We start from the raw sequence: 263943 nt of genomic DNA, 5'->3' as shown, positions 1-263943 counted from the left end.
CATTGCATTGGTCGGGTCATAAATGGGGGATACTCACGATTGCCTAATAATTATTGACCTTTACACGTTGAATAACCTGTGCGTGTTCGCTGCTCATTCTGACTTGTACAAAGTAATCCTAAATCTTTGTGAAACACTACAAATTTTCGAATTTTACAAATGCAGTTTTACAATTTTAAATCTGATCAAGCTTAGAATTTAAGCTCCCCAGGGAGTGGAGAATGTGCACACATTGTGAGCGGGCATACTGGGATCTGATGACTGGGGTAATAATAATTGCAATGTTAAAAGATGTATTAATGTAAATTATCATTTATTTGTAATATTAATTAATATATTTATAATAAATTTGATCATGTTATGCCAAACCATTTCATCCTTAAATCATCTTTATTATGTGCTCTTTCTACCCCACGTTATGCTATTCTTGGTACTTATACCCTATCAAAAATATATCATGAGAACACAACATACATCATTAAATAGAGCGGAATATCAGCTTATGGAACAATAGATCTACATTCAACACTTCTATCTGGACAGCGATCCGTATCTCTTTATTACTGAAGCTTTAAAGTGCCATCCACTTCTTGAGAGTGAGATTGGTTATTTCGACAAATTGACGTATGAAAACCTTGCATGTCAACTTTGTGAGATGTGTTATCTCGCCGAGTCGACATATAAAAAGATGTACATTAATGGTGAGATACTAAAATTAAATCTCACAATAATAATAATGGTCAGTTTTTGTATAGCACATAACACGTAACCTATGTCTCTTTGCGCTTGAGACAACAAAGGAGAGGAAGAGAAATGTTCAGGTTAGGTACAATTTAAATAAGTATATTTTAAGGGCTGTTTGAATCGTTATCTAGATTGATTGTTTTTTTCTTTGGAATTTATATACTTTTTTATGGTAAGAGAACTATCTTACTAAGTTGACAAGTTGATAGCTTTTAAAGCTTCCATAGTTTATGATAAACACATAATTTCATATAATTTTAGCACATTTTCTTCAATTGTACTGACTTGAAAAAAAAAATGCACATTAGGCTCATTTACATGCTGGCATCATCACTTAATATTGCACAAGAATAAATAAATATATATATACTTTTCTTTTTATACACACCAACAGGTTCAATTATGTTACCAAACTGGAATGAACTATATTGGACAAATATATACAAATTAATACCACATTGAAAACCACATTACACAACAGTAATACACAATGCAATAGTACTGCATTATGATGCATATTTCATATATCAACATATAGATGCTTTTAGGCCTAAATGTCAAACTTACATGTACACTTATCTTTTTATGTGAAACGATTATATCGTAAAATTAAAGATATCTTGCCAGTGCACTGGCAAGTCTTAATATTCTCTTTGCCTCGATCCTTGACTAGAAGCATTTGTGACTGCAATAAGCCATTTCGTAGTTCCTTTCTGCGCATGATCAAAAGATTCTACGCATGATCAGAGGAAGGTCATTTGTACTAAACTGACATGGTGCTTTAAAATCTAATGAGATAAGCACCAACTCTGATGTCTTGATTATTCATATATTCTTTTGAATTGTCGTTTTCATTCACATCCACAAAAAACAATGCGTCCACGAACGACTGGTATTTCACAGTTTGCAAAGTACATTGTGCAACATGCTAAGATATGCATTCAAAGAAGGGATGCAACAAATGCCTTCATTAAGTGTTCATTTGTGTGCTATTCTAGTCACCTGGTCTATTCAATTTCTTCATCCTGCTATGTAAGGCAAGCTAACATAATACCTTGCTTTGAAATCTGCCTATCATGATGAAAGAAATGAAAGGTCATTTGACCAAAATTGTCCATGAAGTAACTACGAACTGGTCTATTGCGACAAAGTAGTGTTCTGCTAGTTTAAAGGCCAAGTCCACTCCAGAAAAATATTGGTTTGTAGGAAAAGAGAAATTCAAAGAAGCATAACACTGATAATTTCATAAAAATCGGATGTAAAATAAGAAAGTTATGGCATTTTAAACTTTTGCTTTAATTCACAAAACAGTTAAATGCACATCTTGGTCGGTATGCAAATGAGGAGACTGATGACGACATCCACTTACCATTACATTTGTATTTTATTGTGAGAAATATGAAACATTCAAATTTGTTCCTAATTGTCAAGTGAAACAATGATTAATTCCTCCACGAAGATGTGGAATTAGCATTGTTTGATATATGGTTCAGTCAAGTTGGTCCTTTTTGTCAAATCTGTTAGAAATTGAATATTGTACAATTAAAACAATAAAAAAAACAAAAGAAATAGTGAGTGAGGGACATCATTGACTGTCTCATTTGCATATCACTGAGTTGTGCATATCACTGTTTTGTGAAAAATAAGCAAAACTTCAAAAAAGTATAACTTTCTTATTTTACATCCGATTTTGATGAAATTTTAGGCGTTACGCTAGTTTGATTTTTGTCTATTTATTCAAATCAACATTTTTCTTGGGACGACTTGACCTTTAATTTGAAACTATTTCACTGTTGGTAAATAAACAGCTGAATAAGACCAGCACGGCAATGGCTGACAACAGTGATTGCAACATTATGGGTTAAAACATTCACACAGAATAACGCAGGATACTGTACGGTGGTGACACATTGATAGGGGGGCGCTCATCTTATATCGTGTAGTCAAACTCCATGTCTGCATCCTTGAGTTTGTCAGGTAAGAGTTTGTTCATCTTATCGTTCATGTGAACCGTGAAGTAGTATCGCCAAAAACCAACCCGATCCTCTGAAAAAAAAATCAAGAAAATATGATTATGCTGCAGCATAGTGCATACATCTTTATAAAAGAGGTGTATTATTACCCGGTGGGGCAGTCAAATATATTGCTGTACACACCCGTGATGCAAAACACGCATTTAAAGGGGGTTTTTTCGGTTTTGGATGCGGACCGCGCGTGCAAGATGCTCAATCCAGTAGACCAGTGCTATGGTTACAGTAGAAGTCCAACAGAAATGTACTGGGATTTTTAAAGACTTGTGTTTCTGTGTTGCTATTTTATAAAACAAATAATGCACTTGCTCTGTCATGTGTAAAAGCAAATGCAGTGAAAGCTCAGTATCTTCAGAGGGTGCACTCTGGGCAATTGTCCCTCAGTGGTGCACCTATCTAAAGAAACCTAGCATACACAGCATTTCCACTTATCTGTATGTAATATTTGTTATAAAGTATACCAGTGACTGCCCAGAAGGGGGAGCAAGGGACCAATACCCCTTTTATATTTTTAAACTGCCCTTTGAACATAAATATATGTTTAAAAATAATAAAAAATAATAGTAATAATATATGAATTTATAGAGTGCAGAAACTAGTCCATAAAGTTTATATTCTACTGCATTATTTAGGACTCCTAAAAAGCTTATTTAAATAGATGTGTTTTGAGCTTTTATTTAAAGTTGTTCTATGGATGGTGCTTTCCTAACCTGCTAACTTCTGTATGTATCAACATACAGTGCGCCCCACAAAAAAAAGGAAAACGGTTTTCAGAAAAAGATTTAAGCATTGAATATCTTTTTTACTATGCATTTTATACTTATGGTAACAGCAGAATTTCTTCTTTAATTTGAGACCAACAGCTTTGCGAATTATTCATGCATGGCAGATTACACACACAGAGCTGCCAAGTAGTACGATTTTTCCGTATTTCATACGGAAATCAATTTAAAATACGGCAGTACGCTTTTTCATGATAAAATACGGGAAAAAACAAATTAGAGAAGAAAAGGTATTCCGTGTGTTGCTGCCCTCTACGTTCAATGAGTTATGCTTTCATCAAGGCTTTCCGATTAGAATTTTCGATATCCTGGCTAATCAATGCGGGTGACAAGTTCCGAGCGCACGCACGTAGTTTACAAGCGCAAAGCAGCGGCTCAAATCGCGATATTTTGCGACTGGTAAATACGTCTGTAAGGATGATGACGTCATCCAAGATGGCAACTTACGTTGACCGACGGAAGGATCGAAGATGACGATGTTTCGATCATAATTTGAAACGAATTAGCCGTAACTGCGGTCTAAGGTACGATATTTCTGAATTTCATACATTTTTCCGTAAATATGGATGCAATTTCTTTTTCATAATGTGATATTTTATGATTTTATGTGCAAAAAAACGATCGGAAAAAAAACCAGGTTACCGTCGAATGTTAGATCTAACGTTACTGCTAATACGTTGTCTGTACGTACGGGCCTCCAAATTCTTCAGTCTATGTATTGGTGAGTCAGCCAACGCAGTTCAGCGGAACAACCAAAATCTAGACTGAAGCTTTCGGTCTCGTGTGCGACGGTGTGGGGCGCAAAATAATGTAAGAAGTGATCGAACTTTGCCATTATGCATGCATATTTATCTCATGGTAAAAATACAGATTTTTTGGTCAAAATACTGATTTTGGGGGATAAGAATACTGAAAATGCAAAATACAACTTGGCAGCTCTGCACACAATAAATATTTGCAGAGAAACTTGCATCTGAATCCACTCTCACTTCAGGGAACAGTGACAGAAACTTTACAAAGATTACAAGGGAATGCTAATGAGCCAATGGTCAAATAAGCATGGTTGTCCTATTATGAATCAAATTCAAAGTTGTATTGTTCATAAATGCATGAAGTGTTTGTCTCATATTGGCAGGGTTCCCAAAGAAATTTGAAAACAGAATTCCATGACTTTTCCATGACTAAATTGCTGCTTTTCATGACTAGCTTTCTGGCACGGTTTCCAAAATCAGACACAGCAGAGTATAATTAAGTATGAGAGAACTTTGCGAGACACGACAAAATGGAAAGCTGCCATAGCCACGAGGTAAATGCAATTCCATGACTTTTTACAATTTTTCCAAATTCCCTGACTTTTCCCCGACTTTCCAGGACCACAAAGTTTTCCAGGATTTTCCATGACCGTGGGAACCCTGATTGGGCATGAAAATACAGAAAAAATCAAACTGTATGATGATGTAAATAAAACATCAGAATATGTGCAAAGCGATTGGAGAGCAAGCAAGAAGAACATTTCCAAATGACTTACCTTTTCTGTTATAAAGCGGTTCATCATCCCAATAGTTGTTTATAGCTTTGATCGCTCTTTCACCGAGAGGTTTGTCAAGGAAATTGGCAACCTGAATCACCGCCGCTGGAAAATCCTGTGATAGAAAATACAAATACATGTAATAATAATGTCTCATTTACCCAGGTACACACTTTGGTGCGAATGAACTGTCCTCCCAGCAGTTCATAACCTTATCATTGGGAGAAGTTTGGAGAAAATCATGATGGGTGGTGAAAAGAAAAAGAGCCTTTCTGTGCTCAACAAAATACGATGCTGATGATGAGTGATGACTGATGATGGTGAGCACGATGATGATGATGATTATGATGATTATGATGATGATGGTGATGATGAGCATGATGAGGATGATGATGATGATGATTATGATGGTGATGATGAGTGATGACTGATGATGATGAGCACGATGATGATGATGATGATTATGATGATGATGATTGATGATGATGGTGATGATGATGAGCATGATGAGGATGATCATGGTGATGATGAGTGATGACTGATGATGATGAGCATGATGAGGATGATGATGGTGATGATGAGCATGATGAGGATGATAATGATGATGATGATTATGATGGTGATGATGATGATGAGTGATGACTGATGATGATGAGCACGATGATGATGATGATAATGATTGATGATGATGATGATGATTATGATGATGATGATGAGCATGATGAGGATGATGATGATGATTATGATGGTGAGGATGATAATGATGATGATTATGATGGTGATGATGGTGATGATGGTGATGATGATGAGCATGATGAGGATGATGAGGATGATGATGATGATGATTATGATGATGATGGTGATGATGAGTGATGACTGATGATGATGAGCACGATGATGATAATGATGATTATGATGATGATGGTGATGATGATGATGAGGATGATGAGGATGATGAGGATGATGATGATGATGATGATGGTGATGATGATGAGCATGATGAGGATGATGATGGTGATGATGAGTGATGACTGATGATGATGAGCACGATGATGATGATGATAATGATGATTATGATGATGATGGTGATGATGATGATGATTATGATGATGGTGATGATGATGATGATGATGATGATGATGATGATGGTGATGATGAGGAGGACCATGACAGTGCATGGCAATGATGATCATTGTTTGATGATAATAATGATGATAATTCACAACATTAGCACATACAGCACCATCTTGCAACATGGAAAGTCTGTATAATTTGTTTTTTCTCTCTAATTTATCTTTAATCTGTATGATTTTGAAACATATCAATCTAAACAATTTGCAGAGCAACATTTTATCTCTGAAAATTCAAAGAACAAAATTCTCAATAAAGCTAGCAATAAGTTAATGAAAATCAGATTAATATAATAATAATAGCAGTATTTATAAAGCGCCTTTTGCCTGGGGATCCAAAGCGCTGCTCTTATTACCCTGGCTTTAGCTCAAGCTACCATCACTGGCGCTCAGCGCATGCAAGGAATTAATCCTGCTGGGTACCATTCACTTCACCTGGGTCGAGTGCAGCACTGTGCGGATAAAATTCTTGCTGAAGGAAAACAAGCCATGGTTAGGATTCGAACCCACGACCCTCTGTTTGAAAGGTGAGAGTCAGAACCACTAGACCACAACGCGTCAAATCTAGAGGATTATGCTATAGGACTTAGGACTTACAGAACCAAGTCTTACCTTTTTAACATCTTCATATTTCAAGAAGAGAACATTCTCGTGATGTCTATTCTTCCAGAATGTCAGAACGTGATCAAAGTAAGAGCCGTATCCCACTGAGAAAAAAGACATAAAGAAAGAAAGACTAGAAATTTGATTCATCATGAGAACTTATCTTTTATTTTTTTTATGTAACTTTTATAGTGGAATTTGATGTAAATGATTTGTATGTTGATGATTTATCAATAAAAACATAAATAAAAAAAAGTAGGTGGTCTGAAATCCGTTTTCATGCAAAGTAATTACTCAATAATAATAATTATAATATGCAATATAGTAAATTAAGAGGCTTTTTTTTATAGGAGATCGAGCACACTGATCTTAAACAAATAGGAGTAATGCCGAAAATTTGTTAAACAAAATATGCAATATGTTTCTAAGCGCGGCATACTATTATCCCAGCTTTAAGGGGCTTTCACAATCGCCCTTGCGATCATTTGGTCACAATATATGTCGCACAATATAACGGTTGTAAGCAATTGCACCAGTAAATGTGAAAGGGGCTTTAGCATGGCTACTTTTATCAACTGCTCAAATTTCTTCCTACCGGGCCAGTACCCATTTACTACACCTGGATGGAGAGTGGCAATTCCAAGCAAAAGTGGACATTTTCCAAAATCTTGTTTTGGCTCTATTTCAAATCTAGATCAAAATTTTTTATTAAAACTCATATATATGGAATTTTATGAATAAAAATAGGGGGTTCCTGGTTAGCCTCAATGAATACCACTATGTCTTAGGCATCTCCTTATAGGAGAATCAAAACCATACAAAAAATTATATATATAAACATATATACCACAAATGACTAATTTTTTACTTGCATTCAAAGAGTGGATTGACTATAACTCACATTTGTTGTTGACGAATCTGTAGAAGAATTGGTTGAAAGTTCCCTTGTAATGCACCATACGAACGGTACGATGGAAGTCATAGAATGAGCACATGACATCCTTAGGGTTTCTAGCTATGTATATCACCTGAGAGAAAGAGAGAGAGAGACAGAGAGAGTGACCCATACGAACGGTATGGTGGAAGTCATAGAATGAGCACATGACATCCTTAGGGTTTCTAGCTATGTATATCACCTGAGAGAAAGAGAGACAGAGAGAGTGACCCATACGAACAGTACAATGGAAGTAATAATAAAATAATAATACATAAAATTTATATAGCGCACTTTCCATCTTGATTAGATGCTCAAGGCGCTTCAGAGCAGAACAACAAAAACTATTCACATATACATGTCTGAACAATAAGGCAATGTCTATCAAAAAACACTTTTATACTGGTATGTTTTCAGGTTGCCCTTGAAGGTTGTCACTGAAGTCTGGGTTTTCAAACTGTGTGGGAGAGAATTCCATAGGCTAGGTCCTGCGAGCAAAGGCCCGCTCCCTGCATGATTTCTTAGCAACTGGAATTTGTAAGAGATTAGATGATGAGGAACGTAAATTTCTTGAGGGTTGGTAATGATGCATCAAAGAGCTATTATAACTGGGGGAAGTTCCATTGACTGTATGAAGTCATAGAATGAGCACATCACATCCTCAAGGTTTCTAGCTATGTATTTCACCTGAGAGAGAGAGAAAGACAGTATACAAATGATGCATAGGTTAGAGTGGATCAGTAGGAACTGTGTGCACAAGGTTTAGACCATAATGCCAAAGTTACCGCGTGCACACAGTTCCACTGACCCACGAAAGAAACCCATGCATCATCTGTTGTATATAGAATGGAAATAATTTATTGAATAAAATACAAAAGTCAATGACTAATTCAATTTACCGGACGCATTATTTTTTTTTACCGGACGCATTATTTTTTTTTACCGGACGCATGATTTATTTACCGGATGCATGAAAATTCCAAAATGTAATGCAGACACTTTGATAACCCTGGACAACATAAATATGGGCTTAACTGGATAATATGTTGGCACAAAGGCATTGTTATACCAAAAATGCAAAATACAGCTTTGCATTGACAAGATCTTGAGCCAGCCTCCGTCCTCCAATAGCTGTGTGTGTATGCCCGGGCCGCGCCGGGGGCCAGCGCTTGCAGCTGCCTGGGCCTGCAGTGCAGTGGAGATTTGGCTGTGCACAGCCAGCCCAGGGCAGTAGATCTAACATTAGATCGTATGTCTGGACTTCTCAACTAACAAGACAAGTATGCGGGCAGTTTTTACCCCAATGACAATTACGGTACCGTATTTGTACTTACAGATCATTTTGCAAACTTTATTTGATTCATTCTGCCTTGATCGAAAATTCAAAATTTTGACGTAAACAAGCGTAACAGTACATGCGCGATGACATCACAATGACCTTTTCGGGCGATAGCTTGTTTACAGTGGATATCGTTTTGATTATCGGGATATCGTTCGTGCAGCCCAGTAAAAATTCTTGCATAGCTCTCAACCAATCAGATTGCAGGGATTTTCTCATCCATTCTATAATAATAATGAACCATATGAACGGTATGGTGGAAGTCGTAGAATGAACACATTACATCTACATCCATACGGTTTCTCGCTATGTACATGTACATGTATATCACCTCAGTGGGGGAGAGAGGGGAAGAGAGAGATCTATATGTATTTCACCCACATGAAGATTAAACAAGATTTCTGCATGCATTCAATAATAATATTCAAATAGCCATGCTTTCTGTTTTCACATATTGCATAATTTCACTGAATGAATTCTACATTCATATCTTCAGAAGATCTTGTTTACAGTACTTGCACAGCAGTACAGTTGGAATGGGAGATGTGGTTTGATATAACATGGAGACGGTAGATCTTTGATCGTTCCTAGTCAAGGACTACATGTAGGTCCTTCTAGGAAACCAATGACCTTTGACATTCTATGAAATTAATGACCTTTGACCTTACCTTGCACTGCTTCTTCTGTACTCCTTGTGGTAGTAGTTGGAATAGGTGTGATTTGATAACACGGTGATGGTAGATCTTTGATAGTCTCTAGTCCAGGACTAGGACCTTCTAGGAAACCAATGACCTTTGACATTCTATGAAATTAATGACCTTTGACCTTACCTTGCACTGCTTCTCCTGTACTCCTTGTGGTAGTAGTTGGAATGGGAGATGTGATTTGATATAACGTGGCGACGGGAGATCTTTGATCGTCTCTAGTCCAGGACTAGGTCCTTCTAGGAAAGGGATGGCATCTTCGACGGTCTCCAAGCTGATACTGGTTTCCTGGAGATTGCCTCCTTGGAGCAGGAGATAGATCAGGTCTTGGACCCACACTCCTGAGAATAAAACAAATGAAGTTTTAATATTGTATGTTCTTGATTGTGGAGAATGTGGAGTGTTAAGATTTGGGGGTTCATTCATTCATTCATCCATTCATTCATTTATGCATCAATCTATTCAATCATTTACTGTTTTTTTCATGTTTGCGATGTCACATTATGATGCATTAGAAAATTTACACAAATATTATGTAAAAGTACTGAATAAGACAATGTAAAAAACAAAATGAACAAGTGTGCTGCAAAATAAGCTGGATTTTTTTTTGTTTGACAACTTTTTTTCTCCCCTTGAAGCCTAGTGAATGCACATTCCATGTTCTATGTACATTATTGCATTGTATGCATTTTAAAGCATTCTTTTTATGTGAATATAGAACAACTTTTAGAGCAAATATGATCTTTAACACACCATTCTCCCTCTGATAATGACCTGATAGCTCATTTTTATTTTATTTCTGCATTTATATAGAATGAGAGAAAAAAGATAGCGAGCGAGGGAGAGCGTTGCATTTTTTTTAAAGGGTGGTATGATGAAATACCAAACACAGTTTCCTTGGGGTTTCTAATGTTCAAGTCAGAAGTAGTATGGTCAGTTAGACTCAAGCATACATGACCTTGCAGTATGGAGAGAAATTACAAACCTTTCCTGTGTCTGATTATAATACAGAGATGGAAACTTCATCTTGCTTTCAGGACATTATTTTATAATCATTTTTTGTGGGGCGGGGGGGAAGGGGTGGGTTAATTGATGATCAGTACCCAGTTTGCAGTAATAATAATAGCTGGATTTTAATGGAGCTTTTTTGTCTGAGGATACAAACTCTGCTGATATTACCCCGGCTTTACAGCTGCACTACCTAGGCCCTCAAGCATTCAGGGAATTTCTTACTGAAAGAAAACACGCCATGGCCGGGACTCGAACCCATGTCCCAAGAGAGTTATAACCACTAGACCATGACGTCCCCACATAGCGAATTTGGAATAATTGTCACTTAGCTCATTTACTATTTGTCTGATCTCCAGTTTGGCTATACATGTACATGTAGCCACTTTGTGACTATTCACTACATGTAGGTCTAACACCATTTTATAGACCATATACATGTACATGTAAGTGTATTTTTTAATTTGACGACAAAAAGACAAATTGGAAAATAGAAAGACTGGGGATTAGACTATACGGGTATCAAATCAACTGCAGTACATCAAACAGCAATTACACAACATAGATTTTAATAGCGAATGTGACATACATGTACATGTAGATTATCTGACCAAATGCCTGTAGACAATGTGAAAATGATCTGGACATTTCTGCTTTCTTTCACCATAAAATTATGTACATGCACGCTTCTATACCATAGCTCATTTGCTAAAGTACATATTAAAAGCTTATAACACTAAAAAGAAACAGCTCTGACTTACATGTAATACCTAAATACAGTTATAATTTTCTTGTTTTTGTATAAAAATAAGAAAAAAAATGTATTTCACATCTGAAAACATATGTTCCTGTACACAATGAACTACTAGTAACCACCTGTACACACAACATGTACATGTATGTACATACAGTATGCATACCATAGATTTTCACCCCAAAACATTAATGTACTGTTCGTATAAAGCCTCTAAACTGCATCTGGGTACAATGTAATTAAAATTAACTGGATGCCAATTAAGACATTAGTGGCAGTAATACACAGGCCAACATGCATTCCCATGAATGTCAATAACGGCCACTGTACTATACTGATGACATTAGTGCTACTATATGAAGAATTATAAGCAGTACTACTGCAACTTGACACCCATTGCTGTTTCCAAATTCTCTCTAGCTCTCTCTTTTACCTCTCACTCTCTCTCTTCTATTTCTCTTACCCTCTCTCGTCATTAGGTTCTTAAACTAAACTGAACTGAAATTGCCAATTAGTTTCTCCTTTTTTGTTCTCTCTCTCCCTTTCTTTATTTCTCTTCCCCCTCTCTCATCGCTAGGTTCTTATTCCTAAACTGAACTGAAATTGCCCATTTGTATGAAAATTAGTTTTGAATTGAGAATCAATTGAAAACCATAATGAGAACTGAGGAGTCAAGTCTATGAATATAATGAATACAAATATCATACAAATCATTCTACAGATCTATTCAAAAAGCAAAGGTTGAGACCAACATTAAAAAAAAGGAGGGGGGGGGGGGGGTGAAAAGGGGTATTAAAAACTATGCTCAACTGAAACAGCAAGCTTTGTATACTAGTCTTTGCATGGAGACACACTTGTTAATAATAATAATAATTCAATAGTGCCTAACAAAGTGTCTCTAAGCGTTTTACATCGCAAAAACCTAATTACTTAATATAAAACTAAACTCACTTATCAACTACCTTACATTTACTAAACATCCAACGAAACTACCTAATACTAACTTAACTCCGGACATATTAACTGCAAAAAAATAATTACAAATTACAAACAGGGTCTGTGCCTGCAGACTACTCTCCCTTCATCATCCTAATTTCATTCTCCTTCCACTTAAAGGGGAAGTTCACCCTGACAAAAAGTTTATTGTAAAAATAGCAGCAGAAAAAAGAATAAAAAATATTGCCGAAGGTTTGAGAAAAATTCATCAAATAATTTAAAAGTTATTAGAATTTCAATTATTTGATTTGTGACGTCATATGCGAGCAGCATTCCTACATAGCGAATGGTAAAAAATCAATGAAATGTCATTTTCTCAGAAAATTGAAAATGTTTTTCACGTTAACTTTTGTATATCAATAGACAAATCATTTCACACCCGATCATGAAAAGAAAACAAAATTAAGTCATCAGGAACCATACAAAATTTGAAATTCATACATTTTATATTACATAACACATGGGGCAGCTGCTCGTTTATGACGTCACAAATCCCAAATTTTGAACTCTAAGAACTTTCTTACCCTTTAACAGATTTTCCTCAAACCATCACCAATATTTTTTCTGCTATTTTTACGACAAAGTTTTCTTCAGGGTGAACTTCCCCTTTAAACTCTATGATAGAATAATCTATTCCTTGACATGGGCCATTTATTATCAGTCATAAATCAAGCTGAACTATGAATCTTTACCAATTGGCAGTTCTAATTACATGGAGGATCAGGGCTGTTTTGCCTTCGAAATACTCAGAAGTGCACTGGAAATTCAAAAAGGAGCACTTGGAATTCCCATTCATTGCAATGTTAAAGCTTTATTCAACGATGCATATTTCAGTAAGGTGTGAAAAGTAGCTTTCAATAAAATATGTATTTTTTTGCCTGCATCTACATGTAGGGCACCCTATACAAAGCTTAACCATATGAGAGCTAATGGATCTTTTTGCACACACTTCTATGTGACACGCACAAAGACTATTATCCCTATTAATACATGCACTTGCCCCCCCCCCCATCTTCTATATTCAGTTACACTTCCTAATTCTGAAGGTTCTTTATTTCAAAGATTCGTAATTCCGAAACACGTAAATTGCCTATACCTCTATGTTCGTTAATCCGAAAACGTAAAAGGGTTCGTTAATCCGAACATTTGTGGCATCATTTCGAAGGTTCAATAATCTGAAAACGAAATAATGTTTGATGTTCCGAAGGTTCGTTAATCCGACAAAAAAAAAAAGGTTCGTTAGTCTAAAAACGAAATAAGGTTCGTTAATCATTTCGTTTTTGGTCTAACGAACCTTCAGAATTACCATCCTCACTTCGTTTTCGAGTAACAAACCTTCAGAATTACGAACCTCATTTCGTTTTCGGACTAACTAACCTTCGGAATTACGAACCCTCGGAATAACAAATCTTCGGAATAACCAAGCTTGGGAATTACGAATGTATGCACTAAATTCTATCTTTTCTAAATCTTAATCATGTTCTTCTCCCATCCATCATCCTCATCTCATTCTCCTTTCACCTGAACTCTTTGACAAAAAATTGATTCTTTGACAATCAGGTACTATTAGCGGTCAATAAATCAAACATGATTTTTTTTTGTATAAATGATACCAATAATAACTACATTACAATTCATACCAATCTCCCAAAGTTCCTCTCTCTATCTAGAGTTTGTCACTCTCATTTTTATCATCATTCTCTGCCCCCCCCCCCCCCCCCCCCCCCTCTCTCTCTCTCTATCTTTCTTTGCTTCTTTATCCAGAATCTTTGTCCATCTTTCTTTTCTTTCCCTCCCTCTATCTCCGCTCTCTCTCCTATTCCAAACACCGCCCATTAAATTGATATTATAATTGCAATTAGGTTCAATTCTGTATTTACATGGACTAGATTCTACATGTACATGTAAATATCTGCAACTTATAAAATGAGACAACAAAATCAGAGAGAAAAAGGTAAATCTGAACATATCAATAAATTTATATAAACCTCAACAAAGTCAAACATAATAAATGTACATGTACAGTATGCAATATAGATGGGTGTCGTGTATGGCATGCAGATAGCCTAAGTCAAATGAAGTAGGTACTAGGTCTAGGCCCCTATCATCATCAAACTTACTTAACTTAACAACTTACCCCCCCCCCCCTCCTCATGAGCAGATCATTGTTAAAAAAAATTGCCAATAAACATTAAATATTCAAGTATTAAGTTAACTTTTAATATGTTATAAATCTAATAAATTTCTCTGAACCATAACACAATACATGCATGTAACACTTCATAATTTATAGACGTAGATAAATCTGACACTCAGTGACTGAAAAAATGCAATGTATGTTCAACACAATGCTATCTAAATAAGATGTAAAACAATTGCCTACGTGAAACATGCATACAATTGCGTGCATTAGCCATTTACAATTGCATGCATTAGCGCATACAGGACGGCATCATCATACACACACAGACACCGGCACCTCGCACATGCACGCGAACGTTAAAAACATCAAGCAGACTCGAAGGTTTCGCATCACACAAACTCACCGGCACGGGGATATGACAAAATCCACACATCATCCGGCCTTACGGGAAATTCTATTATATCTTGAATCTTTCCCCTACAGAATGGCGGCAGACGGACCCCATCGACGACATAATAATGCATAAAATCATCCTCGAATTCCAATTTGCTGGGAGATTCGGGGGACGATGCTTGCGCCATGTTTACATCTCGGTGCCTCAGTACAGTAGACGTCTTACCAGACGTTTCTTTGTTAGCCATGTAGGTACGTATAGCAAGCGGCCTATGGAGCTGCATGTCTTCGCACCCGTTGAAAATTGGCACGAGGCTGATGTTGAGTCTATAAATGGAGAATGGATGCCTCATAGAGACAATTCGGCATCTCTTTTTTTTTCTTCAGAATTATCATACCCCCATCATCTTATCGTATTAATTCCAAATTACATGCAACATTCTTGTTGATTTTAATTGAATTGAATAGAATAACTTTTGTCCATAAAGAATTTTTTTTTCACTGGTTAACACACATGAACGAAATGTTATCACCACTTCCTAATATTTCCTGATATATATTAATTTTCCTAATCCATCAAATTATAAATTTATTATACACTGTTTCACTTTGCTTACCCCCCCCCCCCCCTCTCTCCTTAATCTCCTTCCCTTCTGTCCCCAATGCTTCTTTTTTTCTCTCTCCCTCTCTCTATCATGTTATCTCTCTTTGTATTGTCCTTTTACCCCCCCCCCCCTCAACTGACTCCTTTTTATCCTTTATACCTCAAAAACAACCATTTTGACATTTCTTGTACAGCTACATATAGATGGTTTGAATAAAAATGAATAAAACAGCTGTTTTTGACTCGCCGTAGAGCAAATGTTACTCGGAGGTACTACTATCAAATCCTTCCACCTGACTCCACCCCCCACCCCGGCCACACCTTCTCTATCACTGTTACCCCCCGCCCCCTCCTCCATCACCTTGTCTTCATCCATCCTCTGAACTCACTACTCTCTTTCATTATATTTCTCCCTCTCATTCCCTTTCTCCTCCTGTCTGCCATGCCCCCCCCCCCCCCCATCCCGCCTTAACTTCTATATGTAGGACTTATATATATTTCTCTACATCTGTGTTTAAGGCGAATTTCTTTGTCTTTTTCAATGTTCGCAATGCGCCTTAACGCCCTCTACCTTCGACCTAACGTCTAAATGTGCATTATGACATAATAACCCATTCATAGACTTCGCCCTTTCATAGAATGTGTGTGTATATATATATATATATATATATATATATATATATATATATATATACATATATAAATAATATATTATATCATAAATCATTATTTCTAAGTGCTCATCTCTATCTTCTATGGAATCTTCAAATTAATATTGCTAAGTATTGCTTAGGAGGCAGGATCAAGAGAATATATAGCTTTCAGACAATTTCTTAAAATTTTATTTTCAGCATAACAAAAGATAACAAAAAAAATTGTATTGAATACTAATAGCTATTTTAACTGTATAATCACATTCCATTCATATAGTGTGTCTATATATTTTCATTTGTACCCAAAATCTGGCAGAAAAAGCAATTACAATTTCTTCCTTTACATCTGTGATGTTACGAAATCACACATTAATAACTTCAATAGATATTAATAAATACATCAAATGTCTATGTCTATTGCAATGTGTATATTTTCTTCCTATTTTCATATTGATAAATTAATTACTGAACAAGAAATAAATTGTATGTATATACAAATAAATACATAAATATGGTAATAAATACATAAATAAATACTCAATAAATAAGTAAATACCATGCAAAATACATGCACATATTCAAATCACTAATTATTTCAGGCACAAATTCAATTGATTGCTTTGGTTTTGGGGCAGATAGGTACTTGTAGTGAAACATATGCTATGGAATGATTATATTCAGACCTACATGTGTCTCATATTGATACATTGATAGGTTAGCTTCTGTATTTCATGTAAATTTTCGATGAAATGCTTGGCTCCGTCGATAGACAAAATAAATTTTTTTAACGATTCCTAGCTTGAACAAGTGGAATGCCTCTGGCCGTCTCCACCTGCATCACGCGGTTCAATATAGCAGCAGTGCTGACTTTGAATACTACTCTAACTCGCACAAGATGTTCAGCGATACATGGTTACTCTTATGTCCACTTTTTATGAACTAGACCAATAAACTTACAGAGATATGATGGTTATTCAACAAAAAACCCCAACATGGCCAAAGTTCATTGACCTTACATGACCTGTGACCTTGATCATGTGACCTGAAACTCGCACAGGATGTTCAGTGATACTTGATTACTCTTATGTACAAGTTTCATGAATCAGATCCATAAACTTTCAAAGTTATGATGGTAATTCAACAGATACACCCAGTTCGGCAAAGTTCATTGACCTTTGACCTTGGTCATGTGACCTGAAACGCGCACAGGATGTTCAGAGATACTTGATTACTATAATGTCCAAGTTTAATGAACTAGACCAATAAACTTTCAAAGTTATGATGGTAATTCAACAGATACCCCCAATTCGGCCAAAGTTCATTGACCTAAATGACCTTTGACCTTAATCATGAGACCTGAAACTTGCACAAAATGTTCAGTGATGCTTGATTACTATTATGTCCAAGTTTCATGAATCAGATCCATAAACTTTCAAAGTTATGATGGGAATTCAACAGATATCTGCAATTCGGCCAAAGTTCATTGACCCTAAATGACCTTTGACCTTGGTCATGTGACGTGAAACTCGTGCAGGATGTTCAGCGATACTTGATTAACCTTATGTCCAAGTTTCATGAACTAGGTCCATATATTTTCTAAGTTATGATGACATTTCAAAAACTTAACCTCAGGTTAAGATTTCGATGTTGATCCTCCAACATGGTCTAAGTTCATTGACCCTAAATGACCTTTGACCTTGGTCATGTGACATGAAACTCTAATAGGATGTTCAGTAATACTTGATTAACCTTATGGCCAAGTTTTATTAACTAGGTCCATATACTTTCTAAGTTATGACATCATTTCAAAAACTTAACCTCAGGTTAAGATTTGATGTTGACGCCGCCGCCGCCGCCGTCGGAAAAGCGGCGCCTATAGTCTCACTCTGCTTCGCAGGTGAGACAAAAACAAGTTCACATGAAACACGAGTTATTGATGTGAAGCTTTATAATATCTAAAATATCTCGGAATGTATCTAGTAAACACATCTTTAACATATCTACAATTATTTACATTATTCTATTTTATATGGAGTTGTTTTGAAAATATTATATCACTGTCTTGTAAAGAGCCATAGTAATATATTTAATAGACTCAAAACTAATTAACTTTTTGAAATATGTACAATATGTACACATGCAATAATATGAAAAATGTATAAACATTTGAAGAAAAATAACAAACTATTTTTGAACACCAAGGCACAATAAGAAACTTGAGGTGAGCATTAGACAGGCTAATTAAGAAAAAAAAACACAACTGAATCACAAAGTAATATAAATACAGTCCAAACTTTCATAAAATTAAAAAAAATTGATGCGATGTGATGAAACATGATAAAAAGAAAATGCGCAATAAATTATAATAAATTAGTTTCAAGGAAAGAATCTTGAAGTGAATATTTTTTTTCTCTCTTCTTTGCACAAAGTTAAAGACAGAATGCAGGTCACTCTTACATAAATGATTCCTAACAAACAAAAATAATATCAGAAGCAAAAAAGATGCATAGATATCTTTATAAGCCACTAGTTCAAGTCAATAGTAAAACAATATCAAACTGCTTTCATACTGAAAACCCCCATACCAGTATAATATCTACAGTTATACAGGTAAATCATCATAATAGACGAGAGTTCTTTCAAAATCATTTTAGAATTCTTTCTTTTTGTTGGCAAGTAATGTGCATAGTAGTTGTCTTAATGCTATTTCAAATCCATCCAAATAGAATAACATCATTAACTAAAAAAAAAGCATTACACATAATCATTCAAGTCTATAAACAAATTAGCCAAGCCTATTCTTCACAGTGGTTGAATAATATAGGCCTGTTTATACATTACTTAGTAATCAATTGTAAAAGGGAAATACCCAATCAAAAAACTCTTTGCATTCACATAACCCATAAGCATTCCCTGTATCACGCGTTAGTCACATCGATGAAATGAACCAAAATGATGGATGGCATGCCAAACAAAATAGTATGCACAATAATTATGTGCCGTATATACAACACAATTTTACACAGCTAGGCCTGGTATGAAATCCCCTTTATGGTATCATCACACAAAGTTTTATCTATTTATCATAAACTTCATTATCATTTGAGAGTAATCTTCTAAGAACCATGCTTATTTAACGGTAATTTTCCAATTGATAAACCTAGTTTTGCAGACCCCCAATCTGGAAAATAGATATGATCTTGCTCAAAAATAGGAAGCAACAGTAATTCCTACAGAATTGTGCAATAATGGTGTGAAAAATATGAAAATCATACTAAAACAACAGCTCAGAATGGCAAAATGGCTTTGGTCCCTGATGATAAAAATGTTTAATCAAAGAAACCATAGACAGCATCATTTTCAAACCAAGAGAGGTTGTTTTCTTTTGTTTCTTTGGTTGGTGCATCCTTCTTCTTCTTCCTGCCTCTAGGGGAATCCCCCCATCCTTTGATCTTATACGCTCTCTTTGGTGTCTTCCTTGCATTCTTGGTTGACTGGCTTCCCTGCTCAAAGGCATTGGAAAATGGATGAAAACAGAGTTACTTAACATATGATATCAAAAGGGCAAGTTCACTATGACATCAAGTTGGTTACTAAATAGCAGGGCCCCATCTTACAAAGAGTTACAATTGGTCTGATCAACCAAAACTATGGAAAGCTAGCAACGTCAACATATGAAAAGCATATTTGTTAAACATATTTTCAAGATATGATGTACATTCATCTTTCTCTTTCATCTAAGTAGCTCTGTGTGGTGTCTTCCTCCCATTTTTGGTTTGACTGGTTTCCTTGCGCAAGGCCGTTGCATAAAAGTTACTATGATGGTACCTTTGCTATCCAATGGTAACTTGCATGGAATCCTTGATTTTGATTGGCTGATGAGCATCGTTACCATGGTAGTTACCATTTGATGGCAAAGATACCATAATAGTAACTTTTGTGCAACAGGACCCAAGAAAGAGATGAGAATCCCATGTGCTTAAAGAAGAGAAATCTAAAAGCTTGCCAGTGACGTGACTGACGTAATAAAAAGTAATGTTCACAAACTTGAAAGGAATACATTGAAATTAGGTTCATTGGAAAGAAACATTGATATACTAAAATTTTGTGTACAAGTTTGATGAACCTCATGCAGCTCTACCAGATGGAAGAAAAAAAATTAAAATATGTCAACAAAATAAGAAGAAGAGGCATTTTCTGTGATTTATGATATAAATTTTGCATAAATTAACATTAAAATTGTTCTAGTCAAAATTTCGAAATTCTGTGTACAAGTTTGGTGAATCTCATGAAGCTCTACCAGATGGAAGAAAAAAAATCAATATCAGTCAACAAATAAAGAAGCATTTTATGTGAATTTTTAAAAATTTGCATAAATTAGCATAAAATTGTTCTGGTCAAAATTTCAAAATTCTGTGTAGAAATTTATTAAACCTCATGAAGCTCTACCAGATGGAAGCAAAAAATTAAAAATCGATCAACAAATAAGCATTTTTTTTTTTTTTGAAAAATGCGCATAAATTAAAATACTTACCTGATTTTCTTATTTACGAGATAACTCATACATCTACTTGATTTGCTAGTTCAGCCTCTGGACTGCCATACCCGAATAGAACTCCCAAGGATTTAAAAAGCGCGAGCGCGCCCTCTCCCGTTCAGGCTTACTACCCATGATCACCGCGCAATTAGCGTCCATCTTCCTCACCTTTCGCAAGCCCATACGTTGAAACTATGAAAATACTTACCTGATTTTCTTATTTACGAGATAACTCATACATCTACTTGATTTGCTAGTTCAGCCTTCTGGACTGCCATACCCGAATAGAACTCCCAAGGATTTATAAAAGCGCGCGCGCGCGCCCTCTCCCGTTCAGGCTTACTACCCATGAACACCGCGCAATTAGCGTCCATCTTCCTCAACTTTTGCAAGCCCATACGTTGAAACATGTTGCTACGCAAGGCGGAGGGTCGGTGGGAGGGTATCAAGTAGATGTATGAGTTATCTCGTAAATAAGAAAATCAGGTATTTTCATAATTTACTTCAATAACTCCATACATCTACTTGATTTGCTAGACCAGCACGGACTCAACCCGTAGGGAGGCATGTTTTCAAATGTAAGCCTAAAAATTTTAAACACCAAAGGAACCACGAAAATTAGGGAGAGGGGGAAAAAGCCGCAGCTGCTTTAAGCGCCGAAGCAGCAAATCTCGCCTCACTGGACGGAATGTCCTTCAAGTAGAACGAAGTGAAGGAGTTAGATGAGCGCCAAAAGGCGGCTCTCAAGATGTCCTCGAGGGGAATGCCCTGGAAAAGGGCCCATGACGAACTAATGCCCCTAGTGTCATGGGCCTTAGGCCTGGTTGTATCCGACAACAAAGCACCCGCGCCCGCTGAGTTGATGGCCTCAACAATCCATCTAGAGATGGTGTCGCGGGATGCTGCTGAGAAGGGTTCACGTGAAATTACGAATAATTGATCTGAACTCCTAGACGATTTGGTGCGATCCAAGTACCACTTCAACGCCCTCACGGGACACCACAATCTATCCTCTGAAATAGATGAAAAAACTAGACAGAGGGCCAGGAAGATTTCAACTGAACCAGACGACATAGTTTGATTCTTTGCGATGAACGAGGGGGTCGGAATTAACCTAACACCCCGTCTCTCCCAGCGAATGTGTCCCGGGGAAACACACAGGGCATGGAGAGAACTTCGCCTTTGGCCCGAAGCGATAGCCATTAAAAACGCTGTTTTGATGGCTAAGTTATGGAGAGAAGCCTCCGCTAGGGGCTCAAAGGGCGGTTTTGCAAGGGCCTTAAGAACTGCAGGCAAACTCCACGACGGGGCTAAAGATTTGACTGGTGGCCACTTCACGAAAAGGATTTTAATAAATCCGTAATGACTGATGAGTTAGATACAGAAGAGCCATCCGCAAAACCGCGGTGCGTCGCTGCAATCGCGGACCGATAGCCCCTGATAGTTGCGATCGCTTTGCCTTTATCAAAAAGGTCAACCAGAAAATCTGCGATCGACGCAATCGAAGCAGAGCGAGGATCGAGTGAGCGTTGATTGCACCACTCTGAAAAGATGCCATGTCTGGAGTTGTATAAAGTATGGCCCAACGTGGAAGCACGCCTGCTTTCCGAGACAAACTTGGCTGCCCGATCCGACAGACCTAGGGCCCGGGCATCCTCCCCGAGAGCGGCCACGCAGTCAAGTGTAGTGACTCCGGCCGCGGATGCCTGATTCCCGAGAGGGGCTGGGAAACTAGCTGACTTGTCGGAGGTAGAGTGAGAGGATCCCCCACTAATAATTCCAGTAGTTGGGGGAACCACGCCCTTCCCGGCCAGTTGGGTGCTATGAGAAGTACCCACGCCCTGTCCGCCTTCACCTTCCGGAGGACCTGCGGGATCAGGGAGAAAGGCGGGAAGGCATAGCACCTCTGACGTCCCCAGTTCATTGAGAAAGCATCGAGATGTGACGCTTCCATCTCGTTTACTCGAGAGCAGAAGACTGGGAGCTTCCGATTCAGCGCTGTTGCGAACAGGTCGATGTCCAGCGGTCCCCAGCGGTGGAGAATCGACCTGAAGATCTCTGGGTCTAGTGCCCACTCGGAGGGGAGGCACCGCCCCCGAGAGAGGAAGTCGGCTATGAGGTTGTCCCTGCCCGGTATGTACGAGGCGATCGGGACAATCTTCGTTGCACGACACCACTTCCAGAGACCCGCAGCCAACGCGTCGAGAGAATTCGACCGTGTGCCCCCTTGTCTGTTTATGTAGGCTGCCACAGACCTGTTGTCCGTGCGGACCAGCACTGTCCGCCCGATTAGCTTGTGCTGAAAGTGGCGAAGTGCGTTGGACACCGCTTGCATTTCCAACACATTGATGTGAGGGAGGGCGCCTGGATAAGCCCAATCTCCGGACACCATCTCCCCCTCGCAGTGGCCTCCCCAACCGGAGAGCGAGGCGTCGGTGGTCAATGAGGCTGACGGGAGGGGAGTCTGTAGTGGCTTTCCCTGAGCCACGAATGCTGGGCGAGTCCAGGGCGCTAAACTGCGACGGATAGCCAGTGGTAAGGGAATCCGAGAATGCAGTGAGTCTACTCCGGGGCTGTAGTAGCGGAGAAGGTGTCTTTGGAAGGGCCTCATATAGAGACGACAATCTTGTCGCTTAAGTCTAATTAAAAACTCCCTGTGTGAAAAAGAGGGGTTTTAAGTTCCGTCTGTGAATAAAATCTTAATCAAGAAAAATTATTCAGAGAAGAAAGGAACAAGAAATGAACTTGAGGATCCGGCTGTGAATAAAAAATCAATCAAGAAGTTTATTCAGAACAGGAAGGAAAGAATTGAGTTTTAAGATCCGTCTGTGAATAAATTATCAAACAAGAAAATTATTCCAAACAGAAAGGAAAAGGAATTGAGTTAAGATCCACCTGTGAATAAAATATCAATCAAGAAATTTATTCAGAACAGAAGGAAAAGGAATTGAAGAATTAATCAATCAATAATCAATTGAAAATCTTAATAATCAATTCCGGAAGAAAAGGAAAAGAAACAGAGTTGTAGATCCCAACCTGTAAAGGAAATAACAAGAACACCCACTGCAATAAGTGTAGAGGTTGTCTAGAAAATAATTCAAGAGAACGGCACTAAAAACTACCACACTTGAACGTGAAGAACAATGACCGTGGCAGGAGGAGGTTTGCTGCCACGTAGGCAGATTAAACCGGTGCCTCGCGAACGCGCTAGCGAAGCGGCGCGACGAGGGGGGGGGTACGAAGGACCCACCGCCGAGGAACGTGTTTCAGCGTGAAGAACCCAAACGTTAGGAAAACAATTTAAGTGTCACAAAAAACACGCTAAAAAGTCGCGCCGGGTGTAAATCCTGAACACAATCTAACACACAAATGGGGAGATTGAATTTAAAAGGGAGAATGCACAAAAGATAAGCAAAAAGAGTATACCAAAGATCAAAAAAGATTTGAAATTTGGGAGACTTATCTGAGCACGTCTGATCCGTAGGCTTGCCGAAAGCAAAAGAGGAAGATGGACGCTAATTGCGCGGTGTTCATGGGTAGTAAGCCTGAACGGGAGAGGGCGCGCGCGCGCTTTTTAAATCCTTGGGAGTTCTATTCGGGTATGGCAGTCCAGAAGGCTGAACTAGCAAATCAAGTAGATGTATGGAGTTATTGAAGTAAATATGTTGCTACGCAAGGCGGAGGGTCGGTGGGAGGGTATCAAGTAGATGTATGAGTTATCTCGTAAATAAGAAAATCAGGTAAGTATTTTCATAATTTACTTCAATAACTCCATACATCTACTTGATTTGCTAGACCAGCACGGACTCAAACCGTAGGGAGGCATGTTTTCAATTGTAAGCCTAAGAAAATTTAAAAGAAAAAAAACAAAAACAACGAAATTTAGGGAGAGGGGAAAAAGCCGCAGCTGCTTTAAGCGCCGAAGCAGCAAATCTCGCCTCGCTGGACGGAATGTCCTTCAAGTAGAAAGAAGTGAAGGAGTTAGTTGAGCGCCAAAAGGCGGCCCTCAAAAATGTCCTCGAGAGGAATGCCCTGTATACTCAGGAATACTAAGTATCATGGGCCCTCGGCCTAGTGTCAGGAGAACAACATCACCTGCTGACTAGAGCGTAAGAATCGAAATTTGTTGAAAATTTCAACAAGAATCGTGATCGGAAAACTGAAGCTTTTAAGGCTCAGTAAGTGATCAATCGACCAATCTGAGAAGGCGAGATATCTCAGAACCCCTACCGAAATTTAAGCGTGCCGCTTGCTAGTAACTAGCATGCGACTAGCAGGGCACTCGCTTAATAAGCGAGTGCATGCTAGCGAACAGTCCCTGCTCGCTAAAAGATCGCTTAACTATTACTCTGCACGCATATCACACGCTTATTAAGCTAACCGCATGCTAGTTACTAGCATGCCGCAAGCTTGCGCAAGCTAGTCGCACGCTTCCCGCAAGCTTGGAAATTTCTGTAGGGGAAGCCTCCGCGTGGGAGAAAGCGCCCAGAATTCGATATCTGTCTCAAATGCGTGAGGGCAGAAATCTGCAGAATTCTGATAGAGAGGTGTGGTAAAAAGTTACTAGCGGTCCGAAGGGGACCAGGAACGACGGAGAGTAGGGATTTAGGAAGAAAACCACTCGTAAGGCAGACAAGGGTCGAGAAAGCGACTGAGTGCCATCCTGTTAATAAGGAATGCAGAGGACATGTTGCCTATGTAGAATAGAGCAGTCTGGTCAAACAGCTCAACCGGGCGTGTCAGGGATACAGCACGGTACACATCACGACAAAAGTGTGTTAGACCGAGTGATCGAGAGAGAACTCAGGATCCCCTTTCTCCCATACTGATTGAAGCACCCATCTGAGGGTGCAGTGCCCGCGGTGGAAGAGGTGGCTTGGCTCAAGCCACCATCGCCGAGAGAGCCCGTGAGGCTAGGCTGCGATGGCTGTCCGCTGGGCGGGGGAATCCCTAGCAGCAGCAAGTGTACGCCAGAGGGAGCTGGCGAAAAAAAAAAAATCTGTCACGATATTACGTGTAAACGACCATCAAGAGATGCTCTAAACGAACAGACATCGCCAGATATGATACCTCAACCGTTACATTCCCAACGGAATCGAATGAGGTAGCAACGGCCCTGTCCTATCAAGTTAGGGACGGAAACTGGCTAAGAGTGTCGAAGTCCTCGCTTGAAGAAACAAGCGAAGGAGACTTGAGGAAGTAATCACAAAATTTCCATCAGTCTGCGGTGAGAACCAGTTGTTTATGAAAACAGTCACAAGGCCTGTTTCTCAGGTGATCGTAAGAGCGAGCACCGCCGGCGCCGGTTGCGGCAGCGTGGAACAGTCCGATATCGGTAAGATAAGGAGCTCCAAAAAGCTGCGGGGGGGGGGCGGCAAAAATGACGCCCTAAGCAGCGGGGGATGAGAATCTAAATTTCTAAAAGAAGAACTCCAGTGAAGTAAATCACTTACATGGAGAGGCTCATCCACAGTCGGCCCGAGAGAAGGCGGGTCGTAGTGATCGTGGTTAGGAAGGCATAAGCATACATCCATCCTCGGTCGTGCGGTGACCCTGGCCACATGCCTTGCATGGAAGGAGGATGAAAGCAGCATGCGGGGCGACTCGAGTGTGCCGTGAAAAAATTTCTAAGAAAGAAGCCGATTCGACTAACGGGCACGGTAAAGACATCCACCGTAGACCACTCCGCACAAGGAGGGAGCGGCGGAGACGCCCGCAAGATTGACCCACATAGAGGGCAGTCTATAAGATAGACAGTTAGAGCTCGACCGATGGTCTGGCGGTGTACAGTTTGGTGTGAACTCGCCGACCCGGTACGGTGGGTGTGCCCAGAAAGTAGGCATAGAATGCCGACAGAGAATCCTGGGGCTTTAAACAAGTTTGAACGCACGTACATAGCCAACAATCTCATGAGATGTACGGCGGTTACTTTCCTCCGAGATGATGTTTACCCAATCGGGAAAGACTCGGGGAACAGCTGTGAATGTCAACAGGAGGGATATCTAGCATATGAAAAGCTGATTCCTTCCACGTATTCGGTGCGGGTGCTGCCGGCGGTGTCCGGGGGGACGACGGTGATGGCAGCTCGGGCAGGGTTCGTACGAGCCGCCCGAATACGAGACAAATAGGTTAACATAACCATAATGCACCGGGTGGTGAAGGCATAGCGATTATTAAGCACAGGAGAACTTTTAATCGCCGTGACATTCAGATCCGATATACATACTCATAAGCTCGGAGAGCTATGAGATAGTGAGACATACCGCTGAGCGGTGATGGTGCTCATATCAGAGTCGCCCTCTCTTCAGCGGCGATCGCTGGAGAACGGGTGTCTGTACTAGCCCTGACTCTGGCGTTGCAAGGGTAGGAGCTAAGTAAGACAGGGCACCCTTACTTTCGAATAGAAAGTGAGGTTCAGGCCAGAAAAGCGACGGTCCCGTTGCCTGGGCGGACGGTCGCGGTACGTGATAGGTTGTCCTCTCAAAGCAGCCAAACATTCTCACGAGAGAAGTGCGGCATGCGGTATGTAAGAGATTCATACCTCCAATCTACGGGCCCGCTTAGGGGGAAGAATGGAGAGAGTTACCGCTGAAGGAGTCGTCGCCGTATGTGAGCTTGACGTAGAGGGCGAATTCGGGAGAACCTGCATAATAATCGCCCCCCCCCTGCCTCTGCCTTCTCGCTAGCCTCGAGAGGCTTGAAAATTTCGAGACGGCGGCGCCGGAGCCTGGCGCTTCCGGGCAGCAGCAGAGCGGGGGTGGGTTTACACCCACGGAGCTGGCGGCTTCCTCGTCGTAGGAGCCGCCTCGTCTAGAGCGACCCCGTCACTCTCCGAGACCCCCAATTCGGCCGATTGAGCTCGGAGCGCCTGAAGAGGCGGGGCGAGAAAATATGGACTCCCTTGCTTCATCAATACCCCCACTCGGAGGGTAGATGTGAGGTAGATACTTGTCAAGCAGCGCCTGAGCGCTTACTGAAAAGTCGACCGCGGGATAGGGGTTGTCCTCGTAAAGGGAGTCTCGCTCTATGGACTGAACCGGGGGGTTGTCCAGTAAGCGCCGGGGTGGCCCCGCGTGTCGGCTGGGACACGTGCTCTGAGATCGACGAAAATGCTGGAAAGCACACGCGATCTTGGGGCACCCGGTTAGTCGGTGCACTGGCTGGCGATTTAACAGAATCGCTCGAGGATTTCCCGGGTGTCTGGTGGTTATTGCCCACTTGTCTCGTTTGATGCTCAGGGGCATCAGCGGGGTGAGTAGACGTCGAGGGTGGGGTGAACCCGCACTACTCGAAAGCAGAATGTAGCAGCATGAATAGCTGTAACATCTGACCACCGACACGAGGGTCTGAAGGAGGGACGCCCATGGCAACAGGGCTGGCCGACCTCACCTTCGACCTCTTCTTCTTCGCGGCCTCCGCCGGTGTGGCCGGGGCAGAAGAAGGCACAAGAGGCACGGGTGATTTCTTACGATTCGCCGCCCCTGACAGGGCGGCCGTCAACAACGAAACTTCACCCGAATCTGACGGGGTCAGATTGTGGTCACAGTCTGATGTGTGACGCCTCTCGCGGTAGCAGAATGTAGCAGCATGAATAGCTGTAACATCTGACCACCGACACAAGGGTCTGAAGGAGGAACGCCCATGGCAGCAGGGCTGGCCAACCTCTCCTTCGACCTCTTCTTCTTCTTCTCTTTCTGCGGGCTCCGCCGGCGTGGCCGGGGCAGAAGAAGGCATGAGAGGCACGGGTGATTTCTTACGATTTGCCGCCCCTGGCAGGGCGGCCGCCGACAATGAAAATTCACCCGAATCTGACGGGGTCAGATTGTGGTCACAGCCCGATGTGTGACGCCTCTCGCGGTAGCAGAATATAGCAGCATAACATGTATGACTGTAACATCTGGCCACCGATAAGAGGGTCTGAAGGAGGAATGCCCATGGCAACAGGGCTGGCCGACCTCTCCTTCGACCTCTTCTTCTCTTCTTATTTTGCGGGCTCCGCCGGCGTGGCCGGAGCAGAAGAAGGCACAAGAGGCACGGGTGATCTCTTACGATTTGCCGCCCCTGGCAGGGCGGCCGCCAACAACGAAACTTCACCCGAATCTGACGGGGTCAGATTGTGGTCACGATCAGATTGTGGTTACAGTCTGTGTGACGCCTCTCGCGGTCAGGGGCTGGGCGATCTCTCCCGATGCTGTCAACGGAGGACGACTTATACGGCAGAGATCCTGACCTGTGCCGGGGGGAGAGAACCGCACTCTCCCTCCGGACTTCTGGTGACCCGGTAGCCGGTGGGTCGCATAGCCCTATGGGTGCTGCGGCGGCAGGACCTAGTTTAGGCTTGGAAGCCTTGGCTACCACTTTTTCCTTTGTCCGAGACCGTGGCACCACAGTCTCGGCCTTCCTTCTCTTAGCATCCGACCGCAAATTCGGAATGCTGATCGACGCACCCTCATACTCACCGCCGCTGGGCGCTCACCGCGGCGTCCTTCCTGCTCGCCTGGAGGCGGCCGACTTCTGTAACTTGCAATCGGGACGGTCCCCGTGGAGGGCACCAGGTCCTCTGGGGCTGTGTTAGTCCCATTCAAAGATACCTCTCCCTACCCTGAAAAAGGAAAAACAAGAATTTTTCTTTTTCTTTTTTTACAAAGATCTCGCTTAGATTAAAGGTGGAGACCGGAGTGGTCTTTCCCTCCTCCTAAAAGGAGTTTGTTTGAGCAAACAGAACAAAACAAGAGGGGAGGGGTAGGGAGGAAGAAGAAACTAAGAATAGTTTAGGTATCTGCCTGTAAGAAAATAAAAAGGAGGTCGGAGACTTTGAAAAAAGAAACTCCTACAAGGTTCCCCTACTATATTCTCTTTTTTGTGCCCGAAGGAAAAATTCGAAACAAAAATTCAAAAATGAATGCAAGTTCAGAAGAGAACGAACTTTCCACCTGCGAAGAAACACAAAAACAAGCATTTCAGAGCAGGAAGAAAAGGGATTGAGAGACAAATAATTCCAGATAAGAGAAATTTTACGATAATTTCCAAGAGGAAAAAGAAAAGTAACCTCCTGTGGAAAGGTAAAGAAATTCAGAACAGGAGGAAGGAGGAACGTCTCTAGTAACGATTCCAAGAGGAAGAACGACACAGTAAATCCTCAAAGGGAATCGTAGAGCCCGCCTGTCGAAATAAAAAATATATATAAGACTAGGAGGGAAGAGGGAATTGAACGAAGAAAACAATTCCGGGACAGGTCAAAAAATTTCTAACAGGAAGGAGACCCCACCTGTAAAGAACAAAAAATTTTTTTTTTTTTTTTTTTTTTTTTTTTAGGGGGGATTGAATAACCAAACAATCATCAGGTATAATTGCGTAAGCCGAATTAAACAATCCCCGAAGCGTCTGTGAATAAAATATTAATCAAGAATTTTATTCAGAACAGAAAGGAAAAGGAATTGAGCTTTAGGATGCGCCTGTGAATAAAATATCAATCAAGAAATTTATTCAGAACAGAAGGAAAAGGAATTGAGCTTTAAGATCCGCCTGTGAATAAAATATCAATCAAGAAATTTATTCAGAACAGAAAGAAAAACGAATTGAGCTTTAAGATCCGCCTGTGAATAAAATATCAATTAAGAAATTTATTCAGAACAGAAAGGAAAGAGAATTGAAGAATTAATCAATCAATAATCAATCGAAAATCTTAATAAATCAATTCCAGAAAGCAAGGAAGGAACAGAGTTGAAGATCCCAACCTGCAAAAAGAAATAACAATAACACCCTCGACAACAAGGTGTAGAGGCTGTCTAGAATTAATTCAAAAACGGCACCAAAAGCCACCACGCTTTGAACGTGAAGAACAATAACCATGACAGGTGGTGAAGGCTTGCTGCCACGTAGGCAGGCCAAGCCCGGTGCCTCGCGAACGCGCTAGTGATGCGGCGCGACGAGAACTCAAACGTTAGAAAAACAATTTAAGTGTCACCAAAAACACGTCTAAAAAGTCACGCCAAGTGTAAATTCTGAACACAATCTTACACACAAATGGAAAGATTGAAATTAAAAGGGAGAATGCACCACAGATAAGCGAAAATAATATACCAAAGCTCAAAAAGATTTGAGCTCTTAGGAGACTTATCTGAGCACGTCTTGACAGGTGGCTTGCCGAAAGCAAAAGAGGAAGATGGACGCTAATTGCGCGGTGATCATGGGTAGTAAGCCTGAACGGGAGAGGGCGCGCTCGCGCTTTTTAAATCCTTGGGAGTTCTATTCGGGTATGGCAGTCCAGAGGGCTGAACTAGCAAATCAAGTAGATGTATGGAGTTATTGAAGTAAATAAGCATATTTAATGAATTTAAAAAATTCTGTGTAGAAGTTTTGAATCCCCCACCTAGTGCTATCATAAAAAGCAAACAGAATTCAAATCAGACTTGAAATGGCGAAGAAGCAGCATTTTGAAAATGTGGACGGACGACGGACACCACGCCACTGCATAAGCTCATATTGCCCTTTGGGTCGAATGAGCTAAAAATCTGAAACTACAAAATTACGAAAGAGATAGGTTATTAATGCCTTCCCGACCTAGCAACATGTGGTTTCAAATTCTAAGAAAAAAAGACATGGTATAGACCAGGTGACCATGGTGTATCAGTGATCACGTTTGGAATCATTTATTGCATCGTTCGCTTTTGGCCCATTGATTACTGGTACTGTCAAATGCTAATGAATATCTTAATCTTCGGGGAACGTGATGAAAAGAAATTTTTCAATGAAAACAGTAATAATCATCAAATACTTAAGTCGTATGTCAGCGAATTTGAAAACCACCTTCATGGTTTATCTCAAATGACTTGGTGTTGCTCAAGCACAGATGCTACTGTGAACTGGTCTCTTGCAAAAATCATAACTGTACCTTTTGTTTTTTGTCCATCTTATCAGTTTCTTCATCAGGATATAATTCATCATAGAGCTGTTGCTCTTTCTGTGCTGTGCTTTCTTCCATGAGCTGTGGAGAGGAAAAAATGAGAATTAATTGAAATGATCTATAATATAAGTTGAAGCCCAACACGTAATGATCTAGTAGCTATCCGATCTGGAAGAAAACAAAATTGTAATAGCATTTGATATGAACTTTCCCACCTGTCAAATTCAAACGATCAAAGTAAAGAAAAGTGGCAAAAATATGAAATGAAAAATAACATATTAATACAAACAACCAGGTACCTTAATATTCTATGTTGTTAGAGATCCCTCAAGACATCCCTTTGCTGATTTTAGGGGACAGATTAAAGAGAAATGCCAGTAGTTGCAGTAAACACTGATTTCATGAGAAAGTCTGTAAAACCAGGCTTAATTGTCAGTATATCATCAAGGATCTAGAACTGGTACAGTTACATAAACTGAACTTTGTGAAATCTTGAAATCTATGCTGAAAATGTTCACACTGAAGATCACCAACATAGATAGGCACACGTGGGACAGTGTATTATTATTGCTGGAATAAAGACCCGACGGAAGTGACCGAATCAGCGCTTATTTTGCTTATTTCTCAGCATTTACACAATTTCTTCTTGAATCCTTTGCCACATATTATTTATTCATACAAACAGACACTTGGGTGGTCATCATATTAGATTCTGTAAAAAGTCATTTTGAGATCGTTACCAAAACTGGAATTTATCTTTAATACATAAAACTATGGTTACTACATACCTTAATATTTGATGTTGTTAATGATCTCTGTAGAGGTCCCTTTGGGGGTTGGTTTCTGACTGATCTGAGGAGATGGTTTGATACGCATCGGCGTGACAGCCCTGCTCGGAACACGGCGATCTGTGTTATTGTGCTTCAGTCTGTGTTCAACTTCCTCCAACTACAAAGATAGACGAAATAATGAACTATTTCTTCTGTAATCTTGTAACACGGCCATCATTGTTTTGGGTACATTTGCATGTTTGGGGGGTTTATTTATAAGACGCTGTCTCGGCTTCTTATAAAAAAACAAAAAATAACTTCAGCCTCTATCTCTTACTACCAAATTTAGATTCAGATTCTGATAAATTTCATTGTCATCAACATCAATAACATCCCCCCCTCCACAGCTACCCATAACGCTATTATACATTTATTCAATCTATAATTCCAAAAGTTGTGAAGTAGACGATTAAGAGATAGCACCATGATTTTTCACTTCATCATCAACACCCCCCCCCCGAAAAACAAAAATCACCCTCTACGACCATTATGCCATTAGATTACAACAAACTCCATCAATTGTGATGAAGATGAATGTGAGGTAGCTCCATCAGCCCCCTCCCCCTTCCACCCCGATGTCTCTCTAGCCCTCTCTGACCATTATCCAGTTAGTTTACCTCAACTCCATCAGTTGTGATGTAGATGAATCGGAGCTAGCCCTATTATCATCATAAATACCCCCAAACCTGCAAATAAAAATCTAAAGCTCCCTCTATGGCCATTATCCAGTTAGTTTACCTCAACTCCATCAGTTGTGACGTAGATGAATCGGAGCTAGCCTATAATCATCATCATAATTACCCCCCCCCACAAATAAAAATCCCCCTATAAAGCTCCCTCTATGGCCATTATCCAGTTAGATTACCTCAAACTCCATCAGTTGTGAAGTTGGTGAATCGGAGCTAGCCCTATAATCATCATCATAATTACCCCCCCCCCCTCCCCACAAATAAAATCCCCCTATAAAGCTCCCTCTATGGCCATTATCCAGTTAGATTACCTCAAACTCCATCAGTTGTGAAGTTGGTGAATCGGAGCTAGCCCTATAATCATCATCATAATTACCCCCCCCCCACCCCACAAATAAAAATCCCCCTATAAAGCTCCCTCTATGGCCATTATCCAGTTAGATTACCTCAAACTCCATCAGTTGTGACGTAGATGAATCGGAGCTAGCCCTATAATCACCATCATAATTACCCCCCCCCAACAAATAAAAATCCCCCTATAAAGCTCCCTCTATGGCCATTATCCAGTTAGATTACCTCAAACTCCATCAGTTGTGACGTAGATGAATCAGAACTGGCCCCATCATCTTCCATCTCATCATCATCAGCAAAGGCTACATTACGTTTCAAACGGGCCGAGTTATGTTGCTTCAGAATGCTACGCTGGGGGGTGGTTCGTGGTGTCATCACTTTGACTACATAATAACAGAGAGGAATTAAATTTTAAGAACATGTTTTTCACATTTCCGCCTATTATTACTTCAGCAATCAATTCGTGAAATAAGGAAAATTAGGTTATTTCAGAATGATTTGCTGTGGTTTAGTATGTATACTATGTATATAAATATTTATAGGCATAGAGATGCATCAAGATGTTTTGAATTTTTTAGGTCACTGACAATTTCAGAGTCTAACAACGTATTTAGTATTCAGTAGAGTATTTTATTCAAACCAAATCAAACAAAAACAGTGGTACAAAGCGTGACATCAAATAACTCAGAATGATAGGTTTGGGACCCAAGTGAAGCATAGCTTGTGGACAGGGTTCCTTTACATAATAGAGTAACATATTCACAAAGAGAATGGCCCGTATTCTATAGTCGGCAGTCCTTCACGTTTATAATTTTGTGGAGCTCTATAAATCGCTCTCCTTATTTTTTTGAGCTCAATTGAGCTCCTCAGAATTGCTCTCCTTGAGGAGCTCAAATCAATTCAATACAATACATTTTTTCTTTTTCTCTTTCGAATTTTCTTAACATCATATATGCAATATTTGTGAAGCTATTAATTAATCTGTGGTGAAACTAGGCCGGGGTCAATACGTTTACAAAATACTATGCTCCTGCTAAAAAAAAATTGCTAAAATTTCATATTTTACCATTTTAAATCCATGAAATGGTCATCTATTTTCCATAATTAATTGAAATTATTTTGATTTACTGTAGTTGAAAACTATCAGAAAATGAAAAATATTCACCTCTTTCTAGCCAATTGTTATATAAATCATTAACAGTAGAGATATCATATTTCAGCTCATTTGGCTCTCAAGGCATTCATAATTGTCTAGGAAGTATAAAAAGATTGTCATCACCATCGATGAATCAGGAAAGAGCAAAGTTAATATCAAAAACATACAACTTAATAAAGATTTAGACACATTTGGCTTCCCATAATTTTAGAATAGAGTTAAACCGGACTTCAGAATACGGGCCTATCACTTAAGAACAATTGATGTAATAATATAACAGGGGTAGGTTATGAAATAATGGTGATGTTTCTGCTTGCCCAAGGAATCAGCCTAAATGAAGCAGGGCGTTCCCCCCCCCCCCCCGAGCATCCTATTACCTCATTCATTAAAATTGGTCCAAAATTTGTGAATGCATCCAAACGCTCAAGAAAAGCCACAGCATCAAATAAGCAATAGCCCTAAGGAAACCGAAACACCACCCTTTTTTACCCCTGTATAGACAACCTCTAATAATAAATGCACACATGTAATCTCCCTCCCCTTCCCTTTATACACATGCTTATATATGTATCAGTTCAAACTAATAAGTTTTTGCTTCAAATATTTTTTTTAATCCTCACTTCGAGGGGCTCTGAATGAAAAAAAGTGATATGGGATGGTGATCTACCACTTTGCAACAAAACTAATAATTCAATCTCTTAAGGAATTAAAACTCACCGGTTAAAGGAGTTCTGATGTTCTTAGAACCAATGTTGTCAGAAGGTTTGCATCCTGGATGGAATAAATGGATTGGATAATACAAAAATTCTGATTCAATTTATCTATTTATTCAACCTTCTGAATGATAATCAGAATCAAAATAAAATATTCACAAAGTAATAGAAAAACAAAACAATAGTGCATAGATGACTCGGAGACCCCCAAGAAGAAATGCTTATAAAGAGGTCACCTTAAGATGGTGAACTAGACCGTGATGAAAGACGACAATATGTTACTATATACATCTTTAACTGTAATTATAAAGAAATATTAACGACCCCCTGCAACTCAAATCCCAAGATTGCTCCAATTTTGTTTATAGGACCAAAAAGGAGGGTTGATAAATTTGGGGAGTGTTTTACATATATGTTTAGTGTTTATAATTTTGTAGCTTTTTGAAAATGGAAGAAGTAATCACTACATGTTTCAACACCTTAATAATAATAATAGGCATTTATATAGTGCCATCTATCTAGAAATATTCTATTCCGAGGCACGTTATTATTATCTATATTGCCCTGGCTTAACCCTAAAAAGACTGGGGGGCTGATTCAGCCCCCCCCCCTCGACATTTTTTGCGATAAATCCGCCGCGCAAAATTTTTTGACCCCGTCGCTAGCTGACTTTTTACTTTCAAGTCTCGCGCAACTTTTGAGACCAAAATTGTGACCCTCGGGTACGCGGTTCCGAAATTATGCAAATTTCGTAAGTGCATGCAGACCCAAAATTACTCAAAAACGTGAATTTGTGTACAAATCCAATGCAAATAGTGTTTTTAGCCAAAATTCATAAATGTATCATTGTTTTTCCTTTTACTACTTAAAATCAATTAATTTTATCTTTTCATAGTCAAAATAAAGTCCCCAACAATTTACATTGAAAAAACAATAAAAAACAAAAAGTCGAAAAACAAAGAAATACATAAGAAATTTAGAAAACAATAGAATACATAAGAAAATGAATGTGATGTTGAAATTTTTTTTAAATACATTTGATCAGATGCCTATCTACAGTATGTGGTACAAAAATTAGCATTTCAGGACAGGGGCATTATTTAATTAATTAGAGCAAACTTATGGTATGACGCATAAATTAGCATAATTAATGAGACATGAGATTTTTTGCAGAATTTGATGTTATAGTTTTGTAGGAAATGCCATGGGTAATGCGTGTGCCAATTTTCGTCGCGATCGCGCCATCAACGGCCAAGATCAAAAGGGGGGCTGATTCAGCCCCCCCTTTTGATCTCGGCCGTCGAAATAGCCCAGTCTATTTAGGGTTAAGCTCAAGCTGCCTATCTTCGCTCATGCATTCAAGAAATTAATCCTGCCGGGTACCCACTCCCCTCAACTGGGTCGAGTGCAGCACAATGTGGATAAATTTCTTGCTGAAGGAAATTACGCCATGGCTGGGATTTGAACCCACGACCCTATTTCAAAGTCAGAAGACTTATCCACTGGGCCACAACGCTCCACCTTACACTTTACAATATTGACAAATTAGGGTCCTAGCTGTCTTAGGATGATCATAATAGCTTCAAATTGATAGGACAAATATGTATCAACAACTTACACCTTTCTACTGCTAACAACACCTCACCCTAATCCCACAAATATTAACACTTATTACTACTGATTGGTGTTCTGTCTTGAGATGGTCTTGTATTTTGGTGTTGACAGTAGGAGCAACATATATCAACATCTTACACCGAATAACAACACTTCTTACAACTTCGGTGGATCCCACAGTGTTTTTGGATGATTGTGTATCCTGGAGTTGATAGTGTAGGAGTAGCCTCTATCAACACCTCACACCTATTGTCAACATAACTTACTTCTGATTGTTGTTTTAGGTGTCTTAGGATGATCTTTTAGTTTGGTGTTGACAGTAGTAGCAGCTTCTATCAACACCTTACACCTATTAGCAACACTACTTACTATTGACTGGTGTTCTAGGTGTCTTGGGATGATTTTGTAGTTTGGTGTTGACAATAGTAGTAGATTCTATCAACACCTAACACCTATTAATAACACTACTTACTATTGATCGGTGTTCTTGGTGTCTTGGGATGATCTTGCATCTTGGTGTTGACAGTTGGAGTAACTGGAGTCCTGGGAGCAACCTTTGACACATTCTTTTGAGTTTTTGGTGTTGGACTTTGGTGCTTTTCTTGAGTCTTTTGTGTTGGACTTTGGTGCTTCTTCTCAGCTGCTGTTTTAGCTGCTTTCTCAGCTTCAATCAATTTCTCTTCCACCTTCTTGGTGTCAGCGATGAGTTTGTTGATTTCCTCATCCTGTTAAAGTGATTGGTTAACATTGGTTTGACTTTTAAAAAATCTGAGCTAGAAGGTCACACTTGTCACCTGTGTCTGTGATATGTTACAAAAATGAAGCCCTGAAAAAATTGCGTTCGAAAATCATTATTTAGTGCTTCAAAAATTGAAATATAAAGTGACCGGAAACACCATCTTAATTTCATCCCATACAGTTATCTTGGTTTGAGAATTTTCTAAACTGGCTGCTCACAAAGTTAAACAATACCTTTTAATGAGTGAGTTCGAAAAATAAATACAATGAGTTTTACTTGTGTGGTTGTGACTAATGACAACCTTAATAGTAAAACAACATGCAATTACATGAAATTTATGTGGCATAAGTGTATCAACACTACTTCATGTAGTGGTTCCTTTACATAACAAGTGGAATGCCTCTGGCCGTCTCACCTGCATCACGCGGTTCAATATAGCAGCAGTGCTGACTTTGAATACTACTCTAACTCGCACAAGATGTTCAGTGATACATGGTTACTCTTATGTCCACTTTTTATGAACTAGACCAATAAACTTACAGAGATATGATGGTTATTCAACAAAAAACCCCAACATGGCCAAAGTTCATTGACCATACATGACCTTTGACCTTGATCATGTGACCTGAAACTCGCACAGGATGTTCAGTGATACTTGATTACTCTTATGTACAAGTTTCATGAATAAAATCCATTAACTTTCATAGTTTTGATGGTAATTCAACAGATAAACCCAATTCGGCCAAAGTTCATTGACCTTTGACCTTGGTCATGTGACCTGAAACGCGCAAAGGATGTTCAGTGATATTTGATTACTCATATGTCCAAGTTTAATGAACTAGACTAATAAACTTTCAAAGTTATGATGGTAATTCAACAGATACCCCCGATTCGGCCAAAGTTCATTGACCCTAAATGACCTTTGACCTTAATCATGAGACCTGAAACTTGCACAAAATATTCAGTGATGCTTGATTACTATTATGTCCAAGTTTCATGAATCATATCCATAAACTTTCAAAGTTATGATGGGAATTCAACAGATATCCCCAATTCGGCCAAAGTTCATTGACCCTAAATGACCTTTGACCTTGGTCATGTGACGTGAAACTCATGCAGGATATTCAGTGATACTTGATTGACCTTATGTCCAAGTTTCATGAACTAGGTCCATATATTTTCCAAGTTATGATGACATTTCAAAAACTTAACCTCAGGTTAAGATTTCGATGTTGATTCCTCCAACATGGTCTAAGTTCATTGACCCTAAATGACCTTTGACCTTGGTCATGTGACATGAAACTCTAATAGGATGTTCAGTAATACTTGATTAACCTTATGGCCAAGTTTCATGAACTAGGTCCATATACTTTCTAAGTTATGATGTCATTTCAAAAACTTAACCTCAGGTTAAGATTTGATGTTGACGCCGCCGCCGCCGCCGCCGTCGGAAAAGCGGCGCCTATAGTCTCACTCTGCTTCGCAGGTGAGACAAAAACTCAGGGGGAAATAAACAATTAGATAAATTTGATGTTACAAATACATAATTCAAAGTTTGAAAGCGTTTTCATTGCTTTTACAATCAGCATAAGATATGAACCTACTAAATCAAAATAGCTTTACACTGCTTGTATGAACTATGAAAATTACTTTCAAATTTGGGGGCATAATTATATAAAACTATACATACACAAATTAATATACAATAACTTACTTTATGAAGTCAAAGAGATTTCCATTATTTTACTATCAGCATTAGATATTAACCTATTAAATCAAAATAGTTTTATAACGCTTGTACAAATAATGAAAATTCCATTCAACTTCCAGTTCAGGGGCATATGTACAACTACATTGAAAAATTGATGTAGCAAAATGCAATTTGAAATTTGAAGGCATTTTTGTTTTTACAATCAGCATTAACCTATTAAATAAAAATAGCTTTACATCGCTTGTATGAATGATGAAAATCCCTTTCAAATTCAGGGGCATATGTACAACCTTACAAACACAATTTAATGTACAAGAACTTACATTATGAAGTCAAAATGGATTTTCATTGTTTTTACTATCAGCATAAGATATGGACCTATTAAATCAAAATAGCTTTACACCCCTTGTACATCAATGAAAATTACTTTCAACTTAAAATTCAGGGGCAAACGTACAAATGCATCAAACATTTGATGTAGCAAAAATACAATTAGAAGTTAAATGGCATTTTCATTCTTTTCTTAAATCAGCATAAGACATGAACTCATTAAATTTATGGTCATTCTTTACATCAGATAGGAAAGTTGATTTTATAAGCATAGTGGATAGTCTTTCCTCAAAATATCTATAATTTTATAAGGGTAACACCAAAACATTAAGAATTCTTCCAGAAAGAATGGTCATTGTGTGTCACGTAGTGCTATGATAGGCAACCCATGCAGTCTGCCTGCAGGGTATTATCAAAAGTATGACAAACATTGATGGTATATCATTTACAATAGTAAATGACTATAATTTTGACAATAGAATCTAGACATTATTAAAAACAGACAAGGAAAAGATAAGGTATACCCCTAATCACATCGAGGCAAAATTTTTCTACTTTCGATGATGCAAATTTATCGCTTTACGGACTTAAAACCAAAGAATACCGAGTTCAAATCCCTGTCACAGCAGTGACGTCATTTCATAAGTTGGTTTCCAGCAGGAATTAAAAAATGCTTGTGCACTGTTAAAGGCTGGCAGGCTAAAGCCAGGGCAATGACATTGAAACACCCTTTAGAAGAGCAGAGAGTTGTTGATGATAACGTTACATACTGGTATGCACTATACAAGATCTGATGGGCATTTCATAAAGCTGTTCCTCAGTTATGAGCAACTTTAAAGGTCCTATGACACCAATTCCATCTTATTCTAGATACATATCTATTATTAGGTAGTTTTACTTGAAAAATACTAATTTGCCATCGGTACCTGTGTACGACAAACCGATTCCATGGAAATGAACTTCAACGGGAACGCCCACTAAAATTTTTGAAAGAGTCGACCGATCGACCTGTCAATCTTTGTGACGTCATCGAAGAAAGGCTTTCCCAGCTGTGCAGCCAGACCCCTAGTTATTGTACAAGTTTCTCGTGTAGTTGCTGTTTTGACCGAGCTTATCCTTAACAAATTTTTTTAGATTTTTATGAGGTTTTGATCATGGCTGCAGCATTGTCACCAGCTGCGTCTGATTCTTCAGACTTTGAAGATTCAGGTTCTGAATATTATTCCAGCACTTCAAATTATTTACTTTGAATCCACATGTGCAACCACAATAGGCACTTCACGCTCCAACGTCAGCAACACTCAGCAGTTTCCTTCCCTGACGTCATAATTGTCACGTGATATTCAAAACCAAATTGGGCTGAATTTTTGTGGGCGGGGCAAATTTGGTTCAATTTTCAATATAAAATTTCCTTAGAACCCGATGTGGTATGTTTTTGGGTAAAAATTTGATGGAATCGTAATTAGTAACCACTAAGCTAACAAATAAATCAGCATCTTTGCTGTTTTTCATACGACCTGTAAAGAAAGGGTGGGGAACCTTTCTCAGGAACTAAATCAACACCAATGAAAATCTGGTGAATATCATTTACCACAAGAAACGGTCAACAGTCACTTGTAAAATTGTAACTTTTGAAATGCCCAACTAATTTTAAGAAGACCCTAATTAGGTCCTACCTTTTCCTTGAGTTGGTTTTCTAATGATGTTATTTTCTCTTCCTTTTTATCAACATCATCCTCCAGAGTCTTTTTAGAAGATTCAACATCTTCCATCTTCTTCTTCAAATCACCGATCTCATCTTCTAGTGTCTTTCTCTTGTTCTCCTGTATAACAAATAGATGGAATAAGAAAGAATCGATAGTCATTCATGAACAAAATTCTTACTTAATACATTAAATTCATCAAGAAATTTACCCAAATTGAGCTGCACTAAACCCAGGTGAGATGAATGAGTATCCAGTAGCGCTTTATAAATCCAGCTATCAATATTGTCACTATTATCATTAGGAGTAATACAGTGGCAGTAATAATCGTTGAGATAGTACTCTGAAACTAGATGGATTCTTCATAGGTTTCTTTAGTTATAAATCGCAAGTACAAGATATTTCACAATATATAATAACTTCTCTGGCCCATATTCTGAAGTCAGGTTTAACATAAATTCAGGTTTAATGTTGTGGTTTAAGTATGGATAGCCAATTGTTACATAAACCACTAACAGAATATTTATCATATCATATTTAGAAAAAAATTTAACAAATCTACGCTTTAGATGTTGATGTGGATGGCCATCCATAGTTTGAGTCGATTGGATCGATCGCATTTCTTTGTAAGCCGGTGCACTGATCATCGTTCCTCCAATATGCATACATGAACGTTTGCAGATGACATTCCAACTGTTTTTTTTTCAACGCATATGACCTTTGACCTCAAGAGACTAAACCTAATCAGATCATCGTCCCTCCGACATGCATACATGAACCAAGTTAAAGTTAACACTATACAGTTCTTCAGTTACTGTGAGAATGAGATATGGCAATGTAAGTAATGACCTCTGTGACCTTTAGACTTTGTCCTCATGACACCAAAATCTAATCAGACCATTTTTGATGTAATTCAATTCAATTCAATTTCAATAAATGACCTCTGTGACTTTGACCTCTGACCTTGAGAAAAAAAAAAAAAAAAAAATTAATTACCTCATCTTTCTTGGCGGTAGTTTGATTAGACACTTCCTTCTTGAGTTCATCAATGATGGCACACTTATCCTCAACAATCTTGTCATAGTTCACCTGAATAACATTAACCCACACAGAAATATGAACAGTGCTGTCAGAAGGTGAAGAAAAATATGATTTGATCCTCAAATTGACAAAAATTAACACACATAAACATACCCAGTTGAAGATTAAGGTGAAGGATGATGTGATTTGATCCTCAAATTGGCATCAATAGTTATTTTCTACTCATTTCCATACCCACGTGAGGAGTTAATCATCAGTAAAATTGTAGGATAATACAAAATTTGCTTATTTACAGTTATAAACAGTAATTTCATTGTTTACAAGGCGTTTCCAATAAAAAAGGGTGAGGAGAGGGACTGTTTCATAGGATCCATGACATTTTCTCCACAGACATTTGCTCCACAGACATTTGCTCCACAGACATTTTCTCCACAGACATTTGCTCCACAGACATTTGCTCCACAGACATCTGCTCCACAGACATTTTCTCCACAGACATTTGCTCCACAGACATTTGCTCCACAGACATTTGCTCCACAGACATTTGCTCCACAGACATCTGCTCCACAGACATTTGCTCCACAGACATTTGCTCCACAGACAATTGCTCCACAGACAATTGCTCCACAGACATTTGCTCCACAGACATCTGCTCCACAGACATCTGCTCCACAGACATCTGCTCCACAGACATTTGCTCCACAGACAATTGCTCCATAGACAATTGCTCTGCAGACATTTGCTCCACTGTTGATTCTATACACTAAAGGAATGACCAACTTTAACCCTGGACTTAACACTATACCTTATCTAAAACCCAACTCTAAACCTGAAATAAAGCCCTATTGCAACCCTAACCCTTTATCTTTGATGAATAAAGCCGTAAAAATGTTTGCGGGAGATGTGTCATTATTTCATAAAGCTATTCTAAAAGTTACAAACCTTCTTACAATAAACTGTGATGTACATTAACTCAAGTTGAATTGTTCAGATTTTGCATTATTTTAGTTAAAAAAAAAAACACATTTTCAAGCAAAGTGTGCTGAAATATAGATGAAATCATTTCCAATATAGTCATAGCTTCTACATTCTGCACAAACACCACCAATACAAATATTTAAACAGGACTTCTGCGTCCCATAAATGGGTGCAGACATATATGTAATAACGGAACTTGGTTGTTCAAAAATCTTATCATTTAATTAAATTGCCCATGAGAAGAATCGTAGAGCTTTTTTTTCAAATAGTATTGTCAACTTTTAGTGTACAATGTATCAACATAAACAAATATCAAATATGAATAATTACAACAATAATAATAGTCAGTTCTTGTATAGCGCATAACACATTATGAATAACGACTCGTATAAAACATATGGATAAATTCTGCACAATGAAATATGGTGTGTGTGTGGCAATCATTATAAAGATCATTTTAAATACGATCTGTAAGTGGGGCCTGGGGGGTGTTTCACAAAGATTTAAGTATGACTTAGAGTCGCACTTAAATGTCGACGCGTACATGATATGCAACGCGCAATCTTATTGATCAATACGCAGTAGTGCGCGTCCTCTTGGCATGATCTGACCAATGCTGTCATACCTTTTATACTGCGCGCAACTAGACATTGAAGTGCGACGCTAAGTCATACTTAAATCTTTGGGAAACACCCCCTGTTCTTATAATAATTTTGTTGAGTACCTTGTAAGTATTCATAGCTTCTTCAAAGACTTGTCTCTGCTCTTCCTGTGCAGCCGTTGTCAGCTTTTCTTTCTTCTCAGCTATTTCCTTCAGTTCACAAAGTTCATTCCTATCTTTCTTCATGGTTTCTATATCGGCTTGTGCTGCTTTCAAATCCTTCTCCAAGTCACTCACCTAGGGACATTACATGAAAGAAATAATGATTCTTTACTGACGACTTTTACAAGTTACGGAAATCAGAGCTGCCAACCTGAAAAGGAACATTTCAGTATTTTTAAAGTTGAAAATCAGTATTTCAGTGAGGAAATCAGTATTTTCAAAAAATACCATAGGACAACACATAAAGCTGAAACTTTAGAAATCAGTATTTTACATTAAAATATCAGTATTTTTCTCACTTTCCAGTACTAAATACTGCAAATCAGTACTACTTGGCAACTCTGGGAAATGATTGCTATACTACACTACAAAATGCATCCGAGAATGGATCAACGATGGTACGCCAGGCGTCGCAATCTGACATGAGAGTTGGTAAATTATGTAACAAATTATTTGTATCCCCACATTTGTAATCAACAAACTTTAAAGGTCTCCATCCTCTGGTTTTATGAGGGAGGCGCAACAAAAGTATAAAAGAAATCATAACTTTGTTTCACAACATAAACAGTGACCAGCAAATCTCATTCTACGTTTAATTACAGTGGTGGAGATAGGTGGAAGATCTCCATAAATTTCATCTTTTGCTTTGTGATCTCTCCAACTAATATATTGTACCCTCATTAAAAGTCAAGTATATGTGCCATCTTTTAAGGACTGATTTCATTTATTTTGCATATTTAAAAAAGGGTAGCCCGAGCCAATATTTGTTGGTATTCATCAGGGTCCCGATCTGATTGGCTTGAATCTGAATGACTGGGACTGAGTAAATTAATCAGTGAATATCACTGACAAAACTCTTCAAATGTTCCTCATGAAAGCATGTCTTAAGACAATGTAATAATAATGAAAATACATGTAATACTTACAATAATATGTTATTTATAAAGTGTATGTTTAAGTTCTGATTCAAGTTGGTTCATATATCTACAAAAAAACACATCAGGAATATGGCAAGGAAAATTGGTTTCTCTGCCATTTCAAACTAAAACTGTTTTCTTCATCATTAAAGCATGGGGAAAGTGCAAAGTAAACAAAAGAAACAAACAATGTAAACAAAATTTTGACATTTTTGGCTTCCCATAATTTTATCTCTGAGTTAATAAAATATGGGAATGTAATGTTGCTACTATTGCCCTTTTTTAAATACATCTTTTTAAAAAGCTTTCCTCAACATTTCCTTGATATAATAATAATAGGCATATAGCACCATCTATCTAGAAATAATCTATTCCGAAATGCGTTTAGGGACAGTGATTTTCCGTTTCAAAAAATGGCCTTTTCCGTTTCAGAAAATCTCAAATTCCGTTTCAGCATGTCAGAAACGGAAATTCCGTTTCCCCATATACTTTGTACACACGGAAAAGTGACAATTCCGTTTACACATTGAATAGCAAAATCATAGCGCGTACACTCGCACTGGCCAAAATTTGTATCTGCTACTGGACCAACAACACAATAAAATCTGTTCTAATCGGATCTATGCGGGTGCATTTAATAATTTTTCGATCATATTAAGTATGCATACATCCTCACCTTTCACATGATTAGCATTATTTTGCAGTGAAATTAAATTTTGGGGGTTTTTGGACATCGTTATCATCAGACAACGGCCTTCGCCAATCCGCCATCTTGGATTTTAAGACCACGATATCGTGTTGTTACATCTTCAAACGTCGAGAGCAGCAACACACGACCGTGCAGTTGAGCGATATGAAGCTCAACCCGGCAGGCCGGCGGGTACTGGCGCGGGGTACTATCGAGTGTGATGATGTCGAGAGCAGTCACGATGTGTGAATTGTCATGATTGTAGCGAAGTGAGATCGTGTTTTCTGGGGTTTTGTGGCCATTTAATACTCTCATTTTGTTGTTATTTTGGAGTAATTTCTGTTGCTATTCTGTGTATTTTGAGGGAAAATACGTTTTCCGTGAATTTCCGTTTGAAATGCCACTTTCCATTTCAAAAGGCCTTTTCTGTGAATTCCGTCCGTTTTCCATGATTGCGGAAATCACAGTCCCCATGCATTATTATTATTAGTACTACCCCCGGCTTTAGCATGAGTTGTCTTTCAGCGATCAGTGCATTCAAGGAATTAATCCTACTTGGTACCCATTCACCTCACCTGGGTTGAGTGCAGCAAAATGTGGATAAATTTCTTGCTGGAGGAAAACACACAGTCGGCGAGTAGAGATGATGAGTAGTAGAGAGAGACTCGACGTTTCGGACAGGTTGACTGTCCGTCTTCAGGGTCTCCGACTCAAGCCAGCATCTCCTCATCAGCTCTACTACTCAAGCTGTTCTCACTCAACATTCCTTCTGGTTTACAGTCCTTTTCAGGACTATTTTCAAGAAAGAATACTCTAATCTCAAATCTCCACTTTCTCGCCTATCCATTTCTTCTCTTCTTCTATCCACTGTTTCTACAACACTCCACATGGTGTACCGTAAACCACATCAGCAAGAGTCATAACCACTAAACCACGGCACCCTCACAAGGTAAACAAGGTTTAAACACAGTGATATTGTACATCCATTTACAAACAGTTTTATGAAAGAGCGCCCTCTTACCTCTTCTTCAAACAATGTTTTCTGTTTGGTTGCCGTAGTTAACTTCCCTTTCAGAGTTTTGATCTCTTGCTGCAAGTCTTTGATTTGCTTAGTCTTGCCTCCAGTCTGTCCATGAAGGGATTTATTTTTATCTTCCAGGTTACATTTTTCCTTCTTAAGTTGATCCAGTTCTTCAGTCAGCTCTTGGTTCTTTTTATATCATGATAAAAATGGAACAAATAGAATGAAATGTTATACTATTTAAGATTCTATATAACATCAACTCTTTGTGCGCTGAGCCATGATCCCCTCTGTGCTGAATTACCTTCAGGAATGTATTAGGAGTGGAAAAAACAAAATTGTGTTTAAGCGTGACATGCATGTGAAGTTCATGCGGCATCGACTGTGCATTGGTGAGAAGCACCCGTGTATAGGGTTCAGTAATATATTAATGATGATAATGTAAAAGTAGTTTTATAGGTAGTATACTGCGGTCCAATGACAAAATGAAACATCTCTGGCGGGTGTTTCATAAAGCTGTTTGTAAAGTTACGAATGAACATGTTCTTAGGTTATAACTCAATTACATAGGGATAACACATAGCATAAGAAAGGATCACCAGTCGTGCGTAAAGTCATTCATATCTTTCGAACAGCTTTATGAAACACCCACCTGGAATGTGTTTCTTTTCAAATGAAGCAAATATGTCATAGTCTTATCTGGAAATACATACAGTGACATGCTTTTGAATTATTTATATTTAAAAGTTGGGAGCTATGCAACTGCAATAATTTGCTTTTGAAACGTCTGTGTTCAAAAGTTTGGTAGCTATGCAACTGCAATTACTTTAACATAATGTGGAGCATAAAAGAATATCCCAATTCAAGATTTTAAAAAAATCGATAAAAAAATAGAGATGCTCATATATACATCTTTGTAGTACTAGTCTTGGAAAACAGAAAGAACTGTCAGATTCTCGTATGTCTATGACATTAATAATGATGAAATGAAATAGAATGAAGTCATAATAAACATTCTTCAACTTTACTGGCAATTAGTTACATAGAGAAGCAAGATAATTAGGAATTATTGACATAGTAGTAGGTTTACATGTAGGAGAAATACAATAAAAATGTAAGTTTTCAGATTTAATAATATTTGTAAAGTTAGTATTATCATGAATGTTGTAGTTGTAGTAATTGAATTCTCAAGCATTTACAAGAACTTAATCACTGACTTCCTCTAACCTCAAAATAAGAGATGTACATTACTTTAATGTATCAAAACAATTTATACCTGTTTCTTTTCCTCCTCTAAAAGATGGTTGAAGTCATCAGTTTGTTTCTCATTCTGGATCTTAAGATCATCATTAGCTTTCTCTAAAGTAGTCTTGGCATCAATCACGGTCTGTAATTTGGTCTTCTCTAATTCAATATCATTTTCAAGTATCTTTCAAAAGGAAAATTTCAATTTATTAACAACATGAGAACACTTACAAATAATCATATTATTGTCAAATATCATACACACAGACATATTAAAACATTCATGGATGAACTAAGAACTGATACAAAAGTCTGAAAAAAAGGAGTGAGTCATTTTATTTGGATGCTATAAATGTGTTTTCTAAGAAATAGCTTGTTAGGTCTGAAATTAGGCTTTAGCCTGAAAACTGATCGACATATAGTATTTCGTATTCGTATAACCTTTAATATACCAAAACAATTTATAAGTGCTTGGAGTAGCATATGTCACCATAAGAGAATGACGATAGTCTTTTTTTCATACCCAAGAGAACCACCAATGCCCTCAACAGTCAGGAAATTCACTGGCATTTTTTTTCTGTTATTAATAAATAATTCTAAAGGATACATTTAATCTACAACATAACAAAAACATGTCTTCTTTAATTAACATACTTAGTTGATGTAATAATATTGAATATAATAATAAGGGTACATTTACCCAGAGTAGCCACTTCAGTTCCGAAAACTGTGTTCCAAATGGGCCCTGCAATGAACCTAACACTAGTTACCTTGATTTTTGCATGAAGATCTACAATCTCTTGCTTATATTGGTCCAGTTCTTCTTCCAAGGTCTGCTTGTCTTTCCTTGTGTATTCAATGACTTCAACTAGTTTAGCATTCTCAGAGCTAGATGAGCAGAGAGAGAGAATTTATTTCAAATATTTAGGAAACTTTGTAATGAAGTTTTTTAAAGAACGAAAATAGAAACACACTCTTGAAGATGAGACAGACACACACATACATGTATACTAACTTGGAGGCACGATAGATCAGTCGGTAGAACGGGGTATTCGTATTCCGGTGACCCGGGTTCGTTTCCCACTTGGTGCGCTAGTACCCTTTGGTATTAAAGGCATTAATCCTCATTATATTACCAGGTCCATCAAATTCATTTATTCCACATCTCTTAAAAAACAGGGTAAAATACATAATGAATTGATCTAATAGAGTAAAAACAATGACAGTTGTACAATTTAAACAACAAATAACACAAAAAAGAACATGAAGTAATGAATGGGATGTGAGGGAGTACCAAAAAGCCATTGGCCTATCTAGGCTACTCCCTTTTCACATTCATTACTGATATTGTTGCATTTTAGGACATGTTTTTTTCCAAGAATGAATTCTACTATGTGACCAAAGAGTTTTGTATCAGTAGAGTCTGGTACATCTATGGAAAATTAACTCTAAAATATATAACCAATTCAATCAAAACTTGAAGAAATAGCTTTCCTAATACCATGATCCTGTATGCACTGGACTTCGAACAATAATGTCACTGCCTGGTAATTTATATATTGTATCTCCTATGACCTCGGATGGCACCTGAAAGTATTTTTTTATTTTGTGGAAAAGGAGCTAAAGGAATTTCAACTATATCTTCTATCATGGTAAAAAAAATTAGCTCTACCCCTAAATGTCATGGGGAATGTCCACAGTATGCTGTGCATCCTCACTTTAGGTACATATGAGATATGTGTGTCCCTGGTTGCCAGGCAAACAATTTGTCTTTTTTAGGGGGTAACTTTTCACAAACTACTGGCTAAATCTGTAATATTTGATAACCATTGAAGGGATATTGCTGAGGATATCTATATCTCAATAAATAGAATTAATTCATAAAGCAAAATGCTGAAAATTTTATCAAAATCAGATAAAAAATTATTATTGAAGTTATTGAAATTTAAAAATTTGCTTTATTCCTGTGAAACAGTTCTAGGCATGTCTTCATGAATATACATTATTCAGGATGATGTCATATTCCCACTTTTGTATTTCATTATATGAAGAGTCGGGTTTATTAAAAAAAAAATCTACCCAAACTAAAACAATTAAATTTACAAGTGATAAGGGAATTACTAATATCTTGCTGAAACTTATTTCATGGACACATATCATTTAAAGATTTATGAAAAAATGAAACAATTACGATTTCATGTAATAACATACAAGAAGGTAAAGTGGGGATGTGACATCATCAGCCCACCTAATGAATATTCATGATGACATGCTTAGTACTGTTTCAGCAGAATAATGCAAAAATATGAAGTCATCTAACTTGCTTAGCAATGATAACGTAAACTCACCTTTCAAGCTGTAGATCTTTCCGCATGCTTTCTAGTTTATCATAGGACATCTTCTCTCGCTCCAATACTTCCTTTAATTCTACCTTCAAGGATGTCATATCTCCCTGTGTAGAAAAATATCAGAATTGACCAGTTCGTAATTACTTCATAGGCAATTTTGGTCAAATGACCTTTCATTCTTTCATCATGATAGGCAGATTTCAAAGCAAGATATTACGTAAGCTTGCCTTACATAGCAGGATGAAGGAATTGAATAGACCAGGTGACCAGAATAGCACACCAATGAACGCTTAATGAAGGTATTTGTTGCATTCCTACTTTGAATGCATATCTTAGCATGTTGTACAATGTACTTGACAAACTGTGAAATACTAGTCGTTCGTGGAAGCATTGTTGTTTTTTGTGGATGTAAATAAAAACGACAATTCAAAAGAATATATGAATAATCAAGACATCAAAGTTGGTGCTTATCTCATTATATTTTAAAGCACCATGTCACTTTAGTGCAAATGACCTTCTGATCATGCGTAGAATCTTTCGATCATGCGCAGAAAGGAACTACGAACTGGCTTATTGTCACAGCTTTTTGATATGGGGGATTTTCATTGGCCCCCAAAATGTTAGTGTTATTGCCAACAGTAAAGAGGATTTTGAACTTACAGGTAATACATGTACCAATGTTTCTATATACATTGTCTTAGAGTGACTTGAATGCATGCACCACTTTCACAATTGAAAATATCAATATCACCACAATGAATGCATTTCCATTTACATCATCTGAAATGGTCAAGGCGAATAAAATGTCCAATAAAATCTTCATATTATTCCCTGTTCAATTTTTACCTCTTTTTTACACAGCATCTTGCTCTGTTCCTCAATGTTTATTTCAAGTTGCTTTTTTTCTTCCTTCAACCCATTCAGTTTTTTGTCCAGTTCCTCTAAAGCATTCTGAAAAAAGAAAAAAAGAAAGAAATAAAGACCCCAACAACATTCTCATGATGGCACCTGTAGTTGAAATTAAACATACAGTTGAATGATAGCACTGCTGGAATATATTTTTGAACAAACAATCTCTTGTTCTGTGCAAACATACCAAATTTAAACATATTTTGCTCGGTTATAATAATCAATTTTCTGTGATTTGACTTAAAATTTGAATGATTGCAATTGAAACATTGAAACATTGCCATCATACTACTTGATGATTGCAACTTTCATTTGTAATGACTGCAATAGCAATGTCATGATCGAAATTCTCCACGATTGCAATCAGATTTTGCAAGAATTGCATTCAAAGTTTTCAATGATAGCAATTGAAGTTTCCAATGATTGCAATGGAAATTTCTAATGATTGCAAGTAAATATTTTTGTAATCAGTATTCAAATTTGGAATGAATGCAAGTACATAACACTTTTGTAATCAGTATTGAAATTTCAATGATTGCAACTGGTATTTTCAAATATTTCAATCTCTTCAGTGATTGCAATTGATATGTAATGAACAGAAATTCATACTTCCATGATTGCACCTGAAATTTCTGATTGCCATCAAATTTCTCAATGATTGTAAATAATTTTCTTGCATGGACCCAACTAAAAAAGCTAAGTCTAGAATATCTCTTTAATTTTTATATGATCTTTAAGATCTTTAATGGATCTTGCTCAATCTGTCTCTTGAATATCAAACCTTACAATGGACTTAAATACTTAACCCTAAATAGACTGGGCTATTTCAACGCCTAAGAAGACTGGGGGGGGGGGCTGATTCAGCCCCCCCTTATGATCTCGGCCGTCGATCGCGCGATCGCAACGAAAATTGGCACAAGCGTTACCCATGGCATTATCTACAAAACTATAACATCAAATTCTGCAAAAAATCTCATGTTTCATTAATTATGCTAATTTATGCGTAAAATCATAAGTTTGCTCTAATTAATAAAATAATGCCCCTGAAATGCTAATTTTTGTTTCACATACTCTAGATAGGCATCTGATCAAATTTATTTTTTAAAAAATTCAACATCACATTTATTTTCTTATGTATTCTATTGTTTTCTAAATTTTTTATGTATTTCTTTGTTTTTTACTTTTTTTTTTGTTTTTTTCAATGGAAATTGTCGGGGACTTTATTTTGACCATAAAAAAGAGAAAATCAATTGATTTTAAGCAGTAAAAGGAAAAATAATGATACATTTATGAATTTTTGCTAAAAACACTATTTGCATTGGATTTGTACACAAATTCACGTTTTTGAGTAATTTTGGGTCTGCATGCACTTACGAAATGTTGTGTAATTTCCAAACCGCGTACCCGGTGGTCACAATTTTGGTCTCAAAAGTTGCGCGAGACTTGAAAATAAAAAGTCAGTGAGCGACGCGGTCAAAAAAATTTGCGCGGCGGATTTATCGCGAAAAATGTTGAGGGGGGGGGCTGAATCAGCCCCCCCCCCCAGTCTTTTTAGGGTTAAATGACTTTGATACCAAAAAGTGATAGTGAAAGTGATAGAATACCTCTTTCAGTTTGATATCATCTTCTAGATCTTTGACAATCTTCTGATCTTTGTCAATCTGTTTCTTGGATATATCAGCATCTTGCATCAGGACACGAAGTTCCTTTTCAAGTTCAACCTAACAAACAGAACAAAGGCATTCCACTTTAACCAAAAAAAATAACAAGGACATTGCATTTAGTACAAATTGAACAAAACCAGGGACATTACCATAATGATCCATTTGACTTCCAGAAATTGATTGAATAAATAATTCCAATAGCATTTTGCTCCTTTACATATACAAATTTTTGAAAAAAATATTGAAAAAGCCCTGGGAATTAAAAAATATACAACATGTGGGTAATTTTTTCACATGTAATCTTAGGTTTGGGTCTCATCTATCCAATGAAAGTAAAAGTTTTGACAAAATGTTAAACTTCAGTGAAGGAAATTGTTTTATGAAAAGTGTAACACTGGAGAGATAAAATGTCTATGGGAGAGAATATGGCAATAGAAGCCTTAAGGCCACCGCACACCTTACGACTGTTCGCGATCTGATTTTGGAACAGATCGCATTTTGCTCATTTTCTGAAACTGAATGGAACATATCATTTTATTTGAGGTTATAGTTAATTGAAAGAATACTGATATAACCATTTTGAAAGATTGCAAGCCTTTTTTGGAGTAAAAGCCAAATTCATTTCAAATCGTAACCAATCGTACGACTGCTACGACGTCATTACGACTAGATATTAAATTCGCTTTTGTTCTAAGAAGGATGATAGCATAGTCACAGATTTGAACATAGGTATTTGTACGATGATTTAGAACATTACACAGTAAGATGTTCCATGTTTCAATATTAGCATCAAATTTTACGTTTTATTCCAAAATCAGGTCGCAGACCAATCGTAAGGTGTGCGGTTGCCTTTAAGGGTAAGAAGACATTGTTTTTTAAATATGGTGATAGAGAAAACATGGAAGTGTTTATCAAATAGGATACAATACTGATACCTGTTGTGATTGGAGTTTGTTCTTATAGCTGGTCGTTTCTTTGAGCTCTGATTTGATCTTTGCTAAGAGCTGCTGGTTGGCAACAACTTCTTCATTTGCTTGGTTTAAAGATTCCTGAAGGCATTCTGTGAGAGACCATAGGAGTGCATGGGTGAAGGTAATATGCTCTTTTGTAAACCACCACTTTAATAGACCAGAGTTAAATTAAACCTGACTTCACAATACAGGCCTAGGAGTTTATCATTTTAGAAAAAGATTATTATGTCATAGGAGTTGTATTAAGTTGTGCTTAAAACCTATCAATGAAATATGTCAGGGATTGGCTTAACCATCAAAGTTCATCTAATCTACAATATGAATCTGATTTGAAAAAAAGAGCATTAGTTTATATGAAACTATAATAAACAACAACCTTTGATAATAGACAAACAATGTAAATTTATGAGTGTGCATGGCGATACAGCGGGTATGCCTGCATAGTCAATTAACATCATGAATTTAAATATGTGCATCATTTGTTTTATAAAATGGTTCAGCAGTACAAAATTTGCAGTGGACAGGTTGTTTGAATCCCTCAAAATTTTCAAGATTTGCACCTTAGATGAAGAGATCACACCTGCTTTATATCAAGCCATCACAGGCATACATAGCATGCAAGCCTAAGTAACCTCTGGCATCCAAATCTTTACCATAGCCTTTACTTTGAAAGAACACATATTTCAGATGGTGTCTCAGTTATGTTGGAAATCATGGCTGGAGGAACACCTGACTTTCATAAGCACTCACTGGGTGATTTCAAGTTCAGTGTCGACCTATTCAGTGGTGTTGGCGTTAGGTCAATTTTTACACAATTATAACACCAATCATAAAATGAAGATGGTCCCAAAAAGCCACTCACTACATGTTGAGATGTCAATAATATGATCTGGATCAGTTTTACAAACTGCATACTGAATTTTGGAGCTAGTGGAAGCAATCAAAATTTCTACACCAACACCAAGGCCACACCGGACTTGAAATCACCTATTGTGGCTACATCCTTGAACCTGATATTGAATAACATGAAGGAAGTGAAACTAACCTTTCTCCTGATGAAGAACGGCTATCTGTCTTGACATCTTCTTGATGTCAGCTTGGAGATCAGAGATAGTTTGGTCTTTCTTATCACAGATACATTGCAAAGCTTCACACTATAAAAAAAAGTTAAGTTAGATCCTCACTTCCATTGCCAAAATTAAATATTGTAATATACTGATTAATACAGTGCAAAAACTATGTGCATAATTATATTCTTCAGCGCTGTAAGAGACCCTAGAAGATTTTGGAAAGTTATGAGAATAGGTCTTTAGTCTAAGTTTGAATGTTTCTACAGATGGAGAAGTTGTCTTTCATATGGCATTGGCAAGTTTTTCCATAATTTTGAGGCTAGGGAGGCAAATGTACAATCTCCTATACATGATGGTTTCGACAGTTGTGGCATAAACTCGGTATACAAGGCGTACTTTCCTTCAGCAAGAAATTTACCAACATTATGCTGCACTCAACCCAGGTGAGGTGAATGGGTACCTGGCAGGAATTTTTCCATTGACCTTGAAATGCACCGAGTGCTATAGTGGAAGGCTGCTTGAGCTACAGTAATAATATCCAGGGGTAATAATATCCAAGTCCATTGGAAGCACATAGAGACGTTATTCATAATGTGACATGCGCTATACAAGAACTGTCTATTATTATTACTATTATTATTAATGAGCTGTCATATTAATGATTTTGGTTTTGATTTGTACTTATACTTAAATTAACAACCATTGTGAGAAGTTGAAACTTAATTTCATCGGAAATGAGAAATTTAATGATATTAATAATAATAGTAGCTAGTTTTATAAAGTGCTTTGCCTGAGAATACAAAGTGCTGCTATTATTACCCCGGCTTTAGCTCGAGCTACCATCACCAGCACTTAGTGCATTAAAGGAAATAATCCTGCCAGGTACCCATTCATCTCATCTGGGTCGAGTGCAGCACAGTGTGGATAAATTTCTTGCTGAAGGAAAACATGCCAAAAGATGGCTAGGATTCAAACCCACAACCCTCTATTCGAAAGGAGAGTGTCAGAACCACTAGACCAAGGCACGCCCACAGCAAAGTTACAAAGAATGCTAATTAAACTTAGAGCTTTACTGCAGCTACATGTATGAATTTAACAAATCTAGAATAAAGATTTTTTTTCATATTTACTCTTTATTATCCATTCACTTTGAAACATCAATATAAAAATGGTAAAATATTAACAAGAGTTGATTTAAAAAAAAATCAAGTACTCTTTATGATTTACACAAGTAAATTGAAACTGAAGAAAATTATGCTCTTATCTTTGTGCCAGGGACTGATTGGTATACATTACTTATAACCAAAAGTGAGCCCTTTTGAACTGAAAAGCCCCCTACCCCCCCCCCCCCCCCCCCTCAACAACAAAAACAGTTTTAAAAAAATAATTGATTTCCAGCCAACCTGAATAAGAAATAAGAGACCTTTTAGGCACAATATGAATTAATGTACAGTGAACCTACATATAAAGACAGTCCAGCACTACAGGGCCCTCCTTTACAAAGAGTTACGACGATTGATCCATTCAATCGTAACTCTATGGAATCCATCAGGATCATAATTTTTTCTACAGGATATTTGCCCAATGTCCTTGTTAAACAAAGAGAAGCGCAGTGAATTTTCAAAGAAAACAATGAACTGCATGAATATACATCATAGCTAGAAAATATTTTGAACAAACATGCATAATAGACGTTGACATTGCTGGCTGTCCATAGTTGCGAATGATCGGATCAATCAAAACTCATTGTAAGACAGGGCTCTGGGGTGACAAGTGGTCTTTATAAACAGGTTCCTATCATACATGAATCAATGGGGAAACTGTTTAAAGGAAACAAATTTTACACTAGCAAAAACCCCTTAACCCTGTCCTATAGGTGGAGCTAACTTGCAATCTAGCCCCACCTATAGTGCAGGGTGAATCTTAGCCCACTTTCATTTTAACGTTTATGCAAAGTGGGCTAACCCAACCTACAGTAGCAGGTTCAGCTGAGCAATTGCGGTGCTACGAGATAGGTGCGGGTCTAGATCCCTAGTGTAAAAAGAAACCTGGCCAAGCCAAGAACAGTGCTTGATTTATGCCCAAAGGTCAATGGACCCAGTGCAATCAGAGATAAGCACTCATGAATTGCTACCACATGTCAGGATCACTAAATTATGTTTGAAATAAGCAGGCAGGGGGCCGTTTCATAAAGCTGTTCGTAAGTTAAGAGCGACTTTAAGGACGACTGGTGAACCTTTCTTACACGGTTAACCATCACACATGAACATACCATTTGCCACAAGAAAGGATCACCAGTCATTCTTAAAGTCGCTCTTAACTTACGAACAGCTTTCTGAAAGACCCACCCGGTCTCCTTAGACAGGTAATACTTCAGATGGTCCCTAGAGTAGTATTAGTAACAGTAACTTTGTTTATAATTACCTCTTTCTCAACTCCAGCTATCTTGTCACCCATTGTCTTCTCAGCTTCAGTTAGTTTTATCTTCTCTTTTTGCACTGCATAATAGAATAATATTAATAAAAATTATGATGAAGATGTTGATGATGATGATGATGGTGATGATGATGGCGACGATGATGATGATGGGGATGATGATGATCAAGATGACGATGATGGTGATGATGGTGATGATGATGGGGATGATGGTGATGATGATGATGGTGATGATGATTCCAGTATTCTCAGAATGACACACAGATTTTGTTAACAGAGAAAACACCTTAAAACATGGGTCATAGAGAGAAAGTATTATGAACAAGCGAAACTATAAAAAGCTAAATTCAACTTAATTTTAACAAGTTAGAAGTGCATTCTTGAGATGAGTGCTTGATTTTTTTTAATGATAACCTTTCTACAACATCCTTCTTAAATCCAATATTACATCAAATTTGTAAAAATTAACCGTATCCCCTAAAATGTCTACTATCTACGATGAACTAGACATGTAAAACTAATTTGGGGGCTGAAATTCCTTCTCTCTTTCTATTTTATTAAGCATTTGACAAATTTTGTGACAAGAGCTAAACAAATTTTGTTAATTATCATATACTTATTATTAAGTTGATGATAATATACTATAAATATTATTAAGTTGATGATAATATCATTTGCTATTAAACTCACATTCTGATTTCAGCTCATTGACTTGGTTGCACTGGGCAAGGCTTAGGTCTTGAAACTTCATTTCGAGAACCTGTCAAAAGTTATAAAATTAAACATACTTTCAACATAACATGCAAGGTAAAATGTCGTTCAAATGTAAAATGTGGTTAAAAATCTAAAAAATAAACTGAAATACATATCAAACCACATCTTGCAGCTCATCTTAACTTGTTAAATATGTAGCATTATATGACGCCTAGATAGATCCTTGTCATTTGATTGGTTGTTTGATATCGATCATTCAGCCCATACCAGCAATTAAAACCACTTGTGTTTGCAGCGCGCATGCTGTATGTACTTGACAATCAAAAGATCGCCCTTGCATACTTGCATCAAAATTCATAAAATTCATATGAAAAAAAATCTTTTTTTTAGGTGTCATAAAAACCAATGAATGTTATTTCCATTTGTGCAATGGACCGAATACTTTATTCAGTGAAATGGATCATTGAATGGATCACTTCATCTTTCACCTCATGAAGTATTCTGTCCATTGCACTCATAAACATTAATTATTTGTATTTAGTCTAGCTAAATCACACACCCATTGGAGTCTTATTATACAATATAATTCTAATAACTCAAGTTGCTTTAGTTTGTTATTCTTAATAATATATTATTATACTACAAATTTGTTTTGTCCATTATCTTGTTCATGTATATCTTCTTTAACTTGTCCACTCTTTAGAAAAATTATTCACTTAGTCGTTTTGAGTACTATATAATGTTATATTACCCCTAAATTCAGTATGTTATCATGCGTGTTTTATTATTTAGATGTAGGGTTTTAGAGGCGCAGATATTTTTGGACGTCTGACGAAGATGTTTCAAAGAGACAAAATATCAAAACTGATTTTGAACGTGCATGCCTATGAAAACCATCCAATATTGAAAATACTGGACGAAATGAATATTTTGCCCCGCCCACAACATTATCATTGGTTATGAATGTGCACATGAAGCTATTGTTACGTCACACTGAAATTGCATTGCGTATTAGTTGCCAGGTGTGGTAAAGGAGCGTCAATTTATTGAATTCAAATGCACTTGCACTATACGCTAGCACATCTTTACTTTTATATTAGAGATTTACCCCGGGGGGGGGGCCACTTCCATTCACGAGTGGATACCATGCGCGACCATGGGGTCTCGAAAAGCACCCTAAACACGTAATTTCCATATTCTGAAAATGCACCCCTTAACAAGTATTGGCGTGTGAAACCCTACCCTTAACAAGTATTGGAAACAAAACGATACTCTTGGCAGATATTCCCTGAAATGAACCCCTAAACGAGTACAGGAATGTTTTATTGTTACGGGTCCTTCGGTCGTCGGCTTAACCTTATTAGGTTTAGTATACGACCCCACCTTCTACACCTCGCGCAAATTGGACTCTAAACACGAAGTTTTGGGGCCAAAAGGACATCCTTTTTAAAACATTCTAATTTTGTTTTATCATCCCCGCAAATTCAACCATAAACACGTAATTTTCCTAGCGAAATAGATACCCTTTTTTCATTATTTTCGTGTTTTTGACACCCTTATGAAAAAGACTTCCTTTTTACGTGGTTTTTTGGCCGCGCATGGTATCCACTCGCCAGCGTAAGTGGCCCCCCCCCCCCAGGAGATTTACTTTTTTTAAATGACAATACTCAGGCGCCATGCTCATGATTTACAGGATTGCCATAAATGTTGGTTACTAAAAACAATTTTTGGGGGGCTTCATTACTTTATGTTTAGCTTTGTGGGGGTATCTAAATAATAATAATAATATTGGGTCACCAGTTTTCGTGGGATGCATAAAAATATTGTAACTCGCTGAAGAACGATTTGGATTCGTCTCCGACTCGTCCAATATTGTTCTTCAGCTCGTACAATATTTCCTCGCATCCCACTCAAGGCCATCCAATATTCCCTAAATATTACCTTCATATCTTCAAGCTGTTTTTGTCCATGATCTTGTATCTCCTCTCTGACATGTTCACTCTCAACCAGCTTGCTTTCTAACTTTCCTGCGTAGTCTTTCACCAAATTACACATCTCCCTCGTTGATACAATCCTACATTAAATGGTAGATTGTCAATTCATCTACTGCCACACGGTCTACCTTCATTAAGTCTAATGCCATTCCGTCCAACATTTGGTCTAACAACCATTTGGTCCAATAACCATTCGGTCTACTCATCCTTTCATCCAATCACCAGTTGGTCTATGACCATTTCGTCCCATAACCAGTTGGTCTAATATATCCATTTTGTTTCATTAATTTCACCCAATTTACACTTTGTCCACTTAGACCAAATCGTACATGTATATGGATTATTGTATAATGGTTATTGGACTGTTTATTCAACGAAATATTGAGTGGGTGAAATGGCAATTAGACCTTGTGGATAGTGGACAAACAGAAGGTAGACAAAATGATAGTAGATGATAATTGGATGAAATGCCATTATGCCAATTGATAATAAACCCATTCAAATCATCAAATAAAGTTAACTCAAAACCTACTGGAACAGTGGTATCCTCTACAAACTCTATGGGAAATTCGAAATTTTGTAGTCAGCTGCTTAAAGATTTAGGGGTATATTATTTGCTGTAGTGGTCATTTCCCTACTTTCACTTATTCTAAAATGAATATTAAAGATAAAAGCAGGTCCACCCTGATAGCCCGGGGGGGGGGGGAACTCAAATTATTTTTTGATGGGGGCGTGCCTCACGAAACTCTGAAATGGGGGTCTAAGGAACTGACTAAAAGGGTAAAATACGGGGTCTTGGGAACTAAATATATACCAAGCGGTGTGAAAAACAGGGTCTACGGAACGGGATCGCGGCACTGCAAATACGTTGCACCATAGCGTTGTGCATGCACTCGCCATGCATAGAGCGGCTACTTGTTATTATGTAGGGAGTTGCAAAGACGTACTGCATCTCTCGCGTGCGGTGCTCGCGCTGGACAATTTTGGTAGGGCTGGAGAACTGAGATGTCTCGTAACGGGAGTCTTGCGAGCGGGGCTGGGCGGCTTCTGAACTGAACTTTTGTCATTCGGAGTATCTAGAGAACTGAAAATTGGGTCTGAAAAAGGGGGTCATCAAAGCGGCACGTCCCCGTACCACCAATATATGTGAGTGCCCCTTCCGGGCTTGATAGCAAGTTCATTTATATCAAATAAGAAAGATTTGGGAATTATAGTAATGATGATCAATGATTTTAAATGATTTTTTATGAAGTATTGATTTTGTGACATCATATGCAAACGGCTGACCCAATTCCATGTAAATTCCCCCAAAACATAACATAAACAATTTAAAATATTAAAAGACATATCATCTATTATATAATTGTAGCTCTACCCTAGGTGATTATTTAAAATTAAATAGTTAAGTCAGTGTTACAAATGCAGACATTGACTAATCAGTCCCTTTCACATCATATGCACCATTCTACAAAGCATCAATGCTGGGGGTCGTTTCATAAAGCTGTTCGTAAGTTAAGAGCGACTTTACGAACCACTGGTGAACCCTTCTTACACCATCGCCAATTCAATATACCATTTACCACAAGAAAGGATCATCAGTCGTTCTTAAAGTAGCTCTTATCTTACGAACGGCTTTATGAAACACCCACCAGGATATATCTGTCAAAATCTGTTTCAAACCATGAATTCAAAACCATCATAATATCTCAAGTCACTTACTTCTGGGAGATATCTATTCTATTTTCAATCTCCTCCTGTAGCCGCACACTTAGATTCTCATTTTGGAGCTGGAAATGGAAGGAATATAAATATAATTATATTTTATTTTGTTCAATTTCAATAATGATTTACTATATGTTGGGTTCAGCAAGCTCTGATTCTTGTCTTTCACCCCATTAAGTTGTAATTTACATTTCAAAAATTCAGAAAGTAGTGACCTACTCTAATAAATTTGAAATATATCACTATTTCATTTCAATTTCTTATTTAAATACCTACATACCTGCAATACAATGAGATGGATCATCATCATCACAACCATCACCATCTTCATCACCCTCATCATCATCATCATCATCATCATCACCATCCTCATCATCATCATCATCACCACCATCCTCATCATCATCATCATCATCACCATCTTCATCATCTTCATCACCATCATCATCATCCCCATCACCATCTTCATCACCCTCATCCTCATCATCATCATCACCATCATCATCACCATCCTCATCATCATCATCATCATCACCATCATCATCATCCTCATCATCATCTTCATCATCATCCTCGTCATCATCATCCTCATCTTCATCACCATCATCATCATCCTCATGATCATCATCTTCATCTTCATCACCATCATCATCATCATCATCATCCTCGTCATCATCCTCATCATCATCATCACCATCATCATCATCCTCATCATCATCATCTTCATCACCATCTTCATCACCATCATCACAATCATCCTCGTCATCCTCATTATCTTCATCATCAACCATCATTGTAGGATTTTAGACCAAATTAAAAAGGGACCAAATGGGTTTAGCCTATCTGGGATTCGTTTCAGAAAAAAATTTACAATTAGAAATTTACAATAAGAGTTAAAAGCTACTAAATTCCTTCAATCTGATTGGCTACTGAAATTGTGCATCTTTTTATTGTAGCAAGTCTTCATGAAAAAGGGCTAAGATGTTTTTTCTCTCACCTGAAGTTCAAGAAGTGATTTCCTTTGTGATTCAATAGTTTGCTGAGCATCACTCAAACCTCTCTCTTTCTGCCTCACATCGATCTCCATCTGAACTTTCCAACGTCGTATTTTATCAGCCTCTTGATGGAGACGAGAATGTAAAGCATTCATCTTGTCTTGATTCTAAAAGGGAAAAAACAGCAATAACTATTGCCTCGTAACACAAATTCAATTTCTATACACATACTACAAGACTATATGGAATTTTATTCTTCAATGATAATGAAAATAATCTGTAATAATAATAACGGCATATTTACCCAGTGTAGCCACTTCAGTTTTGAAAACTGTTTTTCCAGCGGGCCCTGCTATTATTATTACCCCGGCTTAAGCACGGCTACCTTAATCAGGCGCTCGATAAGTCAAGGAATTTCTTCCTATCAGGTACCCATTCATCTCACCTGGGTTGAGTGCAGCACAATGTGGATAAATTTCTTGCTGAAGGAAATTACGCCATGGTTGGGATTTGAACCCACGACCCTCTGTTTCAAAGTCAGGAGACTTATCCACTGGGCCACAACGCTCTAATGCTCCAATTTTACTCTGTATTTAATGCTACATGTAAGTGTGCTCCTCAATGCTTCCAAATGGACAGTGTATGTATTTCCTGTACGATGTCGATGAAACATGACTTTGATGTTCTCTATGGTTGAGATTTGGATCAAAATGGGGACCTGGAACCCATAACACAAAGGTTAGCAATGAATCGTACGCTTGATTCTTAGGACTGATTGTACATTGTAGTCAATGGAATCGATCGTAGAGAAATGTTCTACGATCATTGCTAATTTTTGTGTTACGGACTGCAGGGCTCTGTCTTGCAAGAGTTATGATTGATCTGATCAATCCCGTGCTGATCTCCAACTAAAAAAAATTGTTTAGTCATGATTCTTGATACAAGAAATGAACGCAAGATAAAAATATGGAAATCCATATTTTATTATTTGAAATAGACATGAAATGAAATACTCCAAAAATTTGCACTGCCCAATTGATCGTGGGCCCGGCAGCCGTTGTGCAGTGCCAGATTGAAGAGATTCTATCCCTTTAATCGTTGAACGCCAAACAGGGTAGCAGCAACTCCCATCTTTTAATGTCTTTTGGTCTGACGACATGGCCAGGGTTTGAACTCTCGACCTCCCAGTTGTGAGACGGACGCTTTACCAACTGAGCCAACACACCGGTGACAAAGAACCTTTGGAAACAAAATAAAGCGTCCTAATTTGTCTGTCTTTCTTAAAGTCAATCTTAACTTAAAAATGGCTTTGCAAACAACCCACCTGTATCTCAATGGTTTCATTCTCATGCTGGGCGATAGATGTGTGGAACTCCTTGGTCATTTCTGAGGTGTTTTGTAGAAACTGATCAGAAACTTGTAGAGGCTTTGAAAAGTGCATTGACCCTTCAGAACCAGCCAATGATTGAGCAGTTCCATTTTCCTGCAATGAAATAACAAAGAACAAATGCATTCATATCAATTAAACAGTCATATGGTGTGTTGGGGCACAAATAATTTGAAAAGTAAAAATGAAAGAAAATATTTGATACGATTGCAAGAGACAGAGATATAGGCACATAACCTAGTCATACACAGTTTTCTATTATTTAATGTCATTGGCCAATAATTCACTATTTAAAAAAAAAAAGTTTTACACAGCTTTTATATGTATTATATTCATAAGAACTTATAATTCTATATATTGAGGAAAGTTCTATAAAATGCATACTGTGAATAATGAACTTATGTTTGTTGAATATGGTTTGGACATTAATGAAGCCATACATGTAGTTCTTAACTCATGGCAATAACGTTGATTCTAGCACCTGGTCTATTACACAATAAACAGAATATTAAAGAAATTAATCAATTTCTTGAAATATTTTTGAACCACAGATTCAAAAGTACTTTTGCTAACTTGGACCATTTTTATAAGTAACAATCCAAAGGGATGGTCCGGGCTGAAAAATATTTATATCTTAATATCAAGAGTATAATTCACTGAGCAAAATGCCAAAAATTTCATCAAAATCAAATAACAAATAATAAAGTTATTGAAGTCTAAATTTTAGCAATATTTTGTGAAAACAGTCGTCATGAATATTCATTTGGTGGGCTGATGATGTCATATTTCCACTTTCCTTTTTCTTATGTTTCTACATAAAATCATATTTTTTTCATTATTTCATACTTTAATGCAAATATGTCTCTCTTAAAATGAAATAAGTTGCAGCAATAAATACCCAATGCACTAAATCAGTTGTCAATCTAATTTTTCTAGTTCTTGGAGGAAAAATTTTGAATAAACCGAATTTCATATAATAAAATACAAAAGAAAAAGTGGAGATGTGACATCATCAGCCCAACTTATGAATATTCATGATGACTGTTTTCACAACATATTACTAAACTTTAAAATTCAATAACTTTGTTATCCAATTCTGATGAAATTTGGGGCATTTTGCTCAGTGAATTCTACCCTATTTATTAAGCATTGAATACTTTCAGCCCGGGCGGACCATCCCTTTAAAAACACAGCATATCACCTGCAATTATATATTTTCTTAGTTTATACTGATTTCAGAAAACACATTGTTGATCTTTGTTAGATGTGAACTTAGTAGGCTCTCTTCAAAACTATCTTTTAAAAACATTTGGAAATTCTTAAGATTCTTGACACAGAAACCAGGACACTTGGTCATGATCTAGAATGTCCTTTGATGAATTTTAGGATATGCAATCTAAAGATTTCTATTGATCCCAACTCTATGATACTACAAAAGAAGGATAATTTGAAAAGGTCTGTCCTACTCACAGTGAAGAGAGAAGCTGCAGATGATGTCGATGTCTGCTGATCCCGTTCAATGTTTATGAAGAAACTATCTTGTCTGCTCTGACTCTGGCTACTGCTACTTGGTTTGAAGAACGGTTGTTTCTCTGTCTGATGATGTTCTTGGTGCTCTTGTTGTCTCTGCTGCTGCATCATGGTTCCTTCTGTTCTCCACAGGTCAAAGGTCAATAGTCATGCAGGGATACCGGGTAACTCACTGGGTCTGAAAAGAAAACAGAACATGTTAAAATCTATCAGACAGCAGAGCTATATAAAACATATATCACACAAAGTGTTAGGTGATAAGACATGTCTCACATATTCAATAATACATCAGTACATAATCTATTCTTTATCAATGCTTCTATACAGGAAGTACATGTATAACAGGAAATCATATGTTTACCAACTCCAACTTTCTTAAGAAACTATTACTCATTCTTCTTCCAGCTAAACTAATGATGCACACACATTTTATGGGTTTCTTATTCATTACATTTCATGTTCTCCCTAAATGGTCAACTCCTCCAATTCAGAGTAAGTTGAGACCTTTTTTAAATAAAAATTAACTAGACCTCTGGCTCTAGAGCTCTGAAGAAAATTACTCTAGTAATTTTTGGTTGCTTTGTATGTTTCTGTATCAGATTTTCAAGATTTTTTTTATGTCTAGATCTAGACCATATGCGACCTGGCTGAGGACCAGGTTGTCTGCTTTCATATTCATAAGGTCTCTGGCCAAGACTAGTCAGATGCTAACATTAAAGCCCTCTGTGTATGCGAGTTAATTAGGCACTTGCTAGGCCTATTCTTTTTTTCTAAAGCCACCTAAGACTAAATATAAGGCCAACTGTTCTCACTCAAGGGCTTCAGATCAACTTCTCTGTCATCTCACTGTCCTGAATCAGTCTCACTCTCTCTCAGACTTGACTCGGAGGATAGAGTGAGGTCAGACTCAAGTCTCAACAACTGAACAAGTTCTCACTCCAAGTTCTCATGTCACAACATCACTCAGGACAATCTAAGTCGGGGGTGGAAATCTCTCCCCAAAGGTGGGTGGGGGGGCGCCAAGGTCTGGAAAATTTGACAAGCGAAAAAAAAAAAGAAAAGATATCACCCCAAATGCAAGGATATTTCGACCAAAATAATTTGACAAGCAAAACAAAATAAATAAAAAATAGATCTGAAGGTTATCACCACAACTAAGGTTATTTTGACAAGCAAAGAAAAAGGGGGTATCACCCAAAAAATAAGGTCAACTCTTCCAAAATACAAGTTTTATTTCAATTTTCAATGATTAATGTAGATCTAGGCCTACTATCTAGGTTTCCATAAAACTCATAGGGGGACATTATTTTGATACTTTGTCGCGCCCCCTGGGCTTTCTGCCCACGGTCTACATGTAACTTAGCCTAAGTTAGGTCTAGGACTAGGTCTAGGACCTACACCTAACATTAGTCCTATCTAATATAGTCTAGTCTACCTTTACCTTGGAATTTACCTTGGAAGTAGGCATAAAGTTATGCACAACTTATTTTCCCCTCTGTATCCAAACGTTGGTACCTAAAACTTATTTGGCGTTGAGTGGCCTAGGCCAGGGGCAAGTCCTAGCCCTAGGCCCTTATTCTAAGTCTTAGTCTTGACAATGGTAGACTAACTTAGAGTCTAATTTCAGAATCAATCAACTAAGTTCTAGTCTACTGACATGACTCACTGAGTACTGACCTGACTGCAGAAAGTCGGACCTGGTCCTGGGGACCGTTGCAAAAACAGTTGCAATCAATCGCAAATCATGCGCAACTTGATTTTCAACCAATCAACAGTGCACATTTGGGACTTGCAATTGATTTTTTGGCTTCCGTTTAAACGAAACTCTTTCTGCAACGGGCCCCAGGGCTCTCTGTCTCTGAGTCTCTCCAACTATTGTCGTTAAACGTCAGTCAGAATTATTTCTAACGTGACTGGTCAAGGAGCTCCGCCGCGCCGCGCGTACCGGGTACGGTACTCGTGACAGTGGCCGTGGTGGTGGCCTGGCCTGCCCTGACTCTGCCTGGTGGAGCTCGTCCCAGAGCCGACCCAAAATTTGGCTATACTTTAACGTTAAAATCTAGTTTTTAGAGCAAAAGAAAGGAAGAAGATTCTCAAGATGATACTTACCTCCTAAAATAATCAATGGTCCGGGAAAAGTACGAATGTTTAGTAATGAGAGTCATACATCATTGTCACAACAGGAATACCATGCCCATGGCATGATTTCTGATCTGAATTTTTCTCAACTTTTGCGCGATAGTGATTATCGATACCAATTCAAATAAAGTATCGATACCAGGCGGCCGAGGACTGAAATGGAGGGTAGGGTTGAGGGGAGGGAAGCAGGTCGCCCTTCCTGGGCTTGGATGGGATGTGGGGGGGGGGGGGCAGTTGGGATGGGAGGGCTTTACTTTGTTTTACTCATTCAGTTCAATTGCGTCACTATAAATTATTTTGTTATAACTATTTTGTTCCTGATGACTCGAGCTGGTTTTTTTTTTTGGAAAATTCAAAAAAATAAAAATAAAAAAAAGAGGACTGGTGCCGCGGCTGAAGGCGCCTTCGGGCTTCGATGCCCGGCAACGGCGCCCATGCCCCCCCCCCCCCCCCTCAGTGTACGCCTATGCTCGTTCCCTCCATTTGAAAGCACCCCTATCGAACAAATCGAAGATCTGCCAAAATTTCTGAACGCCCTTTCGAGGACTTTTCGCTGGTCTTTTCTGTCTTATAGTGCGCCCCTAAATACAGAATACTGCTCAGCGCCCCCCCCCCATCTCAGGTGAGCTATCATTCCAACAAAGGGTCCGTACTTTACTTTTCAACATGAAAAAATCCTGAATGAGCTTTCAAAACTAGCAGGAATTTCAGGAATTCGATCCCGGGATTTAATAGATTTTCTATGTTATTCAAGATATTTTATAACCCCCTTTTAAATTTCTCAGGAGTCCAAAGAGAGAGATAAAAAAACCTTAAGAAATCTCCGGGTGAAATACAAATACACCCCCTCTTTTTACAATTCGCGGGCCGCTCTTGTCCCGCGAAAAAGTTCACATTTACCGGACATTTTGGGAACACGCATGCGGTACTTCGACCCCGGAGTGGGGGGGGGGGGCGGGGCCCATGCCCATAAGAAATGAAAGGACAAGCCCGCCCCAACAAAAAGTTGATTTAAAGAAAAAGAGAAAATCCAACAAGCATAACATTGAAAATTTTATCAAAATCGGGTGAAGAAAGTTCACATGGTTGGTATGCAAATGAAGGAACTGATGAAATCACATACTATTTCTTTTGTATTTTATTATATGCCGGGATTATATGAAATGTAATTTTCTCCTCATTTCCTTTGAAGCATATTTTTATTCCTCCCTGAATTATGGTATTAATTTTGTTATAAGAAATTATGTTTCAGTTAACATGATTAAGTTGGTCCTTAATGTCAAATTGGTAAAAAAAAATAAAATATTGTATGATTCAAACAAAAATAAACAAAAGAAATAGTGAGTGATGGACATCATATCCTCTGTCGATCATTTGCCTGTCACTGAGTTCTGAATAGAACTGTTTTTTTTTTAATAAATGAAACTTCAAAATGCCATTTTAACTTTCTATTTTCCATCCGAGTTCGATGAAATCTTTTCATTATGCTTAATTGTTTCATTTTTTTTTTCTTGATTCAAATGAACAGTTTTCTGGGGTTGACAATATATTCTCTTTTATCCTGCATTCAAATCAGTGAAAATGCTGTACAGATTCTTGTTAACTATATAGTTGTGCACTTGTTTTTTTAATGAAAAACAAAATAAAACAAAATGAGGGTGTGAACAATTTAACATACCTTTAGCTTCATCATATAACACGATGTGCTAAAAAAAACTATTGTGAGACAATTAAATTTAATACCTCATTTTTCATGATATAAATACCCTTAATATATATACTTGACACAGTCACGCACCCATGCTGTGATAGAAGACTGTCTAAACTTGGTAGGTGTTGCATAAAGATGTTCGAGAGATACCAATGACTTCACGCACGACTGGTGACCCTTCTTGTGCTGAATGATACGTCCCTACGTCATTCATTTAGGACATAAGAACATGTTCCAGTCGTTCGTAAAATTGTGCGTAAATTTACGAGCAGCCACCTGGAACGTCTGTATTCCTGATTACTTTTTTTCCAAAATAAATGAGCCCGTTTCACCCCCCCCTCCCCTCCGTCTCCATTTTCTTTTCAGTGTCTTTATTTGAGTTATAGGCTAGCCCATTGATCTTTCCAAATATTGCAGACCCAAATAGGCCTTTACATGCTTGCTAATGCTATATTTTATGATATAGGGGGAAAAGTGGCAGCGGATAGGAGGGACTCGAGAGACGAGGAAAAAAGGAAAACTTCCACTCGTGCTCGCATTTCCTGTTTAATGAGATATAGGCCTACACATCTTCCAAAAGGAACTTCAAAATATAATTTCTTTAAAGGTCAAGTCCAACCATTTGTTGATTTGAATAAATAGAGAAAAATCAAACTATCATAACGCTGAAATTTTCATCAAAATCGGATGTAAAATAAGAAATTCATGACATATTTAAATTTCGCTTATTTCCCACAAAACGTGCAAATGAGTCACGACGATGATGTCCATCACTCACTATTTTGTTTGTTTATTGTTCGAATTATCCAATATTCATTTTTTAAACAAATTTGACCATATATAGGGACTGACTGTACTGAATCATTTAGTATCAAACAATGCCAATTCCACATGTCTAGGGAGGAATTAACAACTGTTTCACTTGACAATGAGTAAAATTGAGAATATTTCATACAATAAAACACAAAAGAAATAAAGAGTGGATGACGTCATAGTCTCCTCATTTGCATACCAGCCAGGATGTGAATCTGCATGTCACTGTTTAGCGAAACTTACATTTAGTGAAAATTTAAAATGTGATAAATTTCTTGTTTTACATCCGATTTTTATAAAATTTTCAGTGTTATGCTTCTTGAATTTGTCTTTTTGTGACCACTTAAGGGCGATTCGTTCTCTTACACTTTCAGGAGCAAGCCCAGTATGCTCATCATTCACAGGATACCATCTCCCAGACAGAAGAAATTAACTACATTTTACAAATACTAAGAATTTTAAAAAAATGATTATCTGTCTTAGTTGGCGTTCCGTTCTACATTTTGATGGGTAAAACCCAGAAGGCTCATTATTCAAAGGAACTATCTCTCAGAGATAAATACACTACATTAAAAAAACAGACAGATATTAACAACATTGTAAAAAAACTAAAACTTAAAAAATAATAATCTGTCTCGGCGTTCCATTCTCCCACACTTTAAGGGGCAAGTCCAATAGGCTCATCATTCACAGGATACCTTCTCCCAGACAGAAATTAACTACATTTTACAAATACTAAGAATTAAAAAAATGATACGTCTTGGCGCTCCATTCTGAATTCTACCCCTTAAAGGTAAAGCCAAGTAGGCTCATCGTTTACAGGATATAGTCATAGACATGAATTAACTAAATCTTACAAATACTAAGAATTAAAAAAATAATAATAATCTGTCTTGGCGTTCCGTTCTCCTACACTTTAAGGGGCAAGCCCAGTAGGTTCATCATTCACATGATACCTTCTCCCAGACAGAAATTAACTACATTCTTAAAAATACTAAAAATTAAGAAAAAAAGAATCATAATCTGTCTGGGCGTTCCGTTCTCCTACACTTTAAGGGCAAGCCCAGTAGGCTCATCATTCACAGGATACCATCTCCCAGACAGAAATTAACTACATTTAGAAAAAAAAACTTTAGAAAAAAAAAATTATCTGTCTGGGCGCTCCATTCTGAATTCTATCCCTAAAAATTAAAGCACAGAAGGATCATCATTTACAGGATACATTCGCCAAGACAGAAATTAACTACATTCTTAAAAATACTAAAAATTAAAAAAAGATCATAATCTGTCTGGTCGTTCCGTTCTCCTACACTTTAAGGGGCAAGCCCAGTAGGCTCATCATTCACAGGATACCTTCTCCAAGACAGAAATTTATTACATTCTTACAAATACTAAAAATTAAAAAAGATCATAATCTGTCTGGGCGTTCCGTTCTCCTACACTTTAAGGGGCAAGCACAGTAGGCTCATTCACAGGATACATTCTCCAAGACAGAAATTTATTACATTCTTACAAATACTAAAATAAAAAAGGAATGATAATCTGTCTGGGCGTTCCGTTCTCCTACACTTTAAGGGGCAAGCCCAGTAGGCTCATCATTCACAGGATACCATCTCCCAGACATAAATTAACTACATTTTACAAATTCTCAAATATATATATATATATATATATATATATATATATAATATAAATATATATATAATATGTACATCTGATAGGGCGTTCCATTCTCCTACAAAATAAGGGACAAGCCCATTATATAGGCTCCTTATTGACAGGATACCATCTCATAGACAGAAATTAACTACATTTTACAAATACTAAAAAAAATTAAGGAAAAAATTGATATTCATTCTGGGCGTTCCGTTCTCCTACACTTTAAGGGGCAAGCCCAGTAGGCTCATCATTCACAGGATACCTTCTCCAAGACAGAAATTAACTACACTCTTAAAAATACTAAAAATAAAAAAAAAAGAATCATAATCTGTCTGGGCGTTCCGTTCTCCTACACTTTAAGGGGCAAGCCCAGTAGGCTCATCATTCACAGGATACCATCTCCCAGACAGAAATTAACTACATTTTACAAAATCTCAAATATATAGATATGTATGTATCGTTCAGGGCGTTCCATTCTCAACAAAATACAAGCCCTTACATAGGCTCCTTATTGACAGGATACCATCTCATAGACAGAAATTCACTACATTTTGAAAATACAAAAAATTAAGGGAAAAAATGATATTCATTCTGGGCGTTCCGTTCTCCTACACTTTAAGGGGCAAGCCCAGTAGGCTCATCATTCACAGGATACCATCTCCAAAACAGAAATTAATTAAAAAAAAAAATTAGAAAAAAAAAACCTTTAAAAAAAAATATTATCTGTCTGGGTGTTTAGTTCTTCTACACTTTAGGGGGCAAGCCCAGTATATAGGCTCGTCATTCACAGGATTTCATAGACAAAAATTAAAAGATAACTCAACCCCAACAAAACATTTAATTGAATAAAATGAGAAAAATCCAACAAGTACAACACTCAACATTTTATCAAAATCGGATGTAAAATAGGGAAATTATGACATTTTTAATATTTTGCTTATTTTCACTTAACAGTTTTTGCACATCCTGTCTGGTGTGCAACTGAGGAGACTATGACCTCATCCAGTCACTATTTCTTTTGTATTTTATTATATGAAATATTCTCATTTTATCCTCATTGGCAAGTGATACGATTAATTCCTCCCTGAACATGTAAATTTAGTATTGTTAAATACTATATGGTTCAGTGAAGTTATTCCTTATTGTCAAATCTATCAAAAAATGAAATATTGTATAATTCAAACAATAAAAACCAAAAGAAGTAGTGAGTAATGGACATCTCGACTGAGTCACCTAGTTGTGCTAGAAAGTCACTGTTTTTACAAAAAATAAGCGAAACTAAAAATGTAAAACTATCTCATTTACATTTTTTTTTATTTCAATTATTCATGTTTAATTGCTTTCTCTAGTTATTTAAATTTGCATTTTCTTGGGGAGGACTTGTTTTATCTACATTTTCACATAATAATCAAAAACTACTTTAACAATAATTATAATCTGTTTTGGTGGGTTCCGTGTTAAGGTACAATTAAGGCTAGCCATAGTAAGGCTATATTACAGGCTAAGACAGAGATTGATTAACTACATTCTTAAAATACTAAAAATAAAAAAGATTATAATCTTATAATCTGTCTGGGTTCTCCACACTCCTGGGGCAGCCAGGCCTATAGGTCATCATCCATCTCCCACACATTCAACATTAATAAAATTATTAAAAATACTATAAATAAAAAAAGGAATCATAATTATGTCCGGGCGTTCCGTTCTCCTACACTTTAAGGGGCAAGCCCAGTAGGCTCATCATTCACATGATACCTTCTCCCAGACAGAAATTAACTACATTTAGAAAAAAAAACTTTAGAAAAAAAAAACAATTATCGGTCATAAATTAACTAAATCTTACAAATACTAGGAATTAGAAAATAATAATAATCTGTCTCGGCGTTCCATTCTCCTACACTTTAAGGGGCAAGCCCATTAGGCTCATCATTCACATGATACCTTCTCCCAGACAGAAATTAACTACATTTAGAAAAAAAAACTTTAGAAAAAAAAACAATTATCGGTCATAAATTAACTAAATCTTACAAATACTAGGAATTAGAAAATAATAATAATCTGTCTTGGCGTTCCATTCTCCTACACTTTAAGGGCAAAGCCAAGTAGGCTCATCATTCACAGGAAACCTTCTCCCAGACAGAAATTAACTACATTTTACAAATACTAAGAATTAAAACAATAATTATCTGTCTGGGCGCTCCATTCTGAATTCTATCCCTTAAAATTAAAGCCCAGTAGGCTCATCATTCACATGATACCTTCTCCCAGACAGAAATTAACAACATTTAGAAAAAAACAACATTTAGAAAAAAAAACAATTATCTGTTTGGGCGCATTCTGAATTCTATTCCTTAAAATTAAAGCCCAGAAGGCTCATCATTCACAGGATACCTTCTCCAAGACAGAAATTAACTACATTCTTAAAAATACTAAAAATTAAAAAAGATCATAATCTGTCTGGTTGTTCCGTTCTCCTACACTTCAAAGGGCAAGCCCAGTAGGCTCATCATTCACATGATACCTTCTCCTAGACACAAATTAACTACATCTTACAAATACTAAGAATCTAATAAAAAATAATCTGTCTGGGCGTTCCGTTCTCCTACACTTTAAGGGGCAAGCCCAGTAGGCTCATCATTCACAGGATACCTTCTCCAAGACAGAAATTAACTACATTCTTAAAAATACTAAAAATTAAAAAAAGATCATAATCTGTCTGGGCGTTCCGTTCTCCTACACTTTAAGGGGCAAGCCCAGTAGGCTCATCATTCACAGGATACCTTCTCCAAGACAGAAATTAACTACATTCTTACAAATACTAAAAATAAAAAAAAATGTAAATAATCATTCTTGGCGTTTCGTTCTCCTACACTTTAAGGGGCAAGCCCAGTAGGCTCATCATTCACAGGATACCTTCTTCAAGACAGAAAGTAACTACATTTTACAAATTCTCAAATATATATATATATGTACATCTGATAGGGCGTTCCATTCTCCTACAAAATAAGGGACAAACCCATTATATAGGCTCCTTATTGACAGGATACCATCTTATAGACAGAAATTAACTACATTTTGAAAATACAAAAAATTAAGGAAAAATGATATTCATTCTGGGCGTTCCGTTCTCCTACACTTTAAGGGGCAAGCCCAGTAGGCTCATCATTCACAGGATACCATCTCCAAAACAGAAATTAACTACATTCTTAAAAATACTAAAAATTAAAAAAAGAATCATAATCTGTCTGGGCGTTCCGTTCTCCTACACTTTAAGGGGCAAGCCCAGTAGGCTCATCATTCACATGATACCTTCTCCCAGACAGAAATTAACTACATTCTTAAAAATACTAAAAATTAAAAAAAGAATCATAATCTGTCTGGGCGTTCCGTTCTCCTACACTTTAAGGGGCAAGCCCAGTAGGCTCATCATTCACATGATACCTTCTCCCAGACAGAAATTAACTACATTCTTAAAAATACTAAAAATTAAAAAAAGAATCATAATCTGTCTGGGCGTTCCGTTCTCCTACACTTTAAGGGGCAAGCCCAGTAGGTTCATCATTCACAGGATACCTTCTCCCAGACAGAAATTAACTACATTCTTAAAAATACTAAAAATTAAAAAAAGAATCATAATCTGTCTGGGCGTTCCGTTCTCCTACACTTTAAGGGGCAAGCCCAGTAGGCTCATCATTTACATGATACCTTCTCCCAGACAGAAATTAACTACATTTAGAAAAAAAACTTTAGAAAAAAAACAATTATCTGTTTAGGCGCTCCATTCTGAATTCTATCCCTTAAAATTAAAGCCCAGTAGGCTCATCATTCACAGGATACCCTCTCCCAGACATAAATTAACTACATTCTTACAACTATAAAGAATCTAATAAATAATGATCTGTCTGGGCGTTCCGTTCTCCTACACTTTAAGGGGCAAGCACAGTAGGCTCATTCACAGGATACCTTCTCCAAGACAGAAATTTATTACATTCTTACAAATACTAAAATAAAAAAGAAATGATAATCTATCTGGGCGTTCCGTTCTCCTGCACTTTAAGGGGCAAGCCCAGTAGGCTCATCATTCACAGGATACCTTCTCCAAGACAGAAATTAACTACATTCTTAAAAATACTAAAAATAAAAAAAAGAATCATAATCTGTCTGGGCGTTCCGTTCTCCTACAATTTAAGGGGCAAGCCCAGTAGGCTCACCATTCACAGGATACCATCTCCCAGACAGAAATTAACTACATTTTATAAATTCTCAAGTATATATATATATATATAATATATATACATCTGATAGGGCGTTCCATTCTCCTACAAAATAAGGGACAAGCCCATTATATAGGCTCCTTATTGACAGGATACCATCTCGTAGACAGAAATTAACTACATTTTACAAATACTAAGAATTAAAACAATAATCATCTGTCTGGGCGCTCCATTCTGAATTCTATCCCTTAAAATTAAAGCCCAGAAGGCTCATCATTTACAAAATACCTTCTCCAAGACAGAAATTAACTACATTCTTACAAATACAAAACATAAAAATAAAAAAAATCATAATCTGTCTCGGCGTTCCGTTCTCCTACACTTTAAGGGGCAAGCCCAGTAGGCTCATCATTCACAGGATACCATCTCCCAGACAGAAATTAACTACATTTTATAAATTCTCAAATATATATATATATATAATTATATATATATATATACATCTGATAGGGCGTTCCATTCTCCTACAAAATAAGGGACAAGCCCATTATATAGGCTCCTTATTGACAGGATACCATCTCGTAGACAGAAATTAACTACATTTTACAAATACTAAGAATTAAAACAATAATCATCTGTCTGGGCGCTCCATTCTGAATTCTATCCCTTAAAATTAAAGCCCAGAAGGCTCATCATTTACAAAATACCTTCTCCAAGACAGAAATTAACTACATTCTTACAAATACAAAACATAAAAATAAAAAAAATCATAATCTGTCTTGGCGTTCCGTTCTCCTACACTTTAAGGGGCAAGCCCAGTAGGCTAATCATTCACAGGATACCATCTCCAAGACAAAAATTAACTACATTTTACAAATACTCATATATATATATGTACATCTGATAGGGCGTTCCATTCTCCTACAAAATAAGGGACAAGCCCAGTAGGCTCATCATTCAGAGTAAACCTTCTCCCAGACAATAATTAACTACATTCTTAAAAATAAAAAAAATCATAATCTGTCTCGGCGTTCCGTTCTCCTACACTTTAAGGGGCAAGCCCAGTAGGCTCATCATTCAGAGTAAACCTTCTCCCAGACAATAATTAACTACATTCTTAAAAATAAAAAAAAAAATCATAATCTGTCTGGGCGCTCCATTCTCCTACACTTTAAGGGGCAAGCACAGTAGGCTCATCATTCAAAGTAAACCTTCTCCCAGACAGAAATTAACTACATTCTTACAAATACAAAACATAAAAATAAAAAAAACCTGTCTTGGCGTTCCGTTCTCCTACACTTTAAGGGGCAAACCCAGTAGGCTCATCATTCACAGGATACCATATCTAAGACAGAAATTAACTGCATTTTACAAATACAAAACATAAGAATAAAAAAATCTGTCTTGGCGTTCCATTCTCCTACACTTTTAGGGCCAAACCCAGTAGGCTTATCATTCACAGGATACCATATCCAAGACAGAAATTAACTATATTTTACAAATACCAAGAATTAAAAAATGATGTGTCTGGGCGCTCCATTCAGAAGTCCACCCCTTAAAGGTAAAGCCCAGTAGGCTCATCATTCACAGGAAACCTTCTCTAAGACAGAAATTAACTACATTTGGAGAAAAAAAAACCTTTAGAAAAAAAAAAATTATCTGTCTGGGCGTTCCGTTCTCCTACACTTTAAGGAGCAAGCCTAGTAGGCTCATTATTCACAGGATACCTTCTCTAAGACAGAAAAGATATATATAAAATTACACACATCTAATAGGCTGTTCCATTCTCCTACAAATGAAGGGACAAGCCCAGTATATAGGGTCCTCATTGACAGGATACCATCTCATAGCCAGAAATTACCTACATTTTAAAAATACAAAAATTAAAGAAATAATAATAATCTGTCAGGGCGCTCCGTTCTCCTTCAAGCCAAGTAGGCTAATCATTTGCAGGAGACAGTCCTAGACATAAATTAACTAAATCTTACAAATACTAAGAATTTAAAAAATAAATAATAATCTGTCTGGGCATTCCGTTCTCCTACACTTTAAGGGGCAAGCCCAGTAGGCTCATCATTCACAGGATACCTTCTCCCAGAGAGAAATTAACTACATTTGGAGAAAAAAAAAGCTTTAGATAAAAAAATAATTATCTGTCTGGGCGTTCCGTTCTCCTACACTTTAAGGAGCAAGCCTAGTAGGCTCATTATTCACAGGATACCTTCTCCCCGACAAAACTTAACTACATTCTTACAAATACAAAACATTAAATAAAACTCTGTCTTGGCGTTCCGTTCTCCTACACTTTAAGGGGCAGACCCAGTAGGCTCATCATTCAGAGGATACCTTCTCCAAGACAGAAATTAACTACATTTTACAAATACTCATATATATATATATATGTACATCTGATAGGGCGTTCCGTGTAAATTAAAGGATAATTCAACCCCAACAAATCATTGAATTGAATAAGATGAGAAAGATCTAACAAGCACAACATTCAAAATTTCAGCAAAATCAGATGTAAAATAGGAAAATTATGACGTTTTAATATTTTTCTAATTTTCACTTAACAGTTTTTTGCACATCCTGGCTGGTGTATAAATGAGGAGAGTATGACGTCATCCAGTCACCATTTCTTTGTATTTTATTATATGAATTTGATTTTGAATTCTATCCCTTAAACGTAAAGCCCAGTAGGCTCATCATTCACAGGATACCATCTCCAAGACAGAAATTAAGTACATTTTACAAATACTCAAATATATATTTACATCTGATAGGGCGTTCCATTCTCCTACAAAATATGGGACAAGCCCAGTATATAGGCTCCACATTGACAGGATACCATCTCATAGACAGAAATTAACTACATTTTAAAAATACAAAAAATGAAAAAAAAATGATAATCTGTCTGGGCGTTCCGTTTTCTTACACTTTAAGGGGCAAGCCCAGTAGGCATTGGCGGCGGAAGCCAATAAATTTAGGGGGTGTCCACCTGAAATTTTGGGATGGACACATGTAAAAATAGGACAAGCGCCCCCAAAATTTTTGAGAAGCAAAAAAAAAAAGAAAGAAAAAAAAAAAAAGGTCATCAACCTAAATTTTAGCGGGGGGACAACACACGTGTCAAGGGGTTCACGTGAATTTAGGGGGGGGGGACGCAGGAAAAAAATTGACAAGCAAAAAAAAAAAAAAAAAAACCCAACTAAAATTTAGGGGGGGACACGTCCCCCCCCGTCCCCCCCCCCCCCCGCTTCCGCCGCCTATGCCAGTAGGCTCATCATTCACAGGATACCAGATCCAAGACAGAAATTAACTACATTTTACAAAATACTCAAATATATATATATATATATATATATATATATAAATGTACATCTGATAGGGCGTTCCGTGTAAATTAAAGGATAATTCAACCCCAACAAATCATTTAATTGAATAAGATGAGAAAGATCTAACAAGTACAACACTCAGAATTTCATCAAAATCGGATGGAAAAAAGGAAAATTATGACTTTTTAAAAATTTTGCTTATTTTCACTTAACAGTTTTTTGCACTTTCTGGCTGGTGTGCAACTGAGGAGACTATGACCTCATCCAGTCACTATTTCTTTTGTATTTTATTATATGAAATATTCTCATTTTCTCCTCATTGTCAAGTGATACGATTAATTCCTCCCTGAACATGTAAAATTAGTAGTTAAATACTATATGGTTCAGTCAAGTTATTCCTTATTGTCAAATCTATAAAAAATGAAATATTGTAGAATTCAAACAATAAAAACAAAAGAAATAGTGAGTAATGGACATCTTCGACTGAGTCACCTAGTTGTGCAAGTCACTGATTTTACAAAAAATAAGCGAAACTAAAAATGTCATAACTTTCTCATTTTACATCCGATTTTCATGAAATTTTCAGCATTATGCAAGTTTGATTTTTCTCTAGTTATTTAAATCAGCATTTTCTTGGGGAGGACTTGACCTTTATCTACATTTTACACAATAATGAAAAAAAAATTAAAAAAATGATAATCTGTCTGGGCGTTCCATTCTGCTGCACTTTAAGGGGCAAGCTCAGTAGGCCAATCATTCACAGGAAACCTTCTCCCAGACAGAAATTAACTACATTTTACAAATACTAACAATTAAAAAGATGATATGTCTGGGCGCTCCATTCTGAATTATATCCCTTAAAGGTAAAGCCAAGTAGGCTCATCATTTACAGGATACAGTCCTAGACATAAATTAACTAAATCTTACAAATACTAAGAATTAAAGAAATGATAATAATCTGTCTGGGCGTTCCGTTCTCCTACAATTTAAGGGGCAAGCCCAGTAGGCTTATCATTCACAGGATACCTTCTCCAAAACAGAAATACATTCTTAAAAATACTAAAAAAAAAGAATCATAATCTGTCTGGGTGTTCCGTTCTCCTACACTTTAAGGGGCAAGCCCAGTAGGCTTATCATTCACAGGATACCTTTTCCAAAACAGAAATTAACTACATACTTAAAAATATTAAAAAAAAAAAGAATCATAATCTGTCTGGGTGTTCCGTTCTCCTACACTTTAAGGGGCAAGCCCAGTAGGCTCATCATTCACAGGATACCTTCTCCAAGACAGAAATTAACTACATTCTTAAAAATACTAAAAATTAAAAAAAGAATCATAATCTGTCTGGGCGTTCTGTTCTCCTAAACTTTAAGGGGCAAGCCCAGTAGGCTCATCATTCACAGGATACCATCCCCCAGACAGAAATTAACTACATTTTACAAATACTGAAATAGATATGTGTGTGTGTAAAGAAATGGATGAAGAGAACAATGGTAGGCGTAGCTTAAATCAAAGTTCCCCAGAGCTATCTACCCTTTGGAAAAATTGGTGATGCCGAAAAAATGTCTCTGCCGGGAATCGAACCCGGGCCCCCAGCTTTGAACGCTGGTGCCTTAACCACTAGACCACAGAGACGGGTTAGTGGTTAGGCCGACCCTGATCCAATTGACCGTCAGATAGACAGATTTTCGACACCATACCAATTACACTTTCCTTTGTCGGGTGAAGTTGGGTTTTGAACAATGACAAGCCGCCTTGCCTCAGCTGGATCAAAGCTATGCTTTGATACAAAGCTAGTGCTTTGATACAGTACACGTATGGGAGAAATTATACAAATATGTGTGAAGCTATACATGTACAACAGCTTTGGCAACTCTTTTTTATTTTAAATATTTGTGTAAAGAAATGGATTAAGAGATCAATGGTAGGCGTAGCTTAAATCAAAGTTCCCCAGAGCTATCTACCCTTTGGAAAAATTGGGGGCCCGGGTTCGATTCCCGGCAGAGACATTTTTTCGGCATCACCAAGTTTTCCAAAGGGTAGATAGCTCTGGGGAACTTTGATTTAAGCTACGCCTACCACTGTTCTCTTCATCCATTTCTTTACACAAATATTTAAAATAAAAAAGAGTTGCCAAAGCTGTTGTACATGTATAGCTTCACACACACACACACACACACACACACACACACACACATATATATATATATATACATATATATATATATATATATATATATATATAATATATATATATATATATATATATATATATATATACATCTGATAGGGCGTTCCATTCTCCTACAAAATAAGGGACAAGCCCAGTATATAGGCTCCTTATTGACAGGATACCATCTCATAGACAGAAATTAACTACATTTTACAAATTCTCAAATATATATATGTATATATATGTACATCTGATAGGGCGTTCCATTCTCCTACAAAATAAGGGACAAGCCCAGTATATAGGCTCCTTATTGACAGGATACCATCTCATAGACAGAAATTAACTACATTTTACAAATTCTCAAATATATATATGTATATATATGTACATCTGATAGGGCGTTCCATTCTCCTACAAAATAAGGGACAAGCCCAGTAAATATGCTCCTCATTGACAGGATACCATCTCATAGACAGAAATTAACTACATTGTAAACATACAAAAAAACGAAAAAAAAATGATAATCTGTCTGGGTGTCCAGTTCTCCCACATTTTAAGGGGCAAGCCCAGTAGGCTCATCATTCACAAGATACCTTTTCAGAGACAGAAATTAACTACATTTTACAAATACTCAAATATATATATATATATATAAATCTGATAGGGCGTTCCATTCTCCTACAAATGAAGGGACAAGCCCAGTATATAGGCTCCTCATTGACAGGATACCATCTCATAGACAGAAATTTACATTGTAAAAATACAAAAAAAAAAAAATGATAATCTGACTGGGCTATCCGTTCTCCTAAACGTTAAGAGGCAAGCCCATTAGGCTCATCATTCACAGGACACCTTTTCAGAGACAGAAATTAACTACATTCTTACAAATACTAAAAATAAAAAAATATAAATAATCATTCTGGGCGTTCCCTTCTCCTACACTTTAAGGGGCAAGCCCAGTAGGCTCATCATTCACAGGATACCATCTCATAGACAGAAATTAACTACATTGTAAAAATATAATAAAAAATGAACAAAAAATGATAATATGTCTGGGCGTTCCGTTCGCCTACACTTGAAGGAGCAAGCCCAGTAGTCTCATTATTTACAGGAAACCTTCTCCCAGACATAAATTAACTACATTCTTACAAATAAAAAAAAATAAAAAAAACTCTGTCTAGGCGTTCCGTTCTCCTACACTTTAAGGGGCAAGCCCAGTATACAGGATACCATCTCCGAGACAGAAATTAACTATATTTTACAAATACACAAATATATATATATGTACATCTGATAGGGCGTTTTATTCTCCTACAAAATAAGTTACAAGCCCATTATATAGGCTCCTCATTGACAGGATACCATCTCATAGACAGAAATTATCTACATTGTAAAAATACAAAAAAAATGAAAAAAGAAAATGATAATCTGTCTGGGTGTTCCGTTCTCCTACACTTTAAGGGGCAAGCACAGTAGGCTTATCATTCAAAGGAAACCTTCTCCCAGACAAAACTTAACTACATTCTTACAAATACAAAACATTAAAAAAAAACTCTGTCTTGGCGTTCCGTTCTCCTACAAATGAAGGGACAAGCCCAGTATATAGGCTCCTCATTGACAGGATTCCATCTCATAGACAGAAATTAACTACATTGTAAAAATACAAAAAATGAAAAAAGAAAATGATAATCTGTCTGGGTGTTCCTTTCTCATACACATTAACGGGCAAGCCCAGTAGGCTCATCATTCACAGGATACCTTTTCAGAGACAGAAATTAACTACAATTTTACAAATACTAAAAATAAAAAAAAAACGAATCATAATCTGTCTGGGCGTTCCCTTCTCCTACACTTTAAGGGGCAAGCCCAGTAGGCTTATCATTCACAGGATACCTCCTCCAAGACAAAAATTAACTACATTCTTAAAAATACAAAAAATAAAAATAAAAAAAACTCTGTCTAGGCGTTCCGTTCTCCTACACTTTAAGGGGCAAGCCAAGTAGGCTTATCATTCACAGGATACCATCTCCCGACAGAAATTAACTATATTTTACAAATACCCAAATATATATATATATCTACATCTGATAGGGCGTTCCATTCTCCTACAAAATAAGGGACAAGCCCATTATATAGGCTCCTCATTGACAGGATACCATCTCATAGACAGAAATTAACTACCGTGATTTTAAAAATACAAATAAAAAATGAAAAAAATCATAATCTGTCTGGGCGTTCCCTTCTCCTACACTTTAAGGAGCAAGCCCAGTAGGCTCATCATTTACAGGATACCTTTCAGAGACAGAAATTAACTACATTTTTACAAATACTAAAAATAAAATAAAAATTAATCTTTCTGGGCGTTCCCTTCTACACTTTAAGGGGCAAGCCCAGTAGGCTCATCATTCACAGGATACCATCTCATAGACAGAAATTAACTACATTGTAAAAATACAATAAAAAAATGAAAAAAATGATATGTCTGGGCGTTCCGTTCTCCTACACTTTAAGGAGCAAGCCCAGTAGGCTCATCATTTACAGGAAACCTTCTCCCAGACAAAAATTAACTATATTCTTACAAATAAAAATAATAAAAATAAAAAAACTCTGTCTAGGCGTTCCGTTCTCCTACACTTTAAGGGGCAAGCCCAGTATACAGGATACCATCTCCCAGACAGAAATTAACTACATTTTACAAATTCTCAAATATATATATATATATATACATCTGATAGGGCGTTCCATTCTCCTACAAAATAAGGGACAAGCCCAGTATATAGGCTCCTCATTGACAGGATACCATCTCATAGACAGAAATTAACTACATGGTAAAAATACAAATAAAAATGAAAAAAATCATAATCTGTCGGGGCGTTCCGTTCTCATACACATTAAGGGGCAAGCCCAGTAGGCTCATCATTCACAGGATACCTTTTCAGAGACAGAAATTAACTACATTCTTACAAATACTAAAAATGAAAAAATATAAATAATCATTCTGGGCGTTCCCTTCTCCTACACGTTAAGGGGCGGGGCAAGGCAAGTAGGCTAATCATTCACAGGATACCATCTCCCAAACAGAAATTAACTGCAATTTTACATATATATACAAAAAAGAAAAAGAAATCATAATCTGTCTAGGCTTTACGTTCTTCTTCACGTTTAAGGGCAAGCCCAGTAGACTCATCATTCACGATACTTCGATTGGGTTATATTATAACTTTATTTAAAATTCGTTTAACATATTATTCATTATTGACTCAATACAACCACACTTACACGATGCTGCAGATAACCTTTTTAATGGCAAAATACAGCCTGCCAGAGAAATTGGCGATTTTCATAAATTTAAAGGGGAACTTCACCATGAAGAAAACTTTGTTGTAAAAATAGCAGAAAAATAGTTTAAAAAATATTGGTGAAGGTTTGAGGAAAATCTGTAAGAAAGTTATTAGAGTTCAAAGTTTTGGATTTGTGACGTCATAAACATGATAAACGAGCAGCTGCCCTATATATGTGTTATGTAATATAAAATGCATGAATTTCAAATTTTGTGTGGTTCCTAATGACTTAATTTGTTTTCTATTCATGATCGGGTGTGAAATGATTTGTATATTGATATACAAAAGGTACAGTGAAAACCGTTTTAAATTTTCTGAGAAAATGAAATTTCATTGATTTTTTACCATTCGCTATGTAGGAATGCTGCTCGCATAGGACGTCACAAATCAAATAATTGAAATTCTAATAACTTTTCAATTATTTGATGGATTTTTCTGAAACCTTCGGCAATATTTTTTAATTATTTTTTCTGCTATTTTTACAATAAACTTTTAGCCAGGGTGAACTTCCCCTTTAAGCAGCATAACGGCCGATGAATCTACGCATTATACAGTAGTATCATTAATTTTATTTTAAAATTCGACGTTTCTGTCTCGAAAGTGTAGGGGTGCAAAAAACATCTCCGAAGGGAGGGGGGGGGGGTAATATACCCATCTTCCGGGATTTATGCCAATATTGAAGTAATCCTATTATCTTAGAAAACATAATAAAGATATTGTAAGTGATTGTCATTTTCGTCGGATACATTTCCATACAGATGAAGACCTTAAAATCGACAACAAATGTGGATATATATACCTACTGCACAGACAAATACATTCATGATACTTTGGTGGAAAAAAAAGAATGAAAATTGTTTCAATGTCATTAACTGGCATCAGATGTTAATCATTAGTAACTCGAAAATGTTATCACCGTGGTGTCCATACAATGTTTTTTAAACCATAACAATATTGATTTTTTTTATGAAATTAAATGATTTCCAAAGACAAAGACTGTTAGATACCATACAAAGTATTTAAAAAAAAATAGCACGTTGTTTAAGCCTGTCACTCTAACAACAAGTTGTTTAGACTTTAAGTAATTGATTAAACTTTCCAAACAACTTGTTTTGAAAGAAGTTTCAACAGCTGTTTAAAAAGTTTGAACAGTATTTGTTATAGTGACGGGCTTAAACAACGTGCTTAAAAAACACAATTTCGTAGTTATTTCATGGACAGTTTTGGTCAAGTGACATTTCATTTCTTTCAATAATTATGATTTCAAAGCAAGCTATTACGTATGCATTCCTTACATAGCAGGATGAAGAAATTGAATAGACCAGGGGGGGCGTTTCATGAAAGGACTTGTCGGAAGTTTTATCCGACAAGTCCTTTTTTATCCCACAGTTAGCATAGGAACAGTGCCTCCCAGCCAATCAAAATCAAGGAAAGATGTCAGATCTGACAACTTGTCGGATGAAAATATTGATGAAACGCTCCCCCGGGGACTAGAATAGCAAACCAATTAACATTTTATGAAGGTATTTCTACTTTGAATGCATAGTATAGCATGCTGTACAATGTACTTGGCAAACTGTGAAATACCAGTCGTTCGTAGACGCATTGTTGTTCTTTGTGGAAGTGAATGAAAAACTGTAAAGAACATATGAATAATCAAGTTGGTGCTTATCTCATTGAATTTTAAACCACCATGTCACTTTTTAATTAGTACCAATGAACCTTCCTCTGATCATGCCGGAATGGAACACTCTAAAAATCGAATGTTAAATCAACATTTGAAAGGTTGGAGGAGTGACATCCTTTTCCAAATGTTACATCCAACCTTGTATAAAGCTGAATCCAACATTTTAAGTGTTGGGTAGAACCATTTAAAGTGGTAAATGCAACATTTAGAAAATATTGTCACTCTTCCAACCTTTCAAATGTTTAGTTAACATTTCTTTTTTTAAGAGTGAACTACGAACCGGCTTATCTTAAACGGCGTTTTTTTACAGTGTATAGGCCTACTTGCATCTAGGCCTATATAAAAAGGCAACTGTCTAAAAGAATTGCAAATTAACTAAACTATCATAATGTGCAATAAATTATATAAAAAAGTAGAATAAGGGATCAAAATAAATCCTGGGAAGTTCATGATTTTCGAAAACTCTCTAGTCCTAAGCCTATATGTTTACGTAGGCCTATACGAATTTATTAACAATGGTGATAATGAAGGAGAGACTGCAATACTGTTCTTTGATAAGTGCAGGATCCCCCCCCCTCTCTCTCTCTCTCTCTCTAAATAAATATATAGGCCTATATTTTCAATCTACTGTATACAGTGCATGAATGAGAGTTGACTTACATTGGCACCTTATCCATAGATGAAGAAACTTAGGAGAGAGAGAGAGCACGTTCGCATATCGAAGCTGTACATCGCCTATACAGCCTATACGTCGACCTACAGTCCAATTCAAAAGTCCCGGTTGTAGCTGTACCAGAGAATTTTTACGACACACGTCAGTGATTTACATTGACAAGGTTGGTACCAGCCAATCAGATGCAAGGATATTCGTAGCTTGTAACACGGTTGTAAGGAAGTTCAATGTGAAGATTCTTCTTGTAATACCCTCTGGGGCCCGTTGCAGAAAGAGTTGCAATCAATCGCAACTCTAAAGAGTCATTTGCAACTTGATTTTCAACCAATCAGCAGCGCGCATTTGGGTTTTGCGCGATTGATTTTTTGACTTGCGACTAAACGCAACTCTTTCTGCAACGGACCCCTGGTCGACCAGGGAGTAATCTCACTAACAATTAATTCCCTTCTCCGACAATGATCGGATACAATAAAATAAGCCTGCCTTTGCTTTGAGCTTGACCACTGGTCCTCGTCGATAAAGCTTTCATTTAATTAGTAGCTACATTATTCTATTGATGTGCTTGACGGCCATCACTTTGAGCTCATGGCCACGATCACAAAGGCGAAACCTAGCTACTATCCTTCTCCAGATCAGGGGTCCGTTGCAGAAAGAGTTGCGTTAAACGCAAGTCAAAAAATCAATCGCAAGTCCCAAATGTGGGCTGCTGATTGGTTGAAAATCAAGTTGAGCAAGTTGCGCAATCGAGTTGCGATTGATTGCAACTCTTTCTACAAGGGGCCCCTGACCTACCAAATTCTTTAGTATTACCACACAAGTGACCAGGGGCAGATCCGCGGATTTTTCGGGGGGGGGGGCATTTTTTGTTTTTATCGGATGTCGGATGTGCCCCCACCTGGATTCATCAGGCATGCACTGCCAATAACATTCCGTCGGGTCGGGTTAGGGATGGTTTGGTGTGACTTTATCATTAGTGAACAGTTCATACATGTTGTAGGATTTTATCGGTCTGCCCAAGGGCCAATCCAGGATTTTCCAACGGGGGGGGGGGGCACATTTTCTAGATAAAAATTGGAAAAGGTCTTCACTTTCAAAAGGGTGCACACTTCTGTTATAACGGTGTTTTTACATTACACATTTTAATTGTGCCTCGGTTTCGCTATACAGTGCGTCCCACAAACGACGACGAAACCGAGATTTGTCGATCATTTTTCATAACTTAATCACAAATACAATAGACAAATGACCTACCACTGTAAAGTTTAGAATCTCTTCTTTCATCTGAAATTACTAAGATTATTTCTCAGTCACGCATGAGTGAGCAAAAACAATTTAAAGAGGCGATACCAAAAAGTCATTTGAAAACATTTGAAGACATTGTGGGGAAACATTTTTAAATGGGACTTCATTCTTTTTGCTAATTTTTAGAATGGCAATTTTACAGAAATGAAAACTATTTTCCAGAAAAGTTTAGTTTCACAAAGTACCAATGGAAAATATTTAAGTAATCATTTCTCTTTTATCGAAAATGATTTGAGCCTTTTTGAGCTTTCATAACAAGTGTTTCTACTTTGAATACTATTCAATTTCTTTATCCTGTTATGTAAGGCATGCTCACGTGATATCTTGCTTTGAAATTTGCCTATCATAATGAAATAAATGAAAGGTCATTGGACTAAAATTGTCCCTGAAGTAACTACGAAGTGGTCTATTACCATGTCTTTCTCTTGAATATTCTTGAAGAATGGTCAATAAAAAAATGTCCAAAAGAAAAACAAATTTTAAGATCTTTTGACCCCTTCAATTCGACTGCATTCACGGGATTAGTATTGTTCTTTTCACGGTGGGTGAGTAGGGAGGTTAATTTAAAAACAAAGGCATAATTTGTTTAACAAATTTTCGGCATTTGTTTAAGATCAATATGCTCGATCTGTAATGAAAATCATAAGATCAGTATGCTCGATCTGTATACATGAAAATCATAAATCATAAGTCAGAAAAAAATTGGAACCAGTGGGATTCGAACCTGCCATCTTTTGCTTTCCGGGCGGCGACTCAACCACCAGGCATAATTATACCAACATTGGACCATTCGGTTGCCAGACTTACACTTTACATGCTTTAGGAGAGCATTAATGCATTATTTGCATTGAGATGTTCTTTTTGCTATAGGAGCGCGTAGCGACAGACGACAAAATTTTAGAATTAGAATAGTAAAAATTTTGATTTTAGAGCACTTGACGACATGAATGGAATAATATACGCATAAATAGGCACTGCACATATATCATTTCTTTGTAGTCAAATTCTTTTGGGGGGTGAGTGCCCAGAGCCGCCTCCTAAACCGTGCCTGCCATGCACCCGCAATGACTTTTTTTCATGACTAAGACAAAAGGCGAAAATGTAAAAAAAGGAAATAACTTGTCAAAGTTATATTTTCATGAAAAATATCTAAAGACCTGGTCACACCGCCCGAGAGTTGTTGGAGCGGTCGTGAAGCGGAGAGAAAAAATCATCACCGCTCGCTGCCATTCACCATTTTCGATTTCGATTGTTTCCCCCCCCCCCCCCCCCCAATTTTGTGAGCGAAATTCGACCCTCTCTCCCTGAATTGAATTGAATCGAATTACCGCTCCACGGCCGCTCCAACAACGCTCGGGCGGTGTGACCAGGCGTTAAACTTTTGCTCGCTAGCAACGTACGCTATGTCTGCATGCATCCCCTAAAACATTGGGGCCCAAAGTTACGCCACTGTACATCTACTCCATGATTTTATCTTCACACTTTTAAATGAAAACTTTTTAATATTGCGAATAAAGGCCTTTGACATCGATCTTCGCCCTGTGCTATAAGTACATACTTAACTCTATATTGAATTACCGCTGTGCTATTTCCAGCAGTGTTTGTTTATGATCAAGGCCTCCAACATTGTCTTCCTTTATTTTTTTAGAGGACGTTTGTTTTTTCTTCCACCGCCCCTCTCTTTCCTCTCACTATGATCATGATAAAGACGGCGTTGTGGTATTTTGATATAAAACAATATGTTCCAAACAAAGAAGACGTCGCTTCCCTGTCATTATTGAAAACGGGCATATCCGTGGCTATTTCGCAAAAATTTTGGGTCCTTCTCGGAGGGGACTATCACTAGAGGCTTCCGTAAATATGTCAAAATTCAAGGGGCATCCTTTCCGGATCGCAGCCCATGATAAAGGGAAAGATGAACCAAACACATTTCTTCCACTCCCCCCCCCTTTATTTTTTTATTTTATTTTTATTTTATTTTTCATATTCTTCCCCCTTTTTTTCTTACTGCTGGGAAAATCCAAGAAACGGTCGCATCCTGGAGTCTTGAGTCCCTGCATGGACGCGATGTCCAGAGTAATTTTCATATCATATCTAGTCTCTTTTGCCTCTCACCCCCTTCTAAATGCTCCTAGCCTTCGGGTGACTGCTAGCGGATTGACCATGAATCAGAAACCTGATTAATTACACATGTAGTTCTTTTTTATTTCGGTTTTTTTTTGCCGTTGTATCTTGTTCGTTTGTTGGTTTAGTAGGCCGATTTGTTTTGTGATATATTTTTTCTTTGATCTGCATTATTTTTCTTTGCCGCTGTTTACTAGAGACCAAAGCTCCTTAACCCAAAGGTTTGCAATCAATCTCTAAATATCGATGACCAATCAAGATCACCGTTGCATGCGCACTCTGTTTAAAATACCGACCGGGAACCAATAAGAGCGGTTCTTCCACATTTCGCTGAATTTTGTCGTGAATGATTAATCTGTAATGACCTACTTTGACAATGCTGATTATATTTTCCTGATAAAACAAGGGAAGCAAAAGAAAACAATATTGTTGCAACTATGCGAGGAAGTAAGGACGTGGTGGCGAATTCGGGTTGACTATATAGACATTGAACAAATCTAAATTCGGTAAGCTATTTTAAATTTCATTACTCATTTATATCGGAATCGGGATCGGAATGTTATCTATATGCGCTTGACAAACTTACTGGTAAATGACATGACGAACATTATGATCTATTTTATTATGGCACACGTTGTCCTAATCTAGTAACATATCGTGGATGACTGCAAGCGGGACACACGAAGGTAAAATAGGTTCAACTTCATTTGCATCTTGATAACATGAAAGTCTAAGTTCATATTCAACAGTTAGCAAATAATTCAATCTAAATGCACGTATAAAATGGGCAACGTTACAAAATCTCTTCCTTTTGGCTAGAGGCCCCAATAATGATTTTCATGTACTGTATAATTTTTTTGGTAGAAATGTTGACCAGAGAAATCAACGGAAATCATGGTAATGGTCATCGCCTGGTCAGTTCTCGCCCTTGACCTGTTGAGTTTTCATCAGTGACGCTTGGAAATAATAGACGATTTTAAAGTTTATTTGGCAAAAGTTTTTCACGGAAAATACGAGATACAATAACCATGGCAACGGCGAAAGAGAAGTCAAAGTTTTATTCATGTCCCACTGTGAGATGACCTCAACCCCCCCCCCCCCCCCGCCTGCTTCCTCAGAAGATCTGACAACGTATAATAAACCTGATTATAGCCTTATGATTGTTTAATATGCATTTAGTTATCGAACTTCCCAGGAAAGGTCTATCATATAAAAGGGGCGGATCCAGACCTTTTTTTTCCAAGGGGGGGGGGGGGTTTGACGAGAAATCGGACAAGCAAGCAAACAAAAAGAGAAGGGGGGGGTTCACTATAAAAGTAATTTGCCGGGGTTGGATCCTAAATGTAGGTCATTGCTTTTTTTTACCTGGCAGCCAAAGGGGAGGGGGTTAACCCCCTAACCCAGCCCCCCCCCCCCCGTAGATCCGCTACTGCATAAACTCATAAGAAAGATACAAATTGTCAGAAGAGTAGATGGATCACAACCCCTCCCAAAGACATCTCTCTTCATACTACCCCCCCCTCTCACCCCCCCCCCCCCCCCCCTCCCCCCCCCCCCCTCCCCCCCCTCTCTCTCCCTCTCCCTCTCAACAACAGCAAAAGCAAACAAACAAAAAAATGCGACTTATTCGTACAAAAAAATAACGATTTTGACACAATATTGGAAAAATATCAACTTTCACTTTTTTTGTTTTGCTTTCTTTCTTTGCTCTTTGATCTTTTCTTGGCCATGAATCTTTTGGGGGACATGACTCCAATCCCCTCTCTCTTAGTACGTCAGTGTCTGATACGATTCGGAATGAATCCAATTAAAAGAGGTAATCCCATAATTGAGCGTGTTAATTGAAGATTATATGTTTTGTATCACTTTCTTCTTGCATTCAATGTTGGCAGACAGTTTCCAAATTGCAGGAAACCTCAGAGTATCCCTTTCGGTCTATTTCGGAAGAGTGTAATTAAATTATGTATGGGTTCCCAGACATCACTGGTCATGGGGACCTCGTTACACGAACCTTTGTGATTCACCGTGGGGCTGAATTCTACGATTGATTCCACTGAATATAGATTATGATTGATCATAAATTGTATATCAATGATCAATCGTTTAGCTTGATAATACCGACCCCGGTTACTTTTTATCAGTTCACCTTCCCTATAGGCCAGGCCTGCTATAGGCCCTACAAGGATATATCTGCTACGGCTCTCAAACGATATACTGCATAAAGAAGGTGTATCCGAAGACTGTGACGGGTGTTTTTATCAGGTAAATATGTTATTGCACAGCTTTTTGTTATCACAAGGAATTAACTGCATGAAAAGCGTATTATGATAACGATTGTGTATAAATTAATCATTGTAAAAGAATACAGTGTTGCATTTCTAAAATTATTCTACTTACCATACCGTGTTTTGCATATCGTCAATCAGGCATACCCCTTTCAAACCGATGAAACCGCAAATGCAGATACTAAGAGGTAGCTGGGGCCGATTGCACGAATGGGTCTTTCCAAGGACTGTCTTTCGTGTCGCCCATCTTTTATGAAACGCTATAAGCGGGGTGTTTCTGAAATTTATGATAAAGAATAAGATTCGTTATCTTGCTTTTAAATCAAATTTTATACAATTTCATGATATATCACATCATTTTATAAACAAATATTTTGTTTATTTTAATGGACGAATGAAATATGTTTGCAGATGATTTATTTAAAATGCGTTTCACATGGCGCATCATAAAAGATGGGCGACACGAAAGACGGTCCTTGCAAAGACCCTTTCGTGCAATCGGCCCCAGTAGTGTCCTAATAAATAGCATTCATGGGCCCCATCTAACAGAGAGCTAATTGGGACCTTTCGCAATCATCACGGACGCTTGTATTAGGGTCCCCTAACACAAAAGTTAACGCTTAATCATACACTTGATTTTTAAGATTGATTGTGCATTACAGTCAATAGTATCAAACGTAGAAAACTGCTCTACGATCAATGCTAAGCTTTGTGTAACAGGGGGGTTACAGGCCCTACAAATCTGCTTTTCGTGTGCAAAATCCCTTTCCGCGACACCCGTAGCGCATACATGCATGTATATTACGACTGATGGCTGGAGATATTCAAAATGCAGGACCTAAAACAGTGTAAAATACATTTATGACGTGGAGAATAAAGTGGTTTTTCAAACAAATCGAGAACATATTGAGTGAGGAAAAACTTACTGAATGAAGGCTTAAATATAGATCATTACAGTCCATCGAATCGATATTACATTTAATGTGGATTATTGGTGGATCACTGGCAATTGATTTCATGGATAAGATCAACCTCTCCAGCCGAACATTTCGCATGCGTTGATATGTACACATCATATGCGATACCTTTGAACTCGTTTCCTTTTGTTTCTTTGTTTCTTTTGTTTACTCCTTATACACAAACGATATGCCTCTCGGACACGATGTGAGGGGCATTATGTTTTACATTCCCCAGAAATGGGATTAGATTCAAATTCCGGGGGGGACCACTTCCATTGATGAGTGGATACCAGGCACGACCATGGGGTTTCGAAAAGTACCCTAAACATGCTAAACAAGGGAAGCAATTCTTTTCCAGATTGTGAAAATGCATCTCTTAACAAGTATTTGGCTTGTGAAACCCTACAAGTATTGAATATATATCTCTTATTTCAGCATTTTAAACATCGTTTTGACACCCTTATAACGTTACATAGGCCTATATACGTAACGTACCTGCCCACTCTGTCCCCTTTTACGGGTGGTCGCTACTGGTATCCACTAATCAATGGAAGTGGGCCCCCCGGGCGGCCTCTCGAGCTCTAGGAGGAGTCAAATGTGGCTTTGGAAAGTCGTCCTCAATCGGATAAATCGCTGTTACCATAGTAGCAACCAGAATTTTGCACACGAAACGCATATTGAATGTTTCCGTCGCAGATGCGAAACGAAAAAAAAATCTCATGTCACACAATTTGCATTGCAGGACTGAGTTTTACGACCATGATGACGGGCCCAAAAAGTCCCTTCCAAAGTCAACTACCGTTGAAAATAAGCGTCCGCGTCCTCAAACGAAAGGTCGGGAATATTGATCCGCTCAACCACAACTATGGAAAGCCAGCAACATCATAACTTAATGCATGTTTGTTCAAAATATTTCCTGGATGCGATGTATAACTTCTACCCTTTCACACGGTAAATAAAATCGTAATTTGAATGATGATTCCAGTGAAAAATAAGGCTAATGACGCATATTTAGCACGTGTGAAACCAAACTAGAACATGATTAGAATCACGAACGCTAATCGAAATCACGATCACAATATCAATCATCATTACAATGATGATTCAAGATTCACGTGTGTAAAGGTCCATTGTTTTCTTGAAAAATCAGCATGATCAGTCTGCTTCTTTTCTTTGCAATGGACATCATGCAAATTTCCTGGAGAAGTTATGACATTGTTGGATTTCCATATAGTTTAAGATCAGATCAATCTAACTCGTTGATAAGACGGGACCTGGAATGCAGGATCACCTTATCAATGTTTATAGAATCATGGACCTTATACCACGGTCACATTTGATCTACGGCGGCCGTACGGCGAGCCGAAAACAGCCGTTTTATTCATTTTTATTCAAGCCACCTGTGTCATGTATGTATAGCTAGTACAAAAAAATGTTAAAACGGCTGTTTTCAACTCGCCGTACGGCCGCCGTAGAGTAAATGTGACCAAGGTATTACTACATGATAATGGACTTAGCACGAACAGGGCTTTGAATCTCACCACCGACCCGCCAACATTCCTCGAATAAATGTTGTCAATGATGTGCTTGCAAGACATAGCAACGACGGATGTTGAAATATGGATTCATTCCACATCATGAGTTGGTTTATTTTCGATTGGTCTAATGCCAATTCGTCCAATTCCCAACTGCCTCGCCCGGGCTGCCTCGTCTACTATTATTTGGTCTACCAATAGTTCGCCCACTGTCCACGATTGCCCTTTCATCCATTCACCATTTCGTCTAATAACCAGATGGTCCAATCAATAGCCATTTGGCCCATGTACAATTTGATCTAATTTGACTAAGTGTTAATTGGGCGAAATGAATGAAAAGGGTATTAGACCAAATGGTTATAAGACAAAATGGTCATTGACGAAGTGGTGATTATAGACGAAGTGATGATCGGACCAAATGGCTGTTAAAACGAAATGTTGTTGGGACGGAATGGCATTATACTAAATGAAGTTAGACCATGTGATCAGTGGACGAGTTGGCAGTAGACGAATTGGCATTTTACCCGTGCTTCCAAACATGTATTCAACAGGTGAATTGGATCCGTCCTTGCGAAGGATAGGTCCAAAGTATAAAACATTGCTAAATTCACTATATTATGATTACAAAATATAATTGTGCACTAATATATTCAAAGCTATACTTTATAAAGGTTGCAATTCACTTGACCAAATAACATTTTGTGAGAAGCCTGCAGGGGACGCAGGACCGGGGCTTTAGCCCCCCCCCCCCACACACAAACACACACACTTTTTTCAAAAGTCGTGTACAAAAACGTAAAAATTACCACCTGATTGTTAATTTTTGTATGGTCAGCCCCCCCTCCCTCCACTTTCAAACAGTTTGCATAACTTTGGCATAGGCCTACACCATATCGTGTGTCAACGACGGATTTTTATTTGCAATCTTTGTCCAAGTAACACAATTTGATTCGTATAAGGCCATGGCCTAAATCTCTACTAAATTATGAGAAGCCGAAAATGTCAATGTTTATAAGTCAGACAATAAAAACATATTGGATAATTCCACCAATCCGTTTTGGAGAATGCACTTATCTCAAAATACGCTTTATCCTTTTTATCATTTTTTTATTCAGGAAGATAATTGATGGTCCATCATGTGGTCTTTGTCAGCTCTCGTTCTTTGTCTCTTTGTGACGTCATTCTCTGGATGTGAAGCATTTTTCAATCTTAACTCGGTGAAAAAATCGTTTACCACATCCGATTGTGGACAAAGATTAGGTACGGCATAATTTGTTTTATTTTATTTCTTTATTTATTTTATTATTTATTTATGCATTGATTCATTTATATATCTATTAATTTATTTATTCATCCATTCATTCATTTATCTATTTATTCATTATTTTATTGACTCATTCATTCATTAATCATTCAGACGATTCAAGGGGCAAGTCCAATCCACCAAAGGTTTATTTTAATAAAAAGAGAAACAACTTATACAAGCATTTACTTTTTGCTGGGAAGGGCTTCCCCTATAAATATTTTCAATGAATTCGGGGACTAAAAAGAAATATGGGAGGAGCGATAGGAATGGTGTGTGAAAATGCGCATACATTCGTAATTCCGAAGCTTCGTTATCCGAAGGTTCAAATATTCCGAAGGTTCGATATTCCAAAGGTTCGTTATTTCGAAGGTTCGTATTTCCGAAGGTTCGTAATTCCGAAGGTTCGTTAGTCCGAAAACGAAATGAGGTTCGTAATTCCGAAGGTTCGTTAGTCCGAAAACGAAGTGAGGTTCGTGATTCCGAAGGTTCGTTAATCCGAAAACGAAATGATTAACGAACGTTATTTCGTTTTCGGATTAACAAACCCTCGGAACAACGAACGTTATTTCGTTTTCGGATTAACAAACCCTCGGAACAACGAACCTTATTTCGTTTTCGGACTGTCGAACCTTCGGAATAACGAGCATTCGGAAAAACGCCACAAATGTTCGGATTAGCGATCCCTTTTACGTTTTCGGATTAACGAGCATCGAGGTATAGGCAATTTACGTGTTTGGGAATTACGAACCTTCGGAATAAAGAACCTTGATTACGAAGTGTAACCATGAAAATGACCCCCTTTCTCAACTCTATTTGATTCTTTTAGTAATACATAGGGCTGAAAAAAAATAATCTGATTTTAACAGTAAAAAATAAATAATTAATGAAAAACTCTTGCAAAGTTTGGGTAGAAAGGAAATTGAAAATGAGTTGATGACATTAACTCATTTTCAGATATTTTCGTTGATTTCGTCATTCATGGAAGACATAAAACACCTTTTTTACTCGGTCATGCGTATAATTATTAAAATCTAAATTTAGTAGATCTTTCCGTGTTATGTATAGTAGAATGTTTATTTGAATAAAAATGTCCCGGGAAGTAACAAGGCCCCTGTACAATTATGGCAAATTGTGTTTTCCTCTGGTTTGGTTCCATGACATTTTCTCCGGCGACAATCGCTCAGATAAAAAAATGCACATTAAGCCAAACATAAAACCTAACCTCCAAAACTAAATAAACCCTAAATCTTGTTTTTTTATTATTCTAAACCAAAACAATATTACACTATTCTTGTCATAATTCTAACCTTATGCCCTCTGAGATATTAAGACCAGGGGTCCGTTGCAGAAAGAGATGCGTTTAAACACAAGCCAAAAAATCAATCGCAAGTCCAAAATGAGCGCTGTTGATTGGTTGAAAATCAAGTAGCGCCTACATTTTTAGAGTTGCAATTGTCACAGGAGAAATTCTCGTGTCCCCTTTTCGTTTACCCCTCATACATTTCTATCTTTGTTATCATAAAATGTCTTGCCAAATTCGTTATGTTTTTGTCTTTATCCTAATAATTGTACATCGTATTTCGAGAGATCTGACACAACTAATTTTGTCAAACTTCACTCTCAGGTCAAAATGCAGCTATCCGTTTCAACCAAGTATCGGTCACACCCGAGCCGATAACCCTGCCAGGAACGATACGTATCGCTGTCAATATCGACATCGTTCGTAACATCTCGCAGACATTGTCGGCTGATATCACAGTGAAGAGACGACTCAATCTTGGTTGGTTTGGATATTCATGGTTTGACGTCACGCCGCCATGCATCCCATCCGCGGTTCAAGGATGGTGAGAAATATCTAACGTTCTTAAAGGGAAGTTCACCCAGTATAAGAATTCGTTGTAAGAATAGCAAAAAATATATAGATAAATGTTGGTGAAGGTTTGAGAAAAATCCATTAACAATTATTATTAATAAAAATGTTAAGTTTTAGATTGTGCCGTCATCAACGAACAGTTGCCCTTTGTAACGCAATATAAAATGCATAAATTTAATTCTTTAATAATTTCCGCTATACTGTTATTGTTTGATAGACATTTCTCAAACCTTCGGTAATATTGTTCAATTTTTTTCTGCTATTTTCTCGATAACCTTATTGTCAGGATTAACTTCCCTTAATTTCTTTTTTTACATTTCGAAAAGTTTCAGTATTTTGCTTCTTACCGACAGGATATATGACCATTATGATATAGCCTTCTTTTATATTACAGGTTCGCTTGTGGGTATGTCACATCCTAAATCAAATTTCTTAATAGATGTTGAATAGATTTAAACCTATATGGACCCAGGAAGTTCGGCTACACTTCGTAATTCCGAAGGTTCTTTATTCCGAAGGTTCGTAATTCCGAAGGTTCTTTATTCCGAAGGTTCGTAATTCAGAAGGTTCTTTATTCCGAAGGTTCGTAATTCAGAAGGTTCTTTATTCCGAAGGTTCGTAATTCAGAAGGTTCTTTATTCCGAAGGTTGTAATTCAGAAGGTTTTTTATTCCGAAGGTTCGTAATTCAGAAGGTTTTTTATTCCGAAGGTTCGTAATTCAGAAGGTTCTTTATTCCGAAGGTTGTAATTCAGAAGGTTTTTTATTCCGAAGGTTTGTAATTCCGAAGGTTTTTTATTCCGAAGGTTTGTAATTCCGAAGGTTCGTAATTCTGAAACACGTAAATTGCCTATACCTCGGTGTTCGTTAATCCGAAAACGAAATAAGGCTCGATATTCCGAAGATTCGTTAGTCCGAAAACGAAAGAAGGTTCGTTAATCATTACGTTTTCGGACTAACGAACCTTCGGAATTACGAACCTCATTTCGTTTTCGGACTAACAAACCTTCGGAATTAAGAACCTTCGGAGTAACGAATTTCGGAATTACGAATGTATGCGAGAAGTTCGACCCTCGTAGATTCACCTAATTGTGCTTTTTGAGAATTTCCACCATTATAAATGTCAATTGCACTAACTTATCGTTCTAATCGTTTTATTCAAATTGTTTGAATAAAACGATTCCTGTCGTCATGTTGCTATCTTCTTTTTACTATATAATTCTTATAGCCGTACTGACCTCTGTGACGTCATCAACTCCGTTGTGCAAACCGAAGGATGTCCAGCCGAGGTCATTGATAACGGTTTTACATGTGCCTGCCCTCCGAACACGGGATCGTACGTGACGCGGAGTAATCTGCCTCTAGTCGTCCAGATACGAGAGAGTGATTTGCCTCTTCAATTAGTTCGTGACCTCATTCAGGTTCGTAGCACTATCGGCCTATCAGATCGAAGGCTTTCAGTAGCGTTTAACTGTTAATGCAAATTTTGTTTCTGTGACAAGTTTTATGAAACGGGCGCAGGTTTGTACAGCATTCATGAACATATTTATGTTGGCATATAACGCTACACTACAAAAACGCTGATGTAGATTAATTAACACTAAAATTGATGAAATTTTCAGTGTTATGTTTGTTGGATTTTTCTCTTTTTATTCAAATCAACTTTTTGTTGGAGTGGACTTGTCCTTTAAGGATTATGTCTTGTTGTCTTTTTAACCACAGGGCACATACAAAGTAACTACAGAAGTCTATGACGGATCTGGATCCATAGTGGGCTGTTTAGAGACTATATTTGGGCTTCTTCATAACCAAACCCCCTAGATATAAGAGCTCCAATATAAATTGGGCTGTTTTAGGATATCACTTTGGCGTTTTCATAGCCACTCCCTACATTATTATTATTATTATTATTTGTTTGGCATCACCTTAAACGACGAGCATCAATGTACATAAGGCTTCTATCCAGATTGAGACTAGATTTGGGTGCAATGTATCTGAATTTTGCTGTTTTAGGATATTATTTCGGCGTTTTCATAGCCAACTCCATAGAGCAACGAAACGACGAGCATCAATATACAAATGGTTTGTGTGCAGATTGGGCTGTTTTAAGGCCTGGTCACACCGCCCAGCGTTGTTGGAGCGGTCGTGGAGCGGTAGGCAGAGAGTGCCGAATTTCGCTCACAAAATTTGGGAGAAAATTGAAAACAAAAATCGAAAACAAAACAAAAAAAAACGAAATCGAAAATGGTGAACGGTAGCGAGCGGTGATGATTTTTTTTCTCTCCGCTCCACGACCGCTCCAACAACGTTCGGGCAGTGTGACCAGGCCATTAGGATATTACTTTGGCGTTTTCATAGTCAACTCCCTAGAATAACCGTAAACGACAAGCATCAATGTACATAAGGTTTCTATCCAGATTGAGACTAGGTTTGGGTGCACTGTCTCTCTCTATATAAATTGGGCTGTTTTAGGATATTAGTTTGGCGTTTTTATAGCCAACTCCCTACATCAACCTTAAACGACGAGCATCAATGTACATAAGGCTTCCATCCAGATTGAGACTAGGTTTGGGTGCAATGTCTCTCTCTATATAAATTGGGCTGTTTTAGGATATTAGTTTGGCGTTTTTATAGCCAACTCCCTACATCAACCTTAAACGACGAGCATCAATGTACATAAGGCTTCTATCCAGATTGAGACTAGGTTTGGGTGCAATGTCTCTCTCTATATAAATTGGGCTGTTTTAGGATATTAGTTTGGCGTTTTTATAGCCAACTCCCTACATCAACCTTAAACGACGAGCATCAATGTACATAAGGCTTCTATCCAGATTGCATGATACTAGATTTGGTTTCTTCATAGCCTTAAACTCCCTAGATAAATGAAATTACTAGCTCAACGTGTGGCTTGTATCCAGGGCCCGGTCTTACAAAGAGTTACGATTGATCCAATCAATCGTAACTCTTTGGAAATCCATCAGTGTCTTTTTTATACACAATGTTCTTTATAAACAAAGACAAGCACAGCGAATTTTTCAGAAAGCAATGAATGGCATGAATATACATCATAGAAAATATTTTGAACAAACATGCATAATAGATGATGACGTTGCTGGCCGTCGATTGATCGGATCAATCCCAAGTCTTCACAGATTGGGCTCTTTAGAGTCTAGATTTGGGCTTCTTCACAGCCACAGTATACTCCATTCTCTAAGAGAGTATAAGAGAGTTTCAATTTACGAACAATGATAGATTTGAGCTTCCTAACAGCCAAATCATGGCTATCTGATTAGACGGTGAGACAGAAAAGGAAGGGATGTGACGTCGTATAAATGAATAAATTAAAGACATCGCCCTAGCAACCGGAGACAGTAGTCATGACGCCTTCAAACTGCTTTCCCCTTCCACTCTAAAAAAAGGTGAATAAAATAATATCCAACCGATGTTGGTATGCATTATGTGTGTATGGCAAATTGTTTTCTTTTTCATTTAATCCATATTAAATTTATTACGTCATTTTCAATTGTATTATCTGATCACTGAAAATGATTATATGATTAGTGTGTATAGAAAACGTTCTTTAATTCCACAATCACGAAAATATGTGTGTGTGTGTGGGGGGGTATTCGTTGGTGTACCTGACTGGAATATAACGCTAAATGAATCGACCAAACAAGATTAATTTCACACGCGCATTTCGCGCCAAATACTGACCAGGACCAATCAGGAGAGCGCTTCATGGAATGACGTGTCATGAAGTTTTATTCGACAAATGCCATGTTATCCGATTGTTACCATAGGCTTCTAAACATTCAAAATCAAGGAAAGTTGTCATATCCATGGATCTGACAACTCGTCGGATAAAAATGATAATGGAAAAGACCCCTGACCTGTTCTTTCATTATTTGCTATTCACCGCTAAACTTTGTATTACAGGGCCCGATCTCAATATAAGCTCGGTTATTTCAGCTTGGCATTTATTCTTAGGACTTTACGTCATTTTTCTCATCTATAATAAAGGAGAGCGTGTCATCAGTATTTTGGTCTGACAATTTGTAAGATCTGACAACTTTCCTTGATTTTGATTGGCTCAGAAGCCCAGTTGCTATGGTAACTGTCCGAAAGGTCCTTTCATGAAACGCCCCAAATGTTGTCACAATGGAATTAGAATCGCATTTACGTATCTGAAGTTAATACAGATAGGATATTTAAATTGCGCACATATCCACCTTGTTAGGTGCTCAAGGCGCTCCTATATTACCCGGCTAAGCTAGGCGTTCATAGCGCACACAGCTTCTTAAGGAATTACTTCCTACCGGTACCCATTTACCTCACCTGGGTTGAGTGCAGCACATTGTGGATTAGTTTCTTGCTGAAGGAAATTACGCCATGGCTGGGATTCGAACCCACGACCCTCTGTTTCAAAGTCCGAAGACTAATCCACTTGGCCTCAACGCTCCTCTCTCTCCAGATTAAGAGAGAGGTGAAATAGAAAAGACAAGAACATGTTTTTTGTGCCATTGGTGGTGAATGATAGTGAAATGGGATTAGTGTGAAAATTAAAGATCAAATTTCTAGTGTGAAAGAGGTGTGTTGTATTTAGTTTATCTTGTGCCTTAGGTAGTTTAAATTTATGTTAGTGCTGGAGAAAGTGGTTTAATTTCCTGCAGCCTATTGCATAAAACTTTTTACCTGAGAAAACTCCGGTAAATACTGAAAACTAAGGTTAGTCTGATTTCTGCCATTGACTTTAACACACGGCAAAAACTCGGGTAAAAAATACCTGAGTTTTTTCAGGTAAAAAGTTTTAAGCAACAGGCCCCTGGTGTAAAAGATTTTCTCTATAGAACATGTATAGAATGCAGGAGTTAATTGAACTGCATGTCTTATTTTATTTAGCCCAGGATAGGCTATTGTGTTTGGGAATGTTCAGATGCAAATATGCAAATTAAGTTTGGACATGTTCCTTGTACACGTAGAAAGGTACACTTGGGGCAGATACACCCAGCAAGTTAGAGACGGAGGACATACCAAGCCTGAGTAGGGATCCTCATCAGATTTTGTTCTCGCTCGGGATGCAGCCGACAGGGCCTCGACAAGAGGCTAGGCTACCTATTCAAGTGCACACAGCTTTTTGAGGAATACTTAACCCATTTACCTCACCTGGGTTGAGTGCAGCACACTGAGGATGAACTCCTTGCTGAAGGAAACTACCCACGGCCCACTGTTTCAAAGTCCGGAGACTAATCTACTGGGCCACGACGCTCCACTTTATGTGTTATATCACCTGATTAGGGGAAAAATATCATTTATCTCTCTCTTAATCTCTTTTCAATCTCTCTATCTCAATGTCCGCCTATCTCTTTCTTCCCCTCTCCCTCCTTTCTTTCTACATCCCTCCCTCTCTTTCTTCCTCTCCGTCTTCTCTCTCTCCCTCTCTTCCTTGCCTCTCTCACTGTCTCCCCTTCCCTCTCTATCTCGTATTTATGCGGCAAATTCCCCAAACATTTATCAAACATATTCAACCCATTTACCATGCCTGTCATTGTTTAAAATAATAAGTAAACACATGATTCGGTCTTTAATAGATTTATAGTTAAAACCCAGGACTAAACTAGTCACAGCCTTTTCGTTTATTCGGATACGACATATAACAGGCAATTAAACACAAGCACTCGATCAGATGAGCGGATAAGTAGATAATATACTTATGATATTTGATAAAAAGATGGTCTAAATGAAACTTAAAGAAAGAACACGGAAGAAAGTCTATTATTACTCTTTTTGCTGATTGAGCCACTTAAGCACTATTATTATTATCATTATTATTATTATTGTAGTTGTTGTTGTTCTAATTACGTCAGTAAACTGAGTTCAAGGGTGGTTGGAAAAGGCAGATCCGGAGGGGGGGGGGGGCACATTCGGCTCGCTCTTCCCTTATAAAAAAATAACATAAATATGCCATTCTTACGCAAGTGTGCCCCCCCCCCTTGAAAGTCAAAGCAGATATATAATAATTATGTTTAATGGGACTATGTCCTTCATACACAAGTGAGGAATTTTATTTTTGCTTGTCAAATTTTACGTGCACGATGTGACCTTCAATTTCTTTTATGAAAGCCCTTTTTTTGCTTGTCAAATTTGTTTCTTCGGGAAAATATGCCCCCTTTTGGAAAATCCTAGATCTGCCCCTGAACATAATCTTGAGAGAAACCTTTGATATCAATTATTGTAATCTAGCTTGAACATGAATTAATTCATTAGCTGGAGTAGGATTGAATTCGGTTCAATTTATTTCACATTTGCATAAAATACAATACATTCAATTACAGTGATAATTGATTGATTGAATTTATTCTTCTTCATTTCAAACAAATTGGCAAAGTAAGTAGGAACAAAACAGCATATGAATAACAGAAATAAAAAAGAGAACTCAATGGAAAGCTTCGCTTGTTTATGCGAGTCCCGTGAAATGAATAACTGATTAAAATTTATCAAATAGAATTTAACAATGTTCAATATAATATTTGAAGTATATTAATGGGGTCGAGCTTCGTATGTTTATGCACTATAAAAAAAATTAATACAATCATGACAATATAATCATACCCATGCATGGTGTACAAAAATATATGTACAAGACAACGATTCAGATATTGTATATAAAATAAATTAAACAAGACAAGAATATTAACAACAGAGAAAAAAAAACAGAGGACAAGACAGAACGGGGGGGGGGGGGGGAGCGTTTCATCAATATTTTTGTCTGACAAGTTGTCAGATCTGACAACTTACCTGGATTCTGAATGGTTGAGAAGAACTGTTACTATAGTAACTGTCGGATAAAACAAGACTTGTCGGATAAAACGTCTGACAAGACCTTTCATGAAACGCTGGATAATACATTAGATGCATTGGGATAGTGGTTTGACCATTGATCTGTTAAAATGAGCCGATCTTGTAATCACTTACATCCTTTAATATTAGCAGTTTGTATTTCTTAAGTCGAGTAAAAGATTAGTAGGTATATGAATATATAGGATTAAATAGGTAAAATGAATTATATGAGCTATTGGCAAAACAATGTTTGAATTTATTATTCCAAATGCTTTAGCTCATAATGTCGAGAACGTTTTTCATTAAATTTCAGTTATTGATTTAATCAAGTCCATTAAATACATTAACCATAAAAAAACGATATAAATAAAAAAAGAAAAGAAACAAAGATACATAGTGAGATGCAAGTAAGATAAAAAAAAGCTAAGATTATTCAGTCTATCATACAGTATGCATAACATGAATATGAAATGGGAAACTGCAAAAGAACAAAGCAAATGTTCTTACGAGGCAGTCCCTATGTATGGTAAAATATAAAATTCAAGACTTAATGATAAAATGAACTATTATAATAATAAGGAAATATGATGGGATTGATTGAATTAAGATACTGAAAGAATTTTTTAATCTTTTATTTAAAAAAAAATTAAGTATGAAATTTGTTTGATGTTACGGGAATATAATTCCAAATGCAAGGTCTTTTGAATTTAAAAGAAAAGGAAGATGCTGTATTTTTACATTCTTCTTCAAAATAATTTTTAGGATTTCGATTATAATACATATTTTCCATTTGATCAAAGAGACAACTTATATGGCACTTTATTTTGTATATGCCTGAAAGCGATACAATTGATACATAGGAAATTAAGTTTTTGTTAAAAAGTGGTTTTGAGGGCGCATTAAAATCAGACATGCCACATATTCTAACTAATTTTCTTTTATACTTCTAACGACTCAGTGTCTTAACTGATACACTTGTGTATGTGCTTAGAATAATAATTTAATCATCATATTCATATTCCCTGGCAACAGCGGCACCGGCAATGCCTGCTGCGGCTAAACCCCCCGATGACAGTCCAGCGGCTCCAACTGACTGCAGCACCGCTACCGTGCTTCCTGCGGCAACCCCTCCGCCCGATGCTATCGCTGATGCTGACATCATACTTGCGGCACAGGAGCCGGCTGTAATACCCGCTGCGGTAAATCCAACCGCTCCTAAAGCAGCGGGTAGAGCGACTGTTGCTGCTCCGACGCCGATAATGCCACCGATTACTTCCTTAAAGAATGCATCAGCACCTTGCCTGGGAAAACCGATTATGAAAAGAAATCACAAATAATCACTTTCTTTATATAAAACTGATATTAGGTCATCATTTTGCCACATTCCCCCTTTTTTTCTCACAATCTCACCTATCAATATGTAAAAGTGGGAGCTCTGGGGAAGAAAGGTAGCTTTGTGTTTTTTGTTTTCTTTTCATTTTTTTTTTCTCAGAAGAGAAACTCCTTCAATCTTGCTCTAAATTTAAATATGAAGTTTGCTTCCGTGCTGTTAAATGATAATATTGAACTTCTCCATTGTTTTCCCCACCCTTTCTCTAACCCTGTTTTTCCACCTCAGCTTTATGTGTTTCTTGCCAGTTAAAGTTCAAATGTATACATTAGGGCATGGAATTAGATTAAGGTTAGGCCGAAGTATATGAAGTTTTCTTCTTTTTTTTAATTGATCGCTCAACTTCTGGACGGATCGGATCCAGTGGCGTAGCTACGGGGGCGGGGGGGGGGGGGCACGTGCCCCACCTGAGATTTGGTGTGCCCCCAGGTGCCCCCCCCAGAAAAAAATTGGCAGAGCAAAAAAAGAAAATAAAAAAGGGAGAAAGAAAAAGGAAAAGAAGAAGAAAGACAGAAGAAAAAAAGAGGAAAATAAGAGGAGGAAGACTAATGAATGAAATAATGTGAGGGGAAGACTTGCAATTAAAAAAAATATTTTCATGTTACTATGTAAATTTTTGCTTGCGCTTCGCGCCATAATTGCCTGTTCGATGGGATGCATACAGTATCTTGCTCAACTTAGGCTGATGTGGAGCAAGTTTTGAAGTCAATATGCAAAACATATTTTAGCTCGGACATCGAGCTTTCATTTTTTTTCATTTACAAATTTAAGTGCTCTGTAAAATGTCTGTTTTATGGTCTGCATATCAGCATTTTAAGCTCACGCTGCGTGGTCACATTGTTTGATTTGCCAAGTTCATATTGTCTACGTGTATTCCATAATGTTCCATTAAACAAATGTATTCAGAATGCCCAGATTTTATATCTAAATATTAAACATGCGCGATAGCGTGCATGTTCTTTATTTAAAATAAACTTAAATTATCCAGTTTTACATCAGAATATCAATAATTTTCTGCTCATGCACTCTTCACGATCGCATTATTAATGATACCCAATTGACTATATCCTATTTATGACTTACAAAATATGAATAGAGTGTCCCGCTTTTAGGTCTAAAATCTCAATTTTCTTCCTCTCGCGCTTCGCGCTCGCATCAATTGTTTAGTTACATACCTATCCCATCAATTAATACAAAAAGTGCTTAGAATGATCATTTTTTTTTAGGTCGGAATGTAAAAAAATTTGCTCGCGCTTCGCGCTCGCATTATTGAAATATATACAATCTTCGTGGGTAACTGTAAGCAGTCCTTAACAGGTCCCTTTTCGATAATGCTAGAACAGTTGATAAAAATTTATGTTAGCGCTTGGGGGTACATACGAATCTTGTTCAGGATCACACATAACATTGCCCAGAAAATTAAATTTCAGGAAAAAAATACATTAAAGTAAAAAAAAAAAAAATCGCTCGCGCTTCGCGCTCGCACTTTTTATAAGGCTTATGAGATTATTTTATGTTTATTTTGTTTTATAAGAATAAAACTAACAAGTGACTGATATAAGTGAAGATAAATTTGGGCCCCGTCCGCTATTGGCGAAAGACGGATCCGCCCTTGTGGACACATACACACACACCGGAAAAATGGCCGGTGCCCCCCCTGAAAAAGCAAAGACCCCCCCAGTGCCCCCCCGGGAAAAAAATCCTAGCTACGCCACTGGTCGGATCCGGGCGGGGATAATTTTTGTATCAATTTCTGCCGTCACCTCCATAAAGTCAACTTTTCCCGCTTTTCAGCTCATTACTAAACAACCATAATTTTGGGGCAAACAGGTTCCTAATTTAAAAAGAGGGAGGTATAAAATTAGTGTCGTATTAAATAAAAAGTACAATATTTAATATCAAATTCTATTAAACTTCATGTCATTTCCCTGCACATTCATCTCCTGTCCTGTTTTGTGCACTCAGTTTGAAATTTTGAATGACACTCAAGTTTCCTTATAATTCAAAATGAAGCGCTTCAGGATAGGTCAAAGAATTTAGGCATCCTTTTTTTATAAATTCAATAAATCACAGAAGTTTCAACTTTTTGCGCACTATTTTCCTTGAAGTTCAATAATCTTAGAAAATCAATTGAATTACCCGATGGGGTATTTGAGATATCTGCATTTGGTGAAACGTCCGCCCTTTGAAATTTCAGAGTTTCATTGCTCTGCGAGGGGAGGAATATCTCCCTCCCGGCATATACACTTCTTCTCCTCTGTTTTGCGAGGTATGCACTGTCGCTAAATTGTTTGTAATCAAATCTGATCTTTCCAAGGGAAGTATTCAATATATCTTTGAGAATACCCTTTTATCGGGACCCTTTTCATGGCAAAAAAAGATTAGAAAAACGCTTTAGCGTCCACGCTTCTCGTGGAGTTATTATTATTTTAATTTCCTCCATTGTATTCCTTTTTTATGCGTTCGCTCACAATCACTTTTGAAAACAAGGTTCATGAAAAAAGTTCAAAATCACACAACTGTCAACTGAATTGGGGCTGATATAGGTACTACAGACAAGAGAGATGGCTCCTTTTCATTTTAATTTATGAAACACCAAAGCTTCGCGCTTCGCGCCGGAGGGGGAACCTCCCCCTCCCTGCACCCACCCCCTAGGGAGCGCGCTCCGTGCGCTCTGTAACTGTTGGTACGCTTTGCGTGCATTTACCGCCCCCTACAAAATGAAATCCTCGCTTCACGCTTGTGCCCACCCCCAAAAGTTCAAGCACCAAGATGAGTTTTAGAAAAAGAAAGGAAATGAAGAGAAGCGAATTATCAATTTCTAAATATATTTGTCTCAATCTAATAAGCTAAGAGTGTCATTTTTGCTCGCTCTCTTCACTCCCTTAAATGATTTTTTTAATTTTTTTTTTAGAAATTTTGATCAATACACAATGTTCGGCCCCCCATTTTTGGGAGGGGGGGGGGGGGTCGTCATGACATTGACACAAGGCTTTTAAATTAAAAAAAAGCGAAAAAGTTGATCAAGTTTAACATTTATTAGAACATTATTCAGAGTAAAAACATTCTTGTTGGGTTAAAAAAAGGAAAATTAAATTGACCTGCATTTGTAATCAATATCTACTAATCCTACTTATCCTAATAGTACAAAATAATTGAATTATATTGTTTAGAATGGAATATCAGAGATATTTCAAAAGTTTTGTATAGTAGCCTAATGTCCTTATAGTGGTAGTCATGGTAGTGGAGATGTATAAAGATTCCCGACTTAAGTGCAGTTTGTAAAAAAAGTCATCATCACTCCCAAAAATCTAAAATAACTTACCCCGTTACAAGGAGAATAAGGCAAATCATCGTCAGGCATGTTGTTTTCTTACAGATTTCCATTTCTGATCAGCAAATATCTATAAAAAAAAAGCGGGAAACAAAAATTCAAATCAACAGCTTTCTTTTCTAATTTAATTCTACTTTCAATGGAAATGATATATTTCATGGAATAGATCTACTATTTACTATACTTTCATTCAAAGGTTAATTGCTCATTGCCTATCAAATGGCATAATATCTTAACTATCAAGTCGTTGCTGTAAATAAAATAACGCGAAAAAATCTGTCCTTTATTTTCAGTGTGGACTTTAGAGTTTCGCATTAAAATAAAAGATGATAGATCAATATTTTTCTCCGCCGAAATGAACGACGATAGTTTTAAACAATCAGTTTCATGGTGATAATGATGCTGATGACGATGATGATGACGATGATGATGATGATAATGATGGTGATGATAATTATTGTGATGATGATAATTATGACGATAATGATGATGATGATTTGTATTTGTATTTGTTTATTTACCGAAATTCACAATAAAAACATAAGTGTACAAAGAAACATATAAAAGCAAGATATGTATGAAAAAATAGCAAGTAAGAACAGATATATGCAAACAAACAACAATATCAAATAGAAACGTGAAATCGGAAGGACACCCGGTTCAGCTCTGCCCATAGACAGTACTGTTCTTCCACGGGGTCCAAGGATTAAAACACAAGAAATTAAGAAAATTCTAACAAAAAAATCTCTTAGAACAAAAGGGGGAAATGGGGACCATGGAGAGGGGGGGGGGGGGGGGTCCAGTATCAAATTCAAAATGCTTCATAGATCAGGGAGGAAGGCATTGAGCCTATGTAAGAAGACTTTGAGACTACAAGGGACCTTTAGATTCGCAGGGAGATTATTGAATTGAGAAGCACCTCTGTATGAGAATGAACGTTTACAATAATTTGTTTTTGGTTTCGCTGATATTAAATTTCCATGGGACCTGAGAGAATAATTATACTGTCTACTGGTATGTTGGAAAAATACTTCTAAATATTGAGGAGCAAGTTCTTTTAAAGCCTTAAAGACCATTGTATTTAGATGATAACAACGTCTATTTGATAATGTTTTCCAACCCAAACGAACATGTAAGTCACGTATAGACACGCGACTGTATGGACTTATTCCTAATATACTTCTACATGCTCTATTTTGAAGTTTCTGCAATTACTCGATGTATTTTGCACATTCTGAACCATATACTATATCACCATAGTCAAAAATAGGGAGGATAATTTTACACAATTTAAAAAATTTTCTGATCAATATAGTGACGCAGTCGCGCTAATAAACGTATGAGTTTGCTTATTCTAAAACATATGTATTCGATATGCAAATTCCATTTTAAACTGGGATCTAACAACATGCCAAGATATTTGGTTGATTCTACTTGTTTTATATGTATTCCATTTTCATTCAAATTCAATCTATTGCATTTACCAATCATTTATCCAGAGCCAAAGAGCATACATATTGTTTTATCACAGTTAAGACTTAGTTTGGAATCACACAACCAGTTGTTTATTCTTTTCAGCTCAGAATTCAGTTGGGTTTCAATAGTTGTTATATTTTTATGGGAAAAATAGACTACCGTGTCATCAGCATATAGGTGAATAGATGACGATGATGATAGTGATATTGATGATGATGGTGATGATGATTATGATGATATGTTGACGATGATGATGATGATGATAATGATGATGATGATGGTGATGATGATAATGATAATGATGATAATGATGATGATGATGGTGATGATGATAATGATGGTGATGATAATGATGATGATGATGGTGATGATGATGATAATGATGATGATCATGATGATGATAATGATAGTGATGAAAGTGATGATAGTGATGATGATAATGACGATGATGATAATTATGATGATGATTATCTCTAAAACGGACCAATTCATTTGAAAACGCAAATCAAATCACAATAGAGCCCTGACAGTCTTTTGTCGAAAGTTTGACAGACTGGGACAGCAGATTATCCGAAATAAGATTTTCACCGGATGAACAATTGCAAATATGTCGTTTTCCAGAGTCAAGACACTGCGCTGTTGTTCCTGGTCCATCAACTTTCGACAAAAGCCTCCTAGCTTTCGATTGTGATTTGACTTGCATTTCCACAGGAATTGGTGGGTTAAAGAGAACGGCTCCGTACTAAATGTAAAAAGTCTATATGAAACTTGAGGAAGTTGATGCCCAGGGGGGGGGGGCACTTCCATTGACGAGTGGAGACCATGCGCGACCATGGGGTCACGAAAAGCACCCTAAACAAGTATTTTCCATATTCTGAAAATGCACCCCTTACGGGCGTCGATCGTCGGTTTTACCTTTATCTACATGTACATCTTGGGTTTAGTACGGCCCCACACCTCGCGTAAATCGTACTCTATACACATAGTTGGTAGTGTTGACTGTTTGGCAAAAAGTACATCCTTTATAAAACATTTTAGTCTTAATTCTTTATGCCCTCGCAAATTTGACCCTGAACATGTATGGCTTTTTTAGCGAAATAGATACCCTTCTTTCATTCTTTCAGTTTTTTGATACCTTTAATTACGTGACGTACATGTACGTAACGTGCCCTATCTTAAAAAAGACATCATTTTTACGTGTTTTTTTTTTTTTGGTCGCGCATGCATGGTATCCACTCGACAATGTAAGTGACCCCCTCGGGGTTGAAGTACCCATGAATATAATCACATTAGAATACCAATTATTCATTTATATTAAATCCCATTAACAACAAAATTGGTAAATGACAAAAGGAAAAAATGGTTGATCGCTTACCTTAATTTTATTTTCAAAAGAAACGGGTAAGAAATGTTTGAGCTTTCAACAATGACAAAAACCCTGATGCACCGAGTTGACAAACACGAGTCAATGAGTTTGGTAAGCTGGAAACACGAAGTTGTGAAATATTATATAAAGAAATTGCGAGATTCTATAGAATTTCGCAATATCCTAACTGGCCTAGATAAAGGTAATTTATAGTCTTTATTTCAGGCCTCAAATCTGGAAAACAACTTTGACTTCTTTCGTCTCACTTCTCAGTTCAAAAGAGGGGGTACACGTCTGTTTTTATTATCAATTTGGCTTCTCAAGGGGGGGGGGGGGGCGTCTTGTGAATCGTCAAGGGGTGGTCTGCCCTACCTTTGAAAACAGTGTTGATGATATTAACAATAGGCTGGTTTGTGGATGTGAGGTGGTGGAACTAAAGTGGTTTGGGGTGCACATCTTGGGGAGGTAGAACTAAAGTTTGGAAAATCAGTTGTTGTAACATAAGAAGGGGTACAAATTTAATTTAATTCCTATGCCTCAGCGGGGGGGGGGGGGTGCACCCATAAAGCATTAATGAGCCAACAATTTTGAGGGGACAATATTTCTAAAAAGCTGCGAGCGAGAGGAGCTGTACAAAAAATGACCTTTATAACGCAAAAATACAAAGTCTGGAGTGAAGACCAGACGCCAAACTTTCTTTCAGCGTCAAATCAGAGCAAGCCAAATATATAGTGACTCTAGTCTCACTACTTCAGACTCTACATTGTGCAAATTGTGAAAGCCAAGAGTCTGTGCCAGCAGACTAGGGGATGAGGGGGGGTCAAGTACAGCCAAGGTGATATCCAGGGAATAAACGTCATGGAGGTTCTACCTCCATGTTTTTTTCTTCCTCTCTCCATTTCTTTCTTCCTCTCCCTCACTCCTAGCTTCTCTCTCTATATATCATTCCTCTCTCACTGATCCCCTTCCCTTTCCCTCTCTTCCTCGTAATTACGAGGCAAATTCACCAAACATGACTGTATCAAACACATTCGGTTACACTTCGTGATTACGAAGGTTCGTAATTCCGAAACACGTAAATTGCCTATGCCTCAGTGTTCGTTAATCCGTAAACGCAAAAGGGTTCGTAAATCCGAACATTTGTAGCGTTATTCCAAAGGTTCGATAATCCGAAAACGAAATAAGGTTCGATGTTCCGAAGGTTCGTTAGTCCGAAAACGAAATAAGGTTCGTTAATCATTACGTTTTCGGACTAACGAACTTTCGGAATTACGAACCTCATTTCGTTTTCGGATAAAGGAACCTTCGGAATTACAAACCTCACTTTGTTTTCGGACTAACAAACCTTCGGAATTACGAACTTCTTTTCGTTTTTGGACTTACGAACCTTCGGAATTACGAACCTTCGGAATATCCGAACCTTCGGAATAACGAAGCTTCGGACTTACGAATGTATGCGCACACATTTAACCCATTTACAATGACTTTCAATGTTTAAAGTAGATTACTAATAATTAAACCCATGGCTAAACTAGTGATCATAGCCTATATTCGTTTATTCGGATATGACAGGTAACAGGAAATTATACGAAAGAACACGATCTGATAAGTAGATCATACTTGGGATATTTAATTTAAAAAAAGGAGTAAATGAAACTTTTATTTAAAAAAAAACACGAAAGAAACTCAATTATTATTATTGCATTTTTTTGCAATGGTTTACGTTATTGAATTGAACAGTAATATCTGCTTCAAACTTGGTCAAATATCCAAGGGTGGATAGGAAAGAATAAAAATAATCATTCTCAAGAAACCATTGAAATTAAATGTGAGCCGAATTTCGTAATATTTGTACATGAACAATTTATTATCAATTATCTGGAATGGAATTGAAAAAAGGGGCCTATGCAATAAATCATAATGAGAAAGAATTTAATTGAAATGGTGGTTTGACTATGTTAACATGAGCTGATTTTGTAATCACAACGTTTAAAAATATTAACAGGTTGTGTATTCTTAAGTTGAGTAAAATTATTAGTAGCAGGGGCTGCGATCCTGGAGGCCCCCACTATTTTGAAGCACTAAAAACCTATCACAAAATTGGATATTTGTTATAAAGATAACAAAATTGTCGTGCTCTCGCTTTAACATGATACGACATATCTAGACCCCTCAATTTGTAGGGTTTTTACGTCACTGTAGATAAGTCATTTTTCTTTGTTTTAATATAGTACCCTTTTTGAAAGAAAAGGTCTCCTTTTTCAATGTGCCCCCCCCCTTCAACTTTTCTCTGCCACCCTTGATTAGTAGGTATGAATTATCGGCAAACAATGTTTGAATTTATTAGTCCGAACGCTTTAGCTATAGGGTGTAATGTCGAGAACGTTTTTCATTTAATTTTATTTATTGATCTATTCAAGTCCATTAAAATATATTGACCATATAAAAACGATAACAAAAACAGAAAAAGTAAAGAAAAAAGATATAAAGATACATAGTAAGATTTGTTTTAAAGCAAAGATGATAGAAAGTGAATATATTCATAAAATGAACAAGTGGAAAACTGCATGCAAAATAACAAAGCAAAGGTTCTGACGAGGCAGTCCCTATGTAGGGTAAAATATAAAATTCAAGACTTAATGAAAAAATGAACTATTATAATAATAAGAAAATAAGATGGGATTGATTGAATTAAAACGTTGAGAGAAAATTTTTATTTTTAGATTTAAAGAACATTTCAGTATGAAATTTGTTTCATGTTACGTTGAAGATAATTCCAAATGCAAGGTCTTTTGAATTTAAAGAAAAGGAAGATGCTGTATATTAACATTCTTCTACAAAATAATTTTCAGGATTTCCATTATGACCTGTACATTAATATTTTCAATTTGATCATAGATGCAACTTTTATGGCACTTTATTTTGTATATGCCTGAAAGCGATACAATATTGATTCAATTGAGATATAAATACAGGTAATTAAGTTTTTGTTAAAAAGTGGTTTTGATGGCGCATTAAAATCAGACATGCAACATATTCTGACTAATTGTAATTTTAACGACTCAGTGTCTTAACTGATACACTTATGTATGTGCTTGGAATATGACTTAATCATCATATTCATATTCCCTGGCAGCAGCAGCACCGGCAATGGCTGCTGCGGCTACACCCCCCGATGACAGTCCTGCGGCTCCAACCGACTGCAACACGGCTACCGTGCTTCCCGCCGCAACTCCTCCCGATGCCATTGCTGATGACATCATTCCTGCGGCACAGGAACCGGCTGTAATACCCGCTGCGGTAAATCCAACCGCTCCTAAAGCAGCGGGTAGAGCGACTGTTGCTGCTCCGACACCGATGAGACCACCGATTACTTCCTTAAAGAATGCATCAGCACCTTGCCTGGGAAAACCGATTATGAAAAGAAATCACAAATAATCACTTTCTTGATATAAAACTGATATTAGGTCATCATTTTGCCACATTCCCCCTTTTTTTCTCACAATCTCACCTATCAATATGTAAAAGTGGGAGCTCTGGGGAAGAAAGGTAGCTTTGTGGTTTTTTGTTTTCTTTTCATTCTTTTTTTTCTCAGAAGAGAAACTCCTTCAATCTTGTTCTAAATTTGAATATGAATTTTGCTTCAGCGCGCTGTTAAATGATGATATTGAAGTTCTCCATTGTTTCCCCCACCTTTTCTCTAACCCTGTTTTTTCACCTCAGCTATATGTGTTTCTTGCCAGTTAGAGTTCAAATGTATACATTAGGGCATGGAAATAGATTAAGGTAAGGCCGAAGTATATGAAGTTTTCTTCTTTTTTTAATTGATCGCTAAACTTCTGGACGGGTCGGATCCGGGCGGGTAAAATCTTTATATCAATTTCTGCCGTCATCTCCATAAAGTCAAACTTCTCCCGCTTTTCAGCTCATTACTAAACAACCATAATTTGGGGGCAAACAGGTTCCTAATTTAAAAAGAGGGAGGTATAAAATTAGTGTCGTATTAAATAAAAAAGTACAGTATTCATTATCAAATTCTATTAAACTTCATGTCATTCCCCTGCACATTCATCTCCTGTCCTGTTTTGCGCCCTCAGTTTGAAATTTTGAATGACACTTAAGTTTCCTTATAATTCAAAATAAAGCACTTCAGGATAAGTCAAAGAATTAAGGCATCTTTTTTTTTATAATTCAATAAATCACAGAAGTTTCAACTTTTTGAGCACTATTTTCCTTGAAGTTCAATAATCTTAGAAAATCAAGAGCCGATGGGGTATAAGAGATATCTGCATTTGATGAAACGTCCGCCCTTTGAAATTTCAGTTTCATTGCTCTGCGAGGGGAGGAATATCTCCCGGGTCATTCTCAAAAAAATGATACAATTCACCAAAAACGTGTCTCGACTATCTTATGGCCGCTAGCTTCACAACCCTGAACATTTTCTACAAAATTTTTATCAAGAAAATGACAATAATAGACTAGCTTCACAAAGCATATGCGACCAGTAATTTGTAAAGCTCTAATTTTATTACAAAGGCCTTTAAGTTTTGCTTTTTGTTAGAATAGACACTGTCTCGGGTCAGTTTTAGATTTTACTATCATTCTCTTTTATAATTATTCTGTATTTCGAACCTACATTAATGTCTGGTGAGGGCAACATGATGTAAACGTCAGACATACCGCGCTTATCCTAGTATTTGATGATCACTTTGTGATTAATTTCACTTTTAACTTTGTCCCAAATTTATTTTAACCTCCGTAACGAATACTGCCACAAGTTTTTTCTCCCTTTCAAACTGAATTATATTATATGATAATGTGTCTGCAAGTAGAGTGATAATCAACAATAAATAATTGATAGGGAATTATCATATGTGTTTCCTGTTTTACACGAAAATAAAGGACTATTCTTAAAAAAATGAAATGTATGACTAAACAGCTTTAACATCCGTAACGCACCTTAAGAAAATATGCACTTTGGCAGTTCTGTTGAGAATTCAGTATTATATAAAATAAGAGACACCTTTCATAATAAATACAGTTTTCAAAGGTAGGGCTGCTAAATAAGGACCACGTTGGACCTTAAAGCATAAAGACGTTAACTTCCGTAACATTTTTTCTTGAATATGCTACAAATTTGTGCTATATTGAATCACTCCGGATCATACAGATATAAATCATATAAGGTACCCTCCACCTACTTACCCATAAAAATGATAGCTCTTCATCCTTGTAAAATTATTATTACACATCTTATTTTAACATCACTTTTTAAAGAGGGAAAATTGCCAGCGAAAACAATTTCCCGAGAATTATATACGATATTTAATGCTTTTGGAATTTTAAATAATTCATACTACAAATGTGGAATATTGGCATCTTCTTTAGAACTTAACATTTCTAACTTCTTTGCTATATAAATTGCATTAACTTCCGTAACAATTACTGTTACGGAAGTTAATACACTTCTTTGCTGTACTTTGCTGAGATTGATAGTACGATTCTAGTTCCAGAACAGGTGACATGGCTTTGTCTAATGCTGAAGTCGGCAGAAACGGTGGAAAGAAAGGGAAGAAGGAGAAACAATTAAGCTTTCATGGATAAGGGCAGAGAAAGGAAAACTATTTGCAATGACTCATGAGAAGGGTTATTTAACGATCAAAAATGTGAGCGCAAAGCGCGAGCTAAAACTTGCGTATAGTCTAACCTGAAAACTTGAGATTCTAGCATTTTTTGGGTAAAAATGATCAGGGTGATATCTGAATAAACTATTAATGCGAGTACAAAGTGCTAGCTGATTTTTTAGTATTCTGACTGAAACCTTGACATTCTAAACAGTGTTTGTACCAATTACAAGGATGGGTATCTTAATTGATGCGACTGTAAATTTTTTTATGTTTGGATCTGAAAACAATCATTTTTGACGTTTTAATTTGAGAACAAGATATATATCCAATAAACAATTATTGAAAAGGTAAAACGCGCGCTTTTTGAGGTTTAGAACCCAAAACGGGACATTCTATTAACTTTCTGTAATCATAAAAAAGGATGGGTGTCTTGCTAAGGAACAGATGCGCAGCGAGTGCAAAGCGCGAGCTGAAAATATGTGTCATTCCAATATAAAAACCAGACATATAAGCACGCTCTCGAATAAAGAGGATATTAACTGAATAAAAAATAATTTTATGCAATAGAATACAAAAGAACAAGTGGGGGTAACATGTACGTACACCACCAATCAACTCTTTTAATGTTCATGAAGATGTGCATAGACCAAACTGTTTCACCAAAATAATGCAAATCTTTAAAATGGCATAACTTCGTTATTCCTTGTTCGATTTGATCATATATGCAGTATTTTGTTTGTCAGATTATTATCTGTTCAGAACATATTTTTTCAGCCTGAATGACCCCTTTAATGCGCATGAAAATCGCTGAAATATTTGATATAGGTCTACTTACATGAAAGCATAGAAAGGGGTATTCAAACACTCAACGTTTGTTGGAATTTATTAATGAAATACGTATTTCGATAATAAAACATTTTGGCTATTCATCATTTTTGTAAATCACGAACAGGATGCGTAATTGTGTATCTCGATGAAACAAAATAATGAAACAAAAATCGGGATTAGATCATATAGATTCCATTAATAATTTATGTATTTGTGATTTTTTAGCCTCTTGTTTCATTCACCTTACTTTATTATTATTCGTTTCCCCATGACCTTTTTAGATGTTTTTTTCTTTCTTTTTTTCTCTCTTTATCTTTTTTGGCTATTGGCAAGCGGCGGGATTCCTCGTAACCCAAAGAACTCATCCTGGTTACGGGACAACGATTGTTTTATTTTGTTTATTTCCAGAAACTTTTTAAGATGAACTGCAATTCTGTGGCCCTGTTATTCGGTTTTCTCATTCTAAATTTGAACAAGAACGACAATAAAATTACAGTTTCCGTTTCCTGTTATGTTTTCACATTTTTAGGGGGTGGCTAATTAAGCTATACGCTCCACATTTATCTTTATTTATTAAAAAATGTAATACGAATACCTAAATACGGATTTTCCTAAGCTAACAAATAAATATTGCACTTTGTAACTTGATTTAACTTCCGTAACGAAGATTGACAAAGTTAAATGCCATCGAGAGGATTTAATGGTAGACTATCTTTGGATTCCTATCATTGGTCATGCATTGCTTAGGATCTCAGGTTTTGGATGAAACTTATTTTAAGGTTGCCTCATTGAAATTATGAACATTATACTGAACGAAAGATGTACAATTATTTTTATGGTACTTTTTGTTATATGTTATTTGGTAAAATCCTGCTTCTGAAAAACAATATTGAATATTTTTCCATCTTGCAAACATTTTGGCTTCAGAAATAAAATTGTTGATACCACACTTAAACTAAATTGTGTGCATTTCAATTTCAATCATTTAAAAAGTGATTTAATTGAGTAACATAAGTGGGCAATGCTAACGATTAACCTCCGTAACATTGATATACAGTGCTTGAGTTAATCCGGTCAGTACTTCAAATTGACGCAGCAGCGACTTGCCCCTTTTCTGTTGCCACTTTCTTACATGGTACTTTCACAATATGCATCTTTCAAACCCATTCTGTAGACTTCACTTTTACGATTTTTTCCCCCATCAATTGTTGCATTTTTCTGAGAATGACCCTCCCTCCCGGCATATACACTTCTTCTCCTCTGTTTTGCGAGGTATGCACTGTCGCTAAATTGTTTGTAATCAAATCTGATCTTTCCAAGGGAAGTATTCAATATATCTTTGAGGATACCCTTTTATCGGGACCCTTTTCATGGCCAAAAAAAAACGCTTTAGCCTTCGCGCGGAGTTAATATTATTTTAATTTCCTCCATTGTATTCCTTTTTTAACAGTTCGCTCACAATCACTTTTGAAAACAAGGTTCATAAAATAAAAGTTCAAAAATCACAAAATTGTCAACTGAATTGGAGCTGATACAGGTACTAGAGACAAGAGAGATGGCTCCTTTTCATTTTAATTTATGAAACACCAAAAGCTTCGCGTCGGAGGGGGAAACTCCCCCTCCCTGCACCCACCCCCTGGTAAGTGTTGGTACGCTTTGCGTGCATTAACCGCCCCCTACAAAATAAAATCCTGGCTACACGGTTGTGCCCACCCCCAAAAGTTCAAGCACCAACGTGAGTTTTAGAAAAGAAAAGAAATGAAGAGAAGCGAATTATCAATTTCTAAATATATTTGTCTCAATTTAATAAGCTAAGAGTGTCATTTTTTTGCCCGCTTTCTTCACTCCCTTAAATGATTTTTTTTAAAGAAATTTTTATCAATACACCGTGTTCCGCCCCCCTATTGGGGGGTGGGGGGCGGAACACTGTGTATTGATACAAGGCTTTTAAATAAAAAAGGCGAAACTGTGATCAAGTTTAACATTTATTAGAACATTATTCAGAGTAAAAACATTCTTATTCGGTAAAAAAAAAGAAAAATAAAATTGACCTGCATTTGTAATCAATATCTACTGTATTATCCTAATAGTACAAAATAATTTAATCATATTGTTTAGAATGGAATATCAGAGATATTTCAAGTGTTTTGTATAGTAGCCTATATGGTATGCGGAGAATATCATTCCTTTGTTCAATAGGCAAGTGATGCAAACAAAATTACACATTAAAAATGCATCGCGAAAACACTGTAGATTATAATCCTTGATATCATTATTAAGTATTACACGTATCTACCATTGTCAATATAATTTATATCATTATAACTGCTATCATCATTGTGCAAAATCATTATAATATTATTATAGTTACGGTGACTTTGATATTTCATTTTCATAATCAAAATTATTATCAATTATAATGATGAAAATTATGATGATAATAATAATGTAGGCGTCATTACTAGTACTAGTATTATGGTAATATTCACCAACATTGTCATTCTACATACAAAAAATAAAACACTTCAATTTAGTACATAAAAACACTATAATGATAGAAAGTATCAATTTTTAAAAAGCCTTGAAAATGCCTTGAAATTTCAAGGTTAAAAATCCTGAAGGCCCCTCAAGGCCAACTTGGCCAAGGCTTTGAAAAAGTAGGCCTTAATGCGCCTTAAGGCCAATGCCTAGCATCCAGGCGCTACAACATTGAGTAATTGTCCTTATAGTGGTAGTCATGGTAGTGGATATAGATGCATAAAAAAAAAGTCATCATCACTCCCAAAAATCTAGAATAACTTACCCCGTTACAAGGAGAATAAGGCAAATCATCGTCAGGCATGTTGTTTTCTTACAGATTTCCATTTCTGATCAGCAAATATCTATAAAAAGAAAAGCGGGAAACAAAAAATTCTAATAAACAGCTTTCTTTTCTAATTTAATTCTACTTTCAATGGAAATCATATATTTCATGGAATAGATCTACTGTTTACTATACTTTCATTCAAAGGTTAATTGCTCATTGCCTATCAAACGGCATAATATCTTAACTGTCAAATCGTTGCTGTAAATAAATTTATTTTCAGTGTGGACTTTAGGGTTTCGCATAAAAATAAATGATGATAGATCAATATTTTTCTCCGCCGAAATGAACGACGATAGTTAAACAATCAGTTTCATGGTGATAATGATGCTGATAATGATGATGATGACGATGATGATAATTATTGTGATGATGATAATTATGATGACGATAATAATGATGATGACGATGATGATAGTGATATTGATGATGATGATGATGATAATGATGATGATGATGATGATAATGATGATGATGATGATGATGATGATAATGATGGTGATGATAGTGATGATAGTGATGATGATGATTATCTCTAAAACGCACCAATTCATTTGAAAACGCAAATCAAATCACAATGGAGCCCTGACAGTCTTTTGTCGAAAGTTTGACAGACTGGGACAGCAGATTATCCGAAATAAGATTTGCACAGGACGAACAATTGCAAATATGTTGTTGTCCAGAGTCAAGACACTGCGCTGTTGTTCCTGGTTCATCAACTTTCGATAAAAGCCTCTTAGCTTTCGATTGTGATTTGACTTGCATTTCCATAGGAATTGGTGGGTTAAAGAGAACGGCTCCGTACTAAATGTAAAAAGTCTATAATTATGAAACTTGAGAAAGTTGAAGTCGGGGGGGGGGGGGCACTTCCATTGACGAGTGGATACCATGCGCGACCATGGGGTTACGAAAAGCACCCTAAACAAGTATTTTCCATTACCTTTATCTACATCTTGGGTTTCGTACGGCCCCACACCTCGCGTAAATCGTACTCTAAACACGTAGTTAGTAGTGTTGACTGTTTGGCAAAAAGTACATCCTTTATCATGTTTATAAAACATTAAAGTCTTAATTTTTTATGCCCTCGCAAATTTGACCCTGAACATGTATGGCTTTTCTAGCGAAATAGATACCCTTCTTTCATTATTTCAGTTTTTTGATACCCTTATTACGTGACGTACATGTACGTAACGTGCCCTATCCTAAAAAAGACATTTTTACGTGTTTTTTTTTTGGTCGCGCATGCATGGTATCCACTCGACAATGTAAGTGGTCCCCTCGTGGTTGAGGTACGCATGAATACAATCACATTTAAATACCAATTATTTATATTAAATCCCATTAACAACAAAATTGGTAAATGACAAAAGAAAAGAATGGTTGATCGCTTACCTTAATAATTTTATTTTCAAAAGAAACAAGTAAAAAACGTTTGAGCTTTCAACAATGACAAAAATCCTGTTGCACCGAGTTGAGAAACACGAGTCAATGACTTTGGTAATCTGGAAACACTAAGTTGTGAAATATTATATAAAGAAATTGCGAAATTCTATAGAATTTCGCAATATCCTAACAGGCCCAGATAAAGGTAGTTTATAGTCTATATTTCAGGCCTCAAATCTGGAAAACACATTTGACTTCTTTTGTCTCACCTCTTCAGTCTTCAGGTTCAAAAGAGGGGGTATACGTCTGTTTTTATTATTAATTTGGCTTCTTAGGGGGGGACGTCTTGTGACTCGTCAGGGGGGGGGGGCAGTCTGCCCTCCCCCCTTAGGTACGCTAGTGTTGATGATATAAACAATAGGCTGGTTTGTGGATGGGAAGGTGGAACTAAAGTGGTTTGGGGGTGTACATCTTGGGGAGGTGGAACTAAAGTTTGGAAAATCAGTTGTTGTAAACATAAGAAGGGGTACAAATTTCATTTCGCTTACCAGTATCGGAAATCCTATGCCTCAGCAGGGGGGGGGGGCACCCATAAAGCATTAATGAGCAACAAATTTTTGAGGGGACAATATTTCTAAAAAGCTGCGAGCGAGAGGAGCTGTACAAAAAATGACCTTTTATAACGCAAAAATACAAAGTCTGGAGTGAAGACCAGACGCCAAACTTTTTGTCAGCGTCAAATCAGAGCAAGCCACAGTATATAGTGACTCTAGTCTCACTACTTCAGACTCTACATTGTGCAAATTGTGAAAGCCAAGGGTCTGTGCCAGCAGACTAGGGGATGAGGGGGGGGGGGGCAAGTACAGCCAAGGTGATATGCAGGGAATAAACGTCATGGAGGTTCTACCTCCATGTTTTTTTCTTCCTCTCCCTCATTTCTTTCTTCCTCTCTCTCTATATATCATTCCTCTCTCACTGATCCCCTTCCCTTTCTCTCTCTCTCTCGTAATTACGAGGCAAATTTACCAAACATGACTGTATCAAACACATTCAACCCATTTACCATGACTTTCAATATTCAAAGTAGATTACTAATAATTAAACCCATGACTAAACTAGAGATCATAGCCTATTCGTTTATTCGGATATGACAGATAACAGGAAATTATATTAAAGAACCCGATCTGATAAGTAAATTATACTTGGGATATTTGATAAAGATATGGAGTAAATGAAACTTTAATTAAAAAGAAACAGAGAAGAAACTCAATTATTATTATTACTTTTTTGCACTGTTTACGTCATTGAATTGAACGGTAATATCTGCTTTAAACTTGGTCAGTGTATTGAATCCAAGGGGGATATGAAAGAATAAAGATCAACATTCTCGAAAAACCTTTGAAGTTAATTGTGAGCCATTTTTTTGTAATCTTTGTACATGAATCATTTATTATCGATTATCTGGAATGGAATTGAAGAAAGAAGCCTATGCAATAAATCATTATGAGAAAGAACGAATTGGAATGGTGGTTTGACCATGTTAACATGAGCTGATTTTGTAATCATAACGCTTCAAAATGTTAAAAGGTTGTGTATTCTTAAGTTGAATAAAATTATTAGTAGCAGGGGCTGCGATCCCGGAGGCCCCCACTTTTTGAAGCACTAAAAAACTTCTATCACAAAATTGGATATTTGTTATAAAGATAACAAAATTGTGCGCTCGCTTTAACATGATACGACGTATCTAGACCCCTTAATTTGTTCGGGTTTTTACGTCACTGCAGATAAGTCTATGTTTTAAGATAGTGCCATTTTTTTAAAGAAAAGGTCTCCTTTTCCCTGTGCCTCCTCCCCCTTCAACTTTTCTCTGCCACCCTTGATTAGTAAGTATTAATTATCGGAAACAATATTTGAATTTATTACAGTACTCCGAACGCTTTAGCTATAGGGTCTAATGTCGAGAACCGCATACATTCGTAATTCCGAAGGTTCGGTTATTCCGAAGGTTCGTATTTCCGAGGGTTCGTAATTCCGAAGGTTCGTAATTCCGAAGGTTCGTCAATCCGAAAACGAAATAAGGTTCGTAATTCCGAAGGTTCGTTAATCCGAAAACGAAATAAGGTTCGTAATTCCGAAGGTTCGTTAATCCGAAAACAAAATAAGGTTCGTAATTCCGAAGGTTCGTTAATCCGAAAACGAAATAAGGTTCGTTAATCCGAAAATGAAATAAGGTTCGTATTTCCGAAAATGAAAATAATTCATTTTGGTAACAAAAACGATGTTGTCATTACAAGATTACAAGATATTATGCAATGATAGTAATAACGATCGATGATACATGCGTGTGTTGGGGCCAAAGCATGTATTTCATTAAGAATGGCGCCCTGATCAAGCATAGGCTAATTTCGATTTTATCTGAGCAATTGCTGCCTTAAGCAAATGGTTCAATTAAAGATGCAGGGGATCAAGTGTGTTGGAAGCGTGCGAGCAACCTCTAGATAATATGATTTGTATTGGAGGGGATGTCACTTTTAATAACAGCTTCTGCTGGTAATAAAAAATAATACTAATAATGATCCCTGTGAGATGTTGAAAGCGCGAATCGCAAGCTGAAACTAGTAGACATTTCATGTAACAAGACGTGAAGTGAGCATTCGGAACATTTTTTGTAATCGTGAGAAAGATGTGTATCTTTCTAAAGAATTAATGCGAGGGCGAGCTGTAATTTGTTTATATACTGACCTGGGGCCCGTTGCATGAAACTTTTTACCTGAGAAAACTCAGGTTGTTTTTACAGGAGTTTCTGCCCTGTGCTAAAGTCAATGGCGGAAATCAGACTAACCTTGGTTTTCAGTTTTTACCAGAGTTTTCTCAGGAAAAAGTTTTATGCAACAGGCTCAGAAAGTAATGTTTTAAGGACTGCATTTAGTGACTCATGAATAGAATATATATCTCACGAACTAAATAATGAGAGCGCGAACCGCAAGCTTAAAATTTGTGATATTCCAACCTGAAAACTGGACATTTCATACTTCTTTTTTGTAACCAGGAAAAGAATGAGTTCCTCAATAAACAATACTTGATGCGAGCGAGAAACGTGAGCCAAATTTTTCCGATTTTCCAACCTGAAAACTGGACATTCTACGTGTTCTAAGCATTCTTGTAAAAAAATAATAGCTGGGAGAATAGTTTTCAGAACTGAAGTGGCTTCCTATCTATATCAATATCATCATTCTAGGCCCACATGAAATTTCCAAAAGTTTGAGCACGTGATTCGCTCGCAACATCTCACAAGGATGCCCTTTTAACAGTAATTGACCAAAAAGGTGAATTTTACATCTTCAGATTTGATTTTTTCCCCCAAACCGCTTGCTCTCTACGCTCGCAGAAATGAAAAGTAAATATATAACTTTAGTGATCACTTAAAAAATTGTGCTCAATTTAGTTACTACAAAACACACAACCTCTTTACACAGATGATAATCTTATGGTAAAAATATCCGTTTGCACCAAATTGCCCCTATTGGCCCCTTTTTTTGCTTTGCCCCCCCCCCAAAAAAAATACGTTCCGCCGCCATTGGTTAAAACACGCGTCGTCTTCATGGCTAACTGCAAAACGTTCTTAAAATGTCCCCTTTAGATCAGGTCAGAGCTTATATATTTAAAAATTCTGTTCGCGCTTCTTGCTAGCAGTTATTATCTAAGTTTAGTTACATAGGCATCTCGCTTTGAAGATCACAAGCATAATTGCCCATCATATTAACAAAAATATATAGATCGCGCTCGCATTATTTAAAAAGGGTTTATCATGTTATTACATATTTACTTTATTTTATAAGGATAAAGCTAATTATTATTGACTGTTAGGACTAAACTTTCAAAGAAACAAAAAAAAAATCAACTTTAAACTGCCGATCAAGGAAAATATGGCTAAAAAATTGCCCCCCCCCCTCTATTTGACGAAAGTTGGATCCGCCGGGAGGGAGGAAGGGGGTAACAAAAATGAAATAAAAAAACAGGGGAATTAATATTTTCCAAAATGGGAAAGTTCCTTTTTTAAAAAATAAATATGCCGTTTTTCATGTTTTTTTTCGAAATAAAATACTCTTTTTAAAGTATACAAGTTAAGTTAAGTTTTTAGGCTGGAATATTGAAAAATTTCAGCTTGCGCTTCGCACTCTCATTTGATTGGTGAAATATGCATCCTAAAGAGGTCACTAAATGCTTTCTTTTAACAGGTTCCTTTTCTGGTCAATATGTTTAAGCTCGCGTTTTGCGCTCGTGTTAATTCTTTAGTTAGATGCACATCTTTTTAATGACAGCAGAAATCTGCTCGGATTTTTAAAAACTAATTTTCATTTTTTATTGAAATAACCTAAAGTTTTAGCTTTTGATTCACGCTCGCAACACCTCGCAATAATTCCATTTTAAGAATAATTGACCACAAAAAACGTTATACAACTTCACCTTTGAATTTGTTTTACCAAGCCGCTCGCTCATTATACTCTCTCCCGAAAAATAAAGCCTAAATATACATTTTGCCATAATAAGAAGTCACTTCAAAAAAGCTTTTCTCTACTTAATCACTATCAAACACACAATGACTTCAAGCAGATGATAATCTTAAGGTGAAAATATCCCCAAAATGCCCATTTTTACGTATGAGTTTCATTTTTTGGCTTTACCCCCAACGTAAATTCGTTCGGCCGCCCTTGCCTTCCCATCCTCATATGATAATTGAACGGCAACAGTGTCCCCCGCCCCCTCCCCTTGCCTCTGCCTCTGCTTTCCCGGTTTTCATTTTTCGGATTAACGAACCTTATTTTGTTTTCGAATTAACGAACCTTATTTTGTTTTCGGATTAACGAACCTTATTTCGTTTTCGGATTAACGAACTTTCGGAAAAACGAACCTTATTTCGTTTTCGGATCAACGAACCTTCGGAATAACGAACCTTTTTTCGTTTTCAGATTAACGAACCTTCGGAACAACGAATCGTCGGAATTACGCCACAAATGTTCGGATTAACGAACCCTTTTTCGTTTTCGGATTAACGAACATCGAGGTATAGGCAATTTACGTGTTACGGAATTACGAACCTTCGGAATAAAGAACCTTCGGAATTACGAAGTGTAACCGTCGAGAACGTTTCTCACCTCATTTTATTTATTGATTCATTCAAGTCCATTAAAATACATTAATCATATAAACGATGCCAAAAACACAAAAAGTAAAGGAAAAAGAAACAACGATATATAGTAAGATGCCAGTAAGATTGAAAAAATCAAAGATTATATGTATATATGCATAAAATGATTATGAAGTGGGAAAAGTGCAAATAACAAAGCAAAGGTTCTGACGAGGCAGTCCCTATGTATGGTAGAATATAAAATTCAAATTCAAGACTTAATGATAAAATGAACTATTATCATAATAATAAGGAAATATGATGGGATTGATTGAATTAAAACGTTGAGAGAAAATTTTTATTCTTAGATTTAAAGAAAATTTAAGTCTGAAATTTGTTTCATGTTACGTGGAAGATAATCATTAATGCAAGGTCTTTTGACTTTAAAAGAAAAGGAAGATGCTGTATTTTTACATTCTTCTACAAAATAATTTTCAGGATTTCCATTATGACTGTACATTAATATTTTCAATTTGATCATAGATGCAACTTTTATGGCACTTTATTTTGTATATGCCTGAAAGCGATACAATATTGATTCAATTGAGATATATTGGAAATTAAGTTTTTGTTAAAAAGAGGTTTTGAAGGCGCATTAAAATCAGACAGGCAAGATATTCTAACTAATTTTCTTATGTAATTTTAACAACTCAATGTCTTAACTGATACACTTGTGTATGTGAATAGAATAATGACATAATCATTACATTCATAGTCATTGGCGGCGGAAGCCAAAAATTTTAGGGGGGACCACCAAAAATTTTTGACAAGCAAAAAAAAGAAAAAAAGAGGTTATCAACCAAAAATTTTAGGGGGGATCGTCCCCACTACCTCAAATTTAGGGGGAGAAACGTCCCCCCCTCTTCCGCCGCCTATGTTCATAGTGCCTGCCAACAGCGGCACCGGCAATGCCTGCTGCGGCTAAACCCCCCGATGACAGTCCAGCGGCTCCAACTGACTGCAGCACCGCTACCGTGCTTCCTGCAGCAACCCCTCCGCCCGATGCTATCGCTGATGCTGACATCATACTTGCGGCACAGGAGCCGGCTGTAATACCCGCTGCGGTAAATCCAACCGCTCCTAAAGCGGCGGGTAGAGCGACTGTTGCTGCTCCGACGCCGATAATGCCACCGATTACTTCCTTAAAGAATGCATCAGCACCTTGCCTGGGAAAACCGATTATGAAAAGAAATCACAAATTTACCCAATCACTTTCTTTATATAAAACTGATATTAGGTCATCATTTTGCCACATTCCCCCTTTTTTCTCACAATCTCACCTATCAATATGTAAAAGTGGGAGCTCTGGGGAAGAAAGGTAGCTTTGTGTTTTTTGTTTTCTTTTCATTCTTTTTTTTTCTCAGAAGAGAAACTCCTTCAATCTTGCTCTAAATTTAAATATGAATTTTGCTTCCGCGCTGTTAAATGATGATATTGAAGTTCTCCATTGTTTCCCCCACCCTTTCTCTAACCCTGTTTTTCCACCTCAGCTATATGTGTTTCTTGCCAGTTAAAGTTCAAATGTATACATTAGGGCATGGAATTAGATTAAGGTTAGGCCGAAGTATATGAAGTTTTCTTCTTTTTTTTAATTGATCGCTCAACTTCTGGACCGGTCGGATCCGGGCGGGTAAAATCTTTATATCAATTTCTGCCGTCACCTCCATAAAGTCAACTTTTCCCGCTTTCCAGCTCATTACTAAACAACCATAATTTTGGGGCAAACAGGTTCCTAATTTAAAAAGAGGGAGGTATAAAATTCGTGTCGTATTAAATAAAAAAGCACAATATTTATTATCAAATTCTATTAAACTTCATGTCATTTCCCTGCACATTCATCTCCTGTCCTGTTTTGCGCCCTCAGTTTGAAATTTTGAATGACACTTAAGTTTCCTTATAATTCAAAATGAAGCGCTTCAGGATAAGTCAAAGAATTTAGGCATCCTTTTTTTTATAAATTCAATAAATCACAGAAGTTTCAATTTTTTGCGCACTATTTTCCTTGAAGTTCAATAATCTTAGAAAATCAATTGAATTAGAGCGGATGGGGTATTAGAGAAATCTGCATTTGGTGAAACGTCCGCCCTTTGAAATTTCAGAGTTTCATTGCTCTGCGAGGGGAGGAATATCTCCCTCCCGGCATATACACTTCTTCTCCTCTGTTTTGCGAGGTATGCACTGTCGCTAAATTGTTTGTAATCAAATCTGATCTTTCCAAGGGAAGTATTCAATATATCTTTGAGAATACCCTTTTATCGGGACCCTTTTCATGGCCCCCCCCAAAAATAAAACACGCTTTAGCTTCGCGCGGAGTTATTATTATTTTAATTTCCTCCATTGTATTCCTTTTTAATGCGTTCGCTCACAATCACTTTTGAAAACAAGGTTCATGAAAAAAGTTCAAAATCACACAACTGTCAACTGAATTGGAGCTGATATAGGTACTAGAGACAAGAGAGATGGCTCCTTTTCATTTTAATTTATGAAACACCAAAAGCTTCGCGCCGGAGGGGGAAACTCCCCCTCCCTGCACCCACCCCCTATATAGGGAGCGCGCTCCGTGCACTCTGTAACTGTTGGTACGCTTTGCGTGCATTTACCGCCCCCTTCAAAATGAAATCCTGGCTACACGGTTGTGCCCACCCCCAAAAGTTCAAGCACCAAGATGAGTTTTAGAAAAGAAAGGAAATGAAGAGAAGCGAATTATCAATTTCTAAATATATTTGTCTCAATCTAATAAGCTAAGAGTGTCATTTTTTGCTCGCTCTCTTCACTCCCTTAAATGTTTTTTTTTAATTTTTTTTTTGAAATTTTGATCAATACACAATGTTCAGCCCCCTTTTTTTGGGGGGTGGCATGGCATTGACACAAGGCTCTTACATAAAAAACGCGAAAGTGTGATCAAGTTTAACATTTTCTCAGAACATTATTCAGAGTAAAAACATTCTTGTTGGGTAAAAAAAAGAAAAATTAAATTGACCTGCATTTGTAATCAATATCTACTGTATTATCCTAATAGTACAAAATAATTGAATAATATTGTTTAGAATGGAATATCAGAGATATTTCAAGTGTTTTGTATAGTAGCCTATATGGTATGCGGAGAATATCATTCCTTTGTTCAATAGGCAAGTGATGCAGACAAAAATACACATTAAAAATGCATCGCTAAAACACTGTAGATTATAATCCTTGATATCATTATTTAGTATTACATGTATCAATATATGACAACCATTGTCAATATAATTCATATCATTATAACTGCTATCATCATTGTGCAAAATCATTATAATATTATTATAGTTACGGTGACTTTGATATTTCATTATCATAATCAAAATTATTATCAATTATAATGATGACAATTATGATGATAATAAGGTAGGCGTCACTACTAGTACTAGTATTATGGTAATATTCGCCATCATTGTCATTTAACATACAAAATAATCAAACCACTTCAGTTTAATACATAAAAAGACTATAGAAAGTATAAATTGTTTAAAAGCCTTGAAAATGACTTGAAATTACAAGGCTCAAAATCCTAAAGGTCCCTCAAGGCCAAGGCCTTAAGGACGAGGTCTAGCATCAAGGCATCACAACACTGATTAATTGTCCTTATAGTGGTACGGGGGGGCACTTCCATTCACGAGTGGATACCATGCACGACCATGAGATCTCAAAAAGCACCCTAAACATGTATTTTCCATATTCTGAAAATGCACCCCTTAACATTGAGTATTGGACTGTGAAGCCCTACCCTTAACACGTATTGGAAACAAAACGATACTATTGGCATGTATTCCCTGAATTGAACCCCTAAACAAGTACAGCGATATTTTAATGTTATGTCACAGACGTCGGTCGTCGGTTTTACCTTCACCTACATCATTGGGTTTAGTACAGCCCAGCCCAACTCGCGCAAATCGTACTCTAAACACGTAGAGTTGACTTCTGGGGCAAAAAGTACTTCCTTTATGAAATATTTTAGTTGTTGTAATGTGAAATTGGCTACCCTATTGGATTGCATCAGGCTATTTAAATTTGCTGTAGTTTGGTGAACAATGTTCAAAGTGTATTCAGGTATGCATTGAAGCATCCCTGGATATACTTGGCTGGGTTGATCTCTTGACCAATCAAGAGTCAGTTGGGGGTAGCAATAATGTACGCCGTATAGGTATAGGAGGCTTTCTTTTCAAGACAGCTAGAGCACAAATTTGGCGGGAAGAGGGCAGAAGAGATTGAGCTTTAGAAGAAGAAGGTTGTCATCCCCCGTGTCAGTTTGAGTCAAAGTACAAGTGAGTTCATTAGTATTGTTATTATACTACTGTATACTTGTAAACTTTGTATGATCATGTATTTTATTCTTACTAAATAATATTATTGATGCCTACTGGATTACTTTATATGAATTTTAATATGAAAACTGACATATTTTATGCCTCTGAAGTCCTATGATTTTAGAAATGCAGATTTACCACAGGGAATATATAATATTGATTTGTTGGCATGCACGAACATAAGTTAAGCTGTTACTGGTCTGCTGGTTGAAGTTAAGATTTTTATAATAGTTTTTTTTACATTAATATGCGACTGTAACCCACTTACCTTCAGATCTGTTTCATGATGTTGATTGTAGTTTATTGTTTTATTTTCCCTTTTAGCTCAACATATGCAATGATTTACTAGAGGATGTTTGCATGCACTGTAATTACCAGAGTACATTAACCCAGATGAACTGAGAGGTGTGCGCGGTGAGTTATTTTAATTGGATCGTATTGCAATAAAACCAGTCTTTTTATTATGTTGTATTCAGGAATTGTTTTTGCATTTTTATCCAAACTGCAGTTTAGTTATGGACGATATATATGTATATTTTTCAACCCATATGTGTGAAGCAAGAATAAAGAAATGTCATATTGAGACCACTCATTCAATGAACAATGATATAACCTTGTTCTCAGTTACATCTTCATGTGTCGCATAATAGGGATGGCAATTTTGGCTTATTTTCTCTTTTTCTATGGGACAAATGCCTTTATTTTCTTACACTGTCAGTTTTCAATACAGCTATTCATCATATATCTTGGCTGTTATGTAAATTTGATTATTTAAATTATTTTTTCTTAATATAGAGATTGAAAAATGAAAATTAGCTTGCCATATTACTTTCCACAAAAAGAGGGCGTACACAAAAATATGCCCAAAATTCAAGTTTTGAGTGCTCTGGTGAATACAAAAATTATTCCCAAGTTACTAATGAAAAATAAATTGCAACTGTATGGAAATTAGTAATTTTGGTCACAAAAGTGATATTTTAATGTTTTTTTTATAAGTGTGTGCTATGTACAGCATTGGCATACCATAGTCCTACCTGTAGATTCCCCACAGGCAGGATGGTTGCAGTGAACAAGTGATCATCATATTGTATAAACTATTTATTGAAATAATTGTAAATTATCACATGGAATAAATGTTGTACATGGGTCATATTATTTTATTTTATCAATATGTATTTACATTGTATTTTTATTATTTATGTCTCTGCAGCGAGGCTGTTTTTCTTGGAATAAAATACCTGTATCACCACAAACATGCAGTCTGGACTTGGCTTTCTTTCATAGTCTTGATTTTTTATACCCTCGCAAATTTGACCCTAAACTCGTAGATTTCCTAGCGAAATAGATACCCTTTTTTCATTATTTGAGTGTTTTTGACACCCTTATTACGTTACGTAGGTAACGTGTCCTATCTTGAAAACGACATCCTTACGTGTTTTTAGGTCGCGTCAATGTAAGTGCCCCCCCCCCCCTGGGTAGCGGTAGTCATGGTAGTGGATATAGATGTATTAAGATTCTTGACTTAAGTTCAGTTTGAAAAAAAATCATCATCACTTCCAAAATTCTAGAATAACTTACCCCGTTACAAGGAGAATAAGGCAAACCATCGTCAGGAATTTTGTTTTCTTGATGATTTCCATTTCTGATCAGCAAATATCTAAAGAAAAATAAAGCGGGAAACAAACAAAATTACAACAACTTTATTTTCTAATTTAATTCTACTTTCATTGGAAATTATATATTTCGTGCACTGTTAGAAAAAATAAAAGAAGTTCCTGCAGCAGAGTCTCGAGAACACCTGTAATCTTACCGAATTGCGTAATAATCATTCTGTAAATTCATAAAACAAGAATTTTTCTGCAATTTAACAGAACAGGTCTGTTTAAAAGGGGAAAAGGGCGTTTTATTCAAGGAAATTTGTAAGATTCCATACATCAAATACCAATTTCCTGTAAGATTACGCAATTCGGTAAGATTACAGGTGTTCTCGAGACTCTGCTGCAGGAACTTCTTTTATTTTTTCTAACAGTGTGGAATAGATACACTCATTGGCGGCGGAAGCCAATAAATTTAGGGGGTGTCCACCTGAAATTTTTGGATGGACACATGTAAAAAATAGGACAAGCGCCCCAAAAATTTTTGAGAAGCAAAAAAAAAAAAAAAAAAAAAAAAAAAAGGTCATCAACCTAAATTTTAGGGGGGGACAACACACGTGTCAAGGGGGTCCACGTGAATTTAGGGGGGGACGCAGGAAAAAAAATTGACAAGCAAAAAAAAAAAAAAAAAAAAAAAAAGGTTATCAAAACAAAATTTAGGGGGGGACCGTCCCCCCCACCTAAAATTTAGGGGGGGGACACGTCCCCCCCGCTTCCGCCGCCTATGGATACACTATTTACTATACTTTCATTCAAAGTTTAATTGTTCATTGCCTATCAAACGGCATAATATCTTAACTGTCAAGTCGTTGCTATAAATAAATAACGCGAAAAAAAGTTTTGTAATGCATTTTTACAGTGTGGTCTTGAGGGTTTCGCGTAAAATATAAATGATGATAGATCAATATTTTTCCTCCGCCGAAAGGAACGACGATAGTTTTAAACAATGTATTTAACTTTCAGTTTCATGGTGATAATGATAATGAAGCTGCTGACGATAATGATGATTATGATGATGACCGTGACGATGATGATGTGGTATTGGTATTTATTTTCCATATCACAATGTTAAAAAAAACAATACAATGTAAGTGTATGTACATAATAAAAATCGAAAGTGAGATGGCTGGATTAACCCACTCAGCTTTGTTAAAATAACAAAGCTGTTCTTCCTTGGGGTCCAGAAAATATGTAACAACAGTTACTGTACATAACATATGATATAACAACAGTTACAGTACATGACATAAAATAGAATTAAACATAATAATTTAACTAAACAATAATGAAAAACAGTAAAAAGAATACAAGAGAATACATCTATACCCTATAATGCGACCCCCCCATTCCCACCCGCCCACTTGTCGCTAGTATTTCTTTTAAAGGTCAGGGCAAGACTGAATTAACTTATTTAAATTTTTATAAAAAGTAAATAGGCTATTTGACAATTTTATTGTAGATGGTAGGTTATTATATTCTTGTGATCCTCTATATAAGAACGTTCTTCGACAGCATTCACTCTTGGGTTTGGGGATTTTAATATTTCCTTGCGATCGGAGAGAATACGAATGATTACAATATTGAAAAGACTCTGCTAAATAAGGTGGGGCTAAGTTATGAAGAGATTTGTATACCATTATGTTTAAATGTGATTTACGCCTTGATTTGAGAGACTGCCATCCTAGTTTTATATGAATATCATTGTTTGAAACGTGATTAAACGGATTTATTTTTAAAATGAGACGTCCGGCCCTATTTTGTAATTTTTGCAAACGTTCAGTGTGTTTTTTGCTTGCCGAATCATAAACAATATCTGCATAATCAAAAAGTGGAAGGATAATAGAATTGTAAACCATCTTCAGATTGGATTCTGATATAAAATGTCTAAGACGGGCCAGAAAGCTGACTACCTTACTAATTTTAGTGCACATTTCGTCAATGTGTATATTCCATTTTAACTTTGGATCAAGGTACATTCCCAGATATTTAACAGTATTTCGTTGATCAATACGTTTACCAGATATAGTTACATTTAAAATATCACATTTAGATAGCATTTTCCCAGTTCCAAATAACATGCAAATGGTTTTATTAACATTAAGACTTAGTTTATTACAACATAACCAGTTATGAATTTTACGGAGATCAAAATTTATATTTTTTTCAATAATATCAACATTTTTATGAGAAAAATACAACACTGTATCATCTGCATATAAAGCAATTTGCAGTTTTTTACTTGTGTTATGAGATCATTTATGTAAATTGTAAATAAAATTGGTCCAAGTATGGAGCCCTGAGGAATTCCATAGTTTATATATGATATATTTGATATTACAGAATCTATTAAAGTACACATCTTCCTATTGTACAAGTAACTTTCGAACCAGCGTAAGGCGTCCGTCGAAACACCAATTCTTGAGAGTTTTCTAATAAGTATTGAAGTATCTACGGTGTCAAAAGCTTTTTTCAGGTCGATGAACACAGCACCAGTATAAAAGCCATTATCCATTTCTTTCAACCATTCATCGGTAACTTTCAATAAAGACGTTACAGTCGAATGCTTTTCTCTGAAGCCCGACTGTTGGGGACAAAGTATATTGTATTCTTTCATGTAAGATTTCAATTGATTACTAACAAGTTTCTCGAGAATTTTCGAAACAGTTGGTAAAATTGATATCGGTCTAAAATTAGAAGGGTCATCTTTGTTACCAGTTTTAAATAATGGAATTACTTTAGCAATTTTAAACTGATTAGGAAAAACACAATCTAGTAGTGACTTATTAAAAAGATAAGTTAAAGAAGGAACTATAACAGCAGAAGATAATTTAAAAACTGTGCTGTGATTCCATCAATTCCATAAGAAGGTTTATTTTTCAAGAGATTTATTTCTTTCAAAACAGCTGCCTCTGATAATACTCTTAAACTGAAAGAAGATACGGCTTGATATTCCTGATTAGATATGGATTCATTTGTAATAGGAATTGTGGATGCTAAATAATTTCCAACGTTTGCAAAATACTCGTTAAATTTTTCACTTTTTTCGAACAAAGTTTCACTATCTCTTTGAAATGTATTTTTATTACTATTGGTGCGAGGTAATAAAGATGTCAATACTTTCCAGGTGTTACCAGAGTTTTCTTTTATTTTCAATATCTTTTCGGAATAATATTTTTTCTTTCTTTTCCTTATCTCAAAAGTAACATTATTTCTCAGTTTTCTGTATTCTTTCATCATTGTTTCATCTTTATTTTTCCAAGCTTTTCGCTTTAATTTATCTCTTTTTCTTATCAATTCAAAAATATATGAATTCATCCATGGAGACTTCTTATTACTAATTTTCTTGCTCTTGATAGGCATATGCTGGTTAACAACATTCATAAGTAAAGCCTCCCATTTACTGACTGCTTCACTGATACACGTACAATCAAGAATTTCATGCCAAGGTTGATTACTTAAATCATCTAAATAAGATTCTAAATCAAAACCAGAAAATTTTCTATAATTAATAACTCGAGAAGAATTTTCAGTCTTTGACTTCCATATTAAATAACTTAAAGAGTGATCACTCATTCCAACATGCAAAACACCATGTGATTTTATTTTCTCAATTGAGTTAGTTAACATATGGTCAATGAGTGTCATTGTTTTTGCTGTAATCCTGGTATAATCTGTTGTATTAATTTGCTGTAATGAAAATAAGTTATGTATATCACTTAAACGGTTTGAATCGGACGATCCAGATATTTTCAGTAAATCACAGTTTGTATCTCCCATGACAATGATTGAATAATTAAAAGTATCCAAGAATGATAACAAATTTTCATATTGAAGATATAAATGAACATTGCTATTAGGTGGTCTATACCAAGTAAGAAAAATGATTGGGTTAGAGAATTTTGGTCGAATAATTAATGGGATGATTTCTAAGGAATTTACAACATCATATTTAATAAGTTCAAAAGACAAAGAATTACGTATATACACTGCCACTCCGCCACCATTCCTATTTCTGTCTTTTCGAACAAGGTTAAAATTATCAATATTTAGTTCACTGTCAAAAATAGAATCATCAAGGAATGTTTCATTTAATGCAAGAAGATGAATATCGTTACTATGTAAAAACAATTTGATTTCATCTATATTACGGAGAAGACTCCGGACATTAAGATGAGCAAATTTAAGGCCTTTTCCTTTCAAACAGTCAACATTTAAAGGATTTTGAACATTCATTACATGGGTGGAATCATAATCAGATATATCATGAACATTTTGAATATCATTTAAAAAGTCATCATCAATACCAAAGAAGGGTAAGTGGTTAAAAAGACATTTCGAACATTCCCAATTAAAGAAATGGTGAGAAGGATCATTGTAAGTTTTAATACTTATATCAGTGCAACATATATGAACCCACTTTTTGCACTTTGTGCACTGTAATGCCCTATGGTTATTTTTTACAATTTTAAGGCAACTTACACATGAAAAGGTCCTAACCATTTAACAATGCAAATATATATATATATCTAAAGTAACTTAAAAACAACAACAACAACTTACAGGATTAATTGGATTTTAATACAATTAAAGAAGAATGCACCAATGCATAAAAAGTCATTAGTTATTCTGAATTAAGCATGACAATCATTCGGAAAAGGATTTATATCAAGTCCAATTCACTCTCTTCTTTGATGACACGTTTAATAGTCTTTCCTCCACTCGCTGGGAGGAGAGCTATAATTCGTCCGTCGGAAGTCCAGGCAGCTAGGACTTTTGTCATAGCCTTAGTCTTTTTCAGAAGCTCTGCATTTTGCTTCGTTAGATCTTCGTCGATTCCTAGTTTTTTTCCTTTGAGGTTACGACGTTTTGATAGAATGAGACTACGAGTCCGATAGGAGACGAACTTTGCTATTATGACCCGTGGCCTAGTCAAAGACTTGCTGCTGCGAGTCACTCTACTTGATTGCGAGTCTGACGATTTCTTTGTGCTCAGACGATGTGATCTTTCAATGTCATCCTTGGGTATTGAGAGATTCAAATTTTCACGAGCAAGTCTGCAGATAAGGTCATCGGTGTCCTCTCCTTCGGATTCGGGGATGCCATAAAAGCGTAGACAATTACGCCGACTGTATTGTTCTTGGTCATTCGCTGTCCGTTGAAGCATACGAAGAGATTCACGTTGACCGTCGATGGTGTTTGATAGGGTAGCGATCTCTTTGTCCTTAGTTGCAAGCTTACTTTCGAGGTCCAGTAATCTTCCTTCGCTCTCTTCAATTCTGCCGATGATCTTGTTAAATGCATCTTCAACGGCTTCACGCACTACTTGGCGAATTGTATTGAGAAACTTATCACCATTCATGTAGCTCTTAATTGCATCGTCGGTAATCGATTCGATTTTCTTTTGGGTCAAACCTTCTGGCATGTTGATAGGTGATTGTGAAGTAAAACTGTAAATAGAAGCTGTTGGACCCTGGGTTTCAAATCTGCACAGTGATGAGGAGGATGGTGACGATGGTGATGATGGTGATGATAATAATGATGATGGTGATGAGGATAATGATGATGATTGTGATTATGATGATGATAATTATGACGATAACGATGATTATGATGATGACCGTCACGATGATGATGATAATGATGATGGTGATGATGATGGTGATGATGATGATTATGATGATATGTTGACGATGATGATGATGATGGTGGTGATGATAATAATGATGATGGTGATGATGATATGTTGACGATGTTGATGATGGTGATAATGATGCTGATGATGATGGTGATGTGAAAATCGCGGGGGAGGACACGTCCTTCCCACCCTCCCCCTCGGATCGCTGCCATTGCTTGCCATATTTATAAATATTATTTTTTAACGCAATTTATGACATGAATAGAAGGGAGTTTTTATTAAATTTACGATGCGTGGTTTGAGAAAGTGGGCAGGATCTCCCTCCACGTTTGACTGATTAAGAATTAAAACGCTGCAACAACAAAAATGTTAATTTACCACAAAAAAAGCGATTCGTGTAAATGGACGTTAGAGACTTACTCCGGAGCTGCTCTCTACAACTCACCGATTACTTTGAAAATGTTATTTAAATCACAATGGAGAGCTGAAGAAAAATGAAGGGCTTTTGTCGAAAGTTGGTGGACTGGGACAGCAGATCATCCGAACATTTGCACCGGACAAACCATTTGAAATAAGACGTTTTCCAGAGTCAAGGCACTATGCTGCTGTCCCTGGTCCATCAACTTTCGACAAAATCCTCTCAGCTCTCCATTGTGATATGACTTGCATTTTCACAAGAATTGGTGGGTTGTCGAGAGCAGCTCCGTAGTGTGTGAAAACTCTCCATTGTATGGCACGTGAAGTATGCATAAATTCACTCACATCAAAATACCATTTATTCATTGTTACATATAAGAATAATTGTAAAAGAATTTTAAAAGCAATTACATTCATCTATTAGTTATTTCCCTTTAAGGTTAGCCAAGAATTGTAAAGAACATTCAAGAATGTCTTTTTATTATGCAGGCCTTGCCTATTTAAAAGGCCAAGGAGTTGTATTGTTATTTCTGAATAGAGATTAGGAACAATAGGCTTAGCTATGCTATTGACACTCTTGATTTCAATGAGGTCATTCAAGAGTGTTCTGGATTTTGACTGCTCCTGAAAGGAGAAAGTTTTTTTAAAGAAAATGCTAGAACTTTCCTTAATAGTGAGTTCTAGAAGAATAGCTGCAAACTATATAAAGCTGGCGGATTCTTCAAGATTATCATCACATCATATTAGATCACACCATCACATCATATGAGAGCAGGAGATCACATCACATCATATGAGATCACTTCACCAGATCAGATCAGAGCAGTTTATGCCCACCATCAATGAACTGTTTGCAGTTATTTTGAGAGAGAAATTATCAGTTCTCAACATCATCAACCTGTTCAATGAACACGCTTCAACCCATGGATTGCTGAAATTGACTGTTAATCATCATCAACATCGTCTTCACGGACATTTCAACTCGTTGCAGTGACTCTTATTATTCATCGGACTTCAACCTCAGTTTCATCATCGCCATCATTGTGAATTTTCGCCAGTCAACTGGGATTTTTATCATTTGGATTATTACTTGGATATAGCATCATCACTTCGGGATTTTACATCGGACACTTCAAGAGATTTATGTAAGATCATTATTTGTTTTATTTATGTATAATTATTTCCTGTAATAAAAAAAAGAGGAAATTAAACACAAAGAAGAAATTAAACACTTGTTATTTGTTGCAGTATCGTAACAAATAATTTTGGGGGCTTGTCCGGGAAACAAAAACCAAATTTGTACAAGCCAGTTTGAAACTAAAACCAGTTGTCCGGGAAACGAAAACCAAATTTGTACAAGCCAAGGCAATTTGAGACGAAAGTCAGTTTGAAACAAAAGCCAATTTGAATTGGAAACATTTTGGAAATTTTTGGAAAGTTCTAGAATATACTGTACTGTGTTATTACGTGCTTGTATTTGTGTATATTCACTGTGGCTACATTTGATGTTGAAGAATTTCTTGCAATGACAGAATTGTCATATGATCATTTGAAGTCACTGAAGAAAGATGATTTGATAACAGTTTGTGATCATTTGGGTGTATCTCTAGCCCCAGGTTTAAAGAAGGCAGAGATAATTGACTTGTTAGCTAGTCACATGAAGCTTACAGAGGAGCCTGAAACTTCTATCAATATGTCAGAGGATGCTCAGATCCAACTGGCAAACATTGAATTGGAAAAGGAAAGAATCAAAGAAAACCTTGAAATGGAGAAAATAAACATTGAAAAGGAGAGAATGAGATTGGAGTACCAGTTAAAGTTGAAAGAAATGGAGTTAGCTCATGCAAATACTAACTCTGCGAAAGATAAATCTCCCCAAGTCTTTGATGTGGCGAAAAACATTCGCCTTGTGCCAAAATTTGATGAAGAGGGAGTTGATACATATTTTGTGTCATTTGAAAAAGTGGCCAAGAGACTGAATTGGCCCGAGGAATACTGGACTCTTCTCCTCCAAAGTGTTTTTGTTGGAAAGGCTGCAAAAGTCTATTCTTCGCTCTCTGAAATGCAATCATGTGACTATGCTACAGTAAAAGAAACAATTCTCAATGCATATGAGTTAGTACCAGAAGCGTACAGACATAAATTTAGGAACATGCAAAGACAAACAGGCCAGACGTATGTTGAATTTGCTAGGGAACAAGAAATGATGTTCGATAAGTGGTACAGATCACTGAAAGTTGACAAAGATTTTGTTCACCTTAGGGAAGTTGTCCTCCTAGAAGAATTCAAAAAGAGTCTTCCTTTTGGCATTAAATCTCACTTAGATGACCATAGAGTTACTGAAGTCAGTAAAGCAGCCATAGTAGCTGATGAATTTGAGGTCACACATAAAGGTAGTGGAGATAGGCCTCCTTTCAAGAATTATTGGAAAAAGAAAGGTAAAGGGTCATTTGAATCCCACAATAAACCTAGTGAGGGAAAATATGCAAGCAAGGACAAAGACGCTAATAAGAATCAGGCTAGTGGGGGCACAGAATCAACCAAAAGGTCTGAGAGTCGTAGTTCCAAAATTTGTACTCATTGTCATAAATCGGGACATTTGAAAGAATCATGTTGGAAATTGGTTGGAATGCCAACCAAAACTAAGAAAGACATGGGTTTTGTCAAGCAAACAAGTGTTCCCTCGATGGAGTTTGTTCCATCAGAGCCCAATCAAGATGTTGAGAGTGTTTCTCTGGTATTTGCTGATAAAGTCAAGCAGGTTGATGAAACTTTTAGAAGTTTTTTGCATGATGGTGAAGTATCCCCTTGTTCGACTGGTGCTGGTAGGTCAGTGGTGATCCTTAGGGATACAGGGGCTGCACAGTCCCTGATGGTGCCAGGGGATTCGGCTCTCCCTCCGGAGAGTTCAGAGAATGCCAACGTCTTAGTTCAAGGTATTGGCCCAAATTTCATGTCGGTTCCTTTGCATAAGGTCGACTTAAAGTGTGACCTAGTTAGTGGTCCTGTGACTGTTGGTGTCGTTCCAGAATTACCCATGAAAGGTGTTGATTTCTTGTTAGGTAACGACTTGGCTGGAGATAAAGTTGTTGCATCTCCAGTGGTTTCGGAAAAGCCCGTTGAGGTAGCTGAAACTGAATTGTTGCAGGAAGATTTTCCAGGGATTTTCCCGGATTGTGTTGTTACTAGGTCTCAGACTCGTAGAGCTGAAAAGGATGATGCGGAATCTGCTGATGTAGAGGAGAGTACTGATGTCTGGTTAGCTGAAACCTTTTTCAAGGATTTGAATGGGGATAGTGTTGAAGGCTCTGTTGCTAACAATGATAGTTTGTTTAGTAAATCCTCCCTTGTACAGGCACAACAGGCAGACCCAGAATTAAAAAGCTTGTCACAGAAAGCATGTTCTGAGGCTGAGGCTGATAAGGTTCCTGAGTGCTTTTATGTCAAAGATGACATTTTGATGAGGAAATGGAGACCTCCCCGGAGACCAGCTAATGAAGATTGGTGTATAATTCACCAGGTTGTAGTTCCTCCTTGTTACCGCACAGATATTCTGAAAATGGCTCATGAGTTACCTATGGCAGGTCATGTCGGTATTCGGAAGACAGAAGATAGAATTATGAGGCATTTCTATTGGCCTAAGATGCACAAAGATGTTGTGCATTTCTGTAAGACATGTCATACATGTCAGATTATTGGTAAGGCACAGCCTTCTATCAAGCCTGCTCCATTGATACCCATTCCTGCATTTGATGAACCTTTTACTAGGGTTCTTGTTGATTGTGTCGGACCCTTACCCAGAACGAGGTCGGGTCACAGATTTCTCCTGACGATTATGGACTTGTCTACACGGTTTCCAGAGGCGATACCTTTGAGGAGTATCACTGCGAAGACAGTGGTGCAGGCGTTAGTGCAGTTTTTCACTAGGTACGGTCTGCCGAAGGAAATTCAATCTGATCAAGGGTCAAATTTCATGTCAGGAATATTTCAGCAAGTTATGAAGGAGTTGGGAATAAAGCAGATTAAGTCTTCTGCTTATCACCCACAGTCCCAAGGAGCGTTAGAACGCTATCATCAGACTTTGAAGACCATGATTAGGGCTTATTGTGAAGACTATCCCGATGACTGGGATAAAGGGATCTCATTCCTACTGTTTGCAACTAGGGATTCCCGAATGAGTCCACAGGTTTCAGTCCATTTGAATTGGTCTATGGTCATGAGGTTAGGGGTCCCTAAAGCTTATCAAAGAGAGGTTTATGGTTCAGAATGATGATGTAAACCTTCTAGACTATGTGTCAAAGTTTAGAGAAAGGCTCTCAAAAGCTTGTGATGTGGCTAAGGAACACTTGAAAGAGTCGCAGGGGAAAATGAAAGCTCAAGCTGACAAAAATGCAAAAGAGCGAAGTTTCAAGCCTGGAGACAAAGTGTTAGTGTTGTTGCCTTTGCAAGGTGAGCCCTTGAAAGCTAGGTTTAGTGGTCCCTACATAGTCAAAAAGAAATTGAATGATGTCAACTATGTGATCAGTACCCCTGATCGAAGAAAGTCTCAAAGAGTTTGTCATGTAAACATGTTGAAAGAATACTTTGAGCGAGAGGCTAGTCAGCCAATAGGTACAACACAGGTCAAAGAAGAAGAAAAACAGGTAGATGTACATGAAGAATGCTATGAAAAGACAGATAATGAATTGTCTTATACAGATGTATCTAAGAACGAACCATGTGGTGTAAAGTTGTCTAACTCAGAGATGTTAGGAAATATGGATGAGGCATTAAAACACCTGCCTGAAGATCAGAGAAATGATATATCTGGCCTGTTAAGAGAATATGAGAATGTGTGTAAAGACAAACCAGGTCGTACACCTTTAACTGTACATGATGTAGACGTAGGTGATGTAAGACCTATCAAACAGAATCCTTATAGGCTCAATCCAAGCAAGTTGGAAATGGTGAATAAGGAAATACAGTTTATGTTAGATAATGACATAATCGAACCGAGTCAGAGTAGTTGGAGTTCTCCCATTGTAATGGTTCCAAAGCCAGACGGCTCTCAGAGATTTTGCATTGATTACCGAAAGGTAAATGCAGTAACTAAGACTGACTCGTATCCAATTCCTAGGTTAGAAGATTGTATTGATAGGGTTGGAAATTCTGCCTATATCACAAAGATAGACTTGCTTAAAGGATATTGGCAAGTGCCACTGACTGACCGAGCCAAAGAGATATCAGCCTTTGTCACACCTGAAGGCTTATTTCAATGCAAAGTCATGCCTTTTGGAATGAAAAATGCACCAGCAACCTTCCAAAGGTTGACAAATCAAGTGATTGCCGGACTTGACAATTGTGTCGTATACATAGACGACATCCTAGTATACAGTGATACTTGGAATGATCATCTGAATCATTTGCGAGCACTGTTTGACAGGCTGGACAAAGCCAATCTAGTAGTGAATCTGATGAAAAGTGAATTTGCCAAGGCAAAGGTCACATATCTTGGTCATGTGGTTGGTCAAGGGCAAGTGCTACCAAGAGAAGCCAAGATACAAGCTATCTTAGACTTCCCAATTCCCACAACTAAGAAAGAATTGCTCAGATTCTTAGGTATGAGTGGCTTCTACAGGAAATTTGTTCCAAATTTCAGTACAGTGGTTAGTCCTCTGACAAACTTGCTGAAGGCAAAAGTGAAGTATGTTTGGTCTGACGAATGTCAAAGATCATTTGAGAAATTAAAGGCCATTTTGGTGAATGAGCCTATTTTGGCAGCTCCAAACTTCACAAAGCCATTCAAAGTAGCAATTGATGCATGTGATGTTGGAGTAGGAGCAGTATTGCTCCAAGAAGATGAAGAAGGCATCGAAAAACCAGTGTGCTACTTCTCTAAGAAACTCAATCGATTTCAGAAGAAGTACTCAACTATTGAAAAAGAGGCCCTGAGTCTCGTACTAGCCCTTCAGCAATTTGAGGTGTATCTAACCAATGGAGAGATTACAGTCTATACAGATCACAATCCTCTTGTGTTTTTGGAGAAATTCAAAACAAAGAATCAAAGACTGTATAGATGGAGCCTAATGCTCCAACCATTCCCTTTGAAAATTGTACACATAAAGGGAAAGAATAATGTAATTGCTGATGCTCTATCAAGAGTATAAAAAGTGAAATTATTCATGATTTTGACCAAGTGTGTCATTTGAAGAAAACATCTTTGATGTTCATTTATTTTAACATGTTCGTTAAGTACTATATCTTTGTACACGATAACTGTAAATGATTTATCAAGATGACTTTGAACAGTTAAAAGAAAAATTAATCTTAAAGAAACCTTTACTACGGTAAAGCTTTCTTTTCCCGGTGGGGGAGGTGTTACATATAAGAATAATTGTAAAAGAATTTTAAAAGCAATTACATTCATCTATTAGTTATTTCCCTTTAAGGTTAGCCAAGAATTGTAAAGAACATTCAAGAATGTCTTTTTATTATGCAGGCCTTGCCTATTTAAAAGGCCAAGGAGTTGTATTGTTATTTCTGAATAGAGATTAGGAACAATAGGCTTAGCTATGCTATTGACACTCTTGATTTCAATGAGGTCATTCAAGAGTGTTCTGGATTTTGACTGCTCCTGAAAGGAGAAAGTTTTTTTAAAGAAATGCTAGAACCTTCCTTAATAGTGAGTTCTAGAAGAATAGCTGCAAACTATATAAAGCTGGCGGATTCTTCAAGATTATCATCACATCATATTAGATCACACCATCACATCATATGAGAGCAGGAGATCACATCACATCATATGAGATCACTTCACCAGATCAGATCAGAGCAGTTTATGCCCACCATCAATGAACTGTTTGCAGTTATTTTGAGAGAGAAATTATCAGTTCTCAACATCATCAACCTGTTCAATGAACACGCTTCAACCCATGGATTGCTGAAATTGACTGTTAATCATCATCAACATCGTCTTCACGGACATTTCAACTCGTTGCAGTGACTCTTATTATTCATCGGACTTCAACCTCAGTTTCATCATCGCCATCATTGTGAATTTTCGCCAGTCAACTGGGATGGGATTTTTATCATTTGGATTATTACTTGGATATAGCATCATCACTTCGGGATTTTACATCGGACACTTCAAGAGATTTATGTAAGATCATTATTTGTTTTATTTATGTATAATTATTTCCTGTAATAAAAAAAAGAGGAAATTAAACACAAAGAAGAAATTAAAACACTTGTTATTTGTTGCAGTATCGTAACATCATTTATCTTAATAAGTCCAGTAGACATTTTCATACCCGAAAAAGTTGTTAAGTACAAGGGTTTATTTTGTTGATTTGTGTTCTAGATGGGTATTGAAGTAAATTCAGCTTGGTTGTCACCTGGGCAACCTTGAGCAATTTTTTTATTAGCCTAATTAGCTCAAACATCTTCTTATTAGCATAATACGATATGTAATATGCTACTTCTCTTAAACCAGAAAGATTGAAAACATAAATAATATAATTTTTTCTATGTGACGAGGAATCGATTCATAGCAATATTTTGAATATCTAATTTATGCAGTTATCGTCAGCCTAATTAGCATGAGCTAATTAGCATAAGTGTAATATATACGTATTTTTCAGGGGCGGATCCAGCTTTCGCCAATAGGGGGTGCCGAAAAATATTTTGATCAACATTTTTTTTTATTGGCCGCTACAATCTGGCTTTTTTTGTTGGTTTTTCAGGGGGAAGTCCTAACTAAAGACTGAAGTTTTAAGTATATGTTAGTTTTTATTGCTATAAACAATATAAGATATCTCATGTGGTCTTAATATATAATGCGAGCGCAAAGCGCGAGCTAAAAATCTTTGATATTTTATGTCCTTAGAACTGAAGATTCAGAGTAGTTTTTATAATCATGAACAAAGATAAGTATCCGACTATTAATGCGAGCGCGAAGCGCGAGCCGAAATTTTATCATATAGTAACGTGAAAAGTGACTCAATTAGGACTGTTTTTAGTGATTAATGAAGAGGATACAAGTATCACCAATTAAATAATGAGAGTGCGAAGCGCGAGTTCAAAATTGCTGATATTCCGACCTGAAAAAAATGAACAGTCTAAAGCGCGTTTTATTTAAATAAACAAGCTGTGTGTCTCAAACAATTAAATGCAAACACGAAGCATGAGCTTAATATTTTTATATACTGACATGATAAAGGAGCATTTTTATAAATTTTGGTAAGAATTTCCATAGAGCATAGGTTTCTCACAAAACAAACAATGCGAGCGCGCAGCACGAGCTGAACATTTTGATACACATTAACAATTTGTGTAAATCAAACAGAATAATAAAAGCTTGATGTGCGAGCTAAAAACTTGTGTGCAAATTGATATCAGAAGTGAATGTATTGTATATATATTGGTTATATATTAGTGTCATTTAACCCTCTTGAATGGGATTCATTACACCGGCAATGCGAGAGCGAAGCGCGAGCGAAAAAAAAATTATATAAAGTCTATTTTCCAATTCTTCCCCTCACCTTTTTTTGGTATCCTTTAGGGGTCGGGCCGGTCGTTACGAGGCTGTAAATTATACATTATGGGTAAAATACCTCTTTCTTACCTTTCCTTCTGTTTTTCGTAGTTTCTATCAAGGTAAAGAGTACACTTTTTTCTGCAGGTTGTCAAAAATAGGGGGGAGGCCGGGGCCGGCTCGGCCCCCTCCTGGATCCGCGCCTGTTTTTGTATGTCTATCTAGAAAATGCCCAATACGTAGATAATGCATCCTTTTTAGGGTTTTCGATTGCGAGGAATTCATGTATGACATTATTTTTCAATTTTAACCAATGCAATCGCTGTAATTAGCATAATTAGCATTATACACTAATTTAACATATATATGCGTAATATATATTAACCTATATATTTCTTTGTCATTTCATATCGAGAATGCCCGAAAACATGATTAGGCCTAATCCTACTTATCCTATGGTTTTTATGGCCAGAAATTCATTTATGACACTATTTTTCCATTTTTACCAATGTAATTGTCGTAATTGGCATAATGCGCTAATCAACATATATGTGCAGTATAGAATTCCTTTGTCATTCTATATTGAGAAGGACTGAAAACATAAATAATACAGCTATCTTATGGTTTTCTATGGTGAGGAATTCTTTAGTTACATTTTTTCTCTTTTAACCAATGTTATTGGTGCAATTAGCGTAATTAGCATATTGTGGTAATTAACATATATGAGCAATATAATTATATATAGATATATATTTCTTTGTTAATTTATATCGAGAATGCCCGAAAATATGAATTATACAGCTATCCCATGGTTTTCTATAATGAGGAGTTAATTTATGACATTATTCTTCCCCTTTTAACCAATGTAATTTCGTAGTTATTATAATTAGCATAATGCGCTAATTAACATATATTTGCAATAAATAGATTTATATGTCAAAGTACTGTTTACATAGACCTGAAAACATAAATAATACAGCTCATCTAATGTATCTTTAAATTCATTTATGACAGTAATTTTCCATTTCAACCAATGACAATGCCTTCAATTAGAATAACTAGCACAATGCTTTAATTAAAGCTTGTGTATAGTTTTGGTAAATCCACCAAAATGCACCTATCACTATTCCAATTCATTGCTAGCTAATATGAATGGATATGCCCTATAACAGTTATGATGTGGAGGATATGAATGAAAATGTGTTTTACAGGATAAATTTTGCGATTTTACATGGAAATTTAACTTGATCGGGTCACCCGATCAAATTAAAATATCTGTGTGTTTTTGTCTTTCAATTAAATCCTATTCCAAATCATGGAATGGGCTGAAACTTTCAAGATATGTTCTTTGTCTGTAACTTTTGGATATCTAATCACTAAATTTATAAGATAAGTGCTTGAATGCCCATTTTTTTAAATTTAAAACAAGCATCGCCAAGAGAGGGCGCTATATATCCAAGATTTGAATATTTGAAATTTTCTCAGAGAAGTGCAGTTGGAAAAAATATCTAACGGTCTCTACGCTTCAGTTAGACTGTCATATTAGATGATATTCGATTATCAATCACATTATTGACCCTTTACCAAAGCTATAGACAGGCTTTAACATCTATGTTCAATATAGCAAGTATATACTCCTATATTAGTTTAGAGTGCCTGAAAACATGAAAAATACAGCTATCCTATGGTTTGTGGTAAGTGCAATATATATATATTTCTTTGTCACTGTAGTTTTTATCTCGCCTGCGTATCAGAGCGAGACTATAGGCGCCGCTTTTCCGGCGGCGACGGCGGCGTTGTCAACATTGAAATCTTATAAACCAAAGTTAAGTTTTTTAAATGTCGGCATAACTTAGAAAGTGTATGGACCTAGTTCACGAAACTTAAATATATTGGTAATCAAGTACTACCGGACATCCTGCCTTAGTTTCAGGTCACATGACCAGGTCAAAGGTCACTTAGCGTCAATGAACTTTGGCCATGTTGGTGGCATTTGTCGAATTGTCAGAAGTTTAAAAGTTTATAGATCTACATGTAGTTCATGAAACTTGGACGTAAGTGCTACCATGTAAGCCTAACCCCTAATATCCTGTGCGCATATCAAGTCACATGACCAAGATTAAAAGGTAATGTAAGGTCAGTGAACTTTGGCCGTGTTAGAGGTATTTCTTAACTTATCATCATAACTTAGAAGGTTTATTATGGAAGCTTAAAAGTGCCACCGAGATGTTGAGATAATTATCTCATCATGTTGACATCTTGTAGAAGAGATGATGAGATGACAAGATCCCGGATCTCATCATGTTGACATCTTGTAGAAGAGATGATGAGATGACAAGATCCCGGATCTCATCAGGTTGACATCTTGTAGAAGAGATGATGAGATGACAAGATCCCGGATCTCATCATGTCAACATCTTTTAGAAGAGATGATGAGATGACAAGATCCGGATCTCATCATGTCAACATCTTTTAGAAGAGATGATGAGATGGCAAGATCCCGGAACTCATCATGTCAACATCTTTTAGTAGAGATGATGAGATGACAAGATCTTGGATCTCGTCATGTCTACATCTTTTAGTAGAGATGATGAGATGACAAGATCCCGGATCTCGTCATGTCGACATCTTGTAGAAGAGATGATTAGATGACATGATCATGGATCGAAGATCTTCAATGTCAAAACTGCTGCTATATTAAATCGATTAATTCAGGCGAAACTGCCAGAGGCAATCCACTTTAATTAGCTCATTATGCTAATTAGGCTAATTACAACATTAACATTATTAAAATTGAAATATGATATATCATAAATGAATTCCTCGTCATAGAAAACTATGAAATAGCTGTATTATTAATGTTTTCAGGTATTCTTGATATAAAATGACAAAGGAATATTTATTTATATGTAATTATATTGCTCATATATGTTAACTAGCACATTATGTAAATTACGCTATTTGTTAAACGGGAAAATAATGTCACAACTGGGCGTTGTGGCGTGCGCCTGTAATCCAAGCTGTGGGGAAGTTACAAATTGATGCAGAGGTTCGAGCCCTGGTCACGTCTTTCGGATGGTGACGTTAAAGGTCGGTCCCAGACGTAAATAATCATATCTGATTGATACACGTCTGACAAAACTCAAATACACACACACACTCACAAAAGAATTCTTCGTCCTAGAAAACCACAGGATAGCTGTATTGTTTGTTTTCAGGCTTTATCAATATTAAATGAAAAAAAGGAATATATTGCTAATAACGAAAATTACCTTGGTAAAAAGGTAAAAATAATGTCATAAATGAATTCCTTGTCATAGAAAATCATAGGATAGCTGTATTATTCATGTTTTCGGGCATTCTTTATACAAAATGACAAAGGAATATTTATATTCATAGTAAAATATTGCTAATAAGTTAAGTAGTGCATTATGCTAATAACGCTAATTAAAACAATAACATTTGTCAAATGGGAAAAATAATTTCACAAAAGAATTCCTCATCATAAGATACCATAGGATAGCTGTATTATTTATGTTTTCAGGCATTCTCAATATAAACTGACAAAGGAATATATTATGTATTGCACATTTGTGTTAATTAGTGCATTATGCTAATTATTCTAATTAAGACATTTGCAATGGTTACACGTGAAACTTATTGTCATAAATGAATTCCTCGACATTGAAAACATTAGAAGAGTTGTATTATGTATGTTTTCAGGCTGTTGTACTACTTCGACAAATATATATATACGTTAATTAGTACATTATGTTAATTATGCTAATTATGCTTATTACAGCAACTAAATTGGTTAAAATGAAAAAATAATGCCATAAATAAATTCCTCGCCATAAAAAAAACCATAAGATAGCTGTATTATTCATGTTTTCGAGCATTCTCGATATGAAATATCAAAGAAATATATATTTTTATTATATTACACACATATATGTTAATTAGCGTATTATGCTAATCATGCTTATTATAGTGATTACATTGGTTAAAATTGAAAATATGAAAATTAATGTCATATATGAATTCCTCGCAATTGAAAACCATACAAAGGTTAAATTGGCAACGTATTGGGCATTTTCTATAGATCCACTATAGACATCCACAAATACGTACATGTAAATATTACACTTAAGCTAATTAGCTCATTATGCTAATTAGGCTGATTACGATAACTGCATAACTGAATTATTCAAAACATTGTTTTGAATCGATTCATCGTCACAGGAACTCTTAGAAAAATGATATAATTTACGTTTTTAGTCTTTTTGGTTTAAGAGAAGTAACATAATACATATCGTACATATGCAAATTAGATGATTATGCTAATAACGCTAATCAAAAAATTGCTCAAGGTTGCCAAGGTGGCAACCTAGCCGAATTTACTTCAATACCCATCTAGAACACGAATCAACAAAAAAACCTTGCACTTAAAAACTTTTCCAGGTCTTGTACATGGCCTATGAGACCGTCTATAAATCCCACTGACATCGACATTGGTAAATGACGAAAGGAAGAGTTGATCGCTTACCTTAACTCTATTTTGAAAAGGAACGTTTACTGCAAGCTAAGAAACGTTGAGCTTCCGAAAATGATTTTTAAAAAAGCCTGATGCACCGAGTCGAGAGACGAGAGACACACACAAGTGAGTTTGGTAAACCCCGAGCATGCCGAGCGAGTTGTGAAACCATGAAGTAATGATATGATTGGCCCGGATGGAGGTAGTTTAGTCTTTATCCCAAACCCCGCCCAAACTTCAAACCTACAAAAAACCCAGGGGGGGCACTTACATTGACAAGTGGATACCATGCGCGACCAAAAAACACGTAAAAAGGATGTCTTTTTCACGATAGGACACGTTACGTACGTAACGTGATAAGGGTGTCAAAACCACAAAAATAGTGAAAAAAAAATATCTATTTCGCTAGGAAAATTACGTGTTTAGTGTCGATTTGCGGGGATGATAAAACAAAAAGAAATGATTTATAAAGGATGTCCTTTTTGCCCCAACACTTCGTGTTTAGAGTCCGATTTGCGTGAGGTGCAGAAGGTGGGGTCGTACTAAACCAAATAAGGTAAAGCCGACGACCGAAGAACCCGTAACAATAAAACATTCCTGTACTTGTTTAGGGGTTCATTTCAGGGCATATTTGCCAAGAGTATCGTTTTGTTTCCAATAGTTGTTAAGGGTAGGGTTTCAAACGCCAATACTTGGTAAGGGGTGCATTTTCAGAATATGGAAAATACTCGTTTAGGGTGCTTTTCGATACCCCATGGTCGCGCATGGTATACACTCGTGAATGGAAGTGGCCCCCGGGCAAAAAACACAGATTGGATATGTCTTTTGTCTCACCTCTATTGATGATACAAAGCAGTAATGAGCCAACAATTTTGTTGGGACAATCAAGGCATGCATTGATAATTCTAAAAAGCTGTGAGTGAGAGGAGCGGAGCTGAAGAGAGAAAAAAATAACCTTTAAAATACGAAAATCTATATTATTGTGCGACAGATTTTGACATAATGCTGTTAATATATGATATATTTTAACATCTTTCTTTCCTTTATTTCTTGTGCATGAAACCCCATTTTTTTTGCTAGAAATACATGACCCCTGAGCCGCCCCCTCCCCCCCCACTATAAAGCTTCTTTGAAAACTGCAATTCTGGACAATTCAATCATCCCCTACAAATGGGTTTAAAATTCAAGACTACTACTTATTATTATCATTATTCATTCGACCAATATAAAAAGGACGTACACATCACATCAGAAAAAAAATTATTGCATACGAACATGTGTGGGTCAGGGGTCACTAATGACGCGACTCTGGGATTCCCACATACAACAGATGGTTATATCTGGGTCGATCTTTGGGAATCCCCACAATGATTTCATCGAGCTCGTCTGGGGTGGAGATGTGACAAAATTTTACTCTTTAACAAATGAAAAGATTGGAAATTAGATTATTAAAAATAAGGAAGAAGTAGATCCTATATAGACGGTAGAGAATAATAGAGATGAGAGAAAGGGAGAGATGGAGAGAGAGAGAGGATGAGTGCACTTGCTTAAAGCATGAAATGTGAAATATGAAAAACATGCCTCGAGTGCCATGTATAATTGTTTTGCATAAATATTATAAGATATAATTTTTCTCACTTTTTTTCTCCCCGCATATATACATTCGTTATTCGTTATTCCGAAGGGTCGTATTTCCGACGGTTCGTATTTCCGAAGGTTCGTAATTCCGAAGGTTCGTTAGTCCGATAAAGAAATGAGGTTCGTAATTCTGAAGGTTCGTTAGTCCGAAAACTAAATGATTAACTAAACTAACCTTATTTCGTTTTCGGATTAACGAACCTTCGGAACTTCGAACCTTATTTCTTTTTCGAATTATCGAACCTTCGGAATAACGCCACAAATGTTCGGATTAACGAACCCTTTTACGATTTCGGATTAACGAACATCAAGAAATAGGCAATTTACGTGTTTCGGAATTACGAACCTTCGTAATTACGAACCCTCGTAATTACGAAGTGTACCTTTTTCCCCTCATCTTTCTCTTTCCTTAGTTTTCCTTTCCTTCTTCTCCCTTCTCACTCTATTATAACTCTACTCACCCTTGCTTGCTTATCATTCTCTCTATTCTTTATCTCTACTCTCCCTGCTTTGCTATCTTCAATTCTTTATCTCTCTCTCCCTTGCTTATCTTCCAACTCTTATTCTCTATCTCTACTCTCCTTGCTTATCATTCCAACTCTTATTCTTTATCTCTACTCCCCTTGCTTATCATTATCCATTCTCTTATTCTTTATCTACTCACCCTTGCTATCATTCCAACTCTTAGTCTTTATCTCTCTCACCCTTGCTTATCTCCAAATCTTATTCTTTATCTCTACTCACTCTTGCTTATCATTTCTTCAATTTTTCTTTATCTCTACTCACTCTTGCTCTCATTCATTCTCTATTCTCTTCTCTCTCTCCCTTGCCTTGCTATCCAACTCTTATTCTTTATCTCTACTCACCCTTGCTTATCATTTCAACTCTTATTCTTTATCTCTACTCACTCTTGCTCATCATTCCAACTCTTATTCTTTATCTCTACTCACCCTTGCGCTTATCCAACCTTATTCTTTATCTCTCTCACCCATGCTTATCTTTTCAACTCTATTCTTTATCTCTCTCTCACTTGCTCTCTTCCAACTATAACTTTTTCTTATCTCTACCTACCCTTGCTTATCATTCCAACTCTTATTCTTTATCTCTACCCACCCTTGCTTATCATTCCAACTCTTATTCTTATCTCTACTACCCTTGCTTATCTATCTTCTCTATTCTTATCTCTACTCACCCTTGCTTATCATTCCAACTCTTATTCTTTACTCACCCTTGCTTGCTATCATTCCATCTCTTATTCTTTACTCACCCTTGCTTATCATTCCTACCTTTTCTTATTCTCTTTGCTACACCTTTGCATTTTTTTATCTCTTATTCTCTATCTCTCTCTCTTGCTTATCATTCAAACTTTTATTCTTTATCTCCACTTTCCCTTGCTTATCATTCCAACTCTTATTCTTTATCTCTACTCTCCCTTGCTTATCATTTTTCAACTCTTATGCTTATCTCTCTCTCCCCTTGCTTATCATTGCGACTCTTATTCTTATCTCTACTCTCCCTTGCTTATCATTCCAACTCTTATTCTTTATCTCTACTCTCCCTTGCTTATCATTCCAACTCTTATTCTATATCTCTTCTCTCCCTTGCTTATCATTTCAGCTCTTATTCTTTATCTCTTCTCTCCCTTGCTTATCATTCCAACTCTTATTCTTTATCTCTACTGTCCCTTTATATCATTCAACTCTTTCTCTATATCTCTACTCACCCTTGCTTGTCATTCCAACTCTTATTCTATATCTCTTCTCTTCATTGCTTATCATTTCAACACTAATTTATCTCTACCCTCCCTTGCTTATCATTTCAACTCTTATTTATGTCTACCCTCCCTTGCTTAACATTCCAACTCTAACTCTACTCTCTCTCTTCCTTGCTTATCATTTATCTTATTCTTTATCTCTACTCTCCCTTGCTTATCATTCCAACTCTTATTCTTATCTCTACTCTCCATTGCTTATCATTTCAACTCTTATTCTTTATCTCTACTCACCCTTGCTATCATTCCAACTCTTATTCTTTATCTCTACTCACCCTTGCTTATCATTCCAACTCTTATTCTATATCTCTGCTCTTCCTTGCTTATCATTTCAACACTTATTTATCTCTACCCTCCCTTGCTTATCTTTCTTCTCTATTTATATCTCTACCCTCCCTTGCTTATCATTCCAACTCTTATTCTTTATCTCTACTCTCCCTTGCTTATCATTTATCTTATTCTTTTCTCTACTCTCTACCTTGCTTATCATTTCAACTCTTATTCTTTATCTCTACTCACCCTTGCTTATCATTCCAACTCTTATTCTTTATCTCTACTCACCCCTGCTTATCATTCCAACTCTTATTCTTTATCTTTACTCACCCTTGCTTATCATTCCAACTCTTATTCTTTATCTCTACTCTCCCTTGCTTATCATTTCAACTCTTATTCTTTATCTCTTCTCCCTTGCTTATCATTCCAACTCTTATTCTTTATCTCTACTCTCCCTTGCTTATCATTTCAACTCTTATTCTTTATCTCTACTCACCCTTGCTATCATTCCAACTCTTATTCTTTATCTCTACTCACCCTTGCTTATCATTCCAACTCTTATTCTATATCTCTGCTCTTCCTTGCTTATCATTTCAACACTTATTTATCTCTACCCTCCCTTGCTTATCATTTCAACTCTTATTTATCTCTACCCTCCCTTGCTTATCATTCCAACTCTTATTCTTTATCTCTACTCTCCCTTGCTTATCATTTCAAATCTTATTCTTTATCTCTACTCTCCCTTGCTTATCATTTCAACTCTTATTCTTTATCTCTACTCACCCTTGCTTATCATTCCAACTCTTATTCTTTATCTCTACTCACCCCTGCTTATCATTCCAACTCTTATTCTTTATCTCTACTCACCCTTGCTTATCATTCCAACTCTTATTCTTTATCTCTACTCACCCTGCTTATCATTCCAACTCTTATTCTTTATCTCTACTCACCCTTGCTTATCATTTCAACTCTTATTCTTTATCATTTCTCACCCTTGCTTATCATTCCAACTCTCATTATTTATCTTTACCCACCCTTGCTTATCATTCCAACTCTTATTCTTTATCTCTACTCACCCTTGCTTATCATTCCAACTCTTATTCTTTATCTCTTCTCACCCATGCTTATCATTTCAACTATTTTTTTTAATCTCTACTCACCCTTGCTTATCATTCCAACACTTATTCTTTATATTTTAAAGGGGGATCCAAACCACATGGAAAGTTGTATTAGAGGGGAAAAGTCAGATAATTGATAGTTGAAAGTTTGATCAATATCGGACAAACAATAAGAAAGTTATGCATTGTTAAAAGCTATAAATTTTGTAATCATTATCCCCTTCACATTGGCCGCAATTATCATGGCATAGTGATATAAGGCGAGTGATAGTCTTTCCTTATACTCCAAATGGCTAATATGTCAAGTTTCAAAATTTTTCTTTAAAATCGTATTTTTCTTTCATGAGGACATAAAACAATATACCTGGTTTATATTTAGATTAACGCCCCAGGGAAATATAATTATAGGTACTTGTGAGAAACCCACAACACGGGCCTATGGGAAAGTTATCCTTTGCCCTTTGTCATAATGTGTTGCCAATTTGAAATTTGCACATCTTTAGCAAGGGATCTCAACTTTAAAGCAGCCATAAGCCCGATTTCTTTCATATCCCCACCGTTCCCTTTTACTTATTTTCCTCCTTTCCCACACAAAATTTTAAGACCAAAAAAAGACACTCAAATGAAATAAAACGAAGATAAGAGATTAATTTTACTATATAAGTCGTAATATGTTCTCCTGAATTCAAAGTCTCTCTAATAAAAATCCTACTCTCCACCGCAAACTTATCAAGATAACCATGATAACGCATAGATATGATTTGGTAGCAGTCACATTTCCCATATACCGTGTCCGCACGGCGAGTCGAAAATCATTAGACAATGCACATAAATAGGCTTCCTAATCAAAATAAACACGTGCTAAGTAAAACTGATTAAGGGTAAAATCATATGTAAAATTGGTTCATAAAAAATGTAAAAATATATGTGATGAAACTTTCAAAAGCAGGAATCAACAGGGATTTCGAGACAGCGTAGGTATATTATGTCACATTATCAAATTGATTTTTTAAAGCTTTTGTAGTTTGTATTTATTACCACTGTGCTGACCTCATCTCCAGACGCCATTTGAATTTCAAACTGGCCGCTGTTGGAACACGTATTTTAAACCCTCATCTCTTGTTCTAATAAGGTTAAATTTCCTAAAAAATGAAGTCTTCTAAAACGGGACACTCTCTCTTATCTGAAATTGTTGATCATTTTACCATGCACGTTACTGGCCGCCATATTAAAATCCAATATGGCCGAAACAGCTGAACCCATTTTTTTCATGTCTCTGGTTACAAACATCCTAGATTAACATAAACATAAAAACTTCTTAAAATTTGATCGTGTCATTTTATTAAAATTATTGGGGATTCACGTGTATCAGCTGTCATTTAAAATTCAAAATGGCCGCCATGATAGTTACATTTTGGTCAAGTTTGATGGATGTGGTAAAATTTATTCCTTAAATATACTTTATAATACATGTTTTGTTTCTACAAGCAACAACCAAAACCAAAACAATAGTACAACTATAACTACATAAACCAATACTTCCCTTAATTTACAGGCATTAGACTACAAAAATTATTAATCATTGCCATGTTGAAGGCATAAAAAATACGTTTTATTCAACAAGTCTGAATCTACATAAAGGGGCCAATAACTTCATTACTTTCAACTGAGTATAGAATGGTTTCCTCGCTTTAGACTACCGGTCTCCAGTGCTGACATCGCGATCAGCTTGTCTCACGGAGCGGGGGGTGGGGGGCATAATATGAAAATTACACCATTATATATTTACATTTCAAATTCTACAATTTCCTACAATATTGGATGCCATGTCATGTAATATGGTCGAATTGACAAAGATATGATTTTCTTTTTCGTTACTCATCACGAATCCTCTTCAATACATGAATTCAAACAGGAAATGATTCATGTATTTCAAACAACCTGCCCCCCAAAATGTTGATACACTGTCATGGTCTAAGTTCCTTAAATATGAAAATCAAACAAGTCAAAGAAGGACAAGAAACATCCAGCATGAAGTAAACTTGAAGATTAATAGGGTAATCAGTGCACCAACCTGAAATAAAAATATGAACGAAGTACGATTAGTACAATACATATAACAATGAAGGACAAACAACATGTTTATCACACTTTGCGAAAGCGAACAGTATACCAGTGGAAATGGACTTTTAAAAATTCGAATAGGTAAATTATATCGACCTCATTAAAGGACAAGTCTATCCCAGGAAAAACGTGATTTGAATAAATAGAAAAAAATCAAACAAGCATAAAGCTGATTTTTTTTATATCAAAATCGGATGTAGAATATGAAAGTTATGACATTATTAAGTTTCGCTTATTTTTCAAACAGTTGATATGCACAAGTGATGTGCCGATGAGAGCACTAGCGTACCTAAGGGGGGGGGGCAGACTCCCCCCCCCTGACGAGTCACAATTCATGCAGGGGACGTACCCCTGCTCCCCCCCGACGAATAACAACTGATCCAGGGGACGTGCCCCTCCCCTTTTAGAAGCAAAATTAATCATTTGTAATGTAAAAATGCAATGAAAACAGACGTGTGCCTTCCTTTCTTCATGGCACGAAATCCTTTATTTGTGGTTGAGGACCATTTTCTTTATTTTTTGCTTGTCAAATTTGTTTGCGGACGAAATATCCTCCAAAAAAATTGCCCCCGTTTTGGAAAATCCTGGGTACGCCGCTGGATGAGAGAGTTGATGATGTTAATCATTCACTACTTTTTTTATTGTTTGAATTATACAATTAGAATTTTCATAGCTTTTCAATAAGGACCCTCTTGGTTAAGCCACAAAATGTTAAAACAATGACAATTCCACATGTTAGGAAGGAATACAACTTTGTTTCTCAAAACAATGAGGAGAAAATTGAAATATTACATATTTCAAATAACAAAATACAAAAGAAATAGCGAGTAGCCTACGTCATCGGTTGTATAAATTGCATACTTACCAGAATGTGCGTATAACTGTTTTGTGAAATTAAGCGAAACTTAATTTTTTCAAAATATCACAACTATCTTATTTTACGATTTTGATGAGATTTTCAGCGTTCTGCTGGTTTTTCACCCCCTTTTTATTCCAATCAAATTTTTGTTGGGACGGACTTGTCCTTTAACTTTACCATGAGAGGCGGTGCAGACTCAGCTCGCGGCCTCCTGCTACAGGCCGCCCCAGCTCGCGGATCAGACTCGGCACGCGGGGTAAAAACACAGATCAGTGCAATTTACGTCATGAAACGCGCACAATTTGCCGGGGCAGACTTGAATGTGTGTTTACACTGAGAAAAATATCCGTGTCTACACCCGCGGGTCTGATCCTTCTATTTTGGCGGAGCAAAATTGCCGAGTCTGCACCGCGAGCCGGTGCAAGTTAATCGCGTTTACACGCATAAAACAGACGAAATTGCACTGACTCGCCGATCTGCACGGTATTAAACAGTATAATGTGAACACGAATGCAGTTATTGAAGTGAAACATCGGATCGGGTATGAAACAGGCAAGCTTTACAATTGTACCCATCAGTGTGCATTTCCTAGTATCAAACTTGGGATGGACTATACACTGGTGTTAATCCGGGGGGGGGGGGCACTTCCATTCACAAGTGGATACCATGCGCGACCATGGGGTCTCAAAAAGCACCCTAAACACGTAATTTCCATATTCTGAAAATGCACCCCTTAACGAGTACTGGCGTGTGAAACCCTACCCTTAACAAGTATTGGAAACAAATTGATACTGTTGGCAAATATTCCCTGAAATGAAGTACAGGAATGTTTTATTGCTAAGGGTCCTTCGGTCGTCGGCTTTACCTTATTTGGCTCAGTACGACCCAACCTTCTACAGCAAGCGCAAATAGGACTCTAAACACGTAGTGTTGGGGCAAAAAGGACATCCTTTATAAAACATTTTAATTTTTTTTTTTATCCCCGCAAATTCGACCCTAAACACGTAATTTTCCTAGCGAAATAGATACCCTTTTTTCATTATTTTTGTGTATTTGACACCCTTATCACGTTACGTACGTAACGTGCCCTATCGTGAAAAGGACATCCTTTTTACGTGTTTTTTGGGTCGCGCATGGTATCCACTCGTCAATGTAAGTGGCTCCCCGGGGTGTTAATACATATTTTGTTGCCCTTCTGATCGTGTTAGATTATGATTTGTTTAGCCTGGTTAGATTATAGGGGTTTTTCCCTGTTCAGATGACAAAAACCCTCTTTAGAGTCTGAATGATCAAAATGATAAGCATGCAAGCTAGACGGTGTGCTGCAAACAAAAGGGACTGTGCTGAAAAGCCCCACCGTTTGAGCGGGGCCACAAGTAATCCGCCCCGGGGGAGAGTCTGCCCATAACGTGATTTTCCAATTTGCTGTAACTGGATGTAATGTCAACCTACCCAAGGTAGCAACATACCTTGGCGAGAGGTCATGTGCTCGAAACTCCAGAAAATTACGGCGACTCGTCCATTTTAAAGCCATTTTGTACAAAATAAATTTGCCAAATTTCTTTTTTTTATAGGTACACATGAACGCAGTTATATTTTTTGTTAGAAAGGCGTAATATTAATTTGCTTACGGATGTTTCAAAATATGTTTTTTGTAAATTTTGCGAAAAACAAGAGAAAAGGAAATGGCTGTCCGGGGGGCTAGTTCGCTCCTATTGCGACGGGGCAGGTCCTCCACACTTTCATCTACATCATAGGCTTACAAAAATATCATTAACATGACATTACATGCAAGTAGGTCGGTATATGTGCTAAATCATGATAACTTTTCATAGACTATCGAACTCTTAAGTCGTTGTTGTTCCAATGTAAAAAAAAAAATGCTTGGTGTCTTTGAACACATTATTTTGTTTCATATAATTATCTCTGCTATTCCCAATGGGCGAAATCGCCCCGCCTATATAACCGGCGAACTTGCCCCAAGGTCATGAGGGTGGGGCAGGTTCGCCCTGTAGCCAAGATTTTCTTTACTTCCCATTTTAGCCAAAACCGTATGCATGTCCTCGTCGAAAATAAGGTATTAGGTAGATATTACCCAGACCTTTATAAAGCACGACCTTCCTGCTAAAGAAATGACTATTCTAGAAGAGCGTGAAAAAAGGGGGCGGACTCGCCCCTCTCTCCCCTAGGAAACATATATAGGAAATATCGTTGTATAAAATGTTAAGAGCGTTTTTACTGTGTTTGGTCGTTCTGTGTGGCTACTCTCCTGGACTGTCTCTTGCATTTAGCCAACCATTTGGTTATCTCCTTCTTGGTGAAGTGGTCTGTCAGTTTCCAGAACTCAAATGACGCATCTACAATTAAAAAAAAACCACAACATCTTAAAGGCGAATGAAACCTTTGAAACAAGTAGGCTTGTGTCGGAACAGAAAAATGAAATAATAAGAACAAAGAAATCTTGAGAAAAATCGTACAAATAATGAGAAAGTTATGAGCATTTGAATATTGCAATCACTAAGGCTATGGAGATCCTCCAATTGGCAATGCGACAAGGATGTGTGATGTCACATGTGAACAACTTTCCCTTTGAAGGACTATAAAATACCCTAAAAATGTCTCTCTTTGCTTTTTCTTATGGTGATACAAACTCTTTATCCATAATATATTCTTTAAAAATCTCTATTACATGCTCTCATATAGAAAAAACTCATGATCTACTGATAGCTGTGATACAAGAGGCAATTTAAGTGAAAGATATACCAAAGTAATGGGGAGAGTTGTTCACAAGTGATATCACACATCTTTGTCGCATTGCCAATTTGAGGTTCTCCACAGCATTAGTGGTCCCAATATTCAAATGCTTATAATTTTCTCAAAATTTTGTTGATCTGTTTCTTTGATTTTTCCTTTTTACACAAGCTACCTTGTTCCAAAGGTTTCATTCTCCTGTTAATGAGCATTAAATGAAAAAGACTCACATTCAGGAGGAGATTGTGTAATTGCAAAACTTCATAAAAACATGCAACGCCTCTTATATATTCATGGTTTATTCATTCCAGAGAAAAAAAAACAATACACATTTGGCAGCCAATGGCTGTAAAAAGTGTTTACAAAAATGGTTGACATAATAAAAAAACAGATTCACAATAATATATGCAGTAGTGCTAGAAAGACTTAAGAAAATCGTGGATATGAGTATTAATTTCAAACTGAATAATGGAGGGTATAATTCATTTTAAATGGAATAATAATGCATTCAAAATATAACCTAATGCATGTCAGAATAGTGAAAATAAAAAAAGATCAATTTGCGAGAAAGATGACAGCCAGTAATTTATGTTGAGTCGATATAGATAGATCAGATAAATGTAATAAAGCGATTAAAATTCAATAAATTGAAGAGAGTTGTTTAATTAATTATTGAAAGCAGTGAATAGATTACTAGTAATCGTTATTTGCCACAAAATGCAAGCAGTCTCACTTGCATTACGCAATTCATTGTAGCAGCAGTGCTGACTTTCAAAACAACTACATGTACAATATGGATCATTTTCAAACGGAGCTAGGGAAAGGCAAACATTCATTTGATAAGTAAATCCTCATTTTGTTGACCTCAAATTACCTTTGGCCTTTTCCCCAGTGACCTGAAATTGCATTTGTCTATTTTCCGATACCAGATAACCATTATATGAAATTTTCATGGAACAGCGACTTATACTTGCAAAATTATATCAAAAATTGAAAATTAATGTGGTCGAAGTTTATTGACGCTAAATAACTTTTGACCTTAATCATGTGACCTGCAACTCATGTCAGATGGTCAGTGATACTTGATCAAGTTTAATGATATAGGCCAGAGATGACATTAAAAAATCCGTAACGTTGGCGACGATTTCAATGGTAAAACTTCATTGACCCTAACTGACTTTTGACCTTAATCATGTGATCTGAAACTCATGCATGGTTATTAATATTTCCCACCTTTCACAGGGTTCTTTATTTTCAAAAAGCAAAATAAAAAAAGCACTGTATAAACATTTGCATTTTTTCAAACAAATAGTATATACACATTAACATAATTCATAATACATAGACATACAGTCAAACCGACTTGATACAATCAATAAGTTGTCACAGCTAAAGCAAATTTGGCAAGAAAAATAAGAGATCTGATACATATATCTAAGAAATGAATAATGGTAATAATTATAAAGGTAACAGATTGCCAGCCTTTTCGAAAATGTTTCTGAAACGAAACCATTTCTTTCTGAACTTATTTGCTCTGAAATTTGTTTCATATGTATATATACCATTTCATAATAAAGTTTTAAAGCCGACAGAATTGTGGTAAATGAAGGTAACTCTTTTCTCAAATTCGCTAAATATATCTATTTTCTACACAGTTTCATATGTACTACTATACCAAATTTCAACAGAGAATCTTTCATATACAATATTTTGTTGGAAAATTTAATATGAAACCACCTTTTGTTTATATCCATTGTTGCCTGAAAACGAAACAAACAAAAAGCAACCCAAAGGTCATCTCGAAAACCTAAACGACCTTTCCAGCTGACAAGAGCCTTACTTTCTTCAACTTTCAAGTTTAAAAAAGAGCGATTATATATTTGAGTAACCTACGTGTTTTCAAAACAAGGTACAAAGCTTCAGGAATGATTGGTTTAATGGATTTAGTAATTATATGTGAATCTGTGGGAAAACCAGGCCTAATTGCGTCACAAAGACCGTAATACTGTAAAAATTGGTTTGTATACCATAAACACGTTGAAATTCAAAGTATGAAAAGTAGGTAGATTTCTACTTAAAAAAACTAAAATTCCTGCAGCAGAGTCTCGAGAACACCTGTAATCTTACTGCACCTTGTAATCTTACATGCATTTGTGTAAAATTACAGAAAATAGATATTTGGTGTATGTAACCTTACTAATTTATTGTAATAAAACTGTTTTCTCCCTTTTTAAAACAGACCTGTTCTGTAAAATTCTATAAAAATTGTACAAAATCTTTCCTTTTTTACAATTTACAGAATGATTTGGTTGCTTCTTTCTATAAAATCTGTTTTTTTTTCTTCTGTAAAATCTTCTGTTTTTTCTTACAGTGTACCATCTGTTCTAAGAATGTCATTAACAAAATTTATTCCTCGCAAATCCCAAGACCTGAAATAGTTATTTATTTTTATTCGAGGGTAATTCCAGAGAGGTTAACAGGCTAGGTCATCAATTAACAATTCAAGCAAGTATGACCAAGCAAGTAAACTTCTTTCCAAAATAGATTGTAATTCGTGTCTGCCGATGTTCTGTAATAATGTGAGCCCATGTCATGCATGTAGTGAAGGTTGTGTGTTTAAGAAAACATTGAACATATGAAAGGTAAAACTGTTTTGTATGGAAGCTTAAAAGTGCCACCGAGATGTTGAGATAATTATCTCGGTAAGTCGACATCTTGATAGCAAAGGATAAGATGACGAGATCCCAGATCTCATCATGTCGACATCTTTAAGAAGAGATGATGAGATGACAGGATCCCGGATCTCATCATGTTGACATCTTGTAGAAGAGATGATGAGATGACAAGATCCCGGATCTCATCATGTCAACATCTTTTAGAAGAGATGATGAGATGACAAGATCCCGGATCTCATCATGTTGACATCTTTTAGAAGAGATGTTGAGATGATAAGATCCCGGGATCTCGTCATGTCGTCATCTTTTAGTAGAGATGATGAGATGACAAGATATCGGATCTCGTCATGTCGACATCTTTTAGAAGAAATGGTCAGATGACAAGATCTTCGATCCATGATCATGTCATCTCATCATCTCTTCCAAAAGATGTCAACATGATGAGATCCGGGATCTTGTCATCTCAACATCTCTTCTAAAAGATGTTGACATGATGAGATCCGGGATCTTGTCATCTCATCATCTCTTCCAAAAGATGTCAACATGATGAGATCCGGGATCTTGTCATCTCAACATCTCTTCTAAAAGATGTCAACATGATGAGATCCGGGATCTTGTCATCTCATCATCTCTTCTAAAAGATGTTGACATGATGAGATTCGGGATCTTGTCATCTCATCATCTCTTCTACAAGATGTCAACATGATGAGATCCGGGATCTTGTCATCTCATCTCTTTTACAAGATGTCAACATGATGAGATCCGGGATCTTGTCATCTCATCATCTCTTCTACAAGATGTCAACATGATGAGATAATTATCTCAACATCTCAACATCTAGATGGGGGGGGGGAAGATGTCCGGGGGGTGGATGTCCGGTTAGATCGGGGGGGGATGTCCGGGGAGTGGAGGGGTGGATGTCCCGGGTGGATGTCCGGGGGTGGATGTCAGGGGGTAGATGTCCTAGAGGGTACTTGTCCTAGGGGGTACTTGTCCTAAGGGGGTGGAGGTCCGGGGGTAGATGTCCAGGGGGTAGATGTCCGGATATGTTCAAAATGACCTAATATTTCCAGTGCACCTAGTAAATTTCTTTTGAACCATTAAGTGTTAAAAAATGTGTCGTCAGCATGTTGTAGTTTACTATATTTTCATTCTACATGTAAGTCAATAATATCATTGGAATGTCTAACTAAAATTCCTAATATTTCACTAGCAAGTAAAAAGAGATAGAGTGATAACGGATCTCCTTGGCGACATCCTCTTCCTATATTAAATCTTTTAATCATTTCTATATTAAATTAAAAACTACACTCAGCAAAAAAGTTCTTGGACACTTATCAAAGTTAAAATATTCCATATAGATATTTGATTAAAGGCAAATTATTGTATGTCAACATGACCAGACAATATTCCTCTTCCAGTATGACATGAAATTTTCATGTGAACAGTCATGCATGGGTGGTTAAATTATTTAAACAATAGCAATGTCAGTAAAAGAAAATTGCAAGAAATGGACCAGTCAGTGCATGGCTGGTTACAGGCATTAAACAATAGCAATGTCAGAAAAGAAAATTGCAAGAAAACATCGGTTATTCTTTCAGTTGTGAAGGTTTATGTGGCATCAATATCCATTTAACGATGAAAGCAAAGTCAAATTCAAATACCACTCTAAAAATGAAGAGAAAGTTATCCACCTTGGATGCATCACTATTCCACTGGAATTTTAAGTCAAACTTTTAGTCGATGAAAAAATTCCAATTTAAGTATCTTGGCATAAGCAAGAGAAAATTCAAAATCATGTGACCTGAAACACATACATGATGTTCAGTGATACCCGGTCATCCTTATAGCAACGTTTCATGAACTAGGCAAATATTCTTCATAAGTTTTGATGACATTTCAAAAACTTAACCTTGGTTAAGATTTGATGTTGATGACTCCGCCGCCGTCGGAAAAGCGGCGCCTATAAGTCTCGCTCTGTTATGCAGGCGAGACTATACAGTGCGTACAAAAAAAAGATTAACACTTAGAAAAAATCCTGTAAAATTATACGTTTGTAATATCCTGAAGATTTTCCACATTTTAACAATGGTACAGATCCATTTAAGCAAATGACGATATAACGGTCGAAAAATATTTCCGCTTGAGTGAGCACCACTTACTTTTGAAAAGTTAGTGAAAAATGATTTGCACAGACCTTTGAAATAGTTATGCGAAAAAAAGTAGACCTTAATCATGAAGCGCACATGGAATTTAGCTAGTAAAACCGATTTGAAGATATCCTTTACCTTTTTTAACTTGTTACCTTGCCCAAAAGACTTCGAAGAGTGCATTTCGCCCCACCCCACTCCCCCAGAAGGCAATCGTAACGATATTTGCTTTACACTGAGCTGTGATTTACATGAAATGGCTTAGGCTTGATTTTCATTTTGTTTATCATTGTCAAGCTTGGGAAAAGTGTGGAGAAACAAGTATTAAATGAGAAATGAAACGTAAACCCACTTTAAATGATAAAACCTTTGTAAAAAAATGCTGGAGATGTCTGATATAAACTTTTGTTCAGATTATGTCCTCAGATCCAGCTGGCACAAAAATGGTAAAGGTGGTGCTTACTGAGTGTTGAAATTTCAATATGGGTGGAAAAATTGTTACAAAATGCTTGAATTTATCCGATTTATTTAATTGACTAAAAGTGCAAGGGAAAGGTATGAGAAATGTTTTGCAGGGTAAGTTTGATTTCGCCCTTTCCCCTTGACACAGCGTGAAAATGAGCATTTCTGCGCAAACAGATTTCTGCGAGCTTTACAAAAATGGACAGCGCTCACTCAAGTGTAACATTCTCTCAAAACTTTTACTGTCATTGGATAGATGAGACCCAAACCCAAGATTATCTGTGAAAAAAATTACCCACATGTGGTATTTTTTCAATTCCCAGGGCTTTTTCAAAGTGTAAACTTTTTTTTTGATACGCACTGTAGACAAAATCCTGTTATCCGGAGGTGTACGGATATTCCTATTTCAGAGTATATTACCCCCCCCCCCCCACCATGATTTATAGAAATGTCACTACTCTGCCTGCAAGCGATGAATCAGTATTCAATACTCACCCATTACTATTTTCGTCAGTCTCAGGGATCCGATTGCTGTATTAGGCCTATCTACTGGTCCTTTCCCTGTCCAGCTGAGGGATGTTGCTAGCTCAGGTCTAATTATGGCCGACATACAATTGTGGACTGTCTCTTTATGTGTTTCTCCTCCGATGCGCTTTAATTTATCAAGCTTTGAAAAGAAACATCACGTATTAGATTCAAATATTAAAAAACAGGCACATTATATATTTGCTAAGCTTTCGACACTTTTAAGTGATTTTCTCAGGTCTTGAGGTACAGAAAACAAGGATCAAATTAAATACATTTTTTTTTGGCGGGTCGTAATTTGCCTTAATTCCTTCTTGCCATGATGTATTATTATTGTCATAATTGTCATAAGAGGGCGCTGTTTCAGTCAAGTCTGTGCGCCCCACTGATCTCTCCCCTAGGGGAGAGATCAGTGGTGCACACGAGTGTAATTCATCTGCGCCCAAAGCATGCCGGACAGGCGTATTAAGTAAAGATTACATGACTTTATTGATTAAAATAATTCATTAAAAATAGATCAAATGTTTGTATATCAAAAGAAAAACGATAGAGATAATGCTATGTTCATACCTTTTCATAATTAGGGCATTTGGGGAGGCTAGACTGCATTTTTGTATTTCATTTTAATTATTATTACTACCCACAATGCACTTCTGGTTTTTCTGGCAATGAACTGGCCGAAATTATGGTTAGTCTTATTTCAGGCCATTTAACTTTTGAATGAGCTGGGCCAGAATGTGATTAACACATCAAGTCTAAATGCACTGTTAATTGTGACTAATGTCTGTGAATTAAAGCAAAATCTATCGAGGGATTGATATTTAATGATTTTTTTATTAGCTATGATATAACACGTGAGTGAATGGGGGTCTGTAATACTCATGTGTGCCCCTTAGTACTAGTTTAACGGCGGCTAAAGGGTATACAGATCAACATAGGTAATGATAATGATATTAATAGCTGGATTTATATAGCACTTTTTGTCTGACGATACAAAGTGCTTGATATTGTTAACCCGGCTATAGCTCGAGCTACCAAAACCGGCGCACAGTATACATGGTATACATGCAAGGAATTAATTCTACCGGGCCGTTCCCATTCAACTCACCTGAGTCGAGTGCAACAAAGTGTGGATAAATTTCTTGCTGAAGGAAAACAGACCATGGCTACGATTCGAACCGAAGACCCTCTGTTTGAAAGAGGAGAGTCCGAACCCCTAGACCACGACGCGCCCATGCACCAGGGATAGGGGAAGACGGGGTAAGTTGAGCACATAATGGAAAGTTGAGCCACCAGCCCCAGGCCAATGTTTAAAGAGTCAGACATTGTGGTGGTGAATGTATTGATGACCCATTGCATAAGAAATGTGAGGATATGAAAATATCACATGTTAAGTTTGGACTGGGGTAGGTTGAGCCAACCAACAAAGGTCAAGTTGAGCCAAGGTAATTAATATGGGAATGTAAAATAACTTGAAAAGCCATTGATATGGAGGTAGAAAGGATGAAATTCACAAGACATTATGTTTTACCTTTAGAGGATGTTAGTATTTATAGAGAATTATTAGCAAGTGAAAAGACTTTAAATAAAAAATTGTCATGCTGGTTCTTGTCCCATACCTTTTGTACACATTTTTGTGGCTCAACTTTCCCCAGAAGGTGGCCTAACTTACCCCAGAAGGTGGCTCAATTTACCCTACCCCATGGGTGGGGTAAGTTGAGCCATTTGACTTTTTTTTCCAAGGTGACGGTGAATTTCAGTTTGGGGATAGAATATTATGATATAAGGTAACAAGTGGAATGCCTCTGGCCGTCTCACCTGCATCACGCGATTCAATATAGCAGCAGTGCTGACGAAAATTACTAGAAAATAATTATTCACAAAAAAACCATTCATATAATGATACAATACTATGTTCATTGACATTTGACCTTGATCATGTGACCTAAAACTTGTCAGTGATACTTGATTACCCCTATATCCACATTTTATACACTATATCTAATAGTAATAATAATAATAGACAGTTCTTGTATAGCGCATAACACATTATAAATAACGTATTTATGCGCTTCCAAAGGACTTGGATATTATTACCCTGGCTTTAGCCCCGCAGCCTTTTACAGCGCTGGGGCATTTCAAGGAATAAATTCCTGCCAGGTACCCATTCACCTCACCTGGGTTGAGTGCAGCACAATGTGGATGAATTTCTTGCTGAAGGAAACTACGCCATGGCTGGGATTTGAACCCACGACCCTCTGTTTCAAAGTCCGGAGACTAATCCACTGGGCCACAACGCTTTGAAAGTTTGAAACTTTGAAAGTTATGACAGCAATCTAATAATTACCTCTAAAATGGCCAAAGTTCAATGACCTTAAATGATGTTTGACTTTGATCGTGTGACCTGAAACTCGCACAGGAGGTTCAGTGGTAATTGATTACTCTTATGTTTAACTTTCATGAGGCAGATCCATAACGTTCAAAGTTATGATCGTAATTCAACAGGGGGAGCGTTTCATGTAAGGACTTGTCGGACGTTTTATCCGACAAGTCCTGTTTTATCCGACAGTTACCATAGTAACAATGCTTCTCAGCCAATCAAAATCAAGGAAAGTTGTCAAGTCTGACAACTTGTCAGACACAAATGTTGATGAAACGCTCCCCAGATACACCCATTACGGCCAAAGTTCATTGACCTTTGACCTTGGTCATGTGACCTGAAATGCGCACAGGATATTCAAAGATACTTGATTACTCTTATGTCAAAGTTATATGAACTATACCAATAAACTTTCAAAGTTATGATGGTAATTTAACAGATACCCCCAATTTGGCCAAAGTTCAGTGACCCTAAAAGACCTTTGACCTTAATAATGTGACGTGAAACTCATGCAGGATGTTCAGTAATACTTGATCAACCTTATGTCCAAGTTTAATGAACTAAGTCCATATACTTTTTAAGTTATGATGTCATTTCAAAAACTTGACCTCATGTCAAGCGTTCTCTGTTACTAGTGAACAACAACTAGACAGCCTAGTGATACACTTTACTCCAACTTCGTTCTGAGCCAGTCTCCTTTGTCTCCAAACATATTTATCAAAGCACTTTTTTCTGCGTATCCACTGGATCTCGCAGTTCTCCAGGACTGGAGGAAATCAACAGAAGAAGAAGAAGTTAAGATTTAATGTTGACGCCACTGCCTCCTCCGCCGTCGAAAAGCGGCGCCTATAGTTTCAATCTGCTATGCATGCAGGTGAGACAAAAAATGTTTCACAAGATTTAAATTTCAAGAAAAATGTACTTAGTTCTACAAGATTATGAATTATATAAGTTCTAACATGAAAAAAGCAAAAAGTGGGTCAATTTACCCCGCTTTTTCTTACATGTAGCTAGACAAGACCCCTGCTAAGCAATTATTTGGATGCGGGACTTATTGATATTCACGTTCATTCAGGATTCGTGCAGGCGCGGATCCAGGAGGGGGCCGAGCCGGCCCCGCCCCCCCCCCCCTATTTTTTGACAACCTGCAGAAAAAAGTGTACTCTTTACCTTGATAGAAACTACGAAAAATAGAAAGAAAAGTAAGAAAGAGGTATTTTACCCATGATGTGTAATTTACAGCCACGTAACGACCGGCCCGACCCCGAAAGGATACAAAAAAAGGTGAGGGGAAGAATTGGAAATAGACTATGGAAAAAATGTTCGCTCACGCTTCGCGCTCGCATTGCCTGTGTAATGAATCCCAATCAAGACTAGGGTTAAATGACACTAATATATAACCAATATTTATATATACAATATATCCAGTTCTGATATCAATTTGCACACAATTTTTTAGCTCGCACATCAAGCTTTCAGTATTTTGTTTGATTTACACAAATTGTTAAAGGGGAAGTTCACCCTGACAAAAAGTTTATTGTAAAAATAGCAGAAAATATAATAAAAAACATTGCCGAAGGTTTGAGAAAAATTCATCAAATAATTAAAAAGTTATTAGAATTTCAATTATTTGATTTGTGACATCATATGCGAGCAGCATTCCTACATAGCGAATGGTAAAAAATCAATGAAATTTCATTTTCTCAGAAAATTAAAAATGGTTTTTCACTGTACCTTATGTATATCAATAGACAAATCATTTCACACCCGATCATGAATAGAAAACAAAATTAAGTCATCAGGAACCATGCAAAATTTCAAATTCATGCATTTTATATTACATAACACATGGGGCAGCTGCTCGTTTATGACGACACAAATCCAAAACTTTGAACTCTAATAACTTTCTTACTCTTTGACGGATTTTCCTCAAACCTTCACCAATATTTTAAAATATTTTTTCTGCCATTTTTACAACAAGGTTTTCTTCAGGGTGAACTTCCCCTTTAATGTGTATCAAAATGTTCAGCTCGCGCTGCGCGCTCGCATTGTTTGATTTGTGAGAAACCTATGCTCTTTGGAAATTCTTACCAAATTTTGTCAAAATGCTCCTTTGTCATGACAGTATATCAAAAAATTAAGCTCATGCTTCGCGCTCGCATTTAATTGTTTGAGACACACAGCTTGTTTACTTAAACAAAAACATGCTTAGACTGTTAATTTTTTTCAGGTCGGAATGTCAGAAATTTTGAACTCGCACTTCGCACTCTCATTATTTAATTGGTGATACTTGTATCCTCTTCATTAATCACTAAAACAGTCCCGCTAATTGAGTCACTTTTCACGTTACTATATGATTCGCGCTCGCATTGTTTATTCGGATACTTATCTTTGTTCATGATTATAAGAACTGCTATAAATCTTCAGTTCTAAGGACATAAAGTATCAAAGATTTTTAGCTCACGCTTCGCGCTCGCATTATTTATTAAGAGCACATGAGATACCTTATATTGTTTATAGCAATAAACACTAACATATACTTAAAACTTCAGTCTTTAGTTAGGAATACCCCCTAAAAAAAAGCCAGATTGTAGCGGCCAATCGAGAAAAATGTTGATCAAAATATTTTTCGGCCCCCCTATTGGCGAAAGCTGGATCCGCCCTGTCGTGATATGTGGAAGTTAACTGAACGACGCACATTACAATAGGTTCCGGTCATATCAAGGATAAGAAAAAAATATGTATATGTATATTGTTATACTTAGCAAAAATGCAGTTAAAGTCAGCTACAGCTGCATGAGAAACATGGAAAAAAGTTATGTTTCCTCAAAACAATTCTTATATTTCCATAATTTCATTAAATAAACTTGTTTTCACCGGTTTCCCCACAGAAGCTATCGCATGGTTAACAAAAGACTTAATACATGGCTGATCGTCAAGAAAACGGCGTGTCGAGTGAGTTTGAACGCTAGCCTGTAAAACCGCTTCATTTCAATGAAGCGGTTTTTTTAATCGCTCACTCATGCGTGAATGAGAAATAATGTTAGTAATTTCAAATGAAAGAGGAGATTCTAAGCTTTATAATGGTAGGTCATTTGTCTATTGTATTTGTGATTAAGTTATGATAAATCATCGATAAATCTCGGTTTCGTTTTTTGCGGGGCGCACTGTTTATATATATACATATATATATCTATACAATGTGGAGCGTTGTGGCCAAGTGGAGTGGATTAGTCTTCGGACTTGAAACAGAGGGTAGTGGGTTCGATTTTTTTTTCTAAAATCTAAAAAAAAATCCCAGCCATGGCGTAATTTCCTTCAGCAAGAAACTGATCCACAATGTGCTGCACTCAACCCAGGTGAGGTAGATGGGTACCGGTGGGAAGTAATTCCTTAAAAAGCTGTGTGCGCTATGAAGGCCTAGCTAAGCCGGGTAATATAGGAGCGCCTTGAGCACCTAACAAGCTGGATATGCGGATATGTATGTATATATATATATATATATATATATATATATAATATATGTATATATATATATATATATATATATTATGTATATATATATATATATATATATATATAATATATTATGTGTGTGTGTGTGTGTGGGTGCGTGCGTGTGTGTGTACATGAAAATATAATACAATTGTCATTGGAACTGGGAGAAATAAAAAAAAGAAGAATATTTCTCCGCCCTCCCAAATAAAATAAGAAGATGTAATCTAATATACATTATATGAATATCACTATCAACTTGAAAAAAAAATTAGTAGGGCCTAATAAAGAGTCAACCACAAAGGGAGTCGTGCATTCAAGAAATAGAGTTATATTTTTCCTCTTATATTCATCAAGGGAAAGTTTGCTTTGATCTAAGATCACAAGATGTTATATCTTGCAGACAGTATTTTATTTTGTCTTCTGTTTTCCAGTATTTGAAATTATGTTCTTAGTCCATGTGTTCGGGTGTTTGTAAAAAAAAGTCTCACCAAAGGTTTTCGATATTCAAGATATTGGAGAAGTTCGTCAAATTGCTGCAAGGCTTCACTCGACGAAAAAGGTAGCATGTCAATAACATCCTTTGGCGTGGCTTGAGCCTCTCCTCCATGCAGTGTCTGACTACGACTCGAACTAAGGCTTGGTCCTTCATGTTTTTCTTCTAAAGCTGCTTTGAGCATGTTGAGCATGGTCCTCATTTCATCACAGTCTTTCTCCATACGGTCCATCCGACGAGCTATATCTGGAGAATCTCGGTGCGCTGATAGAGCCGTATCTGGAGTAACTCAGAAATGAAAGCATGTGGTATTTGCCGATTTATCCATTGTCAACTTGACTGTCACAAAAACAAAACAGCATTTCGTCCACAACGATCAATGCAATAATAGAAAGATGGCTTGTACCGAAAGGGTGGGTAGCATAGGCGGATCAAGGGGGGGGGGGTTGGCGGAGCAAAAAAAGGAAAAGAAAGAAAAAAAAACAGAAAAAAGAAAGAAAAAGAGAGGAGAAAAGAGAAGAGGAAGACGAGTGAATGAAAAAAGATAAGGGGGAGACTTGGAAAATAAATAGAATCTTTCATGTCACTATAACATTTTTCGCTCGCCATTCGCATTGCCTGTGATTTTCATATCTTGTACAATATGGAGTTTAAGTATCAAGTTTGGAAGTCATATTTCACCTCGGAAATCGAACTTTCATTATTTTGTGTGATTTACAAATTGATTCTTTAAAAAGTGCTTTGTAGAATTGTCAGTTTTATGGTCTGAATATTGACATTTTCTGCTCGCGCTGCGCGCTTGCAGATTTTGATTTATCAGGTACCTGTGTATTTCCGTGTATTCCATAAAGTTTTCAATATATCTTTTTTCAGGTCTGATTGTGTGGGCGCGTCGTGGTCTAGTGGTTCTGATTCTCGCCTTCAAACAGAGGGCCGTTGGTTCGAATCCTAGCCATGGCGTGTTTTCCTTCAGCAAGAAATTTATCCACACTGTGCTGCACTCGACACAGGTGAGGTAATAAATGGGTACCAGCGGGAAGTAACTCCTCCAAAAGCTGTGCGCACGAGAATCGGTAGACTAGCTTAGCCGCCATAATATAGGAAAGCCTTGAGCACCTACAGAAGTAGCCTCTTGTCGAGTCCCTGGCGGCTGCTTCCCGAGCGAAGCGAGGGACTTCTTAATTGGGGGGGGGGGGGGTTGTTACACCCACAAATGTAAAAAATCGCCCACAAATGTAATAACGCCCACAAATGTAATAACACTTAACCCACAAATGTAATAACGCCCACAAATGTAATAACACTTAACCCACAAATGTAATAATTTTTGATCGCCCACAAATGTAATAACACTTTACCCACAAATGTAATAACGCCCACAAATGTAATAAAACTTTACCCACAAATGTAATAATGCACTTTACCAACAAATGTTATAATGACTTTACCCACAAATGTAATAAATTTGAAGTGATTTTTGGCGAATTCGTTCTAAACTAATATCCTATAGTAATGTTCAAGGTCTTTTTCCAGACCCGGTTAATGAAATATTACAGTACAAGTCCAAGTCTTTTTCCCGAGCCGGTTTTTCAAAATTATAATATACGTCCAAAGTCTTTTTACCAGACCCGGTTGTTTCAAAATTATAATACACGTCCAAAGTCTTTTTTCCAGACCCGGTTAATTCAAAAATTATAATGCAAGTCCAAAGTCTTTTTTTCAGACCCGGTCGTTTCAAAAGTTATAATATACGTCGGTGAGGGGTAAAGACAACACTCTAAGCCCAAGCATTTTAAGTGGGTTTAATTTTGAAGATTGGTCTCAGCTGTCATTTTTTTTTCAATATTTCTTTATGTTTTAAATAACCGGGTCCAATCGGGTCCAACTAAGCATAATACTCGTGTTATTCCACAAGAATAAGAATATGAGTCTATTGTTTTTAGGACTGTTCAAATCATCTTTAAATCACCGGGTCTGGAATAAAGACAACGCTCTAAACATGTGTTTTTCTACATGCATGGTCTTAATTTGGAGGATTGTTGGTTCTTAGATTCGTTGTTGGGGGTTGAGTTTTATTGATATTTTATTCCTGAAATAATTGTGTCTGGAGGATAGTCGATCTTCGACAATCGGTCTTCATGTTGTTCCACAGTAATTAGATTATTGGGTATTCGTTTTAGAATATTTGTAAAAACTTTTTTATTTTTTAAAAATAGTAACCAAGTCTGGAGAAAGGATGTCTGCTTTACCCACGCGTTATTACAATGTTTTGTAGGGATAGTAGTATTATTAAAAAAAGACATATTTTTTCTGGGTGAAACTTTGGAAATTTGGTCTTAGATTTGAAGTTTATCAGTTACTCTTTTTAATAGCCGGGGTCTGGAGGAAAGAGTACGTTTTAAAACTCGTGTTATTCCACGAGAATAAAAATTATTAGGTCTTATGTTAGAATATTTTTTTTCGTAACTGTTTTAGGTCTGGAATAAAGACAACACTCTAAACCTCTTTTAAAACAGGTTCTTAGGTTGAAGGTTTGTTTGGTCTTAGACTTTGATTTTTTTTAATTCTTACTATTAGCGTTTTTTTAAAAAAAATGGTCGGGCTGAAAGACTACGCTATATCCAGCATTAATAAGATTATGGGGTCTTTATACTGTTTTTAAACTGTTATTCATAATGTTTAGATAACAGGTAACCGGGTCTGGAGAAAAGACTACGCTTGATTCTCAATTAACTCTTAGTGCACATATTCACAATATACACCGTATAAGTTGAAACAACAACAAAGACATTAATTTCACCAGTTTTAATTAACTGGGTCAGGAGAAAAGACTAAGCTCGATTCCCATTTTTTTCCACAGGAATATCATTATCGTATCTTAGTTTGGACTTATATTATAAATTTTGAAATAACTGGGTCTGGAAATGACTTTGGATTTATTTCATAATTTTTGAAACAACCGGGTCTGGAAAAAAGACTTTGGATTTATATCATAATTTTTTAACAACCGGGTCTGGAAAAAAGACTTTGGACTTATATCACAATTTTTGAAACAACCGGGTCTGGAAAAAAAAGACTGGACTTTTGTTATATTTTTTTAAACAACCGGGTCTGGAAAAAAATACTTTGGATTTATATCATAATTTTTGAAACAACCGGGTCTGGAAAAAAGACTTTGGATTGATACTTTGATGTTTTATTAACCCGGTCTGAAAATAAGACTTTGCACTTTTGTGATTTATGAACGCATTACTATATGATTTTAGTTTAGAACGGATTTGCCAAAAATCCCTTCAAATTTAATACATTTGTGGGTAAAGTCATTATTACATTTGTGGGCGATAAAAAATTATTACATTTGTGGGTAAAGTGTTATTACATTTGTGGGCGTTATTACATTTGTGGGTAAAGTGTTATTACATCTGTGGGCGTTATTACATTTGTGGGCGTTATAACATTTATGGGTGCAACAGGGGTCACCAAAAAAGATGGCACGATGCAACTTTCTTACTTAAAGGTGGGAGAGGAAGAGGACTAGAAGCGAATTAGGCCTGGCCAAACGAGCTGGGAAGCAACCGCTAGGGCATCGACAAGAGGCTACTACAAAAGCGATATGGAGAAGCCGACGGAATGACATACAATTGATCTCTGTGTAGTCGGATTCAATGGACATTTCAAACACTTTCATAGGGGCCGCAGGAACGGTTTTCAAGGGGGGGGGGCTGACCATGCTAAAAAACACAATCATATGGTCAATTTTACGTTTTTGTAAACGGTTTGGAAAAAAGTGGGGGGGAGGGGTGGGGACTGAAGCCCCCCGGTTTCGCGGCCCCTGTAATTCGTAATTATACATATGATGAATCAGTTAATTTTAAACCGTTAATGCGAGCACAAATTGCGAGCCAAAGTTTTTTTTTATAACTGTCATGAAAAGGGGATTTAAGATTAAAGATTTTAAGTAGTTTGTTGTATAAGCAATATTGAGACATACATAACTCGCCAATCAAAATGCGAGCGTGCAGCGCTAGCTGATACGTTTTGACAATGATATAAGAAAATAATAATACAGGATTTGTATAGCGCACAACGTAATCTATGAAGCAAGAGAAAATACACAAGTTTAGATGGGCATATACGGCCAAAATGCACCTGCTTTTCGGTATCGGTAAAAAACCATTTGTTTCATGACATCTCTTTTTAAGAAAAATTTAGAAGAGACATTACTTTGCAGGTTACCACAATGAAGCCCTAGCACATCAAAAACATAAGCCCCTGAATGTACCCCACATCAATCTATATTTTAACTTTATCAAATATCTATCTTTTGGAGATTACAAAGTGGCAAAACTGCATTCCCGCTACTTTACAGAGCCACTTTGACTTTGAATAGACAGATCTATGAGACATTAGTCAACATGGTCAACATGTTTCCTGAAGAAAGTTTTTGGTTTATTTAAGCCTACACCCACTGGAGCCCTGGGAATTTACCCCACTCCTCTCCGTATATCGACACTATATATATAAAAAAAAAACATCGTGTTTTTAAAGTCCCCGGCAAGGCAAATGGCGTTTTTGGTAAAGCAGCTTTTATATTAGGGAACTCCTTTAATATTACTCTGCAGTTTGTAAATGCTGTAGCACAGGCATGACAGTAAAGGCCATAACCCAACAAGAGCATGCCGAGTGTATCCTTTCCCCTTTTGGTTTTATGTTTTCGAAAATAATTTATGTTCTTTTGAACTCCCAAAAGAGTACTTTTGTTTGTATTGAATCTTGGGAAAGATTGAGGGAAAAAATACTCTACAAGTGACATGTAGAGGAGATGTGGTACATTGAAGTACAGCCACACGTGAGCTCTAAACTACCCCAACCCCTTTATTGATTCCACTTTATGTTAAAATGAAATATTTTAGTGCCCCATCGGAAGAAAGGTACATTTCTACTACACAGTAAAGCCGCTTTACATTCTCCTCTTGGAAGAAACAGGGAAGACATTGTTTTACATGGCATGAAAATAAGTTCGTGCACATTACGGGGGCCTGTCGAAGTTGTCCCACCCCTTATTTTGACAATATTGAAAATATCGTCTAAATGAAGCCCTCATCTGGAAAAGGGCACTTATTCAAAGCAGCATCTATAACGATAGAGGAGACCATGGCCCTGGATAGCGGGGGCTGAAGCACCCACAAGATTTTCCGGGTCGGGGGGGGGGGGGGGGGGGTTGCTGCCTGTATTATTTTCCATATAGGCAGCACCGGTGAATTCTCAGATGGTCTAATACCACTTAGTCTACTTATCAGTTCGTCCAACTTCACATAGTTCTAAACACATTTCGTCGACAACTCGTTTCTCTAATATCCAAATCGTCTAATTCCCACTTGGTCCAATTTTCATTTCGTCTAATTTTCATATGGTCTAATGACCGTTTGGTCTAATTTCCACTTGGTCTAATATACACTTAGTTTAATGACCACTTAGTCTAATAGCCAAAGGGTATAATGGCCACTTGGTCTAATAGCCGAATGATATAATGGCCACTTGGTCTAATAGCAAAATAGTCTAATTCCCACTTCGGCTAATCGTCACTTGGTCTAATTTGCATTTGATCTAATTCACACTTGGTCTTATGTCCATTTATTCTTATATATTTTTTTTTATATATATATATATATATATATATATATATATATATATATATATATATATAACATAATTCATTATTATTTATTCGATCTAGAATTAACAGATATGGTAATGGATAAATAAATGCACCATGCATCAATTAATACGTCGCCATCAGGATCCGGAGGGGTTTGTTTGTTTATTTATTTCTTTGTTTATTTATTTACATACGGTAAAAAACCTGCTATTAGCCGTCAGGCTGTTTTTCAGCTAGTCCGTAGAACATACGTACAATAATATAAAACAACAAAACAAATTTATACATGAGTAAATAATAAAAGCAAAGTGACATTAGAATAACATATTTCGCAACTTTAATACACACACGCAACCCCCCACCCCACCAGCAAAAATATACACACGTGTCGTTTAATGATAAAGCTAAAATGTCATGGGAAATAAATTTGATATGCTTCGGGTAAAACAAGAAAGAGTTACTTCATTCCGGACCAGTTGAGGAAGTTCATTAAAAATATGCGATGCGTTATACAGTGTGCTCAGTTTCAAAATATTTGTGTTAGGTTTATCTAAAACTAGGGTTCTTTCAATATTTCTTAGTGAATATGAGCTCGTTTTGGTACATAGTCTGGAACAAATAAGAACCGGTGCTAGATTATCGAAAAGTTTGAAAATTAGAGTTACTAAGTCCTTTTTTATTTTAACATTTAGACAGTCAACCTTAATCCTCTTGAATAGTTCAACTCTATTATATTGGAAATCTACTTGTAACACAGTACGCAAGGCTCTGTTCTGGATTATTTGTAATCTTTTTAACAGTTGGGAGTTTGGATGCATCCATATGATGTTGCAGTAATCGAAATGCGGGTGTATCATTGTTTGATAAAGGATCATCGCAGTTTATTCATCAATGTTCGGTCTTGCTCTTCTGAGCATAAAAAAACTTCGAAGCAATTTAGACTTGACATTGTCTATTTGGCCTTTCCAGGACAAATGTTTATCTATCACAATGCCTAAATACTTGCATTCATCGACAACCTCCAATGGTTGACCATTTATATGAAAGAAAACATCTCTAAACGATTTTAGTCTGTGTCTTGTACCTAATAACATGACCTTACACTTTTTAACATTTAGCAAGAGTTCGTTATGCAACAACCAATTGTGAATAGACTGCAAGTCAGAATTTAGCATTGTTTGTAACTGAATAGGGTCTTTGGATGCTAAATACAAACACGTGTCATCAGCATAAAGCGACATTGTGCTGTACTTGGTGACACGAGGAATGTCATTCATGTAGACAATAAACATCATTGGGCCAAGAATGCTCCCTTGAGCCACACCGCATGTTACAAAAGATTCTTTCGACCTATTTCCATTGATAATTGTAACCTGTTTTCTAAGGTAAAAATAATCCTTTATCCATCTGAGAACAGTGTTATCGAAACCATAACATTTCATTTTCTTTAAAAGGATTTCATAGGATACCATGTCAAATGCCTTTTCCAGGTCTAATGTTACTAAACCAATGACATGACCTGTATCAATTGCTTTATTTAGATCTTCTGTCATATTCAACAAAGCATGACAAGTTGAAAAATTTGGTCGAAACCCGTACTGATTATGCGCTAAAATGTTCAATTCATTCAAGTATTTATACATTTGTTTGAAGACAATCTTTTCCAAAACCTTCGATAACACGGGTAAAAACGAAATTGGTCTATAATTCATTGGGTTAGTTGCATCCCCACTCTTGAAAAGCGGAGTGATTCTAGCCCTTTTCCACTCTTCGGGTACATGACCATCCCTCAAAGATAAGTTTATAATGTGAGTCAAAGAGTCAACAATACTTGGAGTACAATCTTTTAAAATACTGGAGGGAATGTCATCAATACCAGTAGCCTTTTTACTAGGGATTTCGAGCAAAACTTTTTTAACATTTTCACAAGTGGTCAGTTCAAAACTGAAAGATGACTGTACTTGTTCAACATATTGTTCTGGATTACTTTTAAAATGACAGTTTCTTTACGGGTTTTGGCGACAGTAGAAAAGTACTCATTTAGGACACTTGCTATATCATGTATATTGATGTCACCAACATATTCCCTTTCATTGTGAATTATTTTCCTGATTGATGTATATAGATTTGTTTTTGCTAGGAATTAAAACTCGCAATAATTTCCACATTAAAGGGGAGTTTCCCCAATTTGCCTTTATGCTTTCGGTGAAATAAGTACGCTTTGCGGCTCTTATTTTAGATGTTACATGATTTCTTAATCTTTCATAATCATCCCAATCATTTTGAGATTTTGAATGATCTGCCGTTTTTTTAATCCTATTCCTTTCACGTATTAAGGCCAAGATCCGATCATTCATCCATCATGTCCATGGCGATTTTTTACGTCGAACTCTTTTTCTTTTTATTTGAGCATGATTATCAAGTACTGCTCTAAGTTTATTTATCCAGTTTATGTATGCGAGTTCAGTATCAGTTTCGAATAGCACAGTGTCCCATGATACCCTTCTAATGTCTTCAACAAACTTCGTAATGTCAATTTTCTTTAAATTTCTAGAACAAACGTAACAGTGATTATGGGGAGACATGGGCTTACTTCTTCCCCAAGATAAGGCAATCATATAATGGTCACTTAAACTGAGTGGTATTACATCACAGTATTCAACATTGTCACAATTAGAATAAAAAACATGATCAATGAGCGTTTCCTATACTTGAGTGATTCGAGTTGCTTGTTTAACACACTGTGTAAGATTATATTCTGTCGCTAGTCTTAAGAGACGTTTCGTATGACTTGAAGGGTTTGTGGACAACATATCACAGTTTAAGTCACCAATCAATATGTATTCCATAAAGCGTGTTTCAACACTTTGTAAAACTTCTTCAATTGCATCAAATATTTGAATATTTGAATCAGGAGGCCTGTACCAAGGTATCAACATGAACGGTTTTTGTTTAGAAAATTGAATTTGTATACAAAGCAACTCAAGTCCTTCAGTATTTACATGTAATTCTTGCACAACATGATAATTCAAAGATTCATGAATATAAGTAAGAACTCTCCTCCATTCCTGTTCCGATCCCGTCGAACCACTCTGTATCCATTTACATGGATTTCATCATTTGTTACAGATTGGTCTAGTCTAGTTTCACACAATGTAAGGATATGAATTTCATTTTTATCTAGAATATTCCGAATTTCATCAATATTTTTCAACAACGAGCAAACATTCAAATGTGTAATGGTAATTCCTTTAAACTTCTTAAGAATATCATAAATACTTTCATTATTATCATTATGGGTATTATCATCAGAGTGTTCATGCAAGTTATCATCATCAGTTGATTGATGATCATCCATAGATAGTTCGTCATCATGATAGTGATTTGGTAATTCATTTAACTGACAGAGGTCACAAGTCCAGTCTGAAGTAGAATTGAAAAAGTCAAATCCCAAGGAAGAACAAGATAGGTGTATCCATCTGTCACATCCACAGCATAACATTGCATTCTCGTTTGATTTTACAGTTTTGTTACAGGAAATGCACGGATATTTGGGCCCCATGAAAATAATAAACAGTGCTAAGTAAAAAGTAGTTTAATTCGCGGGGGTAGGGCTGGTGGAAGCAAAACCTCACCGTGGAGGACTATATTATATCAATGAATTAATCGAATGAATTGTTTTAATCAAATATAATTCTTATAATTAGGCCTACATGTATATATCGATTATATAGATGATGATGAAAATTATACCATACTCATAATCATTATCACCTCATGTACGTTTTACAGAACAATAAGTTGGGAATTGTAGCTTATAATGGTCGAATGGCGGGTTTCATCAGAATAGCATTATTATGAAGAGAGGAACGAAAATATAATGTAATTGATTGTTTGGATACGTATCTGGTTAACATGTTCATGCCTCTTTTAAATTATTGTTATGCACCATTACTAACGATATTTGAACTTGATGGAAAATATGCAAATAATTATCGGGATTATGCGGTTTGGGGAATTCCAAAAGTTACAAAGCCATTAGATCATGTAATCTTGTTATGAATAGTTTGTTTAGTTATTTCAATAGTTAGTTTGGAGGCAATAACAGACCAGTTAGATATAGTCTGATAATACTATACAGGTTTATTGGGTTCCATCTTGGTAGCAGCCATTTATATACCCCATTACTCATTATATAACTAATGCGCGTAAGCGCGTGCATGCAGGGCCAAATAATGAATGTTGTGCGAGAAGAGCCAATGGATATACGGGTGTCTGGAAAACGAAGACCGAAGACCGGGGACACACATCACACTCGTGTGAAAGTTTTCCAGACACCCAACAACAGGTCTGGAAAACGAAGATCGAAGACCGGGGACATGCGTTATGTCAATGGGAGAACATGCGTAGGGGGCAAGGTCCAAAGTCCATTGTAACCCGCGCACGTGTTTTGTACACACTTTGCACTGCTTTGTACACACTTCGTGCGTGAACTACAAACGCTTTCACACGAGTGTGATATGTGTCCCCGGTCTTCGGTCTTCGTTTTCCAGACACCCATGGATATACCGCACCGAGGTCCGCAGGACCGAGTGCGGTATATCCATTTGGCGAGTCGAGCACAGGTCCTCTGTGTCTATGCACAATAATGCGTGCATTGTTTGTTTTATACAACCCCCATGTTACTGAGTTTCCCCAAATGCTATATTTATCTAATTTTTTAAGATAATTCCAAACCTCGCACTAACCTGCACTCTGACGTCAGAGCGCAGGATAGTACTTTGGTATGACGTCAGAGTGCAGGATATTGCGTTTTGGATGCAATAGTGCAATTCGCTGAATAGCATGTGATCCGATTTGGACGAATCAGATTACAGAACATTCTTAGGAGTTGTATAATCTAACCTTCTTCGTAGAAGTGGTCACGTGTAATAAAATAGTATAGCCTACGCATGCAGGCCTTTATCACCACAGTAGTCATATATTATCTACTCATTCTGTTTTTTTCTTCTTCTTCGCCTCCTCCTTAAAATGGATTGGCAGGTTTCCCAGCCCATCAGGGAAATCAAGAAAGTCAGGGATTTTTAAAACATTTTTCCAGTCAGGGAAAAATCAGGGAATTACCTCAAATCAGGGGAAAATGCCTCAATAAATGAGGCAAAATCAATGAATTTTGATCGGCCCAAGAATCGAAAGCACGATAGTTAGTCAGACTCTGATATATTTTGTTGTATATCAAAACAACATTTATTGAATGAAAGGTTATGGTGTTTTTTTAATGTAGCCTCTTTTACTACGGTACAAGTATTGGTACATTTGAATAAAAATAATAATACATGTATAGACAAATAATACACGTAATTAACTGCAACATCTTAGAAAACATGAGAAACTGGGAATGGGTTTAAATAATTATCAGGAAATTTAAAAATCTTATTTCCTCCACCTCTATGATCGTGTATTAGCGTTATTTCACAGATACAGTGGCGTAGATATGGGGGGGGGGGGGGGGCTGGGGGCACGTGGTAACCCCTGTTACACCCACAAATGTAATAATCGCCCACAAATGTAATAACGCCCACAAATGTAATAACACTTTACCCACAAATGTAATAACGCCCACAAATGTAATAACACTTTACCCACAAATGTAATAATTTCACCACAAATGTAATAATGACTTTACCCACAAATGTAATAAATTTGAGGGATTTTTGGCAAATCCGTTCTAAGCTAAAATCGTACAGTAATGCGTTCATTTAGCACAAAAGTGCAAAGTCTCATTTCCTGACCCGGTTAATTGACAAATTATAATATAAGTCCAAAGTCTTTATTCCAAATCCGGTTTTTTTTAATTATAATATAAATCCAAAGTCTTTATTCCAGACCCGGTTGTTTAAAAAATAATAATATGAGCCCAAAGTCTTTATTCCAGACCCGGTTGTTTCAAAAATTATAATATAAATCCAAAGTCTTTATTCCAGACCCGGTTGTTTCGAAAATAATAATATGAGCCCAAAGTCTTTATTCCAGACCCGGTTGTTTCAAAAATAATAATATGAGCCCAAAGTCTTTATTCCAGACCCGGTTTTTTAGAAAATAATAATATAAGTCGTAAGTCTTTATTCCAGACCCGGTTGTTTAAAAAATAATCATATGATCCAAAAGTCTTTATTCCAGACCCGATTGTTTCAAAAATGATAAGTCCAAAGTCTTTATTCCAGACCCGGTTGTTTAAAAAATAATAATGCAAGTCCAAAGTCTTTTTCCAGACCCTGTTGTTTCAAAAATCATGATATGAATCCAAAATCTTTTTCCAGACCCGGGTGTTTAAAAAAATCATGATATAAATCCAAAGTCTTTTTTCCAGACCCGGTTATTTCAAAAATTATAATTTTAGTCCCAAATGAGATACATAAATGATATTCCAGTGGAATAAAAATGAGAATCGAGCTTAGTCTTTTCTCCAGACGCTAATGGTAAATTGAAAATCAAGCATAGTCTTTGCTCCAGACCCGGTAACTAAAAGCTGAAACTTTATAGTAATGTGTTTATATAGCACAAAAATGCGAAATCTTTTTTCCAGACCCGGTTAATTAAAAAATTATAATATAAGTCCAATGTCTTTTTTCCAGACCCATTTATTTCAAAAATCATAATTATTATTAAAAAAACAAAGACCCACGATCTTATATATGTTGAATAACATGGAAATTTAGCGTAGTCTTTCTGTCAGACCCAGTTATAGAAGTCATTAAAAACACAACAACAACAACAACAAAACAAAGACCCTGCAACCATTAAAGGTCAAGTCCTCTTCAGAAAAATGTTGATTTGAATCAATAGAGAAAAATCAGACAAGCACAATGCTGAAAATTTCATCAAAATCGGATGTAAAATAAGAAAGTTATGACATTTCAAAGTTTTGTTTATTTTTAACAAAATAGTTATATGAGCGAGCCAGCTACATCCAAATGAGAGAGTCGATGATGTCACTCACTCACTCACTCTTTCTTTTGGTTTTCATTGTTTGAATTATACATTATTTCAATTTTTACGAATTTGACGATTAGGACCTCCTTACCTAAAGCACAAAATGTTAAAATAATAAATTTCCACGTGTTGGAGGGAGGAATGAAACTTCATTTCACATGACAATGACGAGAAAATAAAAATATTTCATATTTCATTTAAGAATATACAAAAGAAATAGTGAGTGAGTGATATCATCAGTTCCTCATTTGCATACCGACCGAGATGTGCAAATAACTGTTTTGTGAAATGAAGCGAAACATTAAAATGCCATAAATTTCTTATTTTACATCCGATTTTGGTGAAATTTTCAGTGTTATGCTTGTTGAATTTTTCTCTTTTCATTCATATCTAGTTTTTGTTGGGGTGGACTTGTCCTTTAAAAAAATAATTTCTTGTATATTCCTTCCTTTTTTCAATGAAAAAACCTAAATAACAAAACATTAGAATACATATGAAAAAAAACTGAGAAATAAGATATCAGTAAACAATAGGGGGATTACTTCCCGAAAACGATAAAGTTGTTGATTGACGATCTATGATATATTATATAAAAAGAAAAATATTCTAACAAGAGGGGATAACCATTCCATGTTTTTATTTGGCAATAAGTCATGATTGACTATTTTTGCCACCCACTGTATGAGAAGTAGGGTAACAATTTTATTTAGTATTATTTTTATTACTTCTTTTTGTCTCACCTGCATAGCAGAGTGAGACTATAGGCGCTGCTTTTCCGACGGCGGCGGCGGCGTCAACATCAAATCTTAACCTAAGGTTAAGTTTTTGAAATGACATCATAACTTAGAAAGTATATGAACCTAGTTCATGAAACTTGGCCATAAGGTTAATCAAGTATTACTCAACATCCTATTAGAGTTTCATGTCACATGACCAAGGTCAAAGGTCATTTAGGGTCAATGAACTTAGACCATGTTGGGGAATCAACATCAAAATCTTAACCTGAGGTTAAGATTTTGAAATATCATCATAACTTAGAAAATATATAGACCTAGTTCATTAAACTTAGACATAAGGTTAATGAAGTATCACCAAACATCCTGCATGAGTTTTACGTCACATGACCAAGGTCAAAGGTCATTTAGGGTCAATGAACTTTGGCCGATTTGGGGGTATCTGATGAATTACAATCAAAACTTAAAAAGGTTTTGGATCTGATTCATGAAACTTGGACATAATAGTAATCAAGTATCACTGAACATCCTTGGCAAGTTTCAGGTCACATGGTCAAGGTCAAAGGTCATTTAGGGTCAATGAACTTTGGCCGAATTGTTTTTTTTTGTTGAATTACCATCATAACTTTGAAAGTATGTTGGTCTAGTTCATAAAACTTGGACATAAGAGTAATCAAGTATCACTGAACATCCTGTGTGCATTTTAGGTCACATGACCAAGGTCAAAGGTCAATGAACTTTGGCCATAATGGGGGTATCTGTTGAATCACCATCATAACTTTGCAAGTTTATTGATCTGACTTTTGAAACTTGGACATAAGAGTAATAAAGTATCACTGAATATCCTGTGCAAGTTTCAGGTCACATGATCAAGGTCAAGGTCAAGTGAGGTCAATGAATTTTGGCCACATTGGGGGTATTTGTTGAATTACCATCCTATCTCTGTAAGTGTATTGGTCTAATTCATATAACGTTTGATTTTCTTTTTTAATTCATTTCTTAGATAACCTGGTCTGGAGGAAAGAGTACGTTTTACAACTCATGTTGTAAGAGAATATGATATGGTCTTATGTTAGAAGATTTTTTTCGTTTTTTGTAATGATTAGGTCTGGAATAAAGACAACATTCTAAACCTCTTTTTAAAAACATGTTCTTAGGTTCAAGGATTGCTTTGTAACAGATTTGGAGTTATTTATATTTTTACTCTTAGCCTTATTTTGAAAAACAAATGACTGGGTCTGGCTGAAAGACTACGCTATATGTCCATGTTATCCAGCATTAATAAGATTATGGGGTCTTTATACGGTTTTTGTTGTTGTTGTATTGTTATTTACAATTTTTGAATAACAGGGTTTGGAGAAAAGGCTAAGCTCGATTTTCTTCTTTTCCACTGGAATATCACTATGGTATCTTAGTTTGGACTTATAATTTCTTTAAATAACTGGGTCTGGAAAAAAGACTTTGCACTTACATTATAATTTTTGAAACTACTGCGTCTGGAAAAAGACTGGACTTTTATGAAGGCATTACTATAGGGTTTTAGTTTTAAATAACCGGGTCTGGAGAAAAGACTATGCTTGATTCTCAATTTACTCATAGCGCGTATATTCACAATACGTTCAGTATAATTTAAAACAACAACAAAGACTTTGATTCCACCAGTTTTAATTAACTGGGTCTGGAGAGAAGACTAGGCTCGATTCTCATTTTTATTCCACCGGAACATCATTATCGTATCTTAGTTTGGACTTATATCATAATATTTGAAACAATCGGGTCTGGAATAAAGACTTTGGACTTATATTATTATTTTTTTAAACAAGGGTCTGGAATATAAGACTTTGGATTTATATTATAATTTTTGAAACAACAGGGTCTGGAAAAAGACTTTGGATTTATATTATAATTTTTGAAACAACCGGGTCTGGTGAAAAGACTTTGGACTTATATTATCATTTTTGAAACAATCGGGTCTGGAATAAAGAATTTAGGCTCATATGATTTTTTAAACAACCGGGTCTGGAATAAAGACTTTGTACTTATATTATAATTTTTCAAACAACCGGGTCTGGAATAAAGACTTTGGGCTCATATTATTATTTTTGAAACAACCGGGTCTGGAATAAAGACTTTGGATTTACATTATAATTTTTGAAACAATGGGTCTGGAGAAAAGACTTTGGACTTATATTATCATTTTTGAAACATCGGGTCTGGAATAAAGACTTTGGATTTATATTATAATTTTTGAAACAACAGGGTCTGGAAAAAGACTTTGGATTTATATTATAATTTTTGAAACAACCGGGTCTGAAATAAAGACTTTGGGCTCATATTATTATTTTTGAAACAACCGGGTCTGGAATAAAGACTTTGGACTTATATTATATATTTTAAACAACTGGCCTGGAAAAAGACTTTGGATTTATATTACAATTTTTTAAACAACTGGGTCTGGAGAAAAGACTTTGGACTTATATTATCATTTTTTAAACAATCGGGTCTGGAATAAAGACTTTGGATTTATATTACAATTTTTTAAACAACCGGGTCTGGAGAAAAGACTTTGGACTTATATTATCATTTTTGAAACAATCGGGTCTGGAATAAAGACTTTGGACTTATATCATTATTTTTTAAACAACCGGGTCTGGAATAAAGACTTCGGATTTATATTATAATTTTTGAAACAACAGGGTCTGGAAAAGACTTTGGATTTATATTATAATTTTTGAAACAACCGGGTCTGGAGAAAAGACTTTGGATTTATATTATAATTTTTGAAACAACAGGGTCTGGAAAAAGACTTTGGATTTATATTATAATTTTTGAAACAACCGGGTCTGGTGAAAAGACTTTGGACTTATCATTTTTGAAACAATTGGGTGTGGAATAAAGAATTTAGGCTCATATGATTTTTAAAACAACCGGGTCTGGAATAAAGACTTTAGGCTCATATGATTATTTTTTAAACAACCGGGTCTGGAATAAAGATTTTGTACTTATATTATAATTTTTGAAACAACCGGGTCTGGAATAAAGACTTTGGGCTCATATTATTATTTTTGAAACAACCGGGTCTGGAATAAAGACTTTGGATTTATATTAAATTTTTGAAACATCCGGGTCTGGAAAAGACTTTGGATTTACATTATAATTTTTGAAACAACTGGGTCTGGAGAAAAGACTTTGGACTTATATTATCATTTTTGAAACAATCGGGTCTGGAATAAAGACTTTGGATTTATATTATAATTTTTGAAACAACAGGGTCTGGAAAAAGACTGTGGATTTATATTATAATTTTTGAAACAACCGGGTCTGGAATAAAGACTTTGGGCTCATATTATTATTTTTGAAACAACGGGTCTGGAATAAAGACTTTGGACTTATATTATATTTTTTTAAACAACCGGGTCTGGAAAAAGACTTTGGATTTATATTATAATTTTTTAAACAACTGGGTCTGGAGAAAAGACTTTGGACTTATATTATTATTTTTTAAACAACCGGGTCTGGAATAAAGACTTTGGATTTATATTATAATTTTTTAAACAACCGGGTCTGGAGAAAAGACTTTGGACTTATATTATCATTTTTGAAACAATCGGGTCTGGAATAAAGACTTTGGACTTATATCATTATTGTTCAAACACCGGGTCTGGAATAAAGACTTCGGATTTATATTATAATTTTTGAAACAACAGGGTCTGGAAAAAGACTTTGGATTTATATTATAATTTTTAAACAACCGGGTCTGGAGAAAAGACTTTGGACTTATATTATAATTTTTGAAACAACCGGGTCTGGAATAAAGACTTTTGGCTCATATTATTATTTTTTAAACAACCGGGTCTGGAATAAAGACTTTGGATTTATATTATAATTTTTGAAACAACCGGGTCTGGAATAAAGACTTTGGATTTATATTATAATTTGTTAATTAACCGGGTCAGGAAAAAAGACTTTGCACTTTTGTGCTATATGAACGCATTACTATACGATTTTAGTTTAGAACGGATTTGCCAAAAATCCCTTCAAATTTATTACATTTGTGGGTAAAGTCATTATTACATTTGTGGGCGATCAAAAATTATTACATTTGTGGGTAAAGTGCATTATTACATTTGTGGGTGAAATTATTACATTTGTGGGTAAAGTGTTATTACATTTGTGGGCGTTATTACATTTGTGGGTAAAGTGTTATTACATTTGTGGGCGTTATTACATTTGTGGGTGCAACAGGGACACGTCCCCCCCGCTTCCGCCGCCTATGCCTCTCTCTCTCACTACCCCCCCCCCCCTTTGTCACTATTCCCCTCTCCCCTCTCACTATCCCCCTCCTCTCACACATACACTCTCCCCTCTCTCATCCCCTCTCCCCTCCCTCTATGTCTCGTTCACTCTCCCGCTACTCTAACACAATTTACTAGCAACAAGAAGTGAGCTCCCTGATGAAAACCAACAGCGATTCTTGGTCATCATCAACTCAATTTTACTGACAAAACTAAGGGGAAATGTCGCCAAAGTGCAAAAAATTCATCATACCTTCATCGGTCAGATATGGCCATTGTCTTACATCGTCTACCCAGGTGTCCATGCTTTATTTTATTGATTTATGATGGAGTTAATGACACAATATCAGAGCTTATCTGTAATCTTTCATTGAATTTGTACACAGAGCCAATCGCGGTCAGCGCACTTGCCCACCGCAGCAATGGCGTCGCCGATAGAGGGCCAAATACATAAACCGGCCGTGAAATTGGTCTATAATTCTTGGGATGTTCTTATAATTGTCTCGCTGAAGAGAGCTCTGTGCTGATTGTGGGAAACTATGTTTATGTTTTTAACAGTGAATAAATGAAGTAAAAAAACAAACAACAACAAACAAACCCCACTCTAAATGACAGAACGCATAAGTGTTCGAATTTCATGACTCATAGGATGTGGGATCAAGGGCAGGAAAACGTATTTTCGTGTTTTTTAGGGGGAGGGAGCCAAAAAAAAGAACAACTTAAAGTGGTATTGAATTGGGAAAAAACAGATAGTTTCACCACCCAATTGAGTTTCACGCCAAAGTAGCTGTACGTGTTTCGTGGTAATTTCGGTTGCATTTGAGGCAAAAATTTTGATTTCTAATAATTTTAAATAGATCTGTAATTTATACATTCGCGAGAGAGTGTTGCGCGCGGTTTGAAAAAAATGTGAAATTTGAAGTCATAAAACTTGCTTTGTTTTCAATTTTGGCGCTACGTACAACTCTATTTAGGCATAAATTTTTCTTTGAATATAATTCACAGTATTTTATATTTTCCCCCATCTGGGCAGAAAAAAGGGAAACGAATGAAAATAAAAAAATCATTTCACAATTATATAACAAAATCATCTTGTTAGCTCAAAATGGGCATATTTCATTGATTTTTTTAAAGGGCAAGTGTTCCCCGCCCTTCCCCGGATCTGCTACCCCTGTAGAAAGTAAAGGGCATTCATTGAAATTACCTTATGACAGACTTTAACGTGAACAAGGTTGGATTTTTAAAGAATTGTACTAATGAAATTGTGACGGAGGCCTATACGGAGATTGAAAATGTAACACAAACCCTCGATGTGAGTTCTTTGCTACTGTTTGGAGATGAAGACTTTTCAGATTAACCAGACATCAACCTGAAATAATTTTGAACTTCAAGAGAAGTTTCATACCAAATGATAGCCTTACCTGATGTTGGACCTCTCTTCAACTTCTTTCTTGGTGATTCAGATTCCATGCTTTTGCTACGTTATGAATGACACATGGTTAAAAAAATGTCAGTAAAGAACTAAATAGCAACATTACCTGTAAATATTGTGATTATATGTGATTTTGAATACCAAAAAACACATGATAAAAAAAAAACATGGACATAATGTTTGGAAAATTCTACAGCAGTGATGTTGACCAGGCCTAATATTTCTTAACAATAGAATATTGTATTGTTAATTCTTATGGCTTTCACCCAGTGAATAAGATGATGAATGGATGGATGGATGAATGAATGGATGGATGAATGGATGGGTGGATGGATGAATGGATGGATGAATGGATGGATGGATGGATGGATGAATGAATGGATGAATGAATGGATGGATGGATGAATGGATGGATGAATGGATGGATGGATGAATGGATGGATAGATGGATGGATGAATGGATGGATGGATGGATGGATGGATGAACGAATGAATGGATGGATGGATTGATGGGTTGATGGATGGATGGATGAATGAATGGATGGATGAATTGATGGATGGATGAATGAATGGATGGATGAATGGATGGGTAGATGGATGAATGAATGGATGAATGAATTGATGGATGGATGAATGGATGGATGGATGATGGAATGGATGGATGAATGGATGGGTAGATGGATGAATGAATGGATGAATGAATTGATGGATGGATGAATGGATTGGTGGATGAATGAATGGATGGATGGATGAATGGATGGATGAATTGATGGATGGATGAAAGAATGGATGAATGGATGGGAGAATGAATGAATGGATTGATGGATGAATGAATTTATGGATGGAAGGATGAATTAATTAATGAATGGATGGATGAATTAATGGATGGATGAATGGATGGATGAATGAATCACTGACTGACTGACTGAATAATGAATTATTGGATGAATGGATGGTTGGACGGATGAATGACTGAATGAATAGATGAAGTATTACAGTAAAAATACCTTAATCTATTTTATTAATGCAGGGTAATTGTCTCAGTATCAATGTTTTATGAGAAGCCCGTTCATGCGGGCTTCTCATCTCATCACAGCAAATAATTGTTGTGTTCCAGGTACACAAACTTGAAACTGATTATTAGACTCGTCAACATTATCAGATATTATATTGCCACCAGATCTGTCTTTTACATTGCTTGTCGGCAAAAAAGTATTTCCTTTATATGATCCTTGTATAATTATATGATCGTAATACCGGAGATGACAGACACATAATATAGATCAAATCCAAGGTTACGTATTACTAGTATGAATATTGATGGATATGGTTAACATGGAAGCTGTTTTTTTTTATTACTTTACATGTTTTACATCATTTTCTAATGGATCACTAATGCGAAAATTACGAAGTGGAAGAGAATGTTGTATTGCTCGTCACGGTGCTAGAGGACATAGTTACCCGCTTACATTTGTAATACAAGCACACAGTATTTTAAATCCATCAAGCAATTCAAAGCAATCTCTTCAGCTTCGTTTTCAAGAAATTAAAACTGATGCACTTGTGCATAGATCCCTTATATTATGTCGAGCAAAATCACTTTTACTCTAAGTTCAGACGCGACACTTCGTGTATTTGTATTTGATGGAATAAAACAAGCCTATCAACCTTTTCTGACTTTATGAAAACATACCAGGATCTTGTGATGCGCCGATTACTGTCCGTCCTCCATTATCCTTTCGTGCGTCTTGCTGTTCTTCTTCGTCAGATATCATTCCTTCTTCCGGCTTTAGGGATATCAATGTTCCGTTGCAAATTCCGAAGGCGAGATGGTGTAATGGAGCATTGTGATGTAATAATGCAAAGAAAAATGGGAAGAGTAAGGTATGTAGGATTAAGGCGCAGGTAAGTGAAGATAAGTAAGGAGGGTGAGCATAGGGGCAAGTTGAACCACCATCCCCAGGCCAATAATGAATGAGACAGACATTGCGGCAATGCCATGTATTACCTAACCCTTCACCCCACCACATTGTTTTCAACTTTGAAACACAAAGTCTTTTTTAGAGGCAGGGGCGTCGATCCATTTTTCAGATGGGGGGGGGGCAAAATCATGAATCAAGTTCCAAAGGCGCTCGATCACAAAAACAAACTCACCCACAAACATTATGGCTATATGTATATGTATATACATACATATATATATATAATATATATATATATATATATATATATATATTCATATATATTTATATGTGGCTCATAAGAAAGAGACAAATATCTCACCAACAAATTAATGCAAGCGCGAGCTGAAATTTTTTAGTATACTGACCTGAAAACAGGAAAAAAGGTACCTGTTTAGGATTGTTTAATTGTAGTAAGTCATGAGGAGGAAAAATATCTCACTACACAGATAATGCGAGTGCCGAGAGCGAGCTGAAATTTCTTTATATTCTGACCTGAAAGCTTGATAGTCTAACCATTCTCGGCACTAATGATTAAGATGGGTATCTAAAAGAACAATAGATGTGAGCGCGAAGCGCGAGCTCAACCTTTTGATATTTCGATCTGAAAAAACAAGGCAAACGCCAAGCGTTGTCTCGCCTGCATATTGCAGTCATGAAGAGACTGCATGTCAAAACTATAGGTCATATCATTAGTGGAACAAACAGATAAGGTCATGCCATTAGTGGAACAAACAGATGCAAAAAGCATCCGAACATACAGTACCAGTCAGATATCTTTAATACCTGTTTCGAAGCTATAGAAAGTTATTGTGTGTACAACACAGCACAGTGCCAGTCATGGAAAGTTCATTGACCTTTGACCTTATTCAAATTCGACTCATATTCGAACTTGACCTGTGCCTTCAGGAGATGGACCTCTGTTATGAATTTGGTGATCCCACCTCGAAGCTATAGAAAGTTATTGTGTGTAAAGCACAGCACAGTGCCAGTCATGGAAAGTTCATTGACCTTTGACCTTATTCAAAATCGACTCATATTCGAACTTGACCTGTGCCTTCAGGAGATGGACCTTTGGTATGAATTTGGTGATCCCACCTCGAAGCTATAGAAAGTTATTGGGTGTACAACACAATTGTGCCAGTCATGGAAAGTTCATTGACCTTTGACCTTATTCAAATTCAACTCATATTCGAACGTGACCTGTGCCTTCATGAGATGGACCTCTGTTATGAATTTGGTTACCCCATCTCGAAGCTATAGAAAGTTATTGGGTGTAAAACACAATTGTGCCAGTCATGGAAAGTTCATTGACCATTGACCTTATTCAAATTCGACTCATATTCGAATTTGACCTGTGCCTTCAGGAGATGGACCTTTGGTATGAATTTGGTGATCCACCTCGAAGCTATAGAAAGTTATTGGGTGTACAACACAATTGTGCCAGTCATGGAAAGTTCATTGACCTTTGACCTTATTCAAATTCGACTCATATTCGAACTTGACCTGTGCCTTCAGGAGATGGACCTCTGGTATGAATTTGGTGATCCCACCTCGAAGCTATAGAAAGTTATTGGGTGTACAACACAATTGTGCCAGTCATGGAAAGTTCATTGACCTTTGACCTTATTCAAATTCGACTCATATTCGAACTTGACCTGTGCCTTCAGGAGATGGACCTCTGGTATGAATTTGGTGATCCCACCTCGAAGCTATAGAAAGTTATATGTCTTTCGTTTTATTGGCAGTCTTGAAAATAGTTATATCGAGCATGTCGAGAATGCTCTACATTTAGTATTATCTCCATTGTCTATCTTTACTGATTTATATGACCATCATATTGTATTGTGTACTTATTTCTCTTACATTAATTTTGCCTACATTGTGCATTAATTTGCAATGATTTGTATATGGCTATCATTTTATATCTGTGAAACCCTATGTTGTATAATTGATTGGAGAAATTAAATAAACCAAACTTGAAACTAGTAGAAGTAGTAGGTCTAGTATAGTAGTAGCAGCAATAGCTTGATCTACGATTTGTTGCACAGAAAGTATGTTATGTTTGCACTAGGACACTCGATCTGCTCAATCATTACCAATATTCAAACATCTTCTGAATTCTTGAAAAAATCCCACACCATTTATATCTTAATTGTATCTTATTTGTAAATTTCGTTTTCGCTTATGTCAATAATTATGTAATCATAATGTTGAATTTATGTTACAAGTAAGTCTGCAGAGTGTAATGGGGTGTGTGTGGGTTTGAGTGCTTCTGTGTGTTTGTGTGTTTCTGATGAGGATTGGGATTTTTAAAGGTTTATTTCTTGTATGTTTTGCACATTATGTACTTTATAATTTGTATATATTTTGATTAACAGGGCCCAATTGCAAACCAGCTTTTTATCTTTGTTCATTTTTTTATCGTGTATAGCTGAATTGGTTACCCTGTATAAAGATGTGAAATAAATAAATAAAAAATAAATAAAAAATCATAATCAACAGTATTATTTGTAAAGTTACATTACAACATTGAGTTCAGTGGCGTAACTATGGGGGGGGCATGGGGGGCACGTGCCCCCAATCGGCTGCCCCCCCAAAAAAAAAAAAAAAAAAAAACGGGGAAAGGAGAAAAAGAGGGAAAAGGAAGAGAAACGTAGTTGAGGAAAGAAGAAATTGTTGTTTATCACAGTGTTATATTATATAATGTTCTATAACATAAGAAGCATTTTTTCACAACTTTATGAAACATTATTTGCTTCAATGTGTCTTCATTGTTCCTGGTGCTCGCATAGACTTTTTAACGAGATGTATAAACCTGCTGTACTAAAGCCTCCCGTTTTCAAATCAATATACAACAAAATAATATATTTCCTCGCAATTAGAGTTATTATTGTTTTAAGTAGTGATATATTCTTCTTTTTCATGACTACTGAAAGTTATTGCCCTATTTTAAGGTCTTAATATAAAACTTTCCTGTCCGTGCTAACGTTCGCATTAGTGGATTGGTGAGATTTCTGCTCTTCATGAACTCAATTTTTCTGATCTAAATATAAAGATTTTTAACTCGCGCTTCGCGCTCGCATCATTTGGTTAGTGAAATACGTGGGGTCTTAGTGAATTCCTACAAACAAGCCTTGGAATGCCCCTCTTCATGTCTGAATTTCCTAGATTTTCAGCTCGCGCTTCGCGCTCGCAGTATTTCATTAGTGAGATGCGTATAATAATCATGATTACAATGACTTCAAAAAGTGCTCCATGTGTTTAGATGTAATTCTAACAAAATCAGCAAGCGCTTGGCACTCGCATTAGATGACTGGTGAGATATGTATACTCTGACTTAATGGATTCGTAACTATAGTCCTTAAAATATCCATGTTTGTGGTCAATATATACAAAAATTTCAGCTCGCGCTTCGCGCTCGCATCATTTGGTTAGTCAAATACGTAGGGTCTTAGAGAATTCCTACAAACAACCCTTAGAACGCCCCTCTTCAGGTCTATATTTCAAAAATTTTCAGCTCGCGCTTTTGCGCTTGCAGTATTTGATTAATAAGATGCGTATGATAATCATGATTACATGACTACAAAAGGTGCTTCATGACTGTGCTTAGATGTAATTCTAGCAAAGTCAGCAAAGGATGGCAATAGCATTAGATGACTATGGTGAGACATTTATACTCTTAATGGATTCTAAAATATAATCCTTAAAATCTCCTTGTTTAGGGTCAGAATATACAAAATTTTTGCTCGCGCTTCGCGCTCGCATTGTTTGTTTAGCGAGACAGTTAAGTATCATGATTACAAAACAATTATAATGTCAATTTTTAGCCCTCAATATCAAAAATTTTCAGCTCGCGCTTCGCGCTCGCATTATTTAATCAGTGAGATACATATCCGTTTGATGGCACTGCATGTCCTTAAAATATCTCTGTTAGGTCAGTTTACCTGACAACTGAGCGCGCTTCGCGCGCTCCCTAAGTGACCCGAAATTTTTGCTGGTGCCCCCCCAATGCCGTGACCCACGGTACGCCACTGATTGAGTTGGAATGTCATTTTGAGTATTTTCATTATAATAATTAAATCTTACATTATTACTAATATTTCTGCTTTTTGAAAAGCCTGATTGATCAGAGCGAATTATAAGACCAATATATTCTCCCAAATGTTTTGCGAAGCAATATGAGAAAAGTCTTATAGGCCTAATCCACAGTCAATAAAGTATGTACAGTAGGTCCTTAAGAAGCTGAAACTTCGATCGAAATCTTTCTTCGAAAAGGGAGTTATGAGACACAGAAATACTTTGCAGGGAATTATAAAAATCCACTAATATAATTATTAATCAGGTCACAAAATATAGGCCTATACAGAATTAGTCGGAAGTCCATTAAAAACCTTCATCTTCATAGGTTAGATCCAACTAACATCAAATATTCATTTCTTTGATAAGGGGTTTCTAGAATTTCTTTTTCCTCGTCAAATAGTTTCGGAATCCCCAGTTTATAATATTCATTGTTAGATGGAGAACCATTTCAAATCGATTGAAAATATTTCGCCTCCTTGTTTTTAGGTCTGTGAAACCCGTTGTTTTGTTTTGGCGGTCAATCCACATTTTCGCGGGCTTTACGCCTCTCTAGCCAATCAGCGCGCAGCAGTCGATGTCGCCAATAGTTCAGTGATCAGCACTCATCACACCCACAGAGCTATATACATGTAAATCGGAATGGTCATTATTCTTAAACTACAACCAATATGTTCATATGCCATCTTAAGGTATCAGAATTAGTTTTTTTTTTAAATCTAAAATGTTCAGTCGCTTCAAGATGCTGACTGCCCGAGTTCAAATCTATACTCATTATGTAGGCCTATACATACGCGCTGCACTACTAACAAGTTTTCCAGTGCAGATCTCTCAACCATTACCAAAATGTTACAGGAATGTCACGGAGGCGCCGTGGTGTAGCGGTTCTGACTTTCGCCTTGTAATCAGAGGGTCGTGTGTTCGAATCCCACCATGGCCTAGCGCCCTTTGGCAAGGCGTCAATCCACACTTTGCCACTCTCACCCAGGTGCTAATTGGGTACCGGTAGGAAACAACCTGTATTGTGGTTGGTTTAGCAAGTGTGCGCCTAACAATCTGCTTGAACTGCTATGAATCGAGTGACCGGGTGATAATTGTGAAGCGCTTTATTATTATTATTATTAATGATGGGATATAATTTAAAATAAAAGCCGAATTTGCTTAGAAGCTCCTTGTTTAGATTCATATCAATATTTACGTATAGATCATATTCTCAAACTGCACACTTAATGATGATGACAAACGATCAAGATGAAACACGAGTATTTGATAATAATAATAAAATGAGAGGAAATACTTTTACAATTAGCGATTTGAAATATTAAAGGGAGAAAAGGAAGAAAAAATGATAAATAATTGCTTACCTTGATCACATATATTGAAAAGAAAATCAACCTTTTTGCTTTCCGAGATTAATGAAATTGGAGTTTAAGTCCAGCGGTGCTTTTTCAAGTTCAGTCGAGTTGAATGTGCTTTTCTGTGTACAATAATAACTTGTTTTTTGTTAAACTTGTAGGAAAATACTCGGCGTTGACGACCTGTCTTTTACAGCAGAAAGTGATTCAGGCTTTGTCATGATCATATAATATACAACCCCACCGGGAACTTCCAAAAGTGGTATTATCAAGTAGGCAACAAGAGTTCGAAATGAACTCAGCGAGGTTCCTTCTTTTCCACCCGATATTTGAAAACAACTCAGCAGGACTATGGGGCGCCAAGTGTCCGCCAGTATATTTCGTGCAAATCAAGTCATTTCGTACACAAAATATGTTTTTATTCAGACGAAAATCATTTCGTCATAACGCTGTTTTATTTCGTATACGAAATTTATTTTTTGTCACATAAAATTAATTTCGTCTCGACGAAATGCACGAAATAAATTTTGTCTAGACAAAATGTAATTACGTCCACAAACTTTATTTGGCGTGCCATACGAAATGAATTTTGATCAAACGAAATGACGCACCAAATGTCCGATGTTTAATTCCGTCCAATTCACGCCATTCCGTACACAAAATTTGTTTTTGTTCATATGAAAATCATTTCGTCATGACGCTGTTTTATTTCGTATACGAAATTTATTTTTTGTCACATAAAATTAATTTCGTCCGACGAAATCAATTTTCGTTGAGACGAAATGTAATTGCGTCCACAAAATTTATTTCGTATGTACAAAATGAATTTTGATCTAACGAAATGGCGCCCAAAGTGTCCAATGGAAAATTCTGTATGCACACTTTGTTTTTTCACTCAAACGAAAATCATTTCGTCATGATGCAGTGTGATTTCGTATACGAAATTTATTCTGTGTCACCCTTAATCAATTTCGTCCACAAAATTCATTTCGTCCCGATGCGAAATTTATTCCGTCGACGAAATGATTTTGTGTCAAAACACAAAAAAAATTCGTCTCCCCTGTCTATTCATTTCGTTCCGATGCGATATCTATTCCGTGGACGAAATGATTTTGTGTCAAAACACAAAAAAATTTCGTCTCCTCTGTCTATTCATTTCGTTCAGATGCGATATCTATTCCGTCGACGAAATGATTTTGTGTCAAAACACAAAAAAATTTCGTCTCTGTCTATTCATTTCGTTCCGTTGCGAAATCATTCCGTCGACGAAATGATTTTGTGTCAAAACACACACAAAAAAAATTTCGTCTCCTCTGTCTGCTATGGGTCGCTGATTGCCAGCGCCTGCAGCTAGCTGTACTATAAAGCTCCGGACCGGTCACGTAGTTGTTGACGAGTTGGTGAACTTGTCTTAGCTTATATTTCACGTTATTCATGCCTACATGAGCTGCATACAACTGCTCTAATCGCTAGGATGTGGATGGACATTGATTTCGTAAGTTCAGCTTAAAAGTTTTCGACTCAAAAATTACGTTAAAAAAGGGAAATTCGCGAATTCGTTAATCGTTACCAAACTTGCATTTGCAAAAACAATGCTAGTCCCGTGTATTCAAGTTTATGTACTGTTGTCAGTACAGCATGGGGCCGGGGAGGGTGATTTGTCTTTTCTGCACATCTGAAATGGTAATGAATTATACAGGCTGAAGATATTCCGGCCTAGATCTTAATATATAATGTAAAAACGGCATTATTATTGTCGATTGACAGATCACCTAATTAAAGAAACTGCTGCTTTCGACTCACCGTACGCCGGCCGTAGGACAAATGTGACCAAGCCAGGTATTATTAGAGAGAGGAAGGGAGAAAAATCAAAACTTGAGAAAGCGGGGATGATGCGATGGAGTCCATTAATTTATGTACAAGAGTGTGCTCGTCCATTTGTTCATGTACAAATTGATAAAGCTAGAGAACTATTGCCAAGTCCATGCGCCTGCGCACTTCATTTTTGTTTAAATCAACGTATGAATTATTCATATTCCATAGCGTTTCCATATGCAGAAAAAATATTCGCTGCCCGGCCAGAGGTAAGACTCCCAGAATGATGCTCTTTCTAGAATTGATTTACATCCTGGATAGAAATAATCTTGTAATGGTTTGGGATGAAGAAATCAGTCTAGTGGCGTAGCTAGGATATTTTTCCGGGGGGGGGGGGGGGGCACTGGGGATCCTTGCTTTTTCAGTGGCAGGGCCAGGGGGCACCATTTCTTCTGTGTGTGTGTGTGTGTGTCACAAGGGTGGATCCGACTTTCGCCAATAGGGGATGATGGCCCGGGAAGGGGCCCAAAATTATCTGTATTTTCCCTGATCAGTCACTTCTTAGCATTATTCTTATAAAATAACATCAATATGAAATAATCTCATAGGCCCTATATAAAGTGCGAGCCAATATTTTTTTCTTTCTTTTTTTGAATTTCATGTATTTTGTCCTGAAAATTCAACATTCTGGGTACTGTTTGTGATCCTGAACAAGATGCATATGTAACTAGATAATTACTAAAAATGCCAAGCATGAGCAGAATTGTTTTAAATAAGTGTTCGAGCATTATCGAAAAGGGACCTGTTAAGGACTGTTTACCCTAGAGGACAGTACATATTTCAATAGTGAGAACGCTTAGCGCGAGCTAAAAATTGTTGAGATTCCGACCCGAAAAATGGTCATTCTAAGCATTTTTTGTAATCATAAGTGGGATAGGTATGTGGGTCAATCCACGTCAAATCAACCAATTTTCAGACAATTTGTCACCCGACCCTCTTCGATTTTCTTTAAACTCGCACCAAATGTTGCCCCAAGTGTCTGATGGAAAAATCTGAAATATTTTGCCAGAAGGTCGGTTGCTAAGATACGGCCTCCCATAGCAACCAATGCGCACATAACAAAATTATTTTAAATAAAATTGCCTATTTTTGATTGACTACTGCAGCAAAGTTTGATTGATTACAGTCTTCATTTTCAGTAAATTGGAAGAACTTTTTGGTCTAAACATGCAGAGTATACTGTAGCGCGGACCTGTCAACCGGATTTCGCACACGAGGTCTCCGAAAATGGCGTTAAGCATCCGTGTCAATGATTTCAGAAGCATGTTTGGAGGCTCATATCCAAAACTGAATTAGCTTAGAACCAAATATTATGCACATTAATGTACTTTCAGATACTCGACAGAATTACAAAGAATTGACCCAAGAGTACGTGTCATTTTCCTGTAGGGCGCCGTCAAAGTTGGATTTTTATCAAAAGATGCCAAGTTCAAGGTCACGGATCACCTCCCGTCCCATCGAGGAGGGGGACCAATTTCTGTGTTTTGGTAGACATTTACCCATATTTTCAAGTGTTACTTGAGAAATTTTGCTACCGGAATGTTTAGGGGCTGATTTGCGCATTCCAAAATGGTCGTAAACACCCTAAAATTGATATTGATGACACATACATGCTTTTCAACACTTTTCAAATTGTGATAACTCAAAGATGAAGAGCCCAAAGACATTGATATATTCTGTGGTGATAGTCTGTGATTAGTATTAAAAGAATATATCTACAGAAATAGTTTTTATTGTTGGCAATGACCTTGAAAACACACCTAAAATTCAATAAAAACAGTAAATTTGCTAATTTTCCAGAATCATAATGGCATTCAAATGGTGTTTACATTGACTTTCAAATAGGTGTCATTTCAATACAAAGGGTGAGCTTAAGCCAAAACTTGAAAGACATGTTCAACTTTTGGTCTACTTTGAGCAACATAAAATATTTGATCTCAAAACCATATCATTTGACCTTGAAATTATTCCAAATATAGCTATTTGTTGCTTCATAAGTAGCATATTCAAATCGCGCGTGTTCATTGTACTTTGCAACACATTTCAAAATGGATTTTCTCATAGAGAGAATACCTGATCAGGCTGATATTTGCAGTATAAGTAGTCTGTAATGGGTTCTTGGAGGATCTACAGATTAAGTACCTATTCTCTCATGACAATGACCTTGAAAATACAGCTGAAAATCATGAAAATCAATAAATCATACAATTTTCATTAATAATCAAGACTTAGTGTTTTTATCCACTTTTAATTGTGTGTTATTCCATCTTAGATTGTGAGTTCATGCTGATAATTGCAAATCATGTTCCACTTTTGGTCTACTTTAAGCTACATGAAATATTTGAACTAAAAACCATATCATTTGACCTTGAAATTATTCCAAATAAATATATTTGTTGCTTCATAAGTAGCATATTCAAATCGCGTGTGTACATTGTACTTTGCAACACATTTTAAAATGGATTTTCTCATAGAGAGAATACCTGATCAGGCTGATATTTGCAGTATTAGTAGTCGGTAATGAGTTCTTGGAGGACCTACAGATTAAGTACCTATTCTCTCATGACAATGACCTTGAAAATACAGCTGATAATCGTGAAAATCAATAAATCATACTATTTTCATTAGTAATCAAGTGTTTTTAACCCACTCATGTCTTGATAGAATAGTTACCTAAACTGTAGATTTTCCAAGCACTTATTACATACTACTAATACTGCAAATATCAGCCTGATCATGTATTCTCTCTATGAGAAAATCCATTTTGAAATACGTTGCAAAGTACAATGTACACGCACGATTTGAATATGCTACTTATAAAGCAACATATAGCTATATTTAGAATAATTTAAAGGTCAAATGATATGGTCTTGAGTTCAAATATTTTATGTTGCTGAAAGTAGACTAAAAGTGGAACATGATTTGCAATTATCAGCATGAACTCACAATCCAAGATGGAATAACACACAATGAAAAGTTGATAAAAAAAATACTTGATTATTTATGAAAATTGTATGATTTATTGATTATTATTTTCAGCTGTATTTTCAAGGTCATTGTCATGAGAGAATAGGTACTTAATCTGTAGATCCTCCAAGAACCTATTACAGACTACTTATACTGCAAATATCAGCCTGATCAGGTATTCTCTCTATGAGAAAATCCATTTTGAAATGTGTTGCAAAGTACACGCGCGATTTGGATGTGCTACATGTACTTATGAAGCAACAAATAGCTATATTTGGAATGATTTCAAGGTCAAATGATATGGTTTTGAGTTCAAATATTTTATGTTGCTCAAAGTAGACCAAAAGTTGAACATGTCTTTCAAGTTTTGGCTTAAGCTCACCCTTTGTATTGAAATGACACCCATTTGAAAGTCAATGTAAACACCATTTGAATGCCATATGATTCTGGAAAATTAGCAAATTTACTGTTTTTATTGAATTTTAGGTGTGTTTTCAAGGTCATTGCCAACAATAAAAACTATTTCTGAAGATATATTCTTTTAATACTAATTACAGACTATCGTCACAGAAGATATCAATGTCTTTGGGCTCTTCATCTTTGAGTTATCACAATTTGAAAATTGTTGAAAAGCATATATGTGTCATTAACATCAATTTTAGGGTGTTTACGACCATTTTGGAATGCGCAAATCAGCCCCTAAACATTCCGGTAGCAAAATTTCTCAAGTAACACTTGAAAATATGGGTAAATGTCTATCAAAACACAGAAATTGGTCCCCCTCCTCGATGGGACGGGAGGCGATCCGTGACCTTGAACTTGGCATCTTTTGAAAAAAATCCAACTTTGACAGCGCCCTACAGGAAAACGACACATACTCTTTGGTCAATTTTTTGTAAATCTGTTGAGTATCTGAAAGTACATTAATATGCACAATATTTGGTCTAAGCTAATTTAGTGATGGATTTATGAGCCTCCAAACATGCTTCTGAAATCATTGACACGGATGCTTAACGCCATTTTCGGTGACCTCGTGTGCAAAATCTGGTTGACAGGTCCGCGCTACAGTATACTCTGCATGTTTAGACCAAAAAGTTCTTCCAATTTACTGAAAATGAAGACTGTAATCAATCAAACTTTGCTGCAGTAGTCAATCAAAAATAGGCAATTTTATTTAAAATAATTTTGTTGTGCGCGCATTGGTTGCTATGGGAGGCCGTATCTTAGCAACCATTTGACCTTGGGGCAAAATATTTCAGATTTTTCCGTCAGACACTTGGGGCAACATTTCGTGCGAGTTTAAAGAAAATCGAAGTGGGTTGGGTGACAAGCATTGGTTGATTTGACATGGACTGACCCATGTAACAAATAAACAATGCAAATTAATTTGAGTGTGGCAAACTGATTCTGTTTGGTTCTGCTTGTTACAATTTCTGCATGAGTTGTAATCATGGATGCTCAGGTCAACATGATGAAACACTAGGAGGTGATCAAATGAATTGATTTTTTTCAAATAGAAATACTATTTTTATATTCACCCCCTTCTATTTTGCCTCTGCTATTATTTTGATTGGATGTATTTCCAGATTCATCACAATAATTGTAAGTTTTATCATAAGTTTACTTTTTGAAAATTATATGCTATTATGTGACTAAGGCTTATGTACCTTCTACTGATAGTATTGATATAATAATATCAATGGATTCAAGTTAATCCTTCTGGGTAAGATTGGAACTATCTCTGTGTTTGGTAGATAAAGATATATGACTAACTTGTCCAGTTGTTGAGAAATGGGCCACTGCTGAGTAGGCCTAGAGTTTTCTCATGTGTAATTGATTTTATGACATGTGTTTACATTTTCTGCAGATTTCCATTCAGCTGTTGGACTGTACCGGTACTGTAACATAGTATGGATGGTCAATATGAAGCAAGCTTCATTGAATTCCTCCAAGAGCTCTGTACTCTGTTCTGATTATTTTGAAGATGCTTGCTTTGACTGGACTGGGCAAACGATTCGTCTTAGACAGGATGCTGCCCCAACCATATTTGATTTCCCGCCTCGTCTTAAGTAGGTACAGTAGATCTATATCATATATGTGTTATAAAGAAATATACCCGGTACTCTATATTATCTCCCTCTGATTTGTAAACGGGTCAATATATGGTTTGACTTGGAACAAATTGCAACAAATGATTTTTCAACTGTTTCTGGCAGTATTTGACCTCAGGAATAAAGTACTAAAAATCTACCAAAATCTACATCCGGGAAAGTACTTATTTTCAAGAGGGTGTCCAAGGTGGCCGCCATTCACTGAAAATGGATATAGTTCTCTCATTATCCACTCTAGAATCCTATTTATGTTCATATTCCATGGTCCAGTGGGTAAACAAATTTATTGATAGAAGTTAGAGTGAATATTAGCACTCCAAGGTACCAGGAAAATCCAAGATGGCGCCCAAAATGGCTGCCGTAGGCTAAAAAATCTAATTCATCTATTCAGTGGCTTTAATTCTAAATTCAATTCTGTGCAATGGTTTAAGTGTTGAAGTAGTACATCGGGACAAGTTACAAGGACAGTCAGTGGTCTTGTGTGTCCAAAAATCCAAGATATCTTCCAAAAATTGAGTTTAAAATGGCTGTTGATTAAAATGGACATAGCTCATATCATATCTACATGTGAGATGAATTGAATTGAAAAGGTTTTATTCGAAATCATTGCACGTTGCAGCCAAAAGGCTGAATTGTGTACAATTTACAGGTATATACATGTATAAATAGCTGATTTAAAAACATCAAAACTTGAAATGATTAAGAAAATATAATGCAACTTAACAAAAGAACAAATAGAAGACTGAAAGATGGTGGTGGTGGAAGAATGCTTATTGACAAACATCGCCACTCAAATTCAAACAATAAAAACGTAGATTTAAGCAAGTAACAAAAGAACTAAAGACAGGAGGGTGTCTGGGGACGAGCGAGCAGTCAAGTTCAATGCACAGCTCCAGCCAGGGAATGCCAATCCTCTACAACACCATTCAACCTGGGCAATGGAATTGGTTATTCAAATCCATCGCTCAGGCGGAACTTAGGGTCAGCTAACCTCACTGGAGCTATACATTAATAGGGCCGACAAACAATCTCTTACAAAAAAAAAAAAAAAAAACATTCACATTCATAGCACACTCCTCATTCATCCAACAACCATAAGCACGTTAAATCAAACAACTGCACCCACCAACCCAGCAGTCACCCCTGACACCTTGCACTCATTAAGCATACAGATAAAAAAAGAAGAAGAACCAAGGGGGGGGGGGTGAGTGGTCGCCCGTCCCAAGAAACCGTCCTGCTCAATCCTGAGAACGCTTACTTAAAATTTGAAGAATGACGCAGTTTGTAAAATAACACATCTTCCACCACATAAGAAATCTTAATAAAAATGAGTAAAATGTTGGCATAAAAAACATTGTTTCCCTTTAGTTGTTACAATGTGAAATACATGCATTAAAATCATGACTAATAAAATCCTGTAAACCTATTCAATTGTGTTTGAGTTTAAAAAGTTCTAAAAATTGTAAAATTTTCATCTGAAGCTTGTGAGCTAATAATAATAACAAATTAGTATTAGGCGCGAATATGATTTTGTTGTCTAGATCATGGTTTCAATGGTCAAATAATACATTGGGACAACACTCAGTGGTCCGGTATGTTCAAAAATCCAAGGAGTAAAAAATGCTGTTGCTACTTTAAAAAAACCCAATGTCATAGTTTGTTCAATATCCGGGAATATGATTTTTGTGCCTATACCATGGTTAAATGGGTTATCCCTATCTAGGCGGGGGGGGGGGGGGGTCTCGGAGGCCCCTCCCCCTCAACAAATCGCGCAATATTTTCGCCGTGCAAAATTTTTTGACCGTGCCGCTCAATGACTTTTTACTTTCAAGTCTTGCACAACTTTTGAGACCAACTTTAAGTCACCCGGGTACGTGGTTCCGAAATTACGTAACATTATGTAAGTGCATGTCAGACCAAAAATTGCTCAAAAACGTGATTTCGTGTACAAAGTCAATGCAAATTGTGTTTTCAAGCAAAATTCATAAATGTATGATTATTTTTAGTTTTGCTGGTCTAAATGTATTTATTTTCTGCTTTTTATGATCACAGAAGAGTCCCAATAAATTTCAATGAAACAATGAAAAACAATGAAAAACAAAAGGTCAAAAAAAAACTACATAAGAAATTGCAAAAAACAATAAAATACATAAGAAAATTATTTGATATCGCAATTTTTGTCTCACCTGCGAAGCAAAGTGAGACTATAGGCGCCGCTTTTCCGACGGCGGCGGCGGCGTCAACATCAAATCTTAACCTGAGGTTAAGTTTTTGAAATGACGTCATAACTTAGAAAGTATATGGACCTAGTTCATAAAACTTGGCCATAAGGTTAATCAAGTATTACTAAACATCCTATTAGAGTTTCATGTCACATGACCAAGGTCAAAGGTCATTTAGGGTCAATGAACTTAGACCATGTTGGAGGATTCAACATCGAAATCTTAACCTGAGGTTAAGTTTTTGAAATGTCATCATAACTTAGAAAATATATATACCTAGTTCATGAAACTTGGACATAAGGTTAATCAAGTATCACTGAACATCCTGCATGAGTTTCACGTCACATGACCAAGGTCAAAGGTCATTTAGGGTCAATGAACTTTGGCCGAATTGGGGGTATTTGTTGAATTACCATCATAACTTTGAAAGTATGTTGGTCTAGTTCATAAAACTTGGACATAAGAGTAATCAAGTATCACTGAACATCCTGTGCGCATTTTAGGTCACATGACCAAGGTCAAAGATCAATGAACTTTGGCCATAATGGGGGTATCTGTTCAATTACCATCAAAACTTTGCAAGTTTATTGATCTGACTTTTGAAACTTGGACATAAGAGTAATCAAGTATCACTGAATATCCTGTGCAAGTTTCAGGTCACATGATCAAGGTCAAAGGTCATGTGAGGTCAGTGAATTTTGGCACCATTGGGGTATTTGTTGAATTACCATCCTATCTCTGTAAGTGTATTGGTCTAGTTCATAAAATGTGGAAATAAGAGTAACCAAGTATCACTGAACTTCTTGTGCGAGTTAAGTAGTTTTCAAAGTCAGCACTGCTGCTATGTTGAATCGCGTGATGCAGGTGAGACGGCTAGAGGCATTCCACTTGTTTTAAAGTAGCAACAGCAATATTTATAATCCATTTTTGGAAGTCATCTTGGATTTTTGAACCGACTGTCCTTGTAACTTATCCCAATGTCTTATTTGACCATTGAAAACATGGTCTAGACACCAAAATCATTATGTCCCAGGTGGATATGAAAGAACTATGTCCAATTTATTTTTCAACAGCCATTTTAAACTCCATTTTGGGAAGCCATCTTTGGATTTTGGACACCATCTTGGATTTTTGGACACACCAGACCTTGTAACTTGTTCCAATGTACTACTTCACCCTTAAAACCATTGAATAAGAACCAAATAAAAGCAAATTAGATGAATTGTGGATTTTTAACCTATGGTAGCCACTTTGGGCGCCATCTTGGATTTGCCAATCACATTGGAAGGATTACATACATGTATGATTCACTTTAGCCTGTATCAACAATTTTGTTTACCCCATAGACCATGAAAATCGAACTAAATGGGATTCTATGGTGGATACTGAGTGACGGCCATCTTGGACGCCATCTTGAAAATAACCACCTTCCCTTTTGTTTGATATCTTTTTTTCTTAAATGTTTCTTTTTTCTAATTTGTCTCGTACAGAAATGACCCAAACCAAGGAATTCCTGGAAAGAATTTCGATTTTGCAAACAACCTCCTAGATACTGCAAAGACACCTGTACCAAAGTCTTCAGCACCTTCATTTCTCGAGGACCACTACTACTCAATACCAGAAAGTCCAAGAGGAGTAAAGTGGAAGTTAACACCAATAATGGACTGTTATTAAAAACTTGGAGAAGAGGCCGAAGACCACACAGAAGTCCTGTAGTGTAGATCACATGTACTTGCTGTTAAGTTTGGACAAACATAATTTGCACAACTTTACAACAAATAATTTACACTGTGTGCATTCTGATTATTTGAAATAGTTTATCACTGGGCATGTAACAAAAGTGAATTCATTAAATAGGAATGTGTTGCGAATGATGTCTTACAGTATATTCATTCTGACTTAGAATGGCAGAAGATAAAAAAGTTTGTGAAAAGAAGGAATGATGGCAAGCTGACTGAAGAATAGAACAGGATAGAGCAAGGTGACAATTAAGAATGAGCTGTTGATATAGAAAAAAAAGATGAATTAAGAATGACGGTAATATAGAAAGAGCCATAATTACCATAATTTTTTTTAAGGATTTGGACAATAAGGAAGAATCTGGGGTTTTGCCTCGCCTGCATAGCAGAGTGAGACTATAGGCGTCGCTTTTCCAATGACGGCGGCGTCGTCAACATTAAAATCTTTACCAAGGTTAAAGTTTTGAAATCATAAGTCATCATAACGTAGAAAATATATAGACTTAGCACATGAAACTCGGACATACATGTAAAGGTAATCAAGTCTTACTGAACATCCTGCCTGAGTGTCAGGTCACATGACCAAGGTCAAAGGTCATTTAGGGTCAATGAACTTGGACTATGTTGGGGAATCAATATCAAAATCTTAACCAAGGTTAAGTATTTGAAATATCATAACTTCTAAAGTGTATGGACCTAGTTCATGAAACTTGGACATAAGGGTGATAGTGTATAACTGAAGATCCTGCCTGAATTTCAGGTCACTTGACCAAGGTCAAAGGTCACTTTGGTCAACGAACTTTGACCATGTTGGCGTACTTGAGGAATTGTCATAACTGTCATTTTAGAGATCTAGTTCATGTAACTTAGACTAAGATCAATTAAGTATCCCTGAACATCTTGTGCAAGTTTCATATAACATGATCTAGGTCAAAGGTCATGTAGGGACAATGAACTTTGATAATGTGGGGGGTATTGGTGGAATTGTCATAACTTTAAAGTTTATAGATCTAGTTCATGAAACATGGGACATTAGAGTAACCATGTATCCCTGAATATTTTGTGCTTGTTTCTGGTCACATGACCAAAATCAAAGGTCATTTAGGGTCAATGAAATTTGCCGTGTTGGGTATATTTGTTGAATTTGCATTTTAACTTAGAAAGTGTATGGATCTACACATGTAGTGTATGGATCTACACATGTAGTTCATGAAACATAGACAAGGTAATCAAGTATAGATAATTGTTTTGCACATGTCTTAGGTCATATGATCATGGTCAAAAATCATCTTGGGTCAATGGACATAGTATTCTTTTGTGAATAATTATTTAATAGCTGTTTTCAAAGTCAGTACTACTGCTATATCGAATCGCGTAATGCAGGCGAGAGAAGGCCAGAGGCATTCCACTTGTTTCTGTTGGTATTTCTCAGAATACTTGTATGTCTTATATAATGAAATTGGTATAAACTGTTTGTAAGATACACTCGCACAGATAATACTAACAAAGAAAAAAAGCCAAATATTTCACTGATTTTCAACTGTTCAGTCACTCTCGTATCCAAAGCAACCCCCCCCCCTCCCCATCAGTCCAAGGTATTTGAGAAAGAGATAGAGAGTTTGGACTGGACATGGATGTCTGCAGAAAAAAAAAATGCAGGGGGAGGGGGCAAAACATTTTTGTGAAATGTGCAAGGGAGCGAAGCGACAGAGCAGAAAATTATTTTGGGATATATGAAAAATGCAGGGGCCAATATATTTTGGGAATATGTCAGAGGGAGCGAAGTGACCAAGCAGAAGAAAATGTAGAGGAGAAAAAAATTGTTAGGGTATGTGAAGGAGCAAAGCAACCGATCAAAAAAAGGCAGGTTAGTCAAAATATTTTGAATATGTGTGAGGGAGCGATTCGTTCACTCCGAGCAGGAGGGACTTGTTTTAAAAAAGCATAGGCGGGAAGGCCCCCTCTGCCCTCCTGTGGGTGGCAGGGGCTTATACACTTGAAATGCCAATATTTCTGGTTGGAATATCACACTTTTTCAGCCAGAGCTTTGCGCAAATTTTAAAAATTTTAAAAATTATATAAACCATTAACCCTATCTAGGCCTGGGTATTTTTGGAGTTCCTATGGCGGGGGGGGGGGGGGCCTCCCAGGCCCCCCTAAGATCTCAGCCGTCGACCGCGCGATCGCGCCGAAAATCGGCACGCGGGTTGCCTGGAGCATAATCTACAAGACTGTATAGTAATTTATTTCATGCGAATCGCTATTAAGTTATTACGCTAATTTATGCGTAATTAGTATGCGAAATCATACTTTTCCCTTTAACTCCCTAAATAAAGCTCCAAATGTACTAATTTTTGGTATAGAAACTCTTTGTGGTGTCCTTAGCAAGTGTACATGAAAAAAATTGTGATATCAAATCATTTTCTTATGTATTATGTCGTTTATTGCAATTTCTTATGTATTTCTTTGTTGTTTTTTTTTTACCTTTTGTTTTTCATTGTTTTTTCAATGAAATTTGTTGGGGACTCTTCTGTGATCATAAAAAGCATAAAATGAATACATTTAGACTAGAAAAACTAAAAATAATCATACATTTATGAATTTTGGTTGAAAACACAATTTTTGAGCAATTTTCGGTCTGACATGCACTTACATAATGTTGCGTAATTTCGGAACCATGTACCCGGGTGACGCAAAATTGGTCTCAAAAGTTGCGCAAGACTTGAAAGTAAAAAGTCAGCGAGCGGCGCGGTCAGAAAATTTCGCACGACGAAAATATCACGCAATTCGTTGAGGGGGGGGGGGCCTCCGAGGCCCCCAGGCCTAGATAGGGTTAATGCTGATAAATACATGTAGATGTGCAGTGCTCTCTTGTAAAGCAGTTTTGTACTCAAGAGTCTACCCTGGGTAAAGAAAACAGAATAAATGAATAAAAAAAATAAACAAAAACGATGTTTCTAATCTCAGACTTTCCTATGCCCCTCGAAAGTTCACCCACTCTCTCTCTCTCTGTCTTTGTTTCATTCATTTTCATTTTACAATTCTTTGTTTGTCTTTTGATATCTAAAGTTCAGGTTTACCCTCTCTATCTTGCACTATTCTAAGCCCCAGCCCCATTGGCTTCCACAGGATGGGGGGGGGGGGGCTTCCTCCTGAAAACTGAAATCAAACAAAAGAAATGTGGAAAATAAAATGGATAAAAGAAACAGATCCTTGGTGCATGTCTTACCAGCAAAAGCAGTTCATTCAGAATTTAACTCTCAAAACACCTAAATTCTACCGTAGGCCTACAGTAGGTTTATTGCCATTTCATCCACTGCCATTTTGCCCACTCACCAAATGGTATGTCATTTCTTCTAAAATCAGTTGTTTTCCAAATCTTCCAATTACCATTATGTCCAATAGCTAGTTGGTCTAATAACCATTTCGTCTATTTTCATTTTGTCTAATTACAATTTTTGCCATTTTGTCACGGTCCAATTTTCATTACAGTATGTCTATTACCATTAAGTCCATTTGCCAATTGGTCTAAGGGCAAATGGGCCAATGACCAATTAGTCTACTTTCATTTTGTCTATGTTCAATTTGGTCCAACTGCAGTTGATCCACTGTCACTTAGTCTCAACCCATTTTGTCTAACATTCATTTGGTCTAATCATCAATAGGTCCAATATTCCAACACTTCATAAACTATATTATCATTAATTGTTATATGATGAATGATGATTATCATGAATGATGATTATCAAGAAAGGGAAAATTCCAAATCAAAGGACCCTATTTCAATTTTAACATTTTTAACCACTCCCATTCCCCTTTTTGTGAGCGTTATGTAGTAGAGAGAGCGGGTGGGATGTTGTATGCTGTACTGCATCATTCCATTCCTGATAGTAGGCCTAGTTATATGTTTTCTTTTTTATCTTCAATAATTTCAAAGTATATTTAAGAAGTCATTTCGCCCCCCCCCCCCCGTCGGATAATGCATCTTATTTGTATTAGACAACATGGCTATTGGACCAATTGGCTATTAGTCTAAATGACAATTGAGCGATTTGAGAATTGGACGAACTGGGTATTACACAATTTGGTTGGTTGATTATTGGACCTAATGGGTGGTGGACAAAATAATTAGACGAAATGGCAATTGGACGAAATGACAAGTACCAGTAGACAATTTGGACCAACTGATATTAGCCAACATGGCTATTGTAATAAATAAACATTGGACGAACTGATTAATAGACGAGTTGGCATAAGCCTACATAAAATTAGACCAAATGGGTGGTAGACGAAGTTGCTATTGGACGAAATGGGTGGTGGACAAAAAGGCATTAGACCGAATGAAGGTAGACCATGTGGTGTGTGGACTAAATGGCAGTAGACGAATTGGCAATTTACTTTACAACATGTGTTTACCATTCTTAGAAAATGCATATTTCCTAAAACAAGTCCCTTTCGCTCGGGAGTAAATGTGTCGCTCCCTTGCAGACATTTTCCAAAATATTTTGATTGACCGAGTAAATAAAACAAGAAATAAATAATCAATTACAAAAACAAAAATGTTTTTAATCTGAGACTTTTTAATGCCCCTCGAAAGTTCACCTGTTTTCTCACTCTCTCCACCTCTCTTTGCTTTCATTCATTTTCATTTTACAATTCTTTCTCTCTCTTTGATATCTTTAAAGTTCAGGTTCACCCTTTCAAACTATTCCAAGACCCCGCCCCATTGGCATCCACAGGAACTGGGGTTTCCCCCCTGGAGAATAAAGTCAAACAAAAGACAAATGTGGAAAATAAAAATGGATGAAGACAAATAATCCTCTGCGCATGTCTTAGCTACCAATACAGTTCATTCAGAATTTAACTCTCACAAAGCTTAAATTCTACCGTATTGTGCTTAGAAAACGCATAATTCCTATGCCATTTTTAAACAAGTCCCTATTGCTCAGGAGTGAATGTGTCGCTCACCAGCACAAATTCGAAAATATTTTGTCTGACCTGCTTTCTGTTTATTTGATCGGATGCTTTGCTTCCTCACACACACAACAATTTTTGTCCCTCTTTCCTTTTACTTTTTTACTTCTGTTTGGTCACTTTGCTCCCTCTCACATATTCTCGAAATATCTTGGCCCCTCCATTTGTTCTCAGTCTTTTCGCTCTCTCAAATATCCCCAGAATAATTTTTCTGCTCAGTCGCTTCACTCCCTTGAACATATCCCAAAAATGTTTGGCTCCCCCTGCATTTTTTCTGCAGTTGGCCACGTCACATTCAACATCTCTCTCCAATACCTTGAAGGGGGGGGGGGGTACTTTGGATATGAGTCTCTGAACAGTAGAAAATCAGTAAAATATTTGGGTTTTTTCTTTTAAGTCAATATTCTGTGAATGAGTGTATCTTGCTAAAGGATTATACCCATTTCATTTCATACAACATACAGTTTTAGAAATATGGTAGGCCTAATGTTCGCTTTCTCGGGCATTAATCAAAGGCTCCTCCACACCTGTCTCTCTTTGTCTATCACCCTCAATCTCAATTCATCTTTTTGTCTCTATCAAACAGCTCATTATTAAAGGTCAAGTCTACCCCAGAAAAATGTTGGTTCAATTAAATAGAGAGAAATCAAACTAGCATAACACTAAAAATTCCATCAAAATCGCATGTCTAATAAGATATGGCATTTCAAACTTTCACTTATTTTTCATAAAAAAAATAATATGCACAACTCAGTGACATGCAAATGAGACAGTCGATGATGTCCCTCACTCACTCTTTATTTTGTTTTTTATTGTTTGAATTATACGATATTTCATTATTTAGAGATTTGACAATAAGGACAAACTTTACTGAACCATATAGTATTGAATAATGCTAATTCCACATGATCAGAGAGGAATAAAAGTTTGTTAAACATGATGAGGAGAAATATAACAAAAGAAATAGTGGATGACATCATCAGTCTCCTCATTTGCATACCGACCAGAATGTGCATTTAACTCTTTTATTTTAATTTAGCTAAATTTCAAAATTGTGTCGGGTCAGTTTTCCAGACCGCATACATTGAACTACGGCATTCCGCAAGGTTCCGTCATCGGGCCACTGTTGTTTACACTCTATGTTCGTCCAATTGGAGATATCCTTCGATCTCATGATGTTTCCTTCCACATGTATGCAGTTTGTTCCAACGGATCCAGTGGCAGTTGATAATGCTATTCACAAACTTAGCTGCTGTATCACTGAAATCCATGACTGGATGAAGGCAAACAAGCTCAAACTCAATGATGCAAAGACTGAATTCTTTGTCTCTGCTTCGCCACATCATTTATCATCTGATCTCATGAAGGATGTCAGACTGACAATTAACGAGAAATCTTTCCAGCCTTGTAAGTCTGTTCGCAATCTTGGTATAACATTTGAGCCTTCTGCAAATCTCAGCCATCACGTCACCTTGGTCTGCAGAAACGTCAGGTTTCATCTTCGTAACATCTGGAGAGTGAGACGTTTTATTGACAAGCAAACATGTCATGCTACTGTCAGGGCTCTTGTTCTTTCCAGACTGGACTACTGCAATAGTCTCTTCAGCGTTCTTAGCCAGAAGGACTTAGACCGACTTCAGAGACTACGGAACTCTGCCGCTAGGCTTGTCTTCTCTGCTCCCCTTCGGACTCGCACAAAACTTCTCCGACTGGAACTCCATTGGTTGGTGAGACAGAGGATAGCCTTCAAAATTTTGCTGCTAGTCTTCAAGTCGCTCAACCACAGAAGCCCGGAGTACATCGATAACATTCTCATTCGTCGTTCTCAAGTCCGTACTACTCGTTCATCTTCGTCAAACTGGCGCAGTCAACGCCTTTCCAAGAGACGTGCGGGTGAAACGTCCTTTCCTGTGATTGCTGCAAAACTATGGAATCACCTACCAGCTGCAGTGAAGATGGCCTCCTCTGTTGAACAATTCAAGAAGGCCATTAAATCCCATCTATTCTGCTAAGTGGACAATTAATTGCATGGACTAGACCGATCATTCCGAGGTGTAGAACAGTTGTTTTAGTGGCCAAAACAAATATGGAGTAGTGTGTGTGCAGCGCTTTGTAACCGAAAGGAAAAGGCGCTGTATCAAATGACTTTTGGATTGGATTGGATCAGAACTTTCTCATTTTACATCAAATTTTCAGTGTTTTGCTTGTTTGATTTTTCTCTTTTTATTCAAATCAAATTTTTTGGGGGGTGAAGTTGACCTTTATGTTTCCCTTGCTCTATCCTGTTCTATTCTTCAGTCAGCTTGCCGTCATTCCTTCTTTTCACAAACTTTTTTCTCTTCCGACATTCTAAGCCAGAATGAATTTACTGTAAGACATCATTTTTGCAACACGTTCAAATTTAATGAATTCACTTTGTTACATGCCCAGTGATAAACTATTTCATTGAGCTATGTTAAATAATCAGAATGCACATAGCGTAAATTATTTGTTGTAAAGTTTTGCAAGTCAGGTTTGTTCAAACTTAACAGCATGTACATGTAATCTACACTTCTGTGTGGTCTCCAGCCTCTTCTCCAAGTTTTTAATAAAGTCCATTATTGTTGTTAACTTCCACTTTACCCCTCCTGGACTTTCTGGTATTGAGTAGTAGTGGTCCTTGAGAAATGAAAGTGCTGAAGTATTTGGTACAGGTGTCTTTGCAGTATCTGGGAGGTTGTTCGCTGAATCGAAACGTCTTTCTTCCGGGGGTTTCCCTGGCTTGTGTGAATTCTGTAGAAGAGTGAATTTTAAAAAAGAAACATTTTCAGAAAAAAAGAAATATTGAACAAACAGAGATACAAGAATTGAAAGATAACTTTGAATTTGTCAAATTAATATTCAATAGTACATGAAGAATAATATTTATTTAGAAATCAATACTTTTCCACCGACTTGCAGCAAGAAAAACATGTTTTTTGAATATTTATGATGATATATTAACCCTATCTGGCCCCAAAGGGGGAGGGCTTAATACGCCCCCTCCACAGTTTTTTGCAATAAGTCCACACTGAGAAACAAGTCCTCATGATTTTTTTTGGTTCAAGTCTCGCAGAACTTTTGGGACCAAATTCGCAACACCCAGATACGCAGTTACGCAACATTTATGAGTTCATGTCGGACCAAATAATGCTCAAAAACGTTATTTTGTATATAAATTTAATCCAATGGAAATCCCTTCAGAAAAAACAAAACACTTAAGGCCCTGAAACAAAGAAATTATAGAAACAATAAAATACATAATAGAAATTTGATTTACCATTTTTTTAGGTGCACATTTGATAGAAACTATAGACCTTTGGGAATTATTTGGAGACTTACCTGTACAGCAGAGAATTCTCTATGCATAAATTAATTTATTTAAAATAAATTTCAATAGAGTCTGAAAAATCAGCGATGCATCCTTCGCCATGCAATTTCAAAGTAGCCCAGGCTAATTATGTATGGCTAAACCAAATTTTTAATTTGTTTGATTATTGAGTAAGCGTTTACTTTAAATACACAATATAGGCCCAGGTCTATGGTTACCCTCCCGAATATATAATTCTTTATCTCTCTTTGGCTACTGAAAATGGAATGTTTAAAACATTGTTCTGTCAAACCAAAGGTAGATGATAGTACAGAGAATATGTTTCTTTAGAACACATGTATGATATTGATCTACTGTACCTTCTGAAGACGAGGGGGGATATCAAATATGGTTGGGACAGCATCCTGTCTAAGACGAATCGTTTGCCCAGTTCTGTCAAGCAAGTATCTTCAAAATGATCAGAACAGAGTACACAGCTCTTGGAGGAATTGAATGAAGCTCATCCATACTGTGTTACAGTACAGGTTCAGTCCAATTGCTGAATGGGAATCTGCAGCAAATGTAAACAAATGCCATGAAATCAATTACACATAATTAAGAAAACTCTAGGCCTACTTAGCAGGGGCCCGTTTCTCAACACCTGGACAAGTTAGTCTATATCTTTATCTACAGAGTTAGTTCCAATCTTAACCCAAAAGGATTTTTAACTAGAATCCATTGATATCGTTATATCGGTACTATCGGTAGAAAATACATAAGAGATGAAGCCTTACTGCCTTAGTCAATTTTCAGAACTAAAATTATGATAAAACTTGCATTTATTGTGAAGAATCTGGAAATAAATCCAATCAAGATAATAGCAGAGGCAAAATATGCATCAAACATGGTAAAACCATGTAGACTTGGGCATTAAATTACTGAGAAAATGAAATTATCACTAATTCATTTCGTGACTAAAAAAATGTCTTACGGACGTTGAGATGGGTACCCCCAGATAGAGAATTTTAATAGTTAACGTAAATAAACCATACAGGCTTTCTTCATAAAATAATGATAATTATATAGGTTTTTATGATTCCAAACACCATCAAAATATATTGTATCATAAACTGTTGGCTTGTTACCATCGTCTGTCTTCGCAGAGCGGGGATGGCCGCACCATTTCGAGAAAGCTGGGAGCTTTTCTTGAAATAGGGTGGGTTGATGGAGGGCAGACAAATAAACGCACATTTTTGAGACAACCGGGACAGCTTTTCACGAAAGGCTGTATTTAATATTTTTCTGAATCAGTCGTTTCTATGAAATTAGTCATCAAATAATGACAACAATATAACAGTGATATAGACAGAGGTAAACAGATGGGGGGAGCTTGGGATGCTCCCCCCCCCCCTCAAAAAAAAGACTAAAAAAGGAAAGAAAAGAAAAGAGAGAAAAATGAAATATAACATTTTTTGAATATTTTCATGTCAAGCTATACAAAATTTGATTTTTTTTTAAATGAAAAATCTTCCTCGCTCACAACTTTTATTGAATTTTGCCCGATACGACATATCTGAACCCCTCAAAATTTTTGGCTCATTTCGCCTCTGATTATTAGGAGAAAAAAAAGAACTTGCAGTTTTTGTGATTTTAATAAAATTGCATATTAATGAAGTAATTCTAGACCCCAAACAATTCCACAAAGCCATATTATATAAACAATGGAATCATGAGAAATAGTGTATTCTATATAAAAGCATTTGCCTAGAAGTGTGATGAAACAAATCATTGGCAGAGTGAGCCAAAGATTTGAAGTGGCTAGATAATGGCATATTGGGCAATTTTTTTTATTTGTGAGCGAGCAAAAATTTAGAATTTGTTTTATTTATAAAAATCCAATTAAAGCATAATATTCTGAATAATGTATTTCACCATATTCTCTTCCCCTTTCTTGGTCATGATTTTTTGTAGGAGGCAGGGGGGAGCAAGCACCCGAAGCCCCCCCCCCCTTCATCTGTACACCACTGAAGCAATTACTTTGAAACTGACTTTCCTTCGCAAGCTGCTGGCTAGCACTGATATAATAGTTACCATATATGGCAGCACGTGTGAACTGCCGCGACTATTGAAAATGAATAAGCCTAAACAGTCAGACTGCAGGTCCCTATGCTAATGAGCAAAAAAGGCCAGATTCATCCAAATCATCTCGTGGCTGAATCCTCCTCCTTGCAAAATCTCATGATTCGTGAGATTTTCTTTTTCTAAAAATTTACCTGTTTTAACCTCAAGTTAAATGAAATATTATTGCACCGTCAGATAGAGTAAGAGTTACTCTTTCATATTGGTCATTTATTTTGTATACAATATTTTGTTAAATAAGTAAATTTCTGGCCTGAAAGTGTGCCTCAAAACTGAATTTTCTTCCTCTGTTTTCTTTTGCAAATTGTGCAAAACTTTTTATGTTGAGCCTCAATGATATCTATATCACCATAAAGCTGAACTTTTGTACTTTCTCACAATGCCATTCTTGATGTGCAGCACCTTTTAATCGGGTCAAGTTCACACTTTTCCCACCAAGGTACAAGACGAGATTTCTGAAATTTTGTACTTGCATGAAATCCAGAGTCCTGATTGGCTGGATAAGGTTCACAGAACAGGCGCGGGGTATTTGAGATTACCACATGGGAAGTGTGACCTTCCCACGAACCCAGGCACTGGAACCGTTGGAATTTGCCACTGGGTGGTCTCTTTGACCAATCAGAGTGCAGTATTCTTGTTTTCAAACTGCTTTATGTACTTGATCTTGACCCGATTAAACCAATTCTTATTTTGAAACCTATATCATTTCAAAGCATACATATTCAGCTTTATCATGATATAAAAATCATTTGGGCTCAAACATAAATAAAGTGTGAAAATAGCAGCTTTTGTCAGGTGAAAATATTTACTTTGTAGGATATTTTAGATCAAAATTTTAACCTATATTACAAAATCTTTGACTAAATCCAAACACATGACCTGAAAGAATGATTCTTCTTCTTTACAATGGTACCAAATTCATGAAATTCGATGCACAATTAGAGCAGCAATGACCAAATGAAAAGAGGTGTTTTGGTCTGCATCAAGCTCACTAAATATGCAAAACAACTCAAGTCATGAATATCACTTGGATGAAAGAAGCCACTTTCTTGGGACCTGCAGTCTGACTGTAAATAAATGAAAATGCACAAATTTTTTGTTTCCCTTCTCTCCTTTTTTGTCTCACCTGCATAGCAGAGTGAAACTATTATATAGGTGCCGCTTTTCTGAATAATCATTCAATTATTCTACCAATTCAAAATGAATGGTTTTGTGATGTATTATTATCAAAACTTGTTATTAATTTCGTATACATTCGTAATTCCGAAGCTTCGTTTTTCCGAAGGTTTGGATATTCCGAAGGTTCGTTAATCCGAAAGCGAAATAAGGTTCATTGTTCCGAAGGTTCGACAATCCAAAAACGATATGAGGTTCATTGTTCCAAAGGTTCGTTAATCCGAAAACGAAATAAGGTTCGTTTATCCGAAAACAAAATGAGGTTCGTTGTTCACTTTGTCTTCGGAATTACGAACCTAATTTCATTTTTGGTCTAACGAACCTTTGGAATTACGACTTACGACTCTCATTTCCTTTCCTGTTCTATTAATTATTACGTAATTTTTAGGCTCTTTTGCGTGTTATAGTCTACCCACGTGATATCACTACGTCATTAAGACAGAAGTTATGACAGGTTCGGAGGTGTTCTTGGAAAAGGGGGCTTACGGTGAAACAGCAGACAAGTAGCTCACTATCTCCGATTTAGTTAATAAGCTCCACTTTACATCAGGTTTATTTCTAGGAAGGGGGTGAATGTAAAAACAGTATTTCTATATACAAAAATCAATTCATTTGATCACCTCCTAGTGTTTCATTATGTTGACCTGACGATCCATGATTATAATTCCTGCAGAAATTGCAACAAGCCAAACCAAACAGAATCATTTTGCCACACTCGAATTCCCAGCCACATCTCCATTCCTTCATCCCCAAATCATTACTAGAAAAGCCTAATGTATTTCTATCCAGGATGTAAATAAATTCTAGAAAGAATCTCGAAGTCTTGCCTCTGGCCCTGCCTAGTAGGTACTTAGGTGTTCCACTACCAACATGATAAAGGGATGCTCCAGGCTGAAGATACTCATCATTGACCTCATCTCCAAAATAGAGTAAAATTCACAAAGCAATTAATGCTAGAAATTTGATCAAAATCGGATATTGAATTTTAATATTTGCATTATTCCAATGAAACAGATGTAAGCATGTCTTCATGAATATTCAGTGAGCAAACTGATATCATACCCCCACTTGTTCTTATGTATTTTATATGAAATTAGGTTTATTAAAAAAGAAATTACAGGTCATAATTGGATTGACAACTGATTTAGTGCATTTAATTAGTTATTACTGTAACTTATTTAATTATAATGGAGACAAATCATTTACACATGAGCATGAAAAATGAAGCAATTATGATTTCGTGTAATAACATAAGGAAAGGAAAGTGGGAATGTGACATCAGCCCACCTAGTGAATATTCATGTTTATGGCATAGACTTAGGACTAGGCCACTCGAGGGTTCACTGCATGCCTCCGTTCACAGGAAAATCAAAGCACGACACATGAAAATCTCTTTATGAGCTAATCTTTCCACTTCTTTGGAGATTCCTGTATCCAGATGAAACACTTCCATGCAATTGCACGAATGAAGTCCCTTTGGTGACCATTTAAGCACTCTGTTCCTCATCTTTTCCTTCTCTTCACGTCGCTGCCTGTAGAACCGCATAATCAATTTGTGGCCTAAAGAAGGCATTTATATTCATATCAAAGACACACGGCAAAGAATAGGCACCTTGACTATTTTACAAGCAAATCGACGCATAGTATTAAGCGAAGTCCGTAGAGTGTCCAATCTTTTCATTGTATAGACTTTAGAAGACTGTATTATTGACATAACGAACAAAGCTTGTACTGCTGGTTTTGTTCAAGGTAATGGCGCTGTCACACCTCGGCGTTTTAGACAACATATGCCAGACGTATGAGGAATTTGGCGAATACGCTGGCGTACGGCGAATACGATACGGGTAAGTTTTGCATACGTTAAGAGTACGCTAAAACACGCTGGTATACGTCGTCATACGGCGAGGTCGTCGAAAAATTTTGTGCAAGCACAAAATTTTTCGACGTATGCCAGCGTATGGCTCATACGTCCCGCATACGCGGGCCATAAGTTGTAGGCAAGTTACGCGATCGTTGATACACGTTGACACACGTTACTCGTAAGTTACTCATAAGTCGATGTACGTCGAGATAATGTCCAGCGTACCCTAAAACTTACTTCTAACCTATGAGTAACGTGCTTTGAACGTATGTGTAACTTAACTCCAACGTATATTGACGTATGAAGACGTGCTCCGGACGACCACAAAACCAGCTTGTATTGCTGGTTTTGTTCAAGGTAATGGCGAGCACAAAATTTTTCGACGCATGCCAGCGTATGACTCATACGTCCCGCATACGCGGGCCATAAGTTGTAGGCAAGTTACGCGATCGTTGATACACGTTGACACACGTTACTCGTAAGTTACTCATAAGTCGATGTACGTCGAGATAATGTCCAGCGTACCCTAAAACTTACTTCTAACCTATGAGTAACGTGCTTTGAACGTATGTGTAACTTAACTCCAACGTATATTGACGTATGAAGACGTGCTCCGGACGACCACAAAACCAGCTTGTACTGCTGGTTTTGTTCAAGGTAATGGCGAGCACAAAATTTTTCGACGTATGCCAGCGTATGACTCATACGTCCCGCATACGCGGGCCATAAGTTGTAGGCAAGTTACGCGATCGTTGATACACGTTGACACACGTTACTCGTAAGTTACTCATAAGTCGATGTACGTCGAGATAATGTCCAGCGTACCCTAAAACTTACTTCTAACCTATGAGTAACGTGCTTTGAACGTATGTGTAACTTAACTCCAACGTATATTGACGTATGAAGACGTATGAAGACGTGCTCCGGACGACCACAAAACTTACTGAACGTGTTTATAACTTACAGCTACCGTATAATGGCGTATTGACAACGTTTATAGGAATTGGTATATAAAGGTGGGGTTCACAGGAGTTTTCTTCGGCATGGCGGTGGTGTTGATACGGTGATGTATCGTGCGGTTGTGATTTGAATAGTTGAACGCGTACGGCAGCCTTTTTATAGGCTACGACACGTGTTCGTCAGCGATACGCTGCCGCGCGCTATGCGTAAGTTAGGCTATCGTAGGGCATAAGTTGTGTACGCCAGCAATACGCTAAGCATTCGTTGGAATACGTTGCTATAAGTTACCGGGCCTTAACGAAGCGTTCGATATAAGTTACTAATACGTTATGTATTCATCCAACTCGTTATGAATACGCTAAGTATACGCCCAGAGTTGAAAAAAAAAATCAAAGTTCAGCGTATGCCGACGTTTTAGAGAAATTTTGATACGTCATGCATACGCTGTCTAAAACGCCAAGGTGTGACAGCGCAATAAGTAGATTTTATTCTATTTTTTTTTAATTCCAGGTGTTCATCATTTTAAACTATTTGCAAAAAAAGTGTTTTCAATATCACCGCCAATAATAATCTTAAATTATGTTTTTGAAGGTACCAGTATTTCATTCATTGGTGCCCATATTAATCTAGTAATTATAAGAATTGCGCATTAAAAGAATTTAGATACAGTTATAACACTAGAAATTTGATGTGATGCCCCTGCTTAAAGCGATCAGAAATTCATTCAATATGATTGAACTTAATATCATGCAGAAATCAATATGTATAAAATGAACAAATTTAGACCTTTGACCTACAGATTTGCCTTTTTTTTTAATCTGTTGAATATTTCATAAGTTATCATGAGGAAACCAACTCGCATATTTAATGAGCTCTGATCTGTTACCTGCAGACTCTGAATTCAAACTTGTAGTAGCCTGTACTTGTAGTAGCCTAAACTTGTGTAGCCTGTATTTTGGTTCATCTACCTACACTCCCTCATTTTTTTACAAATCTGTTGAATATTTCATCATGCGTAAACCAACTCACATATTTCATGAGCTGTGACCTTGGACCTGCAGATTCCAATTTCAAACTCAGCCTGTATTATTTATGGTGTCATACTGGCATCTACCTACACACCAAAAATTTTTTAAATCCAAGAATATTTCGATTTATTGCACGGAAAACAAGTGGGAGGGGGGGTGAACGAATTGACGGACAGGGGCAACGCTTATGGGGTAACGCTTAATGCCCCCTCCGGACTTTGTCTGTGGGGGCATAATTACAGAGGAGCTGAATTTGAAGCGAGCCTGAATCAAGGCTGAACAATTTATTAGCGCCACCATCAGGCTTCATTTTATTTCTGTAGATGGAGACCCGCTAAGTCACTTTCCAGGCCAAAGTAATCAATTTTTTGTGTGTGTGATTTTGATTTAAAGGACAAGTCCACCCCAACAAACAGTTGATTTGAATAAAAAGAGAAAAATCCAACAAACATAATAGTCAAAATTTCATCAAAATCGGATGTAAAATAAGAAAGTTATGACATTTTAAAATTTTGCTTATCACAAAATAGTTATATGCACATCCTGGTCGGTATGCAAATGAGGAGACTGATGACGTCAACCACTCACTATTTTAATCACGTGAAACATGAAATATTCAAATTTTCTCCCCTTTGTCAAGTAAAATAAAGACTAATTCCACCCTGAACGTGTTGAATTAGCATTGTTTAATATATTCAGTCAAGCTGGTCTTTATGGTCAAATCTGCAGTAAAAAATGTGTAATTCAAACAATAAAAAAACAAAAGAAATAGTGAGTGACATCATCGACTGTCTCATTTGCTTGTCACTGAGTTGTGCATATCACCGTTTTGTGAAAAGGAAGCAAACCTTTAAAATTTCATAACTTTCTTATTTTACATCCGATTTCGATGAAATTTTCAGCATTATGCTAAATAGTTTGATTTTTCTCTATTCATTCAAATCTTCATTCTCTGGGATTGACTTGACCTTTAAGAATAAAAAAAATACTTTTGTACATGGCTACTCACCAGAAAGTGCTGTGGTGAGTAGTGAGGGGACTCTAGACTAGTAGAGTCAACGCCTACAGCCAAGCCTTGCCCTAGCTTGGCAGCCGCGGGCCTACACCAAAAGCTTTGGTCTCTTTTATGTTGGTTGTTCTGATTGTGTACGTTGGCTCCACTCACCAAATACAGAGACCGAGTTCTAGCGTGATCTGTAAAGGGACTCAATCGCCATATGTTTATGTACGTAAGTTCGGAAAAAAACGGAGTGAAGTTGCTTGACAGCCAACATGTTTTCCCCTTTCAAGTTTCTTTTTCCCATTTTGGTGCATTTCAGGCCAAAAGGGAATAATAATCTCCATTTTGGTTCAATTCTTTTCAGTATTTTCATAGAATAAAGACAAAAATCGATGTGCCCCGTGAGTGGCCGGGGGGATTTTGCATTGTAAGCCCGGGGGCCAGTTACATTGACGAGTGGATACCATGCGCGACCAAAAAACACGTAAAAAGGATGTCTTTTTCACGACAGTGCACGTTACGTGATAAGGGTGTCAAAAACACAAAAATAATGAAAAAAGGGTATCTATTTCGCGAGGAAAATTACGTGTTTAGGGTCGAATTCTGATAAAACAAAATTAAAATGTTTTATAAACTAAAGGATGTCCTTTTGCCCCAACACTTCGTGTTTAAAGTACGATTTTTGCGCGAGGTGTAGGTGGGGTCGTATTAAACCAAATAAGGTAAAGCCGATGACCGAAGGACCCGTAACAATAAAACATTCGTGTACTTGTTTAGGGGTTCATTTCAGGGACCATTTGCCAAGAGTATCGTTTTGCATGTTTCCAATACTTGCTAAGGGTAGGGTTTCACATGCCAATAGTAATTACTTGTTAAGGGGTGCATTTTCAGAATATGGAAATTACGTGTTTAGGGTGCTTTTCGAGACCCCATGGTCACGCATGGTATCCACTCGTGAATGGAAGTGGCCTCCCCGGGATTGTAAGTCCCCTAATGCCTAATGGTGGCTGCATGATAGCGAGCTGTCTGTGAAAGAGGAGAAATTAAAAAAAATTAAAACATGCTGAAAAACTCCTCAAAACACACGGCTGGCAGCTTTCTACCACGGGCCTAGACCAAAAGCTTCAGTTCAGTCTCTGTATTTTGGTTGTTGCGCTGAACTACGTTGGCTCCACCCACCATGATAGTAAAATGTCAGAAATTGTTGAATAAATCCCACTGACCCCAGAAACAACGGTTATTCCCGTCTACTGCAGGCTGCGGGCCAAGCTGTACAATAATTTCAATAACTTTATTTGTCATCCACTTTTGATGAAATTTTCAGCATTTTTTTTTTGCTCTGAGTATGGTTTTTACGGCCAAATCGTGGTTTTGGGAACCACTCGTTGATTTGTGTACGCGCACTTGTGTACGAAGTGAATGGAGGTGGAAATGTGGAACCGTGCGTGTGACTGAATAAAGCGCTGCTGTATTAAGTGAACGGTGGTTCCCAATATCACGATAATGCCGTTTTTACATTATATATTAAGATCTAGGCCGGAATATCTTCAGCCTGTATAATTCATTACCATTTCAGATGTGCAGAAAAGACAAATCACCCTCCCCGGCCCCATGCTGTACTGACAACAGTACATAAACTTGAATACACGGGACTAGCATTGTTTTTGCAAATGCAAGTTTGGTAACGATTAACGAATTCGCGAATTTCCCTTTTTTAACGTAATTTTTGAGTCGAAAACTTTTAAGCTGAACTTACGAAATCAATGTCCATCCACATCCTAGCGATTAGAGCAGTTGTATGCAGCTCATGTAGGCATGAATAACGTGAAATATAAGCTAAGACAAGTTCAACAACTCGTCAACAACTACGTGACCGGTCCGGAGCTTTAGTACAGCTAGCTGCAGGCGCTGGCAATCAGCGACCCATAGCAGACAGAGGAGACGAATTTTTTTTTTGTGTTTTGACACAAAATCATTTCGTCGACGGAATGATTTCGCAACGGAACGAAATGAATAGACAGAGACGAAATTTTTTTTGTTTTGACACAAAATCATTTCGTCGACGGAATAGATATCGCATCTGAACGAAATGAATAGACAGAGGAGACGAAATTTTTTTGTGTTTTGACACAAAATCATTTCGTCCACGGAATAGATATCGCATCGGAACGAAATGAATAGACAGGGGAGACGAATTTTTTTTGTGTGTTTTGACACAAAATCATTTCGTCGACGGAATAAATTTCGCATCGGGACGAAATGAATTTTGTGGACGAAATTGATTAAGGGTGACACAGAATAAATTTCGTATACGAAATCACACTGCATCATGACGAAATGATTTTCGTTTGAGTGAAAAAACAAAGTGTGCATACAGAATTTTCCATTGGACACTTTGGGCGCCATTTCGTTAGATCAAAATTTATTTTGTACATACGAAATAAATTTTGTGGACGCAATTACATTTCGTCTCAACGAAAATTGATTTCGTCGGACGAAATTAATTTTATGTGACAAAAAATAAATTTCGTATACGAAATAAAACAGCGTCATGACGAAATGATTTTCATATGAACAAAAACACATTTTGTGTACGGAATGGCGTGAACTGGACGGAATTAAACATCGGACATTTAGTGCGCCATTTCGTTTGATCAAAATTCATTTCGTATGGCACGCCAAATAAAGTTTGTGGACGTAATTACATTTTGTCTAGAAAAATTTATTTCGTCGAGACGAAATTAATTTTATGTGACAAAAAATAAATTTCGTATACGAAATAAAACAGCGTCATGACGAAATGATTTTCGTCTGAATAAAAACATATTTTGTGTACGAAATGACTTGATTTGCACGAAATATACTGGCGGACACTTGGCTTGTCATACAGGACAAGCTCCAATTACATATCGCATGGTTAGTTGAGAGCGACTTTCGGAACGAAATAATCACCAATTAAAGGGGAAGTTCACCCTGACAAAAAGTTTATTGTACAAATAGCAGAAAAAATAATAAAAAATATTGCCGAAGGTTTGAGAAAAATTCATCAAATAATTAAAGAGTTATTAGAATTTCAATTATTTGATTTGTGACGTCATATGCGAGCAGCATTTACATAGCGAATGGTAAAAAATCAATGAAATGTCATTTTCTCAGAAAATTGAAAATGGTTTTCACTGTAACTTTTTGTATATCAATAGACAAATCATTTCACACCTGATCATGAAAAGAATACAAAATTAAGTCATCAGGAACCATACAAAATTTGAAATTCATACATTTTATGTTACATAACACATGGGGCAGCTGCTCGTTTATGACGTCACAAATCCAAAATTTTGAACTCTAATAACTTTGTTACTCTTAAACGGATTTTCCTCAAACCTTCACCAATATTTTTTATCATTTTTTCTGCTATTTTCACAATAAAGTTTTCTTTAGGGTGAACTTCCCCTTTAACATGATGAACATTTTCGTGAATACCATTTGCCACTGGAAAGGATCACCATTCGTTCTTTAACATGTTTAAGTCACTCTTGTTACGAACAACTTTATGAAACACCCACCTGGGAATCCCCGAGACAGTTGATAATTTGTAATCTTTCGCGCCATTTCTTCAGGAGTGTAGCGGGTGCGGTTAGGGGAGGGGGGGCTGAAGTCCCTCCCCCTTTCGACCGCAAAGATAGTATAATAGATATATAGTAGATATATAAATTGACTATATAAGTCCCACGTGCCTATTGAGTAAGGCAGTAGTCTATTGATGTCGTCAAGTGCTCTAAAATTAGAGCTTTTATCACCATTAATTTTTTTCGCTCGGTCGCTACGCGCTATGCCTATAGCCTCTTGTCGAGGCCCTGGCGGCTGCTTCCCGAGCAAAGCGAGTGATTTTCTAATTCATCGAATCGCAAATCCTTAAATCGGTCAATATTTAGCATTTTAGAGTCATATTCAATGCTCTTTGACATTTCGTTGTCCTTGCCAAGAATCCTCGGGTCGCCATTCAAAATGAGCACATGAATATTCAACATGACGTCATAGCAGCCCGCGCTTTCATTGGATGATTTTCACCGACCAGTTTTTGGTCGGAATATTAGTAAAAACAGTAAAAAACAAAAGAAAGTCGGTGAAATTCAGCTCAGATGTCAAGAGGCGGGCCTGTCTCACTGCGCTCTGCTTCGCTCGGAAAACAGCCGACAGGGCCTCGACAAGTCAAGCGGCTATACCTTATATTACTTTCAAAGGTCTCTAAAATTTGAAAATATCGCTCTTGAGAGTAGGAATATTTCGCTCATTCACTTGGCTCAATCCCGTATACTAATAATGAATGAAACGCCTGGAAAAAATGAACGCAAGCTCCCTTCTTATTTTTTATTCCCAAGTTATCGTGGAGTGAAATCACATGCCCTCATCTACATCATGAACTTTATCAAAAACTATTTACAACATGAAACAACAAAAAATTTGTAACTTCCGCAAGGTGCATTACATCTCACAATACCAGAGGAACGAAACCACTATTTTGTGTCCCCTATTAATTTTTCCGCCTAAAATCATGCTACACAGAATACACCAATGTCATGAATGTTGGCTTCGCGCCAAATTGGGCATGTTGGGTGACGACGACTGTAGTCAGTTAGTTAGCAACCGAGCCATGAATAGAGCGAAGTTTGCACAGTCGGTGAAGCGTCTGCCTGTCGAACCAAAGGTCGGGACGGCGATCGGGGGGGGGGGGGCAGAGTGCCCTCACTTTTTGAAACACTAAAATTGTCAATTTTTACCCAAGAAAAATGTCTCCCTGTGCCCTTTCACCAGTAAATGACCTGTTTTAAGTGTTAACGAGTACCCCTTTGCCTAAGTGCCCTTTCGGGTATCAGGTAACTTCCCCTTTTAAAACCCACTTCGATCAGAGGCCGTTTTCCCTATGTCACCTTCTTCAAGTGCATCTTTCAATTGCAAAGTCCATTTCAAACCAGGTTTAATTTAGCTTCCTTTTTATATTGAAATTTATCTTCTGCAGTTGGTTCCATGACAATTGTTCCGGTGACAATATTGCTCAGCCGTAAATTCTACACACTAATGGAATTGCCAAATTCAACCCTAGATTTATTACTACGCCTTTATCGCAAGCCTATGTAGCCTATATAAAGGATATTAAACGAAATAAAGCCCAGACAGATCGTCGCATGAGCCTTTCACGTTGCCCCTTTTCACCTCTAATCAAGTATCATATTTAAACATGCCTTCATTCACTTCTGATAAAAGCTCATTACTTTTTTAGTTTTTTTCAGACTTTCAGTATTATAATGTAAGGTAATTGCAATTACCGCACTTTCCTGTTATATTTATAAGAGGAATTTTGCGGCATGTGGGATGGCAAGATTAACCTCTATCATCCTTTTCCCTGTTATAACCGTATGTTTATACCCTCTTCAAGTGAGAATGGTGTCTTTTTTAGGTTCATGAATTATTTTCAGAAGAATTAAAGCTGTAATTAAAGACGGAAAAACCATGAGGAAAGTTTTACGACTTCAAATTTTACAGTTTTTCCCCAAAACGTTCGCTCTCTACGCTAGCTCGCAGAATATAGCCATATCTTATCATAATTTGAAATCCCCTTAAACAAGGTTTCGCTCAACTTACATTACCGCGAAACACACAACTTCTTCGGGCAGAAACTTGATCGGATTGCTAATTATTTATTCATTTTTTTTGTTTATGTTTTTATTGAGAAATCATCAACATACAAATCATTTACATCGAATTTCATTATAAAAGTTACATAAAAAATGAAGGATGAATAAAAAAATTATACAGAAGATTGGAGTGATCAGGAAAATAAAGGGAAAAAAAACAAGGAGAAAGCGGAGTACATGTATAACATTTCATTAAAACAATATCATACTTTTTTATTCCACCGTCAGTTATTCCTCCTTTTAGATATAGGCCTAAGTAAGAGTGTTTTTTTTTTGGCTTTACCTCCCTTCGTAACAAGAAAAAGCGCATACTCACAAACACACAAAAAACACACACAAAATACGTTACCCCGCTCCTTGTCTCACATGCAATAAGCAATGGAATTATGCGTTGAGTTAATCAGAGAAGCGGTAGATCAGCTTTTTGTGTTATATGTCTGGGGTTTACGAGAGTTCTCGTTTAAAAAAAGGAAGTGCCCTTTTTGCCCTGCCCCCCCCCCCCCCCACTTTCAACCTCGCTCCGCCTCTTCAGTTCACGTTTCACCTCCTATAGACACAGGTGGTGTCAAAAATGATCAAAATATTGAAATTTCATCAAAATTTAATAACAAATAACTAAGTTATGAAATTTAAACATGAGGAAATAGCAAGGGGCCTTGCTACCCCCCCCCCCTTCTATTGGCGGCGCAAAAAAAGGAGGGAGAACGAAAATGGGAGAAAAAGAGGAGGGATATCGATATAAATGAATAAAATAAGGGAACGTGGAAAAATGGAAAATCGACAAACTTTTAGGCCACTATGAAGTCAATATGCACATTTTTGGGGTCAGATTTCGCGAGTTAGTGGGATAGGTATAGGCCTATCCTATAAATGAATTCCATAAAACAGGCTCAGAATAACCCTTTTAGCGTCAGTATGTCGAATATTTTCCACACCTCCTTTGTATTTACAATTTCGAATAAGTTATTTGGTTAGATACCTATATTGATCATAATAATTACGAAAAGTACTTAGAATTACAAAAATATTAGGTCAAAATATCAAAAGTTTTCAGCTCTAGCTTCGCGCTCCCATGCATCAAAATATGTTTAGTTAGATGACCACCCTAGTCATGAATACGAAAGGTGCTTAAATGTCCTGTTTGGCTCGGAATATCACAAATTATTTATTTCATAATGTTGGAGCCACTTTGTTTAAAAATGGATTTCCTGTAAGTTTTCAAACTAGTACATCCCTGTTTTAATAACAAAAAAAAATATATGAAAAGCCTTTCACAATGATTCATATTGATCATACTTTTTATCCATGTATATACTTTCTAGATTAATCCTCTCTCAATGTTTTTGTTGTTTCATGTTGTAAATGTTTTTTTTTATAAAGTTCATGATATTATATTTATTTCTTTTGAGGGGGCTTCTTGGATCGCTTAAAAATTCTTTGACGTTGGTTTATTCACTATCAGGGGCGGAAATCTCTCCCAAAAGGTAGGGGGACACAGGGGCGGATCCAGCCTCCGGCAATAGGGGGATTTGTTAATTTCAGCCATATTTTCCCCGATCGGGCACTCGAAGATGATTTTGGTTTGTTTATTTGAAGGGGTAGTCCTAATTAGTCACATGTTAGATTATTCTTATGAATTATTATGTAATATCATCATCCTTATTTATATGATGCGCGCGCGAAGCGCGAGCTAATTTTTTTGGAAATTTTATGTATTTTTTTCCTAAAATTTGAACTGATTCTGGGCAATGTTTGTTATCCTGAAAAAGATGTGTATGTAATAATAATTACTACGAACGCAAAGCGCGAGCAGAAATGAACTGATGGAAAAGAGACCTGTTAAAGTAGCATTTAAAAATCAAATAATGCGAGCGCGAAGCGCGGGCTGATTTTTTGAGGGGACATTTTCACCTAAAGAATGGAAATTCTAAGCACTTTTTGTAACTCAGAATCGGTATATAAGTAAACAATTAATGCGAGCGGAAAATTTCGAGATTTAGTCCCATAATATTTACTGAACGAGACACTCTTCATGTTTTGTAAATCATGAAAAGGATGAGTATTAATAATGCCAGCGCAAAGCGCGAGCAGAAATTTTTTATATACGTTTTGAACTGGTACCTGTTCAAAAGGTACCTGTTAAGGACTGCTTGCACTTAGCCATGAAGGCGTTACATATTTCAACAATAAAAAAAATGCAAGCGCGAAGCCCGAGCTGAAAAATTTTGAACTTTCTAAAGAAAGAATGGAAAATTTTAATCCGTTTTTGTAATTGTGAACAGGATAGCTATATAATTTAACGATTGATGCGAGTGCGAAGCGCGAGTAGAAAAAAACTTGAGACTTAGACCTAAATATGGGCCAATCTGTTCATGTTTTGTAAATCATCAAGAGGATGAGTAATATAGGGTCTTCCTACATTAATAATGTGAGCACAAAGCGCGAGCAGAAAAAAATGATATTGTGATCTGAAACTAGATAATGATTTAAATTAGAGAACAAGTTGAGTATCTGGATAAACATACGCGAGCGTGTTTCATATTTAGACCTAGAATCTAGGCATTCTAAATACAACTTTTATCATGAAAATCATGAAACTTTGATATTCTGATCTGAAAAAAGAGTAAATTTCAGCTTTATATTTCAAGCACTTTGTAGAAAATTGTAAGGTGGATATGGATCGCACTTAAAAAAGAGCTGATATTATTATTACTTTGAGTTTTGACATAGGACCGGGACATCATTACGGCATGTCATCGCATGAAAATGATGACTTCCTAGTCCTCTTGCTAAGCGCGAGATGAAACAAAAGGGACAATTTAATTATTAAATTAATATCTTATTAATTAATGCCCAATGAGGGCGCAAAATCTGATATTATGGCATAAAACTTGACAATTCGCTTTTGTGATTATTAATAGGATGCATCAGTTATTATATTTTTAACCATTAATGCGAGCGCGAATCATGAGCTAAAATTTTTGATAAACTGTCATGAAAAGGGGATTTTAAGTAGTTTGTTGTATAATCAATATTGAAACATTTATATAACTCGCCAATCAAAATGCGAGCGCGCAGCGCGCTAGCTGATACGTCTTGACAATCAGACCTAAAAAGGGATATTTTGAAAAGTTTATGGAATACACGAAAATAATAGGTACCTGATAAAACAAAATTTGCGAGCGCGCAGCGCAAACAGCAAATATTAACATTCAGACCATAAAACTGACATTTTTACAGAGCACTTTGTAAATTACACAAAATAATGAGATTTCGATTTCCGAGGTGAATATGTTTTGTATATTGACTTCCAAACTTGATATTCAAACCTTATATTGAACAAGATACGTAAAACACTTAACAGGCAATGCGAGCGCGAAGCGCGAACGAAAATTTTATATAGTTGCATGAAAGATCTTTTATTTTCCAAGTCTTCTCCCTCATCTTATTTTATGCACTCGTCGTCCTTCTCTTCTTTTCTCCTCTCTTTTCCCTCCTTTTCCCCTTCTTTCTTTCCTTTTTTTTCTTTTTTTGCTCCGCCAAGAGGGGGGGGGGGGGCCTCGGCCCCCTTGATTCGCCTATGGTAACAAGGGGCGGGAAAATTTGACAAGCAAAAAAAAGGTTATCATCGCCAAAGTAAGGTCATCTCGTCCAAAAATACATGTTTTATTTCGATTTAGGATGATGTATTTCTTACCATCATAAAAGACCTAAAATAGTAGGGGGACATTTGATATTGTGTCCCCCCCCCTACTATTTTGAGTAGGGGGGACTCGTCCCCCCTGTCCCCCTGGGATTTCCGCCCATATCACTACAATGGAAATGCCCTAGATATCGTGGGCAGCATGTACGTGGAAGACTCTTGGCCTACTGGTCTGACCAACCAGCTAGTCCCCCGCCCCTAGTCCTAATAATAAGCCAGTTCACGGTTAGCTCATGATCAACTTTTCTCAAATGATCTTTGTGATTTTTCATTAGAATAAGCACTATCATTTTCAAATGTAGATGTTGCGTAAGCTTAACCGGTAGAGTATTCAAATTCTAGAACAATAGGCATTGTATAGACCTGTGACTAGAATAGTACGTCAGGGATAATCTGTTTTGTCTGCCTTTGGCACATTTGACTATTGTTTAGGCTACTGTCAAATACCAGTGATTATGAAGGCTCTATTTATTACTCTTCAGCTTGGATGTAATAAAAAGATATTTTGAAAAGAATACGTGAATAATCATCAAATCACAAATGCCTGTCAGTGAATTTGAAAGCCACCTTCATGGTTTATCTCAAATGACCTTTTTCTGCTAGTGCGCAGTTTACAACCGTTAACAGGCTTATTGTTTCTCATTTTGTGTGAGTGAGCGTAGCGACCGAGCGAAATGAAAAAATAAATCACTTATTCAAAATGCTTGAGAATATTTTTCATAACCATTTCATCTATAACACCCGTCAGACCCCGATTGGTGTTAGAGATGTAGATGAGGGCATGTGATTTCACTCCACGATGACTTGGGGGAGCTTGCGTTAGATACTCCTTCCAGGCGTTTCATTCATTTACTAGTATACGGGTGTGTTCTAAGTGAACGAGCGAATTATTCCTACTTTCAAGAGCGATATTTTCTAATTTTAGAGACCTTTGAAAGTAAAGGTATAGCGAAAAAGCGAAAATAAAAATCAAATTTGAATGGTAAAAGCTTTAACTTTATAGCACTTGAAGATAATGAATAGAATGCTGTCCTAAGATACATACATGTATCATGGAGCTATGCATGTATAATTATGTTTTTTCAGGTTTGAACGCGGACCGCGCGTGCACTCGTTAAGGGTATAAAAAACACCGATTTTCAAAAAAGGTGGCTTTGAAAGAATGGTCAATGGTCAACATCGGGGTCAAACGTACTTAGGGTATTTTTTTTCAAAGCTTTTTTTAAGAATAGCAAAACGTGTTTAGGGTATGTTTTTCCCCCAAGCTTTTTCCCCGTGGTCATATTCTGGCGACAACTTGTTTAGAGGCCAAAATGTGTTAATAAAGCCCGCGAAAAACTTGTTTAGGTGGTTATTTTGCACACATAGAAAAAAATCGTTTAGGGGATATTCACGCATGTGTACAGAAATACATTTGACTGCCCCCCCCCCCCCCTGGGTTGCGGGATAATGCACTTTTGAGGAAATGGCGCGAAAGATTACAATACATCAACAATCTCGGGAAATCCCCTGTGAGAATTTCATAAAGCTGTTTCAGAACGACTGGTGATCCTTTCTTGTGGTAAATAAAAGAAAAAAAAAAAAAAAAAAAAAAAAAGAAAAAAACCTCACTTAAGTGCTTGAGATTGTTCATAATTGCATCTATGTCACCCGGGGGGGGGGGGGCACTCAGTATATAATGCATAGTGGGTATTGCCGCGGAGGGGACCCCCATTTTTACACCAAAACTTTTCCGTTCCAAGGCATAGCATTTTTGTCTTATTGAGAAAAGAAACCAAAGAAAGCCGCTCCAAGGCATAGCATTTTGTTCTTATCGAGAAAAAGGAAGAAAGAGATCCGCTCCAAAGGTTCGCGTATTTTTCGTTACGCCGTTCCGGTCGCATTGATTTGCTGCAATTTTGGTGAAAAGCGGCCGCCGAGCGCTGTCTAACCATCGTCTCCGCTCGAGCGCACCCGGCGGAGGCTGAGCTGGCTGCATCGTGCACGCATGCCCGTTCCATAGGGGTCCATACGCACGTACTCACACGCTGGCGATCCGTTCCAAGGACCCCCGTTTTCACAAAATTGTAGTTCCGAAGTAGTTCATATGTAGATCATTGTCTTTTTTACTGTGCAGGGCCCCTTGGTAGAGCAGTTTTGTAAATGAAAGGGCTAGCTGAAATAAAACGGAAATAAATAATAATAATAAAAAATAATGTCCTCACCAACCCCCTCCTCCATCTCAATCTCTGTTCCTTTCTCTCTAATGTAACCCCCTTACTCTTTCAACCTCCCTCTCGCAATCTCTCCCCTTCTATTCCAACTCGCCATTTCTCTCCATTCAACCTCGCTCCCTGCTCAAATTTGTCGATCTAAATATTCGCATAGCTGAAGTTTTCCTCAACTGTCAAGAAAACCACGGGTCTCAAATGTAATTTTTTCACTCTGAATATTATTTTCCATTGCTATATCGATTTGCAGAATCACGTTAGGTTTATTTCTTAATAAAAATGTTCTTGTCCTAATCTAAACCTAAACAATCTAGATAATACTTACATGCAGTTTAAGTCGTGTGATCTTCCAGGTTTGAACCCCTTCATTCACTTGCTTTTACCAGACGTAGTTGATTAATTTGTCAACCAATAGGGTCAAAGTGTTTTCTATTTTGTCTTTTGAAAACTCACAATATTTTTCTATAGGCCTATTTTCTTTTTGTTGTATTGTATTGTTCTGTTTTTGTTTTCTTTGCTTATACACATGTAACAGGGCCCCAGCCTGGGAGAACAGTCTGCAGGATATTCCCTGTATAAACAGAGGACTTGATAATTAGAATAATGATAATAATAATGACAATAATAATAATATTATTATTAATTGAATCAAAAGTTCAAAACATCAAAGTGGAGAAGGTTAGTAATAGCAAAATACTGCATAAGATACACCGTTCCTATATTTACACAACAGGCCAAAACTGTTATCCTTGCTAAATATACAATGTATTCAAAATATGCATTTATGTAAACACTATATTAGATGAAGCACGCATCACGAAGTAATTAATGATATTCAGGGCAGCAGATGTAAACAACTTAAAAAATATAGATTGAAAACACTAAGTAAGAGCAACATCATGGACAAAAAAAAACAATTGAAGAAGATCAAGTTTTGAGAATGCTGTAAACGCCCAAAGTATGGCGCTTTGTAATGAAGAGTAGTTTAAAAATTCCCTAGCATAAATAACTATAGTTATATATTTATATTATAGTTTTATAAGATAATGTTTGCGATGCAATTGTTTCACTGAGTGTTGCCAAGTAATTGCCAAGCAATGACCCGTTTTGCATCGCTGAAATAAGTTCACCCTGAAGAAAAGTCTGGTGCAAAACACACAGACACAAACAAAAGATTGGTGAAAAGAGGACAGGGATGTTATCTAAAATGCAATTATTTCAATTTTTCAAGGATTCATGATGATTACTCTTGTTTTCGGGAGTAAAATGATTTGCCTGATATACGGAAGGCACAATCAAAACTATTTGATTTTTAACATCACATTTAATTGATATATTATTTTTCTGCTATTTTCATGACATTTTTTGTCAGTTTAGCGTTTCAATGAATCTTTTAGGGTTTATTTTTCATCTCCGTCAATTTCGTTGGTATTTAAAATCCGTAAAAGTTACAGTAAGTGCATTTCAAGAGACAAAGTTAATGAAAGGTCTTTTCTTGGAGAATAGATTTTCAAAATTGAGGCCGAATTGACAGAAACTCCTTTAACACTTGAAACAAAGTTTCAATCTGCTTGTTAATTCAATGCTAGAACTTCATTGAAATCGAATGAAGAGAAACAGAGATGGTGCGAGAGAGGCTGGGTAGGGGGAGAGAGATTGTTTGCTAGAAGGGGGGGGCAAAGAACTTGGCAATTATAGTCAAAGGAACAGAGATTCAGATGGAGGGGGGGGGGGTGGTGAGGGCAATACTCAAGTCCATTCATTCATGTTTCATAAAGAAACAGAGATGGTGCGAGAGAGGCTGGGTATGGGGAGAGAGATTGTATGCTAGAGGGGGGGGGGGCAAAGAACTTGGCCATCATAGAGAAAGAAACAGATTTAGATGGAGGGGTTGACGAGGACATTACGGCGAGTCAGTTCATTCTTGATTCATAATGAAACAGAGAGCGTGCATAGAGAGAGAGAGAGGAAGGGAGATTGCAAGAGAGAGGCGAAGAGAGAAATCGAAACTTGAGAAAGAGTCATTCGTTCATGTACAAATTGATGAAACTTTAGAACGATCGCTAAGTCCAAGCAACTGCGCGCTTCAGTTTTTTAGCTCAACTTATGAATAATTCATGCGCCATAGCGTTCCCATGTACGGAAAACATATTCGCGGACGGTACGCGCGTTTCCGTTTTACACCCTGGCGAAGGCAATCTCCGCAAAAAATAGCTACAAAGCGACTAGTGAAGAGTCTAAACACGTCGTTGGTTGCTCGCCACAGCACTGCATACATTGGAGAGATCAGTGCATACATGATCTACTAAGCCACTGAACTCCAGCACAGTTTATTGGCAACACGGCCACATCACTTCATGTTCAGAGAGAGCAGTCATGAATTAAATTCGAACATGCTTTTGCAATGGCGTTCGTATACACAGGGAGGTGGAAACCTACAAATTGTACAATTCAGGCAATATAGCCAAAATTAATTTAGTGAGCAGTAATTATAATGATGAAACAAGAATAACAGTACAAAACGATTGAGAATCTATTATTCTATAGCATGTATGTAGAACATGAAGTCCCATTTGTTTCCACTTATAATATTTGTTCCATAATGATTCAAAACGATGAATTAAAATACAGTGCGTATCAAAAAAAAGTTTACACTTAGAAAAAATCCTGTAAAATTATATATTTGTAATATTCTGAACATTTTTCCACATTTTAATATTGGTACAGATCCATTTAAGCAAATGACGATATAACTGTCGAAAAATATTTCCACTTGAGTGAGCACCACTCACTTTTGAAAAGTTAGTGCAAAATGATTTGCGCAGAACTTTGAAATAGTTATACGAATAAAGGTAGACCTTAGTCATGAAGAAAAAGTGGAATTTAGCTCGTCTGATATAAACTTTTGTTCAGATTCAGTTGTGTCCTCAGATCTAGCTGGGACAAAAGGGTAAAGTTTGTGCTTACTAAGTGTTGAAATTTCAATTTGGGTAGCAAAATTATTACTAAATGCTTGAATGTATCCGTTTTATTTCAATTGACTAAAAGAGCAAAGGAATAGTATGGGACATGTTGTGCAGGATAAGTTTGATTTCGCCCTTTCCCCTTGACATGCACAGCCTGAAAACAAGCATTTCTGCGCAAACAGATTTCTGCGAGCTTTACAAAAATGGACAGTGCTCACTCAAGTGTAACATTCTGTCAAAACTTTTAATTTCATTGGATAGATGAGACCCAAACCCAAGATCATATGTGAAAAAATTACCCACATGCTGTATATTTTTTAATTCCCAGGGTTTTTTCAAAGTGTAAACTTTTTTTATACGCACTGTATACTACTCCTACTACCACCGATACTAATAATGCTACTCCTAACTAGTATATTTTAATTCATCGTTTAGAATCATTATGATACAATTGAAACAACTGGACTTCTACATGCTGTATAGATTTTCCTTCGTTTTGTACTATTGTTATTATTCTTGACTTATCATTATTATTACCCGCATGCGGTTCCGGTGGTGTGGGGAGACACGTGCGACGTGTAAAGACTCTTCACTAGTCGTTTTGTAGCTATTTTTGCCGATATTGCCTTCGCCAGGGTGTAAAACGGAAACGCGCGGACGGCGCAGATATCAGAGCGAGCGTGTCCTACATAATATACGAGTGAATAAGGTAAGACCTTTTCCCGGTGTGAAGTGTATGCGAGCTAGTGAGTGTGTGTATGACCGTTGGTGTTCCGGCCCTGCACTGAAACTCCAATTTCATATATCTCGGAAATAAAAGTGTGATTTTTTTGTATACATATAATCAAGGTAAGCAATTACAGTTTTCTTCCTTTTCTCCCTTTAATATTTGAAATCACTAATTGTAAAATTATTTCCTTGCACAAGTTATATTGCTGATTTGTATTTTTATTATCAAATAGATTTGAACTCGGGCAGTCAGTATCTTGAAGCGACTGAACATTTTAGATTAAAAAAAAACTAATTATGATACCTTAAGATGGCATATTAACATATTTGTTGTAGTTTAAGAATAATGACCATTCCGATTTACATGTATATAGCTCTGTGGGTGTGATGACTATTTTGATCACTGTGAACTATTGGCGACATCGACTGCTGCGCGCTGATTCGCTAGAGAGGCGTGAAGCCCGCGAAAATGAGGATTGACCGCCAAAACAACGGGTTTCACAGACCTAAAAACAAGGAGGCGAAATATTTTCAATCGATTTGAAATGGTTCTCCATCTAACAATGAATCTGATAAACTGGGGATTCCGAAACTATTTGACGAGGAAAAAGAAATTCTAGAAACCCCTTATCAAAGAAATGAATATTTGATGTTAGTTGGACCTATAACCTACGAAGATGAAGTTTTTTAATGGACTTCCGATTGAATTCTGTGGGCCTATTATTTTATGGCCTGATTAATGATTATATTAATGGATTTTTATAATTATTCCCCGCAAAGTAGTTTGTTTCCTGTGTCTCATAACTCCCTTTTCGAAGAAAGGCTTAGTTTCTTAAGGATACTGTATATACTTTATTGACTGTGGATTAGGCCTATAAGCTTCTCATATTGCTTCGCAAAACATTTGGGGAAAATATATTGGTCGTATTTACTCTGATCAATCTGGCTTAAAAAAAACCCCAGAAATATTTGTATTTATGTAAGATTCAATGTTGATAATGAATATACTCAGAATGACATTCCATCTCAGTGTTGTAATGTGACTTTATAATTATGATTTCTTAATGCAAACATAACCTACTTTCTGTGTAACAAATCATAGATCAAGCTATTGCTGATGCTACTAGACCGACTACCTCTAGGCGCGGATCTGAGGGGGGGGGGGGCACGTGCCTCCCTTTTGAAAAGCAAAATAAAAAAAATTGTAATGTAAAAATGCCATGAAAACAGAGGTGTGCCCCGTCTTTGGAACTTGAAGCCCTTTTTTTTCTTGTCATTTTTTTCTGCAATCTTCATAAGTTTTGGTTGAAAACCTTTTTTTCTTTTTTCTTTTTTTGCTTGTCAATAATTTTTAAGGTCCGAAATTTCCTTTATTTTTGGTTGAACACCTTTTTTTCTTCTTTTTTTTTGCTTGTCAATTATTTTTCAGGTCCGAAATATCCTTTATTTTTGGTTGAAGACCTTTTTTTTCTTGTCAATTTTCTGCGCGGACGAAATATCCTCCGAAACATGTGCCCCCCCGCCATTGGAAAATCCTGGATGCGCCCCTGACTACCTCTACTAGTTTCAAGTTTAGTTTATTTCATTTCTCAATGCGCAGTTCAACGTTGAGAGAACATATCGAGCATGAGCATGCTCAGTTCTCCCCAAAAAAAGTATATCGAAAAATATGAGCTGGAAGAAAACTATACAGAGCTAGTTGCAGCGATGTTTTTTCATATTGAAATCAAACTTTGTCATATGATTACGAATTGACCGATCGTTAATCTAGAATATTCATTAATATTCATAAGAGGAATGTGATATGAAATATAACAATCAACTGATAGAGCGTCCGCGGGGTGCTCTAGGCGCCGCTGTCAGGATTAATATATGGTAATCAATTAGCATGCAGGCACAGACCTGATTGAAATTTTGATCGACAAGTGGGTCTCCACGCAAAGACTAGCACATACAAAACTTGCTTTTTCAGTATCGTGATCTATGAGAAGGCCTTTTGAACACAAGGCATTATAGGTAATAATGGCCATGGTGAAAATTGTAGAAGTGAAAATGACATGTTACATCGAAATTGAAAAGACTTAGCCTATCTAGTCAATAACAGCATGAAAATGATATGATACTTCTCACATAATGACCTTATAATATCATTTTGTAATTTTTGTACGTACTCTTGTCGTTGTTAATGACAGTAATTTGTGTTGTCTTTTTATCATTATAGGTTAAAACTTCATCATTTTATATGATAAAAACTGAAAACTAGTACTACTACTTCTATTTTTATCACCACCACCACTACTTATACTTCTAGTACCATTTCTACTACTTCTACTACTGCTACTATTTCTACTACTTCTACTACTACTATTTCTACTACCTTTACTACTATTACTACTTCTTCTTCTCCTTCCTCTTCTTCTTCTACTATACTACTACTATACATAAACCATATCAATAAACATGTAAAAATATTGTAAACTGCATCTGTATGCAAACGACACAGTTATTTATTTTTCTGGAAAAAATATCAGTGACATAGAATACTACATAGATATTGATCTACATAACATATATGATTAGCTGTGCCACAACAAACTAAGCCTTAATGTTGATAAGACGAATTCTATGCTTTTTGGAACTAATATTATGTTATTATGAACACAGGACCCTCTGTTTCAAAGTCCGAAGACTAATCCACTGGGCCACAACGCTCCACATAATTTATCTTATATCTTGTTTGTATTTTGCATGTTTTTATGAATGGAAAATAAATATAATACAATGATATTACTACTAACTACTACCACAACCACTACTGGGCGATTTCATGCTAGTAAAAATCAGCAATTTCCGCGACATTTTCCAACCTACAGTCCAAACAAACGAGGAACTTCAATATGTTTTGTGGTAATACTGGGTCCTATGAACAAATGGCAACCAACAAAAATACGTTATCCTTTTTGGGTGAATTACAGGTGAAAATGTTGCGTGTACGGGACATTTCTGAATCCCGTACGACACACGACATTTTTACCTTTAATTCACCTATAATCAAACAATTTTTTTGATAATAAGTTTTTCACATGAATACCCACTTTAACTTTATTATTGACAAAATTATTGACAAAGTCAGTGAGCATGCGCAATTCAACGTTGAGAGAACACATCGAGCATGCGCATTTCTCACCATTAAAGTATATCGAAAAATATAAGGAGCTGGAAGAAAACTAAATGGAGCTATGCGGGGCGAGGTTTTTCATATTTGAATTATGAATTGACCAATCGTTTATCTAGAATATTCATGAATATTCATGAGAGGAATGTGATATGAAATATAACAAGCAACTGATAGAGCGCACGCATCGCGTTCGCGGAGTGCTCTAGGAGCTGCTGTCAGGGTATTATGCTAATCAATTAGCATGCAGGCACAGACCCTGATTGAAACTGATCAACAATTGGGTCTCCACGAAAAGACTAGCACATACAAAACTTGTTTTTTTTTCAATTTAGTGAGAAGGCTTTTGAATACAAGGTATTATTACTTTTCTTTCAGACATCTAACTCCATTCATGTTTTTGCACCGCAGACTAGTATGACATGGCTTGTTTGCATGAAAATCATTCGAATATTCTGAAATTGGGAAATCCCAAGAGGATATCAATACTGATTTTAACATCATGTTTGTCAGTTTATAATGTTTTTTCTTTATTCCAATGTCATCGCTCCTGAGCCATGAAAAATTATTTCAAAGTTGGTTCCACTTAGTTGATTTTACTCTTTACATGAATACTGAATAGATACCATAGAATATCATACCGTTTCCAGCGTTGAAGTCTTTATTGATGATGTTTTCAATCATAACTTGGAACTATAACGAACTTGGGCGGAGCTTTTTGCAACATCCATATTTAAAAAGAAAATAATATGTTTTTTATGTCATATTTGGGCGAAGCATGTGCATCTCCCCCAAAAAAGAAATGTCATATTACATATTTTTAACACATTACGGCACATTTTGGTAAATTATTACTGTACGTTTTGGTAAGTTGCCAAACTTTGCCGTATCAGCTTTGCTATATGGTGGGCTAAATGTTTTTTTTTCCATCATTTTACGTAAGGAAACGTTTTTAAGTGTTCCTTTTACCCTACTTGCAGAAGTAATAATGGCAGAGATAATGGGAGAAGAAATAATGGCCAAGGTGAAAATCGCAGAAGTGAAAATGACATGTTACATCGAAATTGAAAAGACTTAACCTATCTTGTCAATAACAGCATGAAAATGATAAACTTCTCACATAATGACCGTATAATATTATTTTGTAACTGTTGTACGTACTCTTGTCGTTGAAATGGACAATTACATTATAATGACAGTAATTTGTGTTGTCTTGTTATCATTATAGGTTAAAACTTTATCATTTTATATGATAAAAACTGAAAAGTAGTACTTAACTTCTACTTTTATCAACACCACCACTACTTATACTATTTCTACTACTACATATACTACTACTTCAACTACTACTACATGTACTATTACTACTACTACTACTACATGTACTATTACTACTACTACTACTACTCCATGTAATATTCCTACTACTACATGTACTACTACTACTACATGTACTATTACTACTACTACTACGTGTACTATTACTACTACTACTACTACTACTACTACTACTACTACATGTAATATTAACACTACTACATGTACTAATACAACAACTACTACTACTTCATGTACTACTGCTACTACTACTACTACATGTACTACTACTACTACATGTACTATTACTACTACTACTATTACTACTACTACTACATATACTACTACTACTGCTGCCGCTGGCTGCTGCTACTATACTAATACTACTACTACTACTACTGTATTACTATGACTAACTACTACCACAACCATTACAACAACTACTACTACATCTACTACTACTTCTACTACTACTGCTGCTGCTGCTGCTGTTGCTGCTACTACTACTGCTACTGTTGCTGCTGCTACTACTGCTACTATATTACTACTACTTTCTACTACCACAACCATTACTGGGCGTTTCATGCTAGAAAATTAGCCATCAAGTTCCGCAACCTTTTCGAACCTACTTTCCAATTTATTTTTCTGGAAAAAATATCAGTGACATAGAATACTACATAGATATTGATCTACATAACATATATGATTAGCTGTGCCACAACAAACTAAGCCTTAATGTTGATAAGACGAATTCTATGCTTTTTGGAACTAATATTATGTTATTATGAACACAGGACCCTCTGTTTCAAAGTCCGAAGACTAATCCACTGGGCCACAACGCTCCACATAATTTATCTTATCTTGTTTGTATTTTGCATGTTTTTATGAATGGAAAATAAATATAATACAATGATATTACTACTAACTACTACCACAACCACTACTGGGCGATTTCATGCTAGTAAAAATCAGCAATTTCCGCGACATTTTCCAACCTACAGTCCAAACAAACGAGGAACTTCAATATGTTTTGTGGTAATACTGGGTCCTATAAACAAATGGCAACCAACAAAAATACGTTATCCTTTTTGGGTGAATTAGAGGTGAAAATGTTGCGTGTACGGGACATTTCTGAATCCCGTACGACACACGACATTTTTACCTTTAATTCACCTATAATCAAACAATTTTTTTGATAATAAGTTTTTCACATGAATACCCACTTTAACTTTATTATTGACAAAATTATTGACAAAGTCAGTGAGCATGCGCAATTCAACGTTGAGAGAACACATCGAGCATGCGCATTTCTCACCATTAAAGTATATCGAAAAATATAAGGAGCTGGAAGAAAACTAAATGGAGCTATGCGGGGCGAGGTTTTTCATATTTGAATTATGAATTGACCAATCGTTTATCTAGAATATTCATGAATATTCATGAGAGGAATGTGATATGAAATATAACAAGCAACTGATAGAGCGCACGCATCGCGTTCGCAGAGTGCTCTAGGAGCTGCTGTCAGGGTATTATGCTAATCAATTAGCATGCAGGCACAGACCCTGATTGAAACTTTGATCAACAATTTGGTCTCCACGAAAAGACTAGCACATACAAAACTTGTTTTTTTTTCAATTTAGTGAGAAGGCCTTTTGAATACAAGGTATTATTACTTTTCTTTCAGACATCTAACTCCATTCATGTTTTTGCACCGCAGACTAGTATGACATGGCTTGTTTGCATGAAAATCATTCGAATATTCTGAAATTGGGAAATCCCAAGAGGATATCAATACTGATTTTAACATCATGTTTGTCAGTTTATAATGTTTTTTCTTTATTCCAATGTCATCGCTCCTGAGCCATGAAAAATTATTTCAAAGTTGGTTCCACTTAGTTGATTTTACTCTTTACATGAATACTGAATAGATACCATAGAATATTATACCGTTTCCCAGCGTTGAAGTCTTTATTGATGATGTTTTCAATCATAACTTGGAACTATAACGAACTTGGGCGGAGCTTTTTGCAACATCCATATTTAAAAAGAAAATAATATGTTTTTTATGTCATATTTGGGCGAAGCATGTGCATCTCCCCCCAAAAAAGAAATGTCATATCACATATTTTTAACACATTACGGCACATTTTGGTAAATTATTACACGTTTTGGTAAGTTGCCAAACTTTGCCGTATCAGCTTTGCTATATGGTGGGCTAAATGTTTTTTTTCCATCATTTTACGTAAGGAAACGTTTTTAAGTGTTCCTTTTACCCTACTTGCAGAAGTAATAATGGCAGAGATAATGGGAGAAGAAATAATGGCCAAGGTGAAAATCGCAGAAGTGAAAATGACATGTTACATCGAAATTGAAAAGACTTAACCTATCTTGTCAATAACAGCATGAAAATGATAAACTTCTCACATAATGACCGTATAATATTATTTTGTAACTGTTGTACGTACTCTTGTCGTTGAAATGGACAATTACATTATAATGACAGTAATTTGTGTTGTCTTGTTATCATTATAGGTTAAAACTTTATCATTTTATATGATAAAAACTGAAAAGTAGTACTTTACTTCTACTTTTATCAACACCACCACTACTTATACTATTTCTACTACTACATATACTACTACTTCAACTACTACTACATGTACTATTACTACTACTACTACTACTACATGTACTATTACTACTACTACTACTACTACTCCATGTAATATTCCTACTACGTGTACTATTACTACTACTACTACTACTACTACATGTAATATTAACACTACTACATGTACTAATACAACAACTACTACTACTTCATGTACTACTGCTACTACTACTACTACATGTACTACTACTACTACATGTACTATTACTACTACTACTATTACTACTACTACTACATATACTACTACTACTGCTGCCGCTGGCTGCTGCTACTATACTAATACTACTACTACTACTACTGTATTACTATGACTAACTACTACCACAACCATTACAACAACTACTACTACATCTACTACTACTTCTACTACTACTGCTGCTGCTGCTGCTGTTGCTGCTACTACTACTGCTACTGTTGCTGCTGCTACTACTGCTACTATATTACTACTACTATCTACTACCACAACCATTACTGGGCGTTTCATGCTAGAAAATTAGCCATCAAGTTCCGCAACCTTTTCGAACCTACTTTCCAATTTATTTTTCTGGAAAAAATATCAGTGACATAGAATACTACATAGATATTGATCTACATAACATATATGATTAGCTGTGCCACAACAAACTAAGCCTTAATGTTGATAAGACGAATTCTATGCTTTTTGGAACTAATATTATGTTATTATGAACACAGGACCCTCTGTTTCAAAGTCCGAAGACTAATCCACTGGGCCACAACGCTCCACATAATTTATCTTATATCTTGTTTGTATTTTGCATGTTTTTATGAATGGAAAATAAATATAATACAATGATATTACTACTAACTACTACCACAACCACTACTGGGCGATTTCATGCTAGTAAAAATCAGCAATTTCCGCGACATTTTCCAACCTACAGTCCAAACAAACGAGGAACTTCAATATGTTTTGTGGTAATACTGGGTCCTATAAACAAATGGCAACCAACAAAAATACGTTATCCTTTTTGGGTGAATTACAGGTGAAAATGTTGCGTGTACGGGACATTTCTGAATCCCGTACGACACACGACATTTTTACCTTTAATTCACCTATAATCAAACAATTTTTTTGATAATAAGTTTTTCACATGAATACCCACTTTAACTTTATTATTGACAAAATTATTGACAAAGTCAGTGAGCATGCGCAATTCAACGTTGAGAGAACACATCGAGCATGCGCATTTCTCACCATTAAAGTATATCGAAAAATATAAGGAGCTGGAAGAAAACTAAATGAAGCTATGCGGGGCGAGGTTTTTCATATTTGAATTATGAATTGACCAATCGTTTATCTAGAATATTCATGAATATTCATGAGAGGAATGTGATATGAAATATAACAAGCAACTGATAGAGCGCACGCATCGCGTTCGCAGAGTGCTCTAGGAGCTGCTGTCAGGGTATTATGCTAATCAATTAGCATGCAGGCACAGACCTGATTGAAACTTTGATCAACAATTGGGTCTCCACGAAAAGACTAGCACATACAAAACTTTTTTTTTTTCAATTTAGTGAGAAGGCCTTTTGAATACAAGGTATTATTACTTTTCTTTCAGACATCTAACTCCATTCATGTTTTTGCACCGCAGACTAGTAGACATGGCTTGTTTGCACGAAAATCATTCGAATATTCTGAAATTGGGAAATCCCAAGAGGATATCAATACTGATTTTAACATCATGTTTGTCAGTTTATAATGTTTTTTCTTTATTCCAATGTCATCGCTCCTGAGCCATGAAAAATTATTTCAAAGTTGGTTCCACTTAGTTGATTTTACTCTTTACATGAATACTGAATAGATACCATAGAATATCATACCGTTTCCCAGCGTTGAAGTCTTTATTGATGATGTTTTCAATCATAACTTGGAACTATAACGAACTTGGGCGGAGCTTTTTGCAACATCCATATTTAAAAAGAAAATAATATGTTTTTTATGTCATATTTCGGCGAAGCATGTGCATCTCCCCCCAAAAAAGAAATGTCATATTACATATTTTTAACACATTACGGCACATTTTGGTAAATTATTACACGTTTTGGTAAGTTGCCAAACTTTGCCGTATCAGCTTTGCTATATGGTGGGCTAAATGTTTTTTTTTCCATCATTTTACGTAAGGAAACGTTTTTAAGTGTTCCTTTTACCCTACTTGCAGAAGTAATAATGGCAGAGATAATGGGAGAAGAAATAATGGCCAAGGTGAAAATCGCAGAAGTGAAAATGACATGTTACATCGAAATTGAAAAGACTTAACCTATCTTGTCAATAACAGCATGAAAATGATAAACTTCTCACATAATGACCGTATAATATTATTTTGTAACTGTTGTACGTACTCTTGTCGTTGAAATGGACAATTACATTATAATGACAGTAATTTGTGTTGTCTTGTTATCATTATAGGTTAAAACTTTATCATTTTATATGATAAAAACTGAAAAGTAGTACTTTACTTCTACTTTTATCAACACCACCACTACTTATACTATTTCTACTACTACATATACTACTACTTCAACTACTACTACATGTACTATTACTACTACTACTACATGTACTATTACTACTACTACTACTACTACTACTCCATGTAATATTCCTACTACTACATGTACTACTACTACTACATGTACTATTACTACTACTACTACGTGTACTATTACTACTACTACTACTACTACTACTACTACATGTAATATTAACACTACTACATGTACTAATACAACAACTACTACTACTTCATGTACTACTGCTACTACTACTACTACATGTACTACTACTACTACATGTACTATTACTACTACTACTATTACTACTACTACTACATATACTACTACTACTGCTGCCGCTGGCTGCTGCTACTATACTAATACTACTACTACTACTACTACTGTATTACTATGACTAACTACTACCACAACCATTACAACAACTACTACTACATCTACTACTACTTCTACTACTACTGCTGCTGCTGCTGCTGTTGCTGCTACTACTACTGCTACTGTTGCTGCTGCTACTACTGCTACTATATTACTACTACTTTCTACTACCACAACCATTACTGGGCGTTTCATGCTAGAAAATTAGCCATCAAGTTCCGCAACCTTTTCGAACCTACTTTCCAATTTATTTTTCTGGAAAAAATATCAGTGACATAGAATACTACATAGATATTGATCTACATAACATATATGATTAGCTGTGCCACAACAAACTAAGCCTTAATGTTGATAAGACGAATTCTATGCTTTTTGGAACTAATATTATGTTATTATGAACACAGGACCCTCTGTTTCAAAGTCCGAAGACTAATCCACTGGGCCACAACGCTCCACATAATTTATCTTATATCTTGTTTGTATTTTGCATGTTTTTATGAATGGAAAATAAATATAATACAATGATATTACTACTAACTACTACCACAACCACTACTGGGCGATTTCATGCTAGTAAAAATCAGCAATTTCCGCGACATTTTCCAACCTACAGTCCAAACAAACGAGGAACTTCAATATGTTTTGTGGTAATACTGGGTCCTATAAACAAATGGCAACCAACAAAAATACGTTATCCTTTTTGGGTGAATTAGAGGTGAAAATGTTGCGTGTACGGGACATTTCTGAATCCCGTACGACACACGACATTTTTACCTTTAATTCACCTATAATCAAACAATTTTTTTGATAATAAGTTTTTCACATGAATACCCACTTTAACTTTATTATTGACAAAATTATTGACAAAGTCAGTGAGCATGCGCAATTCAACGTTGAGAGAACACATCGAGCATGCGCATTTCTCACCATTAAAGTATATCGAAAAATATAAGGAGCTGGAAGAAAACTAAATGGAGCTATGCGGGGCGAGGTTTTTCATATTTGAATTATGAATTGACCAATCGTTTATCTAGAATATTCATGAATATTCATGAGAGGAATGTGATATGAAATATAACAAGCAACTGATAGAGCGCACGCATCGCGTTCGCAGAGTGCTCTAGGAGCTGCTGTCAGGGTATTATGCTAATCAATTAGCATGCAGGCACAGACCCTGATTGAAACTTTGATCAACAATTGGGTCTCCACGAAAAGACTAGCACATACAAAACTTGTTTTTTTTTCAATTTAGTGAGAAGGCCTTTTGAATACAAGGTATTATTACTTTTCTTTCAGACATCTAACTCCATTCATGTTTTTGCACCGCAGACTAGTATGACATGGCTTGTTTGCATGAAAATCATTCGAATATTCTGAAATTGGGAAATCCCAAGAGGATATCAATACTGATTTTAACATCATGTTTGTCAGTTTATAATGTTTTTTCTTTATTCCAATGTCATCGCTCCTGAGCCATGAAAAATTATTTCAAAGTTGGTTCCACTTAGTTGATTTTACTCTTTACATGAATACTGAATAGATACCATAGAATATCATACCGTTTCCCAGCGTTGAAGTCTTTATTGATGATGTTTTCAATCATAACTTGGAACTATAACGAACTTGGGCGGAGCTTTTTGCAACATCCATATTTAAAAAGAAAATAATATGTTTTTTATGTCATATTTGGGCGAAGCATGTGCATCTCCCCCCAAAAAAGAAATGTCATATCACATATTTTTAACACATTACGGCACATTTTGGTAAATTATTACTGTACGTTTTGGTAAGTTGCCAAACTTTGCCGTATCAGCTTTGCTATATGGTGGGCTAAATGTTTTTTTTTCATCATTTTACGTAAGGAAACGTTTTTAAGTGTTCCTTTTACCCTACTTGCAGAAGTAATAATGGCAGAGATAATGGGAGAAGAAATAATGGCCAAGGTGAAAATCGCAGAAGTGAAAATGACATGTTACATCGAAATTGAAAAGACTTAACCTATCTTGTCAATAACAGCATGAAAATGATAAACTTCTCACATAATGACCGTATAATATTATTTTGTAACTGTTGTACGTACTCTTGTCGTTGAAATGGACAATTACATTATAATGACAGTAATTTGTGTTGTCTTGTTATCATTATAGGTTAAAACTTTATCATTTTATATGATAAAAACTGAAAAGTAGTACTTTACTTCTACTTTTATCAACACCACCACTACTTATACTTCTACCACTATTTCTACTACTACATATACTACTACTTCAACTACTACTACATGTACTATTACTACTACTACTACTACATGTACTATTACTACTACTACTACTACTACTCCATGTAATATTCCTACTACGTGTACTATTACTACTACTACTACTACTACTACATGTAATATTAACACTACTACATGTACTAATACAACAACTACTACTACTTCATGTACTACTGCTACTACTACTACTACATGTACTACTACTACTACATGTACTATTACTTACTACTACTACTATTACTACTACTACTACATATACTACTACTACTGCTGCCGCTGGCTGCTGCTACTATACTAATACTACTACTACTACTACTGTATTACTATGACTAACTACTACCACAACCATTACAACAACTACTACTACATCTACTACTACTTCTACTACTACTGCTGCTGCTGCTGCTGTTGCTGCTACTACTACTGCTACTGTTGCTGCTGCTACTACTGCTACTATATTACTACTACTATCTACTACCACAACCATTACTGGGCGTTTCATGCTAGAAAATTAGCCATCAAGTTCCGCAACCTTTTCGAACCTACTTTCCAATTTATTTTTCTGGAAAAAATATCAGTGACATAGAATACTACATAGATATTGATCTACATAACATATATGATTAGCTGTGCCACAACAAACTAAGCCTTAATGTTGATAAGACGAATTCTATGCTTTTTGGAACTAATATTATGTTATTATGAACACAGGACCCTCTGTTTCAAAGTCCGAAGACTAATCCACTGGGCCACAACGCTCCACATAATTTATCTTATATCTTGTTTGTATTTTGCATGTTTTTATGAATGGAAAATAAATATAATACAATGATATTACTACTAACTACTACCACAACCACTACTGGGCGATTTCATGCTAGTAAAAATCAGCAATTTCCGCGACATTTTCCAACCTACAGTCCAAACAAACGAGGAACTTCAATATGTTTTGTGGTAATACTGGGTCCTATAAACAAATGGCAACCAACAAAAATACGTTATCCTTTTTGGGTGAATTAGAGGTGAAAATGTTGCGTGTACGGGACATTTCTGAATCCCGTACGACACACGACATTTTTACCTTTAATTCACCTATAATCAAACAATTTTTTTGATAATAAGTTTTTCACATGAATACCCACTTTAACTTTATTATTGACAAAATTATTGACAAAGTCAGTGAGCATGCGCAATTCAACGTTGAGAGAACACATCGAGCATGCGCATTTCTCACCATTAAAGTATATCGAAAAATATAAGGAGCTGGAAGAAAACTAAATGGAGCTATGCGGGGCGAGGTTTTTCATATTTGAATTATGAATTGACCAATCGTTTATCTAGAATATTCATGAATATTCATGAGAGGAATGTGATATGAAATATAACAAGCAACTGATAGAGCGCACGCATCGCGTTCGCGGAGTGCTCTAGGAGCTGCTGTCAGGGTATTATGCTAATCAATTAGCATGCAGGCACAGACCCTGATTGAAACTGATCAACAATTGGGTCTCCACGAAAAGACTAGCACATACAAAACTTGTTTTTTTTTTCAATTTAGTGAGAAGGCCTTTTGAATACAAGGTATTATTACTTTTCTTTCAGACATCTAACTCCATTCATGTTTTTGCACCGCAGACTAGTATGACATGGCTTGTTTGCATGAAAATCATTCGAATATTCTGAAATTGGGAAATCCCAAGAGGATATCAATACTGATTTTAACATCATGTTTGTCAGTTTATAATGTTTTTTCTTTATTCCAATGTCATCGCTCCTGAGCCATGAAAAATTATTTCAAAGTTGGTTCCACTTAGTTGATTTTACTCTTTACATGAATACTGAATAGATACCATAGAATATCATACCGTTTCCCAGCGTTGAAGTCTTTATTGATGATGTTTTCAATCATAACTTGGAACTATAACGAACTTGGGCGGAGCTTTTTGCAACATCCATATTTAAAAAGAAAATAATATGTTTTTATGTCATATTTGGGCGAAGCATGTGCATCTCCCCCCAAAAAAGAAATGTCATATCACATATTTTTAACACATTACGGCACATTTTGGTAAATTATTACACGTTTTGGTAAGTTGCCAAACTTTGCCGTATCAGCTTTGCTATATGGTGGGCTAAATGTTTTTTTTTCCATCATTTTACGTAAGGAAACGTTTTTAAGTGTTCCTTTTACCCTACTTGCAGAAGTAATAATGGCAGAGATAATGGGAGAAGAAATAATGGCCAAGGTGAAAATCGCAGAAGTGAAAATGACATGTTACATCGAAATTGAAAAGACTTAACCTATCTTGTCAATAACAACATGAAAATGATAAACTTCTCACATAATGACCGTATAATATTATTTTGTAACTGTTGTACGTACTCTTGTCGTTGAAATGGACAATTACATTATAATGACAGTAATTTGTGTTGTCTTGTTATCATTATAGGTTAAAACTTTATCATTTTATATGATAAAAACTGAAAAGTAGTACTTTACTTCTACTTTTATCAACACCACCACTACTTATACTTCTACCACTATTTCTACTACTACATATACTACTACTTCAACTACTACTACATGTACTATTACTACTACTACTACTACTACATGTACTATTACTACTACTACTACTACTCCATGTAATATTCCTACTACTACATGTACTACTACTACTACATGTACTATTACTACTACTACTACGTGTACTATTACTACTACTACTACTACTACTACTACTACTACTACTACATGTAATATTAACACTACTACGTGTACTAATACAACAACTACTACTACTTCATGTACTACTGCTGCTACTACTACTACTACATGTACTACTACTACTACATGTACTATTACTACTACTACTATTACTACTACTACTACATATACTACTACTACTACTGCTGCCGCTGGCTGCTGCTACTATACTAATACTACTACTACTACTACTACTGTATTACTATGACTAACTACTACCACAACCATTACAACAACTACTACTACATCTACTACTACTTCTACTACTACTGCTGCTGCTGCTGCTGTTGCTGCTACTACTACTGCTACTGTTGCTGCTGCTACTACTGCTACTATATTACTACTACTATCTACTACCACAACCATTACTGGGCGTTTCATGCTAGAAAATTAGCCATCAAGTTCCGCAACCTTTTCGAACCTACTTTCCAATTTATTTTTCTGGAAAAAATATCAGTGACATAGAATACTACATAGATATTGATCTACATAACATATATGATTAGCTGTGCCACAACAAACTAAGCCTTAATGTTGATAAGACGAATTCTATGCTTTTTGGAACTAATATTATGTTATTATGAACACAGGACCCTCTGTTTCAAAGTCCGAAGACTAATCCACTGGGCCACAACGCTCCACATAATTTATCTTATATCTTGTTTGTATTTTGCATGTTTTTATGAATGGAAAATAAATATAATACAATGATATTACTACTAACTACTACCACAACCACTACTGGGCGATTTCATGCTAGTAAAAATCAGCAATTTCCGCGACATTTTCCAACCTACAGTCCAAACAAACGAGGAACTTCAATATGTTTTGTGGTAATACTGGGTCCTATAAACAAATGGCAACCAACAAAAATACGTTATCCTTTTTGGGTGAATTAGAGGTGAAAATGTTGCGTGTACGGGACATTTCTGAATCCCGTACGACACACGACATTTTTACCTTTAATTCACCTATAATCAAACAATTTTTTTGATAATAAGTTTTTCACATGAATACCCACTTTAACTTTATTATTGACAAAATTATTGACAAAGTCAGTGAGCATGCGCAATTCAACGTTGAGAGAACACATCGAGCATGCGCATTTCTCACCATTAAAGTATATCGAAAAATATAAGGAGCTGGAAGAAAACTAAATGGAGCTATGCGGGGCGAGGTTTTTCATATTTGAATTATGAATTGACCAATCGTTTATCTAGAATATTCATGAATATTCATGAGAGGAATGTGATATGAAATATAACAAGCAACTGAGAGAGCGCACGCATCGCGTTCGCGGAGTGCTCTAGGAGCTGCTGTCAGGGTATTATGCTAATCAATTAGCATGCAGGCACAGACCCTGATTGAAACTTTGATCAACAATTGGGTTTCCACGAAAAGACTAGCACATACAAAACTTTTTTTTTTTTCAATTTAGTGAGAAGGCCTTTTGAATACAAGGTATTATTACTTTTCTTTCAGACATCTAACTCCATTCATGTTTTTGCACCGCAGACTAGTATGACATGGCTTGTTTGCATGAAAATCATTCGAATATTCTGAAATTGGGAAATCCCAAGAGGATATCAATACTGATTTTAACATCATGTTTGTCAGTTTATAATGTTTTTTCTTTATTCCAATGTCATCGCTCCTGAGCCATGAAAAATTATTTCAAAGTTGGTTCCACTTAGTTGATTTTACTCTTTACATGAATACTGAATAGATACCATAGAATATCATACCGTTTCCCAGCGTTGAAGTCTTTATTGATGATGTTTTCAATCATAACTTGGAACTATAACGAACTTGGGCGGAGCTTTTTGCAACATCCATATTTAAAAAGAAAATAATATGTTTTTTATGTCATATTTGGGCGAAGCATGTGCATCTCCCCCCAAAAAAGAAATGTCATATCACATATTTTTAACACATTACGGCACATTTTGGTAAATTATTACACGTTTTGGTAAGTTGCCAAACTTTGCCGTATCAGCTTTGCTATATGGTGGGCTAAATGTTTTTTTTCCATCATTTTACGTAAGGAAACGTTTTTAAGTGTTCCTTTTACCCTACTTGCAGAAGTAATAATGGCAGAGATAATGGGAGAAGAAATAATGGCCAAGGTGAAAATCGCAGAAGTGAAAATGACATGTTACATCGAAATTGAAAAGACTTAACCTATCTTGTCAATAACAGCATGAAAATGATAAACTTCTCACATAATGACCGTATAATATTATTTTGTAACTGTTGTACGTACTCTTGTCGTTGAAATGGACAATTACATTATAATGACAGTAATTTGTGTTGTCTTGTTAT

At 36.6% G+C, this 263943-nt stretch overlaps 8 protein-coding genes and 1 long non-coding RNA gene across 15 annotated transcripts; 2 read left to right on the top strand and 7 right to left on the bottom strand.

The window, feature by feature from the left end:
- Positions 1-2450: 2450 nt before the first annotated feature.
- LOC121405989 (sulfotransferase 4A1-like) lies at positions 2451-15454 on the bottom strand. The gene is made up of 6 exons (XM_041596984.1): positions 15099-15454; positions 9921-10135; positions 7719-7845; positions 6827-6921; positions 5085-5199; positions 2451-2790 (listed from the first exon to the last, which is right to left on the bottom strand). The coding sequence occupies exons 1-6, from the start codon at positions 15439-15441 to the stop codon at positions 2675-2677; spliced, it is 1011 nt and encodes a 336-aa protein (XP_041452918.1). The 5' UTR covers positions 15442-15454; the 3' UTR covers positions 2451-2674.
- Positions 15455-31789: 16335 nt separating this feature from the next.
- LOC121405890 (synaptonemal complex protein 1-like) lies at positions 31790-87914 on the bottom strand. 4 transcript variants are annotated; one of them, XM_041596881.1, is made up of 24 exons: positions 87811-87914; positions 66018-66255; positions 64485-64643; positions 63163-63327; positions 62163-62230; positions 60391-60523; positions 58426-58495; positions 57724-57797; positions 55275-55383; positions 54194-54318; positions 53199-53315; positions 51532-51636; positions 50686-50789; positions 49108-49225; positions 48369-48521; positions 47093-47281; positions 44368-44541; positions 42621-42713; positions 41598-41744; positions 37614-37866; positions 35532-35585; positions 33884-34041; positions 32577-32736; positions 31790-31869 (listed from the first exon to the last, which is right to left on the bottom strand). In XM_041596881.1, exons 2-23 carry the CDS (start codon positions 66186-66188, stop codon positions 32578-32580), a joined length of 2898 nt encoding a protein of 965 aa, XP_041452815.1. In that variant the 5' UTR covers positions 66189-66255; positions 87811-87914; the 3' UTR covers positions 31790-31869; position 32577. The 4 variants fall into 4 exon arrangements, with proteins under 4 accessions (XP_041452815.1, XP_041452816.1, XP_041452814.1 ...); XM_041596882.1 differs by having other exon boundaries at positions 66018-66249; XM_041596880.1 differs by lacking the exon at positions 87811-87914 and adding an exon at positions 68187-68303.
- Positions 87915-93419: 5505 nt separating this feature from the next.
- LOC121406128 lies at positions 93420-101383 on the top strand. Its single transcript, XM_041597147.1, has 5 exons — positions 93420-93511; positions 97144-97288; positions 98959-99178; positions 100434-100626; positions 100928-101383. The coding sequence occupies exons 2-5, from the start codon at positions 97165-97167 to the stop codon at positions 101024-101026; spliced, it is 636 nt and encodes a 211-aa protein (XP_041453081.1). The 5' UTR covers positions 93420-93511; positions 97144-97164; the 3' UTR covers positions 101027-101383.
- A 5521-nt stretch (positions 101384-106904) lies between these two features.
- Positions 106905-113716, bottom strand: LOC121405653 (interferon alpha-inducible protein 27-like protein 2A). The gene is made up of 3 exons (XM_041596547.1): positions 113618-113716; positions 110758-110836; positions 106905-107343 (listed from the first exon to the last, which is right to left on the bottom strand). Exons 2-3 carry the CDS (start codon positions 110817-110819, stop codon positions 107043-107045), a joined length of 363 nt encoding a protein of 120 aa, XP_041452481.1. The 5' UTR covers positions 110820-110836; positions 113618-113716; the 3' UTR covers positions 106905-107042.
- A 1607-nt stretch (positions 113717-115323) lies between these two features.
- On the bottom strand, positions 115324-124398 carry LOC121405654 (interferon alpha-inducible protein 27-like protein 1). Its single transcript, XM_041596548.1, has 3 exons — positions 124319-124398; positions 122867-122945; positions 115324-117010 (listed from the first exon to the last, which is right to left on the bottom strand). The coding sequence occupies exons 2-3, from the start codon at positions 122926-122928 to the stop codon at positions 116716-116718; spliced, it is 357 nt and encodes a 118-aa protein (XP_041452482.1). The 5' UTR covers positions 122929-122945; positions 124319-124398; the 3' UTR covers positions 115324-116715.
- A 5903-nt stretch (positions 124399-130301) lies between these two features.
- LOC121406022 (interferon alpha-inducible protein 27-like protein 2A) lies at positions 130302-154730 on the bottom strand. Its single transcript, XM_041597024.1, has 3 exons — positions 154606-154730; positions 135419-135497; positions 130302-130663 (listed from the first exon to the last, which is right to left on the bottom strand). The coding sequence occupies exons 2-3, from the start codon at positions 135478-135480 to the stop codon at positions 130336-130338; spliced, it is 390 nt and encodes a 129-aa protein (XP_041452958.1). The 5' UTR covers positions 135481-135497; positions 154606-154730; the 3' UTR covers positions 130302-130335.
- Positions 154731-160409: 5679 nt separating this feature from the next.
- Positions 160410-177594, bottom strand: LOC121406140. The gene is made up of 4 exons (XM_041597159.1): positions 177306-177594; positions 170910-171081; positions 164616-164733; positions 160410-161467 (listed from the first exon to the last, which is right to left on the bottom strand). Exons 1-4 carry the CDS (start codon positions 177540-177542, stop codon positions 161455-161457), a joined length of 540 nt encoding a protein of 179 aa, XP_041453093.1. The 5' UTR covers positions 177543-177594; the 3' UTR covers positions 160410-161454.
- A 27607-nt stretch (positions 177595-205201) lies between these two features.
- Positions 205202-214856, top strand: LOC121406390 (THAP domain-containing protein 2-like). 3 transcript variants are annotated; one of them, XR_005968786.1, is made up of 3 exons: positions 205202-205314; positions 210529-210730; positions 214485-214856. XR_005968786.1 is itself a non-coding variant. In XM_041597430.1 (2 exons), exons 1-2 carry the CDS (start codon positions 210576-210578, stop codon positions 214666-214668), a joined length of 339 nt encoding a protein of 112 aa, XP_041453364.1. In that variant the 5' UTR covers positions 210365-210575; the 3' UTR covers positions 214669-214856. The 3 variants fall into 3 exon arrangements, 1 of the variants encoding a protein (XP_041453364.1); XR_005968787.1 differs by having other exon boundaries at positions 210529-210734; XM_041597430.1 differs by lacking the exon at positions 205202-205314 and having other exon boundaries at positions 210365-210730.
- Positions 214857-222396: 7540 nt separating this feature from the next.
- Positions 222397-233191, bottom strand: LOC121405691. 2 transcript variants are annotated; one of them, XR_005968681.1, is made up of 3 exons: positions 232956-233191; positions 223416-223606; positions 222397-222479 (listed from the first exon to the last, which is right to left on the bottom strand). It is a non-coding gene; the product is annotated as an uncharacterized LOC121405691 (long non-coding RNA). The 2 variants fall into 2 exon arrangements; XR_005968680.1 differs by lacking the exon at positions 232956-233191 and adding an exon at positions 231209-231590.
- Positions 233192-263943: the final 30752 nt, after the last annotated feature.

The sequence above is a fragment of the Lytechinus variegatus genome, chromosome 19 (assembly GCF_018143015.1).
Source record: "Lytechinus variegatus isolate NC3 chromosome 19, Lvar_3.0, whole genome shotgun sequence".
Classification (NCBI taxonomy): domain Eukaryota; kingdom Metazoa; phylum Echinodermata; class Echinoidea; order Temnopleuroida; family Toxopneustidae; genus Lytechinus; species Lytechinus variegatus.
This window is presented reverse-complemented; position numbering and strand designations above follow the sequence as displayed.

Coding starts and splice junctions, on each gene's coding strand:
- LOC121405989 (XM_041596984.1), bottom strand. CDS start 15,441: ATGAGGCATCCATTCTCCATTTATAGACTCAACATCAGCCTCGTGCCA. Junction 7,846..9,920: donor TACAGGAGAAGCAGTGCAAG/GTAAGGTCAAAG, acceptor TCTTTCTCTCAG/GTGATATACATAGCTAGAAA. Junction 2,791..5,084: donor ACCGCTTTATAACAGAAAAG/GTAAGTCATTTG, acceptor TTTTTTTTTCAG/AGGATCGGGTTGGTTTTTGG.
- LOC121405890 (XM_041596881.1), bottom strand. CDS start 66,188: ATGATGCAGCAGCAGAGACAACAAGAGCACCAAGAACATCATCAGACA. Junction 62,231..63,162: donor AATCACTTCTTGAACTTCAG/GTGAGAGAAAAA, acceptor TTCCATTTCCAG/CTCCAAAATGAGAATCTAAG. Junction 49,226..50,685: donor AAAGATCTACAGCTTGAAAG/GTGAGTTTACGT, acceptor CTGCTCATCTAG/CTCTGAGAATGCTAAACTAG.
- LOC121406128 (XM_041597147.1), top strand. CDS start 97,165: ATGTGGTCTTTGTCAGCTCTCGTTCTTTGTCTCTTTGTGACGTCATTC. Junction 97,289..98,958: donor CGATTGTGGACAAAGATTAG/GTACGGCATAAT, acceptor CTTCACTCTCAG/GTCAAAATGCAGCTATCCGT. Junction 99,179..100,433: donor CCATCCGCGGTTCAAGGATG/GTGAGAAATATC, acceptor TAATTCTTATAG/CCGTACTGACCTCTGTGACG.
- LOC121405653 (XM_041596547.1), bottom strand. CDS start 110,819: ATGGAAATCTGTAAGAAAACAACATGCCTGACGATGATTTGCCTTATT. Junction 107,344..110,757: donor CTTATTCTCCTTGTAACGGG/GTAAGTTATTTT, acceptor CGGTTTTCCCAG/GCAAGGTGCTGATGCATTCT.
- LOC121405654 (XM_041596548.1), bottom strand. CDS start 122,928: ATGGAAATCTGTAAGAAAACAACATGCCTGACGATGATTTGCCTTATT. Junction 117,011..122,866: donor CTTATTCTCCTTGTAACGGG/GTAAGTTATTCT, acceptor CGGTTTTCCCAG/GCAAGGTGCTGATGCATTCT.
- LOC121406022 (XM_041597024.1), bottom strand. CDS start 135,480: ATGGAAATCATCAAGAAAACAAAATTCCTGACGATGGTTTGCCTTATT. Junction 130,664..135,418: donor CTTATTCTCCTTGTAACGGG/GTAAGTTATTCT, acceptor CGGTTTTCCCAG/GCAAGGTGCTGATGCATTCT.
- LOC121406140 (XM_041597159.1), bottom strand. CDS start 177,542: ATGGACCGTATGGAGAAAGACTGTGATGAAATGAGGACCATGCTCAAC. Junction 171,082..177,305: donor TTGAATATCGAAAACCTTTG/GTGAGACTTTTT, acceptor TTCTTTTCAAAG/CTTGATAAATTAAAGCGCAT. Junction 164,734..170,909: donor ACTGACGAAAATAGTAATGG/GTGAGTATTGAA, acceptor TTTTAATTGTAG/ATGCGTCATTTGAGTTCTGG.
- LOC121406390 (XM_041597430.1), top strand. CDS start 210,576: ATGGTCAATATGAAGCAAGCTTCATTGAATTCCTCCAAGAGCTCTGTA. Junction 210,731..214,484: donor GATTTCCCGCCTCGTCTTAA/GTAGGTACAGTA, acceptor TGTCTCGTACAG/AAATGACCCAAACCAAGGAA.